Genomic DNA, 235,006 nt, shown 5'->3' with positions numbered 1-235,006 from the left:
GACATGGTAAATTGAAGATCAGACCAAGCTCTCCTGTATCTGGTTGTAACTGGTGATGGATAACTAAACAGCTGACCGCAGGTGCAGCTTTAAGAACATCCCCATCCTTAACGATACTCAGGAGACTTACCAGATCTCAGTTGCCAAGAATTCCAGCACCTTAAGCCCTCATTCTCTCTCCACTGGTGCACCATAACCGCAGAGTGTACCATCAATAAAGCACACCTCAGCTGCTTATCAAGCTTATTTTGTCACTACCTATCAAACTCCTTCTGATGGAAAGGGTTTCAATCAAAATTCCTCAGAGGTTGTCCCAGCCCGAGTCTTCAGCTGATGTGTCCCAGAACTGATTGCTGGTTGTGTATTATTTGTGAGATTAACAAAGGAACTATATTGTTGAATGAAAGGGTGTTATTTTGCTCTCGTCTCCTCATCTCCCTCCCTCCTTGTCTTCTACCACCTCCTCCCCTCCCCACCTCCTCCCCTCTCCCCCACCTCCTCCCCTCCCCCACCTCCTCCCCTCCCCACCTCCTCCCCTCTGCCCTCCTCCCTTCCCCCACCTCCTCCCCTCTCCCCCACCTCCTCCCCTCCCCCACCTCCTCCCCTCCCCACCTCCTCCCCTCTCCCCTCCCCTCCTCCCTTCCCCCACCTCCTCCCCTCTCCCCCACCTCCTCCCCTCCCCCACCTCCTCCCCTCTCCCCACCTCCTCCCCTCCCCCACCTCCTCCCCTCTCCCCCACCTCCTCCCTTCCCCCACCTCCTCCCCTCCCCCACCTCCTCCCCTCTCCCCCACCTCCCCTCCCCCACCTCCCCTCCTCCCCCTCCCACCTCCTCCCCTCCCCCACCTCTTCCCCCTCCCCCACCTCCCCTCTCCCCTCCCCTCCTCCCTTCCCCCACCTCCTCCCCTCCCCCACCTCTTCCCCCTCCCCCACCTCCCCTCTCCCCTCCCCCACCTCCTCCCCCACCACCTCCCACCTCCCCTCTCCCCCACCACCTCCACTCTCCCCTCCTCCCTTCCCCCACCTCTTCCCCTCCCCCACCTCCTCCCCTTCCTCCTTCCTCCCTCCCTTCTTCCTCCCTCCTCCTCCTCCTCCTCCTCTTCCAAGCTGACGTCCCACCATTGTGGATTTGTGGGCTTTGAGATGGTGAAGCCAATACAGACTCAGCCAACCTCCAAGTCAGACCCCGGAAAGGAAACGGGGTTAATTAGGAAACAGAAACAGTCGAATAAAGAACGAACCAAAAGGAGGTTATGTCAGAGATACAGGTGACTGCTTGGATTCAAGGTAAGCAAAAGGTGCCTTGCGTACTGATTAAAAGCTTAACTCCTGAGAGAAGATGCACAAATCAAAAGTGAGAACAGAAACCCCAAGTGAATAAACCAATACAGAACAACCAAAGCTGGAATATCTACATTGTGAAAGTTTGAGGTAGCACTAGGTATTAGAACAATACATCTGCGTGGAGTGATTGGGTGAACGAATGAAGTGAGCACTACCACCCAGGTTCGAGAAAGGATGAAAAACCAATCCACGAGGGTGAACCTGAAGCAAAAATGGTTACAAGAGAACAAATTAACATCATACAACTTACTTGTATCATACGATATTTGCAATAAATCTGAAAGGTTTGCAAACCTTGAAACAAATCAAAGTCATATTAACAAAAGAGATAAAATTCCACAACTTTGAACAAACCAGATCAGACAAACACACAAAGGGAGAGAAGTTAATGCCATTTGCACATCACAGGAGTGGCAGCATCTGCGAACGAGAAGTTGAGGGGAACCACAGTTTACCTCAGGAAGCCATGAGAAGGCAGAGGCAACACTAAGAATTGAAAGCAGTGTGCCATTAACAACTCCTCCATAAGAAGCAAGCAGACCTTAACCAAATGTACCCAGAATATTTTAATGAAACAGATGGATGCTTTGAAGATTTTGAATATCACATCACCATTGATTCCCCAAGTAAAACCATTGATTTATCCCCTCCTCAGATAAAGCATCATTTGAGCTGATGAGAAAGCTCGAACAGGAGGTGAAGCAGAAAGATAGCCAGTCACTAAACCTACAGATTAATTAACTCTGTTGTGGTGAGAGAGAAGCCTGTTGGACTGTTAAGGATTTTCCTGGACCAAAAGACTTTAATCAAATGATCTAAAGGGACCACTACCTAACTCCAGCTCTGGAGTAATCATACCTTTCATCACTTAGTTCTTGAGCCAACCTGCACAACCCTAATCACTACCTCAGTACAGCCACACTATGACCACTCGGCACTGCAGTGGACTTTTTTTCCACTCTACTTGTGTTCTTTCTTGGATAATTTTGTACAATCTATGTTTAATTTATGTCTTTCTTGTGAATGTTGTGTCTCTAATGCCATGTGTCTGTGATGCTGCTGCAAGCAGGTTTTTCATTGCACCTGTGCACACATGGACTTGTACATATGACCATAAACTCGACTTTGACTTTGACTAACTGTGGCATATAGCTTTACATTGAAATATGGCAACACCAGAAAGTATGATTTTAAAGTGGAAACCGAATAAAGTTTGCAGTTTAATTATGCCCCAGTTGTAGAGCATAACTCTAACACAGCAACACTTTCACCACTTGGCACTTTTGTTCTACTTGTGTTCTTTCTTGGATAATTTTGTATAATTTATGTTTAATTTATGTTTTTTCTTGTGAATGTGCCTAATGCTACGTAGCTGTGATGCTGCTGCAAGCAGGTTTTTTTCATTGTACTTGTGCATATGACAATAAACTTGACTTGACCTGACCAGCATTGGCAAAGGCCAATGTTTTCTGCAAACTTGATGCCAGAAAGGGGTCATGTAAACGTGAAACTTAAAGCTTCACTGTTGACAACATTCAACACACCAATTGGAAGATATAGGTTGTCTTTTGGACTTGGAGTGAGCTGGGATGTATTTCAGCAGCAAATAGATGAGGGCTAAAAGGGGTTGCGGGGCATCGCTGATGGTATCCATGGAGTGGACGACAAAGTCCATGGCTGTCATGTTCACAAAGCAATGGAAAGAACCAGAAGGGTGGAGCACAAGCTCAGTGTTGACAAATGCTTCACGGAGGAGAAAGGATGCCTGCTCTAGGGAATGATAAACAGGCCAGATGGCATGAAGCGAAGCCTGGACAAAGCCACAGTAATTGCTGAGACGGAAACAGCAAAGGACGACAGAGAACAGGAAGCTTTCTCGGGCTCATCCAGTACATGAGTTCTTTTATTCCTCAGAACGTACAGCAAACGAGAGAATTAAGGAAATATGATGCTGAATACCAGCGATCATGAGCACATGAAGTAATCTTCAACGACCTCAGTAAAATAGTGTGCAGCAGACAAGCCCATCACACTACAGTAGGAAAGCTACCTGTGATTTTACAAGTAGTGCCTCTATTGAAGGCCTGGTAGGAACTCTGGTACAGGATGACAAACTGATAGCTTCTGCATCTAAAGCATTTACACCGTGAGGTACAAGGTAAGACCATGGTGGAAGACAACTAGTTGTAGTTGTATATTTACGTGAGAAATTCAACACAGGAAGTTTGTTGTAGAAATTTGAGCCCAAGAACCACCATGCAGAGCACCAGCAAGACTCCAAGGATTACTCTTGACGATTCAGAATTACAATACCACTCTGAAAGACAAATCTGGCAAAGAAATGGTGCAGATAAATGTATCTTCTTGTCTATTGCCACAGCAGGAACCAGAGACAAGGTTTACAGATGCACTCCCTAGTGAAGCTGAAGCAGCCGTGCTGAGTAGGGCCAGAGAAGACTCTGACAAAGAGTTACAGATGCTTTGTTGCCAGCTGATTCAAGCATGGCCTGAAAAGGCAGGAGAAACACAGTGAGATATTATTGGTTGATTAGACATGAATTGTCTTGAGAAGGTTGCGTTCAACTGGCAAGACTCATCATATCCAAGAGAGGCGAGGAGAATGTCTCCAGAAGATATTGGTATTGGTTTGTTATTGTCACTTGTACCGAGGTACAGTGAAAAACTTGTCTTGCATACCAATCGTATGGGTCAATTCATTACACAGTGCATTGAGATAGTACAATGCAGAATAAAGTGTCACAGCTGCAGAGGAAGTGCAGTGCTGGTAGACAGTAAGTTGCAAGGTCATAATGTGGTAGACTGTGAGGTCAAGAGTTCATCTTGTCATACCACGGAACCATTCAATAGTCTTATAACAGCGGGATAGAAGCTGTCCTTGTGCCTCGTGCACATTGAGAGCTGTAGACTGAGTTGGCATCTATATGGTGTGGAGAAGATGTTGATGATTTGTACTATATGCCAATAGTTCAGAAATACAACAGAGATGATAGCCACTTCGGTATCATAGACCTCATGGCAAGAGTAATCCACATCCACCTGTACATTTCTGGGACATGAACTACCTTGAGCAAGCAGCCAAAACATGGAGAGTTACCTTCTAACTGTGTATGCTCTCATCACTAAACCTCCATATTTTTCCCGTTCTCCTATATGCTCCTGAGACTAGAACTATCTATAGCTGGAACACTGAGGCACTGGAGAGATATCACCAACGCTGTCTCGGCAAAATCCTCTCTATCCACTGACAGGATAACTGACCCAAGGTCAGCATCCTCTCCCAGCCCAGCATCTGATCACCTCCGATGACCAGGCCACATTGTTGACGTGCCCAACACCAGACTACTGAAACAGATACTCTACTCCGGGCTTCAACGTGGCAAGACATCATCAGAAGGGCAGTGGAAACATTCCAAAAATGTTCCCAAAGCTTCTTTGAAAAAGTGCAACGTCCTCTCCAACTCAGGGAGGTGCCTGTCCCATGACCAATCAATGGAAATAGACCATCAGAGATAGTATGTTCTGCCATGATGGTCTGCGCAAAGGAACACTGGTAAGTCCTAGGTTTGGATCCAGGTGTCAGATTGTCATGGAGAGGAAGGCTAGGAGGGGAGATTGGGATTTTGGTTTTGGGGACTTGCTGATGATAGGTGACTGGGGTGGGTGAATTCAGCTATGAGGAAGTGCTGGGGGTAGGGAGCAGTAGAGAAGGTGTACGATGGCAGGGGAGGTCGCATAGAGTGGGCTAAATGATTGGGAGAGGTGTGAAGATGGGAAGGACCAAGCACATGGTAGCCCAGTGGAGAATGCAGGCGTTTGATGGTGCTGGAGGGTCCAAGTGCTGTTCGAGCAGAGTGTTAAACTAATTTGTTGGGGGTTTGGGCACAGGAAGTTAGCATTGAAAAGAGTTTAGGGGAGATAATTAGCACCAGAAAAATAATAGAAAGTTCTTAGACAGGACCAAACTAAGAGTACAAGGAAGTCTAAGATAGGTTCATAGTGCATGTACATAAGCACGTAAGCGTATGAACAAAGTTTACTGAGCTGCAAAAGCAGTTCACCACCTGGGAGTTTAGACAGCCCTGCCAATGGACACACTTTCTCTCCATCTACTCTGTCTAAATTCTTCAAGGTTTTAAACACCTTCACCAGGTCTCCTCTCAAACTTCACTGTTTCAAGATCAAATCCAGCTTCAACAGAATTTCTATTTCACTGGATTCTCTCACTCCTGCCAATAACAGAGACAGACTAAGAAAGGAATAGGAAAGGGTTCCTGGATGTGAATAAAGATCAGGAGGGTAGAAAGGAGGAGGGGCAGTAGCAGTATTGATTAAGGAGAATTTGGCGGTGCTAAGAAGAAAGAATGTTCTGGAATGAACAAGGACACGGCAGGCACGGTAGCGTAGCGGTTAGCGTGACGCTATTACAGCGCCAGCGACCCAGGTTCAATTCCCGCCGCTGTCTGTAAGGAGCTTGTACGTTCTCCCCGTGTCTGCGTGGGTTTCCTCCAGGTGCTCCAGTTTCCTCCAAAGACGTACGGGTTAGGAAGTTGTGGGTGTGCTATGCTGGCGCCGGAAGTGTGGCGACACTTGCGGGCTGTCCCCAGAACAGAAAGATGCATTTCACTGTGTGTTTCGATGGACATGTGACTGATAAAGATCTTATCTGTTTCAAGTCACCGATGCACTATTGGGAGTGTTCTACTTGTCAACAACTAATGGGAGAAGATATGAAGGAGAAAATTTACAGGGAAATTGCGGAGGTGTACAAAAGTCACACTTAGTGGTAATGGGGAACTTTAACCAGTCCCCCCACTCCCCTCCCTCACACTGGGACCTGGTCCCCCCACTGCCTCCAACCCACTGAGACCCCGTCCCCCATTCCCTACACCCTCCAGGACCCAGACCCCCGTTCCCCTCCCGCCCACCAGGACCATTGGAGCATTGGAGACAGAGCGCCAGGAGCATTGGAGACAGAGGGGCGACCTTATAGAAGTGTCTAAAATCATGAGGGGCTTAGACAGGGTGAATGCACTCAAGTCTTTTTCCCAGGGAAAGGGAATCAAAAGCTAAGGGGCAGAGGCTTAAGGTGAGAGGGGAAAGATTTAAAAGGGACCCGAGGGGCAACTTCTTCACACAGAGGGTGGTGCGTATATGGAACGAGCTGCCAGAGGAACTGGTTGAGGCAGGTACATTAACAACGTTTAAAAGACACTTGGACAGGTACGTGTGTTTTTGAAGTCCCACTTCCGTCTGCTGCAAATCACACAGTGCCACAGGTTAATTCACATGTGTTTATTTAGCAATATATCGCTAGGGAGAAACCTCGACTCTCAGGCAGAGTCCGCAGCGGGGTTCTCCGAGGTACAGAGGGGGCAGACAGTAATTTATACAAACATTGTCACACACACTTTAATGAGTCAGGTGCCGGTGTTCTTGGTTGAGCAGGAAACGGACAAAGGGCTACTGCAGATGGACAAAGAGCAGCCTCACACCCCAGGTTCAGCTAATCGTTCTGCAATCAGGTGAGACAAAGGCAGGTATCACCTTCATTGTTTGAGACAGCCTTCCCATTTCCCGTTAAGATTGACCATCACCTCCGTAGTCAAACATAATGGGAACCCAATTAAGTTCCAGACACAGCAATTACCACACAGCACCCAGCCCAGGAAAGCAGTGGTGTGGCTGTTCTGGCCTGAAGGACACTTTTTAAATCAGTATTTCGAGCAGCCATAATTCTCATTCATCTTAAGATATTAATACAGTTATAGTTTATTAATCCTACACCTCCTCACGTGGATAGGAAAGGTTTAGAGGGATATGGGCCACACATGGGCAATCAAACAAGGGCATCTTGGTCGGCATGGACCAGTTGGGCTGAAGGGCCTGTTTCTTTGCTGTATTGCTCTATGATTAACTGTCCAATTTAGACTGGGAGGGCACAGAGGGGCAGGAGTTTGTGGTGAGATCAGGAGAACTCTCTTGATCAGAATGGTGAATTGGGTGGCCAGGTGACAGATGAACTTTAATGCTGACAAATAAAGCGCTGGTGTTTTGATACGTTTTGGCAAGAAGAATAAGAGGCAATTAGAGGACCTAACTCTAAAAGGCATACAAGAACAGAAATACCTTCAGGTATATCAAGGCAGGCTGCAACAGTGGCTATCAGCACCTAGGGTCCTGGGCTTTATAAATGGAGGCATGGTGCAGTAGAATAAGGAAGATACGATGAACCTTTTTGGTCACAAGCACCACACTTTAGGAAAGATGTGCAGAAGAGTTTAACTGAAATAATCCCAGGAATGAGAGACTTCAGTTAAGTAGATATTCTGGAGAAGCCAGATTTGTTCTCCTTGAACAGAGAAGTTTGTGAGGAGATCCGATGGAGGTGCTTAAAATCATGAAGAATATAGCCAGAGTAGATGGTGAGAAGGTGTTCCCACTGGCAGGGACATCAGCTACTCGGGGAAATAGAATGTAGGTGATTGGCATAAGCGAGCAGGACGTGAGGAGAATGTTTTTTCACCCACCCACTGAGTGGTGAGGGTCTGGGCTCCATCGACCAGTGGAGGCAAATCCAAATGTAGCATTTAAAAGGGAGCTGGATACTAATTTGGTTGAGTTTTTTTTGAAGAGTAACAAAAGAGATCGATGAAGGCATGGAGGTAGGCATTGTCTGCGTGGAGCAACGCACAAAACGCTGGGGGAACTCAGCGGGTCAGGCAGCATCTGTGCAGGGAAATGGGCAGTCAACGTTTCGGGTCGAGACCCGAGATATCCACTGTCCATTTCCCTCCACAGATGCTGCCTGACCTGCTGAAGTCCTCCAGCGTTTTGTGTGTGCTCCAGACTCCAGTCTCTTGTGTCTCCATTGTCTATATGGACTTTAGCAAGACACCTGACAATGCCCCATTATCAATTAATATATTTAATGTCAATGTGTTGTATCTCCCACAGGCATGGCAAAGGAGATGTGTAGGGAAAGGTGGGGATAGTGGAGGAGGAACCGTCAACACCACAGAGATCAAGGCAGCTGATACCAGGGAGTGGATTGGGAGCTTCAATCGACAATGGTCAATTGGTCTAGAATCTTAAGGCACATGGGATCCAAGTCAAGCTGGCTAATTGGGTGCAAAGTTGGCTTGCTGATTGGAGGCAGAAGGTAATGGTGGAAGGATGTTATTCTGATCAGAAGTCTGACCAGTGGTGTACAGCAGGGATCAATGCTGGGGCCCTTGTCTGTGATATATATTAACAACTTGGATTTGAATGTAGGAGGTAATGATTAGCAAGTCAGCGGATAACACAAAAGTTGCTGGTGTCGTGAATAGTGAGGAAGGTGACCTAAGACTACAGCAGGATGTAGATCAAATGGAAAGTTGGGCGGAGCGTTGGCAGATAGAATTTACAAATGTGAGGTGAAGCGTCTTGGGAGGTCAAATAGAGATGGGACATATACAGTAAATGGTAGTAATATTGATGAACAGAGGGACCTTGGGGTTCAAGTCTATAGTTCCCTGAATGTGGCAATGTGGCAGGTGGCATGGTGAAGAAGGCATGTGGCATGCTTACCTCGACAAGTCAGGACATAGAACATAAAAGTTAGGATATTACGTCGCAACACTGGTTAGGCCGCACTTGGAGTACTGTGTGAAGTTCTGGTCGCTGCGCTACAGGATGGATGTGGTTGCGCTGGAGAGAGTGCAGAGGAGGTTATATATATTGCATCTGCCATACCCTTGCCCGGCCACTAGACTATCCGTATGGCACCCCCCAACCACCCCCGCATCCTTCTCACACCTCACTCTGCCACCTAGCTTTGTAACATCGGAAACTTGCACAGATCACACTCGATCCGCTCATCCAAGTCACTGATTGTGAACAGCTGGGTCCCTGGTGCCTATCCCTATGGCAACCCATAAATCACAGCCTCCCAAACAGAAAATTACCCATTTATTCTTACTATTTACTATCTATTAAGCAATCCTCAATGCAGGCTCTAATTTTGTGGAATAACATCTCGTGTGGCACCTGACCAAAGGCCTTCTGAAAGTCCAAACACAGCACATCCTTTGGCTTCCCTTTACCTATTATGTTGGTTGAAGCCTCAGAAACAGGTTTGTCAGATCTGATTTCCCTTTTATAAACCCATGTTGACTCTGCCTAATTTTATTGATTCAATATTTGCACAATGACTCCCACTTACACATCTCCTTCAATGTAAAGTAGCAGTCTAAAATATTTCAGAGCTGTCAGACAGTGAGGGAGCTGGCCAGTAGCTTAATTGAAGGCCTGGGTTTTAAGAAAGGAATACAAGAAAATAGGAGCAGGAGGAGGCCACTCGGCCCCTCAGGCCTACTCTACCATTCAATATGATCACGGTTGATTTACCCCAGGCCTCATCTCTTCTGTGCCAGTTCCGCACAGCCTTCAATTCCCCAAACTTTCAGAAATGCATCTACTCCCTCTTCAATCCCCCCAATGAGCCAGCCTACACAACACTCCAGAGCAGAGAACTCCAGAGGTTCACCACCTTCTGCAAGAAGAAATTCCAACACACCTCAGTTTTAAATGATCACCCACTAATCTTGTAACCATGTCCCCATGTCTGAGGTTCCTCCATGAGTAAAAACATCTGGATATCTACCCTGTCATTCCCCCTAGGGGACCATACATGTTTGAGTAAGGTCATCCTTCGTTTTTCTAAAATTGAAAGTATATAGATCTGGAATAACATTCAATCACTCATGTCTGCCCACCACTCGGTAAGATCACAGCTGATCTTTTACCTCAGTCCCACTTTCCTGTGCTAACCCCATATCGCTCGATTTCCCCTAATATCTAAGAATCTATCCATCTGCCTCAGACATACTCAGTAACTGAGCCTCCAGAGCCCTCTTGGGTAGTGAATTTTAAAGATTCACTACCCTCTGGGCAAAAATAAATTCTGCTTATCTCAGTCTATGAATGGTTGACCCCTTATTTTGAGACTACAACTTCTGGTTCTAAACACTCTAGCCAGGTAAAATATTATCCCTATATCTACCCTGTCAAGCTGTGTAAGAATTTTTTTATGTTTCAATGAGATCACCCTTCATTCTTCTATACTCAAGAGAGTATAAGAACATAAGAAACCAGAGCAGGAGTCGGCCATCTGGCCCGTCAAGCCTGCTCCACCAATCATTAAGATCATGGCTGATCTGGCCGTGGACTCAGATCCACCTACCTGCCTTTTCCCTGTAACCCTTAATTCCCCGACTATGCAAAAATCTATCTAACTGTGTCTTTACCATATTTAATGTGGCAGCCTCCACAATCTTGAGGCTTTAGATTCACCTACCAGTGGAAACAACCTTCCTGCCTCTTATCTCTCCCTTTCATAATTTTATATGTTTCTATAAGATCCCCTCTCATTCTTCTGAATTCCAGCGAGAATAGTCCTAGGCTACTCAACCTCTCCTCATAGGCTAACCGCTCGACTCCAGAATCAACCCGGTGAACCTCCTCTGCACCGTATAAGCCCCATTTGCTTGATCCTTCCTCAAGGAGAAATGCCCCCATTCCAGGAGTCAATCTGGTGAAGTGTAATTACACTCCCTCTATCACGTATATCCTTACTTGGGTAAGGAGACCACACTGGTATACGATGTCAGTGTGGAAAAAGATGGAGAGATGAAAGAGCACCATGTGGTGAGAGACTTCCAGAGACCAGGACAGGGATATCAGAAGGCTCTGTCATCATTGTTAGATGGTAGGAGTGAGGGAAGATCCCAAGGTTAAGATCCGATTATCACTGTCTTATGATGTGAAATGTGTTGTTTTGCGGCAGCAGTACAGCGCAAAGACATAAAATTACTATAAATTACAAAATAAATAAATAGTGCAAAAAAAAAGAACAACGAGATAGTGTTCATGGGTTCATGGACCGTTCAGAAATCTGATGGTGGAGGGGAAGAAGCTGTTCCTGAATCGTTGAGTGTGGGTCTTCAGGCCCCTGTATCTCCCATGGTAGTAACGAGAAGAGGGATGATGAGGGTCCTTATTGATAGATGCCGCCTTCTTGAGGCACCACCACTTGAAGGTGCCCTTGATGGTGGGGAGGGTTGTGCCCGTGATGGAGCGGGCTGAGTCTACAACCCACTGCAGCCTCTTGCGATCCTGTGCATTGGAGCCTCCGTACCAGGCGGTGATGCAACCAGTCAGAATGCTCTCCACCGTACATCTGTAGCAATTTGCAAGAGTCTTTGGTGACATACCAAATCTCCTCAAACTCCTAATGAAGTAGAGCCACTGGCGTGCCTTCTTCCTGATTACATCAATGTATTGGGCCCAGGATAGATCCTCCGAGATGTTGACTTAAAGCTGCTCAAAGTCATGTGGAGGGGCAGGGGAAGGCAAAAGATAAGTGGGGTAGTGAGGCAGAGATAAGGGTTGGAGGAAATTTCAGAAATTGGATATGGTGATGCCGAGGAAGACTTACAGCTGAGGTCAATTGTTTTCAAGTTACACGTCGCTGAGGAGATTGCAATAGCTGAGTGGGAGAGTGCAGGAAAGATACGAGTGCCAGAGCTTTGGGCAAGTTGGATTTATAGAGGATAACAGACTACGGAAGATCTATCAGGAGATCATAAAAGAATCAGACCCATGTCTGTGTTGACAGCACTTTCAAGTCCCAGTTCAGGTAACCAAGGACAAAAGTGTGTTGATGTTTCACTACAGGGCAGAGGAGGACTACACTGTTGGAGACGTTCTTTTGAATGAGAAGTTAGCCAAAGCCCTGTCTTGTCATCTCAGGTAGATGTAAGAGATCCCATGGCATTATTTCAAAGAGCAGGGGTGTATTAGGGGTGACCTAATCAATAGTTAGGTGTCATTCGACAAAACAGATTATATGCTCATTGTTGTTGGTAGGATCTTGCTGGACAGAAATGGATTAATATACTACAACAGTGTCTACACTCCATTGACTGTAATACTCTATTGGATGTACTGGGGTTGTGACAGGCACTATATAAATGCAATTCTTTCTTGATTGAAGACCTGGGTTTTTAATCTGGTTTTGACTAACTTTACTCAAGGCAGTAACAGCAAAGGAAGCTATTCTCGTTTATATAAGCAGGTGCTAGAGAAGAGGTCTACACAGTCTCTCCATCAGACAGACCTGTCATCCCAGAAACAAGTCTGGTGAATCTTTGCCGTATTCCCTTTACAGCAAGTATATCATTTTAGGTAAGGAGAAAAGAAATTGTACGTAATACTCCGGTGTGGTCTCACCAAGGCCCTACGTAATTATAGCAGGATATCTTTTTCCCTGTATTCAACATACGATTGCCTTCTCATTGCCTGCTACACCTGCATGTCAGCCTTCAATAACTTATTTACAAGGATATCCAGATGTCCTTGAACATCAGTTTCCCAGTTTATCACCATTCTAAAATTACTCTGTATTTGTTTTTCTACTGGTGAATAACCTCACATTTTTTCACATTGTTCATCAGCCAAGTTGTTGCCCCCACACAGCCTCTCCACCTTCCCTTGATGTCTCTCTGCATCCTCATCACCACTCATCTTCCCACTAAGTTTCATATTATCAGCAAACTTAAACGCTTTACCTTTGATCTCCTCAGGCAAGTTGTCGATATAGATTGTGAACAACTGGGGTCCCTAGCGCCGATCCCTGCAGTACTCCACCAGTCATACTTTATCAAGGACCATATACTCCCACTCCTTGGAGGAACACAGTGGGTCAGGCAGCGTCTGTGGAGGGAAATGTTCAGTTGATGTTTCGGGTCGAGACGGCATCTGGACTAAAAGATAGAGGGGATTTAGCTGGTATAAAGAGGTGAAGGAAAGGGGTGGAGCAGGAGCTGGTAAGTGGCAGGAGGATCCAGGGGAGGAGAAGCAAGTCTGGGTGTGAATGTGGTCAAAGTGCAGCAGGGATCACAGAGGGGGAGCAGTGAGGGTGGGTCTCACAGAACTCCCGTCGAAGAGAGGAGGAGAACTTCCTCAAAGTTGGCACACCTTGAAGAGACTGCAGTGGAGTAGCAGAATGGAGACACAAGAGAATGCAGACCTCCAGCATCTCGTTTGTTGCTCCAGATTCCAGCATCTACAGTCTCTTCTGCACTCCTGCTCTTTGATTTGTGTCTGTTATCACGGTCTTAATCCACACTAATATATCACTTCTAATTCCATGTACTTGTTCACCTTCCTTATCAAAAACCCTCTGAAAATCCAAATACATCCCTTTCATTGGCTCTCCCTCATCCTACCCCACTTGATATATCCACAAAGAACCCCCACAGATTAATCAAACATTATTTCCCCTTCAATACATTGACTCTGCTCAATAATATTATTATTTTCGAAGCACTTTGATAGCACATCCTTTATCAAAGATTCCAGGACTTTTTCCAGATACCAATATCAGGCTCACAGGTCAGTTGTCCCGTTTTCTCCCCCATTCCTTTCTTAAATACTGGGGCATATTTACTACTCTTCAATCCAAGAACCACTCTGAAGTCTACGGAATTTTGGACGATTATAATCAGACCACACACTGTCCCTACAGCCACCACTTTCAAAACACTAGGATGTAGGAATTCAGACCTTTTCTTTAAGGAAGAGGTTTACTTACATAATTATCTTTCATTCAGAATATTTACATTGTTCTCAAATTAAAATACGACCATGCTTGTCCAGCCCCTCTGGCACCCACTAGTCCCGTAAGGCCTCCAGAGAGCCAGTGGACACCGTGCACCCTCTCTCCAGGGAAACCTGGGCACGTATGCTTCCTTCATGCCACAAAACAAATTTCATGACATACAAGTCAGTGGTAATAAACCCGATTGCCGTATCAGAGGTCTTATAACGGTGTAATGGAAGCCCTCCTCGAGCCTGGTGGTACATGTTCTCATGCTTTTGTATCTTCTGCCCGATGGAAAGGGGGAGAAGAGAGATTGACCAGGGTGGGAAGGGTCTTTGATTATGTTGCCTGCTGTCCCAAGGCAACGGGAAGTGTAGACAGAGTCAGTGAGGGGAGACTGGTTTCTGTAATAGACTGGGCTGTGTTGACAACTCTCTGCAATTTCTTGTGGTCTTGGAATAAACATTACTTATCTTTCAATGGGCTTTATCTTCTATTCTCTCTCCCAATGCAGCCATGGCTCATTGACAGCACCCTCCACGTTGGCCCTGAAGCTTGTGAGTTCAAACCTCACTCTTGGAGATGTGAGCACTCGTGGAGATGTGAGCACTCAGTTGTCCCGTTTTCTCCCCCATTCCTTTCTTAAATACTGGGGCATATTTACTACTCTTCAATCCAAGAACCACTCTGAAGAAACCTTGCAGAAACGAAGGAGTGCTTTCAAACGAGTTGTTAAACTGAGACACAGAGGAACCTCAGCTGGGCATGAAAGTTCTTGTGGGACTATTCTGAAAACAGCGGAGTTTTCCTGTTTACCGAGCCAAAACTAACCCTCCAGGCCGACGCTAAAGCAGATAATCTGGGAGTTATGTTTCTGTTTATGAAATCTTGCTGTGTACAAATTGTTGTTTCCTGCCTTGTCCCAGCGCTTAGTCTTTAAATATGGATACCGAGCATCGCGACACCCCGATCTGTATAACAGCAATTATTTCCCAAGCACTTCCTTTAAAATTTACTTCTAGAAATAGGAACACTTAGAGGAAAACAAAATCTTTTAAATTTCTCCACCAAGTATACACAATGTATTTTCCTATCGTTGAGCTGCCATTGTCAGCATCCGATGAAACAAAAACTCCGGCTCCCGGGGAAAAGAAAACACGACAAATCAACCCTCAACACGCATGATTGACCGAGCCCCGCGATCCACAATTTCCTGCCTTTATGTGACACTGCTCCCTACCCAGTGTCTGTGTGGCTGGGGGGGGATCCCTGCACAATACCCCAACACTGATGCACACAAGGCTGGCAAAGTGCAAGAGGTGAGCCGTGCACACTTCTTTCAGGCCAGCCCTTGCACTTTCTTAGGGGTATGGGGGGAAATCCTGAGGGCTCCCCATTCACCCACCCACTCCTCCTCCTCCCTCTTTCCATGCACAGTGCAAACATCCTGTGACGTCTGGGTGCAGGTGGGCGGGGCGGCCGCATTTCCCGCGTTCCTCTCTTCCCTTATTTGGCTTTGAAACTGACATCATCGTCCCGATGCAAATGAGTTTGATTCAAGAGATTTCAAAGGCTTGCAATTCACGCCTGCGCGGAGCGGAAGCTGTTTCACCCCCCTCCTCCCCTCCCGGACAGAAAGGCGAAGCGGTCGCGTTACCTACATCAGCAACGAGGTTGTAAAAAGAAAGTGAAGTTCAGACTGCTCTGGGTGAGTGCGTTCTTTTAAAAAAATTAACAATCTATTCCCGGGTTAGCGCGGCGAGGTTTTCTCGCTGCATTCCGCTGCCAAGTGCCGCCCGTGTGTTTGGTTGTAAACTTTTGATCCTGTTGGAACATCATGTTTGCAACAATGAGCAGCGCTGAGAACGTGGGCGCCCACCGCGCTGCAATACGGAACCTTTCCTGGATCCCTCCTGTTACCGATTCCAAACAGCCTGTCACAGCCTTCCCTTCCTCCGCGACACCCCCCCCCCCCACCAAAGAAAAAGTTTTATCTATTAGATTTGGTGTTGTTTTATCTGTTAGCTGGCAAAGAAAATAACATTTCTCTCCACCCCCCTGGCGTGTTCTTACTCCCCGCCACAGTGAACAAGACTTGCTCTTGCATTATTAAATAATCCTTTGTTAGGTTCAGAATTAATTGCGGATTTTTAAAAAAATGTTTGTATGGCAAATCCTACGATTTAATTAAGGACGAACTTTGTGCGCTTCTGGAAGTCTGGCTTCGTATTTTTTTCTCTCTTTGGTGATGGCGTCATGGGGAACTTCAAACAAATCCACTTTTATTTTTGTGTCTGTGGTGGGGTGTGAGGAAGGGAGGAGGTGAAATAACAGGGAGCTCGGGAGGGTGGGGGGCAGGAGGGATGCGTTTGGGAGAAGGTGAGGTGTTTTTGTCCAGGAGCTGCCTCCCGATGTGCGGAGGTGATATTGCACGTAGGCAAAGCTGCACGCTTGAGACTGAAAACAAAGGGCAGCGTGGATCCTCGCAGTGTATAACACATGGGGAGACGTGCGGCGTCTATCCATCTCCCAATTCGCCTTCTACTTTATCGTCGCGTTGCATTTAATTCCCCCCACTTCCCACTATGCAACCATTGTCCACTCGGAAATATTTGAGCCTCCTGACAACGTGTTTTAATTGTATGTGATTTTTTTTCCACGTCACACCGTCCCCACGTTTTACTGTTAATTCGCCTCGGTACACTCATAGCAGCAGATGCGAATTACTTTTGATCCGGTGTTTGTGTTGCACGGCTTCCGGTGCAGGAGGGGGTGGTGGTGTTTGTTGATGAATGCCTTCTTTTTGTTGATAAGAAAGTATTGGCTTTTGCCTGGGCCATGTTTTGGAGATTTCAGCGTGTGCGGGAAGAAGGGTTTGTGTGCGCAGTTAAAACACACACACACACACACACACACACACACATGCCCCAAACAACAGCGAGCCATCGAATGCAATACAGGGGAAATGGTTTACACTGGGATTTCATTTTCGATGTATTGCGCACCAGTTTAGAAAACGCGGGTGATTGATACTCAGTAGCATCTGTTGTATTGAGAGAGCAGACTGTTTGTCTGCACGAAATTGGGTCAGTTTCCTCATACGCCACTGTAATGGACAAGACACGGGCGAGGATGGGGCGGGTTTACCATCCGGCTCGGGTTGGGTTTAAATGAAAGGCTACTCCTGTTTTTAGAGCGTAGGAGTAGAGTTTGTGGTCAGTACTTGATGCTTGGACTACGTTAGCGCGTTTTGTGCTCAATAAATAGGAGATGCCATTAACCTGATCCCTTTCCCAAAGCTCCAAAAGGCCGCCTTAATTCTCTGGATGTTATTTTTAGGCAGCTCTTTCTGTGTTGAGAACTGGGTGCTGTTCAGAATATCTCGCCAACAGCCCGGGGAATTAAATATCCCTCTGGAGGAATGTTCAAAATGAAAACGAGGGGAATCCGATTCCGCTGTTGGGTGGGCGCAGATTTCGGGTAATTGCAGAGAGAATCTTAAGGGAAGTGAAGAAAGTTGTTTTGTACAGTGGGGTGTTGACGGCCTGAATGTCAGATGTAGGTTCATTGTGCCTTTCCAAAGCTGGGAAGGACACATCATTGGGGAGTTGTGGGATTAATTGGGCGGTTCTGGAGGGATAGCTGAGCATCCCTTGCTTCGGATTTGCCCATGTGCGTTGCAGTTTCTCATCCTCGGGTTCTAGTTCCCCTTGCCCTCACTTCCTCTGGCCTTACAACTCTCTGGGACCCGCCCTCCCCTGGTTCTGACCGTTGTGGTTGCTTTGCTTTACTTCCCTTCAATGGCCGCTATGACTTCAGCCTGAAGCCAGGGATTTCCCCCTCCAAGGCACCTTCAGCCCTCTCTGAGAGACGAGGCACTGTTTAAAAGCAAGTTGTTCGGCCAGTTTGGAGCTTGCCTGTCCTGACAGCTCCTATGCTCTGGCTGGTAACCCTCCTTTGAAGCACCTTGGACTGTTGTATTGTGTCGAAGTGCAATAAAGGCACATTATTATTGATGGTGTTATAGCCATGATTTTGGTGTGGTCCAATGTGATGTCCATCCTAACTGCAATGCGAATATAGATTTTGTTTGTTGGTTGAGCGAGGGTAAACCTGGAGCAAAAGTGCCCTCCGCTGAGCTGAAAAGCAGTTCTGATTACTGTTTCCTTGGCATGTTGGTGGGTGACTTGGGTTCCCAAAGCTCTGCATCACTGGGCTTTTTCTGTGCGGTGCCTGAAGCTGTTGCAGACTAATTCATAGAGACAGATCTGTGATTAGTCAACAGCTCTCATGGTTGGATTATGCAACCACCAAGATGTCGGAAAACCAATTAAGTCGATCATGTTTTTATCATCTAGATATTCCAAAGTCCAGGTGTGGCAGTGGCCTTCCAGCTCATTATCCATTTTCATGAGTAGTTGCTTGAATGAGTTAATCGTGCAGAGAATTAACTGCACAGAGGGGGCTATCTGGTCCATCTATTCACTGCTAGCATTTATAGTCCTCACAAACCACCCTCCACTAATTACCTTAGATTCTTCCAATTTATTCTTGCCATCCTGCATGCACTTAAATGCACTAGTACTATCTGCTTCAACCTCTCCATGTGACGTATTTCTTGCCATTCTATATAAAGAAATCCTTCCTTTAATTTTTGTCTGTAACCACCTGGCATTTATGCCAAAGACCTTGTCAGAATTATTTCCCTTTGACCTGAAACATTAACTGTGTGTCTCTTCACAGATGCTGCCTGACCCGCTGAGTGTTTATGGTTTTTCTTGGTCCCAGATTTCCAGTATCTGCATTTTATTTTGATTTAGATTTCTGCCCAGTTATTCCAGGAGCAGTGACAAATGGGGAAAAAAATGTTGACACCATCCAATCAAATCTCTTTTTCTAATTTCAAAGGCATTATCGGGTCTTCGGTTCTCCAGAGAACCGGTGCCCTGGTCTGTTCAATCCTTCCTTCAGTTTCTTCCTAACTTCCTCTGCGCAGAGTCCCAAATCTCCTAACATTTGGGTGTACACATCAGCAAGTATATTCCTTGAATAGGACGGAGGTTTGACTGAAAATATTGTGGTGAAAGTCGGAATATTCATTATTTTATAAGATCTTGTACTGTTATTCACTTGTTTTGACCCAAAGCCCTTACCCTCCTGGGCCATTCTCTCAGAAATTTGGGATGGATGAGGAACATACAAGTCTTAAATCAGTATTTCATTTAATTTTCCCTTATCTCAGATGGCTGATACTAACAAATCTTGGTATTCTGATTTAAGATACTGCTGAGTTGACAGTCTAGCAAGCAAGAGTGCTAAAAGCAACTCATAAGAAGCCTTCAGGACCACTATATTCAAACAGGACAACAGCAACTGAGTACGTAACAGTAAGTAGAACTGGAATACTCTATGACTGTCTAGTTCACGACCACATCTGAACTTCAAGGTATATTTTGAAGATTGTACCTTAAGTCCTTCAAGACTTAACAAAAGAATTTGAAAACATAATGTGAATTAAGAGAAATTGCATTTATATAAAGCCACAGGAATGTCCCAAAGCACTTACATGAAGTACTTCCGAGGTGTAATTTTTGTTGCGATGCAGCAGCCAATCTACATATCACAAGTTCCCACAAACACAATAGAATAGTCTATGGAAAAATCAGGACGAGAATTAAATGTTGCTTGAAGTAACACATGGAAAAGGTGGAGAGAGTTGGGAAAAGGGGAGATTGGAATTGCTGTACTTATGCTGTCAGTAATAGATCGACAGCATAAATCCCAGGCAGGGATAATAATACGGCCGGAATATTAATTACTTTGCTTCTGTATTCACAGGAAAATGGATTAAATGGACATGGTATTGGAAGTTGAGATTAGAAATGATTGATCAAAGCATATTTTACAAGAGGTGAAATGTTAAATAACCAGTCAAACTCAAAACAAACTAATAAAATTGTCACAAACTGTTCGTAAAAAAACTCAAAGGATAAAATCCCTAATTTGCACCCTCACATTTTAAAAGAATCTAGGGAATAGATAGCAGTTGTACTATTAGGCACATTTGATAATTTGTTAGAAAAAGGTCTGATAACGGCAAATAATTAATGTTACACTGAGGGAGGGCACTAGAATTTGTTCATAGAGTGAAAGGCTGTCCAGTTTTGTATTGGTAGGATTCCTATTACAGGAGAAAGTAATAAAACATCCAATATCATGAATAGGCAGGGTGGATTTCAGAGGGGGAAGTTAATTGACCGAGTTGATTGAATTCTTTGATAATGGTGATGGTGTGGTATATCTGGATTTTTAAAAGGTTCTTGAAAAGGTATAGCAGAATTAACTAATGAGACCAGACCTCGCATGGTCGGGGAACAAGTGGCGTAATGGGCAACTATATCGAAAACTGTGTGAGGTTAGAGAATGGCAGAACATAGCAAGTGCGGTCTGGTGGTAATCACTGCAAAAACTGTAGTTGATCACTATTTCTATTAATGATTTAGGCCAGCTTCAAAGATGCAACTTCTTAACTTAGGAGTCTTGTTGAATTTAGCAAGTGGTGGCACTTTATTACTGAGGAGGACCACAACAAATGAGAAGTAGGCATCATTTACCCTTGCAGGAGGAAATGTGTTCCTTGGAAGTGGGAATCTAAGTGAGGTAAAGGGATAGTACTTCACATGCGGTGACAGAGGTTAATTAGGCCATAAATATAAACCAGACTCTGGTTTTACTTTTTAAGGCTTAGAAATGAAAGTAACAAAGATGAGCTAAATGATTTGTGCATTGGGTGGACCACAAAGTACAGTGCACAGTATTAATAGGATATGGAGGCAGTGGAGAGGGTCAGTAAGAGATTTACAAAGATGATACCAGAAGATGATTGTCAGGAAAAGATGCACATGCTCGTTCTCTTTCAGTGAAGCACACGAGGGAGTGATCTGACAGGGAGCAATAAATTTGGGGTAGCTTTTTGAGCAGCAAGCTTGTTCGCACATGTGAAAGAGGAAAACTAAAGGCATTCAGTGTCAGGTGATTGCAAATGAATCAAATGGAGAACCTGGAAATAACCTGACAGCAGTAAGGATGTGAAACTCTCCCGTGGGGAGTGCTTGAGTCATTGAGTACAGATGCTGCAAAGGAGAAGCCAGGTCTGTAGGTAAGGAGAATGGGAGGGCACTGGTTATGGTGATGGATTGGCAATTACTTGCTCATTAAAATGTAGCTGTGAAGGAGTTTGCATCGAAGGAGGAAGATGTAACACCTCATCCAAAAGTAGTTACTTCCTGCAGTGCAGCACTCCTTTAGGACTTCACTGGGAGTGTTAGCCTGTTGATCCCTGGAGTCTATAGGGATGAGCTTGAACACAAGACTTGGTGCAATTCAAGTGGGGTGCCTGCTGCAGCCAGAACTTCAAAGAGATGGCAAAGTTAAACACCACAGGGCACAGAGATTGAAGAGTTTGGAAGCTGGTTCCTTTTCACTAGATGCACGGTGCACTCTGAAGCCACTTCCCCTGCATCCTTACACTTCAGAGCATGTGGAACGTACATCGCACTGGTTATGAGGAAGCAGGACTGTTCTGCCACTGCAGTATTCAGCAATTGATTAGGCTCATCTTACACACTGTCCAGCTTTGTGATAAAGGAAAGTCGTGAAACAGCCCAGTGAGATTAAAGTGCGAATAGCCGATGCAGCAACTGAATGGATTCAAGAAGAGAATTCTATTGAAATGTATAAAATTCAAAGGGTGGGACTGGCTCACCTGTACAGAGAATCTAGATCTTGTGGGTACTCTCACAAGTGCCCACACCTCTCCATCTTGCATGTTCAGTCTGCAGAATAAATCTGCTCCTCTGCCATTACATTAGCTCTGCTTATTTAAGTCAAACACATGGGCTCCTACAGGCACTGTGGCTGATGACGATTTAATCTGAAATCACTTTTCCCAGCAACAGTTTTAAGTTGCCTTGAGTGTGAATGTTTGAACTCTGGTTTTCAGGTCTCCTGCTTTGGTTCCGAGTTGGCCACAAGATGTTTGGCTTCCACAAGCCCAAGATGTACCGGAGCCTGGACGGTTGCTGCATCTGCAGAGCCAAGTCATCCAGTTCACGGTTCACTGACAGCAAGCGCTACGAGAAGGACTTTCAGAGCTGCTTTGGGTAAGTGTAGGGAAAACCAAAACAACACATCCAGTGAAACACAATCATTTTGTGGGTGAAGGCGGTCAGGTCAGATTGGCTTATTATTCTCTTCTGCTTCTTTGCATCTCTAAGGTTGAATGAAGCCCGCTCAGGAGAGATCTGCAACGCCTGTGTGCTCCTGGTGAAACGATGGAAGAAGCTCCCGGTGGGCTCCAAAAAGAACTGGAATCATGTAAGTATGGAGCAGAGTCCTGAGCGGGCACAGGAAGTGAGGGAAAGGTTGGGTAAAGGCTTACTGAAATGTTACATTCATTCTGACGTTGGCTGAACAGATGGGACTTGTGTGCATGTGTGTGTCTACGTGGCCCTTGTTTGTATGTACGTGTGTACTCTACTGACTGCATTGCCTTTGTTGCACATCAAAATTCAGCTACCTATTTGTGCCACACACGTTACACGGTGCAGATTTAGTGCTTGAATTGCTAGTTCCATTTTCTTCTCATTAAGTGGTAAATGCACCTTAAACGTTTACTTTGGGTAGACACGAGACTGCGGATGCTGGAATCCGGAGCAAAAGACAAACCTCTGGAGGAACTCAGAGGGCCAAGCAGCATCTATGGAGGCAGAGAGATGGTTGATATTCATAGAATATTACAGCACAGTACAGGCCCTTCAGCCCACAATGTTGTGCCAACCTTTTAACCTACTCTAAGATCAATCTAACCACTCCCTCCCACATATCCCTCCATTTTTGTATCATTCACGTGCCTATCTAGGAGTCTCTTAAATGTCCCCAATGTATCTGTCTCTACCAGCACCCCTAGCATATATTTTGGGTAGACACCCTGTATCAGGCAGTTTGGGTAGTTTATTGGTAGTAGCAAATAAGTGGAAGCCTGATGCTTTGGTTCTGATTTGACATCTAGTGAGGTACTTGTGTAAGGTGACTTGCCTCCCCTGGCCTGTGAGTGTGGGAGTCCATATAACCCCGTCCCATAGGTAGAAGGATGGTTTTGGTCACAGCAGGAGTGTCCATGGTGTTTGTCAGCCTGTGAAACCTTGTGCCATTTTCTCCAGAGGAAGACTGTGAAATTAAATAAACATTGATACTGCCAGCTTAACACATAATTAAACTTTTCTACAGTAAAACTCCCAACAATCCAGCATCCAATTGGTCATTAGTCTGAAATGTGATCCAGGACTCTCAAGGTATAAGTGGGTTTTCCTGGCAGAGGTGGGAATCTGGAGTGAGGCTTTTGCCAGGGGTCCGGACTGTGGGTTGTGTGTGTGACTGGTATTGAGGTCTGGAACACCATGGGGTTAGGAAAGTGGGTAGGTATATTCCCATTCCCTTTAAACTCAGTTCGCTGGAAATATACCGCTGTCTGACATTTTAAAAAAAAAGTGAAGTAAAAGTGTGTTTGGGTATTGGCAGTAACATCCAATGCTCTGGAAAATCTACTGGACTGAGGGTGCCAGATTTTTACTGATACTGCTTCAATGTTCCCTCCCCAATGAAGTGTATAATGTTACCAGTTTCTTCTGTAATGTTCCCAACACTCTTGGACTGAGGTCAAGACAGTACGGGGAACTCCTAACCAAATGCTGGTGGCTGCTGTTTCTTGCAGGTGGTTGATGTCCGTGCAGGACCAAGCTTGAAGACGGCTTTGAAACCGAAGAAGGCAAAATCCTCACTGGGAGCAGAATAAAGCCAGTCAGATCAGCAAGATCCAGAAAGAGCTGAAACGTCAGAGTAAGTGTGTGTTCTGATGTTTCACTTTCCAGCTATTCCTCTTCAAGGTGCAGTTTGCAGACAAGCTTGTAAAGGAGGTGCTAACATCTGCGGCTATCTCGACTCCAGCTGCACCGAAAGCCCCAGGACATTGTATGTGTCCCTTGGGCTGCAACTGCCCTTGGCTGCTTCACCTCTGAACTCCCCCACTTCTTGTAAAGTCGGACGTTGGGCTGTTAACCAATGATTATCTCTGCCAAGGAAAGAGCCAACCTCTTCAGCGTCACCAAGCTTCCCATGTGGGTGCTGATGATCTCCAACAAGAGGTCCAGCCAGTTTGCTCAATGTTTCAGGCAGAGCCTCTCAACGTTTGCTACTTCCTTACCACCTGTCAAGAAACTGTTTTCCTTTCTTCCGACCAAATGAACAACCTCCTCTTTCCCTACATACTCCACCTGCTGCTTTTTGCTCACTCACTTCACCTTCATTTTCACCTTGTAACTCACTCATCCACTTCGTCATGTATCTTAAGCTTAGCTATATCACACCTGGTCTGTTGGTCCAGCATTAATCTGGGTTGTAAATGGCTGAGGCCCCAGCACTGCTGCACTTGCAGCCATTTACTAATCTGCAGAGGGTCCATTTATTTATAATTCTGATCTGTATCCTTTATCCATATCTCTTAGTGATATTTATAGAGACTTGCCCTCCACTCTGCAGTATGTCTGCAGAAGGTTACACTGGCCGACTGTTTGGATATGCTGGTGAGGAGTAAAAGGTGGCCCTTCAAGCCTGTTCTGCCATTCATCATCATCATTGCTGTCTTTCTACCTCGACATCATCTTCCTGCACTATCCCCAAGGCGTTTGATTCCGTTAATATCAGAAGTCTATTGATCTCCTTTTTGGTGGGGGAGAAAACCTCTGACTGAGCCTCCACAGCTGTCTGGGGTATCTGTCACCCTCTGACTGAAGACGTTCTCCTTGACTCTTAAATGATCTGAACCTCATTCTGAGACTGGCCCTGATTTGCACTTCTCAGCCAGAGGAAACATCATCCTGTCACACACACACCCTGTAAGAATTTTCCAAGTTTCAATGACAGCTCTTCTCATTTTTATAAACTCTTGAGGATTTGTGCTTTGTCTACTCAATCTCTCCTCGTAGGACCAAACTGCCAACCCTGGGACAGTCTGGAGCACCTCCTTTCCACTCCCGATATGGCAAATATTTCCTTTTTAAATAAAAGACCAAACTGTCCACTTGACTCCAGGTTGTAGTCTCATCAAGTCCCTATGCAAATGCAATGAGAATTACAAATGTTGCAGTAAGAGAGACCTGGATTCTTCAGAGGATTCAAGTACAAGAGCATTATTGGTTGGGCCTCAGATGAAGTATCTCATATCTTGGGAAGGACATTGAGGCTTAGAGACTGTGTAGAGGTGATTTACAAGAATGTTATGAGGGGCATCTGTTCTTATTTCCTATAACTTTAGGAGCAGAAACTGACATTGTACTTTTAATTTCTGATCCACTTAAGCAATCCTGTGCCCTGCTGGACAGGGACTGCAACTCGAGGATGTTTCCTGGTGCTGTTTTGAGGGTGGGATATTATTATGGTTTGTAGTTTGATTGACATTTCCACAGCCACACCTGGGTGAAGATCTGTGGTGCCCTGTGAACACTTGATACACAGATACTAGAATTGTTGTATAAGGGTGTATCCTTGAGTTACATTCCCCGTCCAGCAGAGCACTGGAATGGTAAGAGATAAATAAGGAAAGATTCAATGAATAGGGAGAACTTCTTCCACCTTCTGGAAAAACACTAGCGAGAGAGAGAGATGTAAGAAGTATCAGGGAAGATGAAGAGAATTCTTTTTTCACGCAATAAGTTATGTTGGGGGGGGGGGGGGAACTGACCTGATCTGCCCTGTCAGTTTTGATTTTTTTTAAATGCCCATTCACAATGGGCAGAGTGGCTTTCTTCTGTTGAAATGAGAAAGGTGTGATCTGATTGAATGGTGGAAGGGACTCGGGCATATTGCTTCTGCTCCTTTGTTCTCGATGATTTACACGGATTGGGATTTGAAGCATTGCTAGCATTAACGATATACTAATTGATTAACTAATAGTAATAATTTTCTCTGCTTGACTGCAGATTCGGATGCCCACAGTACCACCTCCAGTATGTCTCCTGCACAGTCTCCCTGCTACAGTAACCACTCAGACGAGGGCTCTGACACAGAGATGGCATCGGGGTCCAGCAGGGTGCCCGTCTTCTCCTTCTTAGACCTCACGTACTGGAAAAGGTAGACTCAACACTTCCCATTTGCCGCATCCATACCTTGCATTGCCATTACCTCAGCCATTCAATGTAGTGCAGATCGAGATGTGTTTACAGGAGCTCCCCTCATGTATGAACAGGTCACGTTGCTGAAACCCATTCATAAGTCTACATGTTTGCAAGTCACATCATGTTTGGGGACCGAGGGTGAATGATTGCTGTCTCCATGGGGTGGGATCAGAAAGGGATTATTGATAATTGTTGGGAAAAGGAGCAGGAAAAGAAGACAGATCACCATCTGTGGCCACCTTTTGGGACGTTGGCGAGTGGCTGGGAACTTCTTGAAACGTTATGCCATAATTTAAATTCCATTGTTTTAGTGCTTTATTTAACAAATGGGTCATTTTAACATTATTACGTCTGCAGATGCTGCAACAAATGAAATACCTGGTGTTTAAACTGCTGAAGGAGGAACTGAAAACAATGTATGGGTTTAAATCTATGTTGTTGTGAATTTCTTACTGGGTGCAATTTGGGTAGCCGTTTGTAAGTTGGACGTTCCCACGCTAGCGAGTGGGTGTGATGCAGGAAACGTCCCCCCCCCCCCCCCAACATGTTCAACATGTTTCAGTGACACAGTTTTGGTAAGCAGGGGAAGTCTTAAAGGGCGAGAGAAGCAAGAATTTTAAAAACACAGGATTCTTGAAATCTGGAATTAAACAGAAAGTGAACACTCAGTGGGTTAGGGAGCACTGTAGACAGAGAAACAGTTAACATTTCTGGTCACTTGCTAAATATTTCAACACTTTTCTTTGCAAGTTATTCTTATTTCCTGAACAGTTGTCATTCTCCAACAACATCAGATTATCACATTGCATCTGCTAGGACCTGGTGTGAAATTGGCTGCCTTTTTCCCATCATCAATGGCAATACTCCAAAAATACTTCCATCAGCTGTGAAATCCTTTGGAATGTCCTGAGGCAGTTAAAAGTGATCATTTTAGAGTCACAGAGTAATACAGCACAGAAACGGGCCCTATAGCCCAACTCATCCATGGTGTCCATTTGCCTGCATTTGGCCCATATCCCTCTAACCCCCTTCTATCCATGAATTTATCCAACTGTCTTTTGAATGTTGTTACTGTACCTGCCTCAACCACTTCCTCTGGCAGCTATACACCACCTGTGTGAAGAAGTTGCCTCTCAGGTCCCTTTCAAACCTTTCACACGTCACCTTAAATCTATGTCCTCCAGTTTCTAAGTTCCCCTTCCCTGGGAAAAAGACCACATTTGTTCAGTTATCTATGCCCTCAGGAATCTGTTTGACTTGTGATGTGGTCAGGACCACCTGACGGGCCTTCCTTGCCCTCCCCCCCCCCCCCTCCAGCTTACTGCTGCGGGTTCCTTGCTGCTGACTCCATCATAGCAAGTCAAGCTTTCACTTCCCATTTGGGAGAGTTTCCCCTCAGTATTGCGTTGGAGTGTCATCTGAGGTTAAGAGTATTGGTGTCTCTGGGGTGGGTTAGAACAACTTAGAACAGAGGTGGGAAGTCCTAGTCAGCCAAGGCTAATTTGGAACTGATGCAGAATTTTCCCTTTTTGTTTAAGCATTGATTGAGTAGAAGTATGTTACATCATCTGTTTACTAAATTCAAAATTTCTTTAAGTCTAGTGTAAAGGTCAGTAATAAGATGATACAGCAAGAAACGTGGTATTCAAGGTAATCACCATAGCCAGAACCCAACCTCCAAACTTTACCACAGTTTGCTAGTTTGGCTTGATTGGAAGTCCTCTTTTCGTTTTTAAAATTTATCTTCCATCTTTATAAACCAGAAGCTCATCCTAACTTAAACAAGGTGCATTCCCCCATCGTCTTCGGGCGGCTGCTGATGCTGCATGTTCAAAGTCCTCCACAGCCCTGTAACAGCTGGCACACTGTAAAGATTGTTGCCCCACTTCTGCCCACTCTAGCTTGCCCTCTTCCTCTCCATGCCACTGACAGCTGTACCTTCACCTGTCCCAGCCGTGGACTCTTCACACTGCTCCTTCAACCTCCCTCCTCTCTGTCTCCACTGCTGCTTCAAGCCTAACTTTGCCAAGTTTTTTGAGCTGGGCTAACGTTTATTTCTCTGGTGACTTCGCGAAGTGAAAGGAGATAATTCATTGTGTTAACGTGGCTTAGGGAGGTACTGTCGAAGGTGATTTGTCCCTGGTTCTTGTCTCCCTGGAAATTGCATCTTTCTTTTTAAATCTTTTTATTAATTTTCAAATTAGTGCAAAATAATATATCTAACATCAGTAATTATACATCTGGTGCAGAGAGATCAGGATAGCAATCATAATCACAAGGAGTTTAAAAAAAGTAATCTAGACCTCCCGTTCTCTTATTAAGTGGAACAAATACAAAAGGAAGATTGAAAAGAAATGAGATTTAATTATATGAAAGAAGAACCCCCAAATTAAAAAAAATATTGATGATAAACCAAGAAAAAAAACCCTAAAAACATATAAAAAAAACTGGACTGATATTTCTTCAATTAAAAAGAAAAAAATGTCGTCAACTCTGCTCTATTGCATTCAAGGGTTATTGAAAGGGATCTTGGACATTGCATCTGAGCAGGGTGAGATAGGAAATGTCAAGTTATGATGCTGCAAGCATTATGGTTTGTGTATCAGAGCTTAATACAGCAGCTGGACTTTTACTGCCCTTGTAAACCTGCTCTTTTTATTCTCAAGGCAAAAAGTCTGCTGCGGAATCATTTACAAGGGCCGTTTTGGAGAGGTGCTAATTGACCCTCATCTCTTCAAGCCCTGCTGCGCCAACAAGAAGAGAGTGACGGAAACTCCAGAGCAACAGGCGGTTCAGTCCCCCTCTGCTTCGAAAGATGATGAATGGTGAACTGGCTCATTCAGACAGAGGGAGGCATTGCAAAGATTGTGTTTGTCAGAAAGTTGGAGTGAACGGTAAAACCGCCCAAATGAACTGACCTGCCAAAAAGACTGACAATTCTCCTTTTAATTTTTCCTGGGGTTGGGAGACGGTAGGGGTGGGTGGTGTGGGAGGGAGGTGGGGTCAGTTGATTTGTTGTGTTTCTAAAAACAAAATCTGTAAATTGTTGTATATTTCCTGAGCTGCACGCATATTAAGTGAAGTGGAGCGTGCCTGTAAAGTGCTATTATTTAGGATTTATATCTTTTGATTAGTAATGGACTTTTCTCTTGTGCTGCGTGAGTGGGATTAGGAAAGTGAGTGAGCGTTGTAATATAGCTGCCACGTGTTTGGAAAGCATTAATTCTCTTGACTGTGGGTCGGCCGAGTAAGTTTTGCCCAATGAGTAGTTCAGCCATGTGGTTTTGAAAGGACTCCCAAATTTTGATGCCATGAGCATGCTCAGTTGTCCAAGATGCTGTATCAGCTGTTATTGAAGCTCACCATCCACTGTAGATTGGGAAGCGGGAAATGGAAGGCCCATTATCAACTGGAAGCTTTTCAGTTAGGCACTGTCCCAGTGGGAGCACTCTCGGATTGGAAGAGGAAGGGTTTGTTTGGCTTGTGGCAGCATCTTCTCTTCTCTCCCACCATCACTGCTTCCTGCCCCCCCCCCCCCCCAACTTCCTGACAGCTGAGGTGGTTGGAAGGGAGAAAGACAACCCCTGACCAATCAATGTAGCCTGGCCCATTCCAAAATGACCATGCGTAGCCAAGGAGAACAAGGGAAAGGATTTTCTCCATGTGATTGTGGCAGTCGGTTTAGCTGTTGTCATTTGCTCACCTTGTCTTGCAGTTTTGAGATATTTTCATTCTCCAGCATCTGGCAAATGGGTCACCTGATGGTTTCAATGGGGGAGGGTGGGGTGACCCCCTGTCTGCCAAATCAGCACTTGGGCATGATAGTGAAAATTGACTGAGCTTCTCTTCTTTACTTCTCTCCCCCCCCCCACCCCGACTCCCCAATCACCCATGCCCTGTTGGCTGACACTGTGGCAGAAACACTCCTCTGTACAACTGGACTTTACCAAAGCAGATCATCTTGTTAGCCCCACGTCCAGCAACTGGCTCTGCTGGTTGTGCCTCTTGCACTGACGTGTGAAGGGTGTTATGAGGTGAGAGCTGCTTTACTGGATCTCCCACTTCTAGGGGCAGCTGCTTGCAGCTGTGCTGTGCTGTGCCCGGCCACAAGGTTTGCCATTCTGTTTTTGATGTATTAAATGTTCAAGTTTCTCTCCCACCATCACCTGCCATTTTATCCCATCCCAAAGAGCCTTATTGTGCAGTCAATGTTCTTTTGCGCACATGTGAACCCAGGAGATCAGTGCTGATGTACTGTTTCAAAGTGCAAGGAAATTGTTCTCCTCCTTTTGTGCACACTTTGTCCAGCAGGGGCAGTGGGGAACCTCCCTTGACTTTGGGCCGCTGGAAATGTGTGGACAGAAACCACAACTTCATGGTTCATGCAAGTGTGGAAATGTGCTGTTTGAGGTTCCTCTTGGTTTTTCTTCACACAATCCCAGCCTCTGTGCTTCTGTGATACTGAGCACAGCTGTAAACTCCCAACCCAAGACTGAGAAACTTACTGTCTTCCCTGGTTGCCTGTCCTATCCCTATAACTAAATAAATTATTGTATTTAAATTAGGAGAGTGTAAAGGCAAGCTGAATGTCAGTACCGTCAGCTCCCTGGTCATTAGGGGCCACATATTTGCAAAGGCAGGGCTCTGGAGAGAAAAGCAGGGACGTGGGGCCAATTGGATAGCTGGTTCCAAAGAGTGGGCGCTGGTACGATGGGCTGAGTGAACTTTCTTTTGTGTAAAAATTGTTGAAAAGCCAGGGCAATCCAGTTCAAGCCATGAGCTACAATAAGGAGCTGAGATATCATATTGAGCTGTCAGGGTCACAGGTGTAACTGTCACAGGCAGGTTTCAGGGTGTCCGTATGTCCACGGTTTAGTTCCTGTCATTCCAACTGAGCCATTGTCAAAACATGAGGTGGAGGAACTACCCACTGAGCATGCTGCTGGTATTCATTGTCACGCTGAGGTTTTACTTTTGGGTCGTATTGTTTGCATGCAGGCACAGTCAGCATGTCGGGAAAGGGCGGGCAAAATTGTGCCGCTGACTTTGTCCTCGTGCCTGGGTTCGGGGCCGTTTCAATCCCGGCTGTGCAGCTTGTATGAATGTGAGCATGAGGTCAGATTCACTCCCAGAGCTTCCTTCCCTACCACTCTATTTATTATTATTTATTATTTTTCCTCTACAGCAGAAAACGCCACTGTCTCCTTTCCCTCCTTCACCTAGCTTAGTGCAGCAGGATGTATTTTAGTGATGCACTTTGTAACGTATTAGAGATCTATGGAGCCAGTTTTTTGTACTTTTTTTATACTGTTAATATTCTTCTACTCAAAAAATTTTTTATTAGTCTGAAATAAAGTAGACTGCTTTATAAAGAAGATTGTTGTGATTGTGGTTTCTTGTGCTGTGGTGCAAGGTGACCTAAAGCAAGCCGTGGATATCTGAGTCAGAAGGTCTGAGCCCCAACTCAGAGGCAAACACGAAACCCATGCTGGCAATCCAGCCCAGTACTGACAGAATTCTGTGCATTTGGAGGCACTCTCTCATCAGTGGAGGCATCGCATTGAAACCTCCACCTGTGCCCACCTATTCTTAAAGGAGATGATCATTCAGCCCATCGTTTTTGTTGGCTGGCAGGGCCATCCTATCGATCTCATTCCTCCACTGGTTTCCCTGTAGTCTATTCTCTCACTCTCTCGCTCATTAACACTTTCCTGATTCTCTCACCGACCATCTCTGCGTCGGGGTAATTTACAGCAAACAATCAACCTAACAAGCTGCATATTGTCGGGATGTGGGAGGACACTGAAGCCCCACACGGTCACAGTGAGAGAGTGCAAACTCCACACAGGCAGCGCTGGAAGGTCAGGATTGAACCAGGGTGGCTAGAGCCATGAGGCAGCTCCACTACCTGTGTCACCTCCTGAAGAGAAGTAAAAGATTAAAAGGCAGGATTCTGAAAACGGTACACCCTGGTGTTCTAGAAAAATTATCGTGACTAAACAGTGATGGCTAGAGCTCAGAATAAATATTTTTCCTTGCAATTTGTGGGATCAATGGATCTCAAGGTACCTGCTGCGTTTTCTCCCAAAGAAAACATTTGACGACACTTCACAAGACTTTCACTAGTTGGCGAAAATGCTGCAGGAATGCAGGTTCTTGCTCCTCACTGCTTGTTGCAGTAAAAAGTCACTACAACTGGTTCATTTCAGGCTGCCAAAAGCAACACCAGCCAATCTGCACTCTATCAGGTGGGTTATTGATGGCCATTGTGGCCTGATTGGGCAAAGGGACAGTCTTCATCTTGGCTGCTGGGCCAACCAGATATGGTCTCCTGATGGCTGAGTGATGCCATTCATAAATGTCACCAACATTTAGTTGCATGTTGAGCCCTGCCTTTGGGCTTCACCTCAAAAAAAAGTCCACATACCAGGTGGTGAGCAGATCCCAGGACAGTGTTGAGCCACACACATGATGCTGGAGGAACTCAGCGGGTCAGGCAGCACCTATGGAGAGAAATGGACAGTCTAATATGTTTCAGGTCGAGACCCTGCATCTGCTGGCTAGTCCCCTATGTGGATGGCAGCACAAGGAGCAAGCCTGAGAGAGGCTGGCGTTGGTATTAGCTCTTCTGTCCCGGTGAGGCTTTGGTTCAGCTGGCCTGGAGGAGAACAGCTTTGTTGCCTTTCCTGCATGTTGCCCACAGATTTTAGATTCTATTACTTAAAGCATGTCAAATCAGGGTCTGAAAGGCAATTCAAGTTACAAATCCTGAAACAGTTTGGATTTGGGGTGCCTGGGACTGGATTTTCCAGAAGCGGATTCACAGCCACCCTCCAATGAGCTTCTGAATTGTTGGGAGTAGGTTTTGCTTCTAATCTTTTTTTTAGCTGGCTGTAATTGAGGTAATACTCCTGTAATCCTGAGGTGACACTCCAAAAGTCATACATTATGTACCAAATTTTGTTCCTAATCAGTAAAAATACCTGAAAAATATGGTCAACTAACAACACATTCTTGATCCAGAAAATGAAATTTAAAATATTTTCCAACATGCATACTCCTTGCCAAACACTAACTAAAAACTAAATGACCCAAGACAAACAGTGAGGCTTCTTTGCAGCAGAATGGTACATTGTGTGTTCCCTGGTGCAGAAGTCCCATCCTTGTAAAACTGAATATAATTTATGAGCAATAGTATATTGGTATGTATTACTGGAGCTTAGAACAGTGAGACTGGACTTCATTTTATCCTGAGGGGTCTTGACAGGGTGAATGTGAGAGGGATTACTATCAAAAATAAGGGGTTGATGGTGTAAGACGTGGTAAATTTGTTTGAGTGTCATGAGTCTTTCGAAGTTTTCCTCAGAACATGGTCTTTGAATATTATTTAGATGAAGGTAAATAAATTCTTGATAAATGAGGGTGAAAGGTCACTGAGTAAATGTGAATGTGGAACTGAGGTTACAATTGGTTCAACCCTGATCCTGTTGAACAGTGGAGCAGGCTTGAGGGGCTGAGCGGGCTCCTGTTCCTAGTCTGTACGTTCTGTAGAGAAAAGGAAAACTTCATGTGGGACATCCTGGAGAATGGGAGGTTTGTTGCTTGAATCAGATTTGCAAGTTTCAAATATGTCTACAGTTTGGTGCCAATGGTTGTTAAATAAAAGCAAAGCCGAGTGATAGATTAAAGAGCCACTTGCATAAATGTGTAGCACCTTTCACAAGCTCCACACATCCTGAGGTGATGTAGAACTAGTGCAGAACTTTATGAAGCACAATAACTCGAAGAAAGATGGTCGTCAATTAGCCTGCAGAAGGATTCCACAATAGGAATAAGGATAATTTGTTTTAGTGGTGTTGGTTGAGGGATAAATGTTGTCCGGGCCACTGGGGAGAACTTGATTTTGAATAATGCCAAAGGAACTTTCATGTCCACTTGAGGAAAAGGACAGTTCATCTGCAACATAACTGCAGTACGGCATTGGAGTGTCAGCCGAGATCTTTTACTTGGGTTTCCAGAGTGAAAGTTGAAACCATAACCTTCTCAAACGTGAAAATGTATCTGAACTGTGACTTCAGGGAGATATTCACAGGGAAACAGGGAGTTGTTTTCTGGAAGCCTTGCATGGTGAGACTGGACAGTTTCTGCCACGTGGGAGAGACTTGGAACAATTCTGTTACATCATTGACTCTGTACAGACACTAATGTAGTGAAGTTGCTACAATACAAATGCATTGTCACGATCGAAGAGGATTTTGAATGCATGTCTCTGGTAGTGCAATAAATTGGTTTTGTCACCAAGCTCACCACATCCATCTGGCAAGATCAGAACTGCAAGTCACTACAATATTTGTTTTTAAATTGTTGCCCTGATATTTGCAATATCAAACTATCGTCTACAAGGAGCTCCCAAGAAGCATGGCACCGTCCAGGCCAAAGTAGTTTACTTGACTGGCAACCTAAACACTCATTTGTTCCACCCCCAGCATATAAATGCACAGCATTGCTCAGTTACTCATTGAGGTTACACTGACAGTATCTCCCATATCTGTGACTTTACCAGCAGGAAGGACAATGACAACGCATACACCACCACCTGGTGCCTGTCCTGATTTGGAAATAGATTGGTGTTCCTTCATTGTCACGGGGTTCGAATCCTGCAACTCCCCATGAACCAGCACCGTGGGAGGGCCTTCACCAGAAAGACGTCAGCAGTTCAAGGCGGTTGCTCACCAGTGAGGGATGGGCAATAAATGCTGTCCTTGCCAACAGCACCCAGATCCAGAAAAATGAAAAATTCTTTTAAAATAATCCATTTAAAAGGTTCTTGTGTAGTTTGAAGGAAATTGACTCTTTTACTTAGGCATAAGGTTAAAATACAAGAAGAACTTGACTTCACGATGCCTTTAATGTAAAATTAGCATCCAAAAACCTTTCAGGAATGGTGTAAAAATATATGTCAAACCAATTAAGGGAGTCATGCAGGTTTAAAGGATGCCCTGAAAGGAGCAGAAATGGGTGCAGTAGCTTACCTTGGAAATTCTAGAATGTAAGGAAAGGACAAACGAAGGTGCAGCTGCCTATGTTGTGGTGGAGGGAAGGGCGGTTCAGGAGCAGGTGTTAACCCAATTTTGAAGTCCCACTTCCGTCTGCTGTAAATCACACAGTGCCACAGGTTAATTCAAACACGTTTATTTAGCAATATATCGCTAGGGAGAAACCTCTTGACTCTCAGGCAGTGTCCGCGGCGGGGTTCTCCGAGGTACAGAGGGGGCAGACAGTAATTTATACAAACATTGTCACCACACTTTAATGAGTCAGGTGCCGGTGTTCTTGGTTGAGCAGGAAACGGACAAAGGGCTACTGCAGATGGACAAAGAGCAGCCTCACTCCCCAGGTTCAGCTCATCGTTTTGCAATCGGGTGAGACAAAGGCAGGTATCACCTTCATTGTTTGAGACAGCCTTCCCATTTCCCGTTAAGATTGACCATCATCTCCATAGTCAAACATAATGGGAATCCAATTAAGTTCCAGACACAGCAATTACCACACAGCACCCAGCCCAGGAAAGCAGTGTGGCTGTTCTGGCCTGAAGGACACTTTTTAAATCAGTATTTCGAGCAGCCATAATTCTCATTCATCTTAAGATACGAATAGTTACAGTTTATTAATCCTACACCTCCTCACAGGTATGGATAAAGAAAGCAGTAATGCCTTGAGGGGACTTAAACTCAAGGATGACTATGCAAGAGGCACTTGACAGGTGGGCCATCAGGCATGGCGGGGTGGTGGTAGGTGAGGGAAGGTAACGGTGTTCCCTTTCTCAGTGATAGTTCCAGCTTCTTTGCAGAAGGGCCAATTCTATCCCTAGTCAAGTGTGAATGAGACATGGCACAGGATAGGATGTTAGCAGCAAAAGTTTGAATGAATGGAAGGTTATAAATGGAGAAGGATGGGAGGCTGGATGGAGGACCACTGAAGTGGTTGATGTTGAGGTGAAAAACATATGTTTCACCAGCAGGATCAGAGCTGGGTGATGTTATGGAGGCAGGTGCAGGCTTGCTTTGTGCTGGGGAAGAAATGGGATTGGAAGCTCATCTCAGAGCTGAATAGGATGCTGGATTTGCAGCGAGCCGTTCACCCAGAGATAATGGCTGGGGAGAGTACGAGCAAATGGTCATCGTACCACAATCCAAAAACGATGACACCATTCTTCCCATTGCTAACCAGCAAAAATAGCAGCTTGCCCAGAGTTGGCCACTGGACAGGTGGGTTAAGTACTTGGCGACAGACACAGTGGTAGGATTTGGAAATGTGACGTAAAGCTGACCCAATATCTGGAGATATTGATAAGAGTAAGTGTGCAGATTTACAAGGGGATGGGGCCAGATATAGAGCCTCGGTAGAACGTGAGATGCAGGGTGCAGAGGCAGGAAGAGAACTCACTGCTAGAGATATTAAGGATTGGATCAATAATTAGTAATGCACAAGTCTAAAATTCATAAGCTTTGAGTGAGTTTGGACATTAAAGACATTTTCTCAGGAGAATCTACATGTGGAACAGACTCCGAACAAGCATTGATCCCTGGTCAGTTGATCCTTTAAAAGGAAAAGGATCAATATACTTTGAGAAGTTTACACAGACATAATCAATATGCTTGATCCTTTTCCAGTGAGAGAGAGAGAGAGATAGGAATTTATTATTTAAAATGAGCAATTGATGTGTGAGGAAAATTTCCTAACAGATTAATCATTGGTTGGCTCTGTGTTGTTGTAGGAACATCACAACCCGGGCTTCTTTGTATTTCTAATGGTTTGACAACTTTAGGTTCCAGAAGTTATGCTTTCAGGTCATAATGGGGTCATTCTGCAATCCTCAATGATAGTATACCTCTATTATAGTGTATCCTCTATAATGTTTGCTTAAAGTACCATTTCTCAGGTAAAGCCTGACAGATTCACCTGGTGTTGTTGGGGGAGGGGTTTAGCGTAAAACTGTCATCAGTTTGATCTGCAGACAATTTGAGATTAAAGATATCTTACTGCAATTATAGAGGGCCTTGGTGAGACCACGTCTGACGTTCTCCTTACCTAAAAGGGATACATTTGCCATAGAGGGAGTGCGGTGAAGATTCACCAGACTGGATCCTGGGATGGTGGGTTTTGTGACTAGGCTCATGTTCTCTGGAGTAGATTGAGAGGCGATCTCCTTGAAACTTACAAAATGGTCCTGCAGTTTGGCAGAGTGGAAACAGGCTGAGGAGTTGAGAAGTGACCAATGGGTCAGGGGTCACAGTCTAATAAAAAAAAGGTTGGACGTTTGGGACTGAGGTGAAGAGAAATTCCTTCACACAGAGGATAGTGAATTTTTAGAATTCTCGACCCAGGAGGGCTATGGAAACTCAGTCACTGATTTCATTGAAAACCAATAGATTTTCAGTCATGATCTTCATGAATGGTGGAAGCAGGCTGGAACAAATGACCTACTCCTCCTCCTACTTTGTATGATAGGTATGGATAGAGATACGAAATATGAACCATTTAAAATTTTTTCAAAGTGATGAATAGCTCATTGGTCTGTTGCTTTATATTGAATGCTTGTTACAGATGGCGTGATCCAAGGTGGGAGGATTTTACTAGGTGAGTTTATTTGTATTGTTGACTAGTTAGATTCTGGGAGGGTTGGCACAGCTTGGGGTTTGGGAAACTATTTATAGGTACCTTCAGATTTTGAGACATGCTGCGATTGATCAGTTGTTGGACTGACTTATCTGGATTGAAGCTGGCTATGTGTTTCCCAACTTTTTTGAATGGATCAATCACAGTTCATTGGTTTCCCCGGGTGAGGGAGAAAAAAATCCACACCTCTTTTATTGACATTTTTGCTGTGTTTTTTCACCGATTGAAGACTCTTTTCTCTGTAATTCTTCCTGTAATACTCGTACATCCCCACTCTTACCTGAATGGCTTTGCAAGACAATCGAAGCTGTGACTTTTGTGAACGGGGGAGACTGGTGTTTGTGTCTGGGGAAGATTTGCAGTGTAAATCCATTGTAGGAACAAACTAGAAGAGGGAACTTCTGATGATGAAAATGTGATTGTGATATTTGAAGTCAGAAAAGGCATTTATATTTAAAACCTGACAGGCAGGATGTGAAGCATGCTTTCTCTGAGGATTTTACATTTTCTTCCGAAAAGTGGTTTCATATAATAGTCTTGAATAGAAAAGATTAAAACACAATTAAAACCCTACCAACTTTGAGGAATAATTCAAGAAATGTTGTTGTGAGTTGGATACTTTGCTGCAGTCTTGTAGCACGAAGCTTTTACTAATAATGTTAATTTGCAGAGAGGGCGAGGTATAAACCAGATCAGTTTTTTAAATACTTTTGAACGGCATTTTACCCTTCTAATAAGGTGTTACCATGAGGTTCCTGTGGAGAACCAGCTTCTGTCCTTTCTCAGCTGTCCACCTGAGAGGTCTCGGCAGGAAGAATGTGCAGAGGATGTTTCCCCTTGCATGGGAATCTAGAACTAGGGGGTCACTGTTTAAAAATAAGAGTTGCCCGTTTAAGAGCAAGCTGAGGCAATTTTTTTTCTCCTTCAGAGAGCCGTTAGTCTTTGGAACTCTCTTCCTCAAAGGGCAGTGGAAGCAGAGTCTTTTGAATATTTTCAGGTCAGAGTGAAAGATTATGGGGAGTGTGGGATTACAGTCAGCTCAGCCACGATCCCATTCAATGGTGGAGCAGGTTTGAAGGGCAAGTGGTCTACTTCAGCTCCTATTCAGCTGTTTGCAGATATTAGGCAGGACCGGGGAGTAGGTCACATTGGGCACTGGTGGCTCAGAGGGTGGAGCTGCTTTACGGGGGAGATGTGGTTCCAGCACTCGGCCCGCTTCAGTCCTGGAAGCAGGTCCCCCCACCAATGGACTCTGACCGGTGAGGTGGACTGACTCCCTGAAATCTCTGCCGGCAGTCCACCCTGTCCAGCAGTTTTCCTGCTGTGCTGATGTCTCTTGACCCCAGACCCAGGTGCCCTCATGTTGACTGCTCTGTGGGCTCCCTCCTTGTGCCTCCTCCACATCTCTTTCTCAAATGAGGAGAAATTTCTTCACTCAGTGGATGGTGAATCTTTAGAGTTCTTTACCTCAGTGGGCTGAAGAGGCTCAGTCTTTATTCAAAACCCAATAGATGTCTGGATGTGGAGATGATCAAGGGATGTGAGGGTAATGCAGGAAAATGGTGCTGAGAAGGGCGACTTGCCATGATCTTATTGAATTGAGGGGCAGGCTTAAAGGACCAGATGGTTTACTCCTCCTCTGTGTCCTTGTGTTTTCCCTTTTCCTCTCCTATCCAAACCAGTTTTCAGGAACATTGAGAGTGTACATGAGAGAGCAGGTGGCATGGGTCAGACACTGCAGGAGAGGCCTAATATTGCAGAATCCACACTTTCTGCCCAGTGACCAATTAGGTAGGGCCAAGCACAGTCTAGCTGAGATGTGTAGGATCAAAGGAGTTGTTAAGGTACACACAGGTACTGTGTCAATTAATATGGGAGTCCAGATCCAAGGTGCAAAATTAGAAGCCTGATAGTTTGCCGTGATGTCAGGGATCACTTCCTCACTCACGTGGTGCTAGACATTGCAAAACACTCAAAGGAAAGGCTGTTGGGGCGGAAGTCAAAGAGTCCACACCAACCTTCAAATATCCATTTACACTAATCCTACCCTAACCCATTTTATTCTCTTCATTCCCATCAACTTCTCCCCCCAGATTCTACCCTCAACTACACACGAGGGGCAACTTATAGTGACCAATTAATCCACCGACCCACACGTCTTTCGGGGTAGGAAAGTGGAGCACCTGGGGGAAACCCATGCTGTCATAGGGAGAACATGCAAACTCCACACAGACAGCACCAGAACTCAGGACTGAACCCAGGTCTCTGGTGCTGTGAGGCAGCAGCTCTATTTATCTGTGTCACAGCGCCACTTGAAAGATTCAAGTCCAAAATTCGATATTTTAGGTACGTTTAGCAGGGTGGGTTGGTGGAATTATAATACAGCTCAACTGAATGTGGGACGGGACACTTGACACAGCTGAATAGCTAGCTCCTGCACCAGTGTTGTAGTTTTGTTGTTTACTTGAGATTTGTTTCGTGTAAGATTCTTGAAGCCAATAGAGTGAGAGAAACTCCATCCTATCAGTTTAGTGTAGAGATCCTGAAAGGGCAGCTTGTGACTCACTGAAGCCTAGGAATCAGCATTATTCACAGTTGTTTCATTCCAGCTTTCCTTCATACATACTGTATCATTCCTAGTTTCGGCATGCGACGAGCTGAGGCTTAGACTTGGTGTGAGTGCATATTGAAATTGGAAACACTGATCAAGAAACACCTGATAGAAAATATTTCCCACAGTAAAAGAAAATTCTTTATAATGCAGCAACGAGCTTGGAGCATGAGAATTTCCATTCAAAAAGGAAATGAAGATCTTGTACTTGCATAGAACCTTCACAGCTGTATCATATCTCTAAACACTGAAGCACTTAAGTATGATGACTTTTCCAATGTAGGAGATGGCCACAGCAAAGTCCAACACCTGCAATGATAATAACTGGATCATCTGTTCCAGTCATTGGCTGAAGAACGGCCATTGGCAAAGACCTTGGACTGCTCTTCAAACAGTGCCAAGTTACATTATTGGAGAGACTGCCTGTCTGGTGAGGGGGGAATGTACATGGAGAAGGAAACAAGTTAGCTTTGTCAGTCAGGGATAAGTAATCCTGTTCTTCCTGACCCACATGCTGGACTGGACGAGGGCTTGCCACTTATTAAATCCTGCAACACTTGACTGCCCAAAACTAAAGCAGGAATAGAGGGAACCTGAAGGAGGCAGCTTCATTTAAATGAGCAATCAATCCACTATAAGAGTACTTGTCTTAACCACCAGTACCCCCTCGCATCCAGCTTGAACATTAAAACCAAGCTCCAGGTTCAAAGTTCAGGTTCAATATTGTTGATATCTTGATGGTGCTGTTAAATATTTGATTATAGTCTAAAATATTTAGCCGGCATCAAAGAAAAAAAAGCTCTTTTGAGAGTCATATTTGATGTTTTTTTCGAATGTTCAAACATTTTTGTTCTTCAGAACTTTGTGCCTTGTTGATACCGGTGTATAAAACCTTAATTCACAGAATCCCAGGGAAAACGAGCAAAAATTCCTTAATTACTGAACAAAATTAAATAATGTGCAGGTTCTCTGTAGCTGGGAGATACTTGGTTAGAATGAAGCTGCAGATTTTGAGACTCTCAGTGAAAAGCGTTTTGGTGGCACCAATTTTTGTACCCTCTCATTTTGACACAATGATACAAATTACTTTGCCACGTTTCTCTATCTCACAGTGGTGTTACTGTGACACAAGGTGGCTTTTGATTGTGCAGTATGCAAGAGGAATTTGTGAGCAATCATATGATCAAGGTTAATACTTTGAGGGTTGGGGGTCTTGGCATTCCCAGAGGGGCAATGGAAGAGGTCAGCTCTTGGCTTTACGATCTGCCATGACATTGGATCATAAAATCCTTCATACAGCATGGAGTTAATTCTACTGGCCGTTCATGCCTGTTCCAGACATAATTAGATTCCTCTCCCTACTTTTCCCCCATGGTCCTGGAAACCTTTCCCATTAAATGTTACTTGATTGAAACATATAAGATCCTGAGGGGTCTTGACAAGGTGGAAGGGGAGAGGATGTGTGGGAGAGCCCAGAACCAGGGCTCACAGTTTAAAAATAAGGGAGCACACAATGAAGACAGAGATGAGGTGATTTTATTTTAATATGAGGTCATGAGTCATAGTCATTCAGCAAGGAAACAGGCCCCTTGGCCCAGAGCCTGGGTTGACCGTCAAGCCCCCATTTATACCAATCCTACACTAATCCCATGTTATTCTCCCTACACTCCCATCAATTCCTCCCAGATTGTATCACTCACCAACACACTCGGGGCAATTTACAGTGGCCAGTTTGACCTACCAACCAGCACACCTTTGGGATGTGGGAAGAAACCGGAGCATCTGGGGGAAACCCACAGAGTCACAGGGAGCATGTGCAAAATCTACACTGACAACACATGAGTTCAGGATTGAACCAGAGTTGCTGGAGGGGAGAGGCAGCAGCTCTATGTGCTGCACCACTAGGCTGTCCACTGAGGCTTTCTCTCCCTCAAAGGATAGGAACAAAGCTTTTGAATATTGTTAAGACAAAGATAGATAAATTCTTGATCAGCGGAGAGGTGAATGGTTACCAGGAATGTGGAGCTGAGGTTACAGTCAGGTCAGTCATGACCTTATTGAAAGTTGCAGCAGGCTCAAGGGGTTGATTGGACCACTCCCACTCCTAATGTGTTTCTTCATATTTGTTCAAAGCAAGGTCCCACACAAAAAGAAGTTAATGACCAACCAACCGCTTTCAATTATCGTAATTGAGGAATTATTATCATCCAAATACCTGGGAAACTCTCTTGACCTATAATTTATACTGAAGGGTCTTTTATAAACCCTGAGGACAGACAAGGCCTTGGTTTAATATCTCATCTGAAAGCCAGCACTTCTTTAGTACTGCACCACAATGAAAAGCTGGATTGTGTGGTCGCGAGTGGAATTTGAACAAGGCAACCCTGTTAGAAACCTAAAATATCCAGGCCTACTGCTGTGAGAGCTGGTTGCTTCTCAGAAGGGCACATGCTGGAATTGGCACCACACCCTGCCACCCTTTCACACAGGAGAGGGGGAGATGTTAAGCTGGCAGAGCCCAGCAACGTCCCTAGTCCTCACTGATACATGGGCACCAAACTTTCCTGCAAGTAGGCACAGAAATAGCACATATTTTGCTGGTAATGTGTCTCAGCCATTCATCCTGCAGGATGCTGTGGGCTCGACATTAGAGAGCAAAGATGGTCACAGCTCCTGGCATATCCCTGGGGCTCGATAAGCCTAAAATCTGTTCCGACTAAAATGATGGTTTCTGCGTCCTGCAGAGTCAGGCACTTGTCAATTAGCTCTATTTATTCGAGCAACACTTTCCATGGACCTCCTTGTATAGGATGGGTTACATTGTAACATCCTTCAGTTTTATATTTTTGGGAAGCTTTTTGAACCATCACTCCATTGGTATCACATTTCCCTCATCTCTGGAAAAGAGCACATGTGATCTTGTTGAAAATCAAAGCTGTGTCCTGTCATAGAAGTCATACAGCAGGGACATAGCCCTTTGGTCCACTGAGTCAGAACCAGCCATCAAGCACCTCTTCACTCCAATCCTACACAAATCCCATTTTTATTCTCCCCATATTCCCATCAGCTACCCCTAGATCTACCATTCAGCTGCACAATAGAGGCAATTTTCAGTGAACAATTAACTTATCAATCCCTACATCTTTGGGATGTGGGAGGAAACAGGATCACCTGGAGGAATCTCACAGGGAGAACGTGCAAACTCCACACAAACAGCACCAGAGGACAGGATTGAACCCGGGTCACTGGAGCTGTGAGGCAGTGAATTTACTAGTGATGCCATTGTGTTGCCTGTCACATGCAGTGACTGCTGGTGAGAGCGTGAAGCCTCCAAATGTTTTGTGCAAAGTTGGATCAAGAAGAGGAAAAAATACAGCACAGGAGGGCTGGTGGTACTCCCTCACAGCCATGTCTCGGTGGGAAGTGTATGTCAGGAAATTGTGAATTAAAATCACTTCCAAAGCATTGACCACAAAGTTTAATGCAGATTACTTCTCTGAGGTATTAGTGCTGATGTTAGTTCGCCCAACCTTTTGCTGGTCCTTTGGGCCCAGACCATTCTTGACATTGGTTGGCGTCAGGCCAATGTCATGTGTTAGACCAGGTGAGTGTGAACATGTGTCAGTGCAGACCAAGGATTAAGAGGTTTACAATGTTGCCAAGAAGATCACTAAGAATGACTAAATTGATTGGAAGTGTTTTTGGAACCAGCTGTGGTCGACGAAAGAATTTATAAATATCATTCACTTTCATGTTCTATATAGAAATAATAAAATAATGTGCTTCTACCACTATGTAGAATGGAGAAAAGGTAAATGTGTGTCCCTCGGAGAAAAAGACAGGAAGCATTATAATGGGGAATAAGAAACTGGTGAAACAATAAATAAATTGGCGTATGTCTTCATTGTAAAGGATATAATGAGCAGAATAAGTGGGGAACCAACGGTGCCATGAGACTGATGGGTTTAGAGTAATATTAGTTAAAAGAGAATACCAGGGAGATAAATGGAACTAGAAGCTGAGATATCCCCTGGACCTGATGGACTGTATGGCAGAGTTCTCAAAGAGTTTGCTGCAGAGGTGATGAATGCATCAGCAATGATCTTCCAAAATTATGGAATGGTCTGAGTAGATTAGACTAGAACAAATGTAACACTAAATTTAAGAAAGGACAGAGAGAAAAAATAGGGAACTATACATGTGTTTATCTGATGACAAGAAAATGCCATTGTCTGTTATTAAAAGGATTGTAATGAAGTACATAGTGAATTATAAAATGATTAGGCAAAGTCAGCAAGGTTTTATGGAAGGGAAATCATGTTCAACAAATCTAATACAGTTCTTTGAGGATATAACCAGCCAGGTTGATAAGGGGAAATTGGTAACTATATCATACATGGGGCTTTTAGAAAGGCATTTGATGAAGTATCACACAAGAGATTGATATGGTTTTATATATTATCTATCTATCTATCTATCTATCTATCTATCTATCTATCTATCTATCTATCTATCTATCTATCTATCTATCTATCTATCTATCTATCTATCTATCTATCTATCTATCTATCTATCTATCTATCTATCTATCTATCTATCTATCTATCTATCTATCTATCTATCTATCTATCTATCTATCTATCTATCTATCGACATATACGTACACATATATATATTAGTACATGTTTGGAATTGGTAAAAGGACAGAGAAAACAGATTAGCATTGAACAAACCATTTTCAGATTGTCAGCCTACTGATAGTGGAGGCCACAGAGGTCACCACTTGGCCCTGGGCTATTTGCAGTTGATACTAGTGGTAGGTGAATAGACAAATCCAAGTTTGCTAATGATACAAAGCTGGGTGGAAATGTGCAAACGATGCAAAAGATAAATACAATATAACTGAAAGTAAGGGAGTAGGGCATTATGTGGAAATTATTCTTTGGGAGGAAAGACTAGAAAAAGATTTTGTAAACTGTGAGAAGCTTGTCAATGTTGGTGTATAGAAAGATCTAGGTGTGCTGGTTCATTAGTACAAATGCAACATGCAAGAACAGCATGCAAGTAAGAATCGTATGTTGGCTTTTACTGCGAGGGGTTGAGTACAAGAATAAAGAAGTCTTGTTGCAGCTGTACACTGCTTCGAAGCCACATCTGTAACAGTTTGTTCAGTTTTAAAATGTGTACCTGACATGGGATACACAATACATTGGTCTATACTGACAAGCTGGTAGGATCTCTATCTTGCTGGGGTTGAGGGAGGCCATCCCGAAGCAGGGAACAACTGTAGGAATTGGGGTCCATTTTGAATCAGAATGAAAAATTTCTTTACATAGTGTTGTCAGCGTATAGTTCACAACATTACCTCAAGAAAGCCATGGAAGCTCATTCATTACATTCAAGGCTATGTGATAGATTTTCAGTAAACTAAGGAAATCAAAGAACATGGGAATTGATTGGGAAGTGGCATTGAGAGTCAACATGATATCATTGAATGATGAATCAAACTTGAGGGACCACGTAGCCTATCCTGTTTCCAATATTCTTTCCACTGGTGGTATCCAGGTGAGTATTCAGGATGAAGTGGGAGGGTCCATCAAGTTAAATTGTTACTAAGAGATTAGAAAACATTTTTTTTGCATAGGGAGTTGTTGGAGTCCAGAATGATTGAGCTGCTGTAGGAAAGGTGACCGTTCACTAAATTAATCCAAAATCAATCCCAATGGTTTCAAGACTGCTGCTTCAGTTTTCCTTTGAAAAAATGCAATGGTTTCTTCCTCAACGGCTCAATAGATATACTTCTATCAGGTCACCCCTCAGCCTCCGTCCCTCTAGAGAAAACAATCCAAGTTTGTCCATCCTCTCCTGATACACTCTAATCCAGGCAACATCTCAGTGAATTTCTTCTGTACCCTCTCCAAAGATTCCGCATCTTTCCAATAGTCTGATGACCAAAAATGCAAACAATACTCCAAATGTGGCCTAACCAAAGTTTTATACGGCTGCAACGTGATTTCCCAACTTTTATACTCAATGCCCTGACTGATGAAGGCCAGCATGCTGTACGCCTTCTTTACCACCCTATCTGCTTGCATTGCCACTTTCCATGAGCTGTAGACTTGCATCCCAAAATCCCTCTGTACATCAATGCTCCTGGGGTCCTGCCACTTACAATATACTTTCCTCTTACATTTGACCTCTCAACATATATCATCCCACATTTGTCTGGATTAAACTCCATCTGCCATTTCTCTGCCCATATTTCCAACTGATCTATATCCTGCTGTAACCTTTGAAAACCTCCCTCACTATCCACAACTGTACCAATGTTTGTGTTGTCTGCAAGCTTACCAATCAGACCACCTACATTTTCATCCAAATATTATTGCAAACACAGAGGTTCCAGCACTGATTCTTGCAGAACATTGCTGGTCACAGACCTCCAGTCAGAAAAACACCCCTCCACCACTGCCCTTTCTGTCTTCCCTGACCAAGTCACTTTATGCCCAATTTACCAATTCACCATGGATCCCATGTGACTTAATCTTTTGGACTAGCCTATCATGACGGATGTTGTCAAATGCTTTACTAAAGTCCATGTGGACAACATCCACTGCCTACCCACATCAATCATCTTTGTCACCTCCTCAAAAAACTCAATCAAATTTGTGAGACAGGACCTCCCTGGCACAAAGCCATGCTGACTATCCTTAATAAGTCCACGCTTTTCCAAATGCGAGTAAACCCTGTCCCTAAGAATGTTCTCCAGTAATTTCTCCGCCACTGATGTAAGGCTCACTGGCCCCTTATTTCCTCGATTATCCCCGCTGCCCTTCTTAAATAAAGGAACAGCATTGGCTCCTCTTCTGGGTGTTAGTTTGTGCTCAGTCTCCCCTCTATTGACTCTGCCTTTATTTCCTGCTGCCTCGGGAAAGCAACCAACATAATCAAAGACCCCTTCCACTCTGGACATTCTCTCTTCTCCCCCCTTCCACTGGGCAGAAGATATAAAAACTTGAGAACATGTACCACCAGGCTCAAGGACAAGTTTTATCCTGCTGTTATAAGACTCTTGAATGAACCTTTCTGGCAATAAAGATTAACTCAATCTGCCTTGTCATTACGTTTCATGTACCTTCCTTCACTGCACTTTCTCTGTAACTGTGACACTATATTCTGTATTCTGGTTTATTTTTCCTTTCGTATTACCTCAATGTACTTACGTAAGGAATGATCTGTCTGGATGGCATGCAAACAAAAAGCTTTTTACTGTATCTCGGTACATGTGACAATAACAAACTAATTTCCGATTATCATTTGTATTTCTAGCAGCAAATTTAGGTCAAGCAGCATGTGGAATGAGCGAGTCATTGCTCTGTTGCTTGTTTTAGATTTCCATGTTTCAAGTAACATCTTAAATTTTATACCGAGATTGTCAAATGAAAGCAGTGTAGTACACTAAAAGGGAGATGCGCATTTATATAGACCATCACATACTCAACATATCTCAAGGCACTTTGGAGTCCATGAATCACCTATTGAAATATCGTTTAGCCAACATTATTAGAACATGTTACCCACCACTTAACAGTTAATATGTTTTATTGATAATGGTTAAAGGATATTTGTTGGCCAGGATACAGGGAAGAATGGCACTTTGAATAGTGTTGAGGATGTCTTCTACCTTGGGAGGCAGATGGGGTCTTGGTTCCCCTACTTGTGTGAAAAGGTATTCTGTGCTAGAGTTGGTGTGCATTTGGTGCTCACATCTCCAATTAATAACCAATTAATTCAGAGCTAAGAGAGCTATTAATAGGAGCACAGCCAGCACTGACCAAAGCAGCCATTTCATAAAAGAAATGAATCACAGGATTCATCAAACAATGTTGCCTCTTGTTGTTGCAGTAAAATTATGCTATTAGTTCCCTCAATGGGCCAAGGCTGAGCAATAATAAGTTTTTGTTATCAATGTGTTTCTTCCCTTTGTATGATGGGGATCATCTGATCTTCTGTTTGCTTCCCCAACTCCAGACCTGTGACTGGAGTCTGGTATATGCAGCCTTACAGTACTTCAACCACACATGGGGTCAGACAATAGATGGCAGCAGGCTATTCCACAGGGTTGCAGATCCAAAACGTTGACTGCTTCTATTTCCATTGATGCTGCTGACCTGCAGGGTCCCAACCTGAAACATTGACCACCTGCTTTCCTCCACGAATGCTGCCTGGCCTGCTGAGTTCCTCCAGCATCATCGTGTTGTTTCCAGCATTATCTGTCTTTGTTTCAGATTTCCATCATCTGCAGTTTTTTTTTGACTTTCAACAACGATTCCACAGTGGCTGGTACCACAAGTCCATTCACATGCATTCTCTGTATTTCCCAGCAGTGATCAGGAACTCGAGCCTTGCTAATTCTCCTGCCCCTGCCTTCCACTTCTACATACACATGCTTTACTTTGGCTCAGCTGTACCGAGGCCAATTATACCATCCTTGTGAGTGGATCAACTAATGCAATGCTGACTGACCTCCAGCAAAAAAAATCTTGTGACCTAAAGAACAGATGGTGGGTGGAAAGAGCGCAGGAAATCCGGCGACTTGCTGATAACCACGAAATGCATGGGCACTTTACACTGTCAAGACCATCTATGGCGCAAACACCCAAAGGGCCCAGCCTGCTGAAAGACTTGAACAGCAAAGAGTTTATCAAGGACACAGAGAGATTCAGTGCCCAGCAGGATCAGAGAGAGAGCATAGAAACAGGCCCTTTGGCACCCCCAATTCTATGTTGACCATCAACCAGCATTTACATTAGTCTCACATTAATCCCTTTTTTATATTGTCCTCACATTCCTGTCAACTATCCTCAGACTTACTACGCACCAGGGGTAATTTATACCAACTAATTAATGTATTTGGGAGCAAACAGGAGCCCCTGGAGGAAACTCACACAGTCCCAGGGAGAACATGCAAACTGCACACAGACAGCACCCAAGGTCGAGATTGAACCTGAGTCTCTGGCGCAGAGAGGCAGCAGCTGTACTAGCTGCACTGCTGTGTCTTGATGCGAATGCCCTCAACTTCAATCCACAGCTTAACTATCTGGCTGAGTCCTGCTGCCATCTTTACAAAGGCCTTTGACCTCATCAGACGCGAGTGACTGTGGAGACTCCTCAAATTTGGCAAACCTCATAAATTCATCTCTATTCTATTCTGCTACACGATGACATGCAAACAATATTTCATATCCATAGAGCCAGCATATATCTAATCCCAGTTCAGACTGATGTCATTGCTCTTACTGCTATACTGCATACCTCAGCTCCAACAGGCTTTCCAGTGGACTAGAGCTGGTCCTCAGGATGAATGGCAACCTGTTCAACCTCTATCGTCTCCACTCTGTTTCAAAGTCATTCTGGCCTCAGACACAAAGCTGCCGTACACAGATAATGCCTGCACAACCGGGATCCAAGTTCATTGTTGAATTGTTCCCTAAAGCATGCAAGAGAATGGGCGTTACACTCAGCATCCATAAAACGAGGTCCCCTACCAACCGATCCTGCTGCACAACACTGGGGAGAATATGTGACAGGGAAGCAACAGGGCAATGGAATTGCTCTGTGGGATGATAGAGATTTCATGGGCCAAAAGCTCACTGTGGCCTGAATAGCAGTAATAGAAGATTAGGTCTCTGTCCCAGCAGGAAAGGTTTGCCCTCTGTGGGAGAAGCCTGGATTAGACATCCAGCATTAGCTTTTGGGGCAACTCTCCCAGTGCTGGAACTAATGGTTTTGCTTTCTGCTCCCACTCTTGGTCTGGTTCCAGATCCAATCTGCTGTTGATTGCCATTTTTTGCAATGCCCTTAAAACTGACCCCAATTCTTCCCAGTTCAGATTGGCCACTGACACTTGGAGTGAGTGGAGAGGAAGGAAAACTAAGGCCTGGACCTGGAACCTGCTCCACAGGCTCAGCAGCTGTGGGCTCGCACTATGCTGCCATCCTCAAGGGGTAGTCTCCAGCTTCTGCCAGAGTCATTACCCTGAGCTGATGCTGATCTCCCAGCAACAGCAGCTGGGCAACACCCAATCCATGTTGCAATCTGCAGAGCAACCCCAAGAACTTGTAGATAAGCATCTTGGTCTGAAACAGTGAGACAGGCTAGACTGAGAGGGTTACAGGTCTGGAGAAGATCACAGGAGTAGAGAGAAGCAAGTCCATTGGAAGGAATTGAACAAACAGGTGAGAATTTTAAATTACATTTTTAAAAGTTATATAGGCAAAGTATTTTCCATTGGAGCATTCAAAATTTGTTATTCCATTACTGTTTAATTGTGTGATTAAAACTATGACTAACTTGAATTATATTTTTCTCATCTCCCGCTATCCTAGTCTTTACTAAAGTTTTCATTTGGTGGAAAATTTGTGTCAATGTATAGTTGCTTCATATACTCTTGTGTTAATGTTATTGTATCATTTATTGTTCTGGGTTGACATTCCTTGCAGTGAAAGTGCTTGCGTTGCAAACTATTTGTCAGGATATCTTTCCTTTTAGTCTTGGCAGGCAACATGTCATCAAACATCTAGTCCTGAGATGTGCAGCTTTTAATCAGCAAGCAACTGACACAGGTATCTGGATATTTGTACAGGTTTAGCAACTGCCCCCATCAGCACCATCCTTCAACTGGGTCTGCCTGTCAACTTCATCCCGTGTATTGGATTCTTCTTGTGTATTGGAGACCATACCACATGCGTAGAGTGCCTGCAGCTGAATTTCTAACCATCAGACTTTGGAGTGAACAACCAGGACAAAAATTGCAATGGCATTAGGACATTTACTGATGAGATGAGAAGAAGTTGCTTTACTCAGAGGGTGGTGAACCTGTGGAATCCTCTACCACAGTAGGTGGCAGCAGTCAAGTTGCTGAATATATTTTAGAAGGATATAGTTAGATTTTTAGACACAAAAGGGATCAATGGATTATGGGGAGAGAGTGGGAATATGATGTCGAGAGAGAGGATCAGCTATGATCGTATTAAGTGACAAAGGACCGAATTTATTTATTTATGTTGAAGGCTTCCATTTCTAAGTTCGAAAAAATTAATCATCGGGTGGAAAGGGCTTTTGATTGGACAGAACACTTGAAAATTAGGATGTATCCTCGGCGAACACATCCTCAGAATTCCCAACTCCAAGTGCAGCAGCTTTGTTTTCCAGAAGTTGATGGAAGGTCATCGATCCGAAATGTTAACTCAGCTTCTCTCTCCTCAGGTGCTGCCTGACTTGCTGACCATTTCTCCATTTTTGTTATAGTTGTACAAAACCTGGATTCACAGGATCTTTGGCCTATTTCTGATCCAACCCAGATTCTAGATGAGATGCAAAAAAACAGTTTGCTTTGCTCTACATTACAGCATCTGCAGTCTCTTGTTTCTTCTAGGCCCAAGTTGAGTTGTTACTGAAGATGAGGTGGTGGGGAAGGTGGGGTGGGAAGCAGTGGGTTGTGTGGCTTTCCCTCTGATTGGTAGGGAAAGCCACCTTAATCAGGCCTTGACCAGCCACAATGACAGTGTCTGGCTCAGCCATGGTAGAGTCTTAGCCAAGGGATTGGCCGTGACCTAGGATATAGAACATTACAGCGCAGTACAGGCTCTTCGGCCCACAATGTTGTGCTGACATTTTATTTATGGATGAAGCCAGGCCATGGGGCAGGCAGCCTGCAAACCCTCGCAGCAGCACCTTACTTTTAGCTCTGACTCCTTCATGTGGTAGCCGACCAAATGGTCACTGGCAGGTCAGACAGAATACTGACAACAGGAGGCAGCACATTCCAGACTCCCAACTTCTCTCTACATGTGAAAAAATTTGCCCTCAGATCCCCTCTAAACCTCCTACCTCTCACCTTAAACCTACTCCCTCTTGTCTTGGACAGGACCATGGTAAAAAGATTATTACTATCTACCCTATCTATCCCCGTCATAATTGTGTATATCTCTATCAGGTCACCCCTCAGCTTTGTCCACGCCAAGAAACCAAACCCAGCTCATCCAATCTCTCCTTATAACTAAAATGCTCCAATCCTGACAACATCCTCTACTCCCTCTCCAGTGCCAACACATTCTTCCTGTAGTGTGGCAACCAGAAATGCACACAATACTCCAGGTGTGGCCTCACCAATGTAACATGATGTCACAGCTGTTATGTTCAATGCCACAGTCAGTGAAGGCAAGCCTGTTGTAGGGCCCAAAGTCTGCCTGTGCCTCAAGGGCCCTACCTGTTGCTCCAGATTTCAGCATCTGCAGAATCTCTTGCGTCACCTGTGTGACCCTACCATTTACTGTGTTCATCTACCCTTGTTTGCTTTCACAAAGTTCATCACCTCGCATTTCTCAGCGTTAAATTCCAGTTACCATTGCTCTGCCTAACTTTCCAGTTGACTTACATCAGGCTGTGGCCTTCAACTACCTTCCTCCCTTTTCACAACACCACTCATTTCATATCAGCTGCAAACTTTTGTATCATTTGTTGTAGTTACGACTTTTCATCGAAGGATATTTTCAATGCACCATTTGCAAAGTGGTGCTGTAGTTGCTCACTCTTGGTTCCAGGTCACAACGTGGACACGTTAAAGCAGCACAAGGGTTGGTTTGCTCCTCCAGTAAGCCCTTTGCCTGTTCTCGATATCAATCCAAAAGATTTGGGTGAAATTGAGACTTGTTGAAGATCAGATGATACTACAAGACATTCATTTATTAGTCACATGTACATCGAAACACACAGTGAAATGCATCTTTTGCGTAGAGTGTTCTGGGGGCAGCCCGCAAGTGTCACCATGTTTCCGGTGCCAACATAGCATGCCCACAACTTCCTGACCCATATGTCTTTGGAATGCGAGAGGAAACTGGAGCACGCGGAGGAAACCCACGCAGACACGGGGAGAATGTACAAACTCCTTACAGACAGCGGCAGAATTGAACCTGGGTCACTGGCGCTGTAAGTGTTATGCGAACTGCTACACTACCGTGATAAGAAGTAATGAGCATCTCAAAGCGCTAACATACAGATGTACAAATTAAGAGCAGGATTAAGCCACTTGGCTTCTCAATCCTGTGTCCTTCTAATTTAATAAGATCACAGCTGATCTGACTGTAACCTCCACTCCACCTTCCCTCCTACCCCAGGAATTCACTGTCTTGTCCAGAATCTATCTACCTCTGCCTTAAAAATACTCAAAGACTTGGCTTCCACCACCCTTTGATAAAGTGAGTTCCACACTCATGATCCTTTGAGAGAAAAAAATTCACCTCATTTCTGCCTTAAATGGGAAACTCCTTATGTTTAAGCAGTGACTCCTTGTTCTAGATTCATCCATAAAAGGAAACGGCCACTCTGTCAGGAACACTCAGGACCTTCTATGCTTCAGTCAAGTCCCCTCTTACTCTTCTAAACCCCAGTGGATATGAGCCTTTTCTGTCTAAACCTTCCTCATGGGACAACCTGCTTACTCTTCTCTGAATCTTTTCTGAACTCCTTCGTATGTATAACATATTTGCTCAGGTAAAGGGACCAATTCTGTGAACAATATTCAATCAGTGCAGGCAGGAAATTTAAGGTGGAATCTTTCATCTGTCTTGGAGTTAGCTGGTCTCAACCATTCACAGTTGGAGTGTTTTAATTAGCTACACTGCCCCAGAATTGAGAGCAACCTCAGCTCCTGCTCGTGAAGCCAGAATATGTTGCTTATACAGCGATCAATGCGAGAATGTGTCTTCCACTTCTGTCTTGGACAGACGCAGAAGATTCCATGCATCATCTGTAGAAGAACAGAGAATTATACCTGGTGCTCTGGTCTTTTTCACTTCTTTAACAGGGGTTCTCTGATAAATACCTCCTTTCTGTTGGTGCGGCCATGCTGGGAAGTTGTGGTTCAAACGCAATGACTTTCGTTTACTCTCCACATCATTGTTTTGAAAATGAGCATTATCACATCATCTTCCGACTGTAACTTATTGGGGAATATCTTTCGATGGTGATTTGCTATCAAACGTATAGAGCAGCAGCTCTGCTACTTGACTTTTGATTCTAACATTGGTTCAATTTCCATTCTGAGGTGTTTCATGATGTCCACAATCATGTCACTTATCAAACTTTGTTTTTGTGACCCACTGCAAATTCTAGCTTTGGGATACAGAGCGAGGTGGCAGGGTGAACTGTTAGCAGGATGTAGAGGGATGTAGCTGAGCAATTGGGGTATAATACAGAAATATGTGAAGTTATTTACTGTGGTAGGAAGAATGGAAAAGTAGAGTGATTGTTAAATGTTGAGCTACTGATAAACATTCACAGAGGATTTTGGTTTCCTTGCACATAAACCTCAAGTTATAATCCTCAAGTTACAATGCACGTACAGCAAGCAATTTGAGAGAATAACGTTAGCTTTTATTGCAAGGCATTTGAGACAAATGTAAGGAAGTCTTGATGTAAATTATATAGGACTACGGTGAGACCACAACTGGAGTACCGTATACAGTCTGGTCTCTTTACCTGAGGAAGTATATGCTTGCCATGTAAGAGATATAATGAAGGTTAGTTGGATTGATTCCTAGGATGAACGGTGACAAAGAGGGACTGAATATCAGGGATCTACAGAGTTCAGAAGAGTGTAAGATGATCCCAATGGAAAATACAGTGCTCTGCATTGGACACCAAAGGCTGTTTTCTCTAGCTGGAGAAGTTAGAATTTGGTGCATAGTCTAGAAGGTCATTTAGAAGAGCAGGAGAAACTTCAAAGATTTATACCCCTGTGAAGTTCAGTCAATCAGTACATTCAAGATTGGGATCAATAGAATTTTGGGCACCAAGGCAATTGAGGAAATGCTGTTAGGGCAGCAAAATGGTGTTGACGTAAGTAATCAGGCTGATCTTATTGAATGGTGGAGCAAACTCAGGGGGGAAGAAGTGCTTATAACCTGCTTTTGCTCTCTTTTTTGGGGAGGTTTTGGGATCTACAGGATTGCAGATGAATGCAGATAGGACCCATTGCTGAATCTGGCAGAGGCCACATGCTGGCACGGACCTATTGAGCAGCAGCTCTGCTACCTGACTTTTGATTCCAGCATGGATTCAGTTTCCAATCTGAGGAGTTGCATGATGTCCACAGTCATATCACTTCTCATGTTCTTTGGTCACAAATGTGATGCCGCAGACTGGCAGATCTATGGACTGTTCACATTCATCACCCGGCCTCCTAACGGTCTGATTGGGTGGATGTGCAACCTTACAAAGCTGGAAGGTGGGTACTGATGAGCAAGGCAAGTGGTTAAGGATGGCCCATGGGAATAATAGAAGGACATGTATATTCCGAATCATAACTCTGATGTGAAACAGCATTTCCCGGCAAGTACATGGATTGAATTATAGTTCCACATGTGGACTGCTCATGTTTTTGGATTTTGAGAAAGGCTAAAATCTAGTAAACGTGTATGTGCTGTAGACATGTAATCTGGACTGGGTGCACCAGTCACTGGTCAGTGATCTCCGTGATACATTTACAATTCTCGTGCAATATCTATTGCTAAATTAAAATCAGAAATGAAAATAGTATCATGAATTCAGTCTTTATCTTGGGAACTACATCTCTGGGGAAGGCAGTGATATGTTATTAAATTTTTACCAATCAGCACTGTTATGATTATGTGGAACAAAAATTGAGATTGCAATTTTTATTTTTGGTTCTGTGAACCTTGTGCATTTTCAGAGATCCTAGGTCTTTGGGCAGAAAATGAATTGAATGTGCCCACAGACCAATCACACCACATCACTGGCCTCCACAACCCATATCTCCATATTTCTTTACAACATAGAAGGAAGCCATTGAACCCATTGAGTGTCTGCTAGCTCACACACAACAATCCCATTGCCTTGTTAATTTTCCCTCTCACCTATTCTCCCAACATCTCCATCAATTGCCCCCACCGCACGTGCCTTCCCTCCCCCTCCCAGATTCCATGACTCACCTACACACGAGGGCAATTTACAATGACCTTTTAATCCACCAACTTGCGCATCTTGGAACGTAGGAGGAAATCCCAACACCTGGAGGAAACCCTTGCAGTCTCAAAGTGAATGTGCAAACTCCACACAGACAGCACCCGAAGCCATAATTGAACTTAGGTCGCTGGTGCTGTGACACAGCAGCTCGGATATGTCATAGTGCTTCCCTTGGATGAGTCTTAAAAAAAGTGGTCACTCTGCATGGGTACAAAGAATATAAAGTTAATGGCTAGAAATGCGGAAGCACTGGAAAAATTCATCTGAATTTCCAAGTCATTTGTACTAGCTTTTGCATGATTTACATCTAAACTTTAATCATTTTTATTTTTCCATTTGCTTCACTTGGATGGCAACCAGCAGAGAAGTACTTCCGTAAGTGTCTAGGGAGAAACGTTTTCCAATGTCGGCAGGAGGTCACAACAGGGGGACAACCTCTGCCCAAAGGTGCCTTGCTGGCAAATGTTCATTTGCAGAGGTGTCAATATTAGACAAATCTTGGGATTCATCTTTAGCAGGAATCAAAACAGTGAATGTTGTTGAAAGCAAGAAAAGTCTGAGAGGGTTCTTAACTGTTGAGTGATTCAGTCAACCAGAGCTCCAAGGAGATCCTGAGCTTGGTTTCTGCCCTCTGCTGAGTTCAGCAGTGTCTGGGACTCGATGACTACAGGAGGCTTCATCACCTATTGAATAGTAAAGTGTCCAGACAGGACACTGGAGTTGATTTCTACTTAAGAGTTGTGATCCATGCAGCAGCAAGCAGTGGGTCCAGCTTCAACTTCTCATCAATCCCAATCATTCTTCTGCATCTCCGTCTGGTGTGAGGTTAGATCTCAAGTTCTCGGTACCCGTCCATTAATTGATGTTATAATAGTCAAGTGTTAGGATGGGGATATACAGTATAGTGGATATGGGGACTGTGCCCCATTCTGTCTCCATGCACATGATCTTTAACCATTTGATCCTCTCAAAATCTCTAATGTTATTGGAAAGGCTTAAATGATCTGCAGTTCTATTGATGAGCATTGTTTGTCTTCTGTGGTTTCCACTAGATATGGCTTGATAAGCCACACAGATACTATTTTAGCCACATGTTCATTTTAATTGGAAACATCTTAAACATAGTGCAGTTAAATGTACTTCCCATGTGTATGTTTGTTTACTATGTCTATCACCATTCAGTAACACAAGTAAAGCATCTACATACTCTTCTCTTTGTCTTACAGAACTTATCAACAAATTCATAAAGATGTTAAAGTTCCTATTCTATATTTTTAATATTAATCAGCTCTGAGTTATTAACCATATGAGGTTAATGTCAAATATGTTGGACCATGCTGGTCTGTAGGCGCAGTGATTTTCACTTCCAGTATGGATTATTTCTCCAGCTACACTGTCTCTTTCAATCATTGTCTCTATTGATGAAAGAAGAGGTTGAGCACTTTGCCACCAAGGGACAACACCAAGATGTTGGGAATGGCATTTCAGAAATGAATGTAATTACCTGCAAGTAATTAGATAGTATGTGATTTTTCTCAAGTTTCTGACCCGTGTGCCAGAAGAAATCAATTCATTGGTTGCAATTCAATATTTCCCACGAACGCATGATTCTCTCTTTAGTTTTTCTTGAGGCACATCAGTAAACTTCCATACAGCGCTCTGATGCAGTGTGGATAATTTGTAGGACATCCATCTAACTCAGAAAATATTCAAAATGCATTTCTAAATTCAAACATATTGAATGTGGATGATATATTACGTAAACTACCGACTGATTCGTAACCCGCTGCATCTTAACATGCTGTCCTGTGTTGGATTGTTTGCATGTTACATATGAAACTGGGGTCATTTTGTACGATGCGAGTTGAACGAGGACTCATATATCAATGCTTTGATGCATTCCCTGATCTCCTGGGTTGAACAGCAGCTTTTGAGTTGATGTGTTCCCAAATCAAATGGCAGCAGAGCCTGGATAATTACACCCTGAGCAAATTGCCGTTACCAACAGTACCCTGAGGATAGCTACCAACTGGCATCATAGGGTTATTGAGATACAGCATGGCCTATCATGTCTGCACTGAACATCAACAACCGACCTACACCAATCTGATGTAAATCCCTTTTATTTATTTTCTCATATTCTGATCAACCCCTTCCAGATTCTGCTACTCACCTACACACGAGGAAATATGCAATGGCCAATTAACCTACCAACTCATGTGTTTTTGGGATGTGGGAGGAAATGGAGCATCCAGAGGAAATCATACAGTCACAGGGAGAATGGAAGCGCCACACAGGTGGGACCTAAGGTCAAGATTGAACCTGGGTCTCTGGCGCTGTGAGGCAACAGCACTGCGAGATGCATCACTGAGCCTCCCAAAAACAGACTAGAAACAAGCAAGTGACTCACCTCCTGGCATCTCAAGGCTTTCCACCAACTACGAAAGCACATGTTAAGAATCTGATAGAATACTTTCCACTTTGGCTGGGGTTGTCCTTTGTGGCTAAGGATAACGCTTTTGTGGGTTCTGAGGTGACTGATGAGGCCAATGTGAGAGCAGAAGACTTTTCCATAGATGCAGCAGGTGGGTGGGTAGGTAGTTTGTGAGATGGTGGGTTTCTTCCACTGATATGATGGGCTTCTGTATGGTCCTGATGAAAGAACTCAGTTCTCGATATCACCCTGAATGCTTCTTCTCCACTTTGAGCGGTTATGGGCCAGAAATTCCCAAGAGTCAATGGGGACGTAGTGATTTTTCAAGGAGGCTTTGAGCACATCCTTGAATCTTTTCCTATATCTTCCTGATAACCTTATCCCATGACCTCTGGGAGTCTGGTATTGGGTATATGAACATGGCCTGCTCAATGTAACGACTGAATGCAACCAGGGCCTCAATGCTAGGGATGTTGGCCTGGAAGAGGACATTGACATTGGGTTCACGTCCTCCAGTGAATTTGGAAGATTTTGCAGAGATACATTGGTAGTTTCTTTCCAGCACCTAAGGATGCCTGCTATAGGTAGTCCAGAAGAATATAGGAGGACATAGATCACTGTTGCCCAGTAGACCGTGAGTTTTGTGCCAGGTCTAAGATCTTGATTTTCAAACACTCTTTCTCTTAAGTGTCCCAAGGCTATGCTGGTGCATTGAAGGCCATGATGAATTTTATCTGGATGCATCATGGCTTGGTATGACAACTGCTCTGCCCAGGACTGCAAGAAACTGCAGAGAGTTGTGGACACAGCTCAGCACATCACGGAAACCAGCCTCCCCTCCATGGACTCTATACCTCTCGCTGCCTTGGCGAAGCAGCCAGCATAACCAAAGACGTCACCCACCCAGGTCATTCTCTCTTCTCTCCTCTCCCATCAGGCAGAAGATACAGGAGCCTGAAGGCACGTACCATCAGGCTTAAGGACAGCTTCTATCCCACAGTGATAAGTGTGACACTTGTCACACTTATCACTGTGATGAGATGATGAGATGGACACTTGACCTCACAATCTACCTTGTTTGACCTTGCACCTTATTGTCTACCTGCAATGCACTTCCCCATAGCTGTGACACTACTCTGTATTCTGTTATTGTTTTTACCCTGTACTACCTCAATGCACTGTGTAATGAATTGACCTGTACGAACAGTATGCAAGACAAGTTTTTCACTGTACCTCGGTACAAGTGACAATAATAAACCAATTCCAATACCAATGGATGTGTCACCAACTTACTTAAGAACAGTATTAGTACTTCAAGATGTACAGTATTTATTTTGTTAAGCCCTTTGTTAAACTTTGATAAATGCTTAGTTTCATACAATTGAAGGAAGGAGTATATAAAATGGTACACTTTATTGTAGCACTCTGGCTGAGAAGAGGAATGGAAAAGAGGAACCAGTGAGAAGAGTGTGTTGATTATTTAGTCATCGAGGAGAATATGTTCGGAGCTTCAGTGATGAAAAGCTCATCATTCCAGCTTTTGAGCAGTGAACTTGTTGGAGGGTGGATGATGAGAGATGGGCCAAAAGTTAAACTTTCAACATGTTACCATGTGGTTCTGGACACGGATTTGCTGGGTTCCTGCAATGAACAGTGATATGGCCCAGTAGGAAAGAACCTGAGTGGAAATGAAGTTGGAGACATGTGGGGGTTGGTGAGTGTTACAATATACAGGCTGAGGGCGCTAAGCTTGGATGATCTTTCAGGTAAACTGCCACTAGTCACTCCCTTAGGCTGTGGGATGGTTATGGGGTATGGTTCTCAAGAAACCATACACAAAATTTCTCAGTTTTTGTTTCATTCTGGGGTTAGGAATGGTGGAGGGAGAAGTCACTGGACATAAATATCAAAGCAGGAGGAGGGGTAAGGAGGCAGGAACTTAAGAGTGAATAATTAATGTTTCATCTGCCTGGAACGATTTGGAGGATGAATTCATGAAGTTATATATATTGGTTAGGAACTAATGAGGGAACACTCATTGGTATTGGTATTGGTATTGGTTTATTATTGTCACTTGTACTGAGGTACAGTGAAAAACTTGTCTTGCATACCGATCGTACAGATCAATTCATTACACAGTGCAGTTACATTGAGTTAGTACAGAGTGCATTGAGGTAGCACAGAGTAAAGTGTCACAGCTACAGAGAAAGTGCAGTGCAATAAGGTGCAAGGTCACAACAAGGTATATCGTGAGGTCAGAGTCCATCTCATTGTATAAGGGAACCATTCAATATCTTATCACAGTGGGATAGAAGCTGTCCTTGAGCCTGGTGGTACATGCCCTCAAGCTTCTGTATCTTCTACCTGATGGAAGAGGAGAGAAGAGAGAATGACCTGGGTGGGTAGTGTCTTTGATTATGCTGGCTGCTTTAGCAAGACAACGAGAGGTATAGATAGAGTCCATGGAGGGAAGGCTGGTTTCCGTGATGCGCTGGGCTGTGTCCACAACTTTCTGCAGTTTCTTGCAGTCCTGGGCAGAGCAGTTGCCGTACCAAGCCGTGATGCATCCAGATAGGATGCTTTCTATGGTGCATTGATAAAAGTTGGTGAGTGTCAAAGGGAACATACTGAATTTCTTTAGCCTCCTGAGGAAGTAGAGGCACTGGTGAGCTTTCTTGCCCGCAGCATCTACGTGATTTGACCAGGACAGGCTGTTGGTGATGTTCACTCCCAGGAACTTGAAGCTCTCAACCCTCTCGACCTCAGAACCATTGATGTCATTGCACAATCAGAAAGGATTAATTAGTCTTGTAGTTAAGGGGCCTCTAAGTAAGAGGGATCAAAATATGATAGAATTTTCTACAAAGATTAAAAGCAATTTAGTTCAATCTGAAGCCAGAGTCTAAATCTAAACAAAGTTGATCATGAAGCTTGAGTAGGCTATTGTCAATTAAAGGTATAGCACTAGACAAGAAATGACTAACAGTTTAAAAAGTTAATATGTAACTTACAACAAATATATCTCTTTAAGACTCAAAAATGCAACAGAAAATATTTATAATTCAGAAACAGCCATGGTTATTCAGAGAAGTTAAAGATTGTATTTGATCAGAGGAACAGGCTTATAATACGGTCAAAAAGAACAGTAAGTGTGAGGATTGGGAAAACTTTAGAACTTAGCAAAGGAGGACCAAAACATTGGTAAGGAAAGGGAAAGTAGAAGATAAGACTGTTCTAGCAAAAAATGTAAAAAGTCCGTTAGAGGTCTATTGATATGTGGAAAGGAAAAGATCACAAAGGTTAGTATGGGTCCTATGGAGTGAGCCAGGAGTCAGGGAATGTGAAAGTGGCTGGAAAATGAAGCAATGTTTTTGTCTGCATCATGGGAGAAGACGTAGTGCACCTTCCAGGAATAGTGAAGAAAGACTGGATAGGGAGAATGGGAAGCTGAAAGAAAACTAGCACTAGTAAAGCAAAACTATTGGCAAAATAAATAAGATTGGAAGTCAATAAATCCCCAGGACCTGATGGTTTGCATCCCAAAGGATTAAAAGTGGTAAATGTGGTTGTCATCTTCCAAAGTTTCATAGATTCTGGAATAGTTTCAACAGATTGCAAGATGGGAAATATAACCCCACTATTTAGGAAAGGAAGTGCAGTCTGGCATTAATCACAAAGAATATGCAAGGGTCATATTCAGGAAGTGTTAATGGGACACTTAGGAAATAACGACAAGATTGGGAAGAGTCATCGTGGATTTATAAAAGGGAAATCATGTTTGTCAAATCTGTTAGTTTTTTGAGGACGTAACTAGTAGAATAGATAGAGGAAACCAGTTGATGTAGTGCTTTTATACTCACAGAAGGTGTTTGATAAGATGCCATACAAGAGGTTATGAAAGAACATTGGAGCATGTGGTATACAGGGTGTTGATTAAAGGTAGGTCAATGGGCAGGAAACAGTAGCAGTGAAATGATTTGGAGGCTGTAACTAAAGGGTACGGCAGGCATGGATTTTGCGGCCCCAGCTGCTCGGTTTCTAAGATCCTGACTTGGAAATACATTGCCATTCCTTCACATCCCTGGTTTAAATCCTAGAGCTTCCCCTCTTCATCAAAAGGATTGCAGGGGTTCCAGTAGGTGGCTCGTCCAGTAGGAGCACAATTAAGGATGGCAATAAATGTTGGCTTTGGCATCGAAGCCCAGATTCTGCTCACATACATAGATAAGTGTACGAGCCAAGCTTTTCTCTTCTTGAAACTCTTTAGTTCTCTCTTCTGCTGTTTCCACTGGCTTCTGCCAGCTCCCGATGAAGAGGTTCAAGTTTCTCAATATCATCCCATGTCTCTATTTTGAGTTGATGGGCCAGGAATTCTCAGGAGTGAGTGGGGATATGACTCTTTTTCTCAAGTTTGATTTGAGAACATTTGAGACCTTTTCTCTGTCTCCTGGTAATCTATTGCTCTGATGGAGTTCAGAATTCGGAAGTTTGGTCTTGGGGTATATGATGGGTTTGCCCAGCAGAGCTGACTGAATATAATTAGGGATGGACCCTGACATTGGTTTGCTTATCCTGCTGGTGGATATGAAGGATTTTGTGGAGACAGTGTTATTGGTAACTTTCCCATGTCTTGAGGAGCTTGCTGTAGATAGTCCAAGTCTCAGAAGCATCTTGGAGGGAGGGGATCAGTGCTGCCCAGTAGACCGTGAGTTTTATCCTGTGTTTGAAGTTTGGTCCTTGAAATGGCCTGTCTCTCAGTCAGCCAAAGGTAATGGTGAATTTCATTATTGATGTCTGCCTTCAGTTAATGGTGGCTCCTATCATCTGGGAAATGTTCCACAATTTATCGGGTCTCATCATGAACCTTTATTATCATCTTTGAAAGAGCGTTGTGGGTCTTTAGACCACTCGAAGGGGTAGATGAAGCCTCAGTTTAATGCCTCATCTCAAAGATGGCATCTGCACTAGTGCAGTACATGCTCGGTGTTGCAGTGGAGTGTCTAAAAATGCCTGAGAAGCTTGTGTGTTCATATCCTACTCCGGAGACATAATTGATATGGATCAGAATAGATTGGGTCATAGCCTAGGCTAGGAGTTCCTGGTTCATTATCAGCACACCTAGTCCTGAGAGCTTTGGGGAGATTAGTTGAATGACTTGGGAATGTGCATTGGAACAGTGGACTCTGGGAATGTAGAAGGGTTTCCAACCCAAGAAAATGGTATGGAATAATATCGACATGAGGAATTAAAAAAATTGGTATCAGGCATGTAAGAATGCAGGAACCTCCCACCACTGTGGAGATGAAGTCCCCATTGAATCCAGTCATGCTGTATAGGCAAGTACTGAAGGGCACATTGGCACAATCACTAAGTGCCAGGATTGAAGATTAAGGATACTCGGGACCATTGTGCCCATTGCACGTAGAATAGCTAGTTCCAAGAAAACAACCCATTGTAAAACCTCATGACCACTCATTATTTGAGAACTATACCTTGGGTTACCAAGGAAATTTCTACTGAAACTGGTGAGTCAACAGGCACCATGAATGTGGTTTTGATTCCAGTTTTTTTTGTTCTATTGTCCCAGCTTCCACAAAGGCCAGAGATTGCATAAGGGTACAGCAGTACAGCAGTTATATAATCAGAGACATGAGTTCAAAACCCACCACAGACCTGGGGAAGTTAAATGCAAATAATTAAATAAATCCAGAATTAAAGCTGGTCTTAACTAAGAAAGTCACAGAATTATTAGATCATTTGAAAATCCCATCCAGTACTCTAATATCCTTCAGGGGAGGAAATCTGCCATTCTTACCTCGTCTGGCCTTTATGTGACTCCAGATCCATCAATATGATTGATTCTTAACTGCCTCTGCAATTTGGGAGCAATCAGGGATGGGCAACAAATGCTGACATTACCCACAACATCCATAACCTGTGAACAAATTAACATAATTTCAAACATGGATTGCTCTTCTGTAAGATTCCAGCATTAGTGTGACCTGCACAGATATAGAGAGATAATCCTGAATCATGGTGTTTTATCAGTGTTAACCAAATGACAACTAATGGGTGGAATTGATCCCGTGTGCCGTGAACACCTCATTCTCCCACATAAGGGATAAGGAATCAAGGATATGCTAATAGTGAGGTGTAACAGAGTGGGAAGGAGCTTGTGAGGAGCAAAAACTGTGACACTTACCAGTCGAACTGAATGACTTGTTTCTTTTCTTTGCATTCTGCATCGTTCTTTTTATAATTAATCGGAAGGACAAAAATCTGACATAGGACCAAAGAAGTAGGCATTAGGAAAAATGACTAATGACTTAGTCAAAGAGGTGCATTTTATGGAGCTTCATTAAGTTTAGGGAGGAAGTTCCAGAGCATAGGCCAGAGCCTGGACAGCTAGAGGCGTGGATGTTAATGGTGGGGCACCGTAAAAGTCAGGATTCACAACAGGGTAGGATTAGATAAATCCAGTGGAAAGCTGTGGGGCTGCAGGATGTTGCAGGGCTAGGGAGAAGCATGGTTAGGAAATCCGCAGACTTCTTCCAGGGACCCAAACAAACTTAGTGGAGGCATCCTCACATGTTGTTGATGCAGAGAACCTTATTAAGTCAGGTGCTTAACTCAGTCCTACGGCTGAAGCAGGGATGTTTGCTCGGGATTGCACTGTTTTAATTCCATTCACAGTTTCTCAGATGGTGGTTATGTCCATCAGAGCAAGATCTAGCTAGTATTCAGGTTGGACCAGTTAGTGCTGAGTTATATTCATGCCACACAAATGTTAGGCAATGACTACCTAGAACAGGAGAGAGTCTAACCATCTCCACAGTATTCAGTGATGTTACCTTCTGTTGAATGTCCTGTCATCAATATCCTGGAGAGTTATCATTGACCAGAAACATAACTTGTTCAGATAAATACTGTGGCTTTAAAAACAGGTCAGGGACTGCATAATCTGCGTATAATCTTGAAGGGTGTTTCACAACTAGAGCACAAATGCCAACCCACCCAGGCAACAATGCAAGCGCTAAGGACAGCGAGAAGCAGGGCTCAGAAAACAGCCAGACGTTGTGCAAATGACTACTGGCTACAACTCTGTGAAAGCATCCAGTTATCATTTGACACAGGCAACATCCGTGGAATGTACGAGGGGATCAAGAAAGCCGTTGGTCCAACCCAGAGCAAGTCAGTACCACTGAAAACCAAAACAGGCGAGACCATCAAAGACAAAGGCAAGCAGATGGAGAGATGGGTGGAACATTACTCTGAACTCTACTCCAGGGAAAACAGCATCTTGGACAGTGTGCTAGACGCCGTGGAATGCCTCCCTGTCATGGAGGAACTGGATGCATTGCCGACTGCCGAAGAGCTGAGTAAAGCCATCGACAGCCTGCCCACTGGGAAAGCACCTGGATTGGATGGCATTCCACCAGAGGCCATCAAGTGCGCAAGGGGTGTCCTACTAAACCACCTGCACGAACTACTCTGCCAGTGCTGGAAAGAGGGAGCAGTGCCGCAGGACAGGAGAGACTGCAACATTGTCACCCTATGTAAGAACAAAGGAGACAGGAGCGACTGTAACAACGACAGGGGGATCTCTTTGCTGAGCATCGCCGGGAAAGTTTTCGCTCATGTGGTCCTGAACAGACTGCAGAAAATCACCGAAAGGGTATATCCCGAATCTCAGTGTGGCTTCAGGTCAGAACGCTCTACAATCGACATGATCTTCTCCCTTTGACAGCTACAAGAGAAATGCAGAGAGCAAAGCCAACTGCTCTACGTTGCTTTCATTGACCTCACGGAGGCCTTCGACCTTGTGAGCAGAGACGGGCCTGTTCAGAATCCTCACCAGGATTGGTTGTCCCTCAAGGCTCCTCAGGATAGTTCAGTCATTCCACACAGACGTGAAAGGTGTGGTTCAGTTTGACGGCTCTTCTTCGGAGGACTTCAACATCCGCAGCGGTGTGAAGCAGGGCTGTGTGCTTGCCCCCACCCTGTTCGGCATCTTCTTCGCGATTATGCTGAAGCACGCCTTTGGAACATCACAGATGGTGTCCTACCTCCACACCAGATCGGACGGGAGGCTGTTTAGTCTGTCCCGCTAAGGGCGAAAACTAAGGTTCATGAAGTACTCATCAGGGACACGCTGTCTGCAGACGACGCGGCACTGGCAACACACTCTGAAGAGCAACTGCAAAGCCTCATGGACAGCTTCTCAAGAGCCTGCCAGGACTTTAGGTTGACCATCAGCCTGAAGAAGATGAACGTTTTGGGTCAAGGTGTTGAGCACCCCCCTGCCATTACCATCAACAACTGCACGCTGGAGGTAGTCCACGAGTTCACATACCTTGGTTCCACCATCACAGACAATCTCTCCCTAGACTCCGAGATCAACAGACAGATCGGATGAGCAGCCTCAACATTCGCCAGGTTGGCAAGGCGAGTCTGGGAGAACAGAAAGCCGACAACACGCATCAAGGTTGCAGTCTACAGGGCCTGCATCCTCAGCATGCTGCTTTATGGCAGTGAGACCTGGAGCATCTACTCCAGACAGGAACGGCGTCTTAATGCCTTCCACCTTCGTAGCCTGAGACGCATCCTGGACATCAAGTGGACTGACAGAGTCACCAACAACGCGGTCCTGACCCGCGCTCAGATACCCGGCCCCTTCACCCTGCTTCAACAACATCGTCTCCATCATCTGGGCCCCGTACATCGCATGCCAGATGGGAGGATCCTGAAAGACCTGCCATACGGGGAGTTGGCCTCCGGCAAGACAGCGCCAGGACGGCCCCATCTTCGCTTCAAAGATGTCTGTAAGAGAGATATGAAGTCACTGAACATGAACGTCGAGAGGTGGGAAGAAATTGCAAGCGATCGCTCTCGCTGGAGGCTGGAACTACAGAGAGGTCTGAAATGAGGAGAAGAGAAGCTGAGTCTAGCTGCTGAAGAAAAGAGCACTCGCCGGAAAAACAGCACCAAAGCAACACAGAAGAACAGCGCCTTCAAGTGCAGTTGCTGCAGCCGAGACTGTCACTCCTGTGTAGGCCTCTAAGTCACAACAGACGCTGCTCTACCACTACCGACTGAAGCGAGACTCTCCATGCGCAGATCCATGGTCTTGCGAGACTAACGGGTGTGACCACCGTCATTGACCAGAAAGGTAAATTGATCAGATAAATACTGTGGCTTTAAAAACAGGTCAGGGACTGAATAATCTGTGGTGTGTGACTCACCTTCTGATTCCATCAAACCATTTCACCATCTACAAGCTATGTCAGAAGTGTGGTGGAACACTCTCCAACTGCCCGGATTAGTGTAGCCTGCTCGATCTGTACCCCATCCACCATCTTAAACATTCCCTCGCTCCGTCATTAGCCCTTCAATTTACCTGGGACAAGGGCCACAGGAGCGTGGGAATGCCCATGCTCCGCACCGTTCTGACTTGGAAATATTTCACCATTTTAGGAGAATCTCTGCGTCAAAATCCTGGCCCTCTCCACCAATAGCACCTTCACCTTCACTAAGGTGGTACAAAAAGGTAGCTCTTCACAACTTCCTCAAGAACAATTAAGGGTTGGCTCTAACTGAGAGGCTTGCCAGTGATGTCCTTGGTCTGCAGATGTGTGTAAAAATGAAGGACATCTCAGTTGTCAATTCATGACAATTGATAAACTTTTCATGCAAATTCTTCAACAGTTTAAGTTTCATCCTGTCATTCAATTTAGAAGGGTCTCTCAGAATAGGTTCTGCGGTCTGTCCTCGCAGTGACATTCATACCCCATAAGAGAATTAAAAAAAGAGGATGCAGCTTCCATAAAGAATATTAAAATCTTGTGTTGTTGCAATTTTTACCAAATAATAGAGGCTGGGGTCAGAGGAAGAACAAGTGTAGTCAGAAATATGAAGCATCTGAACATGGAGTCATCAAGGAGCCATTCTCAGTTCAACACTGGATTTCAGCTCTTTGGTCCATGTTTGGATCAAAGCTGTGATAAGATCTAGAGCTAAGTGGTCCTGGCAAAACCCATACTGGGCACCAGTGAGCAGGTTATTGTGCGTGAGTGTTTGTTATATAGCAATGTTGACAACACCTTCGCTGATGATAGAGAATAAGTTGATTGTTGGTGATTAGCCTAATTGGATTTATCCTGCTTTTTGCAAGTAGGAAATACCTGCAATTTTCTACCTTGTTGAATATATGCTAGTGTTGGAACAAATTGACCAGCATTCTGGAGCTTAACTCTTGGGTACCACAGCCAGCATGTTGTCTAGTCCCAAAGTCTTTGTGTATCCAGTACCTCCAGTCATTTCTTGATTTCATTTGAAGTGAATGGAATTGGCTCAACTCTGGTTTCTGTGATGAAAAACACAGTGATTCTGGAGGAACTCAGCAGGACAGGCAGCATCCGTGGAGAAAAACAGGAGGGAAATCTTGTATATATTGGGCTTCCCCTTTTCCTATCTTCAGTCCTGAAGAAGGGTCCTGACCCAAAACGTTGACCGCCTGCTTTTCTCCATGGATGCTGCCTGGCCTGCTGAGTTCCTCCAGCATCATCGTGTTTCTCATCTAGATTTCAGTATCTTCAGTCCTTTGTTTCTCTGGTTTCTGTGATAATGGGCACCTTAGGAGGAAGACACGATGCAACACCTATCCAGCACTTCTCGCTGAACATGGTTGTCAACGGCCTTCTTATGCCGGGCTCTGCCATCGTTGAGGATGGGAATGCATTTGGACTTTCCCCTCCTGGAAGCTATGTAGTTGTCCATCATGAGTGGTTGTGGTAGGACTGCGGAGCTTTGACCGAGCCATTGTTTGTGGGTTTGCTTAGCTCTGTCTATTGCATGCTGTTAAGCACGCATGCATGCATTATTTTCAGGTATGCCTGGTGCTGCTCCCAGCAAATCATTCCACGTTCCTCACTGAACTGGGATTAATCCCCTATCATAATTGGAATGGGAGAGTGAGGGATATGCCAAACCATAGCATTACAGATTTTAATGGTGTATATTTCTACTGCTCCCTGGTCCACGGTGCCTCATGGATGTCCAGACCCCTTCTATTTAATCCATTTGGCACAACTATAAATGCCGCATAACACAATGTGGGTGTCTTCAGCACGAAGATGAGATTGACTATTTAAGGAACTGTGCGATGATCACTTCAACTGGAACTATCATGGAACTATGCATCTGCAGTAGGTAGATCAGTGAGGACGAGGTCAAGTAGATTTGTTCCTCATGTTGCTTCACTCAATACTTAGACAGTCTCATTCTGGCAGCTATGTCCTTCAGGAGTCAGCCAGCAATAGCATGGTCAAGCCATTCTTGATGATGGACATGGAAGTCCCTGGCTCCATCCAGTATACTTTCTGGCTTTTCATAATGCTTCTTCCAACTACTGTTCAATATGGAGGATCACCGAGTCCTCATCTGAGGGAGGTTGGTGGGTGGTAACCAGGAGGACTCCTTGTTCATGTTTAACCTGAGGCTATGAGACTTCATGGGATCTCATATCAACATTGAGGTCTCCCAATGGTATGCCCTCTTGTTTGTAAGTCTTCGTTACAGGTCCTCCCCGGGTTATGGACACTCGACTTACGGACACCCTGTACAAGTGAACGAGTGGTTTGGGAGACCTGCAGGATGGGTGGGGATGGATTTGCCAGGCTGCAGGCATCTTCCGCTGGCTGGGAATGCAGAACTTCCAAGTGCCTTCTCTCTCCAACCCCTCCTGAGCTGCAACAGCCGGAAGCTGGGTTAAGCAGAGTAGAGGCTGGAGCACTGAGCAGACTCACTCACTTGCACTCTCCTGTCACCGCTGTTTCTGTGATCCTCTCCCACACACCGGTTGCGTTAATTTCCGACTTACGGATGGCTGGGGTTATGAACTGTTCTCAGGAACAGAACCTTGTCGTAACTTGGAGACTACCTGTATTAGCATGGGATAGGGGCATGGATTCCCATTGATAACTAGAAACGCCATTACTACTAAGGCAACTGGCAATGATCTCTCAACTTCATGTAAGTTTCAGCTCTATTGGTGCCTCTGCAACAAATTTGAAGGGATGCCTGAGGATACCTAGATCTGTGGATAGTAAGTCAGTGATTGATGAGGACATTGAGTACCTATCACTGTGCTCCCCAGTCTGGTGGATCTGACCTGGCAGTGGGACAGGATGTACCCAAGGATTGTGAATGAGCTGTCCTGGCACATTGCTTGTCCTGTCTGCAGGACAGTTCTTCCACTTCAGACATTTGTGAAGACGACTTATTGTAAACATTGTTTCTGAATTTACACTCCACAACTATCACAGTGGGACTTGAACTCCTGTCTTTGAATTGTTAGCCCAGACCTCCTCGTTACTGGTCTGGTAACTTACCCACTGCAACTGCACCATGATTTGAAACTGACTGGAGCAGGTTAAACAGAGCAATTAAACAAGGTTAAAGTGACAGACTTCGAATGAGGAATGCAAGGTCAGGCACCTGTGGCCTTGTAAATGCTTTTGTAAAGCAAACAAAATCTAGATGTATGTTATTTGCAAACTAAATGCATGAAAGGAGATTAAAATGGGGATTAATGTAGGATTTATGTGAGTGGGTGCTTGATGGTTTCCACACTGTATGACTCTATAAAATGACATTGCAAGTGCCCATTTTGTTTATAGATAATTTATATCCATATGCATCTTAATTGTCTTGGAGACATTACTATCAGTTGGTGTCTCACTAGCATGGAAAATCCTGACCTCAAGTGCTGTCTGTGTGGAGTTTGTACATTCGCCCTGTGACTGCACAGGCTTCCCCTGCGTGCTCCAGTTTCCTCCCTCCCCCAAAAGATATTGGTAGGTTATTTGGCCATTGTAAGTTATCCCAGGTGAGTGGTAGGAGGGGGAGTTGATGGGATTGTGGGGAGAATAAAATGGGATCAGTGGAGGAGCAGTGTAGCTGGGTGCTTATTGGTTGGACTCGGTGGGTTGAAGAGTGGTGGCACAATGGTGCAGCTACCCAGGTTCGATTCTGACCTTCATTACCGTGTGGAGTTTGCACTTTTTCCGTATGTCCTCAAGGGGTTTCCTCTGTGTTCTCCAGCTTCGTCTCACATCCCAAAGATGTCTGGGTTGGTGGGTTAACAGGCCTCAGTAACTTGTCCCTAGTGTGTAAGAGTGACAGCATATGCAGAGTGTGCAGTTTGGGAAGGTGCAGTATGACTCTACAACTTACTTTGTACGCATATTAATTATGTTGTAAATATTGATTATAGCTATTTCAAGTGCATTGTAAGTATATTTAGATACAGATTTACATTGCTTTAGCCACAGTCGAGTTTATTGTCACATGCACAAGTCCATGTGTGCACAGGTGCAATGAAAACTTGCAGCGGCAGCACAGGTACATAGCATCATATAAGCATAATTCACAAGAAAAACATAAATTAAACATAAAATATGCACAATTTTTACAAGCAAGAACACAATTAGAACAAAAAGTTCATTTTAGTTTTAATTAGCTTCTGAATATTAACTTCTACATATATATTTTGTTGCCAATATACGTTACTATTGGGATTTCAAGTATCATAGTTTATATGCATATTAATTAGATTGCAAGTATTGCTCTATTAAATTCCTATGATATATATTTGCCATGTAACTAATATGCATATCAACATGCCTATAGTAATTTGCAATGTAATTAATGCACATAAAATAAATATTAACAATGTAATTCAAATGTCTCTAATATATTTTCCAATATAATTTACATAGAAATAGAATTTGTAAATATATTTTGTATATGCGCATTAAAATACCTATAGTATTATTTTGCAATGTATTTAATGTACATAAAATGAATGTTTACAATGCAATTGAAATTCCGTTAGTAGCTTTTGAAACAAAATTAATATGCCTATAGAAGTAGATATTCATGAACATATATATGCAATTATGTTGCAAATGTTCAATCTGTGTGCATTAATTACATTGAAACACATTACTATATGCATTCAGGTTACTTATTATTACAATGCACATAATTACGTTGCAAGTATTTCAATCGCAACGCGAAGTTATTTGCATATACTTTTGGAATTACATTGTAAAAATTAACTTTGGTGGGGGAGAAAAGAACTGTTAAGCTGTAGTTTCCGCGGGCCGGGCAGAGGTCTGCAGGCGCTGCGCGGCGCGGCGCGGTGCGGTGTGCCTGGGACGCCGGCTCCGAGCACGCAGTGGGACGTGGTGTCGGCGAGATATGATGGAATTCGGTGGCATAAAAGCGGCGGCGGGCTGAGGGGGCGCCGCAGTGCCGGGGACGGTGGGAGCGGTCAGCTGCACGACACGCCCTCCACCCGCCCGCTCCCTCCCTCCCATCCTCCCATCTGCCGCGGCGTTGCCACTGATTCCTGTTGGGGGTTCGGCTGTCGGGTCCGCTCGCCGCCGCCGCGTTTCCCCGGTGCGAGGAGGAGGCGGAGGAGCAGCAGCGATGAAGATGAAGGCCGAGAAGAGGTCCCCTTCCAGCGGCGGCAGCGTCGGTGGAGGCGGAGGCGCCGCCGGCTCGCAAGGACCGGCCCCGTTTATCCAAGCTCTGGCGGCGGCAAGCAGCCAATATCAGGCTTATGAGACGTACTTGGAAAACGGCATGATCTGCCTCAAGCATAAGATCAGAAACATAGAGAAGAGAAAGGTAATGTCTGGTAGCCCTGCGTCCCTCTATGCTGTTCTGTTTCTAATGCCACCTGGTTGTTCCTGCAGTGCTAGAACCTGCATTCCAGCTGCAATGCATTCATTACACTGGATACTGTCGGTGCAAAGATTCAACTTCTGAACTTTCACGGTTTGCAAACGTTTCTTCTTCCCCACCTCCACCCCGGTCCCACTTTGTGTTACTGACTTTGCAAAAAATCACCTCTAAATTCTATGCAACGCAAACGTGAGTTTGAAACCTCCGCTTCCCAAAATTTAACGTCGGTTTTGCGTTCGATTCATCCCATGTCCAGGGCAAAGCCAAAATTGCGCATTCGTTTACTCCCCGCCACCCCTTTCCCAACAAATGGAATGCCTGAAGGTTGTCGGTGGCAAACCGAATGGTACGCTGGTCAAGGCTGGAGCTCTTTAAAACGATGAGAAACGCAGATTTATTTGTAGTCATTGCTGCATTTATCTGTGTGCAATCAATTTGCGTTTTGCAAAGAACGGCAACAATTGTATTTAAATAATAAAGTAATGTTGTGGCTTTTTGATTTCGTATTTAATTTGCACGTATGAAACAGAGTTTCCTCCCGTCTCCCCCACCCCCATGCTTTGTCATCCTCGCGCTGCCGAATTATTCAAAAATATCGAGCTAAAGACAGTATTTGGGCGATGGAAGGGATTAAACTAGACATCATATTTTGGGGAGTGGGGGAGATTATGAAGGCTGAATTATCCCAAGAATGAAATTTCTTCCCGAGCTGTTTCTTCATATTGTAAATGAGACGTGTAATTGGGCCTTTGTCCTGTTACATGCCATAGGAATTGACCTAACCTTGCCCATTTGGTGAATGTGTGCCTTCAAGTTAAAGCAAAACTTCTTATTTCTGAAAGAGATGGCTTCTTTTCTATTAAAGATGCAAAGATTTTATTAAATGCACATTATTGCTTATTGAACACCTGACTCCTACTTGGTTATGGATGGTGTTAGTATGGCTTCTATCACGTGCGAAGTGAATGTATGATTATCATGGATGACCACATTCTAGTGTGTTTTTATTTTGTCTTGAAGGCAAAACTGGATGACTATAAAGAACGCTTAAAACGGGAAGAACTTAATCAAGACCAGTTGGCAAGTATTTTTTTTTGAACTGATTAATCCTTGTGATTTTCACTTTCCACAGTATATTCTACTTAGGAACCTGCAGAGGTCAAGTTCTGCAAAAAAAAACCTTTTCCAGTTTAGTTGGCTTCATCTACTTTTTACACTTTATTTTAGTCACTGAATATTTCTTTGGCCTTGCTTTGGATGTTTTGCCAGACTAATCTCTTAAAGTGAAGCAAGTAGTTGAAGATCAGTTCATAACCCTGCTTCAGTGCTAGAACAATTCCATCTGCTTGGCTCACTGCTCCACAGAGGTGGTAAAGACTCCATCCAGCTAGTCCCACTCCCTGCTTATTCCCAAAGCCCTGTAATAATAGTTCCTGATCTGATCTTCAAATACAAACTGCAAGTGCTGTGACTGGCTAATGAATTTGCCATGTAGTGCTGCAGGTTATCTTGGAGCTTCATGTGAAATTGGTCTAACTTTCGCCTGTTGGATGGCTGCGTTCCACTTTCCACCTGCTGGAAACCCATTGAAGATTCTGCTGCCTATTTTAATAACACTACATTTGCTTAGCTCATTTAAAAAAAAGTAGTGAAGTCCCAAGGAAACTTCATCAAGCTTAATGAAACATTTGATGCCAAGCCACACGTGTTGGGTTGCTGCAGGAGATAACCACAAAAGCATTTGAAGATGTTCAAATGAGAATTCAAGTTGGCATGCTGATATAACACACTCCCAAGGAATTGAGTGTACTGGGATATGAATAGATGCATTTAGATCAACCTACTGAAGATGCAAGCCAAGAAGCACTGGGAAGCTGAATCCAGAAACAGCAAAAGCTTTTATAATTCAATCTGTGCCTGAGGAAGGAGTGGTGATGATGCTATGGTGCAAATAGACAGGGAATCAAATGTACTTGTTGGCGTTTAAAAACAAGATTTGTCAATAATCTGATTTCCTCTCTGTGGGCAGAGGTAAGGAAGTAAGTGGTGCCCAAGAGCTTAAATCTTTCTGATTTTAATATGGAGAAATTCCTGATCACTCTTCAGTGGATGAGGAAGTGCAAGCTGGTCATCGTTGGCATAACTCTGGAACCGATGTTTCCAGATGCTGCATGTGGGAGAGTGAAGCTCTGAAGCAGAATGGGGCTGGAGAGAGCTTCAGGTCTTGAGATAAAGGAGTTGTATAAACAAATTGCCTTTCTGCTTGTTTCAACATCTCAATCCTTCGTACCTACAGTAGATAACTTACTGGTCTCTCCTATCTGTAACTTTACCCTTCCAGCTTTTCCTTGTTCATGGATTCGTAACCTACCTATTCAGCTTGATTTTTAACCACCTCATATGGTTCTGCATCACTTTGTGTAAAGTTTGGTTGCTTTGGGATATTTTTCTTGCAGTTATAAATGTGCTTGTTCAGATGCATTTTTTTCACTAATCAGATCACCATTAACATTTGACTATTGAAACAAAGTGGGTAACATTTCTGTATGGAACAGCCCTTGATAAAAGGTCCAATTGTTTGCTGTACCTAGCAGAAGCTGTGTGAAATCAAACTGGCCAATTACCTTAATATGTTGGTATGCCAGTTTAATTGCATGGTTTGTCCCATGAAGTATTTTAGCACCACTTAATGCATTGTATGGCTTTTGAAAGCTCTAGTCAAATGGTATTATATTTGGGAAATTGTTGCTTTTGATAACTAACCCCCAACCTTGAGCTTTCTGCAGCTAATCTCAAACCACCTGGTTGCACTGAACTGGATAATCAGTGACCAAAGATATTTCATGGGTGGGAACATTAAACACAGATGTATTCTGGTTCTGAGTGTATAATTTTTCCCTGTTGTTCTCTTTGAATTATGATGTGGGAGGGGGTGAAGGATGAGGAAGTTGACTGACAGCCTGTCAGATGTATTATATTGACACTAAGTCATATGGTGCAACTTTTTTTGCTTGTGAGCTTCTGGAATGGGCAAAGGCAAATAACAAAATTGCAAGGGTGTAGTGGCTTTTGCACACTTAGCTGCCATCTTAAGCTTGATGCTCCCACAGTCTTGGTTAGTTACAATTCCTGTATTTTCTTTGTTCTACCTGAGAATTATTTTGTAAAAAAAAATTTTACTGCAAAAAAAAAGAGTTCTGGAGAAGCTAAGGAACTTTCTTCAGTTTAATTACTAGTATCATTAAAAGGCCTGCTGTATTTTACCAGTGAATGCTATCTTGAGGATTAGAATTTGTGCTTGTAAAGATGCGTATGTCGTCTAAACACCACCTAGTCAATAAACTGACCATTTGAATGTATTACTTTGCCAGCATTTTTCCTTCTCGGTGCTAAGTAAGAAAGGCTTGGATTTAAATGCCTTAAAAACCAAGACCATGGTGCACTAATGCTGTCTTTCACAGGATGCTGTAGCGAAATATGAAGAAGTAATTCACAATCTAGAATTTGCCAAGGAGCTACAAAAAACTTTTTCTGCACTCAACCAAGAGGTAAGATCTGCTTTGCTAATAGTTCAGAAGTTGCTACAGCACTAGAAGTTAATGGCATGTTGAGTTGTGGTCTGTCTCTTAAAGTTGTTCCTTGCTGTTGGAAAGTTCAACTTGGCACTGGTGAGAAGCAGATTAAACTTTATTTTGCTGAATTAGCATTGCTACTAATTCCTTAAATGGGATGGCCTATTTGAATCCTCATGGTTTCAATGACAGCAACTCATTTGGCAGTCTGGACTATTGTGCATCCTTTTATTTAAAAACAAATGCAGACATGACCTGGGCAGTTGTGCTGTCTGAATGCTGGCAGTGCAGATTTAATATCAGCATTTGCACACGTCTGTCATTTAAGTTTAAAAGAATCATCAATCTTTCCACCACATCTGCCTTTTACAGAATGGTTCTCAATTTTTGTCACCATCTTCCCAAATGTTAATGGTTCCTTGTGGTCCACAATAGCAGCCACTTTGTATTTCCTTGACCGGGCAGCATTTGTGTTTTGATTTGCTGCCGTTGTTTGCCAGCCCACCTAACTGTACAGTATCAAATTGAGTCCTGTTCTGTGTATGTCTAACAAAGGCAGATTTATATTTTAGCTGTGTTTTATTTCCTCAATCCATCACCTGATCCACTTCAATAAAATCACATGAAGGTTGTTGCTGTAGTGTTAGAATTTGAGATTGAATGGTCTTGGATGCTCTTGGCCATGGTGCAGATGTTCACTCTTAGCTGGCCTGATTTATCATGGGTGAGCACCAAACTTTGAAGCTTGAATTCTAGACTTGTTTTAATTTGCATTTTGTTTTAAACAGCTGTTAAAAGCACAAAGAAAAACATTACGACGTGAACAAATTCTGAGGACTGAAATGGAAAAGAAGCGTCTATGTACTGCATTGCACATTAAATATGTACTGGACAACTTCAACCAGGAACATGTTCAAAATGACTTCAGAGATGGCATTAATGGTGCATTTATTATTTCTCGGAAGGAAATTGGGTACCTGAAGGACTTCTGTAAACTTCTCTGTCCTGAAAGGAGTGAAAATGTATCGTAAGTGATAGGATTCAGTTTGCACTTTTGCAGTGCTTTAATTCATCCTTAATAACCATGACTAGTAGCCCTGTTTTTCTTAAAAAAACAAGTTATGGGCCTTCCTTTGAATCAGTAAAGTCCTTGTGAAAGTGCTTCAACAATGCTGTTCAGTAGTGTTCTGAAGTTTGATCTCTTGTGTGATAGTTGGGTATTGATGATGTGATTCATCTGTATTCTGCTTTAATGTAGTGTGATGTACATTTCCATAAACTTGGGTTCTAGGTGGGTATATAACTGTATGGAGGGCTGCCTTTTGGATAGAGAAGATCTCACTAGGTGGAGAACCTGGCTTAGGTTAGATAATTGTTCTGTACTAATGTGAAAACATATGTCTAGTCACCTGGAGATGCTGTTTAGAGCAGACCTTTCCCCTGTAGTCTTACTTCATTGAACTGAATGTAATCTGCTTTTGTTTTGCCTGAGAAGTGGTATTAGTTAATAATTCTGGTCTGTCCCTTCTAGTATTGTCCTTGGCTGCTCATGAGGGGAGAAATGTATAATGCACAGGTTTTGATGTTTTTATCTTTAGTCTTGAAGATCAAGTGGAATTGGTGTCAAATCAAATGTGGGACCTTTTGGAAGGAGTGGACAAAATGGTGGTTGGTAGTACCTGTAAGTTAAGTCTTTAAATGAATGTTGAGAACTGAATCTCAGATTAATTTGATTTTGCAGGAAGGTCAGTTTTAATTGTTTACTGAATTTTGGCCACTTTGGCTATAAGCATGTACATTATCCTTCCAGATAAACACTTGAAGGAGACGATAAGCAAACTTCTGAAGTGTTCCTACTTCGATAATATTCCGGTCCCTCACAATGGGTTGCAGGAAGATAAAATCCAAGAGGTACAAGTAACCTCCAAACCTCAGATGCTGTCTGGAAAGGAATCTGGTAAGTGACATTTAGCCCATGAGTGTTTGTGGTCATGACTGTGGTATTAAACCATCCATCTATGGGCACTGACTGGTAACTTTAGCAGTGGAGTTGAAATTGATACAAATGTGGGCTTAAAATTTAAATGGGACCAGTTTAAAATCTTGATTGTACCTGGAGAAAATTGGGCAACAAATGACTTGCATTAAATAAAATTGCATTATGTTGGTAGTATGAGGACTATCTATTTAGAAAAGTTTACATTTGAAGTTGTTTAGTTGGCCAAGGAAGGCTCAAGGTAAGTGTCCACCTGTGCACTATCAAATCTTTGCATAATTTCACAACTCGTAAAAATGCCACTAGTGTTGCAATAAAACTTATTTTGTTTACCCTTTTAGACTTAAACCGTTCTAGATGACAACCTGAGGAGAAAACTTGGTTTAATCTGTTCTTTACATCCACTCAGTGGAAGTTGGTTTTCAGATTACTGGCATAAATTGAATTGTAGTATGCATGACATCCATTGGTGCCACTGTGATGCACCATAGGGTTTGTGAGGTTGGTCCAAGGCTATTCATTTGGAGCAAATGAATATCTGTGGCTCCTTAAGCTAGGAAGTATGACCAGCTTGGCTATCTTCTAGTAATAGGGGCACTCTGGTTTTTAAATTGGCTGCTGCATTATTAGGCCAAAAGGTGGGTGTGTCGCACAGCTGAAGATGGTGATGGGGGGGTGGGGAGTTGGTGGAGAGAGAATACCCACACTGCTGAGAACACTAGAGGACTTTAAAGATAACAGAACTGCTATTATCATTCAAATATTCATTTATTATTTGAAGTTCAACTTCAACCAGTCTTGGTTCAGTGATACTTTCTCTCCCTTCCCACCATTTTCCCCCAAGTGACTTAGTTCTGCTACTACTTCAGAAATGGAAACTTCTACTCTGATGTAACAGTAGATTTCAATCTAGGAATGGAGTTTTCTCTTCCACTGCAATTGTCTGATCTTTGCTACTTGTAATGGAAGCATTTTCATGTAAGTGGACTGTTTTGCTAGGTTTAAGCTTTGTGGTGGTGTGCTTGGCCCCATATGCATAGTAAATCTGCATTTTGACAACACTAAGAATTGAGGAGGGGGAGGACTGGTTGAGCTTCTGGAGAAATCTCAGCAGCAGGTTTAGTTTTTTCCTTTTTGGAAAAACTGAAACATGACGGTCCTGAAGAGAAAATTGTTTACATTCCAGTGTATTGATCTTGTATCCTTTTTTCAAGTGCTTGGAAAGGTTGTAAGAAATGAGCCCACAATCACATGCAAAATCCCTGCAAGCTTGTGTTTATTTCCAAATAAAACATGACTCGTATATGGTGTGAATTAACTAGTCACTTTTGCATGAAAAGTAATTGCAAACCAGATGTGGGGTGAAGGTCTGGAAGTATTGGTGTTGTACACTGTACACCTGTTAACAAGAGACATTAAAGATTTTGGTAGGCTTTTAAGTTCCCTCTAAACCATTGAGCAGCCTTGTGCACAGCAAATGCTGTTTGTGTGACTTTGATAATTGAGTGTTTGCATCAAGCTCTGATAAGCTTTATAATTGTCTTCTCCATTTATTTTAAACTGGTAAAATCTGCAGCTCAACTTTCGCTGCTGTTTTGCCCTCCTTTTCCTCCTAGACAATAAATGATACAATTGTTTTTGCCACAAATGGGGCATGGTTTAAATATGACTATATATAGTTTCTTGGGGATACAGAAGAGTAGATGCCTTCAATTCTGTCATTAAATGCAAAACTTCCTTTTGGGATTGCTTATACTATGATCAATAAATGTTGTATTTACTGGCATAAATTGGATACCTGTTGTGGTAGAAACCCAAACCAGTGAACCCTACCCCCTACAAACCAGTGCAGCATGAATTGACCCAAGATAACAGTAATGCTGTTTTGGACCATTTTGTTAGAGTAAACTTTGTGCATGGAAAGCTGGTAAAAATGTTTGGTATTTCCTTGGTGATTTGTCATAATTGAACCTACTAAATCTTTAAATTGTGCCTCAGTTACTTACTGGTTCTTAAACTTTGTCCATTGCAGAATCTGACTTGCATTTTTTGTGCTCGAGTGAAATGCAGCCAAGAGAGGTAAGATGACCTTGTAATAAGCTTCCTTGTTTGCAATCTTCCTACTTTGGATTCCAGCTTTATAAATACCTATTTTGCATTTATGATTTGTAGTATCTTGCTATATTTTGATTTCCTGAAAGCTTTCAGCTGCTTAAGATGCAAATTTTTGCTTTTTTCTGTAATGTCTTTCTTAATGAATGTATAACAAACTGCATGCACTATTTTGTTTTCCAATATTGTAAATAGTTGGGGCAGGCAGCATTTGCAGAATGGGTTGAATTTTCAAGTCAAAGATTCCCCCTGAATTGGGGAAAGAGGAAAAAGTTATGTTGGTGGGGTTGAGGAGGGATCAACAGGGTGAAGAGAATCCCTCTGGGATGTTCAAAGGTGACAAAAATGTATTACAAATAGCATGTTGGTGCAAATGAAGAGAAAGTGAGCCACTATCTCATGGCTACATGAGTATCCATGGCTGCATCTTTGATTTGTAGAAAGTGAATGGAGTAGAATCTGTTCAGCTGAGTGTGTGTTTAGTGGAACATAATAATGGGGAGTTTTTATGTCCATGGTAAAGATGAGCCACTTGGGACCAGAAATTAGAAATACCCAGTGGTTGGGACAGAAGGGAGTTTTGGAAGTGTCATGAATGTAATTGAGAGATTAACTTTGTCTTTTGGCATTTGCACATCCTGACCTACTGGCAACCCATCACACTTGTCACCCTTTAACTGTCCCATGGCAACTCTGTTCTAAAGTATCACAGATATTACCTTCAGTTTCCTCACCCACATTTGCAACTTGAAATCTAACTTTCCCAGTTATGACGAAAGGTCTTTGATCTAGAACACTTGCTCTTTATCTTTACAGATGCTACCTGACTTGTGTATTGCTAGTAGTGTTTTGTCCACAACTAAGTTTTTTGGAGTACACCCACTCTTCTGTGAAAGGCAATAGCCTTTATATACTAACCTCAATGAAACAATTGGTCTGGGTTAATTTGGGCACAGGAGGGAGGAGGAATCCTGCCCATCTGCTTGCAATCCACTGACTTCATGAAATCTGACTTTCTTGAACATTTAATAATGTCTGGTCTCCAATGAGATTCTGGTATTGATTTTCTAGATTTCATGATTTGCTTAAATGCCACACTTAACTCTTGGGGCAATCTGCTGTGCAGAAACCCTCTTTGGTGGTATCTTGTGGCTCTGGATTAATCAAGTAGAAAGCTAGTCAATAATTGAACCAGGAGCACACTGTTATACCCTCTTGAATATAATTTGAGCATATAATAATATATATGTGTAGTGTGTGCTGCAAGAACTAATATTTCCTCTTCAGTTTTTGAATAGGCAATACATGAACAAAACTGACTACTCTGTGAAACAACAGCCTGAAAAACCAAGGAACTGGGAAGGAGAGTTTGTCAGCAGGAAGCAAGAGGCAGTCCCTAATAAATGGGATGCTGATTACATCAGTAGAAAACGTGAGGACACTCCTCCTGAAACATGGGATGAGGAATACATTGAAAGGAAACAGGAGAAGGAACCTGTGAAAAAGTGGGATACGGAGTATGTCAATAGGAAGCAGGAGGAACAGCCTAAAAAATGGGATAGTCAGTACTCTAACATTCAAGAGACAAAAAGGTGGGATCCAGGTTCAGTCCCAAAGGAGACCACTGAACCAAAGAGAATTATGCCTGAGCCCAAAGAGGTGAGAATATGAATTGCTTTTGTGGTCTACAAGATGCCTGCAAGTCCAACTGACTTTTCTTTTTTCCCCCTACTCTATTTAGAAACGTGATCGTGGTTCAAAACCAGAACATGAAGTGAAACAAGTGGGTAAAATATTTCTAGCTTTAGACCACAATTGGTGTATGGTGGCACAATAACTGGGTGTTGTATTTGATGTATAAATTTTTTTTCTCTTGGGATCAGCATATTGCTGGCAAAACCAGCAGGTATTGCTCATCTCTTAATGCTCTGAAAGTGGTGAATTACCTTGACCTGCTGCAGTACTTCAGGTGAAGGGACTCTTTCAATCTTATTGAAGGATCTCCGGGAGTTTAACCCAGGAACAATCAAAACTGGATAAGAAGCTTCCAAGTTGGGTTATGTACCACATCAAAGGAAGTGTATTTTTTCTAAACCTCCACCTAGAGTCAATGTGGTTGCTAGTGGTAGAGGTCATAGATTTGGGAGGTGCTCTCAAAATTGCCTAGACAGGTAATGGGACTGCTTATTGTAGGTGGCACATGCTGCAGGCACTGTTTTGGGGGTGGAGGGACTAAAAGGTCAGTGGTGGATGGGGTTCCAGTCAAGTGGACTGTGTTGTCCTGCCACTCCTGCTTTGAGTTCCACTCATTCGGGCAAGTGGAGAATATTCCATCATGCTCCTGATTTGTGGCTTGTGGATAGTGGAGATGCTTTAGTGTCAGTCTGTGTTGGCCAGCTGCAAGGTACAGCCTCTGACCTGCATGTGTGTGGCTTTAATGGTTAAGCTGGGGTTTGCAAGCTGTAACCAAGGAAGGGTGTAGAATTGTGGAGGGATAACTGCATTTCTGAATTTGCTACTAAAATGGTTTGAGGCCAGTTGAACAGAATACTATCTTTGCATTTGCTCTTGAAACAATTTGATTTGTTTCAAATGCTACTTGATCACTGAAAGCAACGTTGCAGTATTGAGATGGGGAAGAAATGGCAATCATACTAGTGTAATTACAGTGCATGCTATTCAAATTGATTGCTAGTATATCAGTTTAAGGATTAGTGGGGGGGGAGAAATGTGATACAAATGAGAACATTGACAAAACTCTTCCACTGCCTTTTGGTGTGATGAGAGGCTTCAGCATGAATAGCTAATGTCCATTCACTATACTGGTCTTGAGATTGGCATGTGTGCAATTGGAGTTGACCATTCAACAATTGCCAAATCAAAATACAGGAAGATTGGGAGTGAGTTGTGGGAAGAAAGTGGAGAGGCATGGCTGACAACATGGGAAATTAGTTTTTGGGATCGCCACTTCAGCTGTCCTTTTGGGAGTGTGCTTTCTAGAAGATGTGCTACAGACTGATAGATTCAATCTATAGTTTAGTGATACTTAAGTGATCAAAACCTGAAAATGCAGGATGGACTGTTCCAAATAGTAAACCCATTTGGAATAATTATTTACTGAGCAGAATATAGTGGCAAAATGGAGCTGGATGTGTTTCATCTGCCATTTAATGGCCAATGTGACAAGCCAGTTGGGGAATCTTGATGCAGGGTTAGTGCAGGAAGGTGGCAGTGAGGTAAGAGATCAGCCATGATCTTAATGGTGAAGCAGGCACAAGGGGCCAAATGTTCTTGTCATTGAGCCAATAACATGGACTCCAGTTAATTTGAAGGGATGACACAACTGCCTCTTAAAATTGTAGTGCACAATATTGCCAGTGCAGAAATTGTGCCCTATTTTATCCAACCTGTAACTTCATAACATACACTAGCTGCAAGAATTGTCTTGCTCTTACAATTCTGGAAGTGACAACATAACTAGTGTAGCATTCTAATTGTTCCAGAATGCTGAACCTGCATCCTTAAGCAGTAAATATCTTGTTAATCTTGTGCAGAGCTGTTCTTGAGTGACAGTTTAACTCCCCTTAGGTGTCAAAAGTGGTGCAGCAAGTAGCTGCAGAGTTCTGCTCGACATCTTCCCTACCAAATGACCCAGAACTCAGGAGGCAGAAACTTCAAGACCTAATGTCCCAAATACAAGGCACATGTCACTTCATTCAGGTATGTAGGTCATTTCTGGATTCCTGTCTGACTGTTTACTTCAGCTTGAATATTACTTTTTGAGAGTATGGACTTTCATGGTCCCAATAAAAAGGTTTTGCTAAAAATATTTTAAAAATCCCATGGAATTGAAAGAACAGTGGTAGCATCACACAACTCTAGGAAAGTCACCTTCATTAACTACTACAGACATCAAGAGGGGTCCTCCCACATTACAGTTGGGCTGTTGTAGGGCTCCCAAGTCCTGCAATCAGTGGCTTTTTATGCAAGCATTATCTTAATGGTTGGCCTGCATCATTTTGTTTCCTTTTGGTGGGTGGGTGGTAGTGGAAGAGAACTGATGCCTGTGACCTGATTTGCCTCCCTCAATCCTGCAGTGTCCTCTGCTGCATCAGGATTCCTCTGGTATTTGAGTCAGCATATGGACTCTTACTAGTGATCCAGGTAGTGGACCTAAGTTGGTGCTTCTGAATCACTGAATTGGCAGTGGGAATGTTCTTTGCCATCAGTCCTTTAAGTCTAGAGCGTAGGTTTGGCACTGTTTTGAAATTGGCTGCAAAACCAATTTGTTAATTGGATTGCCTTTCATTCCAAAGAATACAACCAGGCTTACATTGGGATAGATGTTGAATGACTAGTGAGCTTGGACTCTAACTTAGTTTTGGAGGGGCTGTTCTTGTGAGCTTGCTGTCCTTTGTCAGTAGTAGAGGTTCTAGGTTTGGGAAACTTTTGCCTTGGTGCTGCAGTGCAATTTGTAGATGGTGTACACCATACAGGAAGGAAATATTCATGAATATTCCTGTGGGTTGAGTTTGGGACCACTTTCTCTGATATGTTAATGACAAGCTGTTTCAAATGTGAAAGCCTGTGGTGGGGAATTTTTGGTGGGGGGGGGGGGTATCCAAACTAGCAAAGGGATAGGTTCATAGTATGAACACTTTTCCAGGGAAGTACAGATATTTACTTGGAAGAATGTGAGGAAAGGAGACTTAAATATGTGAGAATAGATGTCTAGGGTATACATGCAAATCTTGGAAGTGGCAAATTGAAAATGCCACTTAGTTTTGGTATCTTGGATTTTTAAACATGGAATATGCATGGAATGGGAATAAACCAGTAGCAACTGGACTTGGTGTGCCATTCAATGATCTTGGCTGATCTTTGTATCAACTCTGCTTTCCTGTTTTATTTTCATATTAATGCTCATCTGTAATGCACTCTGTATAAGGAAAGTGGATTCAGTGGTAACATAATAGATGCATATAAATGTAAAAATTATTGCAGTGTTACTGGAACACTAGAATGGGACTAATTTTGAGCCCACCAGTCAGCTGGCCAAATGGTGCCTCTTTAATCCTGTATTCTTCCAGCATTAAGAACATGTGGCACTGCCTTGCATGTTCAGTTTGCATCCCCAGTTTCTTTGGGGTCAGTTTTGATTCCTTGTCTGTAGTAAAATAAGCTGTGTATTTTAATTCTGAACACATCCATTGCATATACTCACTCCTTGTTTTACTTTGAACTATCTCAGTGATGGTTCACTTTTCTATAAGACAGGTTATCTTTGCAGCTGGTCACTTAAATAGGTTGCCAGTTGTATCTTGGTTTTTTTTGCATGACACTACTATTGAAGCTGAGTGTCCAAAAGTTTTGTTAGCCTGTCTGTACTTCCAAATGGTGTCAAGTGTACATGCACTTTAATAGTTAGAAATACTTCAGTCAGTAGGCAGGTTCTCTAACTTTTAAACTGAAACTTGGTCCAATTTTTGAACTCTTAGGATTCAATGTTGGATTCTGATGCCACCTCACAAAGTGCTATTGGATCACAGAAGCCTGCCGTGTTATCACTCAGTACTGCAGGTAGGAGGCTTCTTTTCTCCTCCCTGCTAAGACACTAAAATATATATATAGTCACAATTCAATATTGTGCTGTATTACAGTTCATTAGAAGATGATAAACAGGTGCCCATTCTAATCTAAAACTGGACTAAAAGTTGAACTAATTAATTGTACAGTGGTTTCAGTTAAGAAGCTTGTTAATGTTTGCTGCAAACACTGGATTTTTGGCAGATTTAGGGAATGGAGTAACAGCACCAAGTGCAATTGGAGTATGAAAGCTGCAGTATTAATTATAGTGCAACACCAATTATGGTGTCCTTTTTTCTCTGCTACCTTGACCTGATTAGATTCCATTATTTTATCCCTATTATTATACACTAGTCTGAAAGTAAAGAGGGCAAAATAACTGGCTCCTGCACTTCAATTTTGTATGCCAGAAGGTACTTCAGAGATTGAAATAAAGATTTGTGTTGAACACCAGCTGCTGCGAGGTTAATGACGTTCCACATAAGAAATGTGTGTTCTGCTGTTATACTGAGACCTAGGGTTGTTCCAGAGTACTGGGTAGCCAGAATGCCATTGTGGCCCTCCTGACAATGAGTGCAGAAACACAGAAAAGCACAGGAACAGGCCCTTCAGCCCACTGTCTCTGCCAAACATAATGCCAAATTAAATTGAATCTCTTCTGCCTGTACATGATCCATAACCCTCCATTCCCTGCATATTTGACTTTCTAACTCTCGAACACTACGATATCGGCTTCCACCACAGCCCCAGCAGCCCATTTCGGGTGTGTATCACTTTGGGAATTTGGGGGTTGGGGGGGATGGTGGGAACAACTTGCCCGCCACATCTTCCTTTGAACCTTCTCCTTGCCTTTAAATGCATGTCCTCTCCTACTTGACACTTCTAATGGAAAAAGATTCTGACTGTCTACCATATCTGTGCCTAGTAACCTTGTACTTTCATTTAAAATCAAAATCCAGCCTTGAGCAGAAAATCCATAATGACCTAAACAAAATCCATGTTTTATCTCCTCCTGTTTGTTTTTTTTTCTGTTCTGTCCCCCAGTTCACTACTTTGCTTCCAATAACTGCATGGCCAACCTCTCCACTAAATGCCATTCCCTTCTCTGGTTCATAACCTAACATTAGTGAATGCCCTTTTTCTACCCAGGCCAGATGCTTTAGAATCTCCTGTGCCTGAATGCACCTTTTTATTTGATTTACTCTTTGAAACCTCCTTGGAATGCATTTTAATTTGACTGTTTTTGCTGGCCTGTTTGTTACACTGGCACAATCTTACTCAGTCCACTGGTGGCTGACACTGCTGTTCTTCCCCACCCTGCCTAACTCTCAGCCATCTCTCAGTACTATTTTTAATACTCAGATTTTTTTAAACTTTTGTAGCTTGGCTTTTAAAAGGTCATTTTTAAAAGGGTTGATGTAATGGTTAATGTGCTCCTGTGAAGCATCTTGGAACTTGCATTTTGAGTTTGTACCAAGAGTATGCATTTGTGTGGTGAACATTTTGAATTGCATTATTTGATGGCATAAAGATAACAAAGGCCATGAGTTAAATAACTCCTGATTTTTTTTTTTAGTTTAAATGTGTATTTTGAGTCATGGATTGAACTTCTGTATTGGATTCTATAGTGAATGCAGAAAGTAGATGGGCTGATCTGTCTCAGTGTGATACTGATGTAATTTGAAGACCTTGGTTATGAGCAGATGAGGTTGAATTTTCCTTAACTTAATAGGGTATTGATTGTTAATCTAGTATGAAGCCTATTTAAAACCACTGAGTAATCAAATGTTCTGAAATATTTTCACTCAAGAAGGGAGTGGGGAACATGCTGCTTTTTAAGTTTGTTCCCATATCCAGCATGCTACATTATTGTGGAGGTGAAAGGTGGTACTTTGTGCCCGAAGCACTTCAGTGTTTGAAATATACTTTTGCAGGGAATGTTGGCTAGTTTGCTTATGGCAGTGGTGGCAAAGATAACCCAATAATTACTTTTTGGTGTTGGTTGAAGGGCAGACATTTGCCAGGACAAGGTCTTGAGCTGCTGTTACCTTTTTCTCATGAGTAACAATGTTTATTGGGGAGTTCAGATGGTCTGTTCTGTTGGTTTTAACGTTTTTCTTGATTTAGCTCTAAAAGAACAGAAACAAAAGACTGAAATTGTTCCACCACCATCAAAGGTAAGAACTATTACATTTTAACACTTAAGGTTGCTGAAACATTTTTCATTGCAGGCTACAATGACAGCTGGTGCAACTTGGGGAAATGGCAGAGTAGCCATACTTGCAGCATTCAATGGCTGACTCCACATCAGACGATAACATATGGTGCATATGGCAAATGGTACACAGGATTGACTTAATTTTAAAAATGACACCATTCTACTAGTACAGGTAGTAAATGCCTCAATACCTGAGCTAGGATATTGCCTTGTGAAAGATGTAGGGCTTTGGCAATTTCTGCAATTTCTTTGCTTCCTGCTGTCACTGTAGTGCTGTGAGTGCAAGAGTGTGTGGGAGTACATGTGATGTTTTCACTTCACTACCAGCCCCATCTACCTTTCTACCCCTTCTGTTCCTCTTCTTTCCCACCTACCCTGCCATACAAAAAACAATCAAACCACCTATTTGCTCGAAAAGCCCACGTGGAGTAAATGTGTCTCCTCCTTTCTCAGCCTGCAACAGAATTAAGTGTCCTTGCCAGTACTGGGGGTAGTTCAGGTTCTGATGACCAGTCTTCATTATCTGATTCTACAACTGATCTTTCAGGACAAACTCTGCAGGTAAGTGGATTATAACAATTTAAAAGTGGAATATATTCAGTTCTGTGGTAGAAAAGCATCTGGCTTAAGTACAGCTTGAAAAGGAGGCATGTACTAGATGGGAGGCAGGGAAGAGTAAGTGACCAATGATGTTGGATAAAAGGTAATGGAGATTGAATTTGTTTAAAGAGGTGGGTTTGGAGTTGGCATTAATGTGAATTCTTGGGCAGATGGTCCTTTTAGATCAAAGATTTTTTCACTTCAGCTCTTTAGCTTCATGAACACTACAGAACCCAGTATGAAACTGCAGACACTCCCACTTAGTGGGACAGGTGGTTGACAATGGATGGGCAGCTTGGGAGGTGGTACTGTGTGCTTATTATGCATGAACCCTTTTTCCTCTCCCAGTGCCATCCCAAATGCTACTTCTGTATTTTGAGCAGTCATAGGCCAAGGATTTCCATGGTTGTGGTGGTTCACTTTCTTGCAGAAATCAAGACTGAACATACTCTTGTCTTGAGCTATATCATGGTAAGAGATTGCCATGACAGAGCCTGGTGTTTTGAGTCCAGTGTCAACCATGGAAAGTTGTGGCCTGCCTGTTGAGCTAACTGGTACTTGCTGTGCTGGAGCTCTTGGTTTAGAGGACACTGTTGGTTTACTCTGCCTGTCAATTTTGGATTTTTGTGGAGAGTAATTTTAGTGGTGCATACTCCCTTTTGCTTTGTCTAAGATGTAGTTAGTCCATGCCTTAAAAGGGGTCAATGCCTGTTGGACCATTAGATTTGTAGCAGACCATTTATCTTTAACTCTTTTCCCTCAGTCGGTCAAAGCAGTGGAGTGAGTTGAATTTGATCATTCACCTTTTTGAGGGGTCACTTCTGAGATGAGAAGTGGTCCACCTTTCTTGATCTACTTGTGGACCTTTTGTTGGAGGGAGTGTTTTCAGCAGGGGCAGATTAGTAGAGAATAGTGACTGAATCAAAAATGACTTGGGTTCACTTGACGTGCAAAGAAACACTAGTTCCACTCGAGGAAGCTTGTGTGAGGTGTGTGGCACTTGCAATAACGGTGGAGAAATGTGTTGACAATGGTATTTGAGCAAGGCTTCAAGATTGGGTGTGCCTTGGATCTCTTGGTTAAAACCATAGGTTGCATGCCATAAGGTAGAGAAATTTCTGCAGGAATAGTAGAATTGTTAATGGCTGCAGTTCAAAAATGCTAATTACAAAGCCAGCTTGGTCACAGATGTATGTCTAACAGCAGACTCTGTATTTGTCTTTCCCACTAAGACTGCAAGATCAGCAAATAGCCCTTTGGATTAAGTGCAATTTGATTTATTCAGAAAATGTGCTGGCTGTGATGGAGCATATCTTCAGTTGGTTAGCTCTGGATAGCTTAATTGAGCTAATAAGGTATCGGGGAGAGAAAGTTTTGAATGCTGAAGAAATGTTTGATGGCAGAGGATGACTGTCAAAACTAGTGGGGTGGAAGGTGAGAACAACAACAACCTTGTCACTAAGGCGTGTGGGTAGTGAGAGCGGAATTGGATGAATGCAGTCAAGCCCTATCTTCCACTGAGATCTCTTCTCTGAAGGAAGAGGAATACTTAATGGGATACATTGTTGGGGAAAGTGACTGTCCTCTTGCTCTAATCATTCTCTTCTTTTGGCCAAGTGTGGTCTTAAGAGTCCCAACCAGCTACCATCCACTTCCCTTGCCTGGCTTAAACTTTTGTTTTCATAATTTCACTTGTGCTCCCTCACAAATGACTAGGTTGAAGTCATGACTGCCTATTTGTCTTTTTATTTTGGAACTGGTAACACTCAGCAGATAAAATTGGCATTTCTGTAATGAATCAGAGGCCCCTTATCAGAACTAGTGTTTCCAAAACTTTTTCAGTATCAACATTTTTAATTTCTGATGGTCTTCTTTCCTAGTTTGCCATCTGTTTTCAACCTATAATCAATGCTGTTCCCTCAGTCTGGCAAGTTTCATCAACTTCCCAATTCTACTTTTCAGTCTATTTACAACTCTTGCCTATAATTTAGCTTTGGTCAACAATACATAACCAAATGTCAAGATAATGAGCAGCAACCTATATTAACCTGAACTGTCCATTTGCCTCTTCCGTACTTCAGTTTCTGCAGCACCAGTTCCCCTACAGTTAGTCCCTGATCTATTTTCCCTGTACTTGTGACCCATCCAACACCCCCACATCCTTTTTTCAAAGCCATGGTTGACGTTGTCCACTTCTCCATTAGACAATCTTCTGCCATTTGAGCAACATCCTTCCTTCCTCTCTGGCATTCGGCAGGAATACTGCTTCCATGACACCTCCTGTAACCCCCTACCATTGTGTAAGAGAAGCAATAACTTTCCCTTCATTTTCCATTCCCCTTCACCACCCAACACCTTGCTACTCTTCCAGCTATGCCTTCTCATTTGCTGTAATGCTCAGTGTTGCCTATCTTAAATTTTAAGGAATTATTACTAATTTTGGGTCATTACAATGCAACATACTCTGGATATCAGCTGAAGTTGTTGTTTCTACCATTTTTCATTTGCACCTCCCATTGGATCCATGTCATTATATCACAATATCTTAAAAACAAACTTCACTAGCTGGGTAACTTAAACAACTTGAAGTGTTGCTTCTCTCAGCCAATGGCCAAATCCTGCTGACTGGTGACAACTCAATGTGCTTCATTCCTGGACTTTGATTTTTTTTTTCCAAATCCATGTACTCCCTACAGAGTACAATGGTAGGTCTTGGCCTTGCTGGGGTTCCCTAGTAGTACGCTGGGCAGCTGCTCCCCCTTTTCCAGGAAATGGGATCTGAGACCCTGTTGATAACTCTGGAAATTCCAGTTTTACAAACTGAGGCAAAGATCAGTTTGGGTGATTTTTCTTTTTACACTTCAATTAGCATCCTTCTACTGAATTCACTAACACTATTGCAATGTTGTCTCCATAAAGGAGCTTTAGCTCAGGCTTTATCCAACATGAGGAAACCAGAAGAGTGATGTTTTAATGCCAAATGCATTGTATCCTGGTTTTAAGACCACCTCATTTTCAGATGAGGAAGAAATACAAAAGCTGAATTTTCCAATTCAGTTTCTTTCTGGTGGGAATAAGAACTGCTTTCCAGTGAATCCCTTTAATTCTATCAACAAATGACCATATTGACATTATTGCACTTTCCTCTCTTCTGTAGGAGGAAGACTTGACATGAACTTAGGTCACCTTTAAAACACTACAATAGTGACATCAATAGAAGGGGATAAGATGGAAGGAAGCTAATTAGTTTATTCTTTTTCATGATGATTTATAATCTATTATAATAGACTGCACTCAACATACTACTCAGATTTGGTAATTTGTTTTTCATTCAGTCACAAGCAAACAATTTAAACACATTCTGAAAATACTGTTGCTGTAATAGTACAGTTTGCTTGAGTCCAGCATGGCATTTGATCCTACCTGCTATTTCATGCAACTAATAATTTTATGGGTCTTGGTTCTCAGTTAAGAGATGTTGAACATGATAAAATATACAAGGGGTTGGAAAGGATTATCCTGGAGGCTGATTTATTCAAAATACTGGGTCAACCAAATGGTCTAACTTGAGTTTTCTTTTCTCCACCCCAATCCCACCCCCAGTCCCCTCTGGTTTCAGGCATCCTCAGAGCAAATACTCCAAAATGCCACATGCTGCTTCTGATTTTGTAGCCTTGTCACCCCATTTCACTGTGGTGCCCAGCAGCACTGCTCCAATGTTATAGAGTTTGCTCAGATTAGAGTTTGCTCAGATTTGTTACGTACTGTTTTCTGGGCTTGATCAAAATGTGTACACAAGTCTGCTCTTGAGAAAAAGATGACTTTAAAGCTATTGCATAGTTGCCCACTCTTCTCTAAGATGAGCAAGCTTCATGGAAGTACACAGAACAATGTGAAGTTGAAGCAGCTAAACAAGTTCACTCAAGTTGATCCTAAAGTAGTCAATGGCTATGAACTTCTTTTGCCAGGTTTCGAGTGCACGGAATTCAGAAAGTGAAGCGTACACCACTCCACCCCAAGTATACCAAACCAGTACACCCATCACTGAATCTTTAACACAAACATCACTAGAATCAAATCAGGTGAGGTTTTTGTTCTGACCATCAGAAGTACAAAAGTTAAATTGAGTATTTGTATAACTGCATTGTTGAAGCTGCCTGACAAACCTTGAACGTGTTTACTAAACTTTTCACACTGAAAACTTGTATTAAATGTGTAGTTCTAAAATCATTGTGGGTAAAATGGATTTTAATCACAATCCATATTAGGATGGAAAATCAACATGAAATACAACATTGAGATGAATGTTGTCCTTAATGTTGTACAGAAATGTATCTAACTTTTTCCAAAAACCTTACTGTCATGTGCTTCTAAGGCCATAAAACCAGTAAGATACAAGCAAAATATTTTGCAAGTTCATATTTCATTTGGGCACAACTATTCAGATCTGGCATCAGCCTGTGTGAATTTCTGTAAACTCAGTAGCTTAGCAGTTTGTATCACTTCAACTCAAGCTTTTGAGTGACTTTCAAATTAGCCATAACCTTGTGACAATAACAATTACTGAGTGCAGTGATTTGTTATGTAGAAATGCCCAGCTGCAGCAGAGTGCAGTGTTGCAATGTTGGATTTGTTTGGCAAGATATTTGAGGGGATGATAAATTGCAAAGCAAAATGGTTAGACTTCCAAGAATGAAAGCAGGAGTAAAAGCATGAAGTCATAAGTTTTGCAGGACAAGTTGTGTAAGATGACTTGAATGTAACACATTAAAATTGTGTTTGAAATAAATGGATGTCATTACATGGGAGGTTACTGTGCTTGACTCGTGCTGGGAAATGCATGCTAGAATTTAGCCAGTCAAGCAGCATCTGTGGAAGGAGAAACCATTCAATGTTTCAGTCAGCAACCTTGAGTTCCCCAGTTCTGAGCAAGGATTGCAACCCAAAACATTAACTAGTTTCCTTCCACAGATGTTGCTTCTGGCTGAGTTCTAGCATTTGTTAGTTCAAATCCCAGCATGTGCAATTGTTTTTCATTCTATTAGAATTGAATTGAGGGAGGATTTTAGCTGCCGTTCTGAAACCTGAATAATGGCTCACTTTGTACATTTTTGTACATAATGTTGCTGCTCCCACTTTGCTATTTCTGATTGTTGCAATCTGCTTTTAAAACCAGCCAGGCATTAAATTGGCAAGTTGTATGTTTGTGGTCAGTATGGAGTAATTTCCTGCATGTTGACCAGTTATCTTTGTTAATTGGTTTAATTGTCTGGATTGGAAACCAGTTTACTACTATGTCCATTGGGATTCATTATTCTTTGTCTGTCAACTCCAGCAGGTGACGTCTTTGACCAATGACCAGACTGCCTCAAGCACAGCAATAACTCCAGCATCCCAAGGACAGGTACAGCAGACTGCAGTGAGCAGTTCTCCAGTTAGCACGAAGACCACACCCTTTCAGTCTGTGCACACTGTGAGTGACTGAGGCTGGTTTAACTGTGACCTCTTGTTGCCTTTGCATACTTCTGCCAAGGCTACTTGTGTGTGGGATGTTTGGGAGGAAATGGTGGCTGGCATCTATTCCTCAGAGGTACATGTCTCCCAGAAGCTTTTTTATAAAAAGCATAACATTGATTTAGGATGACTACATGAAGTTAAATGTTTGGTTAAGTTGGCATTGGGCACTCCCTGCTAGTTTGTCAGTGCAGGAATGGAATTTGCACTGTGTCTGTTTAAAAGTAAAGTTGTTCACTTTAAAAGTTCCTTTATGAAAAGTAGATTAAGTATAGTTTTGTTAAGCTTTGGTTGAACATAAACAGAACAGTACAGCACAATACAGGCCCTTCAGCCCACCATATTATGCCAACCTTTAAACCTAACCTAAAACTACCTAACTCCTTCCTCCCACATCCCTCTATTTTAAATTCCTCCATATGCTTATCTAGTAACCTCTTGAATTTGACCAATGTACCTGCCTCCACCACCACCCCAGGCAGCACATTCCATGCCTAACCACTCTCTGGGTTTAAAAAAAACCTTCCTCTGATATCTCCCTTGAACTTCCCACCCATTACTTTAAAGCCATGCCCTCTTGTATTGAGCATTAGTGTCCTGGGAAAGAGGCACTGGCTGTTTACTCTCTCTCTCTTAATATTTTGTACAGCTCTATCATGTCTCCCCTCATCCTCCTTCTCTCCAATGAGTAAAGCCCTAGCTCCCTTAGTCTCTCCTCATAATCTATACTCTCCAAACCAGGCAGCATCCTGGTAAATCTCCTCTGCACTCTTTCCAACACCTCCACATCCTTCCTATAGTGAGGTGACCAGAACTGGACACAGTACTCCAAGTGTGGTCTAACCAGAGTTTTGTAAAGCTGCATCATTACCTCGCAGCTCTTAAACTCGATCCTTTGACTTATGAAAGCTAACACCCCATAAGCTTTCTTAACTACCCTATGCACCTGTGAGGCAACTTTCAGGGATCTGTGGATGTGGACTGCCAGATCCCTCTGCTCCTCCACACTACCAAGAATCCTGCCATAATTTTGTACTCTACCTTGGAGTTTGTTCTTCCAAAGTGAACCACTTCACACTTCTCTGGATTGAACTCCATCTGCCACTTCTCAGCCCAGCTCTGCATCCTGTCGATGTCCCTCTGTAATCTTTGACAGTCCTCTACGCTATCCACAACACCACCGACCTTTGTCGTCTGCAAACTTGCCAACCCACCCTTCTACCCCACACCACTAGTCCCAGCCCTCCACTACAACCCTCTGCTTTCTACAGGGAAGCCAATTCTGAATCCACGTGGCCAAGCTTCCCTGGATCCCGTGCCGTCTGACCTTCTGAAGAAGCCTACCATCTGGAACCTTGTCAAAGACTTACTTTTGTAAGTCCATGTAGACCACATCTACTGCATTATCCTCATCAATCTGTCTTGTCACCTCAAAGAACACTCAGGCTTTTGAGACATGATCTGCCCTTCACAAAGCCATACTGGCTGTCTCTGATCAGACCTTGATTCTCTAAATGCCCATAGATCCTATCTCTAAGGATCCTTTCCAACAGCTTGCCCACCACAGACATAAGGCTCACTGGCCTATAATTCCCTGGACTACCCCTACTACCTTTTTTTGAATAAGGGGACAACATTTGCCACCCTCCAATCCTCTGGTACCATTCCCGTGGACAACAAGGACTCCTGATGGACTTCAAGATCATTTTGAGGAATGATAAATTGTAATAGGAAATAGTTGGGCATCCAAGAATGGAAAGAGTAAGTTTGAGTCAAATACTTTAAACAACCAAATTGGGCAAGGTGACTTGAATGAAGTACATGTTCTTTTGAGAGGTGAATTGGGGTTGGTACCTGCTTGGTCAGGTGGCACTTCTGCAGCCTCAGCAGCAGAGGGAGCATTCCTTTGAGAGTTTTTAATGAGCCTTTTTTTTCTCTCTAGGAATTTATTTGGATAGGATTTTCCATATTTGCATTCTGCATTGCATTACTGAGCAACCTGCATTCTTCCATCTGGAGATGGTTTTACAATAAGATTCATTTGGTTATTTAAGTTGTACTACAACTTTATTCCTGTCTTAATGAACTTCATCTTGTCAATATTGATTATCATGAAATTGCTCAAGTTTGCAGCATAAAATGTGCAATAAAAGAAGTGTGATTTAAGCTTGAGGGTAAATCCTCAAGCCACCTAAGCTGTCCCCTGTAACCAGAATTGTATTCTTCACATTTAATTTGACCCCATATTCTCTTAACATTTAATTTGACCCCATGTTTTTAAACTGCTTTATTAATATTGTAATCTATTTCCATCCAATATATGATTAGTTAATTTTGTATGGGTGCCTGATTGTCATCTCCACTTCTAAAGCTTCCTGCTGATAGGGATTTATTCTGCAAGCATCTATGGAATTGTCACCCAGAAGTGTTTATCATATCTTGGCAGTTCACTGACAATGCAGGTTTTTGTCACCTTGCCTATTATTTTCAACAAATTACGAACTTACTGTTAAGTGGTGATATTCAGTATTGGGAATGAAATGGCCCACTAACAACATACCTCTAGCTTAGACTCTTAATTCATTGACTGAGGAGTGACATTTGTCAAATTCTACACTAACTTTCAAGGGTGTAGAAGATTAGGAGAAAAGTTGTGGGATAGACATGGGGACTCCAAGCTGTCTTGGACTGGCATGCTTTGAGAGGTTTCCAGAGTTCCAAGTGGTTTTCTAATGTCCTAGGTATAGATTCTTTGCAGAAGCAATACAACACACATTTAAAGTTCATTAGTTTCTAGGTTTTGTTCCCTCATTACCTGAGCTCTAGTCTAGCACTAGTGAAAATCTGATTTATTACCTTAATAAATAATGGTACATGACAGGACTTTGTCCTTTTACAATCAAACTAGATCTAAATATTTGGAGACAGAAGGAACTCCAGATGTTGGAATCTGGAACAACAATCTGCTGGAGGGACTTGGCATCCGTTGCAGGGTTTCGACCAGAAACGTCAATTCCTTTCCTCCCACAGATGCTGCTCAACCTGCTGAGTTTCTCCAGAAGATTGTTTTGGATCTAAATATTCCATGCCCTTGAATTCTAGGGTGGAGAAGGATGTAGAGGATCCTGCTACCAAAATATCCAGTGTAATATGTTGAACTAGAGTTTAATATGGTATATTGAAGGAAATTGGCTTCCGTTTTGCAGGTATTCAAAGTTAATGCACCTTTGCCTCCACGAGGTGATCAGCAGGAAGTGAAATCTGATGGTCCATATTCTCCTGTCTACAACCAAGGTTTGATTACAGCTAGTACTCAGACACCACCTCAGCCCATCTCCGTACAGTCTTCGCATATCGTGGAGCAAAATGCACTGACACAAGATTCTTTGACAGGTATAAATATTGTACTATTGAAGTATTGCTATCTGAAGAGTACATGAACATCCTGACTCTTAATGAGTTCACTTTTTTGTGCATCAATGGCTAGAAAGGAATATTTCAAAGTTTAAAATGGTAGATTGTACTTAATTGGATGCCTTGTGATCCTATTAGTCATTACAGACTGAAGATTTTGAATTGGAATAATTTGCCTTTTATTTTGTTGCAAATCAGAGGAAACTACATCTGTTGCCAATGGAACTCCAGTATTTTTAACCCACAATCAGCAAAGTACTTTGCCGAGACCAAATCAAGCCTACTTTGGGAGCAGAGGTGCTGTACGGGGAGCTGCACGAGGTGGCAGAGGAATTGCTAATGCTTACCGTAGTGCAAACAATGGATACAAAGGTGTACAAATAGGTAAGGTTTTAAAACAAAAAGGTTGATAGAAAAATGGCTATTAAGAAATGGAACTTCTGCCTTCTGAGTTGGCACTAAGTCAAGTGCCACCAAAGATGGGGCTGCCAGTTCAGAACTAGGGATGCCATACTTAGTGACCATCTTTCAGTTGAAGTTTGGGGTGATTTGTTCTTGGCTGGAGGTAATAAAATTATGTTGGCAGTTCTGACATTTTCCCTCTTTAGCTTTAGAAAATCTCAGTTCAGTAATTGATTTGAGTTGTAGTAATTAATGGCAAGCCTGTTTTCAGAATGTAGGTATGGTCTGTTCGAATGGATCTAAATTGCAAGTTTTGATGCTTGTGGTGATTTGGTGTACAGACAATCTGCAAGAACTATTTGTCTGGTGCAATGTGAAATCTTCATGCAGTTGACTATAACTTGGAGTTGGCAATTCTTACTCCTTCCTGCTGAATCCTAATTGATTTTCACTACTGATTACCTGAGAAAAGTAATGTGACAGCTACCCAAAGACTAGACATTAGTAGCACGTGGTAAATCTTTGAGCAAGCATCACATATATTTGGCATACTACTTTACCTAGAAAAGTAATTGAATTGTGAAATCTTCTGGTATTTCATGAAGGGTTTTGATGGGGTTTCTGCCCTATACTTCTGTTCATATACTTTCTGATGCCAAAAAAACTTCATCCAGAATGGAATATGTTGCATGTTAACATTTATGCAAACACAAGTTCCTTGTCTTGGAGGATAAGGTTTGAGTGATGCCTGAAATCAATGGAGGAACAAGCTGGATTAAGTGCCTTTAACTTGAGGCCAATGACCAGTCTTCAAGATCTGAGTTTCCACTCCAAAGTAATAAGTAGGAAATTAATGGAATAAACCCTGATTAGAACATTTGATCCCTTTACTTTGGGGAAAATTGGCAAATTACACCACCTATTTGAACCCTGAAGTTTTCCTGTATTCCTTGCCAGTTGAGAAAGTTGGTAGGATTTATTGGGGGAGAACCATCTGTTTGCAGCATGGATTTGGAACACTAATATGAAACAATGTAACCTGAACCTTTTGGCATAATTGGATGCATTATTGAAGAAAATTGTCATCCCACATGCTCCAGTCTTTAATAGTTCCTTCTGTAAATATGCTCTTAGCCTTTTTGAAAGGCTAACACAAACTACACTTGTTGCTAAGTCTTGAGCATGCTGTCTCTTGATATACCAGCTATGGGAAAGAGCACTTTAATTAAAATGAATATCATCCCAGATGTGATTAGCTGCTTGAATGGGTGGTGTGGACTTGTTGGGCCAGAAGGGCCTGTTACTATTCTATATAAATTTTTTAGACTAGTTTCATTAAGAGCAATAAATGGCAGTAAAACTCAAGCCAGGTTTTGCCACTGGAATAAACAATCTGCATGAAAATTATCTTAATATTACAGCCCTTTGACTCCCCCATACTTATCTGATGGGGAAAAAAATGTGACAAACTTCTGAGACACTTCCACATTTTTCTATTCATGTGGGTTTTCTGAAATTAACTTTATGGAGCTGCTCTTGATTGGAAAGACTCAGTAGGTCCAAAATAAATCCAAAGGGCTGAGTCCAATGTTTGAACATGCAGATTTGTAAAATTCCAAACTTTATCCCTTAACCACATGTTTCCTTTCAACTTGTTTTAAACCCTTCATCACCTCTCACCCAAATGACTGTTTCCTTCCATGGAATTCAATACTCTGCAAGGCTGTGGAGTCTGAGTGCATTCAAAATAAATCAATAAATTTCTAGATATTGGAGGGATAGGGAGATGAGGTGAGGGGAAAATAGTGTTGGTCTCCTACATGCAACAAAATCATGACTGAGCAGGTTTGATAGGCTGACTGGCTCACATGATTTATTGTACACAATTCTATCAAATCATTACATCACAGGCTATTTAGCCAACTACCTATTATGGTTCTGAGATCCAGTGAGTACCTTTTTCCCTATGTACTCTCCAATTTCTCTTCCTCATTTATCTATTCAACTTAATTGAAAGTCCTACATCACCACCCTTGCAGGCAGTGAATTTGAGATCCTTTTCTGCTTGTGTATAAATCTTCATTGCCACTGCCCCCTCAGTCTTGTCAGTTTGGAGCAACTAAACCATGGTCACAAACATTAAATCTCTTTTACTGAGAACAGTGTTGGGTTCTGTCGTCTAGCCCTCCATCTGAAATTATTCCTGGAATGATTTCAATAAACCCTTTCAGCCCTTGCATTGAGTGACCAGAATGTGATATGATTATACCTCCATTATCATATGTTCAACACATCATTCCTTTAACACTGTTATCTTGAGGCACATTATCTTGTTGGCACTTCTCAGTTTAAGCACCCCTGTATGTTCACAACTCAGCTTGGCACATCCTATAGAGTTCCAATTTGCTTATACAGCCCCTTCATTGTGGCCTTTTTGGGTAAAGGCAATTTGCTCTTAAAGAATTCACAAACCAGTACATAATTTAAAGATTCAGAATAAAATTCACTCATGGAATTTGTTTGGGGGGGGGGGGTGTGGGTGGAGGAAGAAACGTGCTTAACTCCTTTTCTTACTGCAAGCACAAATGACACTGACACTGCTTTGTTGCAGAAAATTGCAACATGGACTTCTCCAGGGATGATGCAAACCCCACCCCCAATCGCATCCAGACTAGATGACCTGTTATGGCTGGTCCTTGTAACATCATTATCCATACCGCATGGCAGTATGCTACTTTCTCCAAATAGGTTGTTGGAAGGTACCTGGCTAGGCAATGGGTAATTGGCTCTGCCTTTTAGTTACTTCCATGACCAAGATACAAGATATTTATTTGTCACATGTACATCGCAACACACAGTGAAATACATCTTTTTGTGTTGCTAAGAATGTTCTGGGGGCAGCCTGCAAGTGTTGCCACGCTTCCGGCACCAACATAGCATGCCCACAGCTCCTAACCTGTACGTCTTTGGAATATGGGAGGAAACCCGAGCACCTGGAGGAAACCCATGCAGACATGAGGAGAACATACAAACTCCTTACAGGCAGCAGCCTATCCAATCTCTCCTAGCCACAGCCATTTATTTCAGACGACATCCCAGTGAATCTCTTGTGTACACTCTCTATTGCTACCACATTATTCCTGTAGTGTGTCAACCAGAACTGTACACAATACTGTGGTCCAGCCAATGTTTTCGCCCAACTCTTAAACGCAATGCCTCGGCCTATGGAGGTAAGCACATCAAATGCCTTTTTCACTATTTTCAGGAAGCTATGAACCTGCAGCCCAAGGTCCCTCAGTACATCAACACTCCTCGATTGAGTTTTTTTTGATGACGTGACCAAGAAAGTCAATGAGGGCAAGGTGGTAGATGTGGTTCAGTAAGATCTTTGATATCAAAGGTTCTGTATGGTAGGCTGCTGTGGCTGGTTAGACTGCATGGAATCCAAGGAGAGTTGGATAACTGAATACACAATTAGCTTGATGGAAGCAGTGGGTGATAGTGGAAGGTTGTTTCTAGTACTGGAGGCCCGTGACTAGTGGTGTGCCTTGGGTCAGTGCTGGGTCCATCGATGTTTGTCATCTATATCAACGATTTGTATAAGAATATACAAGGCATGGTTAGCAAGTCTGCAGGTGAACTTTTAGTAGTATAGTGGACAGTGAAGAAGATTGTCAAAAATTACATTGGGATCTTGATCAACTGAGTGAGTGGTCTGAGGAATGGCAAATGAAGTTTAATTCAGATAAGTGCAAAGTATTGCATTTTTTTGGAAGTCAAATCAAGGTAGGACTCTGTGAACAGCAGTGCCCTGGCACTAAGTACTGACAGTTGCTCTATACCTGTTGATCATCATTATAGTCACTTTAAATTTGGCTGAGGTATACAATGAGCAGATTTGATTTTGATCTTTTGGACTTTGAGTTATGGATATTATCCTAGAGATTAATCTCTGCATCCTATAAATATGGAATTTTAAGCTGGTGATTTTTTCCCCCCTGATCTGAAGTAGCAGTACTTTAAAATGAAATGTTAATGTAGACTTATTGAATAATGGTAGGAACATTATCAAAACCCTAACACTTGGTCATCGCAGAAATAAGTTCTGAGTTTTGAACGAAAAGCTTGGGGCCTTGGCTGAAGATGCAAATATCTTTTGGAGATGCAGTTTAGGATTCTCAAGGCCAGAATTGCAGGATACAGTTACTGGGGCCAATGATCAGTTGTAGCATGGGTGGTGGCTTGGAGGTTTTGGTTAATTAAGTACTCATCAGGACTCTGCACCAGTTGAAATAGTGACATGGAGCTTGAAGGGAGGCAGACTAAGAGCATGGGACAGTTGAGAAGCAATTGGCAAGTACAGATTTTGTCAGCAGATGAGCTGATATGTGGAGCAGTTTATGTAGATTTAAAAAAAAATTGGCAGTGTTGAAGTGCAGATCTGGTTGCAAACTAGAATTTGAAGTCAAGGTTGGGAATAGTATGATTTGGCCATGGATGGCTTGCAAAGGAAAAGATAACATTGGCCTTGGAATGCTTGCAGATGACAATCTGGATTAGCTGTTGCTGTCTTCACTACATCCTTTTACACTTGCCTTGTTTCTGAAATTAGTATTTGCCTTGAACAACCTTGAGTTACTCCACATTTTTGCAAGTTTTGACTATTTTGCAGTTTTGGTATTTGCTGCCTCTTCAGTTTAAGCAGAAACTAATGCCAGAATCTGTTGCCTTCCAGGGTAACCTAGACCTTGTTTGGCTGCTTTTCCCCCTATTCAAATTTGGAGATGGTGAAATCTGCAGGGCAGTCTATCTGTGGGGAGAAATGCTTGGTCTTGGCATGTTTAGATAGTCAAATAAGGTTGTAAATAGCCTGGTTTGGGCTCTGACCACTTGTAGAGAAGGGGTGAAGTTGGTGGCTATGGTGCTTGTCATTAACTGTTCAGAAACAACTTTTTTGGGTTAACCATTTATCAGAAACAAAGTTAAATAGTTTCCTTTCACCAGTGCTGCTTTCTGAGGTACTGACAGTGCTTCCTCCTTTTATTGCCTTTCACAATTTAAGGTTAAGGCCTGAGCATCTGTTTGCATGCTCAGAAACTAGCATGTGCTGTTTAAATTTTTATCTTTGTGCAATGTGTTTCATTTTTATGGCAAACTTGTACACCTTTTGAGCCCATTGAAAGCTGCTGGAATAGCTTTAAAGTAGCTGCACAAACTTTGGTCCATAATTCTGGTGAGAAGTATATATATAGTCACAGCTCCTTTTAAAGATGAAGCTGGAAAGATGTTGACTTGCAAACTCTTCAGAAGACTTGTGAAATCACCTGCATCTTTGCTGTCCTTGATGCTTGCTGTATTCAACTTGGAACTTGAATCCATGTTTCTTTTCTCTTAGGATTTGATGGTTACAGAGGAATTCCGATTCCTGCCAATGGAACATATGGACCTTTTCCAAATAGAGAATACCCTGGGATGCCATACACTCCAAGGGTAAGGAAGAAAGTGAATTGCATGAAATTTTGTCCATATTCCAGTGGCATATTTCTAACTAATTTGACCAGCTTCATTAAATTTGACTTGTTTCAAGAGGAATCCATTTTGTTTTGGATTTCTGGCACATGAGTTTTAAAATTGATTTTAGTTCTAGAGAATTCTAGGAACATTCCTAAATGGTACTCAACTGGAACCACCAACCCAAATTCCAGTTTCTCCTGCCCTTTCCTGGTATTTTTCATTTCTAATTGTTACTAATTAAAATGAGGTCTAATGAGTTGAACTCTACTGTTTTTTTAAATTGCTCCCAGTTTTGGTCCAACCACCAGCATCTTGCATTATATCAGAAAGTTGGAAGCCTTGGACATCTTTCAGCTTGTTTTTGCTCATCCTCTTAATCATTCACATGTCATTCTGATGAACTAAGAACCAGGAATAGTTTTTTTTGGGGGTGGGGGAGGTGCAGGGCAATGCACTAACAGCAGATCAAAACCTGATGTCAAGAAAAATCCTAGTGCTGGAGAGGTTTGGAAACTGGTTTCAAAGTTAATGTAATCCTCCAGAAGTGTACTTGGACTTAAATTACTTGTACTGAAATGATTTTTCCCAGAAGTGTAAAGTATACTCTTTAAGAAATGGAAATTTTGTCCCTTCCTATACTGATGTCCAGACTGAGCAATTTAATGAACTTATTTTTTTATCCTGTACACTGACCCAGACCACAATTCCAAATTGTTCTGCATTTGCTGAACACGTAAAATTGCTCTTTTTTAAAAAAAAACTGGCTAACATGCAATCTTTGGCTGTACTTGAGCAATATTTCATCATTATCTCCAGATAATTAAGTCCATTTACTTCTGGTTGACCCGTGGTGCTTTGTTTGCTGCTCTAATAAATCTAGTACTTCCGACATAAAATGCAAGCTTGATTTGTATATTGAACTTGGGACCTTGTGACCACATTGATTAACAGATGATGGCTTTATCAAACTATATTTTTGCTGGTAATCTAACCTTTTTAGAAACTGCTTAAGTTTTCTCCTTTTGGCTCTCGTTTTGAGTATAGTTGTAACTGATCAGAAGGCAACTAAGCCCTAATGTTGCTGAAATATTATGCTTGCTGCATGACTGTTGATAGTTTGGGTTTTTTCTTAAAACAGCAATGTCACGATATCATTCAGTTCTATATGATGTGGATTTACCTTTTGATCAAGCAACCATTAACATCTCTCTGTGGCTCATCAGATTTTGGTATCACTAAATGTTGTTGCAATTGCACTGTTATAAATGCAAGTTTGCTGTTTAATGTAGGCTATAGTGTAAAAGATTCAAATTAATATAGTTGGACAGATTCTTCAATTGCTATCTAATCTGGCCCAATCTGCACCATAAATGGATGGCTTGATTCATGTGCATCTTGAACAAGTGTCATTTCCATTTCACAGGAATCTGGTTACCAGCAGAACTACAAACGTGGTGCAGGCATTGGGCCTCGTGGGACCATGAGAGGAGGTAATTACCTAATAACATCTTTATCTGGGACAAAGCTTAGAACCACATTCTTAGCAACTTGTGTCTAAAAGCTATAAATTTGCTAATGCAGTCTTCCAAAAGTAGAGTATTTATTACCTTTGTTCCTTTTTTGGACTTGCTACATCCTCATTTCTTTCCTCCATTATTTTTGGCTGGATGTTGTGCATCTAATCCTAAATGAGCAGGTACATGATATCAAAGCACACTGCAGTACAAATTACTTCTGCTTCCATGAGCTGCATTGCTGACTTGAGGTGCACGGCTTTTTGGGAATGGCAGATCAAGCTGCTTCATCTAAAGATCTATCAACTCTAGAATCAACACTTAAATCAAGATGTTGGTTTAGTTTATGGATCCTATTCTATCTACCATAGAGACTAAATATTTTGATAGTGCAGAGATGGAGAATTTAAGATTTGCTGATCTAGTTAGACTTGACTTTAAATGGATATGCTTCATGTTCCTGATATAAAAGTAGAAATGGACTGTTTAAGTTCCCATTTATTGTATTAAATCCTAAAGTGGGTTGTATCAGTGAGGTTTTAGTTTAAATGGGAGCATGAATGGTAGCTTGAAGTAGAATAACTATACCAAACCAAGCAAGATACTGGCATGCATACTCATTAGTTCTGCAGAAGTAACCCCATTAAAAGATCTAAATAGAGTTCAAATTCCTGAATGTTTCAAAATTTGGTGCAGATTTCAGACAAGTGTCTCTGCCATGAACATTAGTTTTACTGTTTGAAGCTTAAAATGAGGGGTGATCTTAATTGAAATCCAAAGGGGGCACGATGGGGTAGATTACTAATGAAAACATTGAGGAATCTCAAACAAGGGAACATAGTCCCAAAATAAGTGGGTTGGTATTAAATATAGTGGGGAGCTGTGGAAGCTAGAACCTTGAGTATTTCAAGAAGAGGTAGATTTTTACATGATCAAGGGATTGAGGGCTGTAGGGATCTGGCACAGGAGTTTGTCTGGAATATGCCAGCCATGATATTGAATGTGGGGGCAGACTTTATGGGCCAGGTGGCCTATTCCAATCTTGTATTCTTTTGCTTTGCTTGAAGGGCTTTATGAAAGCAGTATTGGAATGCTTTCAGTCTTGGGTATTGTCTCCACCTTGGGCATACCAAGTTATTGACTTGTCAACAAATCGGGTGTATTGGCAGCTATTTCTTCCAGAGTTGGTGCAACTTCAATGCTTTGTCTATCTTGAAACCAACTGGAGTCGTTTCTGCAACTTAAGGTCCTACTCAAGTCACTTTCTGGATTGATTTTGATCTCTTTACCCCTCTGCCCCCAACATCAGCCACAAACACCAGAATTTGTAATAATGAAATTCTACTTCTGGGGTGCTGAAAACCAATTGCAAGCTTTCATTCTGCATTACAAGATGCATATTACTAGCAGCTTGCTGTCTACAACTCATTCCTGCCAGAACCTGATTGCAAATCCAGGACTAATCATGTCATCAGTACCAGGGAATTCCTCTTTGGCCCGTCTCTGGAACTGAGCAAGTGAAATGCCTGAATGACTTCCGCTGCTGCTTCAGAAGCTGCTTGAGGTGGAGGGTAACCTCCACTCCAGTTGAGGGGAAGATGACTTTGTTTGTTCTTTAAACAATGGGGTGGGCATTGCACACTAGCTGCCAAGTGGACGACAGGTTATGGTCCAGTGACAGCATCAAAGTGGCTCCAATGGTGGGATGCAGGATGGAAATGCTCCCATAGAGTCAACAGTGACCATCAACCACCCATTTCACACTAATACTACATTAATCTCAATTTTTATTCTCCCCACATTCTCAAACTCCCCACAGATTCTACCACTCACCTATACACTAAGAGCAATTTACAATGGCTAATTAACCTACTAACTCATATCTGGGATGTGGAAGGATACCCATGTGGTCATGGGGAGAACATGCACAGTCCTCAGACAGCACCTGAGGTAAGTATTGAACCAAGCCTCTGCATCAGTGGCTGTGCTACTGTGGCCTTTCTTCCTAAGTGCCCATAGCTTCCGAACGTAGACACTTGAACTATTGATTTTTTTTTATTCCCTCTTGTAACTTACTGTTTTCATGACTGAGGATAGGAAACAAATGTCTTTTGGATTATTGTAAATATCCATTATCTTGTTACAAGGGGAATTTATAAGCCTGCCATTCTAATTTGGCAATCCACAGAAGTCCATACAGTAGATTTGACTCTATTTGCAGAATGCAAAATTTCCATTTGTAATTTTCTATCAACACTCTTGGGTGCAAAAGTTTCTGCATCTCCACCTTCTTCCCACCCTAATTCCCAATGCAAAAGTGCAACTTCTAAATTTTTTAAAAAAAATTTATTTACAGCGTGGTAACAGGCCCTTCTGGCCCAACAAGTCCACACTGCCCATTTTTAAACCCAAATTAACCTACCTGTACGTCTTTGCAATGTGGGTGGAAACCGGAGCACCTGGAGGAAACCCACACAGACACAGGAGAACATACAAGCTCCTTACAGACAGCTGGAATCGAACCCCGATCACTAGCACTGTAATAGCATCGTGCTAACTGCTACCGTGCTGCTATTGTACCGTGCTGCTTTGTAGTTGGGATTTGGCAAAGCAGTCAAATTTGACTGGTGTTTTCAGTTGAAGGAAGATGCCTTCTCAGTAAATCCTTGTAAGCAGTTACTGGATTTTTTGTTTGGAACAGTGGCTAATAACTTGACCTGATGGCCACAGTTTGTGTATACATGAGTTGAAATGTTTTTCAAAACAGCCATGTGCTCCTGTTATACTGCACTGTCTTCTGTTAACCTAAAATTTGAGCTACATTTGTATTACAACACCAGAAGGTGAACAGGATTGTATTCAAGTGTAGGTTAGATTTGAGCTTTTTGGGGTAGATGCAGTTGGAATATCCCTTGCAACATAAAGTAATCACAGTCCATTGTTTGAAATACATCTTAATCTTAAATACTGCCCTGTACATTCAACCTGCTTCAAGCAACCAACCTTGCTTCCCTTAATACCAAACCAACATTATTGTGTACTAACCTTGCATTTTGTCTCATTAATAATGAGCTCTGATCAAGACTGAATTCAAAATCTGGAGTTCATAAATTTTCTTTCGGTCATGAATATTAGAATCTCTTGCACTTCAAAGTGAAGCTTGTCTGTCCATTCAAAATTTGTTATACCACCATCTAGTGTGATTTGGCCCATCTGGTGTTTCCTTTTCAATGAAGGGATGGGTGCAGAATTATCAGATTCTTGAGGATGCAAACCATGATCTTCTAATGCACACAGATGATCAGTGAAGGTTGCTTCAGAGGATTACATAATGTGCATGAATAGTAGAAGGATGCAACAGATTGATTTAAACACCCTTGTTTTGGAAGGGACTGAGTGAAAGAAACTAGTAATTATCAAATGGATGGTTCACTGGTACTAGAGACTTCCTATCAATATGTTGTCTTCTAGAAATGTACATGAACTGCTCAATCATGATTTCTGTTGATGCTGAAGAATTTGTATTTGTAAAGTGCCTGTACTGCACTTTTTCCTTCCTAGGAAAGGATTTCAATCTTGATCTCGTTGTTCCAGACCTTGACGTGGAAGCAGCATTCCCTTGCAAGCCCTTCAGTCAATTCTATACTTACCTGTGCATACACCAGTGTTTGTTGAAGCACGAGGACAGGCTATATTTCAATCCAAGTAACTAATTCCCCTCACTTTTTAGACCCATCACCCAAGCTATTGGATAGTGAAGTCGTGAGGGAATGTAGACTTCTAAAATGTCTAGTTGTGTACAAGGCATCTTTTTGGCATATTGTACTGTTTTGTTATAGCTATGCTGTTACATTTCAAGCACGGGTTATGGTCTTCCAAACTAAAGGATGTTATGGGGGTACAAATACAATTTTAAAAAGTGACATAACCATCTGGTTAACTAAAGAATGGGTCCTTGGGGCACAGCCTCATTACAAACAGTTGGTCATTAGTTATTGATGTCTGATTTTGATTCTGATGCCACTATAAAGCCTTATTATACAGATTGACCACAAGTATCCCATTGTTTTGGTTTATCACATCCTTTGAATCACATAATACAAATAAGAATCCTAAATTTAAATATAGGAGGGTATTTGGCCCATCTTGTCTATGCTAATTGAGTGCTACTGACCTTAATCCCTTCCCAGTAATGCAGACTTTTGTTAATTGATACAATTTAAAATTGGTTAATTATCAAGTTCACATTTGTGCAGCACAGGGACAAGTTTTTTGTGCTACATACCTTCAATGTCAGTTCTTCAGAGCTTTGTTGCTTAAACATTTGCCAAAAACTAGTTTCTAAAACCCTCTTGAATTATGTGTGTAGTCGTGTGGTTTGATTTTGGAGTTGGGAATATGGGTAAGAATTTTGGATTAATTGTATAGATTAGAAAATGTGATATTACTTTGAGCAGAGTGGAAGATTTCTCAACCCAAACAGGTCTTAATTACTCGACAGCTGGCTGGAGCGATTCATCTCAAGTGAGCAGTCCAGAGCGGGACAATGAGCACTTCAACAGTGGGGATTCTGGCCAAGGAGATTCGCGAAGCATTACACCAGTGGATATGCCAGTGACCAGCCAAGCTGCCACCCTTTTGCCAGTGCATGTCTATCCTCTCCCTCAGCAGATGAGAGTGGCCTTCTCTACTGCAAGGACCTCTAACTTTACCCCTGGATCCCTGGACCAGCCCATTATCTTTGATCTTCTGCTCAATAACCTTGGAGAAACATTTGATTTCCAATTGGGGCGATTTACCTGCCCTGTGAATGGCACTTATGTCTTCATCTTTCACATGCTGAAGCTGGCTGTGAATGTTCCTCTGTATGTAAATCTGATGAAGAATGAAGAAGTCCTATGCTCTGCTTATGCCAATGATGGTGCCCCTGATCATGAGACTGCCAGCAACCATGCTGTTCTGCAGCTTTTCCAAGGAGATCAAATCTGGCTGCGATTGCATAGAGGTGCCATCTACGGTAGCAGCTGGAAGTATTCTACCTTCTCTGGATACCTCTTGTATCAGGACTGAAATGTGCTCTAATAGCTAAAATGCTTTGCACTCTGATCTCTGTAACTTAAGGTCACAATTTGAAGTGAGTTGCCAGGGATGACTTGTTAAAATGTCACAGTGGTTTTCTGGGGTTTTGGTTTGCACTGACTGGGCACTTTAACCTGTGATGCCTTGCTAGTAGAGCTGCAAATATATTTTGTTACAGAATGTTGTGTCTTGCACATGTTGGTCTGAGACAATTTATGTGACATTGAATGGATAGATTTCCTTTGCGAGAGATCCTGCTATTTACAATGCCTCCTGGTGCCTCAATAAAGATATATTCTGCACTGTTGATGGATTGGTGTTTTTGAATGGACAGTATTGTTGCTGCACTTTGAGTATGAAGGATTGCAGAATTAAATTCTGCAGTGTGAAGCTTTTCAACAATTAAAGCATCACTAAGCAAAAGTCCAGAGCAATATGCATTTCTAAAGATATAAACTGTCTTGACTATTTGCCCTTTTAGCATATTGAATATTGTTCTAATTTTTCCCTGGGGCCCATCAATGGCAATGGTATCTTTACCATATCACTGAAGAGTGGAGTTTCTAAACAAAGTGCATCAATTCCCCTTCTTCCCCCCTGCCCTCCAGTCAAAAATGCACATGCAAAATCAGAATTTATACTGAATCTGATGACACAAATTATTTTGATTATGGTTTAACTGGTCATTTTCCTAGAAAACTAGGTTTTGACTTTGAAAACTAATCTTCCTAGATTTATGACAAACACTTGCATTTGAAATGTTCTTTCTCAACTCCTGCACCCATCTGTCACTTTTTAGCTAGCATTTCTATGCACCATACAAACCAAGAAAAGGCAGAACACCCCAGATCTGATCATGAGTGAGAAAGGTGGCATTTGGTACTCAAATCTAACTTGTAAACCTAGGCATAACTTGCCAGAGCATGAAATTATCCATTTGAAACAATTAGTAATTCCCCACAACACTGGAGTAGTTGGGATTGCAGGTACAAGTGCCATTGGAAGGGCACTAAACTTGGCAGAATGTGGTTGAGTATTGTGACTTGCAGCTGAAGTCATATTTTAATGTGCTTCTCACGTTGACAATTCTCAACTTCCAACCAAATAACTTTGCCTGTTTTTAAGTAGGAACAGATGTTAGCCCTCAATCAGATATTGTCTTTAGAATTGGCCATCTGTGGAAAGCACCAGCAGGGGAGTCTAGGTGCATTTTTAAGGATGTGACATGCAGAAGGATGGGTTTATGGAATGCTTCCCCATAGATGGGGGAGGAAGAAATGGTCCTGGGAACATTTCTCTATGGATATTTAGGCTTGTTCCCTTTCAATGATCCCACAGTGTGCATCTTTCCTGTGGAGAAGAAGGACTTCCTTCCTGTCCCTCCTCTATCCAATCATCCATGGAGGAAATTTAATCTGGACTAAATGGACCATTTTTATTTATGGTAGCAATCTTAGTTCCACATTTGGAATAATTGATTCTGGATGTTAGTTAAAGATTATGAACAGCTTTTCCTGCAGTCCTTAACGTTATTCTAAACAGGTAATTTTTTTTAAAATACTGAAGACTTTTGGATAAGTGCATGGATAGGAAAGGTTTAGAAGGATATGGGCAAATGGGACTAGTTTAGGTGAGCTGCTTGGTTGGTGTGGATGAGTTGGGCCAAAGGGCCTGTTTTCCATGCTGTATTACTTGGGTTCATTATTAGTCATGGTCAGACTCTTACCTCCTAGCAAGATGGTGGTGCTCTAATCTGGTGTATGAAATGACACCTATTGTATTTGTGAAGAATTTGTTGATCTATTGTGAATACTGCAAAGAGTGAATAGGAAAATGGGCACTCATTTTCAAATAGTTTACTTGCGTAGATGGAATGAGTTGATATGCTTGCAGAGAAAGGAGCTGTGTTCCATAGGAGTATTATTGCCAATGATCAGTCTTTTAGATTCATTTAAGGTCGTCCTATCTTGCTGGGGTGAGGATACATTCCTCAGTCTTCACCTTCAAAGAAGCTTGAAGTTTACATTTGTACTAAATGGGTTATAATGCCAAACCTGTTACTTGTAATATTATTGGCATCTTTTGCTCATTCCTAAACCATTTTTCAGCCTACCCTAACCACCATTTTCATCTGAACTTCCAAAAGTAACACAGTATGGTGACCAAGGTTGAAGGCATTAGTTTTACTTTTTTTAAATGGGCTAGGTCCTGCAGAGGATGTGCACTGGAACTTGATCTTTACAGTATATCCAAATGTGTCCAGCTTGGTAGTTATGAAGATGGAGGAAATATAAAGAATGAGCAAATACCATGAGTGGTCTTTTCTCCATCTGTTTTTTTTTCTTCCCTGCCAATCATCTGGCCCATGGGCTATTTCTACATCCCATTTAAATTTCTCTATGGAACGTGCACTAGAAAGGCCCTTTCCCCTTCCCCTTTCCAGCTCTTGTTGCTTCATCAGAGCTGGAATTCCATGATCAAGATTTCTATATAATCATTCACAAAAGATGAAAAGCTGCTTATCCATGATCTAATCTAGAACTAGAAGGTCTATTGCGGACTTCTCTGCTTCTGTTGTGGAAGGATACAAATGCCTTAATCAGGTGGAGGGTGCCCATCTTGGATTTTCTTCAAGAAGGGAACTTCAAAAATCAAATAATAGCATACAAATCCAAATTTTGAGAACATTGTTCTGATTTTCAATGTTTATATCTGTGCTCTCTAGTTATCAGTAGAATTAAAGCAATTCCCATAGGTTGTGATGCTTTTCATTGGTGGATATGAAGTGCTCATATCTGCTGGATTATTAACTTTGAAGAATTTGGGCTAAATAATTAAAATCTACTAGTTGCATAGCGAAATTAGTGAGCTTCTCTGTGGTTTAATCGAGGGTAGGTTTAGGTATAATTTATTGTTGATGGCTCTTTTGTACTAGTTTAAGGTTATGCCTTTAGTCCCACTTCCTCAATTTGAGCCTGTGATATATTGTGGATTGATTTGAGTGTTCTTAAAGGTGGAATATCTCCATTGATATGGTCTGCTAGAATGATGGCTGTACTTCTGTATCAATGTTGAAGTTGCCATCATTGCTTGATAGCTTACCTTTTACCTACCTGCCCTTCATTGACTTCAGTCTATCTCTTTGAAGCTTATGGTCAGCTTATCCTAACCTCTCTTCCTGTGCTCTGTCAAACTTTAACACTCCTGTGATATGCCTTGGAAGATTTTAGTTTGTTAGAGATGTAAATTTTAGCTGTTGGTGAATCTGTTGGTGAAGCAATCCAACTTTTGTGTGGAAAGTATTTTGCAATTTGTTCACGCGTTTCTTAAACGCTGGGAATGAATGGAAACTAGTCGAATCTGTTTCAAACAATTTAGGATTTTGGCAGTGGGAGACAATTATGTGGTAGATTGGTGGAACTTGCTTCTTATGGCTTAGTTGTGTGGGTTGATCTGATTGCCAGCAAGATTCAGTTTCTTATTTGGTCTCATTAACTTGATGAAACCATTGTCATTCATGAAGTGTGATTGAAATGAATATTTATATGTGATAGTTATTGAATTGATGGTGGGATGAGTCATGCTTTTTGAAAGCAGTTTCCAAAGTTGAGTGAAAGTATAGCAACCTTTTCAACGGAGAGCAGATTCATTTTTCAAGCCAAATGGAATCGAGTTGCATAAAATAAATTGTCCAGGGACAAGTGGTACTGCTTTTCAGGGAACATGTCCATATCCTTGGTCTCCTGAAGTGTCCAGAAGTGTCTTGTCACTCATGAAGGGACATTTGCTTAAATCCAAGTTTGTAGTTATTTGAACATGTGACCAATAGAACTTGGTGGCCTGAATTACAATTGAACCACTGGGAATGTCTCGTCTTACAACTAAAACACAGAAAATGCTGGAAACACAACGCAAATTAGGCTATATGTAAAGAGAAAGAGTTAACTTTTCAGATTGGAGACCCTTCGTCAGTTTTGATAAGGTGCCTTTGACCTGAAAAGTCAGTTCTTGTTTCCCTTTCTGCAGATGCAGCTAAACCCACTGACTGTTTCTAGTACTTTCTGCTTTTATTTCAGATTTCCAGTATCTGCAGCTTTTTTTTAAAAAAAAGTCATCTTAGGACTGTTCTTAGCTATCCCATGTTCTCAGATTCAAACTTGATAAAGCAGCAAATAAGATATGATATATATTAGTTACATGTACATCGAAACACACAGTGAAATGCATCTTCTGTGTAGCATGTTCTGGGGCAGCCCGCAAGTGTCACTACACTTCCAGCACCAACATAGCATGCCCACAACTTCCTAACCTGTATGTCTTTGGAATGTGGGAGGAAACCGGAGCACCCGGAGGAAACCCACGCAGACACGGGGAGAACGTACCAACTCCTTACAGACAGTGGCCAGAATTGAGCCCGGGTTGCTGGCACTGTAAAGCTTTACGCCAGCCGCTACACTAAATAAGCAATGTAAATCCTGTTTTAGCTTGATGTTTGAGGTTGAATTCCTATATAGCTGAAGCATGAGAGGTGTAAAGATGTTTAAAGGGAAAGGAGAAAAAAATTAAACAATGGAGCAATCCCTTCTCTCCCTGTACAGTGAAAAAAGGCAGCTTGATATTTATTGGACAGGAAGAATAGAAATTTAGGTGTGGCTTTGAGTGCTGGGCAAAGAGAAAAGGACTTTTATATCTGTGATTTCCATCTGTTTAGTTGTGCCATTGATATAACGCTTCCATACTGATCAGACTGGACCCTGAGCTTCAATTTCTGTTTGTTTAAAAAAAAATAACATTAAATTTGAAAATTACAACTACTTTCTAAAACTAAAACAACAGAAAATGTAGTATCCAGAGACAAAGGTAGGGTGAATTAAAAGGCCATTGACATATTACCTTTTTCTCTTCAGATGCTGCTGGACCTACTGATTTCAGTACTTTTTGATTTTATTTTAGAATATGCAGTTGTGCTATAAAGCGCATTAGTTTAGGGGCATGATGCTGCATGTAGTTAATTTTGTTAACCAGACTGAACTTTAAATGTTCAGATGACAATTTCAGATTGATATTTAGTTGATGGGGAAAAAAGGCACAAGAAGCACTTGAACAGAATTTATATAGTAAGAGACCCAACACTTCCTGTTATCACAAAAATCTGATGTAATTTCAATGAACAATCATCCTCATCAATTTTAGAATATCTGTTATTGACTGTAAATCATGAAAAACAGTCTTGTTCCCTGGCAGGGCCAATAGTTCATTAATAAGCTTCATTATTTCCATTGGAGTCTGATATTTACCAAATTCTATAATCAGTTCTGATTTAAGTCAGTTTTCTAAGTTGTGATGCTGAGTGCTGTGAAATTAAAGTAAAAATCTACTAGGCTGTGATTTCCTTGCAAGACTATTTTCAGTTTACTGCTTTTTGTAGGTCTGACAACAGTGTTAAATCCATATTTTACTTCAAAATGCTGGAAGGCAGAAGTAAGAGCAGACAATGCTGAAGGTGCAGCCTTGCCTGCTGAGTATTTCCACCACTTTGTTTTTATTCCATTGTTTCATTGCTTGACTTTTTTTCTCTGTCACACTACAAAAAAAAATGGCTTCAAGTTTGCAGTACTGATATGGCTTCATTTCAGCAGTAGATCAGCACATTGTACCTGGTTAATGCTTAGATTCACTCAGCTACTGAATTTTATGTCGAATTTATTCTATAGAAACGAGCACGTATTTTCTGCACGTTTACCTCTACATTTTCTTCATTCCATTTATTCTACCTCATCCAATCAAAATATCCTTTTCCACTGAAACATCTGCTGTACGATTTTCTTTGCTTTGACTACTGCATGCATCTAGTGAACAAATAATGTGTAGTGCTACCAGGGCCTTGTGATAAACAGCAGTGTCGCCTTGATTTCAGGTGTCGGAAATCTTTGGTAACTAACTGAAGGTTTCCATTGCTCATATTCATCTTGAACTCTTTCTGTGTTAATCTATGGTACTGACTAGGAAGCAAAAGTTTTGAAACTAATAAATAACTAAGCACTCTTCATTTCTGTATCTATGCATAATACTGAACCAGATCTTCTGATGACCAGCAAGATCCTGGACCACATGGCTTGTTCCAGCAATGTCCTCGGTCTGACAGAAGGCTGTCTTCTAGTTGATCAATGTGGCCCTGCACTACATGGGGCCTTCCTGATATGGTCGCTGCACCCCTGAATGGCCTTAACATGAGGCTGCCCGCAAGATCGCTGGCTGTTAAGTTCCTGCAATGTCTATGACCATCAAATGATGCAGAAAATGGATTCCATGCATCCAGTCAGATATTACAGTTTTGAAAAATCTGAGTTCAGCTGCTTTTTGAAAATGTTCTGTCATGGTCCATGAAGGATCGAGTGACTGGGACCCAAATTTAAAAAAAAAAATTGCAAAGGTGGGAATTTCTGAATTACTACCTGAGGCATATGCAAATAAGCAAAGTCAGTTTGATTAGACAGTTGAATGTGTGGTCCAAAGCTTGGTATGGGTGAAGTGGGTTTCAGTTTGTGAGGCTTGGGTAGTACTGTTGGGGAAAGAGGTTACTGTTCCTTTGGGATGGTTTCACTTCAACTAGGGTGAAATGACCAACGAGGACTATGAATAAGTTTAAACTAAATGGTGGTGTGGGGTTAATTCAAGTGAGAGAAAATTGAAAAAGAAAGGACAAGACGATAATGCAGGAGAACAATATGGGGAATGATGACATGCATCAAGAACAGCATATAAACATAAGAAAACCTCCTGATTATATTCAGAGTTGGGGAAGTGTTTTAAAAAAAGACATCTGAATGCACACTGCATTCACAATAAGATAGCTAAACCTGCAGCACATTTATTTTGATATGTGTATGATCCAATAGCCATTGTGGAAAGTTAGGAATTAAATATTCTGGGATACTTTAAAAAAGGCACAATAGAAAGGGAAGTAGTACTGATAAAAGGATGGAATAAAGGCAGCAGGAAAAAAATGATCTTCACATGGCAAATCAATAGGTAGCATCATTATGGTTGGAGGTAAGGGGCAGCCAGCATTGGTAAGAGTTTTCTATAGGCCCCAAATAACTGTGGAAATGTAGGGTGGAGTAAATTCAGAAAATTAGAGGTATGTGTAGCAAAGATCATGCAGTAATCATGCAGATCTTTAATCTGGACAGACAAGACAAGCAAAATTAATTCATTCTCCAGACAATTGCTAATGTCACGTACAAGGTGGTTTTCTAAGGAACCAACTAGTGAAGACATGTTTTCCAGATTTAGTTTTTTGAAACAAAGGGTTGGTCGTTATGGAGTCTTGCATTTAAGGGGACTTGAAGGAAGCATAATCATAACATAGGATTTTATATTAAGATTGGAAGTAATTTACTCCAAGACTAGAGTCTTAACTCCAATAAAGCAAACTATAAAGATGAGGTTTGTGTTGGCTACGTTATAAGGTAGAATCCAGTCTAAAAGGTACTTATTAAAGAAGAGGAGTTAAAGATAATATTAGATCAGACTTACCTTGCCAAAAAGAGGAGCAAGCCTGACAATTGAGAAAGCGTAAGAATTCAGCGAGGGAGGATGAAGAAATTGATAAGGGAAAACTAAAGTAACGTAATCAGAAAAACTTAAATGAGAAATTTTATAGATCCCTAAAAGGATCAGCAAAAGTTAATGTGGATCCATAAAGGAGTGAGACCAAAGAAAATAGTAATGAGGAAATGGCAGGGGCATAAATAAACTCACACAAAGTACTTGTCACAGAAAACCTCCAAGAAATAGTGGAGAACAACAGGTCCAAAGTTAATGTGGAGCTGAAAGAAATTTGCAATAATAAAGTCAATATAATACTGGAGACATGGGACTGAAAGCCAATACGTCCCAGGACCTGATGAATTGTATCCTGAGGGTTTGAAAGTAATGGCCATGGATGTTGTGGATATGCCTTCCCAAATGCTACAGATTTTAAAACAGTTCTGAGTAAACTAGTAACTACAGACCAATTAGCCTAACCTTTGTTATAATGAAACTCCTGGAATCTATTAAGGAAATGGGAAGAAGACCATTAGAAAATAATGGGATTAGACAGAGTTAACATGGATTTATGAAATGGGTATATCATAACCCATTGTGCTTGAGAGCAAGGAGGGAGTGGGGTGGAACAGGTAATGGAGGGGTGTGGAGTGACATTGGGTCTTCAATCAGGATAGAGTTAGGTGAGCACTCATGGATATTTTTGCTGATGCAAGTTTCTTAAAATGTACTTTAAGTTTAAATAACTTAAATATTGGAGTGAATAATGCTGAAAAGGTGGGTAAACAGGAAAAAATTCCTATCCAGCCAGTTCCCCCACAGATGTTCCCACTTTTCAGTCGTGCTGATGCAGGTTGATGCAGCCAGGATTGATGGGAGCAGGAGATGGGCTATGAATACTGCATGGATGGGAAGTTAGCACTGGAATGCTGAGCTCTGGAGTGCTCAGTGTCACAGTACAGGCACCCTAGTATTGGAGAGCAGCAAATTTAAAAAAATTGATATTTGGCTCAGGCATAAGAAGAAGCTAAAGTGTTAACTATTCAAATAGAAAATCTGTTAAGTGCTGGAAGTTGTGTGCAACTGCATGGAGCTCTTGTGTATTGGAGTAAATGAGATTAAAAACTGAAAATGCTGGAAATGTGTACCTGATGATGCAACATCTGTGAAGAGAGAAACAGCAAAGATAATCTAGGTAATGAGATTTCATCAGAACTGGGGAAAAATAAGAAACCGAAGCGTTTTTAAATAGCAGGGAAAGGGGCAAAGGAAAAATACGCTAAGATATTTTCTCCACTTCTCTCCCCCTTTCTCTGCAACTTAGAAGGCTGTTTGCTACATTTTCCACTTCTCATGAAATGGCATTGGCCTGAAGTACTAAACTGTTTCTCTCTCCACAGATGCTGCCTGAGCCACTGATATTTCCAGCGATTAATTTTTATTGCAGATTTCCAGCAGCCGCAATATTTTAGTTTATTACCAGAGATGTAGAATTGAAGGTGTGCAATGGGGCAAATCCCATGCACCCAGCTTCCTGCCGATGTACCTGCTTTCTGGGTGCTTGACTCAGATTGGCACTGTCTGGATTGTTGTATGTAACTGTCGACAAGCCTTTGGAAAATCTGCCTCAGTATGTCATTTTGGTTTGACGTGGCTGTAAGACTGATTAATTGGATGGATTTATGATCATTTTGAAAAGCTGAATTTGATATGGTAGAAGCAACACACCACAGAAGGATGTCATATAGATTAAGCTGACTAATGTTCCATGAAGAAACTGATAAAGAGATTGAAGTGTGCATCTTTATCTTGTAGCCAAGATGATGCAGAGGTACACTACTGACATATGTGAATGATGGGTGAAGCGACTGTAGGAAAGAAAGCCATGCATTCAGACTGTTTCTTTTAGAACCTCTTGATGCCACAAAGCACTTCAACTATACGTAACAGTACAGCTACTAAACACTTTTGTAATTCAGGAAACATGGCAGTCAATATGGGTACAGCAGAGGTGATAACGATCTAAATCATCTTTTGGGTTCGCTTGAGGGGAAATTATCAGTAGAGACATTGGTGAGAACTCCCTGTCCTTCCTTGAAAAATACCTTGGGATATTTTATACATTTTTGATGGAGTCTCAGTTTATTTGGTTTATTATTGTCATGTACTGAGGTACAGTGAAACACTCTTGTTTTACACGCCATTCATACAGATCATTTCACCACATCAGTACATCGAGGTAGTACAAGGGAAAAGCAATAACAGAATGCAGAATATAGTCCAGAGAAGGCGCAGTGCAGGCAGACAATAAGGTGCAAGGCCGCGACAAGGTAGTTTGTGAGGTCAAGAGTCCATCTTGTCATAAGAGAGGTCCATTCAATAGTCTTACAACAGCAGAATAGAAGCCGTCCTTGAGCCTGGTGGTACGTGGTATGTGCTTTCAGGTTCTTCTATTGTCTGCCTGATTGGAGAGGGGAGAAGAATGTACTGTACTTGATGGGAGGGTTCTTTTATTAAGTTGACTGCTGCAGAGTCCGTGGAGGGGAAGTTGGTTATTGTTGTGTGCTGAGCTGTGTCCACAACTCTCTGCAGTTTCTTGTGGTCCTGGGCAGAGCAGTTGCCGTGATGCATCTGGGTAGGATGCTTTCTCTAGTACACTTATTAGAATTGGTGAGGGTCAATGGGGGCATGTTGAATTTCCTTAGCATCTTGAGGAAGTAGAGGTGCTGGTGCGATTTCTGGGCCATGGTCTCTACGTGGTTGGACCAGGACAAGCTATTTGTGATGTTTACACCTAGGAGCTTGAAGCTCTCAACCATCTGCACCTCAGCACCATTGATGTAAACAGCAGTGTGTGTACCACCCCGCTTCCTGAAGTCAATGACCAGCTACTTTGCTTTGCTGACATTGAGGGAAAGGTTCATGTCATGACCCCATGTCACTGGGCTCTCTATCTCCTTCCTGTACTCTGCCTCATCGTTATTTGAGATTTCAGCCCACTATGGTGGTGTCATCTGCAAATTTGTTGATGGAATTAGAGCAGATGGTCGTGAGTGTATAGGGAGAAAAGCAGGAGGCTGAGGATACAGCCTTGTGGGGCACCAGTGTTAAGAATAATTGTGGAGAGGTGTTGCTGCCTATCCTGACTGATTGCAGTCTGTTGGTCAGGAAGTCAAGGATCCAGTTGCAAAGGGAGGTGTTAGGTCCCAGATCCAGAAGTTTGGAGATGAGTTTGCTTGGAATCATGGTATTGAAGGCGGAGCTGTAGTCAATAAATAGTAGTCTGATGTAGGTGTCTTTGTTATCCAGATGCTCCAAAGATGAGCGTAGGGGCAGAGAGATGGCATCCGTTGTGGACCTGTTTCGGTGGTAGGCGAATTGCAGTGGGTTGGGTGGGTTAACATCTCCTCTGAAAGACTTGTATCTCTGCTAAAGCAGCATTCACTCACTACTGCTTTGGAGTGATCCTAAACCATGGATTCAAATCTTTGCAGCTGGACATGAACGCACAACCTTCAGTTAGATTAATTTTCATTGTATGCTACACTGGCATAGCAGAGCAGGTCAGTCGGATGTTCTGCCATGGATGGGAGTATTGCACACAATAACAGGAGCCTTCGATTTGATGCATTGTACGAGGTACTCCGACCAGAAAAGTCGAACTTACTGACCTGGGCTCATTTCTTTTTGCAGGTCATGACATCTTACCACAAATGAGACAGACGCATGAATAAATTACCACCACAATCAAGTTTGCACAGTTTTACAGTTTACAATACACACTTCCCACAGTCTGATACAATAGACAAACAAAAAGCATTTTGGCGACAGTAATCACGCCCTCTCTCATGTCATGAAAGACTGTATACAGGCACGTTCTGATTCTGGTTCCCCTTGCTCCTCAGACTTGAGGGGAAATTGAAATTCACCTGCTGAAACTGTTTTGGAATTTGATAAAAACAAGCTGTCTTGAGGGTGCATGGACAATCAGGCCAGTTGTATTAGGTACAACCATTGCTCAAGTGCTCAAAATATATATTGTGGAAATGTTTTTGTGTATGACAGCTACCCTGTTGATGCCTTGCTTACATTTAAACTTGTACAGTATTTTTACTCAAACTATAACATGACAAAGGCAGCAATGTTATTTGTAATGTAACTCGTACTTTATTTCCTCTGAGGAATACAATCTCTGCCGTCATCTGTTAAACTGGATTAGAAATGCAGTGTAAACCTTGCATTATGTAAGGGTGTAGTTTTCCTCAGCTATTGAGACATTTCAGATTTTTACGGGAAGCGGTCCATTTGCTGTTTCCTGGATAGAAATGTATATTGTTTACTTTCATTAAAATGTATGTCAAAAAAAAGACAATAAAATATTCTCTCAAACTTGGGGTACTGTAGATAAATGAAGTACTTGAATGAGTGCCCTACCAGCACCTTTTCCCTGTCCCTATCTTCTACTCTGAACAGTGAATTGCCTTTTAAAATTGAGGATATTGTCTGCTGCAGACGTGCAAATCCAGTTAACTGTGTAATTATCCACATGCCTTTTGGTTGGATTCTCTCAACGTGAAATTAAGTTAGGAACTTATTCTCGAATGAAGTAAGCAAATAAGAATTACATCCAAAATAGGACACACTTTCTGTTTTGGGGAACAATTGATGCAGGAGGTTGTTCAGCTCCCAGTCAAATAGATTATAACTGATCTATACTTCAGTGCCATTTGTTAGCCTATTTCTGTATCCCTTGACATAATTGCTTCACAAAAGTCCAGAAATCTCATTTTTGATTTTTTTTCCCCCCATTAATCTAACCTCAAAGAGCTCAAAAAAGGAAGTTCCATTTTGTTTTAATAAGTATAAAGGGCTTCTGATGTCAATATTGAAGGGCCTAGTTCTAATTTTGGAGGTTATCGTCAGGAAAGGGAAAGTTGTTTGTGAGTTGGTATGTGACTTTTCCTGGTGACTACCGAGAGCATTTGTTAACTGAGAGAATTTAATAGTCTTCATTTTTGAGAATCCAGTCAGGCAATCTATTATATGCTCCCTGATAAATTAATAGTGCTTGTGACAGTATTGTGCTCCCTGTTGAACAATTCAGAGATTTCTTCATCTCATGTGAATCCAGAACATAAAACCACAGTCATAATCACAATTGCACTAAAATAAAAGTACAATATTAAAGATTCCTGATATTATTATAGATAAATGGGTTTAACCACAAACCAGGCAGGTTTAGCTATGAACACAACTGTCCTTAAGGGAATGAGCAATGTTTTCTTATGCCTAACATTTCATACATTTTTGATACTTTGTTATTAGTTGGGCCTTGTCTGGTAAGACAGAATCATCCTTCAAGGTGACAATGATAAACAAGTGATTTACAACAGAGATTCTTCACACAAAACTTTCTGACCCATTGAGCACAATGCCCTGAGAAAGGTAAGTTGGTCATTTAGGACTAGAGTCTCCATACATATTGTGATAGCTCTAGATTCGATTCCATATCCTATTGTGTTTAATTCATCTTTCCTTAAGACCTTCCTGCTTCCTCACTCCCATTTGCACCAATCTCTTGTCCTCTCAACTTTTCCCACGACAGCTATCTTAAAGATGCTTCTAAATCTGCCATCATTACGTGTCTCCATGTAACCCATCCCCTGACATCAGCCTTTGCAAATCACCACTCCATCTCCAACTCCTTCTTCATCTCCAGTGTCTTAAGAATATGTTGTCTCCTAGATCTGTGCACAACTTTCTCATAACTTCAAGTTTGATTCTCTTCAATTGCCTTTGCACACCAGTACTGACATGACCTTTATTGTGATCACTGCTGATACTCTATGTGGCAGTGACCATGGTAAACTATCTGCTCCTTGGGCTTTGATTGGGTTGACCACACTGTCCTCTAGTACCTCTTCTCTTAAGTCTAGCTGGGTATGTTGGCACTTTCCATTTGAATTCTAGTCAATGAATTCACTGCATCAACTACTCTTTCCACCCCATGTAGTTACCACAGTCATAATGACAATTGCCAGCCTCCCCCACCCCATTGAACTATTCTTGAATCCCCTCGGTCTCTTACCTACAAGCTGCTGTTTATTGAGATCATTTGCAAATATGACATAAGTTTCCACATTTACACTGACCACCCTCCTTCATCACCACCTCTCTCAACTCCTCCACTGTCTCTGATTTCCTACCCCCCCCCCCCCCCCCCCCCCCCCCCCCCCCCCCCCCCCCCCCCCCCCCCCCCCCCCCCCCCCCCCCCCCCCCCACACACACACACACACACTTTCTGTATTAAATGAGAAATTTCCTTCACACCAGTATTGGGAAGATGAAAGCCACTGTCTTTGGCTCTGGTCCTTTATCACCGTTTCCTGTATCTCTATGACTTTCTACAGTACTGTAACCCAACAGGATCTCTGCATTGCTTCAATTCTGTTATCTCAAGTTCTTTAATTGCATCTGCTGGCCCTGTTGAATATTTTCAAATCATTTCTCTAAACAATCCAGCTCCCGAGTATTCTTCTAAGATGCATTTTAAACCCCAACTCAAATCAAATTTTTGGTCATTACTCCTGTAGCTTGTGTTAACTTTAAAAATTTGAAGCCTTTTGTTAAGCACCTCGACATGTTTTGCTTGCTATGTAAATGCAAGTGCATTTAATACGATTGTTATCCTCTCCCATCTTTGTTAATTAATGTCAAAGGCACATTGTGTTTTCCAGAAGCAGTCCCATCCTTTCTATGATCCAAACATTTCATCTTAAAGCACATTGGATGGGATTAGTATGCTTCAGCCTTGCAATACCACCTTGTGCACCAGAAGTTATCAACCTTATATGTGCCTGATTTCTTCAATAAGCGGAAAAATGATCTCAGATTACGTACTTACAGCTAAAACTATAAGTATAGTTTATTTTTAGAATCCAAATAAGATTGCAGAGAGAACACAATATTGTTCTAACTTCAAGAATTTAATTTACAATATTGGGCCTGGGCCACTCACACATAAGCAGGCCTTAACTGAAGAGTTGAGACTTGCTTCACTGTTCATCAAAGAGAGAGGTTTTTCTCCAAATATATTCCTTGATATCCTCCCCAATGGCCAACAGGAAGAACATTCTCGTTCTAAATGATGACAGTACCTAGCATGAGAATGTCTAAGAGCAGAAACATTTGCTACTGTGTTCAGCAAGAAGTACTAAGTGGATAATCCACCCTGGCTTCCTCTTGAGATCAATGCCTCCCAGAAATCAGCTGATTTAATTCACTCCAGGAAATGGCAGAGAGTGCAGGTTACAACAAAGAAATGGGACCGGACACATCCCAACTGTGGTGTTAGAGACTTGCTGCAAAACAAGCATATCTCTAGCCAAAATGTTCCACTGCAGTCACAACACTGGCAACTATCCAACAGTGGAAAGTTGCCTGGAAATGCCCTGTCCGCAAAAAAGCAGGACAAATCCAATTTAGCTAACAAGTGCTTCCTCGGTTTGTTTTCACCAGCAAAATGATGGAAGATTCAAGCAATATTTATTCACTATCAACCTGCTTAGTTGTGTTTTACTAGGCCTAGATTATATTGCAGCCTCGATCCAGGATTGGACAACTGAGCTGAACTCCAGAAGCAAGTCGACTAACCTCCCTTGAAATTAAGGCAGCATTTGTCAGAGTGGGCAGGAAGAAATCCTTGTAAAACTAAACCAACGCTAATCCATAAGACAGTGGAGCAGAATTAGGCCATTCAGCCCATCAAGTCTGCTCTGCCATTTGATCATAGCTGATTTACTATTCCCCTCAACCCCATTCTCCTGCCTTCTCCTAACCTTTGACACCCTTGCTAATCAAGAACCTATCAATCTCCGCCTTAAATACACCCAATGACTTGGCCTCCACAGCCGCCGGTGGCAATGAATTCCACAGATTCACCGCCCTCTGGCAAAAGAAATTCCTCTTCATCTCTGTTCTCAAGGGACGCCCTTTAATTCTGAGGCTGTATCTTCTGGTCCTAGACTCTCCCACTACTGGAAATAACCTCGACATGTCCACTCTATCCAGGCCGTTAAGTTTCAATGAGATTCCCCCTCATCCTTCTGAACTCCAGCGAGTACGGGCCCAGAGCCGTCAAACGCTCCTCATACTTTAACCCTTTCATTGCCGGGATCATTCTTGTAAACAACCTCTGGACCCTCTCCAATGCCAGCACATTCTTCCTTAGCTGTGGGGCCCAAAACTGCTCACAATACTGCAAATGTGGTCTGACCAATGCCTTGTAAAGCCTCAGCATTACATCCTTGCTTTTATATTCTGGTCCTCTCGATATGAATGCTAACATTGTATTTGCCTTCCTTGCTACTGACTCAACCTGCAAGTTAACCTTTAGGGAATTTTGCACTAGAACTCCCAAGACCCTTTGCACCTCTGATTTCCGAATTGTCTCCCCATTTAGAAAATAGTCTATGCCTTTATTCCGTCTTCCAAAGTGCATGACCATACACTTCCCTACGCTGTATTCATCTGCCACTTCTTTGCCCATTCTCCCAACCTGTCCAAGTCTTTCTGCAGACTCATTACTTCTTCAACACTACCTGCCAGTCCACCTTTGTATCATCCGCAGACTTGGACACAAAGCCATCAATTGCATCATCGAGATTAACATATCACGTGAAAAGTAGCGGACCCAACACTGACCCCTGCAGAACACCACTAGTCACCAGCAACCAACCAGAAAAGGCCCCCTTTATTGCCAAACTTTCCCTTCTGCCAGTCAGCCAATCTTGTATCCATGCTAGAACCTTTCCTGTAAGACCATGGGCTCCTATCTTGTTTAGCAACCTCATGTATGGCATCCCTTCTGAAAATCCAAGTAAACAACATCCATTGACTCTCTTTTGTCTATCCAGCTTGCTACTTTCTCAACGAATTCCAACAGATTTGTCAGGCAAGATCTCCCCTTAAGGAAACTATGCTGAATTCAGCCTGTTTTATCATGTGCTTTGAAGTACCCTGAAACCTCATCCTTAATAATGGACGCTAAAATCTTACCAACCACTGAAGTCAGGCTAACTGGCCCATAATTTCCTGTCTTTTGCCTCCCTCCCTTCTTAAATAGTGGAGTGACAATCTGCAATATCCAGTGGCTGGAGTTGTACCTCACACAAAGGAAGATGGTTATGATCATTATAGGTCAATTATCTTAACCCCACGACATGGCGACAGCAGTTCCTCAGGGTCATGCCCCAGGCCTAATCATTTTCAACTGCTTAAACAATAACTCTCCTTCCATCATTTGGTTAGAAAATGAAGCAGCAACCAGCAAGACTGAGATAACACTCAGGCATAGTCTGATAAGCAGCAAGTAATATCTGCCCCATATGAGTCACAGACAATGACAATCTGTCACAACAACCCTTGACGTTACTGTTGCTAGGTGTCCCACCATCAACAATCCAGGGAATCACCATTGACCACATGCTATGCTATTTATAAGAGCAGATCAAAGGCTTGGTATACTGCGTTGAGTACTTCACCTTCCGACAGCCCAAAGCCTTTCCATCACCTCCAAGGTACATCAGGGACAGCATGGAATACTCTCCACTTGCCTAGATGAATGCAACTGCAACAACGTTTAAGAAGCTTAACACTATTCACGACGAAGCAGCCCACTTTATTAGCATCCAATCCACCACAATAAATGTTCATTCCCTGTTCTACAGGGAAAACCAACAATGGTGTTCTGAAAATATTACAACTGAAAATCTTGATCTTTATGGGACTTACATACAGTATGAGATGACCCACAATATTGTTGTAACATCATTGAAATATAATAAAACATTTCCAGGCGAGTGTGTGGATTTGTACATTCAACACAATTCAACCAATAGCATGGGTTAAAAATTCCAGTTCAGAACAAGTTCACAGTACTTCGTAAATGAAAGCATTTGGTTGTGATAATTCAACATTTTCCTGCTTGGGTAGAGTAATTTATTTACATAATGTAGTATGTACAGTTGTCCCAAGGATAATAGTCATTTTAAATTTGGGTACTGCACCAGTTTAAATTTCTGGCTGTCAAATTAATTGCATTTTAACAGGTTATAAGTAAGTGCACTAATTGTCAATATTCCACCAAGTCAGTAAAGGACTGAAGAGATTAAAGTTGTTCTGGAGTTGATTTAAATTTCAAGTTTTTATGCTAGGACTGAAGAACTCCTCAAGAGATCAATACTTCCTCACACAAACAACAAATAGCTGTATATGTCTGTTTACTGAGTTAGAATTCTTTTGGTGGCTGAATTGGATAACTATATAAGGCAGTCATTTTCATATGAAGGTGAGGAGGTTAAATGCTTGCTCAAAATCTTCCAAGTGATATTCAGTAAGGACTGCTAATTCATCAGGTGAGGGAGAGAAGCAGGTAGTAAGTAGCACAAGGTTTTCATGCTCATATTTGACCTGAAGCCTAAAGACATCAAAGTGTCTAGAATCATTGTTGAAAATTCACAGGGCCACTCCCTTCCAACTGTTTACTACTATGCTGCAGGGCCAGGACATGCCCGGGATCAGAAGGGAGGATAGGAGCAAAAAAACTGCAGATGCTGGAAATCCATAACTAAAGGAAATGCAAGGAGCATCTAGTGTCAAGCAGCAACTATGAGGAGAGAAACACTGTGATGCTGGAGGAACTCAGCAGGCCAGGCAGCATCCGTGGAGAAAAACAGGTGGTCAATGTTTCGGGTCAGGACTCTTCTTCAGGACTGAAGAGAGGAAAAGGGGAAAGCCCAATATATAGGAGGGAAAAGCAGAGCACTGAGAGGTGGACTAAAGAAGGGAGGCAGGAATGGGCACAAGGTGGTGATAGTAGATGCAGGTAAGAGATAGTGATAGGCAGGTGCGGGGGAGGAGGGGAGAGCAGATCTACCGGGGGATGGGTCAAAGGTAAGGAGAGAAAGATTTTAAAAAAGGTGGAGAAAAGAGATAGGAAAGGGAAGAAGAGAAGAAGCATGATGGGGGGAGGGGTTACTTAAAGTGGGAGAATTCAATGTTCAGGAGAGAAATGAAGTTGATTAGTTTAATATCTGTCGTTGATAAGATTTCTTTATTAGTCACATGTGCAGTGAAATGCATCTTTTGCCTAGAGTGTTCAGAGGGGCAGCCCGCAAGTGTCGCCACGCTTCTGGCACCAACATAGCATGCCCACAACTTCCTAACCCCGTATTTCTTTGGAATGTGGGAGGAAACCAGAGCACCCAGAGGAAACCCATGCAGACATGGGGAGAACGTATAAGATGCTGGGTTTTATAATCAAGGAAGAAGTAGCTGGTCATTTAGAGAAGCTTAATGTAATTAAACCAAGTTTGCTGGAGTTTTTGTGGATGTAACAAGCAGAGTCGATTGAAGGGAATCTATAGATGGTAGTGTATTTGGAATTTTAGAAGGCATTTGATAAGATGCCACATCGAAGGCTGGTGCACAAGAGTAAGAACTCATAAGAGGGAGAATGTCTGAGATAGACTGCAGACCAAATTGTCAAGGTAAAATTACTTTAAAAACTGCAGTTGGAGGCAGAAGTAAAACGCAAATTGAATTAGAAAGGCACAGCTATATCTGTGAAGAACTGAAATTATTGTTCAATATTAAGTCTCAGAGGGCATCAATGCAATTGGATGGAAAATGAGATGTTGTCCCTTGAGTTTACATAGGGCTTGATTGCAGTGATGTAGGAGGTTGAGGACAAAGAGGCCAGAGTTGGAATGTGGCAGAGAACTGACGTGACAGGCAATTGGAAACTCAGAGTTGCTCTTGTAGTTTGACCAGAGGTGTTTTAGAAAGTGGTAAAAAGGCAGGTGTTGCATCTCCCATGGTTTTATGGGAAAGTATCCCAACAAAAAGAGTGGTTGAAGGTGAAAGAGTGAACCAGGAAGTTGAGAGGGAACAGCGACTTCTGGATACCGGTAATGAAGAGAGGTTGAGCAGGCTGGGACTTTATTCATTGGAGCTTAGGAGAATGAGGGGTGATATTATAGGAGTGTATGAATTCATGAGGGACATAGGCAGGGTGAATGCACATAGTCTTTCCCAGGGATAGGGAATCAAGAACTGGAGGACCTAGGTTTAGGGTAAGATGGGAAAGATTTAATTGGAGCCTGGGGGGCAATTTTTTCACCCAAAGGGTGGTCAGTATATGGAATGAGCTGCCGGAGGAAATAATTGAGGCTGGTACATTAACAACATTTAAAAGACACTTTGACAGGTACATGGATAGGAAAGGTTTAGAGGGATATAGGACCAGCTTGGATGGGAATCGTGGTTGGCATGCACCAGTTGGGCTGAAGGGCATGTTTACATGCTGTATGACTCCATGAAAGTGGAAGGGAGAGGAAGTTGTGCCTGATAGTGGAATTCTGTTGGAGGTGGAAGATATTATTAAGAATGATTCATTGAATGTGGAGGCCGGTTGGTTGGAAGGTGAGGACAAGCTATTTTTTATATCAACTGGGAGGAGAGGGGGCGAGCAGAATTGCAAGAAACCAGAGGCACAGTTGAGGACCATCAACTGTGGTAGTGGGAGAGCCACCATTAAGTCCACACGAAGACATCTTGAAGTCACTGATGGGGATCAGAGCAGAACCTTCCTTTCTCCTTTGCTTTCTATGTGCCACAAATGTCACGTCATTTGAGTCAGTGATAGTAAATCAGATTCTGATCATTCTAATTCTAATACAGCTTCCAGCAAATTTTTAAAGTAAAATTCCTGGTTATCGATTTAAGTTCCTCGGGTGAGGTGGCAGGTTTCCCACTCACACATAACCACATGTAACACCATTTCCCGCACAAGTCAGCTGGAAATACCAACTCTGGATGAAATCAAGGACTTGCCGAGCCGGTGCGCGGTGCCCTGCGGGTGTCCGCGGTCATCGGGCTTCCTCCAACCCCATCGGCGGGCCCGCCTGCCACACCCCCGCCATCACCGGCCGCCGGGCTTCTGCCCCGCAATGACGTCACGCCCCCATCGCCGGCCGCCGGGCTTCTGCCCCGCATTGACGTCACGCCCCCATCTCCAGTCACCCGGCTTCTGCCCCGCAATGACGTCACGCCAACCCCCGCCAATGAGGGGCAAGATGGCGGAGCGTTACCGGGGCGACCGGGGCTGGCGTCGGTTGGAGGGCGCCAGCCGGTTAAATGTTGTGTTTCGCGCCACCTCTGAGTGACGCGCAGTGACGCGCGAGTGCGGAGGGAGGAAAAGCAAAAAAAACAACACACACACACAACACGGAGCGCCCGCCCGCCCGCCATCAATTGCCGAGTGGCGTTGTCGCCCGCACGGCGCTGAGGCAGAGGCCGAACAAAATGGATCCCAACCGGATCATACAGGCGCTTAAAGGCACCATCGACCCCAACCTCAGGATCGCGGCCGAGACCGAGCTCAATCAGGTGAGGGCACCCGGCTCCCTGCTCCTCTGCGTTCGGGCCGCCGGCCCGGGCTTGGGTTTCGTTGTGCTCGCCGCCGTGGTCGAGGCCTGGTGTGTGCCCCGGCCGCGGGTTGAGGGGAGGTGGGTCATCGGGCCGGGGGTGGAGGGGGGCGATTGCCCCCGGAACCTGGCGACCTCCTCCTTGCAGAGGCCAGAGGTTCCGAGCGAGTGCATAACACACGTCGGCAGATGATAGTGCATGTTCCATGCACTTCAATGTAAGGGAGGGCACATGCGATAACAAAAAGAACCTGCATTTGTACAGCACCTTTCACGTCCTCCCAGAGCGATGATAAAATGCTGGCTCACTGGAACACCAAGAGTTTTTTCATATCCAAGTCTCACTGGTTTTATATTTGACAATTCAGTGTTGCGAGTTTCCTGTTGCTCTGAGCCACTCAGGAAAGTGCATGGCAGGCTGAGATTTTTACCTGGGTACTTGCACCTCTGCAGCAATGCAGAGACCCTTGAAGGGTGCAAAAGCAGAGCTATTACGGAATGAGCGCACCATGGATGGTGGCTTCTGTTATTTTCCTTTTCTGGGACGTTTATGCTGCTGTTAAATATTTATTGAAAGCAGGTAGAAGGTAAATAAATGGCACAGATTTTGCTATTGAAGAGTCAGATGTTGTACACTTTAATCTGTGAATGATCCTGCAACTAATGCCACAAGTTGATTTAAAAACAGAAAATGTTTAGTCAGGATATATTTGTGGTGAAATGCACATAGAGTTAACATTTCTGCGTATTTTAAGTTGCAGAGAAGGGGGAGGGGTAGAGAAAACAAAGGGGATGCCTGTGATAGGATGGAGATCAAGAGAGACTAAATGATGTAAATAGTGACGCTGCTGACAGGATAGCAAAGGGTTGTTAACTTCAGCTGATCTGTTGGATGCCAATAGAAGCAGATGAATGGGAAGGAAGGAATGAGGAGAAACAGTGGTGGTGGTACCGTGGGACACAAAACGCCAAGCGTGCTGGAAATCTGAAATAAAGGAGAATGCTGGAAACACTCAGTAAGCCAGGTAGCATCTGTGGAGAGAGGAAAATAGAGTTGACTTTACAGGTTGATGGACATTTCATCCGAAGTTGACATTTCCTGATATAAACTGTAAGAACTAGATATCTAAAATTCTTGAATTAAGTTAAAAAGTAGAAAGCTCCTGATGCAGTAAATCTGAAATTAAATCAAATAAATTGAAATACTCAGACTATCAAACTATGTGGAAGAGAAAATGTCTGTTTTGGATCAAGGAGCTTTCATCAGAATCTGCCTGTGGATGTTAAAGAAAATATGAGATGTTGTGACACATCAATTATTTACTGTTAAAATGAACAATTTTCTTTGGATATTCTCATTCTACATCAACGCTACACAGTCTAAAACTAAGTAGCACACTGCCTTTCTGTTTTTCCTATTAAAATGAATATATTTGTATTTATCCATGTTATATTGCATCTGCTATGTTTTTCCCACCTGCTCAATCTGTCAAAGTCGCTTTGAAGCCACTTTGCATCCTCCTCACAATTCACAACCCACCCAGTTAAGTATCATTGGCAGGTGTTAAAATATGATGCTCTGTTCCCTCATCCAAATCACTGGTATTCATTATGAATGGCTGATGTCCAAGTACTGATCCCTATCACTAGTCACTGCCTGCCACCCTGAAAAAGACCCATTTATTCCTGCTGTTTCCTGTCTGTCAATTAATTTTTAATCACGCTAGTATACTACACCTTAACATTTTCTGTGGACTTCATCAAATGAAAACACAAGTACACCACATCCAGTGATTTTCCCTTATCTATTCTACCAATTACATCTCCAAAATCTCCAGTAGATTTGTCAAACATGATTTTCCTTCCAGAAATTCTTGTTGACTTTGTTTAATCTGGGTTCATATCTTCCAGTTGTCTTGTTACCTCATTCTTTTTAAATACCCAGAGCATTTTCCCCATTACTATAGACTAACTTGTCTACATTTTCCTTTTCTCTCTCCTTTTAATCAGTGGGGTCATATTTGCCATTCTCTAATTTGTGGAAACTAATCCATAATCTCTAGAATCCTGGAAAATGATAACTGGTGCACCCGTTATTTTCATGGCAACTCCTTCAGTATTCTGGGATGCAAGTTATGAGGCTCTGGAGCTTTATTGACTTTTAGTGCCTGTAATTTCTCCAGAACTATTTTCTTGCCAGTACTAATTTCCTTTGGTTGGGAGATGAGATGTTGTTCCTTGAGCTTACTTTGGGCTTCATTACAACAGTGAAGCTAAAGATTAAGAGTATTACAGAGACTTACAGTGACAGGCAACGGGAGGTTCATGGTTAACCTTGCAGACTGAATAAAGGTGTGCAAAGTCGTCACCAATCAGCTTTTGGTTTCTCCAGTGTAAGGGAGACCATGTTGTGAGCACTGGACTGCAGTTGGAAGAAGTGCAAATGAACTGCTGCTTTACCTGAAAGGACATTTTTGATCTCTGAATGGTGAGAAGGGAGGAGAAGAAAGGCCGTGTATTGTGTTTCCTGCAGTTGGATGGGCAGGTGCCCTGAGAAGGAGACTAGATGTTGGTAGTGTTGGAAGAGTGTATGAGGAAGTTGCAGAGAGACCATTACTTCAGAATGTCATAAGTGGAGAGGTTGGGAAGATGGGTTTGGTGGTGGCATTGCATTGAAGGTGGTGAAAATTATAGAGGATGATCTGTTGAATGAAGGTTGGTGAGATACAGCAACTTTATCCTTGGTCTGGCTAGGAGGAAAGTAGGTGAGAGCAGAAGTATGGAAAGTGGAAGAGACTCAGATAAGAGCCTGTCAACTTTGATGGAGGGAAAACCACAGTTAATGGAAAACATGTCGGAAACACTGGTGTGGAGAGTGTCATCATCAGAATATGCAGAGCAGAGCTGGAGAAACTGGAAAAATGGAATGTAGTCCTTGCAGATTGTGAGGAGGTCTTGTCAAGACACTCGTAGGTGTTTTTAATCTGGCTATGCTTATTTGTCACTGATCGATCTGCTGAGATGATTCAAGGAAAGGGAAGAGTCAGGGTTGGACCACATGATAATGAAAGCAGGGTGGAAATCAGCAGAAAAGGTATTGGCAACATTTTTGAGTTCTCTGTGAGAGCTGGAAGCAGGACCAATACAACCATCATATTACTGGAAAAAGATCAAGGCACGTAGCCTGAGTTGGACAGTTTTATATATTTCACAAAGAAACTGGCATAGCTTGTCCCATGATGGTTCCCATTGGGACAATTGAGTGGAATTCAATAAGTTCTTCAATGTGAGAACGTTCAGCCTGGCAAAAGAGGCTGTTAGTGGAGAAGGGGAGTACTGGTGTGCCCTTGTTCAGCGAAGAAGACCTTCTCAGACCATACGTGTGGGGTAGAAGTGTTGAGAGATTGGCGAAAATGAGCCTATTGGGACCAGGAAACTGGAAAATGTCAAAATGACAGAGTGTGAGAGGTGTCATGGACATAGGTGGGAAGTGTCTGGGTGAGGGGAGCAAGAACAGAGTCAAGACAGGAAGAAGTAATTTCTTTGGGACAAGAACAGGTGGGGCAAATATAAATAGATGCCTGATGGTCAGCATGGATTCTGTTGAGCCAAAAGGCCACTTCCCCAGGCTGTATGATTCTATGAGAACAGGCTGGAATAACAGGTGTACTGGGACAGACTTCCTTGTGGAATGTGGGAAGGTGGTAGATGTGGGCTGTGTTTGGTTTGCAGACTGAGATTGTGGAAGGAAGATGTCCAAAGGAAATGAAGTTAGTGACTGATGGCCTGATATTCAGTGGTTCGGTAGTGGTCCAGAGGTCGATATGGGGATTATCAGAGGATTGATGTTGAGCCTCGGTGAGGTAGAGTTCTGTTTGCCAAACAACAACAGCGGGTTTGATGACTATGTTGGAGTCGGTCCTTTCTGAGCCGAGTTCGGCAAGTTCTGATGGGGATAGTTTGCAGTGAGAAAGTGTAGTGGAAAAATAGATGTAGAGAGAATCAGGGGGTGCAGGTGGATTGGGAATTTAGAAGATGAGGGACTGATTCTACAACTTGGGGTGAAGAAATGGACATGGAAGTGAAGGCAGCGGAAGGAGCTCAACATTATGTTGGGGTCGGAATTTATTGAGATGGACAAGGTAGGATGAGAGGGGATAAACAGAGGGGTTAGTGAAAGCATGGCAAGGGATATGACTGGAGGGAGAGATGGGATCAGAGGAGAAAAACGATCTGGAGGAGTTTAGAATTTAAGGGTTGTTGAAGTTTGCAATCTTTGATGCCTGAAAGGTAGGAAAAAATTACTTCGTTTAAGCACCAAATGTAGCAAAGGATGAAATATACCAGTAATCCAGGACGGCTTTGAGACAGTTCTGACGGGGACACAGAGATCAGGAGCACGCATGTTCCAGTGCATGCCATTAGGCATGACGTTATAGATGACAGGGGAACAGTGAAATGCAAAATACTGAATACCTTGACCGTACCTGTATTCATGGGTTTATCCAAAATGAATTTCAGTTGGAATCCACATGGAATAAGTCAAAGTTAGAGGTGTTTGCTAAAGGAAGAGAAATGGCTGTGGAAATGAATTTTTGTCCACAGTTTATCAAAAACAGGAAGAGGATCAGAAGCCATTGAAGCTGAAATTGATAAAAGAAGGAAGTAGGACTTCTTTGAAGAGCTGAGCTTCTTCAAGATGAACATTCCTGGTAGAGAAGTGCAATGAATTTTGATTACTGAATGATTCAGTGCCTTGAGCCTAGCGAAAATGTGAGATTGGCCTTAACCCCGAGTCCTCAGAAAGTTGCTGTATATAAGCATCAGTAAAATTCACTGCAAAAACTTTGTCAGTCAGTCTTTCCCAACCAGAATAAGAACAATTTAAGCTGTGGAAACTCATTCCAGTAGATAATAACAGAGATTTTTAAGAAGTTAAAATTGAGAAAAAAGACCTTTCTCAATTCAATCCTTCTTTTCTTCTAATTCTTGAGATTTTGATTCGTATTGACCCATGAGTTCACTTTTTTGTTCCACTGTTTCTTCCTTCTGAAGTCTCAGCTGTTAAGCAGACAAGCTGTTGCTTTCAATTTTCACCAAGGTCCCAGTTGTATTGTTTCCTTTGGTGCAGACTTCCAACAGGTTATAGGGGGAAATAAATGTTCGATCAGAAGAGTGCACACAAATTGCTACCATTGTAGTAAACTATATGCTATTGTCAAAGTCTGGCCAATTGATTATCAATGTTGAGCACTGTTTGACTGCATTTAAAACACTTCACAATGTTGACATGTGGACCTAGAAATTGCTCAATAAATTTGCAAGTGTCACCTGGCATTATTAATTTGCAAAAATCTCAGAAGTTTGCAGCAAATGAGTGACTTCATGAATAATAATATTCCATAATTCGTAGGAATATCTGATGTGAAATAGAAAAATGGCAACTGCCATAAACCTCTCCTTTGGAATTGCTGGATTTACACTGTAAATCAGAATTAATTTGGTCATTGGTATTTAAGTATGGTAGTTCATGTCATAAATCTCTGTCCTAAGGTACAGCATAAAATTGAACACCAAGCAAGAAAATAAAATAAGTTGTGGAATTGCTTCCATATTTAATTAATTATCACGAGTGACTCTTAAAACTTTGGCTAATGGAAGTAATTTTGTGTCAGTCACGCCATTGTACTTGGTGTCGGGAGGCAATTGTTTTTGGATTGCTAGTTGGTTTGATAAGAAATTAGAGTTTCAGAAAGTAAGTTCTGAATACAGTATATGACAGAATTTTAAGACAGTCAATCAAGCATAAATATAACCATTTCCAATTATAACAATTGGCTTATAATATATTATTTAGCTTGATCATTTAAAATATTTTCTTTTTTTATTTCATTCTCCTCTCTTAATCCACTTTCTTCCTTGCTTCATTCTGCTTGTACTTACAGTATATAGTTATCCTGACATATTGAAAAATCCTAAGTGTCGTAATGCAGGATTAGTAACCAAGAATAAAAAAGCACCAACCTATATAAAATGATATCAGTCTAAGTTATTAAGACTTGAGTAAGGAGATGGGTTTAGGGAGGGAATTCTGAAGCTTTAAGCCTTGGCAACTGAAATCTGAAATGCACAAGACTAGAATTGGAGAACCATAGAGACCAAGAAGACTTGAGGGGCATGAAGAGGATGTTGAGGGTGGATATGTTCTCAAATACCTTGAACACCAAATACAGGATTTTAAAATTGATAGATATGTGTGGTACGTGACCCAGAGTAAGTTAACAAACACAGGGATAACAAGCAAGTTTAAGATATGGATAGCAGAACATGTTAATGATGGGCAGAAGATAGAAGGTTGGTCAAGAATAGATAAGGGGAATGGATGAGGGCTTCAGAAGCAAATGAGCTGAGGCAAGGTGGAGCTGAATGATTTTTACAGAGTTGGGGATGTGCAACCTTAATGAGAGAGCAGATATTTCATTCAGTCTGTGTTAGCACAACACATTTCCAAATTCTGGCTCAGTTTCAAATAGTATCCAGGGAAGGGAGTGGTAGCTGGGGAGCTCTGAGGGTGATGAGGACTAGAGACAGTGGGTTCAGTATTTCCCATAATTGTTGTGGAAAAGATACACTCATCCATTACTGGATGTCAAGTAAATGTGTTTGTGATCCAGAAATGTCGTGGTGAAATAAAACTGATGTTAACTTACGTTTGGATCCTGGCATTGTGGCTTTGCATGATGCTTCTGAAGAGTAGCATGTGTTTTACAAACTGAGGCTACGGATAGTTTCATGAGGGTTCTCAAGACAATGGTGCACGGAAGAGATGAGGAGCCCTTGCAGGTGATTTTCTGGATGTGATTTGGTAGATAAGAAAGGAACAAAACAAGAATAGTTTCACCAGCTGGACAACGGAGAGGATTATTAGAGGATGATTGAGTGATCAATTTTGCCAAAGGCTGCACACGTATTGAAAAGGATGAGGAGGGATAGTAATCAAAGCCACAATGAATGTCACGTGGGACATTGATAATACCTGGTGCAGTACTGTTAAAATTCAAAATGTAGAATTGCAGGAAGATAGCTTTAGGAGGGAGCAAGACAATAAAGGAACAAAAACTGAAAACTAAAGGACTTTGCATGGGAAATGGAGGTTGACGATGAGAGGATGGGTAGCAAAAAGGAGGATAATTACAGAAAATTTAAAATAGTGGCAGGGCATTATACCTGAGAAGAGAGAGTTGCGATTAATATGAGCTAACATGAAGAGCGGGGAGGGAAAATGAGTAATCAAATGATTGTTCACAGTAGGATTAAGAGAACTTGAGACTCATGGAAGATGTAAACTTGGAGAGAGCTTTGGAGGAGATCAGAGAGAATCTAGAGAAAGATGTGGTTTCAGGATAAGGGGATGGAAGGGAAGCAGCAGAGGCAGCCAAATAGCATCTCTGTGTCTGTGGTTAAAAAAAATTATGAATTCTTTGCTCTTTTAAGGTCCATGGATGGAGGAGGTATGAGCGAGAGGTTCATGAAGTCCGTGCTCTAGAAGAGAAGTCGTAGATTTTCTTTGCATTCTTGGATAACCTTTGAATAGCGAGCAATTTTAGTGATGGAGTACGGGATCTGATGATGTGTATTGTGGTCGAATCAGATTGCCAAATCTGATTAATACAAACTAACACAAAGCCCAGGAAGGAAAGTTGAGTAATCAAGTGAGAAGGTGCATGTGGACATTTCATTGAGTAAGAGAACTCAAGACTCATGAAACTAATTTTCTGCCAAAGAGTTTTAAAACGCTGTTTCTTGGTTTAAAGGGAAGAGTGGGGGAATGGGGGCAATACCACGGGGACTGAACAGGATGGCAGGAAGTGATGGTTTCAATGAAGACAAGGACAGGGTGTGATTTAGCAAACTGGTAGAAAATGGGAGAGTTTGTAGGAGGAGGAAGATACAGAAAAGAACAGAGCAGTAAACTGAGGGGAGAGAGAAAGGGAAGTTGAGATGTAGGTCGGAATCATTGGATGAAGATAGACTGAGCACAGAGACTAAGGGGAGAAAGTGGAGACGAAGTCTTATAGTGAGAAATAATATTTGAGTGGGTGGTGAGTGATGAGAGACGTGATGGGGAGGCAGCGTAACGTGTTCTAGGAGAAGTTGCCATAGTATTGGGAAGACCGTCTGTGCTTTCGAGATGAGCCCTGCACTGCCGTCAGGGTGGTCTGAGTGGGAATAAGGTGTAGGGGACGATTCTAAGTGGGCTTTGAATTAATTTTCTGCATATAATTTGACACTAATTCACCCAATTTGGTGAATTTGGGTATTACCTCTGGTGACCTGACTAATTTGTTTCCTGCCATCAGAATTGCTTCTTTAAAAAAATCATCTTGTATCATCTTATCATTATTACATTGTTTATGGAAGCTGGGTATGCAGAAATTATTTCTTGTTTTGCCCAAGTTGCAATCCTGACTATACTTCAGAAAATACTTCTTAAGGGAAAAGCACTTTGGGATGTTCTGAGGTGTGACAGGTGCTATTAAGTAAGTTTTTTTTAAACTCTTCCAACATTGACTCTGTTCACTTACTTACTAATTACATCCTATAATGAGACTATGCTGGATATCAGCAGAGTAATTGTATCAATTCCATTCTCTTGTATTTCCTGTACCCCTTCAATTTATTCTCTTTCACAAACTTACCAATTCCCCTTTGATTATTTTGCCATTTACCGACACCAATGAATAATTACAGGAGCCAATTAACCTACCAGCATGTCTTTGGGATGCGGAAGGACACTGGAACATCCAGTGTAAACCCATGTGGTCACAGGAAGGATATGCGAACTCAATACAGATAGTACCGGAGTTGCAGGGGTAGCTGGGCAGCAGCACTAATTGCTGCACTATCAAGCCATCTATTTCTTTATATGTACTTTTAATTTCATTGTATAAGGTGATTAATCATTGAGCACATCATTAATTAGATTCCACATGCTCTGTTGGCATTGTGGATTCTGTTGGCATCCGCTTTTATGCTTAGAGATGACAGCAACTTCTGGTGTTCAAGCATGCAGTTAAAATAGAGGTTGCTGTTAGTGATTCTCTGCGGCTCCACAGGCTGCACTGTTTTGTAGCTTTTTGTATAATCAGGAAAATGATGTAAACCTCATAGTTGCAATACAAAAACTAACCCTGAAAAGGTTAGCCCTTGTTGCATGAGAAGTGAGAGTTTTTAAATTGAATACTATGCAAGGAAACCTAAAAGAAGTTCATCTTTCCTCTTGATAAATATTTCAAAATGTAGTGTGTTTTAAAAGTTTGTGACACTTCAGAGTTTCATGCATATTCCATTCTATTTTGTGCTGTGCAAAATGTTTAAAACATTTTAGTTAAAAATTGTGCTTTTTAATTGTTTGCAGTCTAAGAGAATTTTTCAATTTGATTGGCTGTTCAAGCAGGTTATTGACTTCATAGCTCTCAGATGTCAAAGTTCCCATTGACCCGATACTTGGCAGCAAGCAGAAAAGGGAAAGTCCATGCTGTAGATCTATGTGAGCTGCTTTCTTAAAGGTCAGCAGACTGGTCTGAATTCCAGGTGGTCTGGCAACTGTGGGATTTATTACTCCAAAATTGAATTCAGTCTCCCAATTGTTAAAAATGTATTGCTTTTGCAGAGATTAAATATAGAAGATTTTTGAGTAATCACTTCCTGTACTGGGGATTTCAGTTTTATTACTGTCACACCATAGCCGATTTAATGAATGAAATTGTTTTCAGAATTTAAATCACTTCTCTCCCAAGCCCCTATTTAAATTGCAATTTTATGTAAATTGTTGGAAGCTGCCATGGTATGTGGCCGCCATCTCGGCGACTCCTGTGGTCTCTGGTCTTCACCACTGCAATTCTTCCAGATCACCATTTACCCATCCAACCCATCTTCCCAGTTACTGCAGCAGGATCATACAAACCAAATAAATTGCATCTCTGGATTGGAGCAACAAACTGGTGTGGACCAAGCCACATTTATTGAAAAAATATCATAGTTGCTGAGACAAACACACCACAAACATTTAATGGCTTGATTTAAAAGTTTTTTAAAAAAAGTATCAAAAGTGTATATGTAGTCAACTGACTGAAAAATTAATGCAATTAATGGAAAAAAAATTCTGTTCCACAATTTTCCATCTTGTCCACAGCTCAAGTCACCATTTTTAGGCTCATCCCACATTTTAAGGAGGTTGTTTCTTCTTATGCTCAACCTCATGAAAGCTACTAACAAATATATCCTTATTATTGACTGTTGTTTCAATTTTGGTAAATTGATGTCCAATTACTTCCCAGACAGTTCACTCCCATCTAGTCTGGGAAGGTCAGTGTATCATTCTTGAGGCCCACAAAAGTTTTCAGTTTTCAGTCACCCCATAAGCTAGAAGGTAAATTATTGAAGATGTTATGTTTTCCTAATTCATCAAGATGAACATTAATAATATATTTTCATATTAATTATTTATAATCTGTTGCATTGGAGAGGCCTGAGTTCATAGACACAAACTCTAAAGTGCCACCACATTCCAGCTTAAAGTATAGATTCAGATGGTCATTGTGCTGCCATTTCATGCCTTGCTCGCCCCAGAGTGTCTTTTTCATTACTGAACTCACTGCATATATATACTCTGTTTAGAAAACTAGCAAAAGCTGGAGCAAGCTGGCGACAGTGAGATTTGCATGGCAGATGGTGTGATTCATGGCTATGTTGCAATAGCTGGAAAATCTAGGCCATTAAAAAAGAAAACTGCAAGGACTAGCAATTCCAAATCAAAAATACTGCAAACACAGCATGAAAAGAGATAAATGTTTCTATTGTAGGTCCTTTCATCAAAACTCCTGCCTGCACCTGAAAAACTTGTTAGTTTTTCTGCTTTTATGTGATTTAGTATTGGCATCTTCAGCACATCGGAAGTTGCTTGCGTTCACCGATACATCTGCGAAGCTGGTTAAATTGTGCTGGTTGTAGTGAAGAATAGTCTAGTTGGAGTCAGCCAATCGCAAAATCTTTCTGTATTTTTTTTCTCCTTGTTCATTTTGCACATATGAATTTTCCAAGTGTAATAAATTAGAGTGCAGAGTAGTCCTATCCCACCCCCTGCAGTGGTTTGTAATTGTATCTATTAGTCTCACTTGGGTTCAGTGGTTGTGATTTAATCTAAAATGTCTGGATCAGAATTAGATGCAATACCACAGATGCTGTTGGGCCAGAATACCTTGCATGTTGATCAAATCTGCTGCTACTTTTTATTTTATTATTGAATAATATAGTTAAATGCTCAGTTGACATTGTTAATTGCTGCTTTTTATTTGTAGCATTTGCACAATAAGCAAATGAGCACTAGCAGTGAAGATAGCAATAGATGAAAACCGATGTAGCTAATATGAAGAATAGTTGACTCCTTTGTCATGTTTTGTCTTGGATGTTGTAGAGCACTTGTTGGGATGGTAAAGTCAACTTGTGTGAGATTCTAGGGGGAGGGACATATTCGATCTAAGAGTGGATCATTGACATGAACCAACAGTAATGGTTGATGCAAGTTTTTGTGACTCGAAGTTTATTGCTGATCGAATTCCACACGCTCAGTACTTGGTCTCTTGCATTTAGTAATACCCCTTAACATTTAGACTTAAACGTAGGATGCATGATAGATGATATAAAGATTGTCTATGTGGGTGCAGAGGGTGTCAGAAACCAAGTGGCATAAATGTAACTGGTAGAATGATTAGAGGTCAAATGAAGAAAACATTTTTCACCCGTTATGTGGAGCAATATGATGCTCTCTGCTTGAAAAATCAGTAGAAGCAGAAATGCTCATCTTATTTAAAATGTACTTAGCACTTGGTCCCCAGCCTTTGAAGCCTTGGCAATTGAAGCGCTTGTTTAGATACATAAATGTTGTGCGAGTAACTGTCCCCAACACCCATTCAAGCAGAACATTTATGCACTATAAATTTTCTGATTCTTTGTTACAGCATTCCTGTTTAAAAATCTAAATTAAGACAATCCAAAATCCAATCATTCTTTCCACTTTGTTTGTAATAGCTTTTTTGGTAACTGTAGATGTATTTTGTTGCTTTAATCCACAGTTAAAAGTCTGTATTTTTTTGACGGATGCTCTATTCTGAATTAACAAGGTTTGATCGACAGTCTTGGCAGAATCATCCAGTTACGTAATGTAATTGCTGTCAACGTACAAGAATTTAACACCAACCCGAAAACACTTGTGTCCCACAGATTGTCTTGTATTGTTAATGTCAGTTAATGAGACATCTGGGTGCTTTTCAAGTACCAGTTTTTTATTATTAATTTTTAATTTGATTAGGATAACTACAGTTTCACCATGATGGCCTGATAAATAGGGTTCACGGCCATTTTGTACAACATCCCATGTATAATTAAAATTTTCTATGTTGAAGAATTTTTAATCTCAGTCCATGCATCAATCTCTTTGATTTCATAGTACTAATCATGTGATGCTTTCACCTTTATTAAGCCAGACAGTAAGGTCCCAAATTTAATTCATTTATTTTGAGTTGGTTGTTTTCAGTTGAGCTGCTGGCATAATTGCAGTTATCGTCTCTGGATGGTGGAGAGGAAAATTAACCCAATTTCCTGCTCTTTATTCTTGTGCATGCGTTCCAGTAGCAGTTGCTGTATGTGTCAGTATTGGCTTTGAACAGGATGAGACTCAGCTGTGATTCTCTGTGTGACTGATTAGTCTGCTGATAGCATCAAAATGTGTATGTGAAGCAATTCTAACAGTTGTTGCCAGTGGAAATTCCCAGCAAGAGTCACTGCTGTCGGGAGCAAACTGAAAATACCAGCATCCAGAGCATGTTTATCTCACTTTTTAAAATAAGAGGGGAGTTATTTCATACTCCCTTCTGCTAACTTGGAGCTGAAAGAGTCAGCAAATTTATCATATTCATAGAATTTATTCTGACTGACCCTGAGATGTGTATTATCTACAGTTGGACTTTGTAATCTAAAGGTGCAGAGCAATAGTTCCATTACAGCAACAGACTACATTGTGGTTTACAAGTGAACCACTTTCCTTTATCTTTGCTGGAGCTGAAGTTATTTAAATATGTGTTATTTTCTTGCTAGGTTTGAAGTGCTTAAACTTGTTTCCCTGAAGTATCTTCTAGCTTGGAGGCAGTGTGGTTGTGGTGGCTGATGTCTACAGTAAGAAAAAATGTTCTATTATAATGACTGAAATTTAAAAAAAACTGCAAATGCTAAAAATCTGAAATGAAAACAGGAAATGCAAGAAACTCTCAGCAGGAAAGGCAGCATTTGTGGAAAGAGAAACAGACTCAATCTATTATTATGATTCTTGGATTTGTTTTCTTTCAACCACATATATTAGCTGGAAAAGAGTGCATTTATCATGGTGGGTGGTATAGGATAGTTATGCCAGTTGGTTGTGCTGTTCAACCTGAGGAAAATATACAAATACCCCAAAATAATAATGTGACAAATAATACAATGCGCTTATCCTAATAAAATGCTATGATAAAGCACAGTGCTGTAAGATTTATAATGAAAGCATAATACATATAACTCTTATCAACACAAAATAGTTGACATTAAAATGTTTGGAATTTCGTAGTCTGGTGAATGCTAATTCCCTAGCACATTATGGACAAGAGTTTCAGACTCTCTGGGAATAATCTCTTGGATTTTTTAATAACTTTAATTGAAAATTTATAATACTTGCTGTGCTGGGAGCGAAGAAATTCTCATGACAAAATCTGAATCATTTTCTATTAGGGTCTGGGTACAGCGGTCCACGACCTGAGCAATTGTAACTGGGAAAACTAAATGCTGCAGTAGGATATGGTGCAGTCAGTCAGGATATGGTGGTATAGGGTTACGTTGTTGGATTAGAAATCCAGTGTCTTGGACTAATGACGTGAAGTGCCATAATGTGTCGTAGAGAATCATATTGCATGGAAACTGGCCCTTTAGCCCAATGAGTTCGGGCTGACCATCAAGCACCCATTTACACTAATTGTTCTAATCCCATTTTATTCTCACCACATCCCCATCAATTCCCTCCTGATTCTACTATACACCGGGGCAGTTTAGAGTGGCCATTTAACCAACCAATGATATGTCTTTGGGATGAGGGAGGAAAATGGAGCCCCTGGGGGAAACCCCATGTGGCCAAAGGGAGACCATGCAAACTCCACACAGACAGCACCAGAGGTTAGGATTGAATCAGGTCACTGAAGTTGTGAAGCAAGGGCTCTATTAGCTGTGTCACAGTGCAGTGAGCTCAGATCTCAGCATGGCAGCTAGTGGATTTATATTGTTAATTAAATAAAGTTAGCAGGAAAAGGCAAGTGTCGGTTAATGGTGAGTAAGAATTCATTGGATTTTAAAAATCTAACAGCCTTTAGGGAAGGTGCTGTATGATCTGTATGCAACTCCAGAAACAACAGCAATATGGTTGATCCTTGAACTTAGTTGCTTGCTAAGTTAGTTTAAGGGCAATTCAGGTTGGAGAATAAATGGTGGGCTTGCCAACAATATGCATTTCTTCTGAAAGCATAAAAAAAGTTTCAAGGTACCATTTTGCCAGGACAGGTTGTACCCAGGTTTTGGCAGGGTTCCGTTCCTGTGAACTGTTCAGAACCCGAACACTTCACAAGTCAGAAATGCGGCCGTGGACCAAGTTCTCAAATGGCAGAAGATGCCTGCAGCCTCACAGCAGTTGGTAAACCCATACTGCTGGTCTCCCAAACACTCCTTCATACCTACGGGCTGTACCTAAGTTGGGCATTCGTAAACTGGGGAGGACCTGTATCAGCATTTGGATTCCTCTATTCTATTTTCCTTCAAGTTCTAACTTAATATGTTTTCCAACAGCAATAAAGCCCTCCCTTTGTCTGTTTTTTCTTTGAAGGATGATACCCACGTAAGAAAAGAATTTTAGTTATTGTGTTTTCATGACTTTGAGCTGCCCTCAAAGTGTTTTAACACCAACTAAGTATTCTTGAAATGTAGTCATTGATGTAATATAGACTTGCGATTATACTTACTGGCTCTATTTTATATGCCACAAACTGGTAGGAAGTATATAGAGCAGCAAGTTTGCAAGAAAATTGTTACAGAGAAGGGGGAACGGGTGGAGAGAGCGAAGGGAACTTCCAAGGGAAAGATGGAGATGGAGAGAGATTGAATGATGCAAATGCTGCTGGTGCCAGAAGAGAGAGGGTGGAGGATGCTTGTTAATCACAGGTGATCCGTCTGGAGGAGGCATAAACAGAAAGGAATGAAGAAGAAAGTTGAGGGAAGAAAAACAATGCTGGAACTGTGATACACAGAACACTGCAGTTTCTGGCAATCTGAAAATAAGAGAGAAAGCAGTAAAAACACAGCAAATTAGTCAGCATCTGTAAAGAGACAGAAACTGAGCTAACATTACAAATTAATGATCTTTCATTAGAACTGACCAGTTTTGATCCAAATCCCAAATTGCTGAATTCAGTATTTCGTCATGAGAACTCTAACTTGTCTAGTTGTAGGATGAGATGCTGTTCCTTAAGACTCTTTGGAACAATGCAACCCTTCTCTCTAACTTAAAACATGCATGCTTTCTAACTTCTCCCTGTTCTGTTGAAAAGTCACGAACCTGAAACATTAACTCTATTTCTCTCTTCAGGAAATAAAAAAGGAGATGCCTGGTCTGTTGGGTATCTCTAATATTTTCAATTTTGGTGGATTTCAACAGAGTGCAAGAAAAGAGAAGGAAAAGTAAGAGAAAATACAGTATTAAAATTTGACATTTCTACATAGCAATCAACCACTGTCGTATTCTCTGCTGATAAAATTCTAGGGATTACTAGAGAGCAATCAAAAGTGGGAATCTTATAATTTTTGGTTTAGGGAAAGAAAATTGAGATGACGTACTCAGTCAAACTAAATGTCGAGTCCAGTCTCGCTTAGTATTTTTTAAAAAAAAGTTATTTTGAATGAAACAAATGCAAGTTGAACAATGGGGAAATCATCATAAGATGTTTCCTTTTGTCCCATTGAGGGTGTCATGAATAATGCTGGCTTCTGTTAACCTTGCCCTTATCAGGTGCACTTGAACAGATCAGTAATGATATTTGAGTGAGGTGCTTTCAGGCATTATTTATGCTGTTTGAAATGAATTCTAGAGTTGCTTAGGGAATTTATACAGTGTATTTCTTCATTGATGAATTGTGGCCCAGTGGCAGTGGTAAGCATTTAAGGAAGGACACTGTAGTAGCCGCAAAGTCTCAAGAAGTGCAGTCCTGAATTCATTCCATGAATTCATTGCAGCACACAGCATTTGTTGAATCGCAGGGTAATTTGTCATATGTACTCATAAAAAATCTTGATTATGTTTAATATAGTTGGTCAAAACCGAAGTTTCCTGATCAGCATCCAGATGGAACACACCAAGTGACGTTTCTAGTGGGTTTGCTAATTGTTTCTTTGTTGAATTAGACGATCATTTGGCTTGCGAAGGAAGAAGGGACTATGCCAGACTTCTGCTACTGATGAATTGGCATTGAAAATATTTATACTGTTGTTACTTTGTCTCCTTTTAACTTTAATATGAGTAGTTTGCCTACCATGAGAAGGCTGAAAGTATTTAATTTTGGTTATGATACTGGTGTCGATTATACATCTGTGAAATGATGTAAAATGTTCAATTAATGAGAAAAATGTTTAAAGCTGACAAAACACAGTTTTGGTCTCTCTTGTTTCTCTCGTGTCTTGGGTGATTTATCTTCTGTACTTGAAAATTGATCCGTCCTGTTCAGTTGTTTCTAGATATTTGTAGTATTTCAGAGATTGCAAAAAGGCATTCTATCATGAAATGTTTACTGCAGAGTGGGTAAGTCCACCTTCACTCTCTTGTCAGAAAGTTGGTATAATCCTTCAGTCAGCTTGCCCTCAGTCAGTCCGTGCAAGACACCAGAGTTGATCTTAATGTCTCCATACTAGGTAAGTGGATATGGGCCAAAGATCTCATTCTTAGTCCAACCCTTCAATTTCTGTTGAAATGGAACATGGAAACATAAAAATTAGGAGCAAGGGTGAGCCATTCAGTCTTTTGAGCCTGCTCTGCTATTTATTATGATCACAGCTGGTAATCCAGATTCAGTATCACGTTTTTGCTTTTACCCCCACATCCCATGCCTTGTTCCCATTAACTCTAATAACTATAACTCCTTCTTAAAAATGTTTAATGATTTGGCTTCAATACCTTTGTGTGGTAGAGAATTCCACAGGTTGACCACTCTCTGGATGATGAAATTTCTCCTCATCACAGTTCTGCAGGGTTTACTGCTGATTCTTAGACTATGACACCAGTCTTGGACCAACCCCCCCCATGTATCCAACCTTGTGGAACATCCAGACTTTCTAGCCCTGTTAGAATTTTACAGGTTTCTATGAATCTCCTCTCATTCTTTTGTCCTCTTGGGAATATAGATGTAACCGACCGCCATCCCGGGAATGTTGATGTAACCGACCGCCATCCCGGGAATATAGATGTAACCGACCGCCATCCCAGCAACTAGTTTGGTGAAATTTTGTTGCACTAAGAACATCCTTTCTCAAATAAGGAAACCAAAAGCTACACACAGTACTTATAGTGTACTTCACCCTAGCTCCTGTATAATTGGCAGCATGTCATCACTGCTCTTATACACAAATCTGCTCGCAATGATTGCCAACGTACCATTTGCCTTCTTAGCCGCCTGCTGCACCTGCAGGTTTACTTTCATTGACTGGTGTACAAGAACTTGCAAGTCTTGTTGCACCAATCTATAGCTGTTCAGTTAATTACTTTTGACCGCAAAGTGAAGAAACGCGTCTTTATCCACATTATATTACACCTGCCATGCATTTACACACTCTGTCAACTGCCCAAATCATGCTGGAGCTTCTCTGCATCCCCCTCACAGCTCAGACTCCCAACCAGCTTTATGTTGTTGGTAGAGGTTAGAATCAGTTGTTCTTTTATCACCATAATATGTGCAGGCATTTCTTAACCTGACTTAAATAGAACAATGTCCATTCAGTAAGGTGTCAGGGTATAGTCGATATCAAAGGGAATATTTCAGTATGAGCAGATACCAATAGGAATCAATAGCAATGAGGAGGAAATGAGGCAGGATGGGGAGTACTTGAATTTTCCTGGTGTGACAGGAAAGTGGAGGTCTTTGTTCTTTCTCATCAGCTCTTATCCATAATGATGGTCACTCTGCATTTTCTTAGTCAGTCACCAATCCAAAACCAGTGGTTGGAATTGGACAAATATTCAGGGTTTAAGTCACTATCAGTACATCTTCACTTCTGGACAAAAGATATTTTTTGCTCAATGAATGCAGCAACGTGCATGTACTAATTTCTTGCACAGCAGATGGACAAGTATGATTTCAAGGTGAGCAGTATTCAGATTGACTCCAAAAGAGTCGATTGTTTACGAAAAGAAATAACAATTGAGAAGAATGATATAAGACCACAATAACTAATCAGGCGTAGTGAATTGTGATGTAATAGCAACAAAGTAATATTTATTTAACTATATTCTTTAACCTGATAGAGCTAAAACAAACTCTGATTGTTACCTTAAAACCAATGCTTACCAGTGAGCATAAATCTGGTTAAAGTTAAATTGCAACAATTAATTTTTAAATCTATTGCAGAGGTGTAAAATACAGGTATCTATCAAACACTTTGTTTTCAAGTTGGCCTCTGTGTCACAGTCAGCCAGTGATACCCCCGCAACAGTGTTCTGTACACAGGATGCCACCCAGAATCAGAGTGCTTTTCTTAGGCATCGTTGTCAACTTTGGCTTAGTCATAGCCACAGGGTGTGATATCTGAAAGGAGATGGATGTGATATGTCATAGAGTTGTACAGCATCGAACCAGGCCCCTTTGGCCCACCGTGTCTCTGCCTATCTATACCAATCCCACTTGCCTGAATTAATTCCATGTCCCTTTATGCCTTGGCATATTCAAAAACATGTCCAGATGCCTCTTAAAAGTTGTTGTGGTGTTCCTGCCTCCTCCACCTCCTCTGGCAGCTCATTACAGATACCAACTACTCTTGGTGTGAAAAATTTTAAAGATTACCCTTCAGATCCCCTTTAAACCTCCTCTTTCTCACCTTACATCTAAGCTCTCTGCCAGCTGGATGGAGTGTTTTTTCTGAGCATCACTATTTACTTAAGATGTTAAATATTTGGAATCTTTTGCAAATCAAGTAGTTTAAAAACTGCCAGCATCTGCATTGATCATAAGGCAATTCATTGTCTTGATTGGAAACTTGATGTCCCGAAGGGATGGTCTTGGATGGGTTGAGTTGCCTTTTGTCATCCGCGGGTTTGCTAATTACTATGGCAATCGATGAGCAGATGGTAAGAAGAACTTGAGGATTTGTGCATGCCGTTCAGTGCTTCGAGCCTCTTCTGCTGTTTCAATCACTCTCTAACCTTCTAAAGTCCAGGGAATACAATCCTTGCTTGTGCAAACTAAATTTGTATGATTTTATGATGATTTTCTGAACATCTCCATGGCATTTTAATGATCTATGTACAAAGGTCCCTAAGCCTCTTTAGATCTCCACTGTATTGACATTTCATTGGAAAATATTCTTTCATTTTCCTTTCGGATGCAGAGTGAGATACCCACCTTTTGCTTCACTGAATTCTGTTTGGCACAACTTTATCAAATTGTTAATATCTTGTTGTGATTTTATATTTCCATCTATTACGGATTACAGAGTTCCTAATCTTTATATCCTGGATCAGTTGGATGGATGCTTTCCAACTCGTTGTCCAAACTGTTAATTTTAGGTTGATGAGTTGAGGACCTAATATGGATACTTGCAGGACGCTGCTAGTCATTTTATACCGATTGGAATCCTTATTGATGATCCCTCCTCTGTTCGTGAAGTTCAACCAATTTCTTAACAAGGCCAATACATGAAATTCCATTGTATGAAATTCAAATTCGACTGACAGTCTGTTATAATGGACTTCAATTAGATGCCTTCTGGATTTATTTACTGTTTGCAGACATAAATGAAACCAAACTTCTTAATGACCAGGCATGGACACTTGCTGTTGAATTTAGTAAGTGGTTCATTCACCTACAATATGTACCATATTTTGATTTGCATCCAGCTGCAATTTGGTTTATTGGCTATATTGGCTATTGTACTGCTGTTTGTTGGATGTACAGAAGGCCTTCCTAATCCTGTGGTTAAGAAGGACTTGAGTTATCACAGCCTTGGAACAGAAGCAGAGTGAACTGTTCTGAATTTTGATGTACAGACTTCGTTTTGAAAATCCTGTTTCTGATTCCAGTGAGGTGTGATTTACAAAGTGTCTGTTCCTGGTGAAATGTAATAAAATTGACTTTGCATTTGCACTATTTAATTTAATTTCTTTGTTTTTTTTTGCAGTCTTACAAGATCATAAACTTTGCTCCCACGTTACTTCAGATCATTGTGTCTGATCAGGTTGAATTTCCAGTCAGACAAGCTGGTGAGTTCAGGCTGTCCTTTCTGGAGATATGAACCCGAGAACTTAATAGGGAGTAGGAATAGGCCATATGGACCTTCAAATCTACTGTGCCATTTAGCCAGCTCATGGCTGATCTGCTATCTCAGCTCCATTATGCCCTGTCACCATATCCCTTGATATTCCTAATGTCCAGAAATGTATTGATCTCTGCATCAAATGAACTCCGTGTCAGAGCCTTCATAGCCCTACAGTGAATCCCAAGATTAACCATCCTGTCAATGACATTTGATCATTACTTGATCTGTTCTGAGAGTGCATTGTCATCACTAAATGCAGAGTCACATCACTGTAATAGAAGTAGGACTGATGAACTAACATAAGAAATATATCCAAAAACCTGAAAAGAATTTTGTAGGAAAAGCTAATTTCTGCTAAGAGGTGCTCTTCCAGCAACAGGAAACGGCTATAATGTTATTTTTATTAGAGATGTTGAGAGGTTTAAAAAAAGATAATTATGGTATTAGTTTCACTGCAAAACTGTAATAGAACACCATTATTTTTGCTCAGCCAAATGAAAAATACTGCAAAGTGAGAGGACCAAGGAGTGAATGAGTGGGTGGATCTTGGATTGACCAAACATTGCTCTTCAATTGCCACAAGGGGCAATTGGTAGTTTGGGTTGGGGATTGTTGTTGGGATGGGGGTCGGTGGAGAGAGAGGGAGAGATCCTGAAAATCATGACCCACAAAGAACTTGCCATTTGGCAATCTTTTCTTCTTAGGCGCTTCCTTGGGATTAAGGGTCTCTTGCTGCCACCCTGCTTTTATTAGTCCAAGGTGACTGCTGAGGCCAATATGGGACTCGTATTGGGCAGGAGGTGCTTGGCAGTTAAATAGTTAGGAAGGTGGTGTGCTCCTTCCACTTTTTACACAAGGCTTCTGGGTGCTTCCGATGGTGCATGGTCTAACGTTCTCAGTGCCATCCCAAATGCTCCTTCCCTCTGTTGAGTGGTTATGGGTCAGGAATTCCCATGGGTGGGTGGGGAGGATTCTTCAAGATGATTTTGATAATATCCATTAATGTTTTCCTCTCTCCAACTGTTTCTCTTCCCTGTTACAGAACTCCTAGTAGAGTGTCTGTTGTCAGGCAAATGATGATGTGGCTTGCCCAATGGAGGTGACTGAGTGTATTTAGCATCTCAGTGCTGGGGATGATAGCCTGGGAGAGGACGCTGACCGAGAGTCTAGGAGTTGTTTAGTACAGAAGTGGGCCTTCTTTCGGCCCACCACATCCATGCCAACCTTTTTGCCTATCTACACTAATCCATTTGCCAGCATTAGGACTATATCCTTTTATGCCTTGCCTATTTAAATGTCTGTCTAAATACCTTTTGAACGTAGTACTTGCATCTGATTCCATCACCTCCTGTGGCAGCCAGTTCCAGATATCAACCACTCTTTGTGGTTTACCCTATCTATGCCCCTCATAATCTTGTATACCTCTATTAATTCACCCCTCAGCCTCTGTTGCTCCAGGGAAAACAAGCCCAGCCTATCCAATCTGCCTCTGTGACTAAATTCCTCCAATCTTGGCAATATCCTGGGAAATCTCCTCTACACTCTCTCCAGCGCAATTATGTCCTTCCAATAGTGTGGCGACTAGAACTTCTCACAGTATTCCAAGTGCGGCCTAACCAGCGCTTTGTAAAGTTGTAATATGATGTCCCAGCTCTAGTATTCTCTGCCCTGATCTATGAAGGCAAACGTGCTATGATGTTGGTTTGCTTATCCAGAAAAATATTTGATCAATGAAAGCTCTTAATCATTCTGTGTTAGCAGCATGTTGTACAAATGCTTAAAATTTGAGAAATCACAAAAGTGAGACAGGGTTCTTATAATAACTCCAAGCAGTTTTGATTTTGACTTCTATTTGATTGCAGTTTAACGCACTAAAAGATATTTTGTGAGTAGATCCGTTCTTCAAATTGAGCTTCCTATTTTCCTTTAAATCAATGTATAGCTGCAATCTACATGAAGAATATGGTGACACAGTACTGGCCAGATCGTGAAGCTCCTCCTGGGGAAGCTATGTTACCTTTCAACATACATGAAAATGATCGGCAGAAAATTCGTGACAACATTGTGGAGGGGATCATTCAGTCGCCTGACCTAATCAGGTACATAATTAGAAACAGCAAACGAGGACATTTATTTGTACTATTTACTAGTATGAAAGGCCAAGTTGCATGCTAACAAAGAAGAAAACACAATATCCATTGTCAATGGTTGTGCTATATGAACACTGGGGAGATGTGAGGTCAATGTAGTGGATGAGATGTATAAGGATATTCAGGTAGCCTTTAACAACGCAGCACGGTAGTCTATTGGGGAATAAGCAATATGGACTTTCAGTGAGGGAGCAAAGCAGATTTAAAAAAAAAAGTTCTGAAGAAGGGGATTATTAGAGAAAGAAATAAAGGAAGTTTCACAAAGTAACTGCTTGTGGATGGTAATGCTTACCAGAGTTCTGTCCTGTTCTATTTGCCATGCAGATCAATGATTTGGTGATTGAGCTGGAAGGATCCCTATCTAAGTTTACAGGCAATAGTGAAATAGGAGACATAATAAATAATTGAAGTTTGAAATATGAAGTGATACATTGCAATTCTTAAAAGAAAATAATTGTTCTTTGGAATAAAGTTTTCAGGACATTGAAAGCAGATTTTCAAGCCTTTGGAATACAGTACTTCATAGCATTTCATACCAAGTATAAAAGTTGGGAAGTATTATTAAATCAATATAAACCTTGGTAGGACAACCTTGAAGTACGGTGTTTGCAGTTTTGCACTCCATACTAAATAAAGGACATTTAGACTATGAAAATGGAGAGGAAAAGACCACTTAGTTGTGATAAATATTGTGTTACTATCGAAGTTCTCATTTCCACCTGATAATTTTTTTAGGAGAGGCAGAATACCAAGTAAAAATGCTGGCTAATTAAGGAATCCCACATTTTAAAAACTCCTCTTTTGTTCTTTAATCAATTAAACCTCATCTCGGAGGCCTCATTAAACCTGCTTTCCATCACATGTTACCTCTTGCACAATCTGATCTCTGCTTCCACCAGAAATGGGTTCTACTTCCTCTTGAAGGCCTTCAATGATTCAGCTTTTGCTGCATGAGCCATCTACTTTTATTAAGGGGTCACTAATCTTTAAGAAGAATGGTCTAATATTCTACCTAGCTGTGCCTCCACATGTTGTGTAGGTTTGATTCCTGATCTTCCTTAGCTAATGCAATTGAAGTAATTTGTCCATTTAAGCAGGCATAATCTAGTTCCTTCATTGTGGTGCACCTCAATCAGTTCATCCTGAGTCTGATTCACCAAGATTCCACTGAATATCTCAAAACAGGAAGAATAATTTCAAAAACTGGGACAGCTTTATTCAAAGAGTGGAGTAATTTGACCATTGAAGATTATGAAGAAATGATTCAGAATAGAAGGATGAATTCCAGTGCGTGAGGATGTCTGCAGTGAGAGGAATTAACTGAATCGAAGCTACTTAGAACAGAGAGCAAGAGGCACTTGAAAAGTGTATTCTAGCACTCTTGCAACCCTCTCTCTAACAGAATTAATAAATGTAATAAAAATTTATTAAAGGTTATTAGGCTAGATGAGTCATTTGAGGAAATGGGAACAAAGGAATATATGAACTTAAATTATGATTCATGGACATGTGAAGGGTTTAAAGAAAACACGACATTTGACCCAAATGGCTTGTTTCCATGTAAATATTTGTGGAGAGATTGGGTCTATTAAGCTTTGAAAACAAATGACACTTATGAGAATACTGGCTCATGGTAATACTTTTTCCGTGTCCAAGTCAGTTATCTGTTATCTGCCCTGAACATTTACAATAGCAAGCAATAATTGCGGGGTGTCAAAATCATGCAAAATAACACAACAGTTTTAATCCAGATGGACAAGCGTCATTTGAATTCCTTTTTATTTCTTCTTTGATAAATATTTCTATGTTGATGCTGCTTGGAATGAAAAAAGCTATCAAAACGCTCATGTAGTCATTAAACTACCCTGGTGTTCTATTTTTGTGCATTGCATAGTTTTTTATTCTATGAAGCTAGCTCAAGAAAATTAATATGTCAAAACAAAACACAGAAGCCCATCGCAAATTGCTGTAGATATAAGAAATTACAGCATGGTCTGAGGTTATTTGGCCCATTGTCCAGACTGGTTCTGTGTAAGAGCAATCTGGTTAGTCCCATTCCTCCTTTCACAGCCCTGCAGATTCTTCACTTTTAGATACTTATCCAGCTCCCTTTTGAATACTAGTCATCCATCTGTGCTTTTTTCTCTCCATTTGTATGGCCTGACCTGCTGGGCATGTCCCAAGACAAGGCTATTAAGATAAGATATCTTTATTAGTCACACGTACATTTAAACACACAATGAAATGCATCTATTGTGCAGAGTGTTCTGGGGGCAGCCCGCAAGTGTTGCCACGCTTCTGGCACCAACATAGCATGCCCACTTCAATAATGTGGCCTGACCTGATAAGTGTCTCTGGCATTTTCTGCTTTTATTTATTTTGTGAGAGTTAACCCCTGTTGACCTTGTGTTGCCATGTATCTGCATATTGATCTGGGGTTGTAATGTGCCCTGGAAACACATTTTCCTTTATTGGATATTTATTTTATCAATTCACAGGAGGCAGACTAAGCAATGCTTTGTGAGATGAAGCCAAATAGTTACCAAAACAGTGGTTACTCACTTAATTCAATTGATATAATTGAAGCGTAATATAAAGTTATGCCAAGATGGCCAGTGTTAGTGGATTATCACACTTTGTTTAATTAAGGGGTTGCTAGATTTCCTCCAGAATTTCAAACCTCTTCAATTTAGTATTAGCTCTCTAATTTTGGAATAAAAATATTTGACTGTCCTTCTAGTTATTCTGTAGTCTTCTCCCCTTTTCTTTCATCCCAGAAAGACAGGAATCATTCTTTTCCCCCACGTGCGCCCCCCTTTTCTAAAATCAGTATGAAAAATTGAGGTAATATTATTATCTGGGCAAGCTGAGCTGCTGGGAAAAGGGACTTTTTAGATACCATTTAGGGAAGTTTTCATTTGCATACTTAAGGAATTCCATGCCCCTTTCTCAATTAAGATGAGGTGGAAAATTCCTTCTTTTAAACTTATCATTAATGAAGTGGTTTTTATAAACCACTTCATTAATGATAAGTTTAAAAGAAGTCTATTTTCCCAGACATTAAACAATAAGCAGTTTAGCCTGAAGAAAATAGGATTTGTTTCTTTCAGTTCCAAACGAATACCACCCCTTTAAGCAATCTGACCTTTTATTATGAATCTACTACTCATTGACCTTAAACTTCTCATTGAATTCCAGTGAGAGACTGGTTGGAAAGGGACTTGAGATCAGTATAATCTTGGGCAGAATCTCTTCACAGCAAGCAATCACCACTCGCAACAGACACCTAGTTAGTACAGTGGAGGCAAAAATCTTCCATTAATGAAACCGTTAGATGTGTGAAGGAATATAACTCTTACATTTTCTGAATTCATGAAGAGAATGGCTGCTCCTTTTAGTGCCTGTGATTTGTAATGCTGCTCATCTGAGAGTTGATGAATTAGTCCCATGAAACACAGCAATCAGCAGAATTGGAGTACATCCTGTCCTTTCAATGGCTCCAATGTCAGTATGAGTCAAGCACCAGAGAAAAAGTCTTCTGATAATTTCTAATGTTTCCCTGGCCCCCGACATTGCCATTTGTCCAACCTCTACATCCTCCCACAGTACCATGAGGAAGTACAAAGAATAGAAGAAGGTTCATTAACCAGCACTAATATCTTGCCCCTCATTGAACTCAGAATTAGAATGATACATTTGTGTAGAGTGGAGACTTCTGTCTTGCATTAGGTTATTGTCTATTTTCCACTTAGATGTGCAGTGCTTCCTTGAATACTCTAAGTATCCTATGGTGTATAGTTAGAAAGTTTGTGCTTCACAAAGGATTGACTAACTTGCATATGAATGTCATGTATAAAGGTCTCAGCTGGCTGTGTGCCTTCGTGCTATAATCAAATATGACTTCCCTGGACGTTGGACGGCAGTGGTGGACAAAATTGGCTTTTTCCTGCAATCACCAAATAATGCAAGCTGGCTTGGCAGCCTGATGTGTCTGTACCAGCTGGTCAGGACCTATGAGTGAGTATCTGTAATGTGTGTGCTTTTCTTAGCATGCTGACTGCATGGTTTTAAAGGTGATTAAAGGTGGCCTTCAATGAAAAATCAAGCATGAAGGCTGCTGTGGTAGAACCTTGATGCAAAAACACATTTAAAAGTAGCAAAGTTGATGTCTGGAATAAGGTTTAACGGAGTCATTTCTTTTGCATGTAATAGTTTGGTTTACATTTTAATATTATTTTGAATTTCAGCTTTTAAAACTGAACAGCATGTGTAACAACTAATTTAAACCATAAAACAGCATGCCTAATGAAGTACTTATTTTTTTATATATCCCTGGTGTAATGTTAGCTATAAGTCTCATGTGGAGCAGGATTTTGCAACATTTTCCCAGAAACAAATCAGAGACACAAATGGACTTCCAGTGGCACTGCTGATGATGAATTAAGTGAGACAAAATAATTGAAGGTAGTAATGCCCTGAGGCTTGGACAGAGGCAAGAGCAAGCTGTATGATAAACTAAAGGAGTCAGTCATGAGGGGATTTGAGATAATGGCTGTTACCTAGCCAGTGAAGATTGAATTGTGCTTTGGCAATGATCAGTTGGTTTTGTGAAGTGGTTCCTAATTCTCTTTTTGATCGACATCTTTTTGATTGACATATTCTTGAATGGAGGGAGGGGTTATTAATATCTTTCAAACCTGAACTATCAAATAAAGCTGAAGTGCCCCAGCTAATCTGCCTGTCAGAACCCTAGCAATCTCTTCCCTTGCTTTCCTTAGTGTCCTGGGATAGATCCCGACCAGCCCTGGTGATTTATCCACTCCAATGTGCTCAAATATTTCTAGCACTTCCTCCTTCCTCCAGGATATTAGTGTACCCTCCCTTAACTCTCCAGCCTCTCAGTCCTTCTCCCCAGTGAATACCGATGAGAAGCATTCATTTATGATCTCTTTTGTATACCCTGGCTCCACAGGGTATATGAAAGGTTACCCCTTTGGTCCCTGAGGAGACCTATTCCCTCCTTAGCTACCTTCTTCTAATACGAAAGGTTTTAGGATTTTCCTTAATCTTACTTTCCAAAGTCATCTTATGTCGCCCTTTTGCCCTCCTAATTTCTTGCTTAAATTTTCTCCAATATCCCGAGTAAACCTGAAGTGACTTGTTTTTCTACCAATTTCGTTTATCTGACGTGCATTTCTTTTTTTTAGACTTTCAATATCCTTCACCAACCACGGTTCCTCAAACTTGCCATCTTTAACTCTTACCCTTACAGGAACGTGTAACTGAACTCTTACCATCTTGTCTTTGAACACCTTCCAATTATCAGATGTTAGTTTTCCTCTCCACAATCTCACAATCTACCTCTTCCAGATCCTGTCTTACACTGACGACAGTTAGGGCCCTAACTCGAAAACCAACTCTATCTTTCTCAGTAAGCTTCTATGGTCACAGTTTCCATAGGGTTCCTCCATTGACACGTCAATTACTTTCCTGTCCTCAATCCCTAAGAAAAGGTCAAGTACAGCCCTGTCTCTTGTAGGACTCTCTACATACTACTCCAGAAAACCTCTTGAATGCATTTTATGAATTCTTCCCCATCTAAGCCCCTTGCACTAAGGCGATCCCAGTCAATATTGGGAAAGTTAAAATCCCCTACTTCTACAGTCTTGCCCTTTTGTTTTTACTCCCTCTGTGATCTCCCAGCATATTCTTCTAATTCCTGCTGACTGTTGAGAGGCATACAGTATAATCCCATCAATGTGACTGCCTCTTTCTTATTCCTGAATTCTACCCATATAGCCTCATTTGTTGATCCCTCCAGGGTATCCTCCCTGAGTACTACTGTAATGCTCTCCCTGATCAGCAGTGCAACACCTCCTCCTCTTCCACCCGCCTCTGTCATTGCCTGAAACTTCTGTGCGCGAAACATCAAGCTGCTAGTCCTCCCCTTCCCTCGACCATGTTTATGTGATTGCAACAATATAATCTTGTGTGCTGATTCACGCTCTCAGCTCAGCCTTCTTACCTGTGAAGTTCTTTGCATTAAACTAAATGCCGTTAAGCGTACCACTCCTCCTATGCTTCCCTTTCTGTCTCTCCCAACACTTTCCACTGAACTTGCTTGTTCTATTTTCTACTTATGAGTTACCCTCTCTAGCTGCTGCACTGTCATTCTGGATCCCACCCCCTGCCTCGCTAGTTTAAACCCTCCTGTGCAGCATTAGCAAACCTCAAAGCAGGGATATTGGTCCCCCTCTAGTTCTGGTGCAACCTGTCCTTCTTGTATCGGTCACCCCTGCCCCAGAAGAAATCCCAGTGATCCAAATATCTGAAGCCCTCCCTGTGCACTAAAACTTTAGCCATGCATTCATCTGCCCTATATTCTTATTTTTATACTCACTAGAAGGGAAACCTTTGAGTCCTTCAGGACATCACCATTAACTGGAGAGGATTGGAAAATGATTGTCAGAACTTGTGCCATTTCCTTCCTTCCTCTCAACAACCTGGGGTGGATTTCATCTGGGCCTGCTAGTTCATCTGCTTTCAAAATCTGTTAGTGTCTCTCCCACTCCTTACTGATCCATTCAATATTTCAAGCCTTTTCTCTTTATCTATACAGTCATCCCATTCTTTGGGAAGGCAAGATGCAAGCATTGAAAATCATTTTTTGCATCCAAATATAGGTTACCTTTTATGATCTCCACAAGATCCTTAACCTTGCCAATATTTCTTAATTGACTTCTTTTTCTAGTTTTCTTACTTTCACCCTTGCACTTTTTGATTCTCCAAGTTTTTTTCCAATTGAGTTTTCACTCCTCCTCGAATGCTCTGACAATGTTTTACCTTTGAGTACCTTTGGATAGCACGGTTACACAGCTAGGAGAGCTGCTGCCATGCACCTCCAGTGACATGGGTTCAATCTGGACCTCTGGTGCTGACTGTATGGAGTTTGCACATTCTCCCTGTGACAGTATGGATTTCCTCTGGATGCTTCAAATTCAAAAAACTTGTGGGTTGGTAGGTTAACTGATCACTGTGGTGTGTTGATAATTAGGAGAATTTGTGAAAGTTGATGGACATGTGGGGAGAATAAAATAGGATTAGTGTATGACTAATGTAAATAGGTGCTTGATGTTTGGCTAGGAACGAGTGGGTCAAAGGCCCTGTTTCGTACTCTATATCCATTTCCAGTGCAATTTTGCTAAATCACTCATGCATAATAAAATTCACATTTCCCCATCTGAGAACTTTTGATCTTGGTCTCTCTTTGTCCATAGTTATACTAAATTGAAACAGATTATGTTTGCAACCATCAAAATGCTGTCCCACTGATGCTCCTTCAACTTGCCCAATTTCATTCTCCATGTATTAGCTGGAATAGATCTCCTGAGTTCATCATAGATATTTTGCAGCCTCTGTACTCTGATTCTATCCTAGTTAATATTAGTGGTTATAATTCCCTACTATGACCTACATTGTATATTTTTGAGACATGCTTTCATGTTTTCTCTTCTGTTCCCTTTTTTTGCACTCAATAGTGTGAATATCTGTTTCTTTTGTTCTTCAGTTTCTCCTAAAAATCCTCAATTGACAATCCTAAGCATATCATCTCTTCTCACAGCTTTGTTTCTTTATTCATGAGTATTGAATCTTTCTCACTGACTTTTATGCCCTCTGTCTCATCTGAGAACCCTAAATGTGCCTGTTGAGATATCATTCTGCCCTTCTTTAAAACATGTTTCTTTCACAGCTATTTTGCAAATCAGTGCATCAATCTGGGCTCTTGGATCATCTGTTTATTGACTGGACTCCTTTGCATTGAACTATGTACTGCAAAGCATTGCAAAACTCCTTTGTTCTAGATTCTCTCTTCTGCCTTCCAGCTTGCTTTCTAATTTTCTACCTTCTATTTCCAGTTTTGTGCCTCTTCCTTCTGAACTTAAGCTCTGTTTCCCATGCTCTTCTAAGCTGGTTTAAGACCCTCCCCAAAACAAGCAAACTCCTTTCAACAGTAGTCTTGCAATCTTTCTGGCTTATGCAAAACTCACCTCCACTAATAGTGGTTCCAGTGTCTGAGGAAGCAAAAGCCGATTCTTTTCCATATCATTCACGATTTTCTCATTACTCATGATGCTACCGACAATGGATTAACTTCTCTAAATTTTTAAACAGCAATTTTATACCATTATCATGCTGCAGCAGTGCAGGCTTGTTACCCTGGCCAATGCTGTTTTAAGGTCACAACCTAACTTGCTCCACTTAACTGCAAGAGCTAAGATTAATTGAAATCTTAACTGTTGTTAGTGAAGAATGCTTGCAGATTCTCAGATGCTTGTAAATCTCCATTTATGAATTGCTAACCTTTAACTCCACTGTCCCTTAACCTAACTCACCCCATCTAATCTCCATTCAGTTTTCACATGCTGTAACTTCTGTCATTTTATATTTTTTCTAATTCTTCATGCTTTGAGGTGTAATGTGTGTACTGTTACTGATTGAAGTATTCAAAAATTGAATTGTTTTCTTTTAAAAGGTCACTGTAAGGTAATTGAAAATACCTTTTTGTTTCCCCCAAAGCTAAATAGAATCATTCAATCATACAGCACAGTAATAAGTCCTATCGGCCCACCTTGTCTATGCCGACCCTGATGCCTGTCTGTGCTCATCCCATTTGCCTGTATTAAACCCGTATCCTTCTGTGCCTTTCCTATCCAAGTACCTGTCCAAAAGCTTTTTAAACATTGTTATTGTGTCTGCCTCTACCACCACCTCTGGCTGCTTGCAGATTCTGAAACTTCAGTTCCATCAAATCATTTTTTTTTCTCTGCAGCTTGCATTTATTGAGAATGGGCTTTTAAAAAGCTGTTTCCTCTTTCAATCCAGCTGTTAATGCACGATACTAAATCTTAAATTCCAATGTATTTTTTCAGGTTCAAGAAGGCAGAGGAGCGAGATCCTCTGATAGCAGCAATGCAGATATTTTTACCACGAATTCAGCAGAAAATTATTCAACTTTTGCCTGACTCAACCCAATTTTCAGTGTTGATCCAGAAGCAGATCCTAAAAATCTTCTATGCACTTGTTCAGGTATGAACACCATCTAAGATCATAAAGCTTACATTTCTAAATCACTAAAGTACCTTCTGCATAATGCAAGTAGGTCTGATTGAAGAGTTGGGGAATGGATTGCTGAGATATCAGATCCACTTGGTTTTGGGAGCATTGTGGCTATGTTACTGTATAAGAAATATAAAGTGCGCAACTAATAAGTTGGGGAAAAAGTCCTATCATGGCAGTTTGCAAATTTAACTTGAGTATATCTAGAAGTAAAATGATGACATAAGTAAAAGTAACCATAAGTTATCAGTTTGTCTTAAAAACCCAAATGATCTTTTGGGAAGTAAAATAGGCTAGACCAAGATACCAATCTGTGACCATCTAATTACTCTCTGAAATGATCTGGAAAGCTTCTCAGTTGCATTAAACAGCTAAGGATCAGTTTGTGAATTAAACTTATTTTAAGTTAATTGGGAGAATAGACCAGTAAAGGAGAAAAAGTAAATTGAGTTTTAAATGAATTGGCGCATTTAACATATGATCATTGAATTTCAATCTTGGTAATAATCCTCGCATCTGCAAATTAATTGTTAAAGATACAACCTTTTTAATCACCAGATTTTAATAGTGAGCATAAATATTCTGATGTGGTCTTCTGTGTGACTTCCTTTCCAGTTGCTGCAACAATATTTTTCTTCAGGATTTCACAGCATCACTATTCAATTCCCAGGTTCTTGGTTACTTCCACAATCCCCTTAGCTATTCACTTTATTCTTTGTGGGGCCTTGCGGCAAATAGGCTGCCACATTCCCTGCAACACAATGGTGATAATACTTAAAAAATTATGTGTCTGAGAAGCACTTTTTGACATCTGGACATCATGAAGGACAATTGTGTTGCAAGTGTTTCTTTTCCTTGAAAGGCTCTGACCTTTGTTGATGTATAGGTACTTGCCCAAGTTTGTTATCTCGCATTGCTTGAACGTTGTAGGTTGATAGATAATTTGAACAAAAGTGCATTCTTGTCCACTGGAATGCTGATGTCATGTTTATGCCTATTTTATTTATTTTTGCATCTATTCAATCTTATGAAGCTTTGCAGAATTATCTTTTGGAGGTGGGATGGAGCATTTCCAGCATGTTATAATTTAGCAATATTACTACAGTTAGTGCTGCTGCCTAACAATTCCAGCAACCTGGGTTTCGTCCTAACTCCGGAAGCTGCATGTGTGGAGTTTATATGTTCTCTCTCTGACCATAGATGCTCCAGTTTCCCCCACGACCTAAAGACATGCTGCTAGCTTAATTGACCACTGGGAATTACCCCTAGTTGGCTGGGTGGCAGGAGAAGTTGGTAGGTATGTGAGAGAGAATAGGTTGCAGGGAGATTAGAGGGGGAGTGGAACTGATGAGATTGACGGCATGGATGAAGGATGAATCGCCCCCTGCACCATAACAAGCAAGTAATAAGCAGCAGTGATTGTTTTAAAGTAAGGTATGATCTTGGAACCTGCTGTACCATTGAAGTTAGTGCATGGGAGGTCCAGTTATTTTTTTTGAGTCTCTGAAGAAGTAGCACTACTGTGCTAGAGCATCTTTTATCTGCCATATAACTTCTTTTTCTGTGCATTTGTGCAAGTCTAACACACAAAACCAGGTATCAGAACATATTTCATTTGAACTAATCATTCAGGTCCATGTCAGTGAAGAAGACATGCTTTAGAAATAATTTTCAATCTGTACACAACATGCATTTAACAGAATTTTACTCCCCTTTCCATGCCAATTCAGTTTTTTTTTCACAGAAGGGAAAGTAGCTGCTCTTAAATCTTGGTGGGTTTAAAATTGCATGAGTTCGAGCAGATTGAAAGTGACAAATCTGCTAATTATGTAGAGATGCACAGAATTCAATCGTGCCATTTCTGTATTACTAGCGTCATGTCAGCTAAGCAGCATTAGTCTCATGTAACTGCCCTGTTCCCACTTTTTCCCTCAAACACCTATCTAACCTGTGATTAAAAGATAATGGCCCCATGTCAATCACGGCATTCCACAGCTTCCTGTACGCTTTTTGAATTTCTTGTAAATAATCTTGTATCCTTTCCTGTGTGAACAGATGTGCAAAATAAACCTCATTAAACAAATTTTCTAAGGATGTTTTCCATTCCTATTAATAAGTTGTATTATCTGAAGGATCATTCATTTTGGCTTCAAGTAGTGGAAAATTGTTTTTGAATCTTTAGCATTTTGAGTGAGACTTCGTGAACCTCTAAGTATGAACTAAATTAAGGGAAAAGACTACATTTGTAACTGACAATTTCTTGACATTTCTCTTTTCTTTGGAGATCTTTTCTCCTAGGTTATCTCTCTTGCTTCTCCTTTCTAGTATGCACTACCACTACAACTGGTAAATAAACAAACCATGACTCAATGGATGGAGATATTTAGGACAATCATTGACCGAGATGTACCTCCTGTAAGTGTACTTTTAACAAGCTTATTTTGTTGCATTGAATGTGTTTGCATTTCATTGGATAGATTGGGGTGGGGTGGGGTGGAAATCCCCATTCTTCCAGCTTTCCTTACCTGTAGTTACCTTTTGGAATCTGTTGTCCCCTCCATGTTGTGTGTGTCTTTGTCCATCTTTCATTTGACCTATCCATCTTTTTGTCTCTTGGCATAATCCTGATACAAAGAAAATTAACAGCTTTTATTTTGGTCCAGATAATTTGTCATGACAAATATAGGAGATTAGTGTGGTTGCAAAAATCCCAGACATTTTAGTCATATAGGAACTTCCTGTACTCATGAGATCAGCCGAGATCTCTTTGAACGGGACTCTTAAGCGATGATATCAGTGGATTGTAAATAAGGATATTTAAATAAGGACTTATTACAGATTAATATTAACCCTTCTGGGGCAGGATGTCTAATATTTTAAAACTAAATTTGGAAATCAAATGTATATTGACAAAGTAACATTCTTGAAATGTAAATTCATGGATATTATCAGTGGAACTATGTGATTCAACTTTCAAGATTTAACTTGGTGATCTGAGCTTTGGTAGTTTAAATCAAAAGCAGTACTTGAAATCTTGGATGTTCTCCCTTGTTTTTTTCCTCTGTTTTACTCCCTCTTCACTCTCTTGGCCCTTTTCTCCGCCATCTATCTTTTTGTCCTTTTCTCTGTCTCCTATTTATTCTTTCTCAGGATCTTTATTTTCTGTCCTTTTTCTCCCTGTTCCTTTCACCATCTGTCTCTTTTTACTCTTCATCTCTTTTTTTTTACCCATCATATTCCATCTCTTCTTGTATTTTCTTCTATTCTGTCTCGTGTTCTTTCATTTCCTTTTTTCATGATTGCTTCTCCTGTGTTGCCCTATTCGCCTCACTATCTTTTATTCCTGCCATCTTGTACTTTACCTGTGTTCTTCCTCCATTTGTCCTTTTTATCTTTTAATCCTTGTCTTTCTCAACCACACCATCTCACAGATATGTCGCATTTTTAATTTGCAAAATGACTCCATGAATTTATATGAGGAATAAGTTGTTGAACCTATGCTGCATGTTGCGTGTAACTTTAATACTATTTCTGCAATGGGTATCGGAACTGCATGTACTGTAGTCAAACAATGATCATTGGAATGCACAGATATTTTTGGAATTGAATGTGCTCAACTTTCTAAAAAGATATTGAGCTCAAAGTATTATTAATGCACCTTTTTAGAATTAAAGCATGTTAATTCCCTCTTGAAAGGACTACTTGTAGTATCTTTCATTTAAAACTCTCTAATTACCCTGACTGATCATTCTGATTTATATGGGCTGAATTGGCGTGACTGCCTGCTCATTGAATTTGGGAAGCTTTCATTCTGGATCAAACGTCTTATCCACTTGCAAGATACACTGCTTTGTATAACACCCAAAATTACCATTTCCTCTTCAAATCCCTTAAAGTTCAGTTACCAAAATAGATTATGAGGAGTTGAAAACCTGCCGTGGCATCTGAGGAATTTAAATTAACAATTAAATCTGGAATTTAATAAGAAAGCTATACTCAGTGATGATAGCAATCTATTAGGCTTGTTAATGCCCTTCAGGGAAGGAAATCCATCGTCCTTGCCTAGTATGACCTATATGCAACACCAAGGCAGAGAAAAGTGTTTGCCCTCTGAACTGGCCTAGCAAACCAATCAATTTAGGGGCATAACTTAACTGCTATGCTACCATATAGTTGAATGGCTGAAAAGTAAGTAAACAAAATTAGAAGATATGTTGTCACTTGATCTGACAGTTACGGCCACTCAATGAAATGTGGATACTTTTCATTTTGTAGAGATTATATTAGAATTAAGATCTGCATATGGTAAGTCTCCAGGTATAGGTGATAGCGGGGGAAAATAGACGGCACAAATTTGTAAATTGTAGATCATGTTCTAAAACCTGAATTAATTATTTTTTTCTGATGAGGTGACAACTATTGGACACAGAAATGTCTAAGGATACATATTTCCAAATAAAATCCCACTTGAGACTGTTAGCTAAACTAGAAGCTCATGAACACGAGGGTGGATAATTGGGTTGGATAATGTGGCAGGATTTGATTAGGGTTACTTAGCAGGATATTGTTAGTGGAGCTTCATTTAGTGGTGCTTCACAGGAATCTATCACAGGGTCACAACTGTTCACTACTTTGTATTAATTTAGATAATTTAGGTAAGTCATGTTGCAGCTGTATAAAACTTTAATTCGGCCACATTTGGAGTATGGCGTGCAGTTCAGGTTACTGCATTACAGGAAAGATGTGGAGGCTTTGGAGAGAGTGCAGAAGAGATTCACCAGGATGCTTCCTGGATTAGAGAGTCCTTGTTACAAGGAGAGATTGGACAAACTTGGACTGTTTTCTCTGGAGCATCGGAGGCTGAGTGACAACCTGGTAAAAGTATATAAAATTATGAGAGGCATAGATAGGATAGATAGAGAATTTTTCTCAGGATGGAAATGTTAAATACCAGAGGGCATAGGTTTAAGATGAGAGGGGGGAAAATATAAAGGAGATTTTTGACCTAATTTTTTTGTTTACAAGGAGCGTGGTGGGTGCCTGGAATGTGCTGCCAGGGGAGGTGATGGAGGCAAATACAATAGCAATGTTTAAAAGGCACATGAACAGGCAGGGAATGGAGGGATATAGGCCATGTACAGGCAGATAGGATTAGTTTAATTTGGCATCATGTTGGCACAGACATCATGGGTCAAAGGACCTGTTCCTGTGCTGCACTGTTCTATGTTAATCGATGGTACAGTAAATAGTAGGAGAGATCTTGGTGTACATGATCACAGATTCATGAATATAACAGGATAGGTAAAATGGTTAAACAAAGCATATTAAAAGCTGAAAAAATGTTACTGACTTTATCCAGTTTTAGCCAACATAGATACAGTGCCTGAATGGTTGAGAAACAAAGGACTGCAGATGCTGGAATCTAGATGAAAAACACGATGATGCTGGAGGAACTCAGCAGGCCAGGCAGCATCCATGGAGAAAAGCAGACGGTTGACGTTTCGGGTCAGGACCCTTCTTCAGAATTGAAGATAGGAAAAGGGGAAGCCCAATATATAGGAGGGAAAAGCAGAGCAGTGATAGGTGGACAAAAGAGGGGAGGCGGGGTGGGCACAAGGTGGTGATAGGTAAATGCAGGTAAGAGATAGCGATAGGCAGGGGAGGAGGGGAGAGCAGATCCACCGGGGGATGGGTCAAAAGCTAGGAGAGAAAGGGAGGAAAATAGGGTGGTGGGGGGGTGGGTAGAAAAAAAGAGAGGAAAGGGAAGAAGAGAAGCATAGGGTGGTTTACTTAAAGTGGGAGAATTCAACGTTCATGCCGTTAGGCTGCAAGGTTCCAAGATGGAAAATGAGGTGCTGTTCCTCCAGTTTGTGCTTGGAATTCTCCTACTGTGCTATAAATTTCTAATTCTATTTCTGTGATTAGACAGTGGGTCATATTTCCAGGTTTGTCAATGATACCATGGTGGGAAGAGGTATTGATGGATGTATAAAATGACAGAGATATTAATAGATTAAATGAATGGGCAAAACTGTAACAAATGAATTTCAGTGTAGGTACATGTGAGGCAGTTAACTTGGCACCATAAAAGAGAGGTCAGAATACTTGTAAATTTTGTGAAAGGTGAAAGGGAGAGCCAAAGATTTTGCTCTTAATCAGAAGGTAATAGACTATGATCATTTAAAAAAAAATCAAGTACAGGTACAGAAAACCCCAGAAGGATCAGGATTTTATTAATTTTTCATCAGAAAGACCAGAAGAGGGGTAGAAGTCATGATGCAGCAATCAAATTCCTGGTTGAACCATACCTTTTGTGCTGGGGTTGATTTTCCACTGTCCGAAGATCATTGACCACCAGCCCTTTTGGACTACACTGTTTTCGAGCATGGTGCCAGACACAGTCATCTGTGAGGAGGCCAGGTTTTGTAACATTAACATAGTACATTGCTAAGCCTCTCCCAGCGTTAGTGGGTGGCTGCACTCATCGAGTGAGGCTCTGTGTCCAGGCTCACCAACTGTAAAGTGTCACTGAAACTGAATATTTGTAAATGTATTTGGCATTAACTGACATTCAAGAATATCAAATAAATGTCTTTTTTTAAAAAAAATTATTAATTTGAAACACGCACGCTCTTACTGAACAATTCAGTACATTTAAAGCATCAGGGTTAAATCACACATTTTTAAAAAAAAGCACAGGTGGCATAACGGAGGATGCAGATTCTGGCATACATGCCTGCTAGTGCTGGAGTTCTGTACATTCATGGAGGAATGTAGGCAAGTCTGACACACAGTCTGGAGCATAGGCAGAAGATTGTCCCTCTATTATGGGCATCTTGTTATGAAAAGAATATTTTGGTTTGGTGCGAATACAGAATAGATTTACTAGAATGATACCTGAACTCTGGGGATTAAATTAAGAGAGGTAATGCAAATAAAGATTGGATTCCTTGAAGTTTAGACAGTTAGAAAGTGATTTGTCTTTTTTAAGATTTTAAAGTGATTTAATGAAGTAATTAGGGAGAAACTATTTCTGCTGGAAGAACAAGGCCTTCCAGGAGTGAAGTTAAAATGAAAACAATGATACAAGTTTGGAGACGCAAGAAATTCTGCAGATGCTGGAATCTGGAGCAATACACAAAAAGTGCTGGAGGAACTCAGCAGGTCAGGCAGCATCTGTGGAGGGAAATAAACAGTCAATGTTTTGGGCTGAGTACCTCCATCAGGACAGCCAAGATCCTGACCAAGGGTCTTGGCCCGAAATGGCAACTGTTTATTTCCCTCCACAGATGCTGTCTGACCTGCTGAGTTCTTCCAGCAATTTTTGTGTATTGATACAAGTTTGGAACTGACTTCTTCCAGCAATTGAGGGGAGTCAGATATTTTAAATCTAAAATTGATAGTTACTGTTACCAAAAGGTTTTAATGGATTTGGTGAAAAGGCAGGGATATTGAGTTTGGTCACACATCTCACTGAGTGGTGGAACTAGCTCAACACCCTGTAATGCCTATCGTGTATTGTCCCAGAGTGGGATTTGCATGAAGTATAATTTTGAGCATGTGAAGTGTTCAAGCTGTATCTACTTTTACACGTAACAGCACAGTTATGGACACTGTTTTCCAATCTGGATTGTGCTTGCAAAATGTTTTTCAAGCTTTCTTCGTCACAACACCACTCTCGGAATGTACGAGCACGACTAGACCACTTAGTTGCTTGAACTCTTCTACATTTAAACTCTGTTTGCCCACCTTCATTCCATCTATTGAGATGAAGTATTAATAGTGGTAGGGTCACCACCGTTGAGATTACAAGAAGCATATGATGAGTCACATCTATTGCACATGTTAAAGTATTTTCACCTAATTATAGTTTTCTTGTAGAATCATTTTGTAAATAACTCTTGTGACAGCTACATTATAATCCCACAAATGTAGTGATGATGTAATATTTAATATCAGTCAAAAACTAAAGAACTGAGAAATATCACAGCTTGAAATAGTATATTAATTTATATGAGATTGAAAATTGAGTGCTGTGAAAGTTTGCAGTGCCATTTGGTGTGTTCTTGTTTAATAACAATGTTATTGGGGCAATATGCTATGTGCAGTGCAGTAGATGGGATTAAACCGGTAACATTTTCAACTGGTTCCTCAAATTTGCAGGAAACCTTGCAAGTGGATGAAGATGACCGGCCTGAACTGGTATGGTGGAAGTGTAAGAAGTGGGCTTTGCACTTGGTTGCAAGACTTTTTGAAAGGTATTGTGTAGATCACAGAAAATTAAGTGCTAAGTTGGTCAGACTATCAGCAACAGAAAGTCATAACATTTTTGACTTTGTGTCCTGACATAATAGACTGCTCCAGGAAAGATATTTTTCAAGGCCTTGTAGCCAAGTGTTGCCTTTTGCTATTTTAAGCCTGTGTTGATTGTGTCCCTGTTATGGGTTAACTTGAGATGAAAGCATCAATAATTGTGTTTCAGCCAAACGTTTGACAAAGGAAAGTTTCCACTGATGTCTCTGCAGCACCCCCCTATCCAGCAGGGAGTACCAACACACCATTGCCATCATTGCCCTTTCCTGCAATCACACCATTCCTGCGATTAGTTAAGCAAAACATCTTTAAATGATTTAAGAAAATCCCTGCCAAGGTAATACAGAGATCTCAAGAGGTCACTGAAACCTTTGCTATAAATTTTCTTCTTTATAACAGTTGTGAATCAAAGGAGATAATGGTATCATAGGATAACCTTTATAAATGCAAACCTTGTACAATTTAAATATAGATTCAAGCTCAACCTAATATCAGTTTTCATTGCTCAATTTCACATTGTTTCCATGGCAATTTGCCCAATCCCTTTCAAGTAGTAATTTATTAAGGACTTCTTGAAATTCCAGGTACACACATTGTCTGGGCATTGTTTCCACCAATGTTCTAACTTCATTAAAAAATTTGATTAAGTTGATGAGATGGGACCTTTTATTGCAAAACCATGCTGAAATCCAATATTAACATCTCAATGTGATCAAGCGCATTGCAAATGACCAACCAACCATCACTTAAATAAAGCCAGTACCTGTAATCAAAAAGCAAAACAGTGTATATGCTGAGCATCTGAAATAAATATAGAAAATAATGGAAATATTCAGAGGGGCAGGCAGTGTAAGTCAAAAGACAGAGTAGGTTAATGTTTCAGGTTGAGGTTCTTTCATCAGAACTAGGAAAAGTTAGAAAACAGACGTTTTAAAGGGAGGAGTGGTGAAAACAAAGGGAATGCTTGTGATAGGATGGAGACCAAGCGAGGCTGAGTACAAGGGATATAGCTATGGAAGCCATGGCATTTCTCTCCAGGATTTCGGTTTGTATCTTTTACCTTGTTAGACCTCATTGGTTGTTTCCCTTGTTTTTGATAAGATTTTGATCAAAAACTTGCTTCCGTGGCTACAAAATTATGGAGGACCTTAACATTCATATACTCAAAAATTGAATTATCATAATTAGTTTGGAGGATTCATTAATTTAATTCATTCAGAGCAGTTCTTATGGTATATTGTTACAGATAGAAACTAGGGTGCAGTTTCTAAGAACATACCTAATGCAATGAGGCAGAGCTCATTAGTAATCTCATGGTAGGGAAATGTGGTCATAAAATGATAGAATTATATATCCAGTTCTAGAAGGAGACACATCAGCAGTAGATTGGTAAATTAGATTAAGAGGTTCACTAGTAGGAAAATAATAACAAAGTTTTAATGAAATATTTCAAAATTCCCAACAGATACAAATTCCATTGTGAAGTAAAATACCATAAACAAACAAATGCCTGAGGCATTAAACAAATATTTTGTATCTATCTTCATCATAGAAGGCACAATAAATGCAGCAGAAATGAAAACCAAGGGTATAATGAGAGAAAATATAGGAAACTTAGTCCATTTGGGCTGATGTCTATTGACAAAACACTGGAATACATCACTGAGGACGTAGTAACTGGGGAGTTAGAAAATTACAATGTGAGAATGCAGAATCAGTATGTTTTGCAAATGTCTTACATTTTTTGAGGCTACTACAGAGTAGCAGGGGTGGTGAAAGGAAAGCGGGAGCCTATGACTGTAGTAAAAGGTTGTTGCATCAAATAAGGACTCATGGAGTTGGGGGCAACATATTAGCAGGGACAGACAGTTGGTCAAAAGGCAGAAGACTTTGTGAGCTAGTCTGTAAGATGCAGAAAGAAAAGCAGCTATAGGAAACGACTAGGAAGGCAAGTAATATGTTAGCCCTGATTGCACAGGGATTGGAGTACAAAAAGGAATTTTGCTGAGACACGGAGCTTTGATGAGATCTCACTTGCAGTGTTGTGTGCAGTTTTGCTCTCTGTACACAAGGAAGGACATACTTTCTTTGGAATGAATGTAGTGAATACACAGAATACAGAGTAAAGTGTTACATCTAGAGGGAAGTGCATTGCAGGTAGACAATAAGGTGCAAGGTCACAACAAGGTAGATTGTGAGTATTTCAAAGAGCAATAGTATCCTCTAGACTTTCCTCTCGACTTTCTGACAACATTGATTTTTTTTTGAAGGAGCATGCCACCTTGTGGGCCAGATACTTTCTAAGGCATTTTACTCAAGTGACAGTTTTTAGGTGTGATTGTTGATTGTTGCCAGTTACTTTCATGAGTACAGAAAGAGTTATAGCTGAGGGATTACTCTTCTAATTTCCATATATATGGTGGCTGTTGAAGAGTGATGAGGTAGGAATTTTTTTTAAATCAAAATAAACTTTATTCATAATAAAAGACAAACTATATACAATTATAAAACAGTACAAGCCTTTACATTCTTGTACAGATCATTCATTCGTGTTACCTTTTTATATAAAAAACAGCACAGATGCCACACGTGTGGCTCCCTGGGGGCTACCCAGTCCCGTATTTACAATATTTAGGGGCTTTCTCACCTGACCCCACCCCTCCCTCTCCAGTGGCAGAAGAACCCTAAACTGTAGTCGTTCCCCACTGAGCCTTTGCGTTCGCTGTACTCAGCTTCAGTGCATCCCTCAGCACGGACTCCTGCAGCCTGGAATGTGCCAGTCAGCAGCATTCCCCTACGGACATCTCGCAGTGCTGGAAGGCCAACAAGTTTCGGGCAGCCAAAGAGCGTCTTTCACCGAGTTGATGACCTTCCAGCAGCAGTTGATGTCCGTCTCTGTGTGTGTCCCCGGGAGCAGCCCGTAGATCAGAGAATCCTCTGTTACGCTGCTGCTGGGGATGAACCGTGACAAGGACCCCTGCATCTTTCGCCACACCCTCCTCGCAAACCCACAGCCCGCAAAGAGGTGGGCGACCGTCTCGTCCCCAGCACAGTCCTCCCAGGGGCAGTGCGTGCTGGGAGTGAGGTTCCGACCATGCAGGAAGGATCTGACTGGGAGGGCCCTTCTCACCGCCAGCCAAGCGAGGTCTTGGTGCTTGTTGGTGAGTTCTGGTGATGAGGCATTCTGCCAGATGGTCTGGGCAGTCTGCTCAGGGAACCACCCCACAGTATCCATCGAGTCCTTCTCCTGCGGTGTTTGCAGGATGTTACGTGCTGACCACTGCCTGATGGACTTGTGGTCAAAGGTGTTGGTCTGGAAGAACTTTTCCACGAAGGACAGGTAGCACGGCAACGTCCAGCTGACTGGGACATTGTGTGGCAACGGGGCCAGGCCCATCCTTCACAACAGCAGGGCCAAATTGCATCTAAGTGACTTGGAGTGTATTTGCCTTTACTCCTGCTGAGATCAATTGACTGAACGTAAGATGTGACTCAGCTTGGGATCTGCCTGGTTAACAGGCCTCAGCTGTATACTGCGTGATCCTGCTGCTTTTGAAGGTGTTTGTCTCAACAGCTTTATAGACCTGGAATTATTTCCACTGATAATTACAGCCATCAACTATTTCATTAAAAAAAGATGAAGAAATAATAAGAAGATGAATTGCTGAAATGGGAGTAGTTGTTAGGCATACAAAAAAATGACTTTCATTTCTGCATTGCCTTTAATTTAGAAAATCATCCTAATCTGACTACAGAGAAATCAGGACCGCACTGACAAGAAAAGATCACTTAGGTTGTATTTAGGTGGAGGAAGCAATATCGATGAAATATTATTAACACCTGTTGCATATGCATTTTTCCATGAAGAATAAAATATATTCATGATTGCGGGTATTGTCTTACTAGCATTGAAACTAACTGTTTTTAATGTCTAATATTTGAGGGACAGTCAATGTTGCTTCACCTTAACAAAACCTGTTTGGTTAGACTGTTAACATTGCATTGTGGATTAGGGTGTCATTGAACTTTGCCAAAGGCTGGTAATAAAAAAAAGTCATTCCCTGTGTGGTAAGTTCTCAGATATGGGGAAGATCCTGAGTGACAGCAAGTGATTCCCGTCTGAGACAGTGAGGGTTTGTTAGCTGTAGGTTCTCTTTTAATATCTTCCAGTATAGAGAAAGGCCTCAATTCAGTCTTAGTATTTCACGCAAGTGGAGTGAATATTTTGAAATTCATTACCTGATGAAATATAAGTGTTTTTCCCCAGATAAATTCCCCTAGGCAAATGGGAAATGATGAACAATACTAGTTGACCAATACTGGCTCTATCTCCAATCAATAGGAGGGATTATGTCAAAACGATAAAATAGAGAGATTGCTACAGGGCTTGTGCTTGTTCTGATAGTCGTCGTATAAAAGATTTAAGTTCTGCTGAATGATTTGTGCAGCAATACCTTAGAAATAATTCCACACCAGCTAATTGCAAAACTTGCATTGGACTCTGATTGATATTCACACAAGAGATAAATGCAACTAACAGAGTCTTTGTACTTAGCTTGATGCCTGTTTAAATTCATTTGTTTTTTGTTATATAACTTGACCATTACTTTTTTAATATTGCTTTCTCTGCAGATATGGAAGCCCTGGAAACGTAACCAAAGAGTACATTGAGTTTTCAGAATTCTTCTTTGAAACATATGCTGTGGGCATTCAGCAGGTAAGAGCACAATGAGTGCTTTGAAGTGGAATTTTGAGTTGTTCATTATCAGCTTTGCAGAATTGGTACATTGCCCACTTCTGCATTATTGAGCCATTATCTGCATTAAACAGAAAAATAACATTTGCTTTTTCTATGAGCCCTTGTACCCCAAAGTACTTTACACCTCAAATAATCTCTGGATTGCAGTGGCACAGCAGCAATTCTGTATTAACATCCTCTCACAGATAGTTATGCGATAAATGATGTGTTAATCTGTTTTAATGTTGTTAGTTGTTGACCATGTCATGGAGAGAACTCCCTGCTCTTCAATTAATAGCAAATAGTATGTTTTACTTTGAGTGGAACAAATGGATAGGCTGTCAATTTTTCATGTTTTATTTGAAGGTGCACACTTGTTCACAATGCGACATTCCCACAGTACAATGTGAGTGCCACTTTACATGTGCTTAGCCTCTTATTTGGAGTTTAACATTATAAGCTTCTGACTCAGACTTGCGTGCTGTCAATTGAGCAAGTATCATACTGAGTTATACTCTTATCTACAAGGCTATTGGGGAGCTTGTTAAGAAAAAGAAAAGAACCTTCATTAAATGTTGTATAATCATGTTCAAGGATGTTATTTGCCGTTTCTTGATTGAACAAGTAACTGGTTTGCTTGCCTGTTCTGCGAAGGAAAATCAAATGCACGTGAGTGATAAATCTTTTTTTCATTGGGCATGGATTTATTAGTGGGCTTTGCAGGGCAGATTCAAGAGGTTGTTTCTTTTATCTGGAAGGTTAAGATCTAGGGGTGATGGTCTCAGTATAGGTTATCAGCCAGTTTGGTCTGGGAGGAGGAGAAATTCCTTCAAGGTTTGTAAATCTTCAGAATTCTGCACCCCAGAGGATTGTGGATGTTTCTCCCCCACCCCCAATCAACGATAATCTCTCTATCCCCTTCCGCACCCTGGATCTGCAGTTCACTGGAACTTGCTAATGGAGTAGCATACTGAGAAAGGGCCATGTGAACGGCCTAGTCTTTGTTGTCTCTGGTGCACAAAACTTTGATTCTTGTGAACCAGATTTTGCAGTAGTATATGCTCAAATAAAACATTCATTGGCCTGGCATGCAACACTGAATTAATGCATTTTTAAAACCATGCAACATCTTAACACTCATTTTATTACTTGATTCCCCAGGGAAGAAATTGTGAAGCTCATTCTAGTTGGCACTTTAGCACTGCAAGACAAGCCAAAATGATTCACAAGAGTGTTATCAAACCAAGGCACAGAAGGATACAAGGACAGATGACCAAAAGCTTGTTCAGAGTGGTAGGTTGAAAGGAATGTCTTAAGACAAAAAAGAGGAGCAAGGAGCTCTAAGGAAATTCAGAAGTGCATAGCCCTGGCAGTTAAATGCATGTTTCCCACTGGTAGAGGTTCACAATTCACGAATCATCAACGGGCCATAGATAGAAGAGATATCTCAAAGGGTTAAAGTACTGCAGGAGATCCAAACATGTACAGTTGGGTAAATATATTATTAAGTGTAGTAGGAAGGTGGAGAAGTTAGTGCCAGGGAGGAAGATATACAGGGAAAAACTATATGACCAGGTGATGCAAAATATCATTAAATATACAGGGTTATGAAGACAAGCCGTGAAAAAAATTGGGGGAATTACAGATAAGGGAGGGAGAAAAGCATACATTAATGTGGTGGATATCATCATTAAGAATAAACAATTGCTTAGTTTGGAGATCAATTGAGAACAACCAAGGCTATGCACTTTAGAATTTCCAAAGAGCTCTCCGCTCCTCTTTAGTCTTAAGACATTCCTTTCAACCTACCACTCTGAACAAGCTTTTGGTCATCTGTCCTTGTATCCTTCTGTGCCTTGGTTTGATAACACTCTTGTGAATCATTTTGGCTTGTCTGACAATGCTAAAGCGCTATATAAATTGACATAATTGTTGTTCTAGATAAGTAGTTGTAAATTGAGTCTGATCAAAGGCACGGTGATAAGTAACATACATAAGCCCTTGCCTTATATTTTTGATTCACTACTAAATGCAGCAGAACATTGTTCCTATGACAGGGTCTTTGCTTCCGAGCTGATCATCAAATCAAAAGCCCAGAAAAAAGTTCTCCAGGTTTTGCACCCTGCTGTGTCTGCTTCTGTTTTGCTGCAGTGACTGTTGATGTGATTTACGTACATGGCAATATGTTTGTTTATGTGTAGAGTCTCTAACCAGTGCACAGGTTGCACAGCTTCATTCCTGAGTGGTCACAGGGCAAGAAGCTATTCTATTGCAAACAAGTTGTGGAGTTGCAGCAATCTTTGTAGTGCAGCAGGTGCCTCAACAGATCATTTGCTTTTGCGATAAAATGACCTTGTGATCTCTCACGTACAGGGTCTGTGTGGTAAAACTCTGTTGTTCAAGTTTCTTGCATATTGCTTTATACTGAGCAACGGTTGGGCAGACATGTACTGGATGATATTCTGTGGGTGATGTCCCTACTGCTCTCTATGGATCTATTGTGTTTGGCTTTAATATAATGAATGCCTTGTCTCGGATCAGTTTGGCTCAGACTTTGTTCAAGTTTGTGAAGCTCTATTCATGTACAGAAAATGAAAAAAGTTAAACTGAAGCACCGGAGAAAGTGCAAGAAAGATTTTTAAAAATGTTACCATAAACGAGAGGGTAAATCTATGAGCAAAAAGACTTTTCTCTTGAAAAGAGAAGGATGGCAGGTCACTTGAGAGCATGCTTTAAAATTATGGAAGGGCTTGAAAGGATAAATGCAGAGAAGATGTTTCCTTTTTTTGGGGAGAACTAAATTATGGGTCATCATAAAATAAGATGGCCATTAATAATCTGATATGGAAATCTTGCAAATCTGCTTTAACCTCATTAAGTAGTAGAATTGAGGGAGAAAGGAACATGATCATGGGATTGGATGATGGGTGAGAGAGTGGAGGAGTGCGAGTTGGAACATGCGGAATTTGCCAATTTTGTGTGTTGTAAATTTCACATAACGTTAACATTAACAGATACTGACTGCATTAATTTTAAGTGGGATTGACAGTTTTTACAACCTCTCCATCTATTCAGCAGGTTACTTTTTTTTCCAAGTAATTTCCTTTCAGAGAATCATTTCTGATGTTGATGTAGTACTTTGCCACTCATTCAAGTTGGGCAATCTAGCCAGAACGTAGTACGAATACTGGCACAAGGTATTGACTGTCCAGTATACCGTGATGTACCATAACTTGAACTTGCTCTTGGACAGCATTTTACCACAGTTGGGTTTAGCTGATTTATTGTTGTGAAATGCAAAGCAATTCATGTCTTGTAGCAATATTTAGTTATCTTAATTGTTTCCCAACTTACACACTCTCTGAGATCTCCCTTCCACTTCCTCGCCACCAATGGAACTGCCTTCCATCCTCCATTGCTATATGTCATGCACAATATCCAGTGATAGCATCAAAGGGTTGGTATTATCTACAGAAGTCTACCATTTAGTTCAATGTCTCCTTTCTGCCACTACTCACTTCCTCTTTAGTGGCACAGTATAATTATTCTAGATCAGTTGCTTCACCTGTTTTATGGCCCCACAGCCACCTGTGCTGCAGTGCAAAATGGCCAAGCTGTTCAGAATGGGTAAGAAATTCCCATTTAAAAAAAAGTTTATGCCTTTTATCTGCTGGCATGTTCAAAATCAGGACCCAAACATCTGCAACAATTCAACTGCATGGGCAATGGTAATCAAGCCCAAACCTGTTCTTGGATGTTGTCCAGATGAAGCTCCATGGATAGCTTTTGGAACAGTTTCTTGTTCATCCTGATCCCAGAGCTCTGAGGTCACTTAATCCTCTTTTAAAAAAAAATCCTCATCTATATGACTTATATTAAAGCTTTACACATTGACCGTGGGATTTGATAGCTGGTGAGAATAAATTTCAGATCATGACGTTGAGACTTAAAAATAAATGTAACAAATTTCAAATGTTTCAGCAACGCAACATATTTTGTGAAATTAAAACTCATGAGACAGTTGAAATGAAAATAATGCTTGTGTTTCACATCCCAAATCCAGTTGAATCGTGTGCAAGACATTGATTGTGTTCTCTTTTCTTAGGTGTTGCTGAAATTAGTGGATCAGCACCGACAGAAACAATATGTTGCACCTCGGGTGCTACAGCAAGTCCTTAACTATCTAAATCAAGGTGTTAATCACTCTCTCACATGGAAACAAATGAAGCCCCACATTCAGGTAAACACCATTTGAGTTTAACTTGCCCGCTTCCTCTTTGATCAATGTGCTAAGAATGAGGGACTGGATACTGAAAAGTTGGCAATTGGGAAATTTCTGTAAAAGCTGAATTTCTTTTTTATTATGGACGTAAGAATTGGAAGCAGGAATTGGTCACCGGTGCCTGCTCTACCATTCAAGAAGTGTTTAACCTTTCGCCTCAATGCCACCTTGGTAGAAACATTGAAGAATAGAATTGGGTGTAAGCCAGCTCCACTGTTCAATATGATCCTCCATACCAATACCACGTTCTTATTCTCTCCTCATACCCCTTGATGCCTTTTGTATCTAGAAATCTATTTCTCTGCTTCTTAAGTAAACCTATGGACTTGGCCTTAACAGCCAATTGTGGTGGAGACATCTATCGTTTCATTGTCTTCAGGTGCGAACTGGTAGTGAACTTCAGAGGGATGTGGCTGAACTGATGTGGGCTTAAAGAAGCAGTGAAATCTTCAGTTGGAAGACTAATGAGGGAGCAATGGAACAGAGTGATTGATCCATGAAGTGTACATGTATTGATTAGCGTACAATGAGATAGAGTATTGTTACAATGTTATACTGCAGGTGCCATCCTTATTTTAATATAGGTTTCTTATGCAGTGTGAGAATCATCATTCATAACAAAGCAAAGCAGAAATGTAACTTGTTGTTCATTCTTCTCAGCTTGTGCTTCTTCAATCTATTCACTAATTTTGATCATTTGACTGCACATTACTGGTTGTAAATCTTGATCTGTGGATGACTTTATTTGGTGATTGTGGTAAAATGAATTCATGCCCCCAGAACTTTTTTCTTTCCTTGACTCACTCTTGTTCTTGCACTCTTTCTCCTCCACTGACTTATAATTAATACAGAGCATTTCTGAAGAAGTGGTCTTCCCTCTGATGTGTTACAAAGATGAAGATGAGGAACTCTGGCAGGAGGATCCATATGAGTACATTCGGATGAAATTTGGTGAGCTCCACAAAATATGCCTGGATTTGATTGTGTTAAAGATTTTCTTCTGTGTTATTAATTTTAGAGAGAATCTGACTAATTTCAAAACAAAGCGAAAAGAATATGCAAATACGAGAAATCTGTTTTTAAAAAAAGAATGGAAAATGCTGGAAATACTCGGCAGGTCAGGCTATGGTATGTTGCCTCCCAGGTGCCAGGGTCCAGGATGTCTGATCAGGTCCACAGCATTCTTGTGTGGGAGGGAAAGCAGCCAGAAGTCGTGGTACATGTTGGTACCAACGACATAGGTAGAAAGACGGATGAGGTCCTGAAAAGTGAGTTTAGGGAGCTAGGTAGAAGGCTGAAGAACAGGACCTCAAGGGTAGCAATCTCAGGATTGCTGCCAGTGCCACATTACAGTGAAGGTAAGAATAGGAGGAGATGGCAGATGAATGCGAGGCTGAGGAGTTGGTGCAGGGGGCAAGGTTTTAGATGTTTGGATCATTGGGATGTCTTCTGGGGAAGGTGGGACCTGTACAGATTGGATGGGTTACACCTGAACTCGAGGGGGACCAATATCCTTGCAGGCAGGTTTGCTAATGTGGTTCAGGAGGGTATTGGTATTGGTTTATTATTGTCACTTGTACCGAGGTACAGTGAAAAACTTGTCTTGCATACTGATCGTACAGGTCAATTCATTACACAGTGCAGTTACGTTGACAGTACAGAGTGCGTTGAGGTAGTACAGGTAAAAACAATAACAGTACAGAGTAAAGTGTCACAGCTACAGAGAAAGTGCAGTGCAATAAGGTGCATAGTCATAACAAGGTAGATTGTGAGGTCATAGTCCATCTCATTGTATAAGGGAACTGTTCAATAGTCTTATCACAGTGGGGTAGAAGCTGTCCTTAAGTCTGGTGCTACGTGCTCTCAGGCTCCTGTATCTTCTACCTGATGGAAGAGGAGAGAAGAGAGAATGACCTGGGTGGGTGGGGTCTTTGATTATGCTGGCTGCTTCACCAAGACAGCGAGAAGTAAAGACCAAGGAGGGGAGGTTGGTGTCTGTGATGCGCTGGGCTGTGTCCATAACTCTCTGCAGCTTCTTGCGGTCCTGGGCAGAGCAGTTGCCATACCAAGCCGTGATACATCCAGATAGGATGCTTTCTATGGTGTATCGGTAAAAGTCGGTGAGAGTCAAAGGGGACAAACCAAATTTCTTTAGCCTCCTGAGGAAGTAGAGGCGCTGGTGACCTTTCTTGGCCGTGGCATCTACGTGATTTGACCAGGACAGGCTGTTGGTGATGTTCACTCCCAGGAACTTGAAGCTCTCAACCCTCTTGACCTCAGCACCATTGATGTAGACAGGTGTGTGTACACCGCCCGCTTTCCTGAAGTCAATGACCAGCTCTGTTGTTTTGTTGACATCGAGGGAAAGGTTGTTGTCATGACACCATTCCACTAAGCTCTTTATCTCCTTCCTGTACTCTGACTCATCGCTGTTTGAGATACGGCCTACAACGGTGGTATCATCTGCAAACTTGTAGATGGAGTTAGAGCAGAATCTGGTCACAGAGTCGTGAGTATATAGGGAGTAGAGTAGAGGGCTGAGGACGCAGCCTTGTGGGGCACCAGTGTTGAGAATAATCGTGTTTGCAAGGGGAATGGGAACTGGAGGGATAGGTCAGTGGAAGAAGTGCATGGAGTAAAGCCAGATCTAACATATAGAGAGGGTTTGAGGAAGAATAAATGGAGAATAGGGTATAAAAGTAGTAGGGTGAATGGGGTAAAGTACATGTACTTAAATGTAAGAAGCATCAGGAATAAAGGTGATGAGCTGAGAGCTTGGATAAATACATGGAACTATGATATTGTGGCTCTTGCAGAGACTTGGCTGTCATCAGGGCAGGAATGGATACTGAATATTCCTGGATTTCAGTGTTTTAAAAGGGATAGGGAGGGGGGAGAAGAGGAGGAGGGGTGGTGATACTGGTCAGGGAAACTATTACAGTTGCAGAAAGGGTGGATAATGTAGCAGGATCCTTGCTAGAGTCAGTATGGGTGGAAGTTAGGAAGAAGAAAGGAGTAGCTCCTCTACTGGGAGTATGCTATAGGCCCCCCGGTAGCAGCAAGGATACTGAGGAGCAGATCGGGAGGCAGATTTTGGAAAGATGCAAAAATAACAGGGTTGTTATCATGGGAGACTTCAACTTCCCAAATATTGATTGGCACCTGCTTAGTGCTAAAGGTTTAGATGGGGCAGAGTTTAAGTGTGCCCAGGATAGATTCCTGTCACAGTATGTTGACAGGCCGACTAGAGGGAACGTCATATTAGATCTCGTAGTGCGTAACGAACCGGGTCAGGTGACAGATCTCTCAGTGGGTGAGCATTTGGGGGATAGTGACCACCGCTCCCTAACCTTTAGCATTGTCATGGACAAGGATAGGAGCAAAGAGGACAGGAAAGTATTTAATTGGGGAAGGGCAAATTATGAGGCTATAAGGCTAGAACTTGCGAGTGTGAATTGGGATGACATTTTTGAAAGGAAATGTACTATGGAGATGTGGTCGTTGTTCAGGGATCTCTTGCAGGATGTTAGGGATAAATTTGTCCCGGTGAGGCAGAGAAAGAATTGCAGGGTGAAGGAACCATGGGTGACAAGAGAGGTGGAACAACTAGTTAGGAGGAAGAAGGCAGCATACATAAAGTGTAGGCAGCAAGGATCAGATAGGGCTCATGAGGAATATAGGGAAGGAACTTAAGAAGGGGCTGAGGAGAGCAAGAAGGGGACATGAAAAGGCCTTGGTGAGTAGGGTTAAGGAAAACCCCAAGGCATTTTTCACTTATGTGAAGAGCAGAAGGATGACGGGAGTAAAGGAAGGACCGATTAAAGGTGGGAAGGTGTGCCTGGAAACTGTGGAAATGGGCGAGGTCCTTAATGAATATTTCTTTTCAGTATTCACCGAGGAGAGGGGCCTTGATGACGCTGAAGACAGTGTTGGTAAGGTTAATGTTCTAGAGCATGTTGATATCAAGAGAGAAGGTGTGTTGGAGCTGTTAGAAAATATTAGGACAGATAAGTTCCCGGGGCCTGACGGAATATTCCCCAGGGCTCTGCGAGGCGAGGGAGGAGATTGCTGAGCCTTTGGCTAGGATCTTTGAGTCCTCGTTGTCCATGGGGATAGTATCGGAGGGTGGCAAATGTTGTTCCCTTATTCAAAAAAGTTAGTAGGGATAGTCCAGGGAATTATAGACCAGTGGGCCTTACATCTGTGGTAGGCAAGCTGTTGGGAAGGATTCTTAGAGATAGGATCTATGAGCATTTGGAGAATCATGGTCTGATCAGGGACAGCCAGCATGGCTTTGTGAAGGGCAGATCATACCTCACAAGCCTGATAGGCCTCTTTGAAGAGGTGACCAGACAGATTGATGAGGGTAGTGCAGTAGATGTGGTCTACATGGATTTTAGTAAGGCATTTGACCAGTTTCCACATGGTAGGCTTCTTCAGAAGGTCAAAGGGCATGGGATCCAAGGAAGCTTTGCCATGTGGATTCAGAATTGGCTTGCCTGTAGAAAGCAGAGGGTTGTGATGGAGTGAGTGCATTCAGATTGGAGGGCGGTGACTAGCAGTGTCCCACAAGTATCGGTTCTGGGACCTCTGCTTTTCGTGATTTTTATTAATGACTTGGATGACGGGGTAGAAGGGTGGGTTGGCAAGTTTGCAGATGACACAAATGTTGGTGGTGGTGTGGACAGTGTAGAGGATTGTCGAAGATTGCAGAGGGACATTCATAGGATGCAGAGCTGGGCTGAGAAGTGGCAGATGGGGTTCAATCCAGAGAAGTGTGAGGTGTTACACTTTGGAAGGGCAAACTCCAAGGCGGAGTACAAAGTTAATAGCAGGATTCTGGGCAGTGTGGAGGAGCAGAGGGATCTGGGGGTTCATATCCACAGATCCCTGAAAGTTGCCTCACAGGTGGATAGGGTAGTTAAGAAAGCTTATGGGATGTTAGCTTTCATAAGTCGAGGGATCGAGTTTAAGAGCCACGAGGTAATGATGCAGCTCTATAAAACTCTGTTTAGACCACACTTGGAGTACTGTGTCCAGTTCTGGTCGCCTCATTTTAGGAAGGATGTGGAAGCATTGGAATGGGTGCAGAGGAGATTGACCAGGATGCTGCCTGGTTTAGAGAGTATGCATTATGAGGAGAGACTAAGGGAGCTAGGGCTTTACTCTTTGGAGAGAAGGAGGATGAGAGGAGACATGATAGAGGTGTACAAAATACTGAGAAGAATAGATAGAGTGGAAAGCTGGCGCCTCTTTCCCAGGGCATCAATGCTCAATAAGAGAGGGCGTGGCTTTAAAGTAATGGGTGGGAAGTTCAAGGGAAATATCAGAGGAAGGTTTTTTACCCAGAGAGTGGTTGGGGCATGGAACGTGCTGCCTGGGGCGGTGGTGGAGGCAGGTACATTGGTCAAATTCAAGGGATTACTAGATAAGCATATGGAGGAATTTAAAATAGGGGGATATGTGGGAGGAAGGGGTTAGATAGTCTTAGGTGAGGTTTAAGGGTCGGCACAACATTGTGGGCCGAAGGGCCTGTATTGTGCTGTACTGTTCTATGTGCTACATCTGTAGAGAGAGAGAAAACAAGAGTTGACAATTTAGGTTGACAACCTTTCATCAGAACATTAAAATTCTGATGAAAGGTCATTGACTTGAAACATTTAATTCTCTCTCACCCTCCATGGATGCTGGCTGTCCTGTTGAGTATTTCCAGTGACTTCTATTCGGTCTCCATTGTCCTAAGAAAAATGTAATTGTATTAGTTGTATTTAATTTTGTATCCAAGGTAAGTAAAATCAGCTTGTTGCTATATTTGGCTGCTGTATTGTTAGTTGTTAATTATTATGTGTGAATAGGGTAGTTGATCATTGGTACTTTTCAAATATTTTTCAGATGTATTTGAGGACCATGTCTCTCCAACCATTGCAGCCCAGAATTTCCTTTACACTGCAGCCAAGAAGAGAAAGGAGGTATTGGTATTGGTTTATTATTGTCACTTGTACCGAGGTACAGTGAAAAGCTTGTCTTACAAACTGATCATACAGGTCAATTCATTACACAGTGCAGTTACATTGAGTTAGTACAGAGTGCGTTGATGTAGTACAGGTAAAAACAATAACAGTACAGAGTAAAGTGTCATAGCTACAGAGAAAGTGCAGTGCAATAAGGTGCAAGGTCACAACAAGGTAGATCGTGAGGTCATAATCCATCCCATTGTATAAGGAAACTGTTCAATAGTCTTATCACAGTGGGGTAGAAGCTGTCCTTAAGTCTGGTGCTACGTGCCCTCAGGGTCCTGTATCTTCTACCCGATGGAAGAGGAGAGAAGAGAGAATGTCCCGGGTGGTGGGGTCTTTGATTATGCTGGCTGCTACACCAAGACAACGAGAGGTAAAGACAGAGTTCAAGGAGGGGAGGTTGGTGTCCTTGATGCGCTGGGCTGTGTCCATAACTCTCTGCAGCTTCTTGCGGTCCTGGGCAGAGCAGTTGCCGTACCAAGCCATGATACATCCAGATAGGATGCTTTCTATGGTATATCGGTAAAAGTCGGTGAGAGTCAAAGGGGACAAACCAAATTTCTTTAGCCTCCTGAGGAAGTAGAGGCGCTGGTGACCTTTCTTGGCCGTGGCATCTACGTGATTTGACCAGGACAGGCTGTTGGTGATGTTCACTCCCAGGAACTTGAAGCTCTCAACCCTCTTGACCTCAGCACCATTGATGTAGACAGGTGTGTGTACACCGCCCGCTTTCCTGAAGTCGATGACCAGCTCTGTTGTTTTGTTGACATCGAGGGAAAGGTTGTTGTCATGACACCATTCCACTAAACTCTTTATCTCCTTCCTGTACTCTGACTCATCGCTGTTTGAGATACGGCCTACAACGGTGGTATCATCTGCAAACTTGTAGATGGAGTTAGAGCAGAATCTGGTCACAGAGTCGTGAGTATATAGGGAGTAGAGTAGAGGGCTGAGGACGCAGCCTTGTGGGGCACCAGTGTTGAGAATAATCGTGCCGGAGGAATTGCTGCCTATCGTCACTGATTGCAGTCTGTTGGTTAGAAAGTTAAGGATCCAGTTACAGAGGGAGGTGTTGAGTCCTAGGTCTCAGAGCTTGGTGACAAGCTTGCTTGGAATTATTGTATTGAAGGCAGACCTGTAGTCAATAAACAATAGTCTAACGTATGTATCTTTATTGTCCAGTTGCTCCAGAGCTGAGTATGGGGCCAGGGACATGGCATCCGCTGTAGACCTGTTTTGCCGATAGGCGAATTGCAATGGGTCCAGGTTGTCTGGTAGGCTGGAGTTGATGCGTTCCATGACCAACCTCTCACTTCATGGTGGTGGATGTCAGAGCCACTGGTTGGTAGTCATTGAGGCATGTTACCTTACTTTTCTTTGGTACCAGGATGATAGTGCCCTTCTTAAAACAGGAGGGAACCTGAGATTGAAGCAGGGAGAGGTTGAATATGTCCGCAAATACTTCTGCCAGCTGATCAGCACAAGATCTGAGCACGCAGCCCGGGACACCATCTGGGCCAGGTGCTTTCCTCGTGTTCATTCTCCGGAAGACTGATCTTACGTCCTCCACTGTGATCACAGGTTCAGCTGCGTCAGTGGCTGTCAGGGTGGATGATGACAATCCACTTCCCTTTTGTTCAAAACGCACATAGAATGCGTTTTCATCAGGAAGGGATGCGCTGTTGCTAGCTATGCAGCCCAACTTCGTCTTGTAGCCTGTTTTGGCATGTAAGCCCTGCCATAACTGGTGGCTGGTCAGGGACTCTATTTTGAGTTGGTATTGCCTCTTGGCATCCCTGATAGCTTTCCGAAGGTCATACCTCGATTTCTTGTACAGATCAGGATCACCAGATTTGTGTGCAGCAGTCCTCTCCTTCAGTAGGGAGTGGATCTCCCAGTTCATCCATGGTTTCCTGTTTGGGAACACCCGTATTGTCGTCTTGGGTACACAGTCCTCCACACACTTGCTGATTAAGTCTGTGATGGTGGTGGCATACTCATCAAGGCTGGCAGCTGAGTCTTTGAACATGGACCAGTCCACTGTCTCAAAGCAGTGACGTAGGAGCTCATCTGCTTCCTCAGACCAGCACTGCACGACTGTACCGGATCCTCCTGTTTCAGTTTCTGTTTGTATGTGGGAGAAAGAGCACAGCCTGGTGGTCTGACTTCCCAAAGTGAGGATGGGGGTGGCTCAGAAGGCATCTTTGATGGTTGTATAGCAGTGGTCAAGGGTGTTGGCGCCCCTGGTGGAGCACGAGATGTACTGGTAGTATTTTGATAACACAAAATCTTGGTGAGGGAAAACCTCTAATTCAGATCAAATCTGCAACTATCAAATTAAATTATCAGTGAATTACAGCTTAAGAATTTCTGTGTTTTTCTGACTGGGGCAAATAGCATCAGCTGCTAATGCCTCAAACTGTACTGTGAAAGTTAGACGTACTAATGCAATTGACCCAGAGATTGTTACAATGTAATTGGCCTACATCTCTTTCTTAGGCTCCAAGAGTGTCATTTCCATTCCATAAATCACATTGTTAGCAGGGTCCTCCACAACATTCATTAGCAACTTTAAAGTATTTACAGCAGGAATTTTATATTAGTGTCATGAAACCAGCAATTTCAGGATGCGCATTAGGTTTAGTGGGGAGCTTAAGGGGACTTTGCCACTCTGCCTTTGTCTCAACACAAATTGTGCAGCAATTTATGAAGAATCATAACTTACAGTGTTTTTTTACACTATAAATGACTGGGAGTATTTCACCAATTTTAGAATGGTAAATACCTTGACTGAATCATTATAATATGCAACTTCCCAGCAACTTCTGGTCATCAGTTTTCAAAAACAGAGTGAGGACTTAGAGCATTGTGTCAGTCAAGGGGTTGAAGATAGGCTGGATTTACTTTATTAAATAATATCTAAAGCAACTAAAATCCCTTCACTAAAAAATACAATCTGTTTAAGCAGCGTACTTCAGTGAGCCGTCTTTTTCAGCAAACCAAGCTATTTGAACAAAATGTTTTTAAACTGCAGCATTTAGACATGGTGAATCTACAGCTGGGTATCCCTATGAAACACAATTTGGTGGATGGTCACATCATTAAATTTTGCATGATTAATGGGTAATACCCACACCATCTCTGTATTGATCAGAAATTGTCAGTACATGCTGCCACGTTAAAAACAAAAAGTTAACAATTTATCACAACAACAAGACCATACAAGTTAGTAGTATTAAGGTTGGTAAGGAGAGGAAGATGGTTGCCTTCCTAGATAAAGGAGTGCCATTCCCCAACCAGCCTTCGCTTTCTGAGTGACAATGGTTGAGAGCTGGACTACCCACCATATTTGTTGGCAGTGAAGAGGGGCAGTGAATTTTTATGGAGGGCAAGATGAGAATTGGGGTTCAGGGTGTGATGGGATCATACTTTACCAAACAAACATTTCATAGTTTCCTGCAGCTGATAGAAAAAATCTTGTACAGTGATTACAGATCAATTTTAAATTCGGCAACATAGTCCAGGACGTGATCTGAAATTGACTTTCTTTTCATGGATTAATGATGATGCCACAATAAAAAGATTTGTTAATAAGATATTTCTAATTATTTATCACATTTTATCTGTCATAATAATAACCCTATTCTGCAATGTATCACGTTGAACTGCTTTGATTTTTGTAGGTTTTGCCAAAGATGATGAGCTTTTGTTACCAGATCTTGACAAACCCAAGTGGAGATCCTCGCAAGAAGGATGGAGCACTACATGTAATTGGGTCCCTGGCAGATATTCTGCTAAAGGTAAGTGTGAATAAATTGGGGAGCATTATGCTGAACTTCCTTTGATGGCGGAGGCAGCACAAAGCTGAATTGTTGGTGTTCGAAGTTTGGAGGTTTGAGTGCGGAGTTAGCTGATCTCTTTCGGGACAAGAGTTGGGCTCCAGGAGTAATTAACCAGACCAGGGGAAAGAGCTGAGGATAGTTTTTCATGGAAGCTACTGCAGATACATTGGGCCAAATTGCCTTCTCCTGTGATGCAAGTTTCTGAGAATTCTGTGACATTTGCCAAAAGGCATGTGCATTATTGTAGGAGGTGAGAGTGACTTTGGCAGCTGATATTTTTCTTGGACAATAATCTACATCAGTCACCGTTTTGGTTCAAGCATGTCACTTATCTGAGGATCCCCCATAGTTTTAATAAAAGTCAGCATTTTCAGGCAGGTTGGGGATATATTATTTTGACAAGAAATAGGTAAATAATTGTTCTCAACAGTTGGTAATATTATCCTTGAAGTAGTAGTTGGATGCATTGTGTCAAGAAATTACAAGCTGGTCCCTCATTTGTTCCTACCTTGGTGGAGTGTATCTGATCTGTTGTAATCTTGGAGATCCTCTTGTTCCACAATAGAAAAATTGTGTGCATCCCATTTGGTTTTATTTAGACCTGGTTTTGGGTGTGAGTATGTATAAGTAATTAATTGCAGCCAAATGCTACCACTGTACCTTGTTAATGCAATAACGATGTCTAGAGTTAGGAATGTATATTGCCTCCTTTCATTTACATTCCAATTTTAAACTCCCTGTATTTTTTTTTGAACAATGAAAATAATGTTTGCTTGCTCATCACTGACCTCGGGTGCTCAGTGCTGACACTCTTCAGTATAATGTACAACTCCCTAGATTTTGCGCAGCAGTCCAATATCTATTGCAGTTTTGGAAAACTCATTCTGCACTCATTTACTACATTAGTTGCTCCTCTCTTAGCCAGTCCCATCATGTATTTCATAGTGTGTGTTCATGCCCCCCCAGGATTGCAGCTTAGGCTTTTCAAACTCATTTCAGAGAGTGGAAGTGCCTTTCATTTGCTTGACATAATTATTCTTAAGCCCAAACCTTAAGCATGTGAGGTCAATATATAATCTAAGCCAACCAATTCCAGTCTTTGAAATGCTATTCTCACAGATATTTCAAGGTATTGCACTTTACCTCATCCAGTAAATTAAATTTATCCTTAAACCAACAGAAAAACATATACAAGGGACAAATGGAGCTGATGCTGCAGAGCTACGTATTTCCACTCTTTACCTCCGAACTGGGCTATCTCCGAGCAAGGGTAAGACTATAGACTGTGACGTTGTTGTTATTGATATTCTTTCACCTCTCTGCTTTGTTTTCTTGTAAGTGCATTAAGAAATGATGCAGTCCACACTTATAAACAGGAGAAGTTTCAAGGGAGACACACGAGATTCTGCAGATGCTGGAATCTGGAGCTACACACACAGAGTGCTGGAGGAACTCGACAGGTCAGGCAGCATCTGTGGAGGGAAGTAAATAGTCACCGTTTCGGGCTGAGACCCTTCATCAGGACTGGAAAGGAAGAGGGCAGAAGCCAGAATAAGGTCGGGGGAGGAGCACACACAGGCAGGGGATAGGCGAGTCCAGGTGATGGGTGAGTCCAGGGGAGGCAGGAGAGTAAGAAGCTGAGGTGATAGGTAGAAGAGGCAAAGGGCTGAAGGAGAAGGAGTCTGGTAGGAGAGGGCAGTGGACCAAAAGGAAGGAGGTGGGGAATAGATGGGTAGGTCTTGAGGGCGGGGGCAGGGGCTGGTGTAGCACGGTGCGGTTGCAGGGACAAGTGCCAGGGGGTTATCGGTGGGAAGGGTCTAGTGGACACGGGAGTCACGGAGAGAACGATCCTTGCGGAAAGCAGAGGTGGGGGGAAGGGGAAGATGTGCCTAGTCATGGGATCCCGTTGGAGATGTTGGATGTGGAGGCTCTTGGGTGGTAGGTGAGGGCGAGGGGAACCCTGTCCGTGTGATGTCGGGGGGCGGGGGTGGGGGGTGGGGGGGATGGGATGAGGGCAGACATGCGGGAAATGGAGGAGATGCGGGTGAGGGCAGCATTGGGTGACCGCTTCGTCGAGCACCTTCGTTCTGTCCACCACAAGAGCAAGGATCTCCTGGTGGCGAGCCACTTCAGTTCCACATCCCACTCCCATACTGACATGTCCATCCACGGCCTCCTCCACTGCCACATTGAGGCCAGCCGCAGGTTGGAGGAACAATACCTCATATTTTGCCTTGATAGAATCCAACCTGACAACATCGATTTCTCTAACTTGCGGTAACCCCACCCTTCTTCTCCCCCACCCCACCTTCTCTCTTGTTTCCCTCCTCTGTCTTCCCTCATTCCTGTGGCCCCCTTCACTTTCCCCTTCCCCCACCCTCATGACCTGCCCATCCCTTCCCCTGCCTATCTATTCTCCACCACCATCCCTTTATTCCATGGTCCTCTGCTACCAGATTCCTCCTCCTTCAGCCCTTGCCTCTTCTACCTATCACCTCTCAGCTTCTTACTTCTCCCCCCTCCCCCACCTGCACCCTCCTACCTTCCCCCTCTCACCTGGACTCACCTATCACCTGCCTGCATGTACTCCTTGCCCTCCCCCGACCTCCTTATTCCAGCTTCTGCCCACTTCCTTTCCGGTCTTGATGAAGGGTCTCAACCCGAAATGTCGACTGTTTATTTCCCTCCATAGGTGCTGCCTGACCTGCTGAGTTCCTCCAGCATTTTGTGTGTGTTGCTCTGAAGTTTCAAAGGACCTGCAACAAATGTAGCTACATCTTCCAGCATCTGTAAAGAGTGGTTAACATTGAGAGTTCTTTACAACATGAATGATATGAATAGTTTTAGGGAATCAAACATTAATTAAGAAAGTGAAGCTGAGGCCAAGGTTAGATCAGCCATGGTTTTATTAAGAGAATGCTGAAGGTGGTTATATAGCCAACCACTGCTCCTATTTCTTAAAACCGTAGGATATGGAGGTTTGTTACCTCCTATAAGGTGCCTAATTCAAAAGACACATCTTTTGAATTTTTTAGATCATGTATTAACAACAATTTAAGGAAAACTTTAATTCCTGAGTTTTAAATTCCAAGTGCAGAAATTTCAGAACTAGTTTTCTTGGTCGGTACTTAAAACCAGAATGCTGCTGGTCTTCACTGGAGTACAGGGTGGTATCTCCTTTACTACATCCTGTACAGTTTCTCATGCTGTTTCCCTTCACAGAGTCACTATTATCTTGAAACTGTTGATTGCCTTATCTTCTAATGCTACCAATTTCCTGCCAAATCTTGACATCTGTTCTGCACAAATGACTATCAAAATCAAAATATTACCTTGCCAGTTCATTTGTATGTTTTTTTTTACTCGTATCCAGCTGAACGTTTTACATTTACTGTTAGCATTTAATATTTTTCAAAAGTCTGTTTATCTGGGTTCTGATATTTTTGGGATGCGGCTGTTGCTGGCTGGACAGGCACTTAGTTGTCCTGCAAATGTTGTGATGGAATTCTTATGCAGCTGGTTGGAATGGCTGGATATGACTGAATTGCTTGCTACATTATTGCAAATGGCAGTTACCATCATCTAAGTTGGGTTTAAGCTGCACAGAAACTTAGAAAGTTCCTTTGGCCCATCTGTCTGTACTGGTTGAAAAGAGCCTAAACCTATCTTCCAGCTCTCAACCTGTAATTTTTAGGATCAGGATATCCATCCCAATTGCCCTTAAAATGTGGTAGTGAGCTGCCTTCGTCAACCACTGCTAGTCCTTCTGGTGAAGGTAGTTCCACAATTCTAGGATTTAAATGCAGGGACAGTGAAAGACTGGTGATATATTTCCCTGTCAGGATGAAGTGTGTCTTGGAGTGGAACCTGCAGGTGATGTTTTCCCCATGCATCAGCTGCTCTGTCCTTCTTTGTGGTTAAGGTCAGAGCTTGGGAGGTGTCATTGGAGGGCCCTGGGGGAGCAATTCAGTGCATTTTGTAGATGTTACTCATTGAAGCCATCGTGCACTGGTGATGAAAAGAATGAATGTGTAGGGTGGTGAATGGGGTGCCAATCAAGCAAGCTGCTTTGTCCTGGATGGTGCTGAGCTTCTTAAGTGGGATTTTCAGATCTTCACCACCCTGGGGAAGCGAACATTATTCCTCACCTTCCCGCTCATCCTACTAATACTTCGAATATATGTCCCCCTGTTTTGTAACCCCTCTGCTAAGGGAAATGTTGTCTCTAGCTAGGTGCCTTTCTAATTTATACAGCTTAATTAGGCCTCTCCTCAGCTTTCTTTCTTCAAAATGAAAACAACCTTCTGTATCTAATCTTTTCCCATACCTAAAGTTTTTGAATCCTGGGGACACCTTCTGCACCCCCTCTATTAGATCACCTTTCCTGTAACATGGTGATCAGAACCGAATGCTGACCTCACGCTGTAGCCTAATTACTGTGGCATATAGACAGGGAAAGCTGGAAGCATTGAGTAGGAAAGGCAATGTTACTGGAAAGAGAAACAAGAGTTAACGTTTTGGGTCTGAGACACTTTGTCAGAACTGGGAAAAAGAGAAACCTGGTTAGTTTTCAGAAGAAGGGGTGTGGATAGAACAAAGGCAATATCTCTGATTGGGTGAGACCAAATGGGTTAATTTGGCACTTAAAAGCAGGTTGTGCTTCTTTTACTGTGTTCCAACAGAGCCATCAGGTATTCCCAGCAAACCAGGGAATTAATGAAGAGGAAAAAAAAACTAAATCCAGGTCACAAATGGATCACTGGCAGAAGTGCTTGGTACTGAGACAGACAGGAAGAAAGAGCGAGTTTCCTAAAATCAGGGAAGTCAGTATTGAATCCAGGAGATGACAGTGTTCCCAGACAGAAGATGAGGTGTTGTTCCTCAAGTTTGCATTGGGCTTCATTGCAACAATGCAGGAGGCCACAGGTAGATGGGTCAGAGTGGGAGTGGGATGGGGAATTAATATGGCATGCAACCAAAAGTTGAGGGTGAAATGAAATCTGAAGACTGAATGAAAAGTGTAGCATATAGTTTTAACGTAATCTCTCTTCTGTTATGCCACAACTAATGGAACATCCTTTTGAAACATCAACGTGTTGTTGCAAAACAGATTCGAGGTCTCGAAGGACAAGGACTCTGAACACAGTCTTAGAGTTAAATGATTTATTTACAAAGACAAACGCAGGGCAAAGGTAACAGGGGCGACACACACACGCACGCACTGGTGATAGCGAGCGTAGGAAAATCGCAACAAGGGTAAAATACACACACGCGCACACAACGAACTGGGTCCAAACAATCAAGGAAAAGCAATACACTACCCGCCACCCCTTGACTCAGTAAAGGCATGGCTCTATGCTACCAGGGATACTAACAAATTTCTCCAGCGCCGTTCCACGGTTCCTCTGCCTGGAATGAAGCAGATGCTCCTAACCCTATTAAACAGTGCACAGGCATCCCTCAGAGACAAAAGAGACAGAACCAAGCACATGTGGCACTCTTTATAATGCTGGAGGGCTGGGGAGTCCAGCCCAGGTAGTTCAAACAGGCCAGTGGTCTGAGGCCAAGTACAAAGGTGCTTAAAGGGACCAATGGTCAGGTGTGCACTGATGGGTGGGGTGGAGCCAAACCCTGATTGACAGTGGTGTGTCTTCCGACCAGGTAGGGGCATTTCTGTCATCCAACCAGGTAGGGACAGTGTTGTCACATGACAGCCACGACCCTCCACAATGCAATCCACCTCTCGGAAGTCACGCCACTCGCCAATCATTATATGGAAATAACTAAGCCTAAGACTATATGTCAGTACTAAGGAAGGGCGGAGGTGCTCTTAATAACCTGGCAAGCACAGCATAATGTACAGATAGTGATGACAATGAGAATGAGAGCAGTTGCCCAGTGGGTGACAGTTGCCCACCATCTCCCCAGGGACCCAAATGGCCACCAGTTTCCCCACAAGGTGTCGTGCTGGAGGAGCTGGTCCCTCACTTTTTGAATTTTGGCCACCGAGTCCCGAATGTGAGCAGCCAAGTGGGTGATGTTCCTTGACTTGTCAGGGATAAATGTGCAGCACTCCTTACCAATCACTGCACAGGTACCACCATCAGCAGCAAGTAGGTAATCCAGGGCCATTCGATTCTGCAGGGCGACCATCCTGACGGCCGTCAGCTCTGCCGCTGTCTGCGTCAGGGCGTCTTCAGTGCGCTGCAGTGCCACTGCCATTTCATTGGCCAGCGCCTTGATCACGCTGGCCCTCTGGATGACCTCATGGGACAGGGAAAGGCTATCATCCAAAACCTCTCCGCCTCCGTGATGGCCCTCTTGCCCTGGTAAGCCGCTGCATGCCGGGTGCTCCCCAAGGTCATCTAGGGCGTGGATATAGGGCACCACAAATGCTGGAGAGCAGCAACCGTATTAGCTTATGGGGAGCCATGGGTGGGCATGGTGGCCACAAATCCAATGGGTCGCATTCAAAGTCCAGGGAGCCCCCAGCTTAGCGGCACCATCAGCAGTGGTCACTGGGGCACCTGGATACCAGTTTCGCTTACAGTCGCTGTGGCTGACTGAAAGGGTGTGACCGTGCTCATTCGGGAGCCTGCACCAGCATTCCTTAGGCTTGCTCACTGGCTGTGGAACGACCTTGAGAGTCGGGACTCGGGTGGAGGTCGAATTGTAGGGAGGGAAATACCCACTTGAAACACCCACCCCATTGGGGATCGCTGGAAGAGATGTTATGTAGTGGTGAGGGGAGTGGTGGGGGACTGCCATTCGGTCCCCTCCCAAACAGCTATGCCAAACCCCACAGGAGCGAGAAGTCTATGTAAACAGTTCATTTGAAAGTCATCCAGCAGGATCGGCGTAAGTGGCAGAGCTTCATCAGCGTGTTTTCTGCCTTTCTGTGCAGCTGACCAGATTACTGTATCTTTCTGCAGACTAAGGCCTTCCGTCTTCCTGTCAATTATGTGGCTAAGTTTTGTATCATTTGCCAACTCCTTTATCGTGACCACTACGTTTAAGTTTAATGTATACATTGGAAAAATGAAGAGACTGAGTATTGAGCATGTAGAACCCCATGGTAACATCCTTCCAGTTGCAAAATCACCTATGAATCATTACCTTCTGATTTTTGTCAATGAGCCAACTTTGGATCGAATTTGCCACTCTGTCCTGGATCACATTCTCTCCTGGCCTACCTAGACCAGACTGAGGTAGGATGATGGGTTTCCCTCAAGAACATTATGAAGCAGCTACATTCTTACAATAACGTAATGACTTTGTGGTAACTACTTTTGTTTCCTGATTTTTCTTTTAAAATTTCAAACCATTTGACTCAAGTTCCGTAGATTATCCACATATTCTGATCGCTGCCAGCTGACATCACCACTACAAAAAGCAAAAAATAACTGTAGATGCGATAAATCTGAAATAAAAGCAGAAAATGCTGTAAATACACAGCAGGTAAGGCAACATCTATGCAGAGTTGAACAGTTATGTTTCAGACTTTCATCAGAACTAGGAAAGTTCATAATGCAAGCATCCAAGTTGCAGAGAACACAGAGGGCGGAGAGAACTAAGGGAATATTTGTGATAGGGTGCAGACTCATAGAGAATGGATGATACTGATAGCAGGTGCATGTTTGTTAGTGGCAGCTAATCTATCTGGAGAAGGTATAAATGGTGTTGGAACAGAGGAGGGAGAAAAAGAAATCCATGCTGGAACTGCATGGTAGTGTAGCGGTTAGCGTAACGCTATTACAGCGCCAACGACCGGGGTTCAATTCCCGCCGCTGTCTGTAGGGAGTTTGTACGTTCTCCCCATGTGTCTGCGTGGGTTTCCTCCGGGTGCTCCGGTTTCCTCCCACATTCCAAAGACGTACGGGTTAGGAGTTGTGGGCGTGCTATGTTGGTGCCGGAAGAGTGGCGACACTTGCGGGCTGCCCCCAGAACGTTCTCAGTGACGCAAAAAGACGCATTTCACTATGTGTTTCGATATATATGTAACTAATAAATAAATAAATATCTTACAAAACATAGCTGTTGCTGGAAATCTGAAACAACACAAAAATAACACCCAATGCTGGGAAAACCTAGCAGCTCAGTAGCATCTGTGAAAAACTGAGTTGCAACAGAACTGGTCAGGGATTGAAAAGCACAGATAAACACAGATCCTGTAAAGATGAAACAAAGCAGAAAATTCCAGAAATGTTGAGCAAACCAAACCATAAAACATCTGGGGAGAAATAAACAGAATTAAACTGCACGCCACCCCCACGCTGCCCCCCCCCCCCCCCCCCAACCAGCCAGATTGATGATTCCTTCCACCATGAACGGTCATCAACCCTAGCTGACTCGTTGAGCACTTCCAGCATTGCCTTTTGCACCAGAATTGCCCACTTGTGACTCAAACTATTAAGGTTGGTTTGAAATTGCTGAATTTGTTGTTGAGCCCTGAAGCTGTACAATGCCTCGATGGAAGATGAGATGTTGTTCATCGAGCTTACTTTGGGCTTCATTGGAACGGTTTTTGGAAGGCCAAGTTGAGAGTGGGATAGAGAATTAAAATGAGAGGAACTGGAAGCTCGCCAGAGGTGTTCTGTAGAGCAGTATCTGATCTGAATTTGGTTTCCCCAATGTTGGGGAGCCCACAATTGTTAGTACATGGATAGTAGGAAAGGAAGGGGTAAAAGATCGTGTCGTGCACATACTGTGGTTGAAAGCAAGAGTGCAGTAAGAAGAGGAATGGATGTTGGTAGAGAAGGAAGAGTGAATAAGGGATTGTGGAGCGTAAATTGGTCTATTATTGTCACATGTAAAGTTGTCTTGCATACTGTCCTTATAGATCATTTCATTACACAGTACATTGAGGTAGCACAAAGTAAAACAATACAGAATGCAGAATAAAGTGTTACAGCTACAGAGAAAGTGCAGTCCAGGTAGACAATAAGGTGCAAGGCTATAACGAGTTAGATTGTGAGGTCAAGAGTCCATCTTATTGTACTAGGGAATCATTCAATAGTCTCATAACAGCAGGATAGAAGCTGTCCTTGAGCCTGGTGGTATGTGCTTTCAGTTCTTTTGTATCTTCTGCCCAATGGGAGGGGGGAGAAGAGAGAATGTCTGAGGTGGGTGGGGTCTTTGATTATGTTGGCTGCTTTACTGAGGCAGCGGGAAGTGTAGACAGAGACTTTGGAGGGGAGGCTAATTTCCATGATGTGCTGAGCTGTATCCACAACTCTAGTTTCTTGCAGTCATGGGCAGAGCAGTTGCCATACCAAGCCATGATGCATCTGGATAGGATGCTTTCTATGGTGCATCAATAAAAGTTGGTGAGTGTCAAAGGGGGCATGCCAAATTTCTTTAGCCTCCTGAGGAAGTAGAGGCACTGGTGAGTTTTCTTGGCTGTGGCGTCTATGTGGTTGGACCAGGACAGGCTATTGGTGGTGTTCACTCCTTGGAACTTGAAGCTCTCAACCTTAGTACTGTCGATGTAACCGCCCCCCTTCCTGAAGTCAACAATCAGTTATTTTGTTTTGCTGACATTTAGGGAAGGGTTGTTGTCATAACACCATGCCACTAGGCACTCTTATCTCCCTCCCGTACTCAGATTCATCATTATTTGAGGTGCAGCCCACTACAGAATGATCCTATCGAATGTAGGAGAGAGGAATGTGAGAGAGATATTACTCATCCAGAGAGTTTATCCCAGTTTACTCCATTTTTCTTCAGAGGATACAGAGGATAACCTTTTCATCCCAGTTTAGTGAACCTGTGCTGATTACTTCAAAGGCCCTTTTATCCTTCCTTAAATAAGGAGACCAAAATAGGGTCTCACCAAATTGTTATACAGTTGAAGCAAGACTTCCTTTCTCTTCTGGTCTGTACAGTTCAAACCAATAAGTCTTTTCAAAAAAACTGTGCTATCATTGACTGGAATATCCTGCTTGGGTATTCTTAATTAGATAAAATCATTTGTAATTGTCTGAAAAATAATCACATTTGTAAATAGTTTGATCAGTTGTTTGTTGTGCGATTTTGTGTTCTTCATGCTGGAGACCTTCTATAAATGCTAACTTGCTGCAGTTAAACTATACATGTATCCCTTGCCATATTAGGTACATATGGCATATTTTGTACAATTAGTCCCACTCCTTTTGTTAAGTAATTTAAGTGAATTATTGTGATTTCTCAGAAAATTGTATCTTGCAACATAAAGATTGATATAACTGTATTTGAAACCCACCATTACAGATTATTTGATGAATAAATGTTTTGACATGTGGTTTGTATTTGTTAAAATTTCCCATTTGTGTAAGCATTTGTTTTGCCTTTTGTTGCTGAAAGATAGAGTACCAAAAAAGGTCCTGCTGACTGAAATGCTTAATATTTTGTGTTTTGAGCATCCTTTTCTTTTTAAAGTATGCAATGCCCAACATTTGGCAATGCTTTTGTGAAAAGGTGTAATACCTGACAATTTTGTAAGATGTGATGGTTATAAAGTAAATGTGTTCTTTGCCCATCTTCATAATCTGAATACCAGTCAGTTTCCTGCCTCAAATTGCAGTGGATATGCCCTGTTTTCCCAATGTAACTTTGTAAAATCTTGGGAAAGATTTGCTTCTGAACCCTAATAGTGCACACCTTCACATGACTTGAAGCAGCTTGGTCTGTGATGACAGTTTGAATAAGAGTAATTCAAATGCTCTAATAGAATTCAGCTATCAACTTTTTCTGCCTTTGAGTTTTGGAAGCTCTGAAGAACTGGAGAACATTTAAGAGGACAAATTTTATTGAAAACTTAATAATATAAAGTAAGTTCAGGAACTTAATTCAAATCTCTGTTGAATTGAAGATGCATTGCTCCATAACCAATTCTGCAAGGCTTATTTGCTTGCAAGTATTTCACCTGTCACATCCTTGATGTTAAAAATCTGTGGGTAAGGAGATTTACTGATTACTTGGGCTGTTCTGGAAAGGCACAGCCTTTGATGTAAACTATTGAAATTTTTCAACTCCTGACTGTCAATTCCTCCTCTTGTCCAAAATGGGCAAACTGTTTTAACTGCAAATGTTCTTTTAAAATACAATATTACTTTCTAATAAAGCTGATTTATTATTTCTCACTTGGTTTTTAGGCATGTTGGGTTCTTCATTCATTTTGCAAACTGAAGTTCACAAATGACCTCAACTTAAGAAATGCAGTTGAGTTGGTGAAGAAGAGTTTAATTGAAGATAAGGAGATGCCAGTCAAAGTTGAAGCTGCCATAGCTCTTCAGTCATATATAAGTAATCAAGATCAAGGTGAGTTGAAAACAGAACTTGCACTAAAATGCCTCCTGTGATTCTTGAATTATTTAACTCCTCCGTATTGTAGTCTGTCATCTCCTTGACCACATATTGGATTCCATGTAAGTCAGGCTGCTGCTTTATTTTCTTGTGGCCAAGTAAAAAAATAATTTATATCAGGACTTAACTTCATTACATTAATTTCCAATTGTTCGTACATATATATAATAAATTGGTATCTTAATGTGGGTGGTGTTGCTATACTGTTGTATCCCGTGCAGAAACATTTTAACGGAAATGGTTGTGGGTCAGAATAATCATACTAACTGTTGTGGCTGAAGTTTAGAAGGACGCAGCATCAATTATTCCATTCACAAACCTAGTGAGAAACTACTTGATGAAAAACACGATGATGCTGCAGGAACTCAGCAGGCCAGGCAGCATCCGTGAAGAAAAGCATGTGGTCAATGTTTTGGGTCGGGACCCTTCTTCAGGTCTAAAGACAGGAAAAGGGGAAGTCCCATATGTAGGAGGGAAAAGCAGAGCAGTGATAGGTGGACACAAGAGGGGAGGCGGGGTGGGCACAGGGTGGTAACAGGTAGATGCAGGTAAGAGATAGTGATAGGCAGGTATGGGGGAGGAGGGGAGAGCAGATCCACCGGGGGATGGGTCACAGGTAAGGAGAGAGAGGGAGGGTAGGAAAAAGAGAGGCAGGGAAAGGGAAGAAAAGAAGAGGCATGGTTGGGGGGAGGAGGTTGGAGGGGTGGGGATTACTTAAAGTTGGAGAAATCAACATTCATGCGGTTAGGCTGCAAGGTTCCAAGATGGAAAATGAGGTGCTGTTCCTCCAGTTTGTGCTTGGAATTCTCTTGGCAGTGGAGGAGGCCGAGGACTGACATGTCAGTGATAGTGTGGGAGGGGGAGTTGAAGTGACTGGCAACGGGGAGATGCAGATCACAGTTACGGACAGTGTGCAGGTGTTCTGTGAAACGGTCACCTAGTCTGTGTTTGGTCTCCCCAATGTAGAGGAGGCCACACTTGGAGCACCGAATGCAGTAGATGATATTAAGGGAGGTGCAGGTGAATCTCTGTGTACTTTATGATTAGAAACCAGAAGAATCATGACTGGTCTATTTAGAACCACCAGAAAAATACAAACACAGTTAAGTCCTAAACACTGTGCAGTCTTTCTGTTGTTTATTCTCACAAGCAATGAGATTTTCTGTTTCCGTTAGCACTGGGCCTGGCAGATCAGTGTCCAAATGGTATAAGAAGCAAAGTGTTGACTGTCTGATTCTTGGTGTCCTGCAGGCCTTTCCATCCACTGATTGGAGCTAAGCAGTAACATGGCTCTCTCTAGTCAGAAGGAATTAGGATAATTTTTACAGTACAAGCACATTAATGAGAGGAGTTTGTGTTAACTGGAGGGGGGCAAGAGAATTGAGTAGAAGACTTAACATTGCTGGTCCCCTGTGATATGTCTTTCACTTGAGAAGGAGCTACTGGGGCAGATCTAATAATTATCTCACAAAATATGTTGTATTGGGCACCATCAATTGGAAGTGTCCCATTGGACAGTACAGTACGGACTGGCAGTTTATCTTCAGCTGACTGATCTGAGTAAGAGTTAGAATCTTTTTATTTGTGACAAATCCAAGCTAAAAATTATCAGTTGTGCTTTCCCCTTGAGCTCCTGCTTGAGAGTGAACTGTAGATTCTAGGCTGGGGTTGCTTTATTGAGAGGGGGTATGAAATAAATGATTTACTCAGGGGAAACTCTTCTTGCTCTACCTATAGTTCTTCCTGCTGGCTTGAGTCTTCAGAGGATTATGCAGTCTAGGTCAACTTCATGAAAGAGGTGCAACAATATCTATTTGGAGCAAGAGGGGGCAAGAAGAAGAAACTAGCTAAACATTTTGAAGCTAACACATTAATATTAATTCCCCAGCTAAGCAATATATAAAGCCATCAGTTCGACCAGTGATGCAAGAGCTGCTCCATGTGGTCCGCGAAACCGAGAATGATGATCTCACCAATGTCATTCAGAAGATGATATGTGAATACAGTGAGGAGATGACCACGATTGCTGTTGATATGACACAACATTTAGTAAGTACTTACTGGAAGCTCGGATTTATTTGTAACAATGGTAGTCCAGTGGCTTGATGTTTTCATTGAGCAATTCTCTCTATTAGAAAGTGCATCATGCCTAAGCAGTAGCACTCTTCACTGAGTCTGAAGATTATGGGTTCAAGTCTTAATCATGAGATTTGAACAGACTGTCCAGGTTGATGTTCCCAGTGTAGCACTACTACACCATCTATGTTGATATCAATTAGATGAGTTGAACTGAGGACCATGTTTTGCCCTCTTGGCTAAATATCATAGGAAGTTATCAACCCAGAAGAAGGCCATTTCCATTGCCAGAGAAAAAGAGCTTCCCACCTCATCCCACCTTCCATCTCTAGGTCTATAGCCCTACTCTTCGAGGACACATTTAAATACTTCTTAAATGTGATGAGGGTTTCTGTCTCTACCACCCAGCCTTTCAGGCAGCGAGTTCCAGACCCTTCACATCTTTTGGATGAAAGAAGAACCATTTCTTTTACAGCTCTGCTGCCATATTTTTGATCCCCCGCTAAGGGAAATAATCCTTCACATATACTCTTTGTTTCCTTATATCTCATATATTTAAGCCTGTCCAATCTGAACTGAAATAGCTAAAATTTTCTAGTCCTGCCAATATTCTTGTAGATCTTCTCTGCATCCTCTCCAGTGCAACTACATCTTATTGTGGTGATCAGAACTGTATGCAAACTTATGTTGCATATATTTCTTGTAATGCTTTTGTATGGCATGCCTCAGCTAATAAAGGAAGTATTCACGTTCCTTTTTAATCATGTCATCGACAAGTCTTGCTACCTTTTGAGAATCTGTGAACAGACAATCTGTTCCTTTGTACCTCCTCAGTATCAGCCCATTTATTTACCTTCCCTCAATGCACCTTGATGTACATTGACTCACTTACCTTCAGGTAGCTATTTCTAGTCCACCTTTGTTAATCACTTCCAGGCCTAATAACATTAACTCTCTCCTATTCAGAATTGTTAACATTTGATCTTTGTCCTTTCCCATTCTAAGTTTAACTGTTATAATCATATAACAAAACTGCTTCCTAACGATACTCCAGCCATCTCCTCTTCTTCATTCCTGAATTCTAAATACAGAATTGCCTCCTTTCTTGTTGAGTTGCTGCTTAATGGCCAAAAGAGTTTCCCTGAATGTAACTTAAGCATTCAGTGACTTCTTTTTACTGCGTCTGTATCTCAGTTCATATTAAAGTAATGGAGGTCTCCCACTATTACTGGCTTAATGTTATAGCATGTCAGAAACTTGCTCTTCTATCTCCTTTTGAACTATTTGGAAATCAATTGTAGATTTCCAGTAGTGTTTGCCCTGTCTTCGTTCTTTAGTTCAACACGTGGTTCTATTTCTTGATTCTTGTAACATATCATTCCTAATGATTGCTATAAATGTTTCTCAACCAATATTGCCGCCTCTTCCCACCTTTTTAATTGTCTTATCTATTAAGCTGCTATTAAAGCCAAGTAGCAGTTCGTGCAACACTATTACAGCGCCAGCGACCCGGGTTCAATTCCAGCCGCTGTCTGTAAGGAGTTTGTTCGTTCTCCCCGTGTCTGCGTGGGTTTCCTCCGGGTGCTCCAGTTACTTCTCGCATTCCAAAGACGTACAGGTTAGGAAATTGTGGGCGTGCTATGTTGGTGCCGGAAGCGAGGCGACACTTGCGGGCTGCCCCCAGAACACTCTGTGCAAAAGATGCATTTCACTGTGTGTTTCGGTGTACATGTGACTAATAAAAAGATATCTATATCTAAAGCCAAGTTTAAGTAAAAGCTAAAATAACATACTTGCACACATCCATCTAAGTTTTCAGGTTATCTACCTTATTAACTTTACTCTTTGCAATTGGTATATACCAGTAGGCACAGCCAGATTTTTGTTTTGCCTATTTCCCATTCTTTTGTTTTCTCTGCCTTCCAAACTCTGTCACCAATTTTCTGCCTTCCAGCTTTCTGCTCTTCTTTCTTTTGAATCTATGTTTGATTTGTCAATCCTTCTGCCAGGTTATTTTAAACGTTTCCTGAAAGCTCTAGCAAATCAGCCTGCAGGGATATTTGTTCCTGCCTGTGGCAACTCTTGTAGCCTCTTCATATCTCGCCTTCCCCAGGAATCTAAAACCATCCCGCCTCCACCATTTATCCTTCCATATATTCATCTGTGCTAATGTCTTATTTCTATGCTCACTTTCTTTGATACACTGCTTAATCTCTTTCCTGAAAATCTATCTGTAGGACTTGATCTGATTTGCTGCATGTTCATTGATACCAATATGGACCACAACTTTGGCTATTTATCTGAACCCTACAGAATGTCCTCCATGGTATCGGAGAGGTAGCATATCACCCTTGAATCATATCTATGACTGCAGAAACACTTGTCTGGTCCCCTATTTATAGAACTTTAGACATTATTCCTCTTTTGGTCTTTCCCCTCCGTCTCGGTCCTGCTGAACCACCATGGTGTTGTGGTTTTGACTCTGACTGCACTCTCTAGAGAAACCTCTTTCCCCCATCAGTATTTAAAATTGAATACCAGTTGTTGAACAATGTGTCCCAGAGATTTCTTCCTGCTCTCCATGTTTTTCTGGCAGTCACTCTTTTCTTCTCTAGATGCATTTTCTTGAACTCTGGGGTGACCATCTCCTGAATTGTGCTGTGATGCTCAAGCTCCAAAACCCAGAGCTTGAGCTCCTCCTGGCTGATGCCACTTCTACCTGTGGGTGTCCAGGACTTGGAGAACATCGTGGAGTTCTCACTTCACACAGGATGCGAATTCCTCGGGTCTTGGGTGCCCAGCCATGTCTCTAGTCATTAGATTAACCCACTTAACAGAAATAGGTGAAGTTTAAAAACAAAAGCACTCACTAGTGACCTACCAACCAGATGTTTCCCATGGGTTGATGTGAATCAGACAATCATCCTTTTTTCCTATGTCATGTACTTTTATTTTGTATCTTATTTTTATCTCACTCCCTTATCCCTGCTGTCAGCTCTCGCTGTCTCCCATCCATGGTTGCTCTGTCTCTCTTTCTTTTTGTCTCTGTCTTTCTCTCTCTCTTGCTGCTCTTTATTGTTTAAGGTTAGATCCCATGATATTATTTTGAAGATGGAAGTTGTGCCCAGTGTCCAGGCCAATATATTTATCCCTTGTCACTAAAATGATATTACCTGGTTGTTGTATCTTTGGTATTCGTGAGACGTCACTGTGTTCCAGAATATTGCTGCATTGTTTAGATTGCTGCAGTGACCATACTTCAATAATATTCCTGGCTGCAGAGTGCTTGGGATGTTCCAAGGTCAAAAGGGTAAACAAAAGTCTTTTTTTCCTCTTTGTGATTATTTTGAATTGTATTGCAACTTTTCTCATAAATTTTTGTCATTAATATCCCATATTCCAAACTGAAATGCACACAGAGCAGGTAGCTGAGATAGAACATAAAACACAGAACAGTACAGCACAGAACAGGTCCTTCGGCCCATAATGTTGTGCCGACATAGTTATTCCCTCCTCCATACAGAATGCCCATGTCCTTCTATTTTCCTCTCATTCATGTGCCCATCCAAGTCCCTCTTAAAAGCCCCCAATGAATTTGCCCAATTAAAATGACATATTCTTCCTTTCTTTCCAATTTTCCTTTCATTTACTTGATTCTATAATCGTTCCTCCTAATCTCCCCCCACCTCAAAAATAAGCATGCAAATCTTATTCCTGTTTCTTCTGAAATTCCTTCCAAAAAAATTAGATTATCCTTGATAGTTTCAGAATAAAATTAGCTACGAATAAGTTGTGCCCTCTAGTGCAGTAGGGCTATGGGGAAAGAGTAGGAGAATGGGACTGACCAGATTGCTCTTCTAGATGCTGTATAGCCTCAATAATGAATGGCCTCCTTCTGTACTCTAACAGTTCTATGATATGATGGCATGGATCAGAATACTTGTCTTAATGGGAAGTTGAGAAGGAAATGTCTTAAAGCATTTTTGTCGGGGAATCACCCTTATTAGGCAAACTAATATGTCATTAATCATTCTGTCAATAGCATGATTACATATTCAGTGAACTAACAACTAAACAGATTTCTTGATAGAGATGGTGATTGATGCAGAAATGTTGCACCAAACACTAGAAGTACCTCCTGCTCCTTTTCTAATAGTCCCATTGGACTACTATAAAACGCATTTATCCTCAGTGAATGCCCTCTTATGAAAAGTGGCATTTTGTATAGCCCTTTGCTGTGTTCCAGCAGTAATGCACTGATACGTCAGTCGAGATTATTTGTAAGGTATATGAGGTGGGATTTGAGCCCACAAAATTTGGATTCTGAGCTGAACGTGCATCGTATAAATCAGGTCATACAAACTAATTGAAGATCTAATGTAATGAATAATAAAATATTGCAGGTCTTGGGAATGTGTGCATAACTATGGAAATGGCTTGCATATTGGTTGTGCCTTCAAGATAGCAAAAATGTTGCTTCATCAGAATGATTATCTATTTGTGTGTATTTCTTAGTTTGAATAAACACAACTGGAGAAATGTGTGAGATACCACCAAGTAACTAGATGTGATGTGTTTGGAGTATAAAAATACAGCCATGAATTTCTCGGGTCATGGTGGCCAGCAACAACACCTGAGCTGCTTCTCATGTGGCCCTTACACCTTTCAGCGTTGTGGCTCTCTGAATGAGTACAGCAGTTGGGCACAATGCATTTGGAGCAGGGGCTATTGTTTATTCTGAACTGGGACCAAGCCACATCAGGGAATGTGACCAGAGACTATATGTCTTTTCTGAACAAAAAGGATGAAGCAGCAACGTCAACAAAAAGTGAGCTTTGGTTCCACTGAGAAACAGTTTTAAAATACATGAGATCGTTGTATTGACACCAGTACATCTGAATTTAAATTACCTGATCCCTGTGGAGCTGATGAGAGCAGCAAAGCACTTTAGATGTCACCTTGCAGTTTACCCAATTGTAATGTAAGGCAGTTGAATACAATTATCTACAAGCAGTTTTCTTATAAAATGCTCAAGTTCTGAAAAATTGCCTCTTGGAGACCCATGTAATATTCAAGCCCTCTGTTGCCTATCTAGATTTTTGTTATTGCCTGTGACATCAATCTTAAATAGAAATTCAAACTTCTGTTTTATAATCCCTGAAGACATCCCTCAGATCTCTGACCACTTTTTAATCCATATTTAAACTGAAATTGCCCCAATCCTGAAAAGGTTTCAGTACATTTGTAGTCGCAACAATTTATATTTCTTTTGGGGTTTTAAGCTACTAAGCTGCAAGGCTATGGTTAGAAAATTATTGATACCAGACCAAAGGAGATACTAGAATAGGTCACCAAAGATCCATAAAGAAGTTTGTCTTCAGTTGCCTTAAAAAAAGGAGAATGGATGGGTGGGGGGGTGGGGGTGGTTCGGGGGGTTGGGTTATGGTGGGTGGTGGGATCTCTCTCCACTACTGTAATTAGAATTGGAGTCAGGCAACAATGTAGTGACACCACCTGGCTGGAATGTATGTTGTGCCTACAGGTCTCATATCAATATCACTGTGATGCTTTCTTGTATTGTGGATAGCTAGAGCAATGATTAAAGGCAGCATTTGTGTTCGGGTCAGGTACCATTCTAAGCTGACAGTCAGCACTCCTGAATATGCATTTATTTGTTTAAGATATTCCTACTGCCCTTTGCGCTTGTTCTTGCTATTTTTCGTATATAGTATACACTGAATGAAGCATTCCATTTGATCTCTATCAAGGGCAGGCACGGTAGTGCAGCAGTTAGTGTAATGCTTTACAGCGCCAGCAACCTGGGGTCAGTTCCCGCCGCTGTCTGTAAGGAGCCTGTACGTTCTTCCTGTGTGTCTGCGTGGGTTCCTCCGGGTGCTCCGGTTTCCTCCCACATTCCAAAAGACGTGCAGGTTAGGAAGTTGTGGGCATGCTATGTTGGCGCCAGAAGCGTGGTGACACCTGCGGGCTACCTCTAGAACACTCTACGCAGAAGATGCATTGCACTGTGTGTTAGGATGTACATGTCACTAATAAAGATACCTTACCTTATAAAGTAGCATTGGTGCTTGCATGTTTCCAAACAAATTGATTGGAGTAAATGTGTAATTATGAATGCAAGGTTTGTTATTTTCCTTCTCAGGCCATGACGTTCAGCAAAGTCCTCCAGAGTGATGCTTATGAAGAAGTCGAGGACAAAACTGTAATGGCAATGGGCATCCTGAACACGATAGACACCATTTTGACTGTGGTGGAAGATCACAAGGAGGTCAGTGAGTTCATAAGGAGTTTTGTTTAAGAGCCTGTAATCTTGAGATGATTAGCTTCATCACATTGACTAAAGAAAAGCCCACACACCTAAACCACCTATTTATCATCAGCAATGACATATCCTCGTGACAACAGAAGCAAGACTGGGGTACACTGGTTTAGAAAGATCTGTTGCAAGGAATCACTGGTAGTGTAGATGGGGCTGATGTTTATTTGGAAGGGACTGGATATCTTGCAGGAAAGACTTTAGTGAACTGGGAGTGGAAAGTCCATGGGAGAAAACAGACAGACAAGTGAACATGGTTAAGAGAGATGTACCTACCTTGAGAATGAGATGCATATTTCAGGAGAAGGGAGTGAGGCACTTGGTATTGCTACATTGACTTACTATTTATCATGAAAATAGTAGAAGATAATCTTGATTGGGAGAGTAAAATCATTAGGCTAACATTTCTTGATGAGCAGGGATGGAAGATTGATCCCAGAAATTGACAAAGAGAGCCATGTTGCAAAATAGGTGACAGGAAGATAAAGAGGGAATTGTGTGAGAAGAGGCTTGCTCAAGAATGAGGAGTAGAGAGAAACAAAGAAAGTGTACGGGGGAAGCTCAAAAGCTGCAGATGCTGGAAATTTGAAACAAAAACAGGAAATTCTGGAAATATTCAACAGTCAGGCAGCATCTGTGAAATGAGAAACAGGAGTAAAATTTTCAGTCAAATGTCTTTCATCAGAACAATTGAAAAAGTATTGGGGCAAGTAACTTGATATGACACTCAAAAATATATGTACAAATTCAGATGTGGAATAAATTTAAAGGTGTAGGTGGAGCTATACTAACCTCCTCTGAAACTGCATCACTGACTGGAAGGAAATAATCAACCTTAGAGGCCCAGTCGATTCTTGGAAAAGTGTCAATCTCTGTGGCATGTCTGATGATCATAGATAGATGGTGCAATTTCACAGCTGGTTCTGTGTTTTTTATGCAAAAATACTTGTGGCTGCTTGGTAGCCAAATAAAGAGTCTGCCAATTTGTCTCCAGATTAAAAGCACAATTGGGTTCACTGCAGCACTTTGTTCTTCTCTGCAGCAGATATCTTTCTGTTGTCAGTTCCCTTTGATATATTTGCTAATGCTTTGTGCCACAGAGTGAAAAGATGTTAAGACATTCATATTTTTTTGCCCTGCCCAGCCTCCTTTCCCCACCCCTCCCCCAACCCTTTCAACTACACATTACAGAGAGAACAGAATGTGACCTAGAATCCCGACCAGCCTATTTACTCACCCTTAGTGATAAAGTGAATGGTCCAGACATGATTTTTTTAAATAGAAAGAAGAAATTCTGTATCTCCAAGGGAGGTGTTTTCTGTTGACTACTGAGCTTTGATGATGGTCTTGCCTGATCCTTAATTTATACTTGACTTAGTGCATTGAAGAATTTGTCTTTTTAAGCCAGCCTTCATGGTTTTCTGTAATTTATTTTATCTTCATTTGTCTTGCTCAGTACTTGTTGATAACTTTCTATCTGTTTAGTAATTTTCACAATGACATGCTGCAGGAGGTCTTATAAATTAATTGGTTTAGCAAACTACTTTGTCGTTACAACTCAGATGCCGCACCCTTCATTGACAGAAGACGGTTTTGTTCTCTATTTCAAAGAATTCAAGGATTCATACTAAAATAAGCTGCTTTCTTTTGAGAGATTTCATTTCTATTTTCAAAGAGTTTTGACTTCATTTAGAACTTTAAACTTCTGGCAGTGATACTGAGTAAATAGCACTGTTGTTTGCTCACCTGCTTGGGTACCAGAGTAACACTAAGCATTTTTCCCTCCATTTCCTCCCCCTTCTCTAGATTACACAGCAGCTTGAGGGGATCTGTTTGCAGGTCATTGGACTAGTACTTCAGAAACATGTAATAGGTACAGTGCAAACTCTGTTTTTTGATCTTTTACTGATGAAATCAAAATAAGTCCTTGGTAAAGTTGTACAAATGTTTGTAATTCTCAGCACATGAGCGTGAATAGACTGTTAAAAAGTGAGCTTGCATACATAAAGTACCATTCATCAACAAGCTGTCCTAAAGTGATTTGCATCCAATGAAAAGACTGTGAAGTTTTGTCATTGTTGTAAGATAGGAAAAGGCAAAAGGCAATTTGCACACAGCATGGTCCCACAAATAGCAATAAGATAAATGATTAGAGAATTGTCTAGAGATCTGATTGCATAGCAGTGTTTATATCAGCACCACACAAATGAATGTTGTATTCTCCCATAGAAAAATGTGAGAACAACTATTTCCTAATTGTTTCATATCACTCTGGAAATTCTTACTTTTTCATTTCTCAGGTTGCAGGCACCACCGGCAAGGCCAGCATTTATTACCCGTCCCTGTAAGCCATTGAAAAAATGGTAGTTATCTACTTCATTCAACGACTGCTTCCTGTGGGAGAGATACTCCCACAATACTGTTGGGTAGGGAGTAAGGATTTAGATCGATCAGCAATGAAGGAATGGTGATTTATTTCCTGCTCACGATGATTTGGAGGGGAACCACATTGTTCCTAATCACTCTACGTTCTTGTCCTTCTTAGTGGTAGAGTTCAAGGGTGTGGGAGGTGATGTCAGAGTGGCTGAGGCAACTAACTGCAGTGCATTTCAAATGGGTGGTTCCAGCATGAGTTGTGCTTCTGCAAGTGATACCTTTCCAGCACCTTATCTGCACCTAATGATGTTGGGCCATGGCCAACGCCATCTTTCAGTGTTACCAGGTGACATTAAATGACAGTTTTTTCTGAAGCTTGTCTGTTGTTAGCCACCCAGAAACCAGCCAGACCTTCCTCACACTGCTTGCTGTGCAGTTTCAAAGGACTACTCTCGAGATAACACCCAGATTCCTACTGAGCTCCATTACCATCTCAACACTAGGAATCTACCTGTAGTGTGTGCTTGGTTTTCTAATTGTTTCTCCAAAAGGATTGGATTGAAGCGGGCATCGTAGAGGCTGCAGACATTGCAGGAGACTCTGAGCGAGGAAACATGGAAGGGCTCCACCACCGCAACATTTTATTCCCCAGGTTCTACAGGGGACTGTCAATTCTATCTCAGCTCTAAGGAATGACCTTTCTGTTGGTTATGGTGTGCCAAGAGAGTCATTGGAGAGATCTGTGGCCTGAACTCAACTTTGCTAGTTGAGGTAAAGTACACGGTCATGTCTAACATCTCTACCTATTTGACTGTTCGGGCAGCTGCTGCTCATTATACTATATCTCACCATTTGCTGGTCACCACACTACACATAAGAACTTCAAACAGTACAGCCCAGGAACAGGACTTTTGGCCCATGATGTCTGTGCCGACCATGATGCCAAATTAAACTAATTCCATCTGCCTGCACCTCGTCTATATCAGTCTGTTCCCTGCCTGTTCATGTGTCTGTCTAAATGGTTGTCGAACATTACTTTTGTATCTGCTTCCACCACCTCTCCTGACAGAGTGTTCCAAGTAGCAACCACTGTGTGTGTGTGTGTGTGTGTGTGTGTGTGTGTGTGTGTGTGTGTGTAAAAAAAAACTAGCCTTGTAAATCTTCTTTAAACTTTCCCCCTTTCACTTCAAAGCAATGTCCTCCAGTATATGGCATTTCCACCCTGGGGTAAAAGAACATCTACCATATCTATGCCTCTCATAATTTTATATACTTCTATCAGGTCTCCCTTGGCCTCTGATGCTCCAGCAAAAACAATCCAAGTTTGTCCAACCTCTCCTTGTAGCTAATACTCTGTAAAACAGGCACCATCCTGGTGAACGTCTTCAACACCCTTTCCAAAGCCTCCACATCTTTCCTGTAATGCAGCAAACAGAACTGGGCACAATACTCCAAAGAAGTTTTATAATAGCCGCAAAATGACTGCCAACTTTTATACTCAGTGCCCCAACCAATGACGGCAAGTATGCCAAACACCTTTACCACCCTTTCCAAATTTGTGTTGCCACTTTCATGGAGCTATAGACTTGCACTGCAAGATCTCTCTGTATATCACATGTCCTGCCAATTACTGTGTACAAGGTGAGGAAAAATGTCCATGTGTTGTCACGTCCAGGGTTCAGGCCATGATTGGTTGCACTGCACTGATCTCTTCAGAATGTGGAGTTTTTTTTTATCAAGAGCAAGATCTTGCATTCCCTCAATGTTCAGGTTAAAGTCAACCATGAGAGAAGCCTGGTCATTGCAAGGCATCCTGGAATGACTTTTCCTGTATAATTTATTCCTTCTAAGGCATTCACAGGTGCCCAGTATCTGATTGGGAAACCACAACAGATGGATGTTGAGAGGGCCAAAGACCTTCTCCTCCTTGGCTGCCATATGTCACATGTTTTCTTCTAGCACTGCAGCTTAGCTTCACTGAAAAGAAAGCCACAGCAATACAAGGGACTTTTTGTTGAGGCTCCTGTTGGTCATCTGAAAGCGAGATGTGTACTGGAAGGCATGCCCAGAGGGGTAGGAACCACATTGGAAGGGTCTCCTCGCTTTGCTATGTTTGGCTGGTTCCTGCATAATTTTGCTAAAAGCCAAGCTGAGTCCTTGTCCACAATCTATATTTAGACCATATTTAGGGCAGCACGGTAGCGTAGCGGTTAGCACGATGCTATTACAGCGCCAGCGATCAGGGTTCGATTCCCGTCGCCGTCTGTGAGGAGTTTGTATGTTCTCCCGTGTCTGCGTGGGTTTCCTCCAGGTGCTCCGGTTTCCTCCCACATTCCAAAGACGTACGGGTAGGTTAATTTGGATTTAAAATGGGCAGCGCGGACTCGTTAGGCCGGAAGGGCCTGTTACCATGCTGTAAATAAAATTTAATTTAATTTTAAAATTTAATTTAAGTGAAAAAATCCAGCAAGAGGAGGAGAAGTAGGAGGAACATGAGGAAGAAAACAAATGGGAATGGGACCACCCTGACTCACATCTCAACAGATGTCTGGGAGATTGGATTAGCACAGTGCTGCAGCCAGAAGAGCTGCTGTCTCGCAGCTCTGGCAACCCCAGGTTCAATTCTGACCCAGTGCTGACCCTGTGACTGCATAGGATGCCCCTGGGTGCTCTGGTTTCCTCCCACATCCCAAAAACATGAGGGTTGTTAAGTTAATTGGCCACTGTAAATTGCCTTTGCTGTGTAGCCGAGTGGTGGAATCCGGGGAAGTTGATGGGAATGGGGGAGAATAAAATGGATGATGGTAGGGTTTGTGTAGAAGTGGGTGCTTGAAGGTTAGTGCCGACTTGGTGGGCCTGTTCCTTTGTTGTGTCTCATTACAGCTAAAGGTATCAGCATGGAACCCCTTTCCTTTTGGGCCAATTTATAAAATTATCTCGGTTAATTGAAACATACAACATGGTTGCTAAACAGTGTTGCAAGCTCTTAATGCTTCCCCGTTGTACTTTTGTTTTGTGTAGAGTTCACTATTCTACCACCATGAGGCAAAGTTTCACCTCTGGCTGCTGTCAGGTTGCTTGAAGTCTGCCCCTTTCCGTAGTGGGGGAAGCTATGTCCATGTTAAATGACCATGATGAACTCTTGCCCTTAAAGTGTGGCTTCCAACTGTTGTGTTTCACCAAGAACAGCCGCAGTCTAGGAGAATTGATGTGGAGACAGGTGGGCTTATGGTCTGGGAGCCAATCGTGGATGAGGGATTGCACCACTATCACAAAAATCTGCAATTCTTGCCAACTCCAGTGAACAGATCCTGCAAGGAAAACTCCCTGATGGCTTCAGAGTTGTTCAGTGAGCTATCTCTCTGTGCCTTCAGAGAAGCAAACTGATCACATGGTAGATGAGCTGCTGATTGACTATTAGCAGAGACTGATGATTTGTTTTAAGATTCTACAGAGGCACAAAGTCTTTGAATTGCTTCAGCCCAGGTCTTCGCGTTAGCAGTAACCTAATCTTTTCTTGGTATGTTGAAGTGTTGACTGTGGCAAGCACAGTATTACAAAGTATTGGATTGTTATAAAAGTCCTGTTGCTTTACTGATGTCTTTCAAGAAAAGAACTCTGCTGTCTTCTCTGGTCCATTTCATGTAACTGCTCTCTGAAGTGGCCTACCAAACTCCTGAGTTTAAGGGTAGTTTGGAATGGGTAATAATTTCAGGCCTAACCAATGATGCCCATATCTCCTGAATGAATATTTTTTAGAAAACTATCTCAGTGGTAAGTCTCAACAATGTACCTTGTGGAGTCATGCTACTGCTTCCTGCATTGCTCCATGTCGTAGGGTGAGGAGTCACTCATGGAGGTCAACTCTTCTGCCACTTCCTGCCATGAATACCTCCAGGTGGATGTACATCCAGGTCTTCTGACTCCCTGGTCTAAAGGACCTCCCTCTGTGTTGATTGCTTCCATTAAAATCTCGTCTGTGTCAGTGGTGCTGAGGTAATGGTTGAGAGCTTCAAGTTCCTTGGTGTAAATATTACCAACCATTTGTCCTCATCTTGTCACGTGGATGCTACGGCCAAGAAAGCACATTAACATCCCCGCTTCCTCAGAAGACTAAGGAAATTCCCCATGCCACTGATGATACTCACCAATTTTAACAGATGCACCAGAGAAAGCATCCTATCCAAATGCCTCACAACTTGGTATAGCAACTCCTCTGCCCAAGACTGCAAGAAACTGCAGAGATTTATAAATGTAGCCCAGTCAATCACTTAAGCCAGCCTCCCCTCTATTGGCTCTGTCTACGCTTCCCACCGCCTTGGGAAAGTAGCCAGCATGATTAAGTATCCCTCCTGTCCCAGTCATTCTCTCTTTTTCACCCTTCCATTGGGCAGAAGATCCAAAAGCTTGAAAGCACATACCACCCAGGTTCAAAGACAGTTTCTATCCCGCTGTTATCAGATACTTGAATGGACCTCTCGTATGCTAAAAGATGAACTTTTGATCTCCCGATCTACCTCGTCATGGCCCTTGCACTTTATTTGTCTCCTTTGTACTTTCTCTGTAACTGTATTCTCCATTCTGTTTTACTTTTTACTACCTCTATGTACTTATATATGGAATGATCTGTCTGGATGGCACGCAAACAAATGTTCTTCACTGTTTCTCGTACATGTGACGATAAACCAATTCCAATTCAAAAAAAATGCTCCCGCTTGTCTTCCAAAAGGATCTTTTCTATCCACCTGAGAGCGGCAGGTAGGATTGTAATTAATTACCTTATGAGAGATGGATCCTCCAATAAAGTAGCCCTTCCTTGGTATGGTACTAAAATTTCAGCTCAGATTTTGTACTTATATAGTAATATCAGGGTGTTACCACAACTGGCAATATTAACATTGACTGTTTCACTTTATCTGCAACTATTCTACAAAAGCTTTCTGCTTCCGTGACACATTATTTAATGATTGTTAAGCTGCTTATGAATTTTCTTTTTTAACTGCTATATTGGTAGTATGAAACTATCTGTAATTTTGCTGTAATTTCACTTTGTTGTTGAATTATTTTTATTAATAGATTACTGTGCCTTTCATTTTTCGTTATATGAAGTTCCTTAAACCATAATATCTGCTGTTTTTCTGTTCCAGAATTCTATGAAGAGGTTCTGTCTCTAGCATACAGCCTAACGTGCCAAGTAATCTCTCCTAATATGTGGCAACTTCTAGGTGTTCTTTATGAAGTTCTTCAGCAAGACTGCTTTGAGTACTTCACAGGTATTCCCAGTTATTCCTTCGTCTTTTTTAAAAAAAAGTGACACATTGCAATGAAAAACGTGACCATAAATATATGACTTGACTTTGATTTAACTACATCCAATACAGGTGAATCCTTATAGTAGCAAATACACTTTCAAAGTGATCCTTGCACTGCTAAACTTCACAAAATGCCGGTGCTTAGCCTATATCTATTTACCTATGACAGTGAGAGACACTTCCTTTTGGTTATTAAAGAGAAAGCAGATATCGATAGGACCTTCAATCCATTAATATTGCTGATCCTGTTTTACAGCTTAACATGGATGTCAGAAACATAGCTGTAGTCACACACAGGGCAAATTAGTTGAGGAAATCAGATTTCCCTCCTTCAAGACAATAGAAAATCAGTCGGGTTTTTAATGACAATCCAACAGTTTCATGGTCAGCAATGCCAATACTAACTTTTTATTCCTGATTATTTAATTAACTGACTTTAAATTTCCCAGCTACATGTTGAGATTTGAACTTTTCTCAGGATCATTAGTCTAGGCTTCTAGTCCAGTAGCATAATCATTCTGTATAAAAATTCTAAACCACAAGATATGTATAAAAGACATTTTAACACATTTTAACATAAATGGCAGACAGTTTTTCGGAGTGGCATTCCATCCTGTCTAGAATGGATACATTTCCTGATAACCTCAAATAAGCACTATGAGCACATTGATCAGCTAAAATATAAAACTAGCATTGAATGAACAGTAAAAGTGTGCTTGTCAACTGAAAGGAAAAGTGCCATTGGACTGAAAGCTGAAGCAAGTAGAAAATATCCCATTTACAAGTTGCAATTTTAGCCAGTGATATATCTGAATTAATGTTTACAAAGCAGTTTTCTTCTTCCTTTTTCATTTCTAACTTACTGAAAGATAAAGGTGTATTAAAACTTTGGACGTAAATATACTTACAGGACATTGGAAGTGCATGAATATGGCATTATCCCTTTCAATACATCTCAAAGTATTTCACAACCAATGAAGTACTTTCTAAGGGTAGTTATTGTTGTGCCTTACAAAATGCAGCAGCCAATTTTGTCAACATCAATCTTTCACGAATGGCAATTTAATAACAACCAGGTAATCTGTGTCTTGAGCAAACAATAAATCTTGCTAAGTCCCCTGCTTGCTTTTGAAACACTGCCATCTGATCTTTTACATTAAACTGAGGAAAAGAAAAGGTTGAAGATCAAAAACTGCAGTTGTATTTACCTGCATGTCCCATTAGAATTTTATATTTCAATGAGATCACTTCTGATTATTCTGAATTGAAGGGAGTATCAGCCCAGTTGACAAATCTGCTGACCAAGAATCAATCTGATGAACTTTCACTGCATTCCCTCTGTTGACATAATTACAGATGCATTGTGACTGGCTATTCTGCCAGGTTCTTATCAAAATCAGGCCCAGGAAAATTATATTCAAACACATTTTTTAGTGGTGATTAAAATTTGTTTGGGAGTTGACTCTCTACCAAAATGTGGATATTCGCAGAACCCCCTGTAGTTTTATTTTACTTAGATTTCTATTATAAGAGATTTTGATAAAGTTTCGTTTGTCACAGTAATGGTTGAAGTAATGGTGGGAGTAAGGCCACAAGATGTCAGAGAACTCAGTAAACACGCCATTTTATTTTTTAAGCAAGCAGTTAGACCAGCTTAAACACATGTAAAAAGATATTTGTCACTGGTATTCATTGAGTTGTGGGATTTGGAGTGTTTGGAGGATGATTGTGTTTGTCAGTAGGTAATTTTGACTTCTTTAAGTCCATCACTTGGGTTCTTTCTGTGGAAAGGGCCTGAAGTGTATTGCTCTATGGTGGAGAAATTTATAGTTCACCCTATGCTTGAAAATGTGCAAGTAGTGAGGAATTTTATGTGTTCAGATGAGAACTGGACACACAGCAATGTATAGTGTATAGAGCTAACAAAATGAGAACAAATATAGCCATTATGTAAAATACTCACGTAGAAATTCTGACAATTTTGTCTTTCAGATATGATGCCTCTTTTGCATAATTATGTGACTGTAGACACAGATGCTTTTCTGTCTAATCCTAAAAATGTAGAGATCATTTATAACTTGTGTAAAAAGGTAAGTTAGTAAGATCAAGTGATGCCTAAAGAAAGATTTTCCTTGCTTTTTTGTAGCCCTTTTCACTTTCTAAAGGCATTGTAAAGTGGCCAATTAATTACTTTTGGTCTAGTCATTATTGTAATGTATGAGCAGACAAGAGCCAATTTACACGGAGAGATTACATTAACAGCAGTAAGATGAATTACTGTTTAGTTGGTGGTGATATTGCTTAAGGGATAAATATTAGTCACTTAACATGGAAAACTGCTTTCCTCTCAATCGTGCCATGGAATCTTTTATGTCCACCTGAACAGATAATCTTGGTTCAATATCCCATAAAGATAGCACTAGAAATACTATGGAACCAAGAGTGTCATGGAAAGGAGGAATTAAATGACATTCATATTGATTAAAGATAGTGCTGGAGAATTAGCAGGACAGAAAGTGAATAACTCTACAGACTCTGAGAATCTGAATCCCAGAGCACTAAAGTAGTAGTTGTGGAAATGAAAGCTTGTCAACTTCCAAAATTTTATAGATTATGGAATATCGAGTGGAGGGTGGCAAATGTAACCCTCTAAACAAAAAAAAAATTGGAGAAAGAAAACAAGAAGCTCATTAGCCTAACATTAGCAGTTGGGAAAATGCTTCAGTCTCAGAAGGGATTAGACAAAGCAAACATGGATTTATGGGGGAAAAATATGTTTGAGAAACCTCATGGACATTTTTGAGCGTGTTACTGGTAGAATAAGGAAAATCCAGTGGATGTGCATTTGGAGTTACAGAAGGCCTTTGGTAAAGCCCCACATAAGAGGTTAGTGTGTAAAGTTAAAGCACATGGGATTGGGGGTGATAAAATGTCATGGATTGAAAATTGGTCAACAGACAGGAGACAGAGAAGACAAATAAGTGAGTCTCTTTTGGGGTGGCAGGTAGTGACTGGTGAGTTATGCAGGGAAAGTGGACATGGAACTAGGCTCAGCTGTGTTTCTCTCGTGAAGGAATAGCCATTCAGTACTCGTACCTGAGGTTTGTGGGTAAAGATATTGATGGAGGCCATTAAACATGGAGCTGTGTCTCAACAAAATTCCACTTGAGGATGAATTGGTGGGGTTCATTCAGATCACATTAGGGAAAATAACGTATCTTTTATTAGTCACATGTATATCGAAACACACAGTGAAATACGTCTTTTGCGCAGAGTGTTCTGGGGGCAGCCTGCAAGTGTCGCCACAATTATGGCACCATCACAGCATGCCCACAACTTCCTAACCATATGCCTTTGGAACGTGGGAGGAAATCGGAGCACCCAGAGGAAACCCACGCAGACACAGGGAGAACGTATAAACTTGTCATAGACAGTGGCTGGAATTGAGCCCGGGTCGCTGGCGCTGTAATAGCGTTACGCTAAGCGCTACACTACTGTGCCCACCCACTTTGCAGATTAGTTTTCTATTTCTATGTTCCAAGAAAGACTCTAAAATAAAGGGATTCTTTGAGAAATAATTTTCTGCGATTCTGAATTATAACACTGAAAAAATTTGCAGATAATGGCCATTTAAAAGAAAAAGTGCTACAATTTGCTGCCTCAGACCTATGCTGTTGTGAAAGTGACCTCACTTCTCAGAAGGTCTTTCAGTTATTGCCATGTTACAGCGCTTTTTCGGGCACTTATCATATTTTCATAGCTTTGAGAGGCCCTTGTGTAGTTATTACCAAAGGTCCTTCTTTAATTGCGTTCTTAGGTCCTAACAGGGGATGCAGGAGAAGATGCAGAGTGCCATGCAGCAAAGCTGCTTGAAGTGATCATTCTTCAGTGTCAGGGAAAAGGCATTGATCAGGTAATACAATGGAGCCTCCTGCATATTGTCTCATGATACGTCTTTTGATTTTAAAAAGCTGGGGACATTGTGACTGGCCAGTCAGAGTATCTTATTGCAGAGGTTTGATCAACTGTTTTTAGATGCACTCGAACTTCCCATAAATTATGGAGATGATTAATTAAGCCACGGTTTTGTTTAGCACAAGGTCAGCGTGTTTGTGTGTAACATGCTGAATGGGCGGTTCACCAGGAAGCATTGGATTAGTTAGTTCAGCAGTTTTTGTGACTAATATGTAGAATGTCCAGCCCCCACCAACTGGGTGACCAATGAACCATTTTAGTTTTTTTTGTTTCAGTTATTGTAATTCTAGCAGTTCATTTGTATCCTCATACCCAAAATAATCCCCCTGTCCATGCACTCATGGCATTCAGTATTGCAGAGGAATATCTGAGGACCGCAGTTTTGTACAGCATCTCATCCGGTTGTTATAATGTATTCACAAATGTCCTGACTCATGCACTATGTGCTTGGATTGAAGATAGTACAATAGGGCCTGCCTGCTGCCCTGAATCAAGTTTTAACCTGCTTTCTCTTGTAAACGTGGATTAATTGTCTGAAGCTATTCTTAGCTTATTAACTGCATCCAATTCAAAGCTGAGTTTTGGACATTTGTGAGTTAACAAGCTTGTTGCAGTTTGGCTGTGATGGTCTGATTTCTTCAAATGTTTGCTTTTAACTGTGGAAGTGCTCTGTAATCTCTGTACTAATCACTGCTGTAGTCCATAATGTCCGCAAGGTTTCAGGTGTGTTCTACTCATTAATGCCTTGCTGTATCACTGTGATTTTATCTTTGTTTTTTGTTGACGCTTATTGTTCAATCTTCCTTTCTGTGTTGGTAGCAGAGCAGTTACTTGAATTTCCATAGGTACCCGTCTCAAATGGCTATCTTGTCATGTGCAAGGCTGTGAGTGTCAGCAGAATATCTGACAGCAAAAGAAATCGCAATTGAAGCAAATCCTCCATTTACCTGACAGCCACACAAACATTTTCTAGGAGAAATAGAGATTAGAAAGGGTATTTTTCTGTCTCCTGAATTTGCTGAGTGCTATCTCAGCAGATTAGAAATTAAAGTGGAGATATCTTCATATTGCAGAGTGTCACATTAGTCTTTACATTTAGTCATCAAACCTTCTAATGGGAGCTCAGTGTTTGTTTGCATCACAGTAATTGTAATCCAATACCATATTCATTTGCGTGTCATTATCACCATGCTCCATTACAATCTGTTCAGATGGAAACACAAAGCTTGGAGAAGGCTTGCTGCAGACCCCTTGGTTTCCGTAAGATTGGCTGTATGCTATGTGCTTGTATATTTTTTGATCTATTATGCTTTTTTTGGATTTCACCTGAAATTTACCTTGCTTTTCCCTTGAAGGAAATCTTCCCAGTTACAATTTGTAATTACACCAAACACAGCAGATTTTCACATGTTCATAAGAATAAACATTTCCCAATCATTATGTAACATTGAAAAAAATCGATTGAAGTCAACAAAGGATTGATAAAATTGTGTAGTAGGACAGGAAGTAATTTGGGTCTGTTCTTTTCCCATAGCCCTCACATAAGATATCTTCATTAGTCACATGTACATAGAAACACACAGTGAAAGACATCTTTTGCGCAGAGTGTTATGGGGGCAGCCTGCAAGTGTCGCCACGCTTCCGGTGCCAACATAGCATGCCTACAGCTTCCTAACCCGTACGTCTTTGGAAAATGGGAGGAAACTGGAGCACCCGGAGGAAACTCACACAGACACGGGGAGAACGTACAAACTCCTTACAGACTGGCTGGAATTGAACCCGTGTCACTGGTGCTGTAATAATGTTATGCTAACTGCTACATATTCTATGACTATCTAGTTCCCTTTCAAAATTTACCATTGAATCTACTTCTATCACCCTCTCTGCCCTCTATACTTTTCGAAAACCAGCAAAATTGAATCATAATCTTCATTAAAAATTTTACAACATGGAAGGAAGCCATTTGGCACCTTGAATCTAAAATATTTTTTTTCTCCCTCATTAGTGTATTCCCTTGTTTGTTGAAGCAGTACTGGAACGATTAACACGTGGAGTTAAAACGAGTGAACTTCGGACCATGTGTCTCCAGGTGGCCATTGCAGCTCTTTATTACAGCCCCATGCTGCTTGTAAATACCTTGGAAAACATTCGCTTTTCCCATAGTGCAGAGCCAATCACAGCACAGTTTATTAATCAGTGGATGAATGACACAGATTGTTTTCTTGGGTAAGTGAATCCTTTCAACAGATGAATCATCAAAGTATTACATTCCAGACCTTCTTCAAATTGCACCATGAGGTTGAGCACAGACAGAGGCCAATATTGATTTGGATTTTGTAAACTTTTTTGCAGCGTAACATGCACTTGCACAAGAAACAGTAGTAAGCTCAGAGTTAAAGAAGCTGCTGTTTTTAATGTCTTATTGTGGAAAGGACATCTAAATCATTGATAACTGGGGGCAGATCTGTGCAGTTACGAGAGATCACAGGTCACCTGCACTCTTGGCCAAGCTGCTGCTTCCAGTGTGACGCATGGTGCAGTCATCTGCTGGGAGGCCAACTCATTGGTGAGGCCCAGGACAGCACAGAGCTGCTTCCAGCACAGGCAGCCACCAACCCTGATAGAATGGGTTTGTTAGCTATGGAAGTCAGCCCTAGGTTCTGGCTGTCAAAATTTCCATTTAAATTGAATGTTTGTGGCTCTTTGATATTCAGAAAGTTTCAGAACCACTCATTAAAAAATAAAGTTGAAAAAAATTAAAGTTATGATGGGAAATTTTTAAAAGTTAAAAAAATTGCGAAGCACATATCACTGAATATACATAAGGAGATAGATGGCTAACAGAAGGCATCATGTCATGTGGAGAGAGTGGAGAGAGATATGGAGATAAAGGATCGTATTGAATAGCAGAGCAGGCTTGAAGGCTGAATGGTCTACTTCTGCTTCTATGTTTCACACTTAAAAACAGTCTAACCTAACTTAGTTAAATCTAATAAAAGGCTTTACTTGCCTTTTGACCCAACAGCTAATTATATCCATTGATTTCAATGGGACTGTTGTACCTGCACCAAGTAATTCAAGCTCTGAGAACAGATTGTCCCCTGCTTGAGAATAAGGAAAATCTGTGGATGCCTGTGTTGTCTTGTTGGACTCCAGGAGGGGTCCACCACTATAGTACATGTGTCCCATGGCCAATGGCTGGCAATCTGCTGAGTGATCATTGTGCTCCAGCTTGGAATTGCTCCTTTACAGGTGCATCTGCCAGCAGATTCATGTGGATCTTGGCAGAAAATGTGCCCCTTTTTTTGTTGATAGTAGATCCACTGGGGTTATTATTGAGGTTGAGAAATGGTCATGATGGGGAAAAGCAGATTTTGTGACGAGCAGAGCAAGCTTGGAGATGATCCAGTGCAGGTTTTAAAATAATGGAGAGGGTAGGAAAAGTCCATGTTTGTTGGTTGAGAAATCATTGGATACCTGTGTGTGGGCTTTGGGATAGAGGCTTCTACAATCCTTTGAGGCTTAGAGCAGTGGGCTCTCATTTGATTTCCTGGGCTTGGCATTAAGGGCTCCTATGATCCTCACGAATCCCAAGCAGTTGAAATAGTTGAGCAGAATGGATGTCTTAGGTGGTTAGAGTATGGTCAGAGTGCCAATAATGGCAAGGTGAAGGTTAGCTCGGAACGGCAATGAACTTTAGGTTCAGCTGTGACTTTAACCAATCCTCAAGCATCATGATAGTTAAGGCTGCTTGGAATGTTTGCTTCTTGACCATATTGTATCTTTGAAATGTGTTATTCCAAGTGTGGACGACTGGTATTTGATTAGATAATTTAATACATTAGTCAGGGATAGACCACACGATATCTCTAATTTATATACTTGGCAGTGATATAATCCCTATACTGATAGTTCCACTCTAATTAAGGAAGGTGGAGATCAGCTATAATATTACTGAAAAGTGGAACAGATTTAATGGATCAACTGGGCTATTCATGCCTTTATTTCTTTTGTATGGAAAAAAAATTAAAAATTGCTGTAATATGTATAAGAATTTCTCTTCGGTGCAAATTGATTTTACAATATTTAATAATTTTTGACCCTGTCTGAAATTATAATATGTCAGCAAAATTGAGGATCAGAAAACTTTGCCACTAGAGCATTCATTGCTGTGCACATCCTTTGTTTTTTTTTCATTCTCTGATTCCTGTCAGTGATATTAATTTAGAATAATTTGATGGAGTATGAGATGTATAACTAGGTTAACAGTTCTGACTGCATTTTAATGGCTCTGCTGTAATGACTCCACTTTTATTGGCAGGCTTCATGATCGGAAAGTCTGTATTATTGGTCTAAGCACACTAATGGAAATGCAAAACAGACCTGAAGCAGTGGATGCTGTAGCCGCTCAGATTCTGCCTTCATTACTACTACTCTTTCTTGGCCTCAAGCGAGCCTATGCAAGCAAAGTTACCAATGAGCAGAATGAGAATGGGGAAGAGGAGAACGAGGATGCCGAAGAAAATGGTTCCTTTTTTTCAAACTATGCATTTAGTTTTCTAATGAACCTTGGCTCTTCTGTGATTGCATGTTAATGTAGTTGGTTAAATTTCCTCACAAATTTTCTTCTTACTTCCACAAAGTTGACTGGTAGGTGACAGTTCCACATGAGTTTGTTGCTGACTAGTATGTTCTGCAATAGCCAACGTTAATTAACTATTGTTTGCGTGTCGGAGGGATGCAACTAAACGGAATACTATGGTAGCACTCACAGTACCATTTCCATCTGGGGTTGTTGGATAGCTGTCAGGAGGAGGCTTCACTTCAGAGAAGCTAAGGCTTACAGGAGATGGGACTATTTTATAGTTTTGATAGGATTTGGATAATAAGTTTTAAATAAGTAATGGTAGTGAGACTGAAAGGCTTTCCATCAAATTAAAAGAATAAGATAACAGAAGTGATTTACTTCCTGATAAGGTTGGGAAACTATGAAATACTTTACTCGTATATTTGGTTAATATGGGTAAAGATGTAACAGTTTATTAAGAACTGTCAACTAAGGAATGATGAGTATCATGGCTTCCATCTTAAATTTCCAGTATTCTAAGGCACTTGAATACGGATACTGTGGGATTGGTGGGGAAGAGACTTGTATGTTTGTTAAGTACCCTTAGTGATCAATAATCATGAACTCTCAAAGCATACTTGAGTGTACTATGGAGTTGAAAAGGAATTTTCTGGAGTATTTCATCAAACTGGCCAGTCTGCTTCCCTCCCTCCTTTTGCTCCTTGTAACATTTAGTGGTTAGAAATTGTACAGCTTAATTGATAAGGTGAGGATTATAATCTTTTCTCGCCCTCCTTCCAAGTGTCTCTAAATGTTAAACCACCACAGAACAGATATCTGGAATGTTTTAGTGATTATTACAACACCATTCTTCCTTTCATCCTGGTAATATTTTGCCATTTTTTTTCCATTCCTACTCCCTCCTGCAGAATGTTGATTACTTTCTTGGGATGTGCTTCCACAGATGCCAATTGCCTAATCAGTATTTTGATGAAGTGACTATTATCATGTTGGATCCCTATGATGAGTCTCAGCAAGACATTTGGGGTGTGTGGGTTTGGGAGAATTGGATTGTGGTAATTTCCAGCAGAGCTATCAAATTTTAAAAAACGTTCTGGAACAGATATTCAAAGGTTCTGGTCTCATTCTGGCTGAGATCAGTCATCAAAATTAGGAGGTGATCTCATTGACTAGCTGCTTCCTGGTTTAACAGACTGAGCAATTGGTTGAAGTCTTTATCAAAAGAGCTCTTTTATTTAAACTTTCATTTCCCATATTATTATTCAAGAAAAGGCCCCGATAAATAGTTTTTATTTCTTAAAGTGGACTTCTCAATTTCAGAAGAGATTCCAAGTGACGAAGATGACATTCGCGAGGCGGGTCAGCAGTACCTAGATATACTGGAGCAACAGCAGGCAGAGGAAGATGAGGAGGATGATGATGACGATGAATGGGATGAAGATGGCTTAGAAGAAACGGCTCTGGAAGGTTTCTCAACGCCTTTAGATGAAGACAGCAATGTTGATGAATATCAGATTTTTACATCTGCTCTTCTAAGTATGTTTACATGCAATGCACACGACCATGTGCCAGTACTGAAACTGAAGTTTCTTTAACCTTATAATTGCATAATCTATTTGTGTGTAAGTGTTATTATTTCTAAACTATTATGAATTATTTCCATGGGTCAGGATACCAGATCAATCCAACATAAGTAAAAATATAAGTCCAGCATGTATTGTCTGTGGAGGTAATGACTGACATTTCAAGAACTGAAGGAATCACTGTGTTACATGAATGCCTGTCCGCAGTGATGATTGTGATATTTTTATTATTTAACGTATGGACCCGGAGGGAAGAGTGTTGCAGCAGCAAGTCCTTTTGACATTTCCATTGTATTTTTAAACAGCGACTTGACACTGAGTAGTGCCATTGAGAAAATGGGGGATAAAGATCCAACTTGGCAAAATATGGTGATTCTATCGTTCTGCAGAAAGTCACATTTTGCTGGTCCATTCCATTGAAATTTGAGTGGCTTGACAGCAGGATAGAAAGTTTAAAACAACTTCAACAGTTGAGTTCCCTTTGGAAACTTGAGAGGGGTGTACATAACAGTACTGATTCATATCAAATCAACATATGCATTGTAACCTGAGAAAGGTGCAGTTACAGCCATGCAAGATTTTGTGCTCAGCTTTCCGGGGTTATTTCCTGTTGCAGGAATACAGAGTGTGGATGCTGCCTGGTACCAGACTCTCACTGCCCCTTTGAGTGAGGACCAGAAGAAACAGTTGCAGGAGATCTTCACGCTGACAGAACAGAGGAAAAATGCAGCAGGTTAGTGCCAAGCACAGCGCTCTGTATTCTTTAAGTGGTACTGGCACTGGTGAGCATGTTCAGATTTTGGCATACTCTACACTCTCTCTTTAACCTGCATCCACTCTACACTTTGAAACTATGCACTTTCTACACCTAACAAAAATTATTTCTGCAGTATCGATATTCACCTGCTGATGTCGCTAGGGGACTTGCATGTCCTCTGGGTGTCAGTAGAACTTCAGTATTATAAAAGATAATTTTATAAGTTTTCCTCCTAGCAATGAAAGACTTCAAATTATTCATTTAAATTAATATATCCATCTCTGCCACATGCAGCAAAATTACTCAGACTGCATTTATAGTTTTGAACAAAGAAAAACTTGAAACTAGAGTGCATAGCACAGAAAAATATAATTCTTCCTGACTCATCAATGTCTGCACCCCACGAGCATTTTCCCCCATCAACAGACACACATTTCATTCTCTGTCGTGTTTATATAACTTCCCCTTAAATGTCTACTAGCCTCGACTATTCTCTGTGCCTGCTTAATCTATAGAGAAATTGTTTGCCTTCTAACAAATTTGCAGTGTCATGACTGAAATTTTAGTCTGCAAGTTAATCCAGTGTCAATGCAAATAGTAAATGTGTGAAATGTGAGGTATGTTTTTGAAATGATCGTCTAAACAGGGCAGAGCCGGTATCCAGGTGAAATTAATGTGACTGCATTATGCAGCTTAATTCTCTTAACAGCTTTCTTGTGGTTTCTTGCTCTGTTTTGTTTTGCAAAATTTGGATCAGAGTTTTTTCTGAATAAAGGGTTGACAGGAATAGTACAATATACTCAAGTTCTTGTGCCTTTTATTTCAAAACTGTTCGGAATATTTTTTTGAATCTGTCTGAACATCACACATTGACGAGTATTTATTCCTAATTATTTATTGCATCCTCAATGTTAAAATGGCAAGAAAGATTTGATGTGGCAGGTTTAGTTCATGCAATTTTCACAGAAAGCATCTCACAATATGTTCTGCAGGAAGTGTGCAATCCTAGTGGGAAAACACCCAGTAAACTCCTGCCACTCCTCTTCCTTTGACTTCCATCTGACCTCATGCAGATACCTTGAAATGAGTCTCAGCAAGACCCTTTTTATTTCTTATATATTGAATCCCAAATCCTATAACAAAATGATTGGCACTTGTCTTGACTCCTCTGCTGTGTCTGGAAAGCAAATATAAGCCACACACTGTTTTGATTGGCTTTTAAGTTTGAATGGCATTTTTTGGTGCTAGTCAAGATTTTTAGTGAGAAAGGGGCAATATCTTGGGAACTGTAGAAAACAAATCATTTTCAAATTGTATTATGAAGCCAGTTCACGTGATGCATCTTCAGTTTTTAAAAAAGGTATTGTGAAAGAGCGTAGGCAATTGGAATGTAATTGTTTTAGATATCAGTGATGAGAGCTTGGAAAGCCTCCATTAAAGTTGTTTGTTAATTTTCTCCACAGTCTAGCATCAGTCTGTGCAATTCTTTAAATGATCGAAATTTTTTTAAAAAATGCGTTCATTGCCAATGTATTTGATTACATATTGTGGGTATCCAAGATCAAAAAAAGCAGAATACATGAGGTTATCTATTTTATTCACATTTATTGGAGGCGAGCTGTGGGATGGGAGTAGTCAGAATGATTCACCATTAAGTAAACGGTGGACGTGGTGATGGTGAAGATTTGAGATGTTTCAGAATGCCATTAAAAGTGGACTGAATCAAACGGTGAAATCTGTTTGAATGATTACGTTATCTTTGTGCACATGGCTTTAAGTCCAAAGCATTGAAATTTTCACTATGACGTCTTGTAAGTAAGCAACATTTTCCATTTATTACACATTTCCTTCCACATCTCAAAGACGTGCGGGTCAATAGGTTAACCGGCCACTGTAAATTGCCCCTAGTGTGTAGGTGAGTGTTAGAATCTGGGGGGAGTTGATGGGAATCTGGGGAGAATAAAAATTGGGATTAATGGAGGATTAGTGTAAATGAATGGTTGATGGTTGGAGCTGATTGTGGGCAGAAGGGCCTGTTTCCATGCTGTATGACAACTTTGTTTCGTTCTTTCTTAGAATCCAAGAAAATTGAAGGACAAGGTGGTTACAAGTTTGACATGACTGCACCAGTTCCAGCAATGTTCAGTTTTGGAGCAACTCCAGGGGGCAACTGAACCACACATGGCATTTTATTAAACTTCAGGGCATCATGGAGAAAAATCTTTCATCCATCATTATGGAAGCTGTTGAAAGACCTTCAGGATTAGAGTCGAACCCTTCCAGCGCTGGATCTTCACTCGACTATCATTTGAGGGTTTTGTCGGTTTCTTTACTTTTCTCTCAAACTGAGTGAAAATCATCTGCCCTCCTCCCTCTGCAGGCACTATGGAGAAAGGTTTGGTTGGCCACCACCTCTCAGGTTCCCAATACAAAAGCATTTGACGGGTTAATACAGATACATAGTGCCTTCTGTCGCACGTCGATTGCCTCAGATTTTAGTTTGGAAAGAAGTAGCATGATTTTAAAGAAAAGTACTTAACCATTTTTTTAAATATTTACCAGAGATTTAAAACAAAATCTGTTTATTCCAGCTCTGCTATTTTTAAATTTCTGTGTGGTAACTGTTTTAACATTCAAAATATTTATCCTTGGTATAAACCTGTCGGTTTCTGTGATCTGTGACGGCAGTGGTAGCCTAGAATTAAATAAATTGCAACTTCATAAAAGATTAGTGGAAATTCACAAGTCAGACTTGGAGGACGGTAACAATTCCTTTTATTGGAAAGGGGAGGCAGGTTTTAATAACTGCACAGTGGAAGATTACCAATTTTCTGGCAGTATGTTTACCTGTTGAATGGAATTCAGGAGAACTTTAGATTTTAGGACACAAATTATTTTCTTGTTTGTGTTATATAATGTGTCAAATGCCCAGCTGGGTAAAACAGTTGTCACCACTAGTTACTGTACTTTTACATTGGTTCTTTGAGAGAGCTTGTGAGTTTTCATTCTCAGCTATTGGATGCCTCAATAAAGCCTTTGGTTGAGCACATATTTGTTCAAATGCATTTTGTTTTGAAACCCAGTGGGATTGCAAACTCGACCATTTTACGGTGCATGTCATTGTGAAGTTTCAACCAAGCAATGGGGAAAGGAAAACATCGGATAAAGGGTCATTACCTTGAAACGTTAACTCTGTTTCTTTAACCATAGATGCTGTCTGACCTGATCCTTTCCAGAATTTTATGATTTTATTTTAGGAATCAGATGTCTGTGGTGTGCAATATAAAAATAAAAGAAATTGCCAATGGAATGGTTATACAAGAATCTGTGAAGTGTTGATAGATTAGGCCAGAATCTTAAAGGTGATAGAATAGTTTCAAGGTAAATTTTCTTCCAACATGTTAGAAAGTAATCAACAATGCTTAACTGGGAAACTCCAGTAAATCCAGTTTCTGAAGAACAAAAATAGTCAACAAAGGTGAAAATCAACAAAATATGTGATGATAAGTCAGAATACTACTGGCCCTCATTATGTAGTGGCTTCAGGTGTATGCTGGTCCTGAAAATAATTATCCCATTAGAGCATTCACAGAAGTATCAGAGCTGAAACCAGGCACATGGTGGGCTATTCAATTTGCCCCAAACTTTTGGATTTAGTTGAGACAAATCAGACTTGATGCAGTGAAGAAAATTTGCTTTATTTTGCCTGATGACATCACTATCCACCTTGTAGAAAGTGTAATATGACAAATCTCCATCGTTATTGATGCAGCATTTTTGTCTTTCAGATTATTCAAAACCTGAGTTGATTTGCAATGTCTGCCATCAAGTCCAAGCAGTGTATTATGGCATGCTGTCATGTTGTTTGTTTTCCTTCCATCTTGTGTGTTTTACAGTGAAACAGTAACTTCTGTTATACTTGTACAGTGCATTATTTGTATTTCTATTTCTTGGTTTCTTGAACTTTCACCAAAGCTTTAAGAAAAGTTCAGCTTGGTTTCTGGTTACTGGGTGTCAAATGTGTGTCAGGTGACCTATGGGAGTTGATCTGTGGTTGGTACTGGGAATGGGTCCAGAGATCAGTTGGTTTTGCTTCTGGATTGGGTGTGGGGAGAGTTGATGGGCACGTGAGAGAGAGAGAGTATTTTTACATGGGGGGGAAATGAGACTGGTGGAATAGCTCTGAGAGACCATAGAATCGATGAGCTGAATGGTCTCTTTCTATTTTGTAAGAAAATGTGAAAAGAAATGAGGAGAATTGAAGTGTGAAGAGAAAAACACTTGTTGATCTGTGGTAACTTGGATCAATTGACAGTATAAGATAAAACAAAATAGAAGGCATTCGGCAGTGTGAAATTATAGGTAATGTTCCTGAAGTTGAACTGAACATACGAAACATGTAATTATCTGAGATGGATAATAAATGATCACACCTGCTAATTTTCTTCTTTTGCGATTAATATACTTCTGTGAGACTTTCAGCGACTGATGCACTTCCTTAAGCATTCAGAATCCTGGCTCCCAAAGACACTTCTATGAGGTGTGCATGTAGTTGTCAATGGCCAAAAGTGCTGATCGAGAATTCATCATTCTTGATTTGTATTACTGACCTGTCATGGCACATTTTTTAAGTAAATGGACTAACAGTGGAATTGCTTAGTAGCAGCTATTAAAGAATCTAAGTTTGAATTTCAAAACACAACTGGCCTCTTTATTCAGCAGTGAGTACTCTAACCTCTACTATTAAATGAAGTTACTTTATAGCATTAGCGAGTAGAGGATTTTTTTTCCAAAAGTACTTTATTTGTAAAATATGCAAATGTACAATACACGACATTCATCTGTCATTCTTCACTGTACAATGCTTGTATTCACTTACAACATTCACATTATAAACAGGCTATCAATTTTCCATTGCCAAGCATTCTATCAGCAATATGCTCGAGAAGTTATTACAGAGGGCCAGTGATGGGAGGATCCCATACTGTGGCACTTTTCCCCACAGATCCCTCAGTATGTAGGCCTGCCAGTCGGCAGTGTTCGGGTACAAGCAACTCCCAGCACGTTTAGTGCAGACCAGCATATTTAGTGCACACTAAAATGTACCTTTCACCAATTAAAAAAAATAAACTGCAGATGCTGGTAATCGAAAACAAAAAACAGAAGATGCTTGAAATACTCAGCAGGTTTCGATAGAAACATTACCTCTGTTCCTGACCTGCTGAGTACTTCCGGCATTT

At 41.7% G+C, this 235,006-nt stretch overlaps 3 protein-coding genes across 27 annotated transcripts; all 3 read left to right on the top strand.

The window, feature by feature from the left end:
- Positions 1 to 15,597: 15,597 nt before the first annotated feature.
- Positions 15,598 to 31,581, top strand: LOC127578321 (SIN3-HDAC complex-associated factor-like). The gene is given in 8 exon segments (XM_052030220.1): positions 15,598 to 15,714; positions 19,287 to 19,393; positions 22,009 to 22,168; positions 22,283 to 22,382; positions 23,779 to 23,849; positions 23,851 to 23,903; positions 26,042 to 26,192; positions 28,903 to 31,581. Coding segments are annotated over 6 exon segments (666 nt in total). The 5' UTR covers positions 15,598 to 15,714; positions 19,287 to 19,393; positions 22,009 to 22,040; the 3' UTR covers positions 29,066 to 31,581.
- A 41,588-nt stretch (positions 31,582 to 73,169) lies between these two features.
- On the top strand, positions 73,170 to 124,244 carry caprin2 (caprin family member 2). 22 transcript variants are annotated; one of them, XM_052029869.1, is made up of 20 exons: positions 73,180 to 73,701; positions 74,779 to 74,838; positions 77,220 to 77,306; positions 78,119 to 78,357; positions 78,929 to 79,011; positions 79,141 to 79,287; positions 81,359 to 81,405; positions 82,726 to 83,097; positions 83,180 to 83,221; positions 85,027 to 85,158; positions 86,937 to 87,018; positions 89,152 to 89,201; positions 89,696 to 89,803; positions 93,811 to 93,924; positions 95,178 to 95,246; positions 98,563 to 98,749; positions 98,969 to 99,154; positions 104,568 to 104,662; positions 106,110 to 106,176; positions 110,684 to 111,586. In XM_052029869.1, the coding sequence occupies exons 1-20, from the start codon at positions 73,501 to 73,503 to the stop codon at positions 111,268 to 111,270; spliced, it is 2,955 nt and encodes a 984-aa protein (XP_051885829.1). In that variant the 5' UTR covers positions 73,180 to 73,500; the 3' UTR covers positions 111,271 to 111,586. The 22 variants fall into 22 exon arrangements, with proteins under 22 accessions (XP_051885832.1, XP_051885829.1, XP_051885848.1 ...); XM_052029887.1 differs by lacking the exon at positions 110,684 to 111,586 and adding an exon at positions 122,524 to 123,216 and having other exon boundaries at positions 73,324 to 73,701; positions 95,178 to 95,315; XM_052029885.1 differs by having other exon boundaries at positions 73,324 to 73,701; positions 109,762 to 111,587.
- Positions 124,245 to 132,110: 7,866 nt separating this feature from the next.
- On the top strand, positions 132,111 to 234,340 carry ipo8 (importin 8). 4 transcript variants are annotated; one of them, XM_052030569.1, is made up of 25 exons: positions 132,111 to 132,279; positions 152,826 to 152,907; positions 154,906 to 155,062; positions 158,972 to 159,130; positions 164,044 to 164,200; positions 166,556 to 166,645; positions 172,394 to 172,488; positions 177,176 to 177,260; positions 181,387 to 181,521; positions 182,415 to 182,514; positions 187,456 to 187,532; positions 191,264 to 191,380; positions 192,603 to 192,692; positions 202,555 to 202,720; positions 204,654 to 204,814; positions 211,002 to 211,127; positions 212,982 to 213,048; positions 218,699 to 218,824; positions 220,856 to 220,953; positions 222,681 to 222,776; positions 224,844 to 225,064; positions 227,160 to 227,365; positions 228,747 to 228,962; positions 229,626 to 229,742; positions 231,843 to 234,340. In XM_052030569.1, exons 1-25 carry the CDS (start codon positions 132,196 to 132,198, stop codon positions 231,938 to 231,940), a joined length of 3,126 nt encoding a protein of 1,041 aa, XP_051886529.1. In that variant the 5' UTR covers positions 132,111 to 132,195; the 3' UTR covers positions 231,941 to 234,340. The 4 variants fall into 4 exon arrangements, with proteins under 4 accessions (XP_051886529.1, XP_051886531.1, XP_051886533.1 ...); XM_052030571.1 differs by lacking the exon at positions 166,556 to 166,645; XM_052030572.1 differs by lacking the exon at positions 152,826 to 152,907 and having other exon boundaries at positions 132,166 to 132,279.
- Positions 234,341 to 235,006: the final 666 nt, after the last annotated feature.

The sequence above is a fragment of the Pristis pectinata genome, chromosome 15 (genome assembly GCF_009764475.1).
Source record: "Pristis pectinata isolate sPriPec2 chromosome 15, sPriPec2.1.pri, whole genome shotgun sequence".
Taxonomy (NCBI): Eukaryota; Metazoa; Chordata; class Chondrichthyes; order Rhinopristiformes; family Pristidae; genus Pristis; species Pristis pectinata.
The sequence above is the reverse complement of the archived record's forward strand: the minus strand, read 5'-3'. Positions and strand labels throughout refer to the sequence as shown.

Bases quoted from the DNA above. Each gene is read 5' to 3' on its own strand.
- caprin2 (XM_052029865.1), top strand. From the start codon at position 73,501: ATGAAGATGAAGGCCGAGAAGAGGTCCCCTTCCAGCGGCGGCAGCGTC. The intron at 81,406-82,725 runs GTAAGATGACCT...TTTCCTCTTCAG, and splicing joins GTGAAATGCAGCCAAGAGAG to TTTTTGAATAGGCAATACAT. The intron at 85,159-86,936 runs GTATGTAGGTCA...TTGAACTCTTAG, and splicing joins GCACATGTCACTTCATTCAG to GATTCAATGTTGGATTCTGA.
- ipo8 (XM_052030569.1), top strand. From the start codon at position 132,196: ATGGATCCCAACCGGATCATACAGGCGCTTAAAGGCACCATCGACCCC. The intron at 172,489-177,175 runs GTATTGTGTAGA...CTTTCTCTGCAG, and splicing joins GTTGCAAGACTTTTTGAAAG to ATATGGAAGCCCTGGAAACG. The intron at 213,049-218,698 runs GTACAGTGCAAA...TTTCTGTTCCAG, and splicing joins ACTTCAGAAACATGTAATAG to AATTCTATGAAGAGGTTCTG.